General features: G+C 44.5%; 1 protein-coding gene and 1 pseudogene across 1 annotated transcript; one reads left to right on the forward strand and one right to left on the reverse strand.

Moving 5' to 3' along the window:
• Positions 1–7,850: 7,850 nt before the first annotated feature.
• sorcs3a (sortilin related VPS10 domain containing receptor 3a) lies at positions 7,851–184,185 on the reverse strand. The gene is made up of 27 exons (XM_076035191.1): positions 183,465–184,185; positions 111,671–111,738; positions 87,276–87,375; positions 79,312–79,470; positions 59,855–59,928; positions 58,538–58,602; positions 57,902–58,020; positions 54,927–55,016; positions 54,341–54,520; positions 48,801–48,947; positions 43,859–43,961; positions 41,755–41,831; positions 41,164–41,255; positions 39,898–40,005; positions 39,222–39,339; positions 38,996–39,129; positions 35,703–35,816; positions 33,648–33,819; positions 28,581–28,767; positions 25,279–25,412; positions 24,567–24,690; positions 24,027–24,139; positions 16,815–16,946; positions 16,632–16,731; positions 14,103–14,208; positions 12,671–12,831; positions 7,851–11,586 (listed from the first exon to the last, which is right to left on the reverse strand). The coding sequence occupies exons 1-27, from the start codon at positions 184,152–184,154 to the stop codon at positions 11,528–11,530; spliced, it is 3,726 nt and encodes a 1,241-aa protein (XP_075891306.1). The 5' UTR covers positions 184,155–184,185; the 3' UTR covers positions 7,851–11,527.
• A 60,224-nt stretch (positions 184,186–244,409) lies between these two features.
• On the forward strand, positions 244,410–263,010 carry LOC142897929 (uncharacterized; annotated as a pseudogene).
• The last annotated feature ends 25,348 nt before the right edge of the window (positions 263,011–288,358 follow it).

A 288,358-nucleotide genomic window follows, 5' to 3' on the forward strand; every position in this document is an offset into this window, starting at 1 on the left:
GTGTTGATGAGTGATGTCGTTCTTGCGTGTCATGAAACCAGATTTGAACACTGAGATTAACGGCATTCCCTTTAATGAGCTTGGCACCTTTCTCCCCTATGCTTGGTCTCATCTTTCACTAACATGAAATGCCAAGCCAAACAAAAAGCCGCCTGAGAACTTGTGGCGCTTTTATTTGGCCACAAATCATAGCTTTTGTCAAAATGGACCAGCAGAATTTGCATCTTGCAGTAATTTCTCAAGAAAAGGTAATTAGGCAAAATGTCACTAGAAGGCAATGTCTCGCGAGCAATGTATCGCTTCTGAGCAATGACTCGCTGCTATTGAGTACATGCTACAGCATTCATACCAGAAATGGATTGCACCAGAGTTGGCTGGTAGCCTCAGCCGGCGACTCGGAGTTTGATTGGGTCAACTTCAATCATGCTAGTAGAAAAATATCCAATGGCTGATTTCACACTAGAGCTGTTTGGACAACTTCCAATCAGCCAGGGTTTGTCATTCAAGACAAGGGGGCCCAGATCCGCTTCAAAACCAGGGTCGTGGTTGGTTTACAAGTGAACCCTGGTCAGGTTTGTTTGGACTGTGAAAGCAAAGCAGACCAAATTAGGAACCAAAGGCAGGAGGTGGGGAAAGGTGCAGAGCAGGAGGAGCTTTTTTCTTTTGGTGATTTATGGCAGTTTTACCGCTACCACAGATGAATGGTTGGCTGTGACTGTGTAAAATGAACCAAATGTTCTGAACAATCACCAATTTCAGCACTCAAACCAAGTCCAACAGACTATTAAAGTCAAACTTCTGTCTAAAGAAACTTGCTGGGAATGTTCTTTTTCGTATTTCATTGAGATCTATTCTTTCTACGCGACATCGAAGTCTATAGTCTATAGACACGGGTGCTGATGTCACAATGTGGCTTCACCTAACAGAAAAGAAGCACAACAATTGGAAGTGCTGTTTGTGTAAAACTCTTTTGTGATGAGAAACTCCTTGCTCTGCTTTCTAAAATACTGGATAATATTAACATCCTCAGAACATTTCACTGAAAACCCTCATTCCTCTATCAGTATCGATTGTTGTATGTTGAAATGTGCCCAGTGAATTTCAAACTTGAGCCTAGCAGGAGCAGAAATGACCACTCCGGGTGAGATTCCTTTCAGTCGCTTCAAATGCAAGTCCAAAGCGGGGGCTAACCATGATGTGGGCCAATTCATTCAAGCAACTCTTTCGTCTGAGGCGGTTTCATCTGCGAGACCTTTTTGGTAATTAATTCAACAGCCTGCTGAGCTCCTGCGAGACAAGTTTTGTTCTGCGTCGGAGCGAAAATCATGCTTAATTGACCTTTAAACTGATATTTAATCTTTGCCAGATTGCAGCATGGGCACTCGAGAAGCTCTTACCCTGTCGAGTTCTGTCACTTTGAGAGGACATAAATAACCGACACGGCCCTTAAAAAAAAATCCAGCCTCGGAAGCATGTTATAGAATGTTGTTGCTGCTTGGTTGATTAGGGCGAGGGGAAATCTCCCTGGCTGTCGTGATAAAACTGAAACTAAATGTCTGTTGTTGTTTGGTGGGCGACCGCTGAAGACATGAAATATCAAATAGTGCTTTTCTAAACAAAATACTCATTTGGAATCGCTCCATCCATCGTTTCAGCGAGGCGCCGAGCATCAAGGACAAACACTAATTTCCCAGGGAGCGAAGGAATGCACCAGGTTGCCTTTTTATATGCAATTCCAGATGCCTCATTAGAGGCCGATGTCTTTCATCATTATTCTTTCATGTGATTCTGTAGTGCACAGCATCTGCACCCTCCGACACCGTTTGTTGTTCAAGCAAATCTTCAGATCAAAAAACACATTAGCACACCTTTTTCTAAAGAATGGAAGTACCGTTTCTCCTCCCCTCCCAGAAAAACAAAACAAAAAATGAATAAATGAAGGAGGGAAACACTCCGCTAGTCCAATGTTAAGGAGTTTGTGACTCAGACAATCAAGGAGTGGAAACAGCAGCTGTTGTTTTCCGCTCCCTGACTGGAGCAGGTGTCCGCAACACATTTTCATTCCAGCACATTTGCCGCCTTTTGCACCGTTTATTTGGCTTGATGCATTTCCCCTCTTAAACTAAGTAACGAAGGTTACATTTTTTCAAATCTTTTGTTTTTCTTTTCTTTGAAGAAAAGTGCTCCAGTTAGTCCAGCCAAGGTTGTTTTAAAGGCCTGATCGAGTACACTTGTGCAATATACTCAGGCAGAGCTGTCTGACAATACAGATTTTATTTTATTTTTTATTTTTTTGTCATTGTAAATCCCAACTTAGGTCCGGATGTTTGCTCTGTGTGTGTGGAATCTTTATTTCCCCTTTTCTGTATTTCTGTACCTAACTGCTGTCTGCGGTTTTGTTGCCTCAGCCTTTCGACTGCACCAGCCAGCCAGCCGACGGCATCCAGGAGCCGGAGTGATATTGCTAAAAATAAGTTTCATGCGCACAAAAGACGGTAATAAACACTAACAACAGTAGCTGACGAAGCGTCACACCCACGCCGCAGCGCTAAAATATTCCGACTAACACATTGTTAAACATCAACAAGCCAGGGCGCCTTTTTTTTTGTTGTTGTCAGCGAGGTGCTGCGCTCGGCTGGCTGTCGCCTCTTTCAAGGATCTCGTTCTGCAGACGTGAAACTGGAAAAGAAGCCGGAGTCACTTTCTCACCTGGTTGTTGGTGCAGCCTGCAAAGTCAAAGTTCGTGAGAGGAATACATAAACTTGGCGGCGGCTCTTTGCCGCGTTTATCTCGAGCGGCCCTGCCGAAGAGGATTACGGCGCGTCCCTCCGACCTCAGCTCACCATCTCAGCCTGAAGGTCCTCCGCCCGTGTTCCAATCATCCTGATGAAAGATGATGCATCTTTTTAAATAAAAGCACGACTACCAAAGCCGTTTGCCACGAGGAAGGTAGCGCCGAGCGCAGAAGCCCGAGGTCGCGGTGCAGAGAGCCGAGATATTTTGCATACACGGTGACACAATGGCTTCAGACAGTCTCCATATGGGCCTTTGGAACTGGTGAAATTGGAAATGAAAGCACAGATGCTGTCGCAATACATTGGGGGATCATAATTCAACAAAGAGCCTCGGAACTGTCAGGATGTGGCGACAGGGTGCGTGACTGGTGCTGAAGGCGAGGCTTTGTCTCACTGCCGACCCTCCCTGTGCTTCGCCCTCCCTGAACAGCCGGTTAATTGCTCTTCACGTGTCACTCAGACACGGGGAGGGAAAAAACAAAATCAAACAAATGAAAAAAAATAAATATCTGTTAAGATGTTTTTATCCACACGCTCTGTTTTAAGAGGCACTTTCTGATTAAAGTCTTTAAGTTTCAATCCATTTATGCCTACTTTTAAAGTAATCAAACTCTGAAAAGGCCTCCCGTATCCTCTGTACTTATCTTTTAATGGCTTATTCAAATGGGTAACGCTGATCCAAATATCAAAAATTATTATCAGGATCGGCCCATCGCATTGATGCCAGACATCGCATCTGATGTATCTGCCTCATCTATCTCTGCAGCCGCGCTGCACCCTCTAATTGGCACCCGCGACCTTCCGCCAGCGCTTACAGGAAGCAGGCGATTCAAATCAAGGCACATTTTTTAATGACGTCGGAGTTCCTTCTGGTCTCGGCACCTTCTGCGTGCGCAGCTTTGATAATGACACATTTCTGCATGAAATGAGCAGCTGATAATTACGAGCTGGAAAGCCAAGAGTCTGTGGCGGTTTTGGTTAAACTCGTTTTTTACCAGACGGTCTCGTCAGCATGATGCTTGTTCTGTTTATTCATTTATATGTTTCAACTTTGGTGTATTTGTCATGGTTTCTCAAGCCCATTTGTTGGATATAACTAAGTTGTGGGTCTCAAAATCAGCGTGTGATATCGGAGATTATTATTATGAAATGACGTGTCGGGCCAAAAGGGCCTGGAGTTTCATTTGTTCCAGTTATGTTCACTTTTGGGACACATTTGACTGTGCCAGGGAGGAAAAAATGGGAGATTGTCAACGCTTGAGGCAAAAGGTAGAGAGCAGGAGGAGTCGGAGTCTTTTGTCAGGACATCTGGCCGTCGGTGTTGACATCTGTTTCCGCTGACGTGGGTGCTTTCAACAGAGGGCATGCACGCAGGCTGGTTGCGCACAATTCGTTTTCGTTCTCTTTTTTCATGCTCTGAAAAACTCTGGACTCTCGACTCTGGATGTTTTATATCTACATGATCTGGGTCTCAGTTTGCCGCTGTGTATGTGGAAATATGCCACACCTGATTATGTTGGAGGGACATGGAAGTATATGTGCACGTATCATATGTCATACATCGTTATATTGGAGCTACGCAGAAATATACAAATATTATATATAATATGTCATAGGTCGTTATGTTGGAGCGACGCGGAAATATATCTCCGCAGCTCAGCTCAGCGCAAAAACTAAAATAAACACTCCAGCTTTGAGTCCCGCCTCCCTCTCACGGCGCCGATACGAGGAGGCTGATGCATATTTATGATTTCCATCTGCGAGTGTGGATTCATAAGTAATTCAAAAACACCTCTTTGACTTTATGCACACAGGTTTTAATGGCGCGCCAACAGCTCTGCGGAACGCGGCCATCACTCCATTTAGAGCGTATTGTCTTTTTCCAAGTGTCGGGAATAATGACGACTTAATGGCATGAATAAATAAAAAGGGCTCATTTTAATTTGCCAGGCAGGAGATCAGTGCTCATATGTTATTCATATGGTAGCAGAGGGAGGTAAAGTTTGCACTCTGTGCCGCCTGGTTGAACTTTGTACGTGAGAAGCCGTTTTCATTTATTCCTTCTTTTTTTTTTTTTTAAAGACTGCGGTGCAAAGGTCGCCGTCCCTGCAGGTTCCCTCAGCGGCTAAGTGGAAGTTAGAAGAAGACAAAAACACTGAGATCTCACAAAGTGCTTCTATTTTAAATGGGAATTGGTGGTAGATAATGACTTGATAATGGTTATTATCAAGTCCCATGCATCCCACCGTCCTATTTCTCCTCTGTCACAGTGTTTGTTCAGATAAACTCTCATCTCCTGTATTGTTTGCTTCTCTCAGTTAGTTTGATGTGTCAGTCAATTGATTATAACTGAACCTGCTTTTAAAAAAGTTAACAATTTTTGAATTTGTTGGAATTCTTTAATTGCTTTGGCACCTGTCAGCCGGAGGTCCATGCTCCACTCTGACACTGCAGCAGGACAAACAGCAACGCTGATGGATTGAGTAGCGTGTAGCATAAGTGCTAATACTTGCCTGTATAAGCCCTGATATGATCTTTGAACCCTGTTAACCTGTTGTTATTGTCACAGGAAGACAACACTGTAATTGCAATTTGATTAATCTTTATTAGTATTTGTCAGGTAAGTGTGATTCCCAGGTAATTGGGGTGGATTTTAGAAAGAGAGCAGTAACTGCACAGATTGCAATATGTTGTCACTGGCCAAATATCTTTACAAGGTGTCCTTTTGGTTTGCTCTGTTCTTCTGTAGCATTAAAAGGATCAAGCCAAGGTGAGACTCCACACCACATCAGTTCAGTTTGCACAGTAGTGAGAACAGAAATGTCTGGACACAATTTCAAGCCTTGCTCGCCTGTTAGCTTTGTCTTGTGAAGCAGAATATTTAAAGTGCGAATCTGAAGAACCTCGTAGTTTGACCTTTTTTACTATTCTGCCGAACGGTGTGCTAACAAATCTGAACACCGGAGAAACTGCTTTACGATTCAAATAAATCACAGCACAACGCCAGGGACCCGATCTTCTACCACCTGCTTATTCACATCGTGCCTGCTCTCCAGTGTGCGTGCGTGTGTTCTACCTGACAGGCCAAGTCCATCTGCGACCTCAGCCAGAGGTTGGTGCGTGCGCTCCGACTGCTAAGAAGCTGCTGCAGCTTTGTGTCAGGCTCCCGAGATGAACAGGAGAGACAAGGGCCATGGATTAATTCCAGCCGCGGCTTAATGAGGCCGGTCTCACCCGTCCGGCAGCTGATAGTGCATGTGTGTCGTGCACAACTCTAAACATGGCTAGCGCTGTTCCAAATTGTGTGTTGCAGTTTTGCACCCACTAAAAGTGACAACTTTTTTGTTGTTTCTGTGGGGGAAAAATTGAATATGTGAAAGTGATGCAGTCAAGACCACCTTAACTAGGGTTGCCACCTCCTAGAGTTTCAAATCCGGGACACCACGGAGGGGAGGGGGGGGGAGACAAAATCGCGTATTTTACGAGAGTAACCGAGATCAAGTCCAAGACGGACCATGTTGGGAACAAGACAAATTCCAGAACGTCATATGAGGATGTGTGAGAGAAGAGAAAAGAGATGACTGTCAGGGAAAAAAAATACTCACATTTTTAAAATAGATTTATCTAATTGTAATATTGATGTAAAATAGTTTTGAGATGGAGAGGAGACAGAGACCAAGTGAAGTTGTTCTAAACTAGCTATCTAGCTAGCAGATATGGCGCAAAGGCAGTTAAACCATCAAGGCCTCCACACTGTATTTTTTTTTGCCTGTTTTGTGTGTGCGACTGGTGCTACAGTGCTACAGTCGAAACAGTGGAACACGCCTCTCTCACAATGTGAAATGTTTGTCTTTTCAGGGTTTTTTTTTTTCACTAAAAAAACAGGTGAAATCAAGTGTAATCAGGGCAGCTTTTCATTAAGTGGCAAAGTATTTCCACACAGTAGCAACACAAATCCCCAGGGCGCTGCCTGGAACCATGAGGAGTGGAGGATGGAATATCTGGTGGTGATAGATCTGAGACGACGATGGTGTCGCTTCCCCAGAGACTCACACGGAGGAAAAAAAAAAAAGCTTTTCTTCCAGTCTCTTTACTTTGGCTCGGTTGACATTCACTTGCAGGAGTGTAGCGTCGACGGCGTGAAATCAAAGGATTTGCACGTCCGTTTGCACGACACGTCTGATTAGTTTGTCATGGGATCATCGCGCGGCATAAGTGACTATTAGAGCCTCAGTCCATACGAGCTGCAATTTCTCCTGCGTCTTGACTGGATTATCTATCTGTATGAATGGTATAAAGCATACATTTTCATGTATTAACATGATCCCATGGCCACGTCGGCCATTCAAGGAGGAGCAGAGGAACAAAGCCGCAGGAGGCGTCGCTTTAGACCGCAAATGATGATGATGATGGCGGCATTGAACGAGCGGGAGGTCTGTGTCCATTTGCGTCCATGCGTTTTTGGAATTCACAATGACTGAAACAATGCAGAAATAATCAAAGAAATATCTAATAGGCAACACAGTTGATATTGAATAGAAAAAAAAAATTGTAATAGAAAAATGATTATGATAATATAAGTAATGATATCTAATAATAGTAATATATAAGTAAATTAATACATAATGAGAAATAAAACATCTCGACTGAGGTTCTCATAATTCATGTATCAAGGGCTGAATAACAGTCAAACGGAAAAAAAAAAAAACATGTACGTCCAAAAAGATTTCTCTCTCTAGCAGCAGGCTCACGATCTGGCACTGTTTGATTTATTTTTTCTTCCTAAACCAAAAATAAATCTTTTTGATCAAAGGAGAAGCGGGAGGATTGTGCTGATCGCCTCTCTCTCTCTCCCTCTCTCTCTCTCCCTCTCCCTCTCCCCCGCTCCCTCTCCCTCTCTCCCTCTCCCTCTCTCTCTCTCTCGCGTGCGGTCACGCCGCAGATTGATGCCGAGTTTCCGGCCGAGTCGGCGCAGTTCGCCGGGGAAACATCCTCAACTCCTCCTCTCCACCCTTCGCTTCACGAGGAATATCACCACGCGGAGGGCGAGTGCGCTGATGTACAAAAATACATTTATTTGAAACAATTTGAAAATGACAGCTTTACCGTAGAAATATCGAAATGAGGATGAAGCAGAACATTGTCGATGGTGCATGCATCATAGACTTTTTGTGCGCTGAAGGACGTTTCAATGCTTTCACTTCCCCGTCAGTGGAGCAGGAGTCCTGTTCCTTTTTCAAGTATGAATCACCACGGAGATCTGCTGCTCACGGGGTAATTGGTGGGTTGCGGGGGGGGGGCCTCGATGTTTTGCAAGATGTGGCGGTTTTCCATTAATGGCAGTTAATTTCAAATAACAAGTGCTAACATGGGGAAACTGCGCAGGTTTGGACGTATCGTGTGGTTGTTTTAATTGAAGCCCACTGTTTTCCTGACACTTCACCTTGTTCAGCAGAAACTTCAAGTAAATAATTTCCGGTTGGCTTATGTGTTCACTTGATCTGTTTTCCTCGTCTCCCCTTTCTTTTCTTTTTTTTTTAAATTTAAACCAGCCACAACCATCCAAGGCAATTTGTCGAAGATGATATAGACAAAACTCTCAGTGTGATAACATCCCAACACCGACAAACTCAAAACACCCAGGATGCTTTAAAGGTCCCATATTATGCAAAATTTACTTTGCCAACAATTTCTGCCACTCTTGTCGACTCCCAGAGATGAGGTGACTGTCCAGCCTCTGCTTTTCTTGCTTCACTTTTCAGACATTGTGGCCTTAAACACACTGTTTAGAAAATCTGCCTCCTGTGATGTCACACAGGGGCTGTTACACAGCTATGCCTTTGGTGACAAAGTGTTCTCACTTTGCGGCCCTCTTGTTTAAGTGTCCTTTTAAGCATGTTGACACATTGAAGCTGTAAGCTGCAAACAGAGGGCTAAGTATGCTCTTTTCTGGAGAGCTATTGAGTTTTGAGTAATTAACCACATGAGGCTGTGTCCCTCGGGTCTGGGATAACAAAAATAAATATCTGAAACACTGGATAGTATGGGACCTTTGAGTACCAAAACACACCATTAACAAGGCAAATCTCTTGTACACTTTCAAAGACATTAACAAAAACAAAAACAAAAACAAAAATGACAGTTTGGTGTCAACAGAATAAGTCACCAGTTCACTGGTGGTATTTAACCAGACACAAAGCTTTGCAGCGTTTCCATCCCAATTTTTCTGTTAACTTTGAAGCCAAAATATTAGTTTGCATTTTGGCTCTGCTCACTGTGACATATTGGCCAATTAGCTCTGTATTCATATTAGTATTTAACATTTTTGTTTTGTTGATTCAAACATGTAAAACAGGATATTTTTAGTCACAGTTGTTTGCTTTGAAACCCTTCACCAGCAGCAGCTGCCACAAAGCATTATAGCTGTCATACATTCTTTACCATTTCAAGGGTTTAAAAGAGAGAAAGAAATAAAACAAATATGATTTGAGTCAGGCAAAAGCAAACATTTCTATATAATATATATGTACAAAGACGATCTCCTCCTTTTTAATCTCCTGTTCCACTAAAATAAATCACAGCAGAGTGACGCCATCAAAGCTCCTGCACAAACAAAAACCACCGCAAGCAAACAAGCCTCTGCTTGACGCGCTGAGCACGGCAGTAGCTTTGAAATCATTTTTCGTTCAGCCTTTGTTTCGGCTCGGCTGCTGAGGTAATATGTGAGTTTGAGAAAACGTGGCTCTCTGTAGAGCTGGGAGATCGCAGTGGCAATGGACTGGTGCGTGCTGGGAGGACGTCACTAGCCTTGCCTCGACGCCGGCGGATTGTTGTGGCCGTTTGACAGCGTTGCAGTTGGGTTGGGTTTTGATAGCAGTTTGTGCAAACATGCGCGATTACTTACATTCATCAAACTCAAAAGATCCAATTTAGATAAATCGCCACCATTCGCCAGCTAAGACAGCAGACACCCGGAGGAGTTAAAGTGGACGTTTATGACCTGAATGAAAAAAGGAGTCTGGTGTGATTGACCTACTCCCCTTCTTTTGCGTTTCTATACTTCCTTCGCGAGTACATACTAGATCAGAATATATAAAATATTATTATCCCATATGGACTACATTGTGATATACGAAATATGGCATTTACGGCAGTTCAACAGACAACAGATTGCTCTTATCGTCATCTTGCGCTTCATAAGTCTATTCACATTAAAAAATAAGAGCAACACCATTTTCTTTTTCATTTTAACATGTTAAAGGGGCCCTATTACAGCCATTTCCAGATTTACCAAATTACTACTTCCTACAATAAACATGGTTTGTTTGGTTAAATGCACATACTTGGTGTGTTAGTTGTCATGCCAATAATGCAAAACGACACGTTAAAGAGCTGAAAAAGTCAGTCTTTCGTAACACGACCCCTTTAACATCATATGATAACAGTAGCTGTGGGAATGTCTTAACCAAACTCTATCTAGTAGTTATATGTAACTATAAATATATTGAATATGTTTTGAGGTACGTAGATAATACTTTACTTAAATCGGGTTGGAAGTGTACTTTTAAAAAGGTTCAATGAGAACTTAAGTTCAGCACACTACCAAACTATTAAATATACTAAATACAAAACTAGACTAGACTAGTACGCTAGCTATCAAAACCCAACCCTGTGTCACCCGATACCGTCACCTACAAAATGTCTTTTATAATGTTGTCTTATTAAAGGTTGATAAGGGGTTTGGGGTGGTGGGGGGTTGGGAGGGGGTTGGCTCAGGATGTTCAAGATTGTTGTAAAACATCTGAAAAGCTGTCAGTGTTCACTGAAAATATATTGAACATGATCATGTTCACATTTGATTTCACTTCCAGGAAAATGGAGGGATCTGGAATCGGAACTATGTATTTTGCCCTGTGTTTACAGATGAACTGTCCTACCAGCTAAATGTTGCCCATCAGTTTAATGAAGGAAAAGCAAGCAAAACAAAAACTTTGGGCAAGCTTCTTTTCTTTTTTTTTTGTCCTTTCAGTTTTATGACGAATGATTAGAAAAGACTATTTACAACACTTGCTTATCTACAACACAGAAACCTTTGTCCTCAATAAGAACATGCACATGTCAAGGACCTAAGCAAACAAAGTCGACTTCTTCTGGTAATGATTGACGCACTTTGTCGGACCCCGGATCACCACGGCGTCGGACTACAGGCGTGTAGAAAGTAATAATATATACTGTACATTTAACCGAACAGATGATAATATTGTACATTTCAATAATATTCCCTGTTTGACTGGAGACTCGTGACATTATAGTCTACATATAGGCAGAAATGATTTTCAAAGCGAACTCCATAGGAAATTTACATAACGTTTCATAGGTTTGGACGAAAGATATTCCACTCAGCAAATGAACGTCAGTATGTAGCTTATACATCCACAGAATGTTCTAGGGTGTTTTTTTTGTTTTTTGTTTTGTTGTTTTCCTCCTTTTTTTTTTTTTTTTGCCCGTAATCACAACCATCTCATGGGTAAAATTGACACTCGCCACATGGATGTTGTCGAATGAGGCATCCGTGCAAGTCCATATAAATGAGGTCCCTTAGAAAACTATTAACATCAGTTGTTTTGAGGATTAGAAAACGGAAAGACACCCTCCCCTCCCCCCGCCATATCCTTCCCGGGACACGGCGACACTTGGTTCTGTACACTGGATGTGGCTCCGCCTCTTCTCTCTTACACGCTAGTGCAGTTTGGAATCTCCCTTGTGCTCTCGCAGGCATTTCCGACTCCCCCTGAGCGAAAGAGACAGAATGAAGACAGAGAGAGAAAACAAAAAACAAAAGAAGGGTGTATTTGATGTGTTGGGGTGGGAATTAAAAAAAAAAAAAAAATGTTCTTGTGCGTTAATGGACAATGTTGATTAATTGAAGCTCTTGGTCTTATGTTCTGTTGAACGCTGTGAAGTTGAGTTTCATGCATTATTTCTTTGTCACGTTATGTAACGAAACCTGAGAGAGAGAGAGAGAGAGAAAGAGAGAGAGAGAGAGAGAGAGAGAGAGAGAGAAAGAGAGAGAGAGAGAGAGAGAGAGAGAGAGAGAAAGAGATAAAGAGAGAGAGAGAGAGAGAGAAAGAGATCACGGCGAGGTGTTTAAAGAAGTGAAAGATTTATCATGGTCTTGTCTTGTGCGAGTCATGGGTTATGACGGATCAGGCTAAGACATTGTGACTTGGGTGGTGATCTGTCCTCGCCGTTTGAGCCTGAATTCCCAGAATGTCGTTCAGAATCTGTTGTGAGCCATGTTGGAATCGGAAAAGCTGCGGCTTCCTACAGCGGCAGATTCATATTAGAACGCAGCAGGCATGAGTTTGCAAAGTTTTGAGTTTGTTTTTTTTTTTCCAACCGTCTGCTGTGTGCCTGTGTGTGACAACATTCTTTTCAAACAAGTGTGCAAGTGCCACCACACAGTGAAGCGGTGAAATGATCTTTGTTCTGCGCTTCATTTCAAGGCCCCATGCTGGAACATCTTGGTTTTATTAAATGTTAATTTGTCAGTGTGCTGAAACCATTGCTGTAATCTATTCTTTACTACGTTGAAAGCCTTGCAGGGTTGCCTCCTCTCGTGCTGTTCCCTCTGCTTCCCTCCCTCTTAAATAATTCAAAGCGCTTGGGGACGAGCAAGTTGTCACTTTGTTTAGAATCTGCGCGTTTATCTTCTGTAAAGTGCAATTGAATCAAATTGTACTCAGTAGTTTGCATTAAATAGGGAGCTAAGGAAAGAAAGTGAGTCAATACTCTGTTCACGACTGACCTAAAAGATGAGTCAGTAAATCCCCAGACTGACTCATCCGACTTCCGCATCGAAGATCTTGACTTACGTTTCACCCTGGCGTCCAGTTCCTTTTCCATGAGTTCTTTGGAGGTGGGGAACTCACTCAGTGTGATTTTGGGCGTGCTGTCTCCCTGGCCCACCGAACCAATCATCTCCTGCTCTTTCTCTTGGTTCACCTCTGCGTATATGTTGATCCAGGGAATTTTTCTAAAGATTTACAGAGGACAAAATGAGGACAAAAAAATGGTTCTGTCATAATAAAAATGTCACGGTTTTGCCAAGCTCCCACACTTTAGTCAGCGTTTTCAACATATCTTGATTTTCCATTAATTCCACTGCGGATTTATCTTTGAGGAAAGTGAAGAGGAACCAGATTAGGAATAGGGAAGAAGCAGCGACAAGCTGTCAACAGTTCTTGCTGCTTAAAGATTTAGTGTGGATGCTGCAAGAGCGGCAGTCCTGTCTGTCTGCGCGGAAGGGCATTTTCACTTTACTAACACTTGACTGTACAAAGTATGTGGTTGAACACGGGTGTTTAGTAGCAGGCTGGCGATGCATGGAAATGTTGCCTCTCACACCGCTAGGAGGCCTTGAGCTCTAGTTTCCACTTAGATAGAAATGTTACTGGTCCTGTTGGATGTGATATACGCAAAGTTTGCCCAATCGCCTTTCTGAACAATCTTCTATTGGCTCTTCACCAGATGGATACATCTGGTAAATTAAAGCCATTAAGGAAACGTTCACTTTGTGTGGCAGATTGACAAAAATGTGTGAATAACGTTTTTCAGAGTGGACAGAAATTCTTTTTAAATGTCACAATTGCATCTTTTCAGACTTTATAAATCAATGAGTGCTGTTTGCGAACTCTGAGAGTTTTCCTAATAATTAACCAGCTCGCCGTCCAAACAATTTGTGGGCAAATTACAGGAACATTAGTATCGCTCCTATTCCTTCCCATGTACATTTATTGCCCATAATATGCATCTTTATTTAGTCACTATCCAATTTGTTTCCAATTACTATTCATTTTGGTTATTAATTGCTCTGTTTTTTCAGCTGTGAGATTTCTTGAAAAATGCATCCTCTTTAGACTAATGGGAAAAAGTCCACATCCATAATTAATGACGGCTTCTCCATTTTCCTGCAACTTTTCAAGAGAATCGTTTTAAGTATGAATAATTTATTCAGCAAATAACGTGCGAGGAACAGCAAATGCATACTAAATCACGTAATGCTCGATTTCTCTGCATTTAGCCAGTAAAGAGTGCATATGGCTCACGCTTCGGAATCCGGATTTGAGGATTTACAACCTACAGGGGGAACCTGTCAGCCGGGTTTTCCAAATACAACTGTGATTGATTGGACGGGACCAAGCTCATCTGCTGTCATCAATAATGGATAATATGCTCATCAATATATACCGTGGTTGTATATGACGGTGCGCAGCAGGTGGAAGTAATGACGTAGTGGTGCCTTACCTCTTGAATTTGTAGATGAGGAACACGGCGAGCCCCAGGAACACCACTGACAGCAGCATTAGCATGGCGGAGCTGCTGTGTCTCGGGTTCGAGTCCACCAGTGGAGCTGCAGTGAGCAGGAGAGGGAGGCCAGTCAGACATTCTGCTGTTGCAAACATAGAGCAACTACAAGATAATGCTGATGAATTTATCAGTGGCAGGTAAACCAGACTACAAATTTGTCAGACTCAACGACATTTGGATTAAATGGAAAAAAAAAAAAAAAAAAAAAAAAAGCAGCACAAATCGAAACGGTTGCCCTGTCACTTCCTTCTCGTGAAAGTGTCAAGCCGAAATGTTTGCTCAACTGTCTTGTCTCAAACAGAGGCACAATTTTAGTTTCCAGTGCAAGAGAGCAGCTTTTGGCGACACGGACAAAGGCCAACGTTTGAGTTTTCCGAAATGGATCCATTGGAAGTTAATTCTTACGTCTATTCTTGTTTGGCTTAGAATAGTGATGCCCCCCCCCCCCCTCCCTTTTTTTTTTCTTTTCTTGAGGGCACAACCAAAGTTGTTTGTCTTGTTTTATGTTTGCTGAATTTTGCTTTCTTTCCTTTTGGCTATTCGCTAAAAAGTGAGGTTGCAGGTTCAATTCCCAGTGCCGAGGTCTTTCTGCACAGAGTCTGCATGTTTCCTATGTGCCTGCGTGGGTTCTCTCCAGGTATTCTGGCTCACACTCACAGTCCAAAGACGTGCGTGTTTGGCTGATTGGCAAGTCTAAATTGTGCGTAGGCGAGTGTGAATGTTTGTTTCTTCTCACTATGTGGCCCAGTCTTGAACTGATGACTAGTCCGAGGTGCACCATCATCTTCCCCCTAATGCAGCTCTGATAGGCTACCTCAATGATCCTGTGTTTCCATTGACGCTTCTGCTCCTGGAGAGATTTAAAAACGTTGGTTCACTCCAGTGAACTGAACTACTGCTATACTATCAGCATTATTACGCAATCCTTTCTTTATTTCAAAATATCAAACGTCAAGAGGAACGGCAGTGTGAAATTACTATTCCCCATTTCTTGGCATGAAATAACTCAAAAGCAGTCGTCATTAATACACTGCGGGAAGTGGTAACGTGTAAACGCGCCTGGACGTCAACAAGCGCAGCCGGTGGTTTCAAGCTCCCTTTTTTTTGTGCGCTACTGGCTGCCATTCCTCTCATACTACACAGCTTTTCCCGCCTTATTGTGCTGCTCAAGAGCCCTTCAGCTCAGACGCTAGATGCACGTACCACGCTGACCTTTCTCAAACAGCTCCAAGGCTTTTAAGACCTTTTCTTGGGAGGTGAAATACAAAGGAGGGTATCCAGCTGGGTACACCTCCAATGTCATTAGCGTGCTGCACACCACGGAACGTCGCAGAGCAGCGCATGCCAGGCAGTTAATGGCAGGCACTCCGAGCTTCAGACGACTCGTGTCTCCGGAGAGCGTGCGCTTAATGAAACCAGCCAAGCAATGAATACAATGTGAGATGTGACTAGCAGTGGGACATGGAGAGTTTGTGAAGGGCTATCAAGGTCTGGGCCAGTGAAAAGCAAAGTTTTTACACACTGCCAGTTTTTTTTCTCTCTTTTTTTTCAATCAGAGCGGGTCCATAAACGTCACTTCAGTGTGACACTAATTGCGGCATTGTTCCTTTTCTTTGTGCCCGCTGGGGGCATTTCTTTTTAAAACCCCTCACTGAAACTTTCTTGCGATTGACTCTCGCAGCAATCCTCAGTTCTGTCTGCTGCCCTTTACGTCCGGCTGTTGTTCGTTCTCAAGGACTAAATAATCAGCATAATTACACTCAGTGTAACACTCATTTTGTGGTTGGATGGCTGGAAAAGGAAGAGAACAGATGTTCAGCATTAGATGGCGGGCATTAAAGATCCCTCGACTCAAAGAGCTCCACTTAAAATCCGAAACACGCTCTCTTCGGTTTCTTTTGTCTTAGTTCAAGACACTGGCGGCGCTGGAATTTCACATGGCGACCGGAAGAACAAAATGTTCCTTTTGTAACATTGTGTTACCACGAGTACAAAGCACAAATGGGTAGCATTTACATGTAAATTTAACGGTTGATGAAAATGTTGAGCGAAATAAAAGTGACTTTTGAAAACTCACTTTGGAAATGAAAGAGTCTAAATGCTAGAGCCATATTTCCAAGAAGTGATTTGACGCTACCAAGCTAATTGAGGAATTACTGTGAAAAATGGCCATAACATACTCCAAGCAGCACTTTGGTCTCCACATCTGCCAAGAATGATCTCTTTTATTGTAAGAGTCGGGATTTCCAGCGTGATGGAAATATACAGCAAAGATCTGCTGAGCTGATTGTTTTGCCACGTAGGAATTAATTTGGTGAACCTGGTTCCATTCGTTATTTTGAAGGATGCTGTTTGCAGAAATGTTCTACTTATCAACTTTTCTTAACGCACTGGTCAACTGGTTTCATGGCTCAAAGGCACAAAATGATTCAGTATGAAAATACAACAAAAAGAAATGTTTCTTACCCAGCGTTAACTGTGTGTTGTAAACAATCACCCTGATGCCCGGCTTGAGCTCAAACTCGACCAAATTCTGGTTGAGCGCGCTCACAATTACGTCGGAAACCTGCAAAATGCACATACAGCGTGTTTCCTAATGGTGTCTTTGGGCTTTTTGCCAAAGTGAGATGCACACGTTCATGGCCACACCTGCTCCAGCTCCTCCTCACTCTTTTTCTTGTCTTCTGATTGGTTCTTGTTGGGTAACAGGAAGAGCTCAGCCGCAGTTGGAACCCCAGGGAACACGGCTACCAGGAGCTGCTCCGCTGGGAAGTCAGACACCTGCGGCATAGTGGAAACATAGCATTGAAATTTCAATTCATTTTTTTTTTATACGAGGTACACAAATCAGTTCTGACTTGACATGAAGTATTTTGTACCTGCAATATACATACCAATGTAGACTATCCCAGACTTGTGTCACGTACACAGTTGTAGCAGACAAATTCATGTAACCCACATTTTTTCATTTGATGAGCATGTTTCAGTGGATCTCCTCTAATTCGCAATTACATGCGAGTGGATGCGTCGGGGTTTAGTGGCTGCCAGATTATGAATGAAGAGTGAAGGGTGAGTCGGATGAGAGCGGCTTATTATGCACTCGTACTCTGGGCTGATGTAATTGGCTGCCGGTGAGTGCCTGCTGGAGGCTGAGTGGCTGAGGACGCCCAGCGCAGCGGGAAAAGGCCGACGAGTGGACGGAGGTGATCAATTTTAAGTAGCAAGTTTTCACTCTCGACAAAGGATTTAGTGGAGCTGCTCTCACAGCGTAACAGATCTCTCAAGGTATGTCTTTACAATACTGAATGGGTGAAACTGTTTTTTTCCCAGCCTTTCCATACTATGTGTTTTTCTATTTTTTTCTGAGAGGAAACAAAGCGTTTTGTCGTTTTACCAGGTGATGTTGCCCTCAAATCCAGACTTTATTCTCCTAAAACCCTGGAAAAGGTTCTTGTTGAAGTGGGAAATTTACAAGCTCTCTCAAAGATTTTGGAATCTCAAAATGGATGTTTTTTTTCTCTCCTAAAAAATGTGTAAAATATATTTGTCATTTTTTTCCCATTTGGAAAAAGCTGTTTTTAACTCCCAGGAATATAGCCTTGAATGGGCAGAACAGAAACACTTTTCATTTATGTCGTCCTGCCAAACTGACCTTCATCCCCACAACCTATTTGTAAATCGGCAAACAAGCATTTTGTATTTTGGCATAATGTGGCAGTACACTGCGGAGGGGTGGGGCTGCAGAGAGCTTGATGCGAAAAGACAGCTAGCAGAGTAAAAGATGCAGAGAGACAGAGTGCTGAATATGTTATGACCTTTATGTCTCGTCGGCAAACGCAGTGTGCCGTTCTTTTTCAGCGTAGGAACTCCGAAACCAGGACGGGGAACAGAGTGGTATTTTGTTTTTTTTTTCTCTCTCTCCTCTTCAACATTTTGCACAACAACTTCATCCGTGCACTACATCTCGAGGAACATGAGGACTTGGAACTCTCCGGATCAGTGGTGTTCTTGTAGCCTCAGCAGATGCAACACGGATACGAGGCCGATTCGCACTTGCGCAGCGTCTCCTGCCTGGAGCTGAATGTGGTTCGAGCTGGAGGAGCTCCACCGGCCCTGTTAGATTTATGACGCTGCGCCTTAACACTCTGCTGCAGGCTACCTTTCACACTGTTCCTCGTGAAGAAGAAAAAAAACGTACAATGGCGTTGAGAGCCTCTGCAGTCACGCCGGGATTTCTATGTGTGGTTGCAAAGTTTTGGATTGTGTGTGTATAGCAGTGACGGGCCGTCAGGGCCTACAAGGCCTAACCATACTTGGAAAAAGTACATTTTCACGTAAATATGTTAATAAGGTTGTTCTCCTTAGTCTGTTCTTTTCACGTCGTATACTATCCACTTGAATGTATTGCTTCCGTCGTCGAATATTACGGTAGAATTTTTATCCAATCATATTTCAGCTAGTTTGTGTTGCCAGGTGCCGAGAAATCTGCCTAAGTCCTTCCGAATTGAAATTGAAGGCTCCTGTCCGCTCTAAGTGAAGGGACTTCAGTCAGTTGCGATAGCCAATCAGATCTCGAGTCTGCGAGAAGGCCTTACGCTGAACGTGAACATCCCAAGTACGTGTTCTGTGATTGAATAAGAACCTGAGAAGCTTGCAGACTGAACTCAACTCTGAGATCCGGCTGCCACCACTGCGAACCCATGAAAGTAGGCCTGGGCGATATGGGAAATTTTTTTATCACGATATGTTTTCTTATATTGCTCGATGTCGATAATTATCACGATATGATTTTTTTTTTAAATCAAAAATAGTTTTAATATTAGTATTCTCCTTGGACCGCAAAGAAACCAGAAGGATTATTTTTATATATTTATTGTTAGAATGTATGTCAATACAAAACATTCAACAACAACCCGACAGAACCAAGACGTATGTATTATTTTTTTACATCTTAGATGTACTAAAATAAAATAACTTAAATGTTGAGGATTATGTGTCTTGTTTTTAACATCTCTCAAACATTTTAGAGGTAGTGTACTGAACTGATTAATTAAAATAAAAACAAAAATAAAAAGAGGTACAGACAGACAGTACAATATTGCACGTCACTGCTCTGGTTATGTTTCTCTACCGCGTCAATTTTTTTCTTGTACGGGGAAGCTGCGTTAAAGGCTGACTGTATTGTTGTTTGACGAGCAACTGTTTGCTTAGCACTGTCGCTAGCTAGGCTACATATCAGGCTTTCATATCATTCTTTATCATGGTACTTCTTGAGATGTTGAAAGAGGTTCGTGGTGTTTCCCGTTTTGCTTGGGACTGTTCTCCGACGTAATTTGCACTTAGCGTTAGCCTGTACTTTGTCGGACCTGAGGTAGCCGAACCAATTCCAAATCACCAAACTGGTATTGCCTTTCTTCGCCACTATTTCATCCTGCTGGACGTTTTCAGATTCCTCCTCACCCTCGGTGTCAGGGGTACAGTTCTCAGGCACATTTTGGACAGTTTCTTCACTTCCCTCGACTTCTGATTGCTCCTCGCTACTCATTTCTACATGTTCCTATAACTAGATTTAGCGGACGGCTGTGTGTGTCTCCCATCTGAGTTGTTGTGAGCGAGAGGAGGAGGGTGGAGGGAAGGAAGCACGCCGTTATTTCTCTGCTGGGATTGGCTGTTCATTTAGCACGCGCTTGTTTCTCTCCTGTGGGATTGGTTGGGTTATCGAAATAACAGCTCACGCATTTATCATCGTTATCGTGGAGTTTTTAATCGCGATTATTATCGTAATCGTTTTATCGCCCAGGCCTACATGAAAGGCATTTATTGTGACTACAGGAGTTATCTATCTGCGATGCAATGGCTCTTTGTACTGTATTTCTGCATATTAAGAAATTAGTTGTAGAGGCAGAGCCTACTGCTTGAAGCCCCTGAGAGAATTGCTTGACGAGCATCTGCTTGATGCACTTGATGGAATTGACGTTGTTCGTATCCACAAAAAGGTGACGAGACTTGCATGCGTGACAGAAGTCATTTATTGCAGCTCACCATGACCTAATGCGTTTAAAACAACTCGATAAGGCAACATGCGAGTCGCAATGCGGCCATAAACTGCGCGTACCTGTAACTGTATGTTGGGAGAAAATGGCTCTTATATTAGTTTGTTGAGGTATAGTTTACTGAAGGCCTAGGTGTGAAATGCACCGCCCGCCATTGGTGTATAATGACAGAAAATAGTCCAAACACTGGGTGAGCAATCCAGACTTGCGTTGTGACTGTTAATTGAAAATGAAACACAACCACCTTGATGTAGACCAGCTAATCACTCTACTTAACAACTTTAACACTCATGTTTGGGTACCTGATGCTGTGAGGCTACAGCGCTAACCACCGCACCACTATGCCACCCACAACAAACTGGCGTTTCTTTTTTTTTTTCTCCTTCTCCTTCTTTTACCTCCCCATTGAAACCATTTTAAGGCTACATGGCCACCACTCTCCTCTGGGGAGGTTCTGATGTTTTAATGTTTGCTCTGTGGCAGGCACAAACAACGGAGTGGGTTTAGCAGAGGCACAGTTATCAAGCTGTGAAATGACAGTTCAAGCACCAGAGTAGTGGACAAATGATAGCTGTGGACAGAGGCTTCACAAAGAGAAGGGGTTGACCGAGGAGGTTTAAAATGACAAGGATGGCAGAAGAAGACAATTGCCACTTTCATCAAGGCTGGTCTGACTGTAATTAGTATTTTTTTTTAATGATTACTTTCTTTGATTCCTTCAAAGGCTCTGAAAGCAAAAGTATGCTGATGCACACAAGTTACAAGAACTTGCCCAATAGGACAATAAAGACATGATTGGTTTACTCAGTTGGAGCAGGCAAAAAAATTTGATCAGGTCTCGGTGTCAGTATTTGTCTGCTGCAGCTTTAGGCTGGGTGTCGGCTGCACAGTTTCAGAAATCTTGCTGTTTTATTGTTTGACGAGATGTGGACAGTGAGGCAAGTCTGACTTGGCAGAGAGGAGTGTAGGAATGCTAAGTAGCTAACTTGGACCGTTTGTCGACTAGCTAGCTAAGCAGCCACAATAAAGTTCTCTCTGTCTCTCGCTCTTGGAACTTGCGAAATTGTCAGTGAACTGAAGTTTTTCCATTTACGTTTTATTTTTGCTATGACAGGTTTCATGTCTCATATTAAGAGATCAGAAACAGGCTGCCCATCTTCATGTTTGAAATCACTGGTTAAAAAAATGGAAACAAAATCATCATCCACTCTGGTTTTGAGAGGTTTATTTGACGCTCCGTGTGTTGCTGACATTTGAGATTAAGAACACTTCCACGGTAAAAGACTGGCCTACCTCAGACCGTAAAAGCTTGTAGGCTGAGGAAAGCACTGGAAAATAACTTCATTTGCGTCTTTGTAACATGCAACTATTTAAGGCTAGAAGTAGCTGGCAGAAACAAGCCTGCTGGGAAGCGGAACATGCTGAACATTTGCCTCACAACAGTGTGCACTTTTGTACAAATAAAAGACTGAACTGATGCAGAGATATGTGTTGCACATGAGCTTGCTCTGGCGAAGTAGTTAGATGATGTAAATCTGATTACAACGTGCATTCATCAGTGACCGTGCTGATTAATTTAGATATTTGATGTACCGTCCTTAGGCAACCATCAACAAAAACACGGCCGTTAACTTTGACTTTGTGTGAGTCACCAAGCAGAGATGTGTCTTTGCTCATAAACTTTCTAAATCAATACAACACGTGAAAATAGTTTGTAGGCGTCTTTTTCTGTCCTAGTTACTGGCGCAGAGTCTGAGTAATGTACCGGTAATGGGAAAAAATGCTGCTGCAAGTGACATTGTGAGCAACTGCTGTTTTTTAAACTTGTTCTCCCTTTTCCACGCCGGATATGTGCTTGTTATGTCTTACTCCGGTCAAGATGTTACTCCTAGTTCCTTTAACCTTGATTGGACTATCTTCAATACACGATAGAAGAGTATCTTCAACTTCTTCCTCAGTTTTAGCCTTCTCCTCTTATCAGTGATGTCAACAACCTTTGTTCAAAACTTTTTGCAGTCCGTTCCTCTTTGCAGTCCTTTGCAGGCCCGGGGAAGAGGGGATGTGAGGGAAATCTGGCTGCGACATCTGTCACCCCATTGATTGCTAGGGTTGATTTGGCTGATCTGGCTGGCTTGGCGGGTGTCCCCTTCCTCCCTCACCATTCCATGTGCACCCCCCCGAAGCTCTGCGCTCGGTGGAAGAGCACCGTGTACCTCCGACGGACGAGCTGTCATCGGTATACCAGTAGCTGCGCTCCCCTGGTAGAACCTCCAAACAAGCCCAAGGCCCATTTGTCGGAGCCCGGATCCGCTCAAATAAACTCAACGCAGACCAGTTCGGATGTTGGATCTCGTCATTTCAAAATTTCCACGACAGTCACCAATGAAAAGTCACCATAGTGCGGATATTCGCATTGAAACTTTTCAAAGTGTCTGCGGATGCAATTTTGTGTCATTACAGCCGTGGTTTGTCCGCTAAAAAACTCCCTGTGAAAATAACTACAGACTGCCAGCAGTAACGGTGACGTAGTTGTCCCCGATCACCTGTGCTGATAAAGACCTTGTCAAAGAAGGGAAGTTCCAACTCCTGATACACAAACTCAAATAATATCATTGTCGTTCTGAGAGTAGTTTCGGATGTCGAGTGGGACAATATGAGGAGCTTTAGCCTCGTCAGAGGAAGAGGAGGACAAATTACCTGAAGCCCATTGACCCCAATCAGCGCCTGGAAGTTGGTCTGAGCTTACGTTTGGACATATGATAATATTTAGACATCATATGAGCCAGAAATATGTGAGCCGGTGTTGTATTGAGTCCCAGTGATTGTCACATCCCAAGGCATGTGAATTTTGTCCTCCACGTTTGACCTGTCCCTGAGTGAGTGGTGAGCAGCAGCGGTGCAGCGCCTGGGAATCATTGGTCATCTAACTCCCTCAAGTCCAACCACAAATACAATACACAAATACTCCCCAAGCAGGGGGTCATTGAGCTGGGTTTGTGCAAGCACTTTCAGCGTTGACTGGCTAAGGCTTTCACAGCACTCCAAACATGGTGAAAATAATCGAACTTGAAGCGGATAAAAATGTGCGAGTCTTGTTGCAACGGACAATTTGTTCTGAGCCTGTAAGCGCTAATTAAGCAAAATGCAGTTCTAAAGAAAAGAAAAAAAACCTGCCGAAATAATCAAAGAAAAAGAAAGAAAAAAAAACGCCCCCAGTCTGTAATGGCCTCAAGTTTTGTTTCTCACTGCGGCGCTGAATAGACTGCCAGCCAGATGATACCGAGGCAATGAACGGCAACATGAGAAGCACTCAGGAATAATGACAGATCTTCCCACGCTCACAAAAAGCACCTGCAGCCTTCTTCCATTCTGGTGTATTAACGCACACATGTACAAACGCAGGTACACGCAGGCATCTTGGCAACGGCGCTTTGGAAGGTGCTCCTGTTTGCTGGAACCTAATGGACTTCAGTGCTTTCTGGGAATTCTCAACAGGGTGACTTTTTAAATTTACAGAACTAAGATGCCTTCTCGTCTGTCTGAAGATGTGTTGCGCGGTGGTCTCGGTTTTACTTTCTGAGGTTCAGGTTTGCAGCAACAAGCCCACAGTACTGTGCAGCCCAAGATCTGGGATGTGTGAAAATTGCTGGCAAGGAATTTAAAGCAGGATGTGTAAAAAAGACCAGAGAGAAAGAGCTGCAGAAGACAGGGAGGGAGGGATGGACCGAGGGGAGGAGGGACTGAGGGGGGGAGGGCATGCTTGCTGTGGGGAGGTGGGGGGGGCACAAAGAAAATGAAAATCACTCACTTGGAGCAGAGCCTTCTTAATTACTCGACCCACATCCTGCCTCCACTCGGGTATGTCGGGGTTGAACTCGTCCAGATTGGGGGAGAAAGATAAAAGTAGTGATTTGAAGAATTCTGTGGAGGAGAGTCGGATTGGGGGAGGGGAGGGAGGGAGAGAACCAGTCATTAATTCACTCAGATCCCGCGGCGTTATTCTCTGGGAGCTCTGCCAACTGTCATTTTGCTCCACGTTGAGTTTCAGGTAGTTAACACTTGACGGGAAGGGGAAAAATGGGAGGCTTTCTCACCCCCCAAGCCCCACTGCTCTCCCCCTACGGCTAAATGTAGCAGATGCACTTGTAGATAATTAGAAAATGTCACAGCTTTTACACCGGCTCATCCGCTGGTTATAAATCATCGCTTTTTACAGATACTTGCGGGCCGAGCACTCCATTCCAAATGGCGTCGCACTCTGCCGAGGCGCTAACAGCCGCCACTGCTTCGCCGCGATTTCGTGCAACGGCCAACTGAACGTTCCTTCATAACAAGATGTACTGCTGACCTTTGACTGCGACGGTCTTGGTGTCTTGCAGGATGGTGTTTGCCGCGGCCACTTGAACCGTCACGGTGTGCATTCCCTCGGTGGGGAAGGTGTACGAGATGCTGCCGTCGAGGGTCACCAGCGGCTGGAAGCAAGAACGGTTTCGGCAATGACTCTGGTTCAAGAGGTAGCATCTTATTCCAGATCACACTGATTTACTGTCTGGTTTACTGACGAATCCAACGAGCACCTTGTGTATGTCGCTATCTTGTGGCGCCACCACTACTGGTGTGTTTACACTTGGGACGTCTCATTAGCGTTAGCGACAGCCAGCGCAAACGGTATCATGGCTGTTCAGGTGGATGATGATAGACCGTGGCCTCAAGTTACAGATGAAGCTAGCCTGCCTGCTAGCTTAGCAATTGCTTATGGAAATATGTGGAAGTGGAGAAATGGAGACAGAATTCACGTTTGGCTAATATTTGCTTTTATTTAGTAGGCAGCGCTAGCGTCACTTTCACTAGTGAGCTTTTGCTAAAGTAAACTTTAACTGACCAGCAAGCCGTAAAGAAGTCTTTATTTGAAATGAAACTATAACTTTTTAGCATGTGACTAAAAGCTTCATCCATTTGAATTAGATTTCTTACCTTGGCTAGACTTAGATTTCAGTGTAACCCAAAAGTTGTGTGTTGAGCACGTGTGCAATCTGGCACTGTGTGCCTGGAAGAATTACCTCTGTGTTGTTGCCCAGCCACCAAAAGTAAGTGACGGTACGCGAGTGGCTCGGCAGCACCATGGCTGTGAGGTTCACCTCCTTGTTCCGTATGACCACAAACGGAGTGAGAAGCTGGACGTGCTCCACCGGACCTTGGGGAGGAAACGGCGGACAGTGGTTGACTGTACAGAGAAGCTGGAGACTCGAATGCCGCTCACTTTTTTCACAGAAGTCACAAGGGTACAGCTAAAACTGGCTGGCTCTGTAAGGAAAATTTTCGAGATGGCTCAATATCAGCAATCAGAGGGGGCTGACACCACAAGGGCTCCACATAATAATGTTTTATTACCTGAGACAGTGATGAAAATCTTTTATTGCCCCTTTATCTTTCCTAAAGCCTTTTTGACTTTTAACTAATAACTGTGTTGCTTGATATTACCTATGACGTCAATGTCCTGCAAATATTTAGCTTTCCCCTAACAACGTTGTTATCGTGTTATCTCGTTATCTCACCAGCTAGCCGTGCAAGGACACGGCTCACTTTCTCCACTGAACCTACTGCAGAGTAACCTTGGGATGCTTTAACTGACTATCAACAAAAGGCTGTTAACTGAACAGTGCTGTGGCTGTGAAAACGATAACAGCCACGTTTGTTGCTATTGGTTTTCTATACTTCTCACGCTCACGGTGAGCTGCGGTACCAGTTCTATGTTCCATGAAAACTCACTTAATGAGCCACTCCAAAAGAAACACAACTGCCACAGCAGAGCAGGAACACATGCTTGCTTTCCCTGGGTATTACAGACACAGAGTGAGCACATGCTGGTAGAGCAAAACGAAGGCTTTGATGAGAAATGGATAGGAACCCATGAACACAAGGCAAAAAAAAATTGGGTGTTCAAAAAAAAAGAAAAGAACAAAAACCCCAACAACGGCACAGGAATAAGTCGATAGACTGTCAAAATCCCCAGAGAGACACTGCAGTTCAATCTGGCTTGTCCCATTACTTTTGATGAGAATCAAAAAAAAAACAAAAAAACAGGAAGCCCATTTTGAATGGCATCCCAATCATTTTTTTTCAAAAAAAAAGATTTTCTGATGTTCTCTAGAAACCTGTGTAGTTGCAACAGCAGAGATTAATGGCTGCGTCGGCCTGCACAACCATGAGAGGAATTTCCTGCTGGCAACTGTTGACACGCATCTTTTTGACATGATACCTTCTGGCTGATCTGCCAAACTCCCCCACTAAGACCCTAATAGGGCCTAACGGGGGTCTAGCGGGCTCTACACTAATCTTACGGATAAAGTTCCCGACCGCGGAGGGATGAAGCATCACTTTTTGGCGGGGGAAAAAAAATCAAGTAAAAAAAAAAAAAAAAAAATGCTCCAACTTAAATTTTGTGTCGTGCTTTGGTTGAGGCGTCTGTTGGCGCTTAGCCTTTTTAACCAGAACTAATCTTTATCCCTTTTGTGTGTGTGTGCGTGTGTGTGCGTGTAGGATGGAGAGCCTTTAGATGTTGAATATGTTGAGCTGAGAAAAAAATCCTTCTTCAGCATTCTTCAGCCTCATGTGTAAAATACGTACAAGTGGCAAACCGAGTAAATAGACCGGGGAACTGTGTTTGACCTCCGCGAACGGCGTTACACGATCCACCCTTTTATCGCTGGCAGAGCAAAAGTGCGCCTCGATGAACTGATCTGTATGTGCTGCCGCACCTTAACGTGACCCGTTGCTCAGCTGCTGTGTTCTCAGATAACTGGCAATTAGTGGGAGCAGCCTCGAGGCCCTGCTTCACTTCGCCGCCTTTGAAACTGTCAATACCTGCAGAAGGATTTTTCTTCAATGTGTCTCACAGTTTTTTTTTTTGTTTGTTTTTTGTTATGTTACATAACCCAAAGTTTCAAAGATATTTGGGTTAAAGGTAATTTTATTTATTATATTATAGTTGTTGTGGCTTAAAGTGTAGCTATTAAGAACTCTGCTGTTGTGTAGTTAAATAAAAAATTGGATTATGTTTTAGAGAGAGATTATTTTAGAGCACCTCAGCTTGTCAATGAATGTATTGTTTTATTAATTGAAGAGAAAACAAACCTAGGAACACTTTTGAACCTATGCTTTCTTATTTTTACTGGGGTAAAGGAGTTGAATCAGTACTTATGCTTATACCAGAGTATTTTTCAGTATCCATATTTTTTTTCTTCAATGGCAAGTGTGTAGTATTTGGAGATTTTGAAGAAGAAATGGCAAGATAAGGTGGTTATATTTTAGACTCTTACACCCCCCCTTAAGAGCTTGCCAGTGAACTACAGTGGCCTGTACCAAACCTGGATACTTCGTCCACCTTCTTCATTGGTTTATTTGAAGACGCAAGTATTTACCCTAATTAAGAAATTAAGAATCGTCCACACCGGCTCCCTTAAAAATATGGCCGTTCAATATGGCAGCTAACTGAGAGCAAGACCCTTGCTCTATGTATATTCTTGTGTATATATGTTATTTGTGTATATATGTTATTAAACTTTTACCAATATAAAAATCATAAATCAAGCCAAATATTACACACTGGATATTTAAGTACAGAAATACTTTTGCAACCTCTGGTCTGTCCATGGGCTCCATTCCGGAGTGTCACGGTCTCCGAGCCAACAATCTGCGCCTGTGATCTGCACTGCCTTTATTAACCAGTCTCCCGTGTTCCCCCGTTGCCAGATTATCTATTTTGCCTTGTGCCAGTAATCCAGCGCCTGTCTCCTTGTTGTTCTTCTGCTCCTTCGTTCCCCGGTTGACAACAGCCCGTCTTCGACACTGCCTCGTCCTCGGACCGATCCCCCAGTAACGACCCTGCTCGGCTCTGACTACGTCCCTCGTCTGCCCCATCTGGATCCTTTCGCTGTTATCGACCTCCGCCTGTCCCCGATGCCGATCCCGCCTGCCTCTACCACCGCTTGCACTGGTTCTCCACCCTGGACTGCCCGACCTCCCCGCTTCAATAAACATCTTAAACTGCATCAGTGGTTGTCGTGCATTTGAGTCCACCAACACCTGACACGGAGGAACTTAAGGCTACATATTAGTGAGGCCACTGAACAGCCGGGTCTGCTCGAGGTTTCACGCCTGCCACCGCCGCCTGAAACTTTGTCTGTAAAATTTCACACATTTAGGCACTGCCTGCGACAACCAGAACAACAAATTCATTTTTTCCCCCTTCTTTATCTGGTAAAGCAGTAAATCATGCAGCTGAGATCCTGGTCGGCACACTCTGCTAATGGCTCCGTCGTTTTTAACATCTCGTCCAGTCTGGACAGTGCTTGTTGCCCACCTGTGACGTGCAGGTAGAGTGTGGTCGCGTCGTATCCCAGCGAGTTCTCAGCCAGCGCCGTCACGCGGACGATCCCGGCAGCCTTGTACACGTGCTTGATCCCCTCCTCAGTCCAGCTCAGGTTGGAGTAGGAAACGGCCGTGCCGTCGCCGAAATCCAGCTGGATGTTGGTTCGAATGGAGTCGCCCTGAGGAGGGGGAAAAAACCCAGTGAAATAAACATTTAAATTCACAAGATTTCCCTGTTCCTCCGTCAGATCGGCGGAGCTCGTCCTTCGACGATGCGCGCTCAACCTCATCCAAGTTGTGAACAAAAGCTATTCGAATTAAAGCCCTTGGATGTAATTGCACTGACTAGATAAAACGCTTCCTCGTTCATTGAATTTTCTTTTTGACTGAACGCGTATTACCGCTGGGGCATTAGCGGGTTTGTGTGTGGAGTTTAGTGAAAGGAACAAACTAAAAGCGTATTTGCGATGCACAAATTAAGTAAATACTCATTTGCAAAACACACATATTTTGGTAAACATTAAAATTAACTTTATAATTAAAACAAACAAACAAACACAAATCTCCCAACGATTATTCAAGGATACAGGACAGCTAGCCTCAGTTTGCAGTGACTTCATGAGTTTATATTCCTACTCAGTCTGCAGTATCCGTGGATTACCCAGTTATCCTCATTGTCTTTCAAGAACTCCTATTATGAGACACTGACATTTTCTGCTCTTTAACATTTTGTCTTACTGGAGAGCCAACTAACACAGCAAGTACAGAAAATGACAACTTGCACATTTCTAGATGGGCTGACTTTTTCCTTATTACTGTGCTGAAACGAGCCGTTCGGATTTTGGAGGTCTTTCTATGTCACAAGTTGACCTGATTATCATAGTACTGCTTCCACAGACTTTTCTTTTATATATATATATATATATTTTTTTTTAATTAAAACTAAGCGTGGCAATGCTGCAGGAGAGCTATCAGCCATCTTCCCTGCTAGTTAGCGCTAGCAGTGAGCAGCTGGTGAAGCAGGTATGCCAGGGGGGAGACAGAGCCAAAACAGCCTCTTCGTTTGTAAGACCTGAACACATCAAACCTCTGACCAAACACACCTGGTTTATTCTTAGAAAATATATTATGTCTGGAAATGCCCATAATAGGGCCCCTCTAATATTGGCAACGTGAACCACGTCTAGCACAGCGGTTCTCAACTGGTGGAGTCTAAGGACCCACATTTTTTTCCTCATCATGAAATCGCGACCCAACTTTAATTCACAAAAATAAAAACTTGTAAATAAAAACACTTTCTATCATGACCAGTTAATACATTATTGAAATTATTGAATTGAACTTTGTGTCCCGCATAATAAATGGCCAACATGTTCTCTTTAAATGCATATATTTAGGGGAAACCCACGAAGCCACGTACCAATCAAAACACCTGCGACCCACTTTTGGGTCACAACTCACCAGTTGAGAAACGCACTTCTTGCATGACTCTCCGTGAATTAAAAAAAATAATAATAATAATAATGATATGTGTGTGTGTGTGTATATATATATTTAAACAATGTCTCAAAAAAACTAAAATAAGTGGACCTGCAGAGAGCCTCTGTGTGCATTGTGCACGTGCACACCCTGCACAGCCACCCTGCTTGCCCCCTGCATGGTGTGCGAGCCCTCAGCCGCCTGCACTCTGTCCTCTGGGATTCACATCTGGCGTGACCCGAGGATCAGCACGCAGGGCGGCTGTGGTCGGCCTCAGCTGCCACCGCCGCAGCCTCAGAGCTCTCGTCTCCTCTCACGCCTTGCGAAGGCAGCGTCCCAAACCTCCCCTCGGCGCACTCTAGTGCCGCGCTCCCGGGATCCGCGTTTGTCACTACGCTAGTGCGCCCGCAAACACAAACAATGCCACGTTAGCTTTATGTGTGTCGCTGCTCTATTTGCTCCCCCCTTCTCATTGTGCACCTTTGGCGGCTCATTTCGTGCCACTTTGCCCAAGATATGATCCGCGGGATAAATGGCGGCGCTGAATAGACGGCGGCGAACAGCGGGGCATGACAAGCGCGGCTATTGTTCTCCGCTGTAATGAGCTGGCGTGCCATCAAGACCCGCACGGCCTCGGCAGCGGCGGCGGCGGCGGCAATGTCGCTCGCCTGCTTACGGGTCTGTTGTCCATTCTGCGCCGGCGCCGACTCTCAGCGTCAGCCACATTGGGATTTTGCTAATCTGCATGAGGCCGACGCCAGCCTGTCTCTCTAAATGTCACTCTTTGTACAGACGCGTCTCCACGGGCCGGCCACGTCCAAACACATCAGGGCTGCAGCTGCACAGCACCTCACCGGCGCCCCCTATGGGGCCCACTGGGGCTTCAGATAGATGGGAAAGACACTTGTTCAGGTGTGAGTGGAATCTGCCTGCGTTTAAGGTCCGGTGTGCAAAAATTTAGGCCACTGTCAGGCAGTGTTCCTTAAAAAACAAAATGGCTGCGTAAGATGGCAGCTAACTAGAAACAAGACCCTTATTACCCTATGTATATTCTTATATAGAAAACCAATGTGCAGCCACAGTTGGACTGGAGGTCTAATAGTTAAAATAGGGTGACCATATTCTGAAAAGCCAACAAGGCTACACTCTGCCATTTCCTCTTTGAATTGAAACCCTAACTCTAAGCCTTACACACAAAAAAAAAAAACATAGTGGTCACAACCGCAATGAAAAAGCCGGTACTTTTTCAACAATTCATCCGTAAAAACTACATTTACGTTTCTGGAATTTTCCTTGATGTGAGAGTGCAGCACAGACCGTTTTCCTCTTGAGCTGAGAGCAGGAGTGTGCATGATGCATGCATGGTTAACACCGTGACAGGTCCCGCTTAACAATGCCACTGGCCCAGTGCAGCACTTTATTATGAGTATTAGATTTTAAATGCATTGAATTAATGTAGAAGACGCTGAGGAAAAGCCTCTACACTTGGAAGGAATTTTCATAAAATCCCCCATGGACATAATTTTAGGACATGACCGTGGAAAAAAGGACATATGTTTGCCCTAAATTAAAAAAAATGCACTATCAGCATAAAATCCAGGGAGTTTGAGTTGAAGGTTTAATAGTGACATTCCTGAATGCTGCAGAGTTCATAGGAGCTTGTTGGTTTATTCGGTATATGCAGCAGCAGTACTGTGTAGTGTCCTCTTGTGACAGCCAAAAAAAACAATGATTTTTTTCCCCAGCTGCAGTTGATGCAGTCAGTTTGCTGACTTTTATTCCCATTACGGGGCCACTTATTTTCATTTTTGCTTCTGGCTTTTACTCACAAAGACCAACCGCTCGCTAAATAATTCCACAACTGTTTGAAATTGACTTGATTTCTCTCGGCCGCCTCTCACTCAACACTCCACCGAGCTCTTTACGAAAGTTCAGCTTGATGCTCTTTCTTTCTTTCTTTCCTTCTTTCTTTCTTTCTTTCTTTCTTTCTTTCTTTCTTTCTCTCTCTTTCTTTCCGTCCTCCACTTAAGCTTTTCTTCACTGAAGAAGACTGCGTTCACCTTCACCGACTCTGTGTCGGGAGGCGATTCTCAATAAAAAATAATATCATTTTGAAATAAATCTCTTGGTGGATCAGTATAATATCCATCAACATCTGTCCTCCCTCACAGTTTCTAAGATTTGTCTTTTTTAAAAACATATTCTTAAATGCGGATGTGAGACTTCCAGCTATTAAATATTTAGGAGCATGAGATCTCCACAAGAACTGCAGCCCTGGCGAGCTTCATGAATATAAATTAAAGTTTTAAATTCTTCAGCATATTTTCCCAAATAGCAATGAAGCCCCAGGGATTCTTCAGTCAGCCCTCTTCTTCCCACCCATCGCCTCACTCCTCACTCTCCATCCCATGATTAGCCTCCACGATGGAAGAAAAACAGAAGTCGTGGTGCCGCGGTAACCTGATAAAATACAGGCCGAGCCAAAGCCCAGAGGGGCCGTACTTACCCTCAGCTGTTGCGGCGGCGGGAAAAACACTCCAGTGGCTAATGTCGGCAGTTATTAACGGCAGAGCCATAAATACCCGGGTAGTGCGCGAAGCAGTTTCCTGGTAATGAGCGCTCCAGCTTGCAGCCTCTCGCTAAACAGCGGAGGAGGTGGTGGCACTTCTGCCCCGGACGTTTAAATTGCGCTGCTGATTGGAAAGCATTTGACTTAATAATGAAGTTTGGAGAGAGCGAGTCTGTCTTCCCGAGGCTTTCCGTGAAACTAGAACAAGACTTCCTGTCAGAACTTCATCTGTCAATGCCCTAACCATGAGAAACACAGAGTCGATGTAGGTTGTTTGCCATGGCAGGAACACAGGTTAGCATGCTAGCTTGCTAAAAAGATCTATTCATCTTTTCAGACTTGATACTTATGAATCTTGCTTGTTTTATTTAAAAATGCGCTGAACAGACACTCAGGTACTTTGTGTTAATGTTTTTATACATACATACATATATATATATATATATATATATATATATATATATATATATATATATATATATATATATATATATATATATATATATGTATATATATATATATATATATATATATATATACATATATATATATATATATATACATACATATATATACATTTTTCATGCTATGCAATGCTAATTCTAGTTTTCTGACATCTCCCCCTGATCCCACATATTTCTTCTACCAGCCCTACTATCAGGGTGAAGTCATTCAATGCAGAGCAAAATTCCTTTCAGGTCTACTGTCAGTCCTGTTTGTGTAACATGACAACTCCTCCTTACCGATGAAACTGCATTTTTTCTATATGAACAGTTAATGTTGGTGAATGAAAATGCAAGTTTTATTCAAAAGGAATTTACATCACTCAAATCACACAGGTGTGTTTTGTTGCCAATACATCCTTTAAAATCTAAACCCGTTGAAAGCATCTTTGTAGCTAGCAATAGCCACCTGGGTTTACCCTCTCACCTCTACTGCTCTGAAGTTTTTTTGTTGCTCTTGTATGTGTGTTACAAAGGCACTTCCAGTGCATGTCGGTGGCGTCCTCACCTCATCCAGGTGCACCAGGAAGGTCACGTTGCTGCCCAGGTTAGCGGTCAGTTTGCCGTTTTTGGTGCTCAGCAGGAGTCCCTTCGGTGGCCTGTTGGGGCACTGCTGCTTCCTGGCTGTGTACATTTCTTTGACTCCTTTAGTGCAGTTGTTCAGCACCACTTTGCGGTACCTTGGAGAGGGATGGAAATAAAGAGGTATTCTAAACCTTTTTTTTTTTTAAATGCTGTCGAAAAAGAAAAAAACAATGGCTTCAGCTACTCCCAGTGGTTCAGTGAGCTGCAACCTGAACCCCGAGTTGCCGAATCAGCCGAGAGGCGTATCAGCCCAGCGCAGTGCGGTTTCAGGAGCGCACTGCGCTGAAGACTGTAATCTCAATCAGTGCCACGAGGCTTTGGCACCTCGCAAAAAGCTTAATCGCAGCTGCCGGTGAATTTAAACACTCCCAACGTGGTTTTTAAGCCTCACAAGGTGTCCGTCCCCTGTGAGGCTCTAAAAATCTCTCACTGACACTAAAATAACTCTAAAGCTTGTTGATGCACCGTGTTTGAAACCCACGCATTTTGCCAGTGGCCACGGACTTTAACCTTGAGATCATGATCATACATTTGGGTGCTACGTTTAGCTGGAGTGTCACAAATTGAGTGTGATTCCATTAATGTTTTTTTTTAATTCACGTTTTGAAGATTTGCGCCACTGACACGAGGACACCAGAGGTTTTGTTGGTGGAGAATCACTTTTTACCTTTTTACCTCTTTTGCCTGCCAGGTTTTATGCTTATGATTATTTTTATATTGCCAGGCTGATGAAAAGGCATCTGATTCAACCTTTCTTTTACTATCGTGTCCAATGTTTGCTTTGCTTTTTCTGTGATTAATAGGGACAAATCAAAACATAAAAAAAAATGATCACTGACACAAACTTATGTCAAATGGTGTTGTTGTGAGTTTTCCCTTTCCATAAACAGCGTGTTCTGAAGTTGTACTGGCCTCCTTTTAGAACCGCGGGTCCGAGATGGCACGAAACATTTTATTATAATTAAAATGAAATGAAATGATATTTAGAAGCTGTGTAACACCAGTGGTCCCCACATAGTGTTTTCACAATAGATTCAAATCAAATATTTTTTGTGTGGCCCAGGTTCGCAAATCCTATTAGCCTTAAAGGATTTCATATTCTCTACAGATGCAACACCTTCCACCCCTGGACCTTCAAACCAGGTGAGGAGGAACTTTAAAAGAAAACCTTAGCAGGGAAAAAGAGGAATCTTAGAGAGCCGCAGTGGAGGCAGCCAACACTGTCTGTGATAAGCAGATGCAAGATGGCGCTAAATGCTGTGTAATTGACTTGATTGTTTCGAAAAGTCAAGTTGTTGGGTGACAATAAGATACTATGTAATATACATGTGCACATATGCAAATACCTTGGATGGATAATAGATAATATACTCTATCAACTGAAGGAAGAGGATAGATTCCTTATTGCCACTTTCTATACAAGGTGCTCTGTCCTTCAGTGCAACTGACTTTGATTGATCTCCTACCTACTGTTTTGTTTTTTTGGTTTTTTTTTTTGCCACATGACGCAGTTTCATTAATTGGTCCTGATACGTTTAGTTTCCTCAAGATTATCAAAGAGATAAAACTCGGATGATCTAAGCGGCTACATTATCCGCAACCACACGTGCGACTCTGTGGTCTGTGACAAACACATACTGTACAGTACAAATCGATGGGAATGAAACCGTTTCCTCTCAGCTGAGCCCCCACACAGAGCTTGAAGGGCTATTAGCTGGACTATTCTGCCCGTGCTGCCATCAGCAAGTCCTGTTTATGTGCGCATAAACACTACTCTCGTGGATGTACGGGTTTTTTTGTTTTTTTTTCCCCCATCCCAATGCACACACTGGACGGCCATTGCATTTTAACCGAGATGCTTCATGCGGCTTTACAACTCCACTCAAAAGGAAATGGCAGGTCGGTTTCTCAAAAGAGCCAGAAACACAAGGCAGCGCGGGTTACATTGACTGACTGACTGACTGACTGTCTGACTCACCCGGTGCTGTTGAAGTAGTTCTGGCCCTGGCTGCAGCTCCTGGAGACAGACGACGGGTTGAACCAGAAGGCCGGCCGGCAGTTCCCGTCAGTGCGGCGCTCATATCCATAATCGCTGTGGAACAACAGAGCACACACACACCTCAGCCAATTTTCCAGAGAAAAGAACACACATCTCCGCCTCATCTCCCCCTCCGTCACCGCAGCTCCGCAGTTCTGATGTATCGATTAGGGCCGTCGTTGACTGACGCCTCAATGCGTTTGATGCCGAAGGACAGACGGACTGGCTGACTGACGCCTGATGGGGTTTCCAGTCACAACGTGACCCTCGCCCGACGCAAAGTGTCTGATCCAATCATTGGCTTGACATTGATTAATCAATTGATCAGCAATCCAGATTGAGAATAAACTCTGGCAGTCAGGTTCGATTCCGCGATGAGTGCTGAGTCGTTAGCGAGCTGTCAGGCGGGAATATTGGCTGCATTGGGTCGTGTGACCCCATAGGATGAAGAGGTGAAGAGATTATGCATGAAACAGTGGTGGGCAGCTGCCACATTTAAATTTATAATTAACCTAAATGGACGTCATGGATAAGAACGACTATTGACGCTTTGTAACTGGGCCAATAAGTCTTTGAAATTTGAAATTTTAGTAGAAAGAATGCACATTTCAGTCAGCATACTCAATCTAGCTGGTTTTGGGTTCCAACCAGTCTGACCTCTGACCCCTGACATCAACAGCGCCCCCTATGTTCTCTTATAATTCATCATTTTCTGTAAATCATAGCCACATGGCTAAAGCCATTGGGGTGCTGCCATGTGATTGGCTGATTAGCTGTTTGTGCAACCAAGCAATTGGACATTAAAGTGAGGGACTGAAGACTGTTCATGCGCAAGTAACGCAAGGCTGACTGATTTTCAATTTAGACCAATAAACTTTGACTATTTAATCTGAGTGTCAGATGTCCAACACCACTTTGATTGAGGAGGCATTTATTTTGTTGCTGCCATTTTACCAGATTAACAGTGAAATTCAAATGACGTGGTGCATACTGTAGAATCCCATATTGTAGCCACCCCGTGTTTACAGTGAGAACTTGATAATGGTGTTCCACACAACAGCCGGCCGACTTTGTTGCTCTAATCTCTTCTTTTGCCCCCGTTTATCCAATATAGTGGTGAAATTGCAGCGCTTGCATCTCCGTCTTGCCGCAGCACTTCATTTGGAAAATTGGCTCTCCAAACCTACTGGAATTAAGTTAACAGAATGTTTTTTTTTTAAGCTCCACTGGTTTTTCTAAACACTCATTTTAAAATGTTAGACATGCATGAGATAATCACAGGGAGCGACGCAGGAGGAAAACTGAGCAAACTTTGCTGGAGTTCGATGGGAACTAATTAGCATTCACTCTTTGACCTTCCGCTAACATCGTTTACGTAACTGCTGCCGTGTTTTCTTTTTTTCCGCTTCTCTGTCATTACAAGATAAAAAAAAAATACAGCCATTTAGCATTTGCATACAAATTGAAACTATTTACACACCCCCCGCATCATCTCGGCACAATTAAAGCGAACTCGCAGGCAGACGGGCGCCGACACTGAGAGCAAATTGTGTAAAATGATTCCGAACTTATCAGATCAGCCAAAGAACACACAGCGAACGGAGCGAATTAGCCAGAAACGTGCACGGCACAACCACACCGGATCTATTGCTAGGGCTGAAAATTGGCCTCTGGAATGAAGCATTGGATTGTTTTTTCATAAGAGATATGTTCTTTTCTCCGGATTTGCTTCCTTAATTATTTCAAGATGACACAATCCACAGCGGAAAGAAAAAACAAAATCAATCCACAGCGGAAAGAAAAAATAAAATCAATCCACTGAGGAAAAAAAAAAATTGAATCAGCGACTTCATATTTCTTTTTTTTCCAGCTTAATCTTTTTTTTATTAGACAAACATCAATCAACAGTTTTTAGCACTTTCTGTTTCGCCAACAGTTGTATTGTAGAGCTGAATATCAGGTTGCTGGCCATGAACGTACGGCACATGGACTCACATAATATCAAAGAGTCGTTTTACTGACTCAAGAGTTATGATTCCTCGCCTCTAACTCTGAACCCCGTGGCTGACTGCTGCCCGCTGCCGCTCGCTGGCTGGCTAACTGCAAAGAGGAGACCAGCCGAACATGTCACTGTTGTGCGGCTGATTTTTATAACTGCATTTCTATAAATACAGCCAGTCGATGGCTGTGTGAGCCCTGTGGGAAAAGGCAACAGCTCTGCTGTCTTGCTTCAGTTCAGCTCCCACTTTTCCTCCTTGATTGGAGGCTGGGCTGCGAACAGACAAATCACTCAGTTGCTCTCAGTAGTCTCGGCCACACTCGCAAAGTGGACGAATGACTGCGTTGCTCTGGGAGTGTGTGGAGCTCGCCTGTGCGGTGACTGGCTCAGTGACTCAAATGACTCAATTAGACTATTGTACTTGGTGAGCAATTTCGATAAACTTAAGTCTTGTCAGTTGCACTTGTGTTGTGTTTGTGCACAAACTTGATTTGATAAACTTCAGGGTGTCAGTCTGAAAGCATTGACATCTAGCTGAAAAGTGATGAATGTCTCACTTTGGAGGCAAATGTGCTTTGCAAAACTACTAATCAAATAGATTTTAAGAAAAGCATAACATTATTTTATCAGTGCTTATCTAGGAAAATACAGAAAGCCATAAACAACCAAAATGTTAATTTTGACAAGACATTGATGACTGTCATTAGCTTCAATTTTAATCAAGCTACGAGTCGGGGTCATTGTCCTCTCCACAGCAGGTTTTGCTGTGGAGCCGCTTCGCACCATCATGGTGCGTAAGCTAATATTGATTGAAATTTCTACGAGCTGGACGCTTCACAGTGACCCACAGAGCACATCTGAGTGGATTGAGGAGGCAAGCTGATGGGGTAGCGGTAGGGGTGCGGGCTGGACACCTCAGTGTTCCAAGCGACCCTCCAACACAGTCGGAGCAATTTCAGGCTTTACGAGCAGCAATTAATCCACAAGCATTTCATTAGATTACCTGCGGAGTCGCATCCTCGCAGTGTTGAACACTCGTATTTGGCGGCTGCACAAAATTCTACCAAATTGAAAAATTCAATAAAAGAAATCTCAGCTGAAAGGAGCGTGTCCACCAGTGTGGCAGCGCTGTCAAGCAAGCGTCATCGTTAATGAAGCACCCGTTTCACAGACAATGGAGGAAGACGTAATCCCCCCCGACGGCCGTCAGAGGAATAGCTGTCTGTCGCCTTACCATTCGAAATCATGAGCTCGGCAGATGCAGGACTCGGCTGACAGGATTCTGGAGTAGTCCCTTCCCAGCATACAGTAGTTCCCTGGCCTGCGCTTCATGTAAATCTGCTTCTGTCCCATCACGCACGGCTCGCCCTGCCGGGAAACAAACGGGAAGCAGAGCCCGTCGTCAGTCAGCACCTTCCGCGTTAACGCCTTGTGCTGCAATGCCTCTGCTTTTTCCCTACCTGGTTGTGCAGGTGCCAGGTTTGATAGTCTTCCTCTGTACACTTCCTGCTGTAGAGGGACTTGTAATCAATCTTTATGAGCTGCCACTCGGAGCGGTGACTGAAATGGCCAAAAAAGCTGTGGGGAGGAGGAGAAATGCACTTAAATAAGACAAAAACAGAAACGATTAAAGCCATCACAAGCCAAAATATCCTCACGTTCATATCAAACTCCAGAAAAATCTCCCCAAATCTGCCACCATCCCTTCATGTACTAGGTTTCAGGTTCAGGGGTCCATTGGACAAGTAACTTCCAATGACGGAACCCATTAGTCAGATGATAATATCCACAGAGGTGCAGAGGTGGCGCTTCTCCCCTCGGAAATGTGGCTTAATGAAGACTAAACACTGCCGAGCCCTGACCTGACACCTTCCTCCGACGTCCCCGCTCTGTTTTCCGCCCTCTGATGTGGAAAATTTAACCTGGAAAGGTTTTCAGCGGAATGGAGAAAAGGCCCTTCACCTTTCATTTGTCCAATGACTTTCTCGCCCCCCAGAAGGGCAGAAATGAAAAAAAGCAAAACAAGCCTATTAAACCTTCTTTATCCAACCCAACGCCGCCCCCCCCCTTTTTTTTATTTTTTTATTTATCTATTTATTTATTTGTTTTGAATTTTTTTGTAATTTGAGTACTTACGTCATGATTTGATTGTCAGCCCCGGCCTCCACCAAGACGCCGTCGACGAACAAAGGCACTGAGGAGAAGCTGTGCTGGGTCCACTGCCTGCCCTCGTCAAAGCTCACCCTGCGGGTGTCACAAAGCATTCCATCACAAACACCAACGGATTTGCAAACACGTGGTCTTAAAGAGCCTGGTCGCAGGAAAGTTTTTTTTTTTCTTTTTTAGCAAGGAGACGGACGGGGATGAGTCTCCTCTCAGCAGACGGGTCTCTGGGTGTCTTTGCAATTAGTTCCCGAAGCTTTCTGCAAATTCTCCGAGATAGAGGCGGTTTAAAGTGGGCGTTTAGGAGACGGCGTGTCTGTTTATCAAAGCAAAGATCCGCAAAACTCACTTCAGAGCACTTGTCGGAATGGTTGAGGAGCGATGTCACAGGCCCCGGATTAACACTGGGGGGGAATAGTGCGACCGGAATAGAAGCGTTTCATGTTCAAACTTCAAAAGCTGACGCAGAGACGGAGATAGCATGAAGAAAATACCACCGAAAGACATATATATATACGTTGAAGAGCATTTTCTGAGAAGCATCAACTAAAGTGGGGCAGGGCTCGGCAATGGGCATTGAAATTCAGTTCAAGTGTTGATGTGAAGACTGGCTGGGAAGCCCTGATGTTCCTCCTCTTCCTCCTCCTCCTCCGCTGCTGCTGCTGCTGCTCGGAGCCGGTGAAGATACTGGGGGCCCCTCTATCCACCCGCCGCTTCTTTAAAACCTCCTCCACCCTCGTACTTAAATTGGTTGGGAGACAACAAACACGGCAGGCCACACTCGACTGCCTCCAAAACTAATTTCAGAATTGTTGCAAAAGCGAGTGGCACACAGATCTGGTCTCAGTTGGATTAGCCGGCGCTGAGGCACAGCGATTTTGGCAAGAGGAAGGCAATGTGCTAATGAAAACACTTAGTGTGTGCGTGTGTCTGTGTGTGTGCCTGTGTGTGTGTGTGTGTGGGCGGGTGTACAGGAGGATGCTGTGGCAGCAGTCTGTTAATGATAAGTGGCTTGACACCTCCCCCAAAACACACACACACACACGTACACCAAAAAAATCTTTGAGATTAGCCTTTTTTTTAAAAACGGCTCGCACAAAGTGGTCGACTAAATGGATCGAGTGTCATATATAATGAAGACACACCCATATTTCTGAATGGTAAACGCAATGAATCAAGCTAAAAATAGCTTGAGGAAACTGCTGAACCAGTTTCTAGAGGTTCCGTCGAAGAGCCCACCATAAGTGCCTTGTTGGCACTGACGGCTGCTTGACGGCAACGAGGGCGCCACCTTTGTCCAGGAACCACACGTTGTGCTCCTCCTCAAAAATCTGGTGGAAAAAAGGAAAACGCACAGGAAATGAGTATGAGAAACTAAACTCCATGAAAGATCCATTAAACCTTGTCTTTAAAACAAATAAAATGTGCACATGCAAACATTCTTTTGGCAAAATTTCACATTACTGGGATGCGCAAAAGCACATGAAGCCAATTAAGAACTCTGAATTGTCCGTAGGTTTGAGTACAAAGGGTTGTTTGTGCTCTGGAGTGATACATTGGCCACTAGTCCAGGGTGGAACCCCACCATATAAACCAAGTTTGCATGCCCTTTTATCGTTGGAGAAACAAATGGTCAAATGTACTAGTTGGCCACGATTGTGTAACATTTCTCAAGATGTCACTAAAATTAGCCAAAATTATTCCTTCTGCGTCCTTGTGCTTGTGATGTCAGATATAAACAATATTGAAATAGAAGCAGTAGGGCTTATGTAATTAGAATTGGGCTGTGACAGAGCACAACCTGAAGATGAGCACCGGTGTGACTCTCACCTGTCGCCAGCTGTTGCCCGCGTCCGATGAGATGAACATGCCCACGTTGCTGTACGACAGCTCCGCACCGATGTTTCCTGCAAACCGCCACAAATAAAATAACACACAAAACACAAAATGAAACACACAGACATGGAGCCAGTTTGTTTTCTGAATTCTGCCAGCCGCCCCGCGTCTTTGGATTTCCCCGCCCCTCCGGCCGGATTCCCAGACGAGCTCGCCGCCAATTGATTGGAGTGGCTGATTCGTAGGAGGCCGAGGTGAATAATTCCTACAGAGCCTCTGAGTTGTTCAGCCAGCGCGGCGCTCCTTGTCTCCGAAAGCTCGGGCGAGCGAACGAGCTGCCTTTGTTTGGGCGCCCTGCCTTGGCCGCCCCTTGGTGCGCGAGCGTGTGTTTGATCGCGATCGGGTATTTGTCTCGTTGGCGGGATGATCCCTGCGCCGGCTGACGTCTTGAAAGGCGCAGCGGGCAAAGAGAAGAAGCAGCGCTGGGACGAGGTGCTAGATGGCGGCAAACACGCGGCCGAGACGTGTGTTTACTTGGCAACTTCGCACACAATGAAGACAAAACATGCCCGTCCAAAGACAAGCACGGACTGGCATTTTGAAGGTGCGCACGCAAGCACCCACACACACATACAGTCGAAAGCAGATTTTTTTTTTTGTTGACACCCCCTACTTGTGCAAACACTTCTATTTGGTCGCTGCTCGTTTCTTCTTTTTTGCCTTTTTGGCTCTGCCGCCTGCCGTTCTTACACTTGACGGCCTGCAGACTGAAATTGTTTTCTCCTCCCGCACATCACAGAGGCGTTGTCACAGAAGTGCAGGAAGAAAAGAAAAAAATCAGTTCCAATCCAAAGTTTTCCTGGGAAAGTTGAAGCCTGAAACCTCTTCAAAAACATTTTTAAACCCTCTTGTGTTCCGTCCAGGCAGAGGGCGCTGTTCAGCTGAAAGAAGTTGTTTCTTATTGCGTCATTTGGATATTAGATGCACTTTGACCCCCAAATTTGCACACGCTTCCACGTACCAGGGGATTTGAACTGTAGAACAAATTGTTTGTTGCGTTTCATTGTTTTTTGTTTGTTTTTTTGCACAGGACTCGGGTGACAACCCTGCCGTTTCCAGGTTTCTTGGATTCTGGCAAATGTGAAGGTGGGGAGGAAAACACTTTTCTCACGATGTCAGTGTGACAGCATGGATTTTGTTTGTGCTATTGAAACTGAATGGAATCTGGTAAGTGCTCCATTTCTGTGCTGAAATACAGAGTGTGAAGGAACACTGGGAATTGAGTGTCTACACTTCTTCTTCTTCTTCTTCTTCTTCTTCTTCTTCTTCTTCTTCTTCTACCGCTTATCTGGGGTCGGGTCGCGGGGGCAGCAGCCTTAGCAGAGATGCCCAGACCTCCCTGGCCCCAGTCACCTCCTCCAGCTCATCCGGTGGGACCCCAAGGCGTTCCCAGGCCAGCCGGGAGACATAGTCCCTCCAGCGTGTCCTGGGTCTTCCCCGAGGCCTCCTCCCGGTGGGACATGCCCGGAACACCTGCCCAGGGAGGCGTGCAGGAGGCATCCGGAACAGATGCCCGAGCGTCTACATGTCAGCTTTATTTTCTCGCCAATCCATGAAGAATCCATGGAGATCAAATTGCCCAAATTTGAAAATGAAACACAGGATCTCAATTTACTGAGCTTTCCAGAGTAACTAAAATAGTTGAAGGCAAATACACAGATGGAGCAGGAGGGGAAGGTGGAAAGAGAGCCAAACAGCCTCTTCAGCTGAGTGAGGGAAACTCTTATTTTGAGATTTTTGACTAAAAAAAATTTGTTTATTGTTGGAAGTAGACCACCAAAATTAACTTAACACAGCAACTTTAAACAGCATCAAAACTTTATTCTGGGAAAACAAAGAACCAAGTAACCTGTTTTGAGTCTTTATTCCTTCAGGACATAATGTTGTCATAGCTTTTGTCGCAGAGTAAAAAAAAATCAATTGAGTGTCAGAAGTCCTGCATGCTAGACTTGCGAAACATTAGCAGCGAAAAAGAAAACGCTTCTCTGGGGTTGCGGCTATCTTTTGCAGCGCTGCCTGGTCGAGTCTTTGGTCGTACCTGTGGCGACTATGATGCCCGGCGCTGAGCTCTTGGTGGAGATTGTCCCCGACAGGTACGGGTTCTCCGACATCTGCAGCTGGAGATGGAGCGAGCAGAAAGGCTGTGGATGTAGGGAGAAAAAAAACAAACAACAAAAAAAAGCATGAGAGGGGTTCACACTGGAGTCAACATCTTGCATATTGATGTGGAAACTGGAATGCGAATGCGCAGAATGCCACGAGGTTCTGCAATTATCTTTTGGAAGTGATCATGTTTTCGGTAAACATAACGCATGGATCTATCATCCGTCGAATGCTGAGGCGCATGAAAAAACAAACAAACAAAAAACGATGTCGCCCGGAAAACTGTGCAGAAAACTGACGCGTAAATAAGGCAGCATTATTAGTCTCCGGATGAGAAGCGACTGTGCTGCCACAAGTTTGGCTAATTGCTTTTAATCCGTCATTAATATAAAGAGGGGAGGGAATTTCGCATTAAAGCCCCGGAAGCCAGGTCTCCCGGGCGCCTCACAACACAAGACAATTACATTTGTTCATGGAGCAGAAGAGAGAGCGAGAGCAAGAGAGAGAGAGAGAGAGAGAGAGGGAAATGGCGCACGCTTTTATCTTGGCAGCAGACAGCGAGTCACCGTGTAGGGACATGAAGGGCGGTGGGACTGAACGGGGTAATCAAAAGGTATTTGCTGCTGTAATTAAAATGTCACATGAATGCACAATCACAAGGAAAACCTGCGACGCACCCAGCGTGGCCCCCAAAATCACCTCTGGAGCAGCGTGAGGCCTCGCTAATGTCTCCGACGGCGTAAACAGCCTCCCCAGTCTGGGTGGCAGCCTGGAGGTCTAATGAGGAGCCCGGGCGCCATCCACCGCACATCTATCTGCACGCGCCGCCGTCGGCGGTCCACACACCCACCCACACCCCCACCTCACCTGCCCCTCCCTTCTTGTTTTCCAAAAGCACAATTTGCCTTCTTAACCCAATATTGGTTTCTTAGTCTCGGCTTGACTCTGCCGCAGTAACCGACAAAAGCTGTTAAACTGCTGGAGAGTTCATGAACCCTTTTATCTGCTGGGTGCTTTTTTTACCACCTTGGGATGAAGTTTGCCACTCTGACATTAGTTGAAAAAATAATTTTTTTGGAGAGGGGTATTAAAATCGGTCTGGATTTTAAAATACCAGTCATCACGTTATGGGAATTAGAATTATAGCCGGGCCTTTTGAAAAATACTTATTCCCCTCCTGGCCTGTGCCGGTGCTACATGCATAATCAGCGAAGGAGGAGACAAGACAAACAGCGAACAAGAAGCTTCGCCTAGCAGCAGTTGGATCTATTTTTTTTTTGTCTGATCATATTTATATTTGAGCTTTTCCTACGATGCTACACATGTTTGTTTTGGTTGTGTTTTGGTTCAGTCAGCTATACATTTTCAGGTGGACCAGAGTCGGCTTTTCTGATCCACATTACAGTAGAATTGTGCCTGCACACCTAGGCAGACAAAATCGCACTCCACTCTGATTAAAGTGGCTGTTTGTGTGTGTGTGTGTGTGTGTGTGTGTGTGTGTGTGTGTGTGTGAGAGAGAGAGAGAGAGAGCACCACAGTCGGAGTCTGTTCCTGTATTCATGGAAAAAGTCTTATGGTAGGTCCGAACTTTCCCTGGCGACTGCAGCTTTATTTTGGGGTTATTGCACAACAATTGCTTGTGAATAATACTGTCCTGCCCACCCTTTGGTATCTACATTTTTTCACTCTTTCTGTAAAGAAAGAGGTAATAAAAAAATGACCCAATAAAAAAAGGTCATATGAAGGCAGGAGAATGAGGTTTAGAATTACACATCAGGTATAGTGGCGAGTGACCAAATTTAATAAGCACTCTCTTCTCACGCCAGTCACGTTGGTCTCGGGAGGGGAGGAGCTAATATGAGGATATTGTTGTAACTTTTGAATGAATGAATTAAGTTTATTGATGATGATAATATTTGATATGTTATATTACAGAGTTCAAGTATAGTTAAAATAGTTTAATTATTTTATAGTGGTTAGTGTTACTTGAAATGTCCACAAGCAGGCTCCCAGCAGGCTTAGCACTAACAGGTCGGTACCCTATAAAGACTGTTAATTACTCACCGGTGTGAAAAAGAATAATAGCTGAAAGAACGGCAACTGAAGGTTTTGCTGCGGTGGATTTCGATCTGTACCCGTTCTTTTGTTACCCTTTTTTCCAACATAAACAAAACGTTATTTTGCATCAATACGTCCTCCTGAAATCTTTGAATAGAACATAGTTTAATCAACAGATATTCCTGAAGTCTGGAGTTGTTGTGCAGTTGGTAAAGCTCGGATCTCATTGGTTGCCCTTGGAAAGGTCAACGGCAAGCGAGGTCATAGTTCAGATAAGTTGAAATTTTATCACAGCTCTTTTGCTTCTGCCGGCCCCTCCAAAATAATAAGGAGCCCCGGCGTTATGGCGTTTTACTACTGATCAAGTGGAAGCACCTTAATGGTACACTGAGTAAAATAAAGGCACCTGAGAGAAAAACCTTGAGGCATGCAGTCGGCAGCTTAAATGCCTTTTATGTGTGGTGCTTCAGCACTTAACTTGTGTGTTTTCCTTTGTTTGAATGAATGGCTCTTGTTAAATCCATGATTGCAATGACTTCACTTGAGCAGTCTAAGAGCCTCCATCAAAATTGTGAAATTAGCTGTTTTCTCCCACTGACATTTATTCCTAATATTGTCAGTTTGACTCTCTCGAAAATATGGGTGAGACATACAGAGTAATTTTTTTTAAGTGGAAAAAAAAAAAGAAAGACTCATGACGTTAGAGACCGTGGTGTTGTTTCCTCTCTTTGCAGAGCAGTGCAGTTAACATTGTGGGTCGGTCATCTGTCAGCTCAGTCGAGTTTCAGCAGCTACACGAGTCGCTGCAGCAGGTCAGAGTGAGTGGGAGTTGTTTTGGCAGCCAAGTTAATTCCACCTGTTGGCCCTGTTAGCTCGCGGCTCGCAGTTTCTCTCGCCTTCTAGTTTTCTCCTCTTCTTCTCTTTTGGCCTCTGTTTGTAACACTGAACTGCTGTTGCGTTTGAGTGGGCTGCACAAATGCTCATCAGTGAGGTTTCTTGTTTTTCCTCACGAGGAAAAGAAAATTGCCGGTCTCTGGTTCGATTCGACGAGAGGCTCGACTGCCATTGTGTCGGCGACAAAGGCTGATGCAGCGTGACGTCCAGTTCAGGCTAAAATAGCAGGTTAAAAATGATCAAGTTGCAACAAGAGTTAACAACCTGCTCCTCCACTCCTCCTCAAAAGCGGCATTACCCCTGTTTTACACCAGAAGCGTTTGCAGAGCGTCCGCAGAGCGTCCGTGTCGACGCAGTGAAACGCGGCCACTAAAGTCAATGAGCAGGTTCACACCAGGCGCAGAGCGTCCGCGTCCCAGAAGCGTCCCAGAAGCAGTAAAACGCGAGCCGCTGGAAAAGAACGCCAGAATTTATTCTTTGACGCTTGCCGCGTCCCTCCTGCGTCAATCGCAGCAGGTGGGATCGTTCAGACAGGAAGTCAATGGTGTAAAAAGACGGTGGATCCGGTTGATTTTCATCATAACACACAATGTGCTGGATTTTGTATTTATATGTGCTCTACTTTACTGTGAAACATCAACGTGACGCATTGGCTTCAACGCTGTTCAGGTCGGCCGTCAAACAAAAACAGATTTCACTTTCAATCTCAAACTATGATGAACAAAATGCATCTATACTTTAAATACCTGCATTTTGCATGATGCCAGCAGTTCGCTTCATTATTATTTTTCTTTTTTACACACATCGATACTTCGAGACACTGTCCCAACAGTGTCTCGAAGTATCGATGTTTTGTTTCATTGTTGTTTTCTTTAAAAACACGCGGAAACTACCTGTGTTGTCGCGCGATCTTGCAATCCTCGCGTGAGCCGATCGAGCCGCTGCACGAGACGCTCTGCTCGTAAAACGCGTCCTGTGTGGGAGGCTGCTGGAGCGAAGCAGAGCGTCTACGCGGTCGCTGTGCTGACGTTCTGCAGACGCTTCTGGTGTAAAACAGGGGTTAACCTCCATATTTCCAAGTCAAGCCATGAATTGGTCTCTACAGCCATTCCCCTCCCCTTCCACATTACGGCTGCAACTCAAAATAAAAGCACATTCATCCAAAATGAGACCATTTGTTGCTGTGAAGCTTTGAAGTTTATGGTCGTATCACTATGAAAAGTACTTACCATTCATTATTCTACTTTCCTCATTGTATTTAGCACTACTCAACTATATATACACACATACACACACACACAAACAAACAAAAGCACATTTGTAGTGCCTATATCTATATTATCACATTGCCAGCAAACACAAAGCTGCTAATGAGCAGCTTACATCAGGAACAGTCATGTTCACCAAGGGCCATGTTAGCATTACAATTTACCTCAAAGGGCCAATTGTGACTGTAAGCCTGTACAAATGCAATCAATATTTAATTTGCAATCAGTATTGTAAAGTAGCTCTACGCATAATTGATTATTTATGCATTCAATATGCATTTGCATGATCTAAAAAAATTATGCAAGCACACCATTCTGTCATTATAAATCCAACTAATATTGTCAGGTTGAGACACCCACATTAGTCCGTCAATGAAAGCTCAAACCAAAGACACATCTTCAAATACAAGATAGTATCTGGATTTTTTTGTTCAGGTTTGAAAGAGAAAATTCTCTTCCTTGTGCGTCAATTTTAACCTCGTCTTGGACATTTGGGGTAATTTGTGGGTATTTCTGAGCTGCACTTAGCTGGGGGGAAAAAAACTGCTGCATTGTAACACTTGACACTTTAAATCACCACACACAGGGATTTTCAAAATGATCACATGTCTTCTGAACTCCTGGAGTTGGATGCATGTGCCTTGCTGTGTGTCCTACCAGGATGCAGTGGATGTCGTTTCCCTCCAGGTCGGCAGTGGGAGCCTGCAGGAGCCTCCAGTTGCGGCCTTTGTTGTAGGTGATGTAGGTCTTCACCTGGTTGTCCTCCCGCTTGTTGGCGATCAGCATGCCTTTAATTCCGGCCACCTGTGGGACGCAGACAGGTGGTACAGTTGTCTTTTTATTTTTTAAACTGTGTGAGGAGAGAGCGGCAGTCGTTGTGGTCAAGTCGAGCTGATCTTTGTCCTACAGACTCCGTCTTCCTCGCCGTCACCTCCACCTGTAATTATGTCCTCGCCAATTGAAATGATGGCCGCCGCAGAGTGACAGTCCGCGCGATTCCTAACAATCAGTGTGACATCGCTGTCCACTGTCTGCATAATAACACCGGGCGGCCCATTACACGTCTCTCCAGGGTTTAGCCGAAATCCCTCAGGTGAATCCGACGATCGCTGCCCGGTTAATGAAGGGCGGGAGCAACTCTCATTGGTCGCCACGGTGAGGGGCTTCCTGTTGTCCGCCGCGGCCGTTCCCCCACGGGCCGCATCAGTGTAAGTGGCACTAATAGGCAGGGCACCTGACATCGCCATAGAAACGTTGTGCCCGCCGAGGATGCGGCTAACGAGCATCCGACCTGACCTGTCAATCACTGCAGGGGAGGTTAAATTGCCCCGGTGACGACGCCTAAGCAGATGGACGTATGCATGCATGCACCATGCCATACAAGTGACTCGTAATCACTCTTTATCTCACACACGCAAGCCTTCGCTCGAAAATAGTGCCACCGCGAGGGTCAGGGCAATTTTGCACATTTGCTGCTTTGAGACGTTGAGGTTGCGGTTTGCGGAGCAGCGTGTGGTGGGTGTCAGCCCACACTGGTAATTTCCCACCATCCACCTCTGAGCTGTGTGGCGATCGATGAAAAATATTCTATTTGTGTCTCATGGCTCCCTTCTTATTTACATTTTCTGATCTTTATTATTTTCATGCCAGGCTTAAGACCAGCAGCCTGACACGGTAATTAATAAAAACAAACAAACAAACAAAACCACACTGTGGAACTGCCAGAAAGTGGGATGTGTTGCTCTTATTGCAGCCTCCCGCTGAAACAGAAGCTCAGTTTTAGCTTCCTGCTAATGCTAATATGTTGTCAGTCTTGACGCATTTTGTGTCAAGACTCGAGAAGATGTTGGAAAGTTGCTGATAGCGGACACATTCCCCCGCTAGCCAGAGGGTCAGTACCTGTTTGTCCCTCTTCTATGCTATAGCTAACTGACAGTTCTACTGGCCATTAGGTGTCTCTTAGCAGGTGTGTCAGAGCACTCTACCCTGCACTTACTCTTGCACTACACACTTGTTGTTCATTGTTTCTGTCATTTTGTAAATTCCAATTGTAACTTATCCGAAGTGTATACACTATATAGCTAACTTCCTTCTGTATATTTTAAAATATTTTTTGTATAGTTACTGCCCTCTTTTTTTTGGTTCTGCTGTCCTCTAAAGTACCATCCACACCACAACAAATTCCTTGTAAGTGCTAAACCTACTTGGCAATAATTTCTGATTCTGATTCTGACAAGGTCCTTGAGCAAGTTATTGTCTGTAAAATATTCCTTTTTATAATCTGCAGGTTACCACATTCTTGAGTCTTTGTGTAGTTATTTTTTGAAATCCTTGAATTTCCAGATGCTGCTTCATCCATTGGCTTGCTTCTTTCTCCGCCTTTATTTTAGTACTCCAATTTGGAATTAAAAACCATGTCAACTGATTCTTAGTTTTCAAAAATTCTCATTTCCGATACATACTGGCTGCATGTTCCTCTCTTCACTCGGAACCACAGCCACCGTACCGGTCCCAAAAATGGCAGTCTTTGCATAATATGATATACATGATGTCGTTACGGTTGCCTTGTGGATTTGTGCACTTGCTACAATAGGCGGCCACGGAGGATGAGCAGGGAGTCGGTTTGTTTTGAAGCGCAAGTGGTGCAAAACTGATACGTCTCGCAGTGAAACTTGTATCGCTTTAAAGTACTTTGCTTCCAAGGCCTGCGATTGCAGTGTCAGGATATGTTCCCTTTTGCTTTTGTGTTCAGCGAGCAAATAATTTCCATTTCAGTTTGATTCATCAGACCTTACAGTTTGTTTGCATGCTTGGTTTCAGCTTGATGCAGCCTCGTGGGCGGTTTGTTTCCCTGAGTTCAGCGTGTGTCAAGAAACCATAGGAGAGGAAATCTGCCAATTACCCTTTAATAACCCCTTGAGGCATTTTTATACCACTCCACACTGTACTTTTCTAATCAATGAATTTTTAAAGGGGGAATTCTGAGATGTGTTTATTTCTCTTTCTCTGGCTGAGCTCAAGTTCCCCGAACCCTGAGCTGACGGTTTACTGCTCTTGAACTCACAGTCCCGAGCCCTCATATATGAATTTTTAATGCCGGAAAACACTACAAGAGCTGGAACCAGAGACTGTTTTGAACATTTTTTGTTTGATTAAGGCACTAAATGATTCATTAGGCGTTGGTACACAGAGAGACACTCTCTTCCTCTCCAAAGAATATTGCTTCTGGCCAAACAAAGAGAATTTCCTGCCGTCACTGAGGACCGCCGTCATCGCCGTCGCCGCTGCTGCTGTCGGATCCCGTGCGGATTGTTTTAGAGAAAATCTTCTCAGACTATGAAAGACGATACCGGATTTCGGTGTTTTGCTAACTGACAGCCGGAATTGTCTTTCAAGAACAAATTGCAGCCCTTACATGTGTGCCCTGCCGCTTGGCGCGCACTATTTACTGCCTCCCTCAAGTCTGAAATATAAGTCGCTCTCTCAGAATGCATAAATATAGGTCTCTCTAACGGAGCCAGAGCTCAAGGATCATGTCCCAGGACTGGAGCCGCAGTTTCACTGCGTCATCGCAGCCGTGCTGTGTCCGTCAATGTGAGAGCTGGAAGACGGAAAGTCTCTTTCGGACAGCAGGAACTGGCCAATTGTTTCATGTGGAGCAGTTATTACGACGTGGCTCATTGGTTGGATCACAGCACTGCCAGTTCATACGCGCTGGAAGGACAAACGCATGTTGACACGATGGATCACAGCGACGTGTTGACCGGCGGACACGCCACGGTCTAATCAATCGCTCGCGACTGTTGTCATGACACAGAGGAGGCGCTGATCCGGAGGGAGTCACCGTGAGAAGCTTCATTTAGAAAAAACAAAATCCAACACAATATTTTATTTCCTTCATCAGATTGAAGATTTTAATTTGCCACAACATCCCACTCAGCTGTGTAGGACAAACTGATATGTGATTCTGGATGAGAGAGGTGAGGGGGGCGTTGGAGTAGGGGAGAGAAGCTGCCTCGTGGGGAAAATACATGAATTCTTAATGGCAGAACAGAACAACTTTGACAGACTTTGCTGTCTAGCCCCTCTAGTCTGTCTGGAGTGCCGTCTCCTCTGTGGAACGCTGAGTCTGTGAAGTGCAGTTTGTCAGGGCCTAACAACAATAAATGGGATGTGCTTTCCAGCATATATTTCCAGGCCTCCGCCGCTGTAATGGGTCTGATCTGTCAGAGACTGCGGCAGCAGCAGTTGCGGCAGCGCGGTATCATCCATCTCTGCTTTAGCTTATGATCAGGAAAGTGAGCTGTGACCCCGTGACAAATGAGAATAATTAAATGGCCTCGGCCCCCTCAACTCTTAACTTGACTTCATTGCCGCATGGCGTGCGTACGCGCACATGCCCGCGCACTGTGCAGGGGCAGTAATGGCGTTGTTAATTATGGCCGCCGCTTCCGGGGCTGCTGGCCGCTGTCGCACCCGCTTCACTCACTGTCACACCTGCCAGGCGGAAGTGATAGACTGGCTCGGGCCGGCAGCGGATCGAGCAAATTTGACTTTGCGGCCATGAATACTAATGCAACCACATACGGTAGCGCTGCGCTAGCGGGCTAACGAGGCCTTTACGGTCCACGGGTGCGTAGCGGCAAGCGCCGCCGCCAAACTCACAGGAAGCGGTTGGAGAAACGAATGAGTGCATTGGAAGAAGCGTCTTGTTGGGACCCGTTGCTTGTGTTTACAAATCCAGGATGATCCCTGCAGGATTTTTTTTTCTTTTTTTTTTGCGGCCGAACACAATTATGCGGAGGCATGGACTTGGCCGTGCTTGACAGTCCTCAAGACACTAGCCAGTGGATTATTTGGATTTTTATGTTTCCAACACCGACTTTGGGGAGTCACTTGTAAATGTTTGCTGTTGTGTCGGACGCTGATGTCATGCTCACAAAGTCTGTTTAGTTCAGAGATTTCTGCGGATGCAGGCAACCGCTGTCACAAAATAGTTTGACAGTTCAGCCCGTGTCATTGACGTCCCAGACCGCTTCATCAGGCACGTCTTGCAAATGCAACGTACCTCATGGAGTGGCTGGTGAATGTGGGTGTGTATATACTGTATGTACACAGCTTCGAGACTGGACGAGCACACACAACCTATTTGAAGTTACTCGCCCCCTGCTGGCTTTTGCTGCATCACTGTTTTTTTCTTTAACAAATCCTTAGTCAGGTGTCCAGAACTGGCCATGGACTAACAGAGTCAAAATTTTTACAGAAACTCTCGGCGTATAAAGCGCCAAGACATCATCCACGTCCAGTCAACTTGACCACACATGAGACGGGCCTGCAGTCATGCATGAGAGCAGCTCGTGACAGCCGAGCAATTGAAGTCGACTTAACTGACGGCGCTGTAACGTTAACTGGCTTCTCATTATTGACTTAACATAATTTTCTTTCCTTCCATACATTAAAATTGAATGAAGCGGGCGTCTGAACCTGTCAGTAGTGGACAAGTTAATTAGAAAAACTATTAAGAACTGCATATTGCAAGCTGCTTATCTGTTAATAAGTTCCAATAAGACGTTGTGACATTACTAATATAATACTTTTGTGTTTCTTTCGAATTAAGAAGAAGGTGGGTGAATACAAATTTTAAATGTGAAATGAAAGTGTCCCGTGTTATTTTTTTGTAGTACATGGGGTGGACGGATTTGTGACTGTCTGGGCTTCCATTTGCTGAATTTAATCTGTGTGGTTGCAGTACGAAAAAGGTGGCAATCACCAGGAGAATATCAGAAGCAGACGGAAGACTAGAATTTTGTAACCACAAATCCGTGACATAATCCTCTCATTAATGTTTGTGTGCTCTCCCTTTGTGTATGTGTGTGTGTGTGTGCGTGTTCTCTCCAGGTTGTCTTGCTCATTGTCAGTAGGTCTATGTTTTGGATGCACTTGTTTGTCTTTGTGGCCGTGCAACTAGTCCCGGGTGTAACCCCTCCTTCACCCTAAGACAGCTGGAATGGACTCCAGCCCCTTTGAGACCCTGAATGCAGGAGAAGCAGTTACACGAGATGGATGGTTGAAAGGGAAGAGAATAAAGTCATTGGATGTTGCAAACCCCCCTCTGACTTTGTGTCAGTCAATGAAAACCTGCCCCCTACACCCCCCTACACCCCACCAACGGGCGGCCTCTCTCCCCGCTCGTCTACCTCGTACAGATCCAGCATCTGGTTCCCGCCGATGCCCCTGGTGGTCTTGAGATTTTCCATGGCCAAGGTGAAGTAGATCCCTCTGGTATCGGACAGATAGAGGTTATAGGTGTCGTTCTGGTTCCACTCCTGCACTGCCGCGAATACCTGCTTCTCATCAGTGCTGACAATGTGTAAATCCTATCAGGAAGCAGGGAAAGAGATTAAGAGGAGTTATTGCTGGAGGCAGAGAAGTGACGGATTAGAACATGCTGATCCAGTGGGACCGGTCATGAGATCAATGTCGGGGTGTGAATATAAATGGCTTCTGACATTGTGGACACCGATGGGGGGCCTGCCCTGGCTGCAGCACACCTACTGAAAGTCACAAGTGAAAGGGAGAGTACAGTGGCTTGTACGTGGCAAAGGTTTGAACAGATCCAGGTGGCTTGGTGTCATAATGGTCGGGTCTTTTTGCAGGTTAGGTAATGATAATGAATCAATGGAGAAATGTGAATGATAGTGGTGTGAATTTGTTCAACCTTTGATTCAAACAGCACACCTGTGAGTTGCTGGAAGTTACACACAGATTGGTGCTGGCGCTTACCTTGGCAAGAGAGTACTTGGGAAGTTTGGTTTGTATGAATGGCTCCCTCTTGTAGGAGACATAGTAGGTTGCTCTTCCTGTTGTCGGAACCTGCAAAGCATGAATTAATCATCTCAGTGTTGTCTGTGGTTTAGAGCTTTGGATTTAATTAAAATGTTCTTTCTTTTGTCCCTCTCATAGAACTGCTGCAAGAAAATCCACCACTAAGGCAGCGCAGACCCTGTGCCAAGGCCTGATGCTCAAAGAGACCTAATCAAGTCATGTGGCAGGTGAAGGTCCACACATCAATCTCGTTCCCAGTTTTCCCTGTTAGTCCTCAAAGCTCTACTCAATGTCGACGATTTGATCTTTTATAGTGGACCTCACAACTTGCATTCAGAAGATGCAGTCCTAACCAGCATCAGTGCTCTTGGTGGCGTCAAAGTGGACTTTGGTAAATATCTCGTCAGGCAATCAATAGCCTCATTATTCTTTGTCTGCAGAAATCTTTAAGTTGCCTAATCAGGCCTCACCTGCCAAATTGGAAAAAAAGGTCTTCCATAGGGGGTCAGACGTTCCGCAAACACTCCAATCTATTGGTTAAGCAGGGGGAGCGGGAAACAAGGCTGTCAGCTGTCAGAGAATTGTCATTAGCCTCGAGGCCGCCCAAGTCAAACACTTTCTATGCCAGAGAGCAAAGGCGCACCGCAGAGCCACAACCCACTTTTCCTTCTCATCAATAATGACACCAATTTCATTTGAGGAAAACCTCCCAATGAAATGTGCGTCTCTGTGACGAGGAGAGGTGATATCCGTATTAATGTGGTATGACGTGGCAGATTCTTCACACTTAACACGCAAGTGCTCTTAACAGCTCTAAAGAGAGAAAACAAGCTTGTGGCGGACATAAAGCGAGCTAGATGTGAGCACTGCAGAACAGTCCCACGTGCAATTGAGTGAAGGAGCAGTGGATCGATGGATGGCTAACCAGAGGTGGTTTGAACTTTAAGGGGAATTGGTATGATTGATTTCCCCCCCACCCTCCCTTCTCTTCCACCATCCCTTTCAGAGTCCTTCGTCTGTGACGTGTTCAAATGTAGAGGTGCCAGAATTGAAAGGGGAGGTTTAGCTTGAGTGCCTGTGAGTTTACTTGGGAGACTTTGCAGAGGTCAAACAGGATTGAAGGTTCTTCAGAAAATGGCTCCATTTCGTTGGGTAATGTGCTGCCAAGGCCGGTGCGGCTTCCAGAGGAAGGGCTTTAGATAGCCCAGGTAAGTAGAGAGCTATGAAGTCCTCTTGGTAAAAAATAAATAAACCTTCAGTGGGATCAGAAACTCAAAGTGCACCGCCACAATCCACATCACTAAAAAAGTAATGAGGGGAAACGATCTCAAAATTGTTGCATTCACAAAATATATTGATGTAAATCGTATTCGTTTAGACTTCCCTTTCTTGCAAGTAGTTCAGAAGTATCGTTATCAAGCTATTCAGAGTTTTAGAAAATGATGTGGGAACTAGAATTTCAACATATAATGAATTAGTTGTCTGCTGCAGTGGCTGTAGGGTATTTTCTGTGCTTGTGCTGACATTTTGAAAGACAATAATATTGAAACTTTTGGATTGACGTAATTTCACTAAAGACGGTGACTGGCAACACTGTAGACTTTACACACAGTAACGGGGCAGCGAGTAGAAACTCGGGTCATGGCAGCTTGAGACACAAGCTCCATTTCAGGCTGTTAAGGGCTGATAACATCTGCCAGGACTTGGGATTTTATCTGCAGCTGTTTGCAACTCGGTGTTAGCTGACGCCATCTTAATTTCTGCCTGCCATGTCTATTAGTTGCCAAGCATGGCTGCGCAACAGTGAAGTCTTACTTCTTTTACCGGAACAAATTGCACCCGTGGGTTTCCCACATTAATCAATTGGTCTGATGATTTGTTTTAAAATGAATGGCGGAAACGCTCTTAAATGGCATTGGACTTCTATGAGATCAAATATGTTGGATGAAAAGAATAATTCAGGGGAAGCGAAGCTGATCCAGTCCTGACAAGTTTCCCTTTTCTAAATGCAAAAGTCAAAAACTAAAGAAGAAACCACCTTTCACCAGACATAATTGAGCTCTGCCAGGTTTTTTTTATAATTTTTTTTTTGAGGGTGAATTTTAATGGAATCACTGTTGCTGCTGCGGAGCAGCCCCATATTCACGCTGACAACTTCTTGTAATGTATGAAACCTCATTTACACATGTCAAAGTAAATAATATTCATGCTGTGGAGGAAATTAAAATACGACCCATTTCATGAATCTGCATTACTTTGTATTCAGGGTATTACCATTTCAGAATTTTCTGCTGCACACATGATTATTGTGACACAGTGGGCCGTGCTGAGGACGAATATTAAAACAAAGTGTGGTCCCATGGTAATACAAATGATAGATGCTAAGGTAGAGGTCCTATTTTCCCTCCACTTTACTCTTGCAGGCAGACATATTCATGCAGGCTTTCAACTGAGAATCCCCTCTTTCTTAAATGAGAACATTCACTGACGTGACTGAAGAGGCTTTTTCTGTTTATTTGTTGGCTTTTTGTGTTGTATTTTGGTCAAATATTAGTCCCAAATTTTTCATTAACTTTTGTAAAATGTTCAAACCAATCAAATTTATCAGAAATCTTAATGGACTCCTTGCTGTCATCTCTATTTTTAAGTGAACAGAAATCGCTGATTGATTGACAAACGATAACAAAAACAAGACAATCTAAGTGTTTAATGTAGCAAAAATATAACCAGCAGAGCAATTGATATATCCCCAAGAAAAATGAAACCACACCGCAATCTCAAAACAAACTACTTCTTCAACATGGAATAACTTTCTGTTATGCTGCCCTCATTTCTTTAAGTTCACGTTAAACAAAGCCAGTTTAGTATTCAACACAAACTTGATGCAGTTTGTTCTCCTGCTCTGCTGACCACAAAATCAAACTCTGCCTCACCTGTATGAAGATGTAGTCATCCTGAACCACCAATGAGCTGATGTCGATGTACTCGGGGAATGGGTAGTTTCGGTTCGCTTCCGTGCACATCTGAGCTCTGCATGTGACGTACTGCACATCTGTCACACGGGGCGAGAGGTACAAGGTGTGGAGAGTCTTTGTGTGACCGTCCAATTAAAAACGTTCCCACGTTGGCCACTTTGAGATACTGTGCAGTAGCAACACTGAAGCCACAAAAACTATCAGCTCCACTGGTGCCAGTTGGCCACTCCCTCTGGGGAGTGTGAAAACTTTATTGGGAATTAGAGGAATTAGTTTAGAATTTTGCTGTTTTCATTCGTAGTCTAATGCACAACAAAAGGTTTTATGGAAAACACAGCAAGTGTCTTTTCTATTAAAGATGTGTTTTTATACCCAGCGTACCAAAGGACCACAGTGGGAGTATAATAGCAGTACTTTTTACATTACAATCTTAAGCCTCATCACATATTAAGGACCTGAGTTGTACTGCCTTTGAAGCACCTGAGACTGTAGTAAAAAAAAGACAAAATTGATTCAGAAGTGAGCTGTTTTCTTGTGAACAGAAGAGCTTAATTCTTATCATTTATTTTTGATATGAACGTTCAGGGTACTCACTTCCTTCTGGTGTGTGAGCCTCCATGTGGATCAGATCAGACTCTTTGTCGAGGCCCGCGACGGACCTGAGATCGAATTAAAGGACAGAGATGAGATCATTAGAAAGCCGGAGGTGCTTTAGAAGACCATGCAGCAGAGGGAATAGTGAAATAAACAGCGAGGGTGGATGAAGCTCCACCAGGGGCATTCTGAACTCCGAACTGAAAAAAAGAAATTGCACAACAGTTTTCGTTCGTCTGCGGGAAACTGGATCATGACAGGCTCATCTGCAGTGACTTTAAACCATTTTCCTCCAAGCAACAGTGAAGCAGACGATGGAGAGAAATAGAGAGCTTGTCCTCATCCCCGACTGTGCAGCGCGGGGTCAGCGCGGAGTCTGACAGCGACGATATCTCTGGGTAAAATCTTGCTTTCCTGTTCATTTCACCGCCCATGGATTAGACTGGATGGACGCGGCTTTCACATTGCTCCGAGGCTGACCAAGCCATTGTCTAAATGCAGCCAACTGGAGGCTTGCCCGGCCATCGCTAGCGGGCCCTGTCCGCTGTTCAGATGTCCTTGAAAGGGGGGCCGGCAAAGGGCAACGGCAGCCGCGCTATTGTGCGCCAACACTTTGGATTATTCTGTCAAGTATTGCTCGGGATATTTTGCAAGCCGCCGACGAAGTAGCCATTGGCAAAGCCGAGTCACCTCGGAGAGACCCGAAGAAGCTCTGAGCTGGAAGAGATGCGAGCTCTGCCTGCGATGACGGTGCACTTTTTAGCCGTAGACAAGGCGCACTGTGGGGGGGGGTTGCGGTGTGCGGGTTAGCAAATGTGCCTTGGTAACGCATGACATGGGAACATCCAGGATCCACTCCAAAGCCTGTGACACTGTACATGTGTGTCGTACAAGTGAACAGCAGAAGAGGGAAAAAATGAGGCCGATCTCTGCACCGCTGTTCATTTATTAATGGCACCGTTATTTTACGTGCCCGCACTCGAGCGGGAGGTGCTGCGGGGCGAGCGAGTGTTGACACGCTGTCTGCCAAAAAGTGATGGCGGAGATTAATCTCTGACTGACTGCATAGCGGCGGCGGGAAAATGTGCTGAATTCCAGGCGCATCACCAGCCGCCGCCGCCGCAGCAGCAGCGGCTCCTCATTTTCAGCCATCAATATCGCTCGCTCAGTGGTGCAGAACACGAACAACGGCTTCCGCTCTCCGTCGCGAGTGAGCCAAAACTTTTTTTTTTTTTGGAAAGGGGGCGGGGGCAGTAATAGAAGCGGCGCATAAACCCCCCAACCCCCCAAAAAAAGGGAAAGCAGGCGATGACTCACCAGTAGAATCTGTTCGGCGTGACGTGCTCGTGGATGAGTTGCCATTTCCTCCCAAAGTCCACGGAGCTGTAGAGCTGTGAGGACATCAGAGCAGAGAGAAGAGCAGGGTTAGTCGCGGGCGGGCGAAGCGTCTCGTTCTTGTTAGCGAAATGAACGCGTGTGTCCCACTTCTAATTAAACCGGCTGATTTATAAGTTGCCGCAGCAATGACCGGGGCATAAGACACGGATTATTTTTAGGCCCGGGGTCAGTAACCGCGGCCATAAAACATTTGCGGGAGACCATCGCTGGCGTAGCCGGGTGACCGTCACCATTAGCACCGGAGGCCATTTGCACTAACGAATCGACGCAGCTACCGGGATCTGGGCTCCTCTTGCTAAATTAGCTAGTGGGGTCTTTGAAAAAGCACTTCTTGAGAATAGTAAATTACCCCCCTTCCTCCCCTTCCCTCCAGCAGATATGATATTGTTCTTGCCACTTTCAGCCCCATCAGCAGATAATTAGGTTTGATGCAGTGGTGTTGCCGAGGACAAATGGTGAACATTAAGCTGTTTGCTGCTCCTCCAGAACGAGCGCACAGAAGAATTATATTTAGCTGAGTTGACTTGAAGGCGTCTCTTACCAGTGGCCCAATTTCTATGTACTAATTACATTTTCTGCAACTCCGGCAAACAATTAATAACCCAGGTGCACTTCCAGCACCGCATTGATTGATGTTGCGGGAAGGGCTCCGCTGTGGCTCGCCGGTCCCACCGCTGCCTTGTTTCCTCGCAGCGCGGCAAATCGTTGGCCCCAGTTGCGCGCCACGCTAATGTTCCTACTTGTTGCCTTTCTATCGCAGCCAATCTGACACTTGCTCTGATAAGAGGATACACATTTATCACCCGCCGCAAATTTACTTGTCAGCTTCCCCCTCAGGGGGGGAAATCCATGTCAGCAGGTGTGCTTTCCATTTAAAGAAAGAAAAAAAAAGGAGACACCTAACCCGAATGCTCTAATGGGAGATTCCCACACGCAGGTGGATTTGTCTGCAGATCACCTGTTATGAACGTCAGGCTCAGCCATATTAGTTTAGCATATGAAAACTTGAGGACCGGAGCTTTTTTGTGGAACGCCAGATGTTGATGATTTCTCAGCTCTGAATTTTAACCACGGGGGTTCCGAGGTGGCAGTGGAACAGTCAACTCAACTCACAATCACATGATTACAGGAGAAGCAAAGGCAACACAAGAACTACTTATACAAATATACAAATAGATGAGTAAATAACAAAGCAAGTACTACTGCGTTCCATTGGTTACTACGTCTATCAGAACTGAAGACTCTGAATATCGTGTTACATTTTGACATTTATCGGAAGCTGTACATGTTTAATCTCCTGTTTGGAACCACCGCATCAATGTCTACATCCACATCAAATTACTGGAATCTGACCGATTGACCGGAATGCATCAGATTTTCCCCAGCTGTTCCGCAGCAAATAAAAAAATAAATCGAATCAAATCAAAAGTTTTGATTCGATTTGATATAATTTCAGTGAGGCACAAATTGGGGTGTTGCAGAAGAGTCTCCCAACTCCCTCTGAAGCATCACCTGCTAGCGAGGTGCCACATGCCTTTATCAACTACCGTCATACGCCAATGTATGCCTCACTGCTAGTCTGAAAAAAAAAGAGAAGCAAAAACTGTTTAAAGACATAATGAATCCCACTCAACTAACTCAAAAGCTTTGCTAGAGCGATAATTAAGGTGCCACTTTAAAGTAAGATCCCAGCGCCAGTGGAGCTGTAAGTGATCTCTGACTCAAGGCTTGAGACAAATGAATCTCAAGCGCCGTTTTCAGTGCACTTCTTCAAAGAACTCGCAGCACAAATGACTATTCATGTGTCGCTGACAAAAAAAAAGGAAGCAGAAGGACAACAAGCACACCTGCGATTGCGATCGCGCTCGTAACGCACCGCCGACCGTCCGTTTCAGCCCTTTTATTGGCAGTGTGAGCGCAAAGAAGTCCAAAAGCCAGTCAGGGATTTATTTTTCTTTACAGCAGGTCTTCCACCTGGCACTTCCACTCAAGCAATTCTCCAAATAGCTTTTGTGTGTGTGTGTGTGAAGGCTTATTGTTAAAGAATGCCAGGAGTCCTGCGAGGTTAAGGCACGGGCGCAGTGTTAGCTGGGAGCAAACATTTGTCCAGCCCTATATGAAGTTGAACAGAATCTGATATGCCGTGGCCATAGGCGCCTCTCCTCTCCAGCTAACTCGATTTCTGCCTCTTGCAGCTTGAGTAAAGAAAGGGTTCCCGCCGGACTCTTTGGGCCTGTGTAGGCACAGCAGCAGGCAGGGCTTCTCATCACTTTGGACAGTGACATATGACGGTGGCGGGCAAGCCGAGCCTCTCCCCGCTCTCCATTCATCAGTTCAATGACATCCTAAATTTTCAAACTTCTGAGCTGTCACGGAGGGAGCTTCATAGTTTCCCCACTCCGGTCCAATAAATCAAAAGTGTGGCCAGCCAGATGCCACGCCGCCGACAGAGTCAGCCAGGCAGCCCACCAGGAACGAAGGCGCCCGAACGGTGGTGTTGGAGGCAGCACATGCGTTCACGCCGATGGCTTTAAAACCCATGCGCGTGGCTCTGCTTTGCGCAAATATGTCAAAGTTGCTGATGGGCATCAAGCTGTGGCTTCTGTGTGAAAGAAAGAAAGAAAGAGCAAACAGGAAATAGATGAAGCACTGGAGCTTTTTGCCCATATTTGGAAACAATCATTTCATTGCAAATTTGACATTATTAACATCAACAATGAAAGTCATGACGTTACACTGAGAGCGGGTTTGCCAAAATGACTTTGGACTTCCAGGAACCAGGAAGTAGTGAGTTCACGGGGAAAAACGTCTTTGTCTTCAATCAGTGACTTTGCTACAAGGACACGATGTCTTGGCCACAAGTAAAAACACTATTGTGCATGTAATGAATGGGACCAATGAGCAAACTGAATGTGAGCTAAATTTAACTTTCCTGTTTCGGTTTGTTCTTAATTTTATTTTTGACATTTTGTTTGTTTTTGTTTTATTTTGTGCAATTTTCACAAACAAGTTCTTTTTTCCCCTGAAATGAAAGCTTGAAAAAGATGAATGCACTACCCTAATTATGGCTTCTATTTAGTTTGCCTTTGCTTAATGTTGGAATAATGTGCTCAGTTTTGAATATTATATATTCTGCCACATGCTGCAGCAGGGAAAAGGAATATGCACAGGTTTTTAACCCCCCTATTTTTCATTTGCTCTGCTGCTTTTACAGCATTGCAGCAGCAATCTTCTGCCACCCAGAAAAGCTTTGTGTGTACGATGTGTGTGTGTGTGTGTGTGTGTGTTTGCATGTGTGCGTGCATTAACATCAAAGCACAAATGGCTCCAGCAACTCATAAAAGTTCTGAGAGTCAAGACTTGTGAATTATGGAAATGATAACTGCCGCATTATAGGCCCCTGTGTCCTGGGTATTTACTATAAGTCACATTTATTGCTCCTAATTAAGTCCTCTATAAATTCTTGATGCATCTGTGTACAGTGCCCTAAATCAAACAGCTTCAGTTGGCATCACCTTGGCATATCGCATCTGTGGGGGGAAGGGTGGGGGTTGGGGGCATTTTATATCTGACAATTTATGGAGCCTGCAGCCTGAGTTCACAGTGGTAGGGGGGCTTGTGTGGTATAAGAGGTGCAGGAACAATGAATGCAAATGTGTCACCTGGAGGCACTGCTACCTCACTTGCTTTAGGTCTTGTCCAAACACAGATGAAAACAGTCCGTTTGCGCTTTGTTTTTGGGACTTGCGGCATCACATCTATTGTGTTTGTCCACATGAAATGACTGAAATCACTGTGGTATGTAAGCCAGGCCTTTGAGTGGCACTGTAACGCTGCCACAGAAGTACACCTAAAACAAACAAACAAACAAAAAGCCACACAGCACGCGCATAAAAGTTTTGTGATGTGAACAAACACAAGAAGAGGAAGAAGATTGCTGCAGATATGACGGGCTGAGCAGGAAATTGAGGGAGTGTGGTCGAACTTTGGACAAATGTAACAATGTTGCCGTTTCTTCCAAATTTCGGGCTTGCACGTTAAGGGAAATAGATAGATAGATAGATAGATATATAGATAGAGACTTTATTGATCCCTTTGACTCCCTCAGGGTAATTAAGAAGTGAGGTAAGAGGTGGGGCGTGAGCGTTATTGTTTGCATAAAGGTTGCAACCACAGAAATCTAAAGGTGTCGTTCAAAGATTGGATCGCTCTTGGCCACTCGTGTCCCTTCAACACTGAAATGGAGTGAAAGGTCTCCTGTTTGTTTGCTTCTCAACGCTAAAAATGAATTTGTTCAAATAAAATTTTATTTCTCAACTGTCAATAAACCTTTTGATTATTCAGCATGAAACTAGGAATTTGTTGCAACACTTGCTGCTGATTTAGGACTGCCGACTGGCGAGAAAAGGAAAAATATTTTATGACTTTGGCGGATTTATTGACAATTAAGATACTGATTAGATGCAGCCACTTAGATTAATTACAACAACAGCCAAAAAGGAGCAAGCTTGTTAGCTGAAGAGCCAATTCACAGTTAAATCTTAATTGTCTATTTTTTCATCCACCTGTTCTGAACCTTGTCTCTCCCATCTTGGCTTTTGACTTTTGAAGTTGCTGCCATTGGAACATTGAAGCTTCTCCTAGATTTAATTGATTTCACATGCGATGCGCCAAAAAAGGCATTTAGGTATTTTTCATTCTTCCGAAATGATAATAGTCCACGTGAGTATTTTGCGAGAACTTTCCTGCAGTTACTGATTTGTGTCTCTGTCATCACATACAGCCATGTTTGCACTGGTTTGAACGAGCAAAGTAGCTTGTGTGTGTGACTGTGGGCCGTAAACCTTGAAAGACTCCTACTGGGCTGAGCTTGAATTAATTTACCATAGTTAGCATCAATTCTAGGTTTATCGGATTCCATGGGTAAGTAAGACTATGTGCAAAGAGAAAGTAAAATGGTCTGAATGGCTTTGAATTATACTTTTAAATTTCATTTTCAAGCGTTTCTTTGCCGTTGCGGGAGAGGGCCATTCTGGGACAAATATGCTGCCTTGGCACACGTCCCACATTCCCACTGCTAGATTTTCTAATTAAAGTGATGACGAGGGGAATTTTTCTTAAAGTATTTATGGAACAGCGTCATGATTCCCCTGACGGTTATGAATGTCCTTGAAGGGCAAATGTCTGTGAAAAGACTGCTATTCTTATGTAGATACCAGTTATGCTCTCAATCAAATCCTCGCAAACTGAGCCAGAACATTTTCCTGCAGGCTGATCTCCGTCTCCCTGCTGTTTGCCAAGTCAAAGGAATAAGGACGAGAGGTTCAGTTATAGAATTTTACACACAATTTTTTTTGTTTAATACTGAGCCATAATGCCATAACATGACATTCATAATAAAGGCTTAGAATTACCAAAAAAAAAAACAAAACAATCACTGTGACTTTACCCTTATCAGCTAATCGTACAATCAAATTGATCAAAGACAACATTTTATCTCACTCATTCCTCCTGACTCTATTTCACTAATGAAAAAAAGTGCATCGTTGCCAGTCGTGTACTAAAAAACAGCACTACATCTTGAGTACACGTGATAGAATCATCATCGGCTCTGCCTCAAGGTGTTTCAATATTTTCCTCACGTGTTTCAAGTCAAGAACTGAAAATCAAGTTGGTTAAAACTGCGTTCTTTTGTTTCGTCAAGCAGATCTTAGGCTCTGTTCTTATTATTGATGATTGATATCCTACTGATGCTCACAGACGACTCTGCATATGCCCCTCTGGTTAGAGCAGGGAGCAGGTGTAGGGAAATCTAAAGAGGTGGAGGTATGAAGGCCCTGGAGAGGAGAGGAAGACACAATAAACGTGTGTGAAGGGGAGAGGACGTACGAACTGGGTCCAGTGAGGTTAAAGGAAATAGACATAAATCAACGTGGAGGACATTGAGAAGTTTGGGTCATGTTCCAGACCGATGGAATGCAGGCAAGAGGAGAAGTAGCTTATGCAAGCAAGTTGGAATAAGCGGAGAAAAGTAACAGGACAGGTTTGACCGATCTGAGAGCAGCGATGTTGTCTGATTTAGAAACAATTACACTGAGGCAAAGACAGGAGCCACAGCCTGAAAGATTAAGCTCCTCCTTTGGGAGGGACCAGGATGGACAGAATCAGGAGGTGAGGACATCAGAGGGACAGCTCACTGCTCAGAAGAGGGACAGTGAATGGATGGGTGGAAAGATGCCGAGGTTGGACCTGGCAGGCAGAAGGTCTGGAGGAGGAGCAGAGAGGAGATTCATGGATGCAGTGAAAAGAGGACGTGGAGTCAGTTGATGTGAGCGAAGAGGACTCTCACAGCAGATGATTGGCCGTGGCGATTCAAGAGGGTAGCAGCCCAAAGGAAAAGAAGAGGCTGGTCGATATGGTCCTAAGTAAACACTAAACATCATCTTCTGCCTCAGGCTGGGTTCCTCCCGCTCAGGCCTTAAGCAGAGGGTGTAAATCGTAGATGAGTGCCCTTCAGCCTCGGCTGTACACAGCAAAGTGTTTCAATGCTGCAATCATTTCTCCCCTCTGCTTCACTCGCTGCGTCCACCATTATCGTGATCGCATGTTGCAAACACGATTCCATCTTGAGTGACCAGTCAATGGCGGAGTGGCTGCTGCACCTCGGCGCTAAAGACACCTAGACCTCATGTCTTACATGTAAGACATCACATGTAAAACATCATGTGATGTCTTACATGGAGCTACAACCATCTCGCCATTACTCAAAGGCTTAGCTTTTCTTTAGAAGTTACGATAGAGCGCTTCTCTTTGTTAGCCTAAATCTAGCTAGCCAGCTTGCTGCTATCGGTAACAATGACATAAGTAACCCTATACCTGATGACATTGCATTTTCAGCAAGTTTTCTTTTCTTCCTCTTTTTGCTTGTTTGCCTCCTGCTGGTTGCTTTGTTGCTCATGGGAGCCTGCAGTTCAGTCAGAGCTACGTCTCAACTGTGTGACTGGATCACAAGACGGTGCATGTGCAGCGAGCAGGACGGGCAATTTGGCTGCGTGTGGTACCTCTCTCCACATCCTTTTCGTTGATATTTGATGCAGATGACTCATGGATGTTTGACGTCAGTCTTCCCACTTATTTATTAAATGCCTCTGGTGGGTATTGATTAGCGGAGGTGTGAGGCTACCACAGACAGTTGAGCAGCGGAGTACCCACCTTTAGAATCATGTTGGCAGTTTAGCACAGGTTAATACTATGTCCGGAAAAAAATAAGTTTGATGGTTGTCTGTGTCCTAATAAATTCTCCTGCTGTCTCACTCCCCAGAAGGAGACAGAAAACACAGTAGATTTTAGCGTCAGTTTGACAGAGGTGACTTTTGTGATGTCTCAAGGACTTTGATTTAAAAAGAAAGCTCTATTGAAAAATCCACCTCATAGAAAGTTTTGTAGTGTTGGTGCCAGCAGAGAGGTCTTCAGGTCTGAGTTCCTCAACGTCGCAGTGGCTCTACTCGACTCTATCACCCCCTTCAGCTACAGAACAGATCGTTCCATAATCTGAATTTTTACATCTGTTTATTTCAGGGGTTTGAATATTTGGGCATGCAAAGAGGGTGACAGCTGTGGATTACGGCGATGAGGGGGACAAGAAAAATATCCTGGGAGAGGAGCAGTGAGAGATGGAGTCTCACAGCCTTCTGTTGAATAAGGTTGGAATTAAAAGTGCTTATCTAAGGAGGACACTTGAGCAGCGCAATCTATAGCCGCACGCAACAATATCACACACGTCGGCCGTCTTTAACAAAATGGAAAAAAAATGCAAATTTCCCTTTATGGCATCAATGCAAATGAAAAAAGAATTAAGCAAAAGAGGGGAGTAATCCTGAATAATGCCTTCACCCTCTCCTCAGAATACTTCATCCGGCCTGATGTCCCAATTGCATTTCCGAAAACGTTTAGCCGGGCTACGATTCAGCTAGAAATAATTAACGGCATAAATTTGCATCATTAGAGTGGATTAAGTCAAACAATGTTTGCATGTCGAAGGACTAACGAGACCGCGTGCCTCGCTCTGACTGCCGCTTCCTTTCATGTTGAGGTGGGCTCGGGGCCTCCCAGGAGGCCACGTGGCGGCGAGTTCTGCTGCTCATCTGCAAAACAAATATGCAGACGTATTGTCTTGCTTGCGTCGGTGCAGAACAAAGCCTCCAAGCTTGTGCATTTGGGTTATGCTGGTGTGCAGAGTCGCGGACCGCACGTGTACAGGCGGCGGTGATGGGAGGGAACGGAAGCGCAACCGCGGGCAGAAGCAGTCGATTTTTCACTAAACTTCTTTGCTTGTTGTCGTTTTGTCTGTTTTTTTCTTTTACATTCGACGCTAACCCTAACCCGGTAGCGGTAAACTCCTGCCTCTGGTTTCTGCCTGTGCCTGTCGTAGGTGGCAGCTGATCTGCCAGTGACCGGGAGGCTCGCCTGCGTAAACTTCTCAGCTAATATGGAAGGGAAGGAAAAGAAAGCACAGGGCTGCACTGAAAATATTCCTCTAATTTCTTTGTTTTTCTCTCGGATCCAAGTGTCACAAAGACAAAAGCATGACTCTCTGGGAGTGTAAACATTGTGTAAACATTTTTTTTTAACATTCCAGTTTCTCCTCCTTATTGTGGCTTCCATTTTGCAGCTTCTCTCTTTTCAAGAGTATTTTTTTTTCTCGTTCTCTCCTCTCAGTAAAATGCAAGGTTAATAGACCATAAAAAAGTATAACAGATGTTTGTCAAACACATTTTGAACGGATATAACTAGTAGTGAGTCATGTGACATTTATGGAGGGATCGTGTTGTGCCTTGTGTGACATAACTCGGTCATCTCTGCTATGAACTTTGCAGGTATTGATAAAATCTTTCATGACACAAAGTGACAAATATGAGACATTGTTTGCCCCTTGTGTCAGGCTGGTGGCGACTGTCCTCTACACTGGTGAACCAGATTTATTTGGTAACAGACTTCTCTAGCGGTGGGGAAGGATCATTCAAGACACCAGCTGGGACTGTCAGCGTTTGGTTCATCCTGGTTGCTGCTGGAGACGGTAACGAGCCAGTCACTGACTGAAAGTATTCAACACTCACTCAGGTCTTCAGAAAAAAATGGGAAAATAATCTCCTTACAGAAACACAAATAGAACGAACACTAAAAACTGCAGAAAGCGTTAGTTACCTTTCCCACTTGAGAATGTCTTGACACCAGGTATGCAAACATTGCTTGACTTTCCATGCTATTCACGCACTGACGTGTCCTTCAGTTTTAGTGGCAGCTATGGACTTCCCTGGGAGATGAATCAGGTCTGAACAGGTTCTGACAGTTTCCCTTTCAGCTCACAGCGCTAAAGCGAATTTCGTTTTCTCCCCAGTTTGGCAGAAAAGAGGTACGCCTTGATGAATTTCTGAATTCCTAAAGTTGAGAAGTGGCAAAGTAGATCGACTAAATTTGAAAAACACAAGAGTAATTGATACAAACTGTCTGTTTCCAGTTACAACATGTAACTAACTAAGCTACTAAAACGAAGGACATTTCTCTTCGGTAGATGGTAATGCAAGCCACATACTCATCTCTAGTCATCCCACAAATGCAAGTGACATCTAGATGTACTGTAGGTCTATTTAAAAGAGAAAATAAGCATGTGAAAATTATTAAATGAAGTTGCAACCATCATACATTGTGCTGATTTTCAAAAAAATAATGTAATCTTGAATTTAATATTATTACAAGAATGAAGTAATCCACCGAACACAGACTTCACTATGATATACCAAATGGCAACAATCATGACCCTGTTCAGTTCTTGAGGTAAAGCCAAACAATTTAATAACCCTAACCAACATCATAATCTACTGAACTAACAAATTATATTTGCAGAACAAAGTGCACCATTTTTGGACCATTTTTGGAGACTTGATTCTGCAGAGCTGTCTGGGAGAGAACCAAAACAACAATATGAAACGTGTATAATATGAACCCCTCAAATGTGTGTTCAGTCTTTTTTGTGGAAATCAAAAGAAAGCCAATACATATTTCCTAAGTCCTCAAAATTCCACTCGCTTCCACTGTGCTACTGCCTTTTCATGGCAGCCAAAATTGAACAGATGGAATTTATTCAATCACAGAACTCTGACAGATGAAGCGCATTTGTTGACAAAAGCTCATTAGAGACGATCTAATCCTGCCAGCAGCTGACTGACTGGCAGGACCACACCAAACATTTTGGCGTCAGCCCAATGTTTCAAATTGCTGTTAACTTGACCGTTGCGGTGTAGTGGGATAAGACAGGATACTCGGAAATTGTTGTCCCAGATAAGGTCTGCTGTTCTGGAAAACACAATGTTCCGACGGTGTACTCAAGAACACCTTCCCCTGCAGACAGAAGTCACCTTGTACAGTCGAAACACGAAAACCAAACGCCCCCTTTTCAGCAGCAGAATGCCGGCGCTCTGTCACTCGATGCATCTCTGCACCAGAGCGAACAGACGGGCACTTGAACCCGCGTCCTGCCGCTGCGGTAACCATCGGGCAGGATTCTCCTGGAAGATGTCTTTGGGGAGCCAGCGCAGGCAGCTGTATTAGCCCCCCCGAAAATGACTCCGTCAACCCGACTCTGTCGTCTCCGTAAGTCGAGCAGAAAAGAGTAATCGAGCTCCGCCTCCCACCCCATTACACGGAATACAGCGATACGGCGCGCGAACATCATCAAGTGCAAGCGGAGGAGGAAGAAGTGATGAGAAGTTCTTTGGAATGAGATTGGATTTAAACAAGTGCCGGCGCCGCCGTCCTGGGGGCCTGAGACGTGAAATCTCTTTTGGTAGAAAGGAGGAAGCTGCTGCATCGTCACAGGACCATTGAGCCTGATGTGTGCCTCTGCACTGACGGACCGCCATGATGCTATGGGTGTGTGCGTCTGTGGTTTCGAGGGCTCACATGCAAACTTTGTTTGTCTTTTGACCACAGTGACCAATGGCGACTGCGGTTGATCGATATTGAACTACAAACTGCTTAATGCAATATATTGATTCGCATTGAATATATTGAATAGTTCTCACTCTCTCTCAGTCCTCGCTTCATTTCTCGACTTGATAATTCGTGAACAGCACCCGAACAAAGTTTGCTATACTTTAAAAACAGCTGTGAAGCAGAAAAGTTGAAGAAAGATAAATAGTCAAAGAGTTTGAAGAAGAAGGCGGCAAAAGTACCTTTGTCTCGACAAGCATGTCTCCATGTTTTGAGCACACCAATCGCAACCCTCACTGTTTCCGTCACAGATTTATAGCTACATTTTCTGGAAGATGCACATTCGTCTGTGGTGTAGGAAAAGAGAGAGATTTCTGAATAGTTTAACCATGGACGTAACATAGTTGCAGAAAGCAGGTGGCCTGCTGCCGTCTTTAGGGGGATGTTAAAGGAGGTGAGGCTTAGGCTCTTCTCTTGTTCCCCGGTTACACAACACTTCGAAACTGTTCTTTTTCTCCTCCTGTTTGTGCAGTGGCATTTTCATAAATGGTGGCTCCCCATAATTTCACACTCCAATTAGTTAATTAGCAGGGCCGTGATATGAAAGACTTGGGAGTGGCGAAAAACAAACAGGCCACGCCCCGAGGAGGATGCCCACGAACAAAAGCAATAAATGTATTTTACGCACTAATAATTAGAAAAGCTTTTAAAGCCAAAGCAAATGGTAATCCGAACCATAAAGGTTGCACAAAGGGATAAAAAAGTGACATAACAAGACTTAAATTTTCACATCGCCTGTAAATAGACCGTAAGGCTCAGTCGGTTGTAATCTCCGGAAAAAAAAAAAGGCTAAACAAACTTCAGCCAAAAATATTTGCCCAAAGCGAAGTTGTGTAAGCAACAATCACTGCGCGTTTGTTGATATTGTGCTTTAATTAAACAAACTATATTTATTGGTTGCAAAACATTCAGACTGCTGCCGAAACTTTTTTTCTTTGTTTTTGTTTTTTTGCAATTCTAGTTTCAGTTGAACTCAGATCAAACTAAAAATCAAAATTTGTTCCTATTGTAGCGCATCATGGCAAAAAATAAAAAAATAAAAATAAACTCCCAAATTAACAACCCTAACAACCCTAAAATGCAGCTATTACTACCTGTCACATGGTCTCCAGAACACGCAAACATCTGGTTGGCTGCGACAGAAGCCACGGACATGCAGTGTGATGGTTTTAATTGCAAGATTTCCATGAAAGACAATTAGGTGGAGCTGCTGGGAGGTCGTTTTCAGGACATGCTTGGACGGATGTTTGTTAATTCATTCAATTGGTTACATATATCTTTATTTTTTATATTTAATTTCTCAGTCTTGTGTTTGAGTTTAAAAGCTAATTTTGGTTGTTTCCAGCAGATGAGCTGATTGCGGCTGATTGTTGGCGGCGCTTGTGTTCAGCAGGGAGGAAACCTCATCAAAGGTGTTTCAGAGGAAGGGGTTGAGCAGCAAAAAATCTGATGGAAAACAACAGGAAGGCAGATGTCAGTGAAGCTGAGCAAGTGCCCACAAACAGGCAGCTTATCAATAATTATGGCACGAAGGGTGTTCCCAATAGTGACTGAAAGATTTTTCCTGCTAAAGGCTTGGCCTTAAAAATACTGACATAAACAGAAAAGTATTTTTCTACCCATGGGGGGGATAAAGAACAATTCCTATTCAAAGTTGAGTCACTGTGACGTCACCCACTGGTTTGCTGATACTCCTGTTGCAGCCTAGAGATTGGTTTCACAGTCAGCGCCTACTTGAGTTTCTGGTTCCTTTTGACACTGGAAAACACCATATTCGGGTGTGTGGATGGTACTGGAGATGAGAATTATTATTTACTAGAGATTCAGAACAACCAAATAATATGAACCAGTCGGTAAAGGTATTCATTTAGGGTTCCTTTCCCGATTGACAGTCGTTTTGCAACCGTTTTTGGGGGTCCCTGCTGGCCAAAAACATAGAATGCAGGTTTTGGCACTGAAGCTGGAAGCTCCACTTATCTTTATTTACAGTCGAAAGATGCTGAGAAAATGAGGTATTAATGCAGAGGACACATGAAGAGACATGTCAAATGTTCAAAGGCCATTCAAATTTTTCAAGTTTTAAAGATCAGCTCTTTCCTCGTGCTAAGCCTTGACCGTCTGATTCTAGGGTAGAGAAACAGTACGGTGAGCCTGATGCAAGCCAGATGGCAAGTGCATTACAGTTTCAAAAAACAAAACAAAATGTTACAACTATTTGATTGTAACATAAAATCATAATTACAAAAAGGAAGTTTGCGTGATACCCAGATCTCTGCGTTCATCATGGACCGCCAAGTGTAACAAAAGTTGATTTCCATGGCTGATATTGCTCTCCACTGCTGGCTTGGCACCTCTTCCATCTGCTGTTTTGACAATGGAGTGACAACTCGTGTCTGCTGTTCCATCGCGGCGAGTCACTCCATCTGCTCTGCCCGCCTCTTCTTGCCACCGAGCTGTCAGCTCACCGCTCTGCCCATAATTTTCCTTTTTATTTGACAACCGCTTTTCTTGAGACGCAGCAGAAGCAGGCTGGAGCTGTCCTTGACCTCGTTTCATCCCCAACTGTTTATTTCTTCCCTCCTTGTTTTCCAGTTTTTCTCTCTCATTCTGTTTGGTTTGACTGCCGTATGCAGGTGGCCGTGTTCTTTAGCGAAAAAAGTATTCACACCATATCTGTGGTACCTTTTTGACTTTCCTCTGTCACTGGATTTGTTACCGTTGGCCTTTGAGCCATCCATCATCCGCCTTTTGGCTTCACTACATTTCCTCATCGTGTGTCAAAGGACGGAGACTTATTGTGATGGATCTCAGTATGAATCCTGAGCTTCTTCCAGAGTCATGCACCCGAGCACCGGGGGGACAAATGCTGTTCAGAGTTTCAGACTTCAGTTTGCACTGTTTGATGGTTAAACCTTGAAGGTGCCCTATTATGGCCTTTTCCAGCGATAATAATTTAATTTTGGTGTCTACTTTCAACAACAAACAAGGTTTGTTGTCCAAAAATTCCTATCTTACCCTCACATTACCAGTCTAGAAATGGGCAAGTTCTCTTTTTTTTCTGTCAATTTGTATTCCTGGTGTGTTAGTTGGCATGCTAGTAATGCAAAGTGACTAAAAAATTCAGTTGTTGAGAACAAGACCCCTTTGAAGACTTTGGCCCTTCCTTCTGTAGTGCATCTATGATTGTACACATTTCTATTTCCTTCAAGTGGATGTTTGGGAGGGTTTTTTTGTGTGTTGTTTCAGAATTTCAGACTGTCAGCACAGAACATTTCTGTCTGCAGGCTGTTCAAACAGCACCAGACCAGACTGAGGCTTGTGGGACGTTGCGTCCAACCTTTCGTTTGTGTGCCAGAATTGTTGCCGTTCAGAGGTGGCAAGCTTCTGACAAGCACATTTTTAGAACACGAACACAGAGAAAAAAAAAAAAAAAAAAGAATGTCAGCCGGGAATTAGTCTGCGGAATCGTTGAAATAAAATTATTAAAATGCCGGGGTGGGTGACTTGTCACAATAAAAAGCCTTCCAACGTCTCCTGCACCGGCGTTGAAACCTAGAATGCAGATCTTGGAAGCCACCCTCAGAGTCGCAGCGAGAAGGTTGTGTTGGTTGGTGAATCAAAAATCGAAAAAACATACTGAATCGAATCAAGTTTTCTTCCCTATTAGATGACATAAATTTTGGACCCTCTGGTTCTGGTAAATACTATGAAAGTTGACATACTTGACATAATTTATCAGTAGTCTGTGTTTTGAATGCAACCATGGTTAAAATATCCAGATACCAACACTGTACTGTAGTTCTCGGGGTCTTTAAATGTGCTGATCCCGTAACATCGGATCTCTCAACCAAGCAGGTTTGAAGTTTCAATCCACTTTGAGGTATTTGATTTGTTTGCTTTCAGATGATAAAGATGAACTGCTGCTGCAGTTCATCGACCACTTTGATTTGCATCATACCTCCATAAAATCAGGCGTGCCCCAAATATTTTCAAGCCAGAACACTAAATCATATTATTAAAAAAAAAAAAAAAAAAAAAAAAAACAGCTTTCAGCAAGCGTTTTTGGGCCGAGCTGCACTTGAATGCAACCCCCATGAAATAATAATAAAAAAAAAACTTTTTTCCGGCTAAGAGCAGATTTAACAACCACCTGCTTCCTGAGTCGCAGCAGCCCAGGATGAAGAGATGTATGAGTCATGAGGATGTAATAAAAAAAATAATAACGGCCACTGACAATCTATTACAGATGGTGACAGAAAGATAGTCCACCTCGCTGTCACAGGTCAGGTGTCCACCCGGGGAAATAGTTGATTGCAAACAAGCTCCGGCGGCGGTTTACAGCGCTGCTCCGTCTTTCTCAGTGGTGTAAGTATGGGATGAGCTAATAACCCTCCAGTCCATCAGCTGTGAGGTAGTGGCACCCGCGGGTGAAACAGGACATTATTCTTTCCAAAATTTTCCAAATCTCCCGTTTCCAAACTTGGTTCTTCCTTTAGATTTGCCCTCCTTGAATGGCAACAAAGTATCTTCATGGCGAAAATCAAACTGGTCTCCAGTGAAAGAACGCAAAGGTTCCCCGGTGGCGACGCTCCCGCGATCAGCGAAGGTCGCGTTTTCTCCTCAGCAGGTTGTTGCCCTCTCGTCTGCCATGCGCGGGAGCTCCGCTCATGCGATGAAAAGTAGACAACTCAACAATTTGTTGCATGTTGTTCACCCCCCTCGACTACGTCGGCACTGTTTGCATAACTCGCTTGCTTGGCAGCAGCAACGTTGGCCCTGTTCTCGGAATCCAACTTGGGACTCCATCAGTGAGTAATTGTCTCTGCCGAGCCCCCCGAAGCCGAGAGATGAGAGCTTTGTGAGGTCAATAAGAGTAGCGAATCTAAAAATACTGCCATCTACTCAAGGAAGGGCCTGGCCCTGGTGTCCTCTGGAAAAAAAAAAAAAAAAAAAAAAAAAAAATCATAAAGGAGAATCGAGAATTGCAACAAGAAAAAAGAAACAAAAACCAAAAACACTGCGGCCAATTTGTCCCGACACGGATTTGGATGTCTGCTCTCTGAAGAGTTCTCTGACTCCTGCCTGCAGTCCTTGGGGCTGCACTTAACCACAGCTAAGCAGCGACTTACAGCTGATTAAATTCAGAGTGACCCAGTCTGAAAACTATTAGCCGGTCGCGAGCCGAAAATGAGCATATTAGAGCCTCGCGCTGCCGGCTCAACAGCCGAGATGAAGTGTCGGCGGCTGCGGGGGGAAAAATCAGGTCAAATTAAGCGGAGCCGTGATGTCTGCGTAAAACTCCTTTCGCTAACTAGATGGAGAACATATTTTACATTTGCGACAACAGCCGGAGGGAAGACGGGCAGCGGCGGCGGGCGTTTGCCACGCTAGAGAGCCGAGCTGAAGGCGGAGGCGTGAATTGCAGGCCTTGAGGAAGTCATTTCCTGATTCGCACCTGTAATCATCCTCTACAACGACCCGCCCCCTTAACCTCAGACACTGAGGTTAACGTCGACCCACCAATCGCTAGCTTTGGCTGGCTCTGCAACTCATAACGACTTTTTTTTTTTTAATGAATATTAGACTGGATTTGGAAAAGCGACAGATGACAAGCAGCTTTTGGATACAGAACCCGAACTCCCAGCTGAGCGCAGGACCCGCCTCTTCCAGCTTCGTTTCCAGACATCACAACCTGGCTATCTTCCTAATCTCAAGTCCCAACCGTTAAAAACAGCAGCTTCACGCTTAGTTCTTAAAGCCGCGGCAACAGAATTAATTTTACGATCCCTATGTCGGTGCACAAAAATAACATTTGGAGACTATAAATGGCATCAGTCTGACTGGAACACAGAATGCATTGTTTTCATTATGCTTATAAACAAAATGATTTTTATTAAAAAAAAACAAAAAAAAAACACATTTAATTTAATCCTTCTGTTTTTTTGACTTTTTTTTTAGATTTAGTAATTTCAACATGCAGTGGAAATTTAATGACATTATCTGCTCATTTTTTGTAGAATTACATTGATTTTTAAACTGGCAACTACCCATTTCCTCTAGTGTGAATATGCACAAAATTGTTGCCGATCATTTTTATTGTTGTTGTTTTATTGTTTTAACAATCTGTTCTAAAAAAAACAAAAAACAAAAACAAATATGAGATGCCAGCAGTGCCGTTGGCTGGTGGCTGATTTCTCACTTCTGCAGTTCCACCATCCTAACTAAAAGATGGTCTAAATTCTAAAATGTCCCACTGCAACTGTTGAGTGAAGGCAACACAGACATGTTTTGGGAGTACTGCCACAAATGCAATCCACAGAGTTGATTTCTCGGAAGTTATTGTCTGTGTTGATCTAAAACTTGAGAATAACTTTTTCACGAGCTGTACGATGCAATCGGACGCCACCGGCCGCGTCTTCTACATCATGTCCTGAGCAGCCAATCCCCGTCGATAAGCTTATCGTGTGTTATTTTGAAGGCGAAAAAAGGTGATTCCACTGCACATGTGAGAGTTTTCGGAAATTGGCTCATGCCCACCACTGTACGTTTTCTGGTGTCCGTTTCAACCTCAAGGTGAGTGGGAACAAACCCGGCCACAAGTTCGCCACAGTCACCGCTGCTCACCGATCATCACCCCTTGCAGTCTTTGGCTCTTTGCTCGGAGACGCTGACCCCGGCGTCAGACCTTAACTGGGAAAAATCTCTGAGCGCTCTGTGACGATGCACTGCTCCACGCTGTGGGGACAAAGTCCAGTGAAGGTGACGCCACGAGGAAGAAAAGGGGAGAGAAACAGGAGGCCGGCGATCACTTTGAAGGACTGACTTTGGCACAGCATTTGATTCACAGACCACAATTTGAGTTTGTCAAATGACAGATAGCAGAGGAAGGTATAAGGCAGAAGAGGTCACGTGCACCTTGACTGTGTTGTTGGCTGCTCAACAACCTACAACTTTTTACGACAGCAGCGAATACAGTTAAACAAATTCTCCACGTTGGGTCGTACAATTTCTCTTTGCAAAGGGCCTCTCTGGAAGCTTCTTCTCAAAGTGAGCAGGGTGTTTGGAGTCACATGCACCAGGTGAAAGCTAATGTTGTGTTGAGCCCTGTGGGACGATAAAGTTGGGTCCTGTGTGTCAGGCTGATGGTGACGAGCCTGAATAAGCAAACATATGTCTTCAGACGCGAGGAATTCCTCTTCAGTGTGGCAGCTTTGGTCCGCATTTGCTGCTGAATCCTCTCAACTGTCTTGGCAGAGTTGCATTGTGGGTAAGGAAAGTTGCCAAGTTTCGACAAGAAGGGATTGTTTGTATCATCAAACTGGAGAGGCTGCAAAGAGTTTTTTTTTTATTATCTGTATTCGTAAAGCTGCTCGTCTCTGGCCCAACAGTCTGATAGAAATACAAACTTCCCAAATTGCCCCGTTTCCCCCCTCCCAGCCCAATGTTTTTGTAAAAGATGAGTCAATAAGTTGAGAAAATAAAAAGACTTTAGGCGATGAAACAGCATCATAGCCTTTGGCAAAAATGAATAGGCACAGATCAAAAGGGAACCATATTTTTCCATTAAAACAAATTCATAAATGATTCAATAACTATATGACCACATCCCCCTTTCTTTACCTTCAAGCTTTTCATCATGAAAATATAAATTGACACGATAGATAACCCGGTTTGTTTCTATTAATATTTTGAAGTGAGCTGACTTCACATGGCACAATTTTCTGCATGTCTGCTCCAAGTTACTCAAACACTTCAGCTCCTACTGTCTCTTACCTTCAGAGTGGCTACAGTGAATAATACATATGTTCAACTTGGCTTAAGGTGCAGTGGTTGGCACTGTCGCCTGAGAGCAAGGAGGTTGCGAGTTTGATCCCCAGACTTGGGCGAAGTTTGAATGTTCTCCTTGTGTCTGTGTGGGTTCTCTCCGTGTTCTCCGGCTTCCTCCCACGGTCAAAAAACATTCTAGCTTAATTGGCCGTAGCTATGAGTGCAAGCACTTGTCTCACTGTTATAACCTGACAACTGTTTGGCGAAGTCCCGCTTTCACCCAACAACAGCTGGAATAGACTCCAGTAAACCCCTGTGACCCTGAGGGCAGGAGAAATGTGTTTAGAAAAATGGATGCATGCACTCCTGACACAGCCCTCTTCATATTTCTGGGCTTGTGGACTGGAACATGGATAGCAATCACTGAGCGGCCCCATGGGGCTTAAGGTTTGACCAGGCACTTCAGACACTTCAGAACGTGTTTTGTAAAGACAGAATGGTCCAACCAGGACACCGAAATGAAGATGTGATCTGAGCCGGCGCAGTCCCGACGATCTCACCTTTTGGTCGTGGCTGTATGCCAGGGCCCAGTCCTCTTCAGTGGGGTGGAATAACAGGCTCAGGAGGTAGAAGGTGAGGCGGTACTTCTGGAAGCTGGCTCCCTCGTCTGTGCTGATGAGAACACTGCTCTCGAACTCCGGGTCTGTCAACACCATAATCTGTGAGGAGAGACGGAAGCAGACACACACACACACACACACACACACACACACACACACACACACACACAAGGTTGTGAATGTTTGAAGTTGGGGGAGTATTTGAAGGGCAAGTTTGGAGCAGGGAGGTGCAGAGACGGTGAGATCAGTGGAGGGATGCTGGAGGCAGAAGGCGGTGTCAGCAGACCGGGCCTCCTGCCTCTAGGCTGACATCAGGCTCCTGCGTCGGCAAACAGGACCTCTGCATTCCTAAAAATTAATTTAGTGAGTGTGACTGGAAATAATGCCTCCGTTGCCATGGCTATGCAGGTCCTCCTGTGCACGCCTGAGATAGACGGCTTTTCATCGCGCTCCCACCAAAATAACACCAAGTCAGTTTATAGCACCAAGTAGCTGGACTGGGCTAATAAGGCCGCTAAATTAGCCGCTGAGCAAGCAAGGTGTTAAATAGTCAAACACGAGTCGGCGTAATACCTTCGAATGCCTTATTTCTTTTTTTCTTTTTAGATTGTTCTTTTAAAAAAAAAGAAAAAGTGTCCATTCTCCATGTTTCCTCCTTGTGGTGGAATTCCAATTCAAATGGAACAGTGTCACAGCGGTCGGGGCTCTAATTTCATGCTTGGCATATTCCTGGCAGAGCTATCGCGGCTATTACCCAATTCAATAAGAGCAGGAATTCCACAATGCATATTTCTTTTTGTGCTAATGAGTCTTTGAGGAAGCTGATAAAACGGTCACGGGGAACTCCTCCTTCACAATGGAAGGCGCAAATGAACAGCTTTGTAATACATCGTTTTCGAGGAAACTGACGTCCGTCGCCTTTAGGCCGGTGCTTGTGTGAGGCAGAGCGTTTTTTTTTTTATGGCAGAGAAAGCTGCCGAGGAAGAGGGTTTGTGAAACACTTTGCGTGTGAGAATTGATAGACATTGAAGTGTGTGTTTATTATTGTTGTCAGCCGATGGTGACACCTCTTTCGTTGTCTCTTACCTCATTAAGACATTTGCCTTAGAACTGTTGTCCAACAGTTTGTTTACTCAGCGATTCAAAGATTTTTATTTCTCACATGGCAGTGAAATGTTAGTGTGGCAGATGCTGTCGTGCTGTGCAATATAAGGATTAAAAAGTGACAAGTGAAAGGTAACAAAGGTGCTAATAAAGTCAAGACAATGCTCAAGGTTCTTCACAAGGTTCTTTGTATGTGGCGAGGAACACAACCCTAGAAGGAACACTAAAAGTCGTCCCACAGCCTGTCATGACCACCGGACGGCGCCTTGGCGTGCAGTACAGTGTGGCTCCACCAGGCCCCACAGGGTTGCTCTATTGGTTCTTGGTTGTTTATTGCATCACTTCTGAATGGACACCATTAAACAGAGCCGCCCGCTGCTGTATAAAGGCCGAGGTCGTACGGCACCGGGCTCAGTCTTTCACTTCTTTTCAGGCCAAAACGTTCACACTCCTGCAGATATTAGCATGGCCGAGCTGAAGCGACATCTATCTGAGTCACTGCACTGCAAGTCAGTTCAGTTTGAATTAGACAAACGATAGCACATCCATCACTGACGGCTGTTTCCAGCACTTCAAGCAGGGAAACCCTCCACGGAGGTGATGTGGATACATTGTTTTTCATTAGGCACCAGTAAACCAATCATGCTTGAACCAGAGAAAAAAGATTGGACGTTCATGAACAGGTTTGTTTGTGAAGGTAAACCATTACTTGAACACGTTAACTTTGGAGGGGAGCAACTGCAAATGTTCGGAGATGTTGCAAAAAAATACTTAAAGAATGAGAAAATGGTCCATTTCATTCAAAGTCACCGCAAAAAGCGCCTCAATTTGCCGCTGCGCTCCATTCTATGTGGATCTGGCCTTATGTGTCTAATATCGAGCCCTGCCCCAAGTAATGAGTATAACCATGATGTGTAATTCCTGGATGAATCATCCTTGCTTCTATTTGTTTCCTGACTCCTTCCTTCATCCAATCACCCAGTTGTTCATTGTGGTCCAGTGCCATTCACAAAATGAACAATTTACTCCCCCTCAAAAAAGGATTTTGAGTTGTAATCCTTATTCTTTTTTTCACAATGGAACATTTCAAATCACTGGTTTTGGTGGAGTGCACCAGTGGGGACTTGGTGTTACTATTGCCTGTGTGCACATCTTGAATTTCCACACACTGGGTGACAGACTCTGTGATGGAAATGACTCAAAAACTTTGATGAGCGACTCATGGCGATTCTGTCTTCTTTTTTTTCTTGGACCTGGAGACGCAACATCCAAACAACATGTTCATTTTCACCAAAAAACAAAAACAAAACACACACACACACACACACACACACACTGTAATGTCCCAAACTTTGCATGTTATCGCCACCGGCCAGATTCTGCCTGCTGCTGATGAGATGAAACCACAGCCAATATGACTGCCAGTACAGGCTAAATTCTCACCTACGCATTCAAACAATCGGCCCCACATTGCATTCGATTTGCTCCCAAAACTGGGTAGCCAGCGCTCGCATTAGCGGGAGGTGATTAGGATTCCCCCTGGCACCGTCTCCCCCAAATGGGCTGGGGAGGAGGGGGAGGAGGCGTGAGGGGAGGTGCAGCAATACGAAATCGATAGCAGGTTGGAGGGATAACTGCTTGGTTTTATCGGCGCGATGTGCAAGCCGCGCCTGAGCTGCGGAGCAGAGATAGGAGGCGGCAGTTTGTCCGGCGGTGACTTAAGTGGAGGTGTGGATCAAAGACGGCGAGCGCCGAATGAATCACGTCATGTCGGATCAATGGGGCTCCGTCTGCCTCTGACGGCCAGCGGCTCTAACTGAGAGTTGTCGCCACAATATGCTCGTTAGGTGCAGATCAGGACTTAATCACCCGCATTTAGCCGTCGTGCCAGTGTGCGCGCGCGCGCGCGTGTCGCTTTTTTTTCCCCCCTCTTCCTCACCGCTGTCTCGCCTCCCTGTATGGCATTTTAACGGCTTGTGTCTATATTTTCAAATTAACCCAGGCCAACAGACGCTCAATCAGGCCGGGAAGGAGACATCAAAAAGTAGCCGGGAAGATTCATATTTCAAAGCCCGCCGCGAAATGTCATTACTATCATTCAGCACCATAATGTGACATTGGAAAAGGTCACTGCTTCGGCTTCGTTTTAAGTCTTTTCTATCTTTCTTTCTTTTTTTTGCCTCTTGGACAGTGTGGGCAAAGCATGTACGCTCGCTTCCACGCATGTCGCCCAGGACGGTCCTTTTGTCGCGGTTGAAGGGAACATTTGAAAGGGCAGCAGACAATTAGGCTCTATTTCTTGTTCCACTACGGAGCACAGGTGGATGCTAAGCAGGAAACTCTTAGATATATTAAAGCAGCAGGAGGATGTGGTCGGCATCAAGGCAGACTTTCATTCATCTGAGCGACAGCAAATCGAAATAATTAAAAGAAGAGATAAGGTCCGCAGAGGGGAGTGGGGCCAGGGAGAAAAAAAAAAAAAAAAAAAAGCAGAGGTCAAAGTTAAATACCCTCCAGAGATGGTGCAGCAAAGCGTCTGACTTGTTTTTAACTGAGGAATTAGAATTCGGTCTGTGTTATTCCCCTCCTCCTGGTTCATCTGTTGTGCGTTTATTTAATCTAAAACAACTTGACTTTGAGGCGAAAAAAAAAAAAACAAACAAAAAACAAGTATGTCTTTTCAGCAGTGGGGCCATGTTTCATTTCTGCCTGTCCTTCATGTGGAATTAAATTTCCAGAGCGTCTGTCCGTCCGCTCCGATCTGTCTTGTTTAGTCCCAACCGTCCCAGGACCCTGTCAAGTCCCACACGGTGCCGCCGCATTCAGGGTCATAGCCTCGGCTCAGCCTTGGGACCGCACGCCTGATGAACCTGAGCACCTCCAGAGCATTTCTGTTTGTGTTCAGAACATTTTACCTCTGCTGCTGACCGTCCTGACTACAGGGACTGTTTGCAGTGACACCTTTAAAATTGTTTTTATACCGTCTCCTGCATATGTGGAAGATTCCCTGCTCATATTTAACTCTCCTGGTGCTTGAAGTCCTATTTTCATAGTGATGAGCCAGCTCATATGGTGAAGTTCTCTGAATTACCGCCCATTACAATGAACGGAACCGGTTGAAAAAATATGTACGGTAATTCATTTTAGCTCACTACGTCACTCAGCAGTCAACACACTTTTAAAATTTTATCTAAGCCTTCTGTTATTATTCTTGAAGTCGATGGACTTGTTTGTAAGTTAAAACAATGCAATGATGCAATTTACTGAGGAAATATTCATTGTAGAAAAGACATACAATAACATTGATGCAATAAATAAATAAATAATACAATCCAGTGCACAGTGATGGCAACCACTTCTCAATCCTTAGCGCTCCATCTCCGCCAGTCAGAAGTGCGTTGTTAGCGCTAGCCGACGTTATTACATTGATCGCTTGCCTCCTGGTATTATTACGGAATTTAACACACAAAACAAAAAGGCTTAAAGGCGTCTGGAAATGAGCTGTCAGTCAACTGGTTGCATCCTCACATCAAACCGTCGATCGCCAGTAATTGGAAGCTCTTGCATTGTGACCTGTCATGTTGTGCGAACTGCAAAATTTGCTATTGAGCCGATACCAAGTCCCAGTGTTGAAGATGCCAATGTTTTTTATTGAAGGTGGATGTAAGTGTTTTTCTTTTTTCCCCTTCAGATTGTTACAAACCTAGGACAGAATTTGGCCATTTTTGGTAAAAAGAATATTTACCTAAATAAATACTAATTTCTTTATTTAACTTAATATTAGTCCATCCAATTCAATACCTTTCTCACCTTCGGGCAGCAGTTTTCAGAAAGACCTGATAGCCTGTCCTCAATTACATTTTTTTTCTTGGTATTAGTGCTACTGTTATTTACTTGAAATTAGGTATAGATCATATATTCCAAATATAGTAATCAATATATACAAATACAATGTCTCGATACAAATCTTAAGTATCTCATCACACTGATATTGAACAATACCAGTTCAATGAGAGACATCAATACTTGGATCTATACGCCCACCACCCCCCACTGACCTGAGCTCTCATTAACTGTCATGAAGCTGACTAGTGAGATAAATCATTTTTCAAGCACTTAACCATCGGAAATCACTGAGCATCGCAGTGCAGCTGACACCCACTGAGTCCTCACTCTATTCAAAAGTGCTGTCCGCCTTCAATTTTCCTTTTTTTCTGGCTGAAAAAAGTCCCTTTACTGATGTGATGTTCCCACGGTGTGAAAACGACCAATATTTTACCCCAGCAAACAATCGGCATGCTGTATTTAAAATGTATGTTTGCTGCTATGACAGTGGTGGCCGCGCTGAGCAGCCCTCATTAAATTTTAAAGCAAAGTGGATGCTGCAATTACATGCATGGGGTCGACGAAAAACACGGCTCCAGATGCATTACAGTTTGTTTCTGATGATGTTGCACAGGTTTAGTGCATGTCAAAAATGTTTGTTTACAGCTCAGTGTTAAAGGCATCCACATGCCTGTGTTTCAGCCACTTGATAGTGGCGAACGTGAAATTGGCGGAGAGCCTAGCTGCAGTTGTGTAATCCAGATAAGGCTAAAAAAGCAGATCAGGGGGCAGGAAGCCGACAACTTTTTCACTTACATCCAACTGGAATGGATTTTACCTCTCAAACCTCAAAAGACATGGTCCTCCAGACCTCCTGCTACACAGCTAGTCAAATAAGGTCATACAGGATTCTCGAAGCTTACAACCATTTTGAATAGCAAAGTGATAAATGACCCACAGTGACAGCAGACTGTTATAAAAGGTAGGCTGCAAAATTCAAGCTCTAGAACGAACTCTGCAGGATGGGGGTAACATCGTAACGTAATATTCCAAAACCTCCATTATATTGCCATTATATTGACTCTTTGGTCTATATTTCTATATAGTATACATGTAGGTTAATATGTAATGTTTAATATCGACATGGGGTCACCGCATATTCATTCCACGCATACAACCATTTGTAACCATCGGTGTTAGGCTCTTTTTTTCAAAATCAATTTTCTTTTTCTGCTTATTTGCATACAAGACAACAGGGCAACTCCAGCCGACTGTTAGAGGAGGCAGCCTGTGGTCGCCAGATAGAGACCGCCTCCCTCTCTGCAGCCCTCTGACCTCTCCGCTGTGGTTTTGCTGGCGTGGAGTCGTGGTACAGCACAGCACTCGGTCAGAGAGCAGATTCATTTTCTGCTTCCGAGAGATGATGTGTAAATAAGTGCGGGGAAAAAAGAAAAGAACTTAAAGGTCCAGTGTGTAAAATCTTTAAGGAAGCCCACCTGACAGCGTGGTTCGTGTTTACTGTCAGGCTAGTTTCCTTAAAAAATGGCAGTGCAAAATGGCAGCTAACTGGGAGCAAGACCCTTAGTGCTCTATGTGTATTCTTATATGTATGAGAACTGTTCTAAAGGTAGGGATACCAAATTGCTTTTATTGTACTGAGAGTAGACACTTTTATTACTGTATTTATGGGCTGTATGTTAAGCTTTTCTCAACATAAAAACATAAATCAAGACAAATTTTACACACTGGACCTTTAAGACGCTCTTTTTACACATAGGCTTATATAGTATTTTCAATGTCAGCTGTTGCTTCAATTTTTAGTACCTGTTATTAAATACGGAACTTCACATTTGCTCCATGGAAATCTTGTTTTTGGAAGTGAGTGGGAAAGGAGGAGGGACAGTTTATATTTGGGAAGGAAGGAAGGCTGTCAGGCAGGAGGCCCAGAGGAAGATTTATGGATGGGCTGAAGGTTGACATGAAGTCGGTTGGTGTGAGAGGAGAGGATGCAGAGGAGATGGTTAGATGGAGGCAGCTGATTGGCTGTGGCCACCAGTGAAGAGAACGTGATCTGTCACATTGTGTTACAATGTGGGTACATACGCTAGAAAAAAAAAAAAAAATCAGTAAAACAAAGTAAATTCATTAAATGAAAAAAATATGGATTTAAAAAAATGGATTGGGACGTGTGGTCAGAATTGATAGAATTTAAATATGTTATTTTTACCCCATTAGAAAGCTGAATCTCAATTTTAGTAAAAAGAATTGGACGCCAACTGCAAATAATGTTAATGGGATGCAAAACCATTAATACCCAGGATGGAGTTGGAAGTAAGTGACAGATATCCTGGACAGAGTGGAGATGCTGGCAGATGGTTGGCAGCTGGCGCTCCTCCCACTTTGTCTTCTTCAAATTCTTAATTTGGCCGTTGGAAGCTCTGAGCAACCATTTGACAGAAAATAACCCGTACAGTAGATTTCTCTATTAATGAGGGTAGCGCGCGTCCTCCAGTGGACCAAGACAAGTGACCAGCTAGCTTGCTAGCCCGCCGCGTTTCCAGTTGGTTTAGGTGCTACTGCTCAGCTCAGTTTGTTTTTGTCAGAAAATGAAGGCTGTTTCCACAGTAGGAAGTTGAACACATGGCACAGAGAAGCATCCCAAAACAAAACACAAACAACACACGCAACGAAAGAGATCCCTTCCTCATTATCCCCGTGTCGCACGAAAACAGAAAGTCGACAATTTCTGCCTAGCAAAAAGCAAGAAGAGGGATCAGAGGCATGGAAACAAAAAGGCAGGTCGCACTTCTCCTTCATGTTTCTGTGCCAGGACACACACAGACACACAGACTTGGCGGTACAAGCAGATCTTCCAGCTCACAAGTGGGCTTTGTCTTTATCTCATCCTATTAGTTTGGATATTATATTCACTGTGAGCAGGATAAAAAACAACACAATTCCTGCCAATTTCTTACCTTCCTCTTGTTGGTTGGACAGACGTACAGGTAACTCAAGACGGTCTTGGATCCGACTTTGTCGTTCATCCTCTCATAAGTCGAGCCGTAGTCGGTAGATCTGAGTGGAGGAAACACATTAGAGACGCAGTCAGAGAACACAGTTGGCACTTAGCCGAAACAAATAAAATAAATAATGAAATACTCGTGGGACGGCGTGCGACTCCTGCTGGATATTTTGGCTTTTCTTTTTCCCCACGGAACCATGAAAAAGAATAAGTCATCACAGCCAATGACAAACAACGCGCACGCTGAAGTGGTGCCGTGGTGTGTTTGCTGCCTCCTCGCAGCACTGCCGAGAACTTCTGGCGGGAGAACAAGGGCAGGTTAACCAATCGTCTGTGGCTGCCAACCAAAACCGACCATTCAAAAAACTGTCAGGGGAGCAGGCGGTGTGAATAATTCATTCATCCGCTGATGACTTCTATGAAATAAAATATGACGAGTGCAAAAAACATGTGGATGTTCCGGCGCCCACGGGCTTTAATAATTGAACAGTGGGAATGAGCCTGTTAGCCAGGCTGCTCCCTGGGAACTCCGCATGAATCCATCATCAATGGTAACTACCGAATCTGCCTTCAAGTAGAATTTTACAGCTTGCATGGGCTCTTGCTCTTTTTCCACCTCTAATGCAGAAGCTGCATTAGTGTGCCTGGGATTATTATTTATTTATTTTATTTTTAGGGGACAAAACCCCCCTCACCCATGACAGCAGCACAAGTCCGCAAAACGATGACACCTATCTTGGTCCAATGCTCCCTCTGCACAAATGTTCATACTCACGCCTGAAAGCCTTTCTGAGTCGTTGGTTGTAGCAGTCAGTTATTACAAGGTCTGGTAATGAGTCAGTCAGACAGCATTGTTTCGGCCGCAGTGTGCTGGGCTGCAGCTTTGCACTGTGATTGACCCTGGCGTAGTGCATAGGCGGCAGCAACCATGAGCTGCCTGGGAACGTTGCTGCACTCTGAATGAAAGACTGGACCTATGGCTGGGCGATAAAATGATAATGATATATATCTAAAAATAGCTTTTCCTCAATATGGATATTAAACATTTTCGATAGATGGCAGTCTTCCATGTATTGATGGACTATACAAATAACCAATGACAATGGGAGTTGCTCCGAGTCCGCGCATGCTGGAACAGAGTCAAGAAGCACACAGAGTACAGTATAGAGTAGCAGGCACCAGCTACGTGTAGCCAGAAGCGCCGTCAGCAAGAAAACTGGGGGAAAACGAAAGAAAAAAAAAGAGTGTTCCCACCGAGGGGAAAACGAAAGAAACAGCCCAAGGCTTAACGGACGACTGCGTCTGCGACATTGTCGACAAGAAGGACACCGAAACATCAGTGGTGTGGCGGTACTTTGGTTTTTGCAGTTCGGACAAGACACAGAGTAGTGTGCACAGCAAAATATGCCTTGTCTTCCTTGCTCATAACCTGTAGACTTGTGCCTGTCTGACCAAATAGATGGACAGCACTGAGGGACAGTACTGCACTAATTAGGGTTTCTTGTGCCTTCCTTTCTGAGCATAGGCTTCTTACAGTTGAGTGAACGTCCCATTTTGTTCATGTTCATTTTGAAAGCTGTTTGAAATTGCACTGAGCATATAAACAACTGTTTTGTTTTTTATTCATTTTTTTGTTTATTTATATTTAAATACCCATTTTATTTATTGTTTTTGATTTTGGCGTTATTTGTATACCGTATTTTCCGGACTATAAGCCGCTACTTTTTTCCCACGCTTTGAACCATGCGGCTTACGCAAAGGTGCGGCTTTTCTGTGGATTTTACTTCACCCGCCAGGGGGCGCTTTAGCAGGAAGTGAAAAAACGAGATAAGCGGCGACACGGAGAGCAACACTGACATAGACACAGAAAAGGTGACGAAGCTCTTCTGAGGCTGTTCAACTCCGACACTGAAGCCACTTTAATAGTTCCAGTGCGCATGAAGAAAAAGTGACAGCGGTTCGACATGTGTTCAATGGGTTCAGTGCGCAACTTTTCTGTTTTGGTTGATCAGCACTTTTGCTGCTGTGTTACCGGCACCGTTCGGAAACGAATCAGTTCAGTTATGTCAATAAACAAGTAAGAAATCTTTCTGTGTACCGGTAAATCTATCTATCTAATCTTTATCCATCTAACTATCCAATATATATCTCATTTCACAACCTAGATATTGGTGGCTTATAGACCGGTGCGGCTTATATATGTACATTTCCAATTAAAAAAAAAAAAACTTTGTGAGTGAGGCTTATATTGAGGTGCGTTCTATAGTCGGTACTTGTTTGAAACACTTTTTTATGTCATGTTCAACTGACAGAAACTAAATGTTTAATACAAATCAACCTTGGTTCTTAAGATTGAAAGAAGTGATTTGTTTTATGTCATGATATACCCATTATCGACTGATATAAAAAATATATATCGATATCAACTATTTCCTATATCGCCCAGCCCTAACTGGACCAAAGTAATGAAAAGTTGGTGGCCTTGCGGTGGGAGACGTGGCTGTAGTCGGTCACTCAGGCTTTTTCTGTTTCCTCACCAGAACGACTGCACTCCAATGGACTACCACACTCTTATGAACTACCACAGCCCTATGAACTAACGCATTACTCCGCCTCCTCAAACCATATGCAGGTTTTCAGGTGGTCCCCTGCATCTCATCCTGATGCACAAGGTGTTTTTGTGTATTACTTCATTAACCCCAAAATTCCAGGATTAGAGATCGGTGATAATCCACTAAAACCTGAAGATTCAACCCTTCTCAACTCTCAGACCCTGGCGGCAGCTTGTACACACATTACCATTGGGGTTTGACGGAGAAAACGTTTTCCAACCAATGGATACCCGTCATGGCTAAGGACACCAAAATTTAAAAAGAACACGTCGTCATTCAAGTATCTGTGGCGTGGGTTCTCTCCCTTCTCCCACAGTCCAAAAACATGCTGGTTGTTTGCCTTTCCAAGTGGCCCTGGGATAAATGGGATAATTGTCCAGGATGTACCCCTGCCTTGGCCCTAGTGCAGCTGGGAGAGACTCCAGCCAACCCCCGTGACCCTGAGTGCAGGAGAAGCGGGTATAGACATGGAGCCTGCCAGCCAGGAGACACTTTTGTGTGGATCCAACCAGTTTAAGGGAGTATAAATAAAGTTGCCACACCTATGAGAACTAACATGGGCACGGCTTGGTTTGGGGGCTACAGTAGATCATAAAAGGGCCGAAAAATGAAGCATTAATCTGGGCATATTGAAATAAATTGTGGCTTTCAGTTAGCACAGTTAGACACTGGGGTGCAAGAATGGAAATGTAGTGGATCCTTGACCAAAAGAGACTTCCACTGGGTGGGTTCTTTTCCTTTTATGAACCTCAAGAATGGCTGGATGTGGGGTCAGAACAAGTCTGCTGACGTGAGTCGTACATTGGTGCGACTGTGATTGAATTCTCTCTTTAAAAAAAGGCAAAAAAAAAACAAAACTTCTGCACACTTCGCAAATCCATGCCAAATTGTTATTGAAGCATATAACGTGTGGGATGATAGATGGCTGAAATGTCTCGAATGACACCAATCATTTCTTGGGCACGAGGTAAAGATCTAATCTTCTGATTAATTTTCAACAATTGAATTAACATTTCTCCCCGACACTTCAGTCGATGCCAGTCACTTTCTATAGAGTCTGAAGGACATAATTGCATTTTACACAATGAAATTAAGGCAAAGTGAAAGCCTCTAATGTGCTCGGTGTGTTTTCAGACACATTTGGTTTGTCCACTCAAATCAAATCAAGGCCTTCAGAAAGTAACAGGTCCAGTTTTACCTCAGCCACTGTTTTTTGGAACATCTATTTGCTTATTAATTTATTTTACTTCATAAAATAAATTATTTATTTTGCTTATTTTATACATAACTCAGTTAACAGTCCATATTTTCTAAATAACATTCCATGATTTAGGTGAGAAAATGTATTCAGATTGATAAAGACAAATAAATATAATTCCGTTGCTGCTCCATCGTAAAAAAAAAGAAAAGAAAAGAAAAGAAAACAATGCAATTACACAGCCAGTGTTTAGGGCTTCAATTAATTCAACTAAAAAAAGAAAAAAAGAAGGTCCATCCGCTTATTTTCTAAATGGATAATGTAGAGGGAAGTGACCTGGCTCCGTTTGACAGGCAGTGCAGCTGCCGCACTGAACGCTTGTGTGACTAGCTGGTGTGCGGAACAGGTACAACTGAATGCTCGCAATCTGCTGGAAACTGAACCACTGGCCTTGAAGGAAAATGACAGCAATTACAAAAAAAAAAAATACTAAGAAATATTTTGCATTTAGTCTTTCACAATCTCTCAAAATTACAGACAACAATACAGAATGTGGTCTGACTTTTTTTTTTTTTTTTTTTAACAAATCATGTTGCCTTAATTTCATCCATATCTCCCTGTCATGCTTTGGCACGGGGAAAATAGACCCGGGAGAGTTAGCAATCATGAGTCTGACATTCCAGACACCAGCTTTGTGTCAGCTGACCAACCAGCAGCCTGGAGCAAAAAGAGGCAGGAAGTTGGATCGTCTGCGGATGGACGTCCTGCCTGTCTGGAATGAGCCATTTCTGCCAGTTTGCTGTTAGTGTCTGTGTATGTGTGTGTGCGTGCGCGCATGTGTGTGTGACCGCTTTGTGACACTAGAGTTTCTCCCGCGGCTGCCACCCACTGACCATATATTTTCCGGGCTTCGGAGCTCAATTTGAGGGCAAAGGCTTGTGAATTAATATGATGATTACTTATCGTAACCCCGGCTCTTTGAAGACGGAGATCTCTTCAATCAGCCACACCGCCGCCTCTCCCCCTGCCTCCCAACCCCCAGGGGCTTACGCCTTTGCAAGACAATTCCGCACTTCATGATTTATGTCCTTGGCCATAATCTAGCACTAATGCAAGGAGTAATTTGTCCTTTACACTGAGGTGGAAATTAAAGGTGGCCAGACTGATGGGGATGCATATAAAATATTGCACAAAGACAGATGGTATCCATGATTGTGTGTGTGTTTGTGTGTGTGTGTGTGTGTGTGTGTGTGTGTGTGTGTGTGTGTGACAGCTTGAAAACGCACTCGAAGAATGTGGGAAGAAGAATATATGCACAAACACATTTTTGAAAATATTCTTTGGAAATTAAAACTGAGTAATGATGGTGATGGTAATTAACGAAGCCACCTAAAGTGGGGGGGTGTCATTACATAGGGCAGTGCAAACTGTCCATCAGAAGCAGCAATGTTTAACAAAAGCAGCAGAAAGATGGAGAGAGGATTTAAGGGACAGGGGAAGATGTGATTGTTTGTGCAGGTCAGTTGCCACTGGCCACAAAGAATGTTGATGTTTGCAATAACAGTTCATCGGTCACATGAGCTGAAGATTACTCTGTCACTGTTAACCCAACTAACCTGCTCATTTTGCTCATTGGGATTGAGTCGACAAAAAGCCTCAAGTGTGCGCAAACGTCATTGTGAGTTTGAGGAAGTTGTTTAGAAATGTGCCGCTTCTGTTCACTTAATGCACATCAAAGGGTTTTGTGGAAGTGCACAAACCGCCTTTCACGACTGTGACCAACTTAACTCCTCTCGTCCGAGTAGGGAATGTTGTGGAGCCACCAAATGCCACATTGCACCAAGCGATGATCACAGATGATATTTTAGTTTAGAAGTGATTTACATTGCACAGTATCTCAATAATGTTACTGCTATTAAGTGTCAATATTTATTCAGAGCTGCTTTAAGGGAATAAAAAAATGAAAATGCTCTCGGCCCGCAAGAAATATACTGTTGTCTCGGGGAAAAAAAGACCCATATTGTTGTTGTTTCAACAATCATTTATTATCTTTACACCATAATACTGATATATCAGTGCAATACAGCTGTTTTCATTCTTTTTTTCCAACTGTTGGGGTCGGTGCCCTGCAGTGGCTGCCGTGATGAATCTGACTTGATGCGGGATCCGTTAAGGAAAGAGGAAATTAAAAAAGATCTATGGCAGGAAATGGGAGCATTGTGGGTGTGTTATCAGTTTGCTGGTCCAGTTTTTTTTGATGCTCCTGTTGGTCTATGAAGATTATTAAAAGCCCCAAAATCAATCGTGGAAGACACACACACACACACACACACACACACACACACACACACACACACACACACACACACAGTGATAATGGGCACCATTGGGCTTTTTTAGTTGAGCTAAAATAAAATACTTATTCCTCAAGCATGATTGGGCAAAAATTCATTTGAAGAGGAATGCCAAGCACTAATTTGTGTTGCAGTCAGTGTCAAGAGTTTTCAATCCCAACATGTTGCTTTCCAACACAGTGGTTTCTGGTGCCGCTCATCTGTTACGAATCCAACTTCTAAAAACTCTGCCTCGTATTTTTAGAACTAAGGCTACATTGTGTAACCATGGCAACTTTGGCAAATCTTTTTCCTTGAAAATGCTTGTCTGATTTTCTCAGCCTTGTGTTTGAGTCTCTTTTCTGTGTAAAATTAATTAAAGAATCAATCAGAAAAAAAAATAGAACAAAACAAAACTTTCAGTTGTTATCTTCAAAGGTTTTTAGTCTGGCATTGGTTTTCATGTTGGATGCTCTACCTGGCATATCCCTTGCATTTGTTTGGGTTTGGGAACTGGCAACAGTTGGACATTTTCAACTATGTATATATATATATATATATATATATATACATATATGTATATATATATATATATATATATATATATATATATATATATATATATATATATATATATATATATGTATATATATATATATACATATATATACATATATATATATATACATATGTATATATATATATATACATATATATATATATATATCTGCCTCAATCATCTTGAACTTAAAGCAACCGGTTTCCATTTCTGTCTAGGAAAGCAGTTTGTCAGCTTTCCACTTGATAGTTGTTTCAGGCTTGTGCAGAAAGATGGCAGATGGGGACGTTTCTGTGACTATCAGTGAATGAGATTAAGGCAGATTTGAATCAAGATGCTGCCTCAGACTCTCCATTAGAGTTTGTCCAAATCTGTGGCTGTGCAAAAAAATGTCCCTTGTTGTATTTTCGTTCGTCACTATGGAACTACCCCCCCCCCAAAAAAAAGGAAAAAAAAAAATTCTATATCACGCGGCGTCTTTAAATTCTCTTAAACAAACCGGATGTCCCCTGCTGCACTTCACAGAAAGCGGCGGCTGCATTTGACTCGCGTTTTATGAAGTAAAAGCTCCCGTTTCTTGGAGAGTGACAGTGTGGCAAATCCAGTGTGTGAACATCAAATGACGGCAGCGGGGGGTGGAGGGGAGAGGGTGGGGGGTGTGGGGGAGGCAGTAAAAGCAGACTGAAATTGCATTAGGGAATGTTTGTGAGGTTTTGCCAGATGGCTCCCAGGAAAGCAGAACAACTCGGCGTCGGTGCATAACACTGTTGACCGTGCACTGAGTCGCGCACTTCAAAGCACGAGGGATGAAAACCTCCACCAAATCAACTTGTTTCATTTTTTTTTCCAGGGGGGGGAGGGGGGGGGGGGAGCTGAATATGAATTATGTTTTTACACTGTCTTAAAGGACAAAAAAATAAACATCACTCATCCACACACAGAGCTGCGAAACGAAGGAAGACACACAGGAAGGTCGGCACAGATGAGACAGAGTGCTGGCGAATCGCCATCAGCAGCTGGAAAACAAAGCTGTTCATCAGGTGGATTCGTCGGACTAGAATCTGACTTGGTTGCCTGTCCACTAGTAGAAGAAGGAGATATGGAGGAGGGTGGGGGAGTAAGGCTTGTCGGGGGGGGGAGGGCAAGGGGGGCAAAGGTTCTGTAGCATCGAGCCCCCGCGGCAAAATCCAGCCAGGAGACTCGCTGGCTCGCGCGCTTGAAAAACATTCTCCGCACTGGTGAAGCGGAGCGCTGTGTGCAGTGCTGAGGGGTGGGGGGCAGAGGACGCCTGAGCGCTCTGCAGACATTCCCACCGTCGTCGTCGGAATTGTTGTCGACTCTTGTTTCCGGAAACGCACCACAAGCGCGGGGGTGACAAAGCTGGTTCTTCTCCACACGCGTGGCGGGAAATGTCAGGCCACCAACAGATCTGGTGATACAACAAGGGACAGTTGACGGAAAACTATATACGCATATGTTGAGTGCAATTCTTTGTTCAACCATCGGTTGGCATTTTTCCACACAGTCCTTGTGATTGGCGGAATCCAGATCATCAAGACTGCCAAGACTGTCAAGAGTGCCTTAACTGAGACTGAGACACTCCTAAGACTGAGCGAATAGAGACCAAGACTGAAAGTAGTGTTAGAATCAATATGACTGTACCTGCATGAGTTGTGTAACAAAAGCATCACAATGGAGTGCATGAGAGGTCAGTCAACTCATGAAGAAGAGAAGAGAAGAGACGGGGAAGCGGTGGTACCAATAGGGAGAACAATACACATTTTTAAAATAGATGCATCTTTTTGGTATTTAGGGGAGAGACTGTAATAATGATGCTGCACCAGGACCAGCTTCCTCAAGACTCCTATGTACTCGAGAATGGTCTCAAAGAATGGTAACGGGTACTAACCGATCTGCATCGTACCGAGCTGAGTGGAAACACGCCCTACCATAAGTCTGCTTGCCATCCTTCAATCTGTCTGAGACAGTCGATGACTTAACATCCAAGGCAAGACTGCGATGACCTGTCACTGCACATGGAAGTGACATGTAAAAAAAAACAACCTATGCTGAATATGTATTTTGTGAGGTTTTTACTCTGAGACTAGAGACTTCCTGAGAGTGCGTGACAACGGTCCTTGCCGCACCTCTCCATCCTTCCCATAACATGCACTTTTTTTTTTCCTACAACCGTCGTCGGCTGCGGCCTAAATATCTAAAAATACTGACCTGCTGCAGAAGTTGACGTGCTAAAGTTCAGTGATCACGGGGTCGCAGTGGCCCACAGTGAGGATTGTAATGTGTTTGTCAGAGTGACAGCCCTGCAGCGACTGGTGACCTGTTCCCAGAGTTTCCTGCTATTTAGTCTGAGGCAAAGAGAACAAGTGAGAGAGAGGGAGAGAGAGGGAGAGAGAGAGAGAGAGAGAGAGGGTTTCAGCCTCCCTGTGAGGCTGAGCAGGAGGAAGCAGCCATAGAAAATGAATGGACAGATGAGCCGCCCGGGGCAATTAGTCTGTCACAAGCCACCAGCGTACTGCGACATTCAGCCAATGGATTATTAAGGGCTCTAATCCAAGGCAGGCACTCGAAACAACATTCAGGCAGAGGCAATTTTTTTTTCTTTTTTTTTTTCGCCTCTTGCGGCCTGTGTGACTGAATTTGACATAATGGTTCCTTTTAAAGCGGCTTAACCCCTTTGGAAATAATCATCTGAGCTGCAGCCACTGTGAGTGAGTTTTCTTTCCCCCTCCATGTCCAGCCTGGAGGTGGCGGAGATACCGTTTCCTGCTGCACCCATCTGACAGAAATCTAGATGTGGCCCGTACAGGTTTGCTCAGGATTTGAGTCGAGCATAATGTTTAGTTTTGTGAATTGCAATTGCAAGCCGACTATCTCCATCGACTGACTGTGTTTGTGAGACCAGCTTCTCCTCCTGTGTTAAGTCATCCCAGACGGCGTGTCGGTGCCTTTACTGGGTTCAACTGCACGCTGTCATTGAAGTGGCGTTTCCCATTGTGAGCGCAGTATTAGCCAGAGCTTGTGGAAGACACCTCACACCCCCTCTCACGTCTGCTGTCTTGTTACCTGGATACTAGCAGCTTCCTCTTCTGTTTTGGATTCCAACACCACAGTGATTTATAAGAAAAAAGAAAGGAAAAGCAGAAATACTGTCTCCAGTGTTCATCGGTCGGCTCATCTTTGTAAAGCTGTTGCTATTTACAATCTTATCAAACAAAAGAAAAAAAGAAAAATCATTCACCTATTATTCTAGCCGAACACACAGACCCTGTTCTGTCGTGTGAGAAGGTGAAATCCCAAGGGGAGTCCTTCCATCACTGTCCCTGCAGTGACACACTGAGAATGAATTTGTCTAAAGTTTGGAATTGAAAGCAGCGTGATTCACTAAAATCACTAAATAATTCTCAAAGGACTCTAATGTCTTCAAAAACAGACAAACAGCAAGTCGAGTACTGCTATCACATAATTTAATTGCAGCATCCACAGGAAACCAGGGCCGTGAATTTTTCCTTTTCATGCTTGCCCTTTTTTTTATTTTTTGAAAAATATGACTCATATCAAAGACGTTTCAGAAATCCACCTTCAATAATTATATTTGCATGTTGTTAATAGCTTGGAATTAGTACTATTGTTTGATGTATGGTAAAGTCACTTCATTACAGGGATATTTTTTTTGTTGTTGATGCTTTTTTCCCCCATAAAACCAACCCCAACTGCCCTCTTGCCTCTTTCATTCTTCTTAAGGTCAGGTGCTTGGGCTAACTGAAGGTTGGTGATTGAGTCAATTCATTTATGTAATGTTAAGTAAACATTACCCTTGTGGGTTTTTGCATCTTCCAATGTTGTTTTCCAACCACATATAGTAACATACAATAAAGCGGTGCCTAATACCCACACCAGCTCCACAACAGCTGGGACCTGCACCTTTCATTTGTAGCTTAAAATGACAAAACTAAAGAAAATGAAGTTAACGTAGAAGAATATATAATAACAAGCATTTAAATGAGCAGTACCATGTCTGACAATATTTCCCACTGCAAGAAAGTATTAGCATGGCATTTTAATTTTTGAGATGCCACATCAGATGAGTCCAAGCATTAATGAAAACCTGCACGTTGTGTTAGTGTGTGCGTCTGTGTGTGTGTGTGTGTGTGTGTGTGTGTGTGTATTCTGTATAGAAAATGATGGAAAAAGTGCAGAAAAACGAGCTTGGAGATTGTGTTGCAGTATGTCCCCAGACCTCCTGCAGCTTCCAATAATCACTGCTGGCATCAGTAAAGCATATCTCAGCATGGACAGCTATGAAGTGCGTGCTGTCAAGGAGTATATCTGCAGAACCTACACGCTCACTCGCACGGCAGCGGCGTCTTGCTGCGTTCTCACCCGAGGCTACAGCTCAAGAGTCTCAACCGCTAACGCGGAAGCCACTGAGGCGTAATTGAAAATGACTTTGGCGAACGGGCACATTAAGATGGGAAGATAACGTCTTTGCAGGTGTTTTTTTTGTTTTTTTTTTCCTCCTCCTGTCGGCGCCACTGTGAGACGCACGTGACAGCAGAGGACGGCGAAGCATAAAAGAAAATAATGGAACCACGAAGACAAAACACGGTGTGGCGGAGCCTTCAAGAGATTAAGGAGCGCGGGCGCGCGTGTGGGTGAGTTGATGTACGGGTCCGTGTCAGTGCAGGGTATTGAAAAGGAAAATACAAAAGTAGCCCATGTGTGAAACAAACAGCAACAGGAAATGCGGCCCCGGAATCCACCAGGCAGCAGTGGAGGCGGGCCGATGAAAAAAATAAAAAAATAAAAAAATAAATAAAAAAATAAATAAAAAACACACACACACACAAAACAGAAAAAGCCTGACAACAAGCCGGTGTCAGAGTGCTGATATGCCAGAACAATGAGTAGAGGAGGGTGGCGGTGGGGGTCGGGGGAGAGGGAGTGGTGGTGGTGGGGGGCGTAGACATAAATATTTTGATGCAACAAAAAAAAGAAAAAAACAAATCCATGCCGTCGGGCCTCGCCGAATATAACCATCCCCGCGTGACAACCGCACCGTTCAGGAAATACCTCGCATGAAGTACAGGAGCGCCGACATTCAGACGCGGCTCTCAGTGACAGTGTACTGCGAGCGGCCCTGCTTCTCCCCTCAACCTTGACGGTGGATGTCGCCGAGTCGACCGGCTTGATCCGTCTTCCTGGCTCGGCGCCGTCCAAAATGAAATGTTTTTTTTTTCCCTTTTTTTTCCCAACATTCGCCCCCCCGCTCCCCTTCCCAAGAATGAATCTTTAAATAACACATAAATCTTTAAAACTTTCTTCCCAGACATGGTGACTTTTTCATGAGGTCTAGAAAGAATTATTCTTTTTTTTTTTTTTAAGGTTACAAAAGACAAATCCGCTCTGGACATCCAGCTTGTTAGCGCGGCGGCCTCCAGCCGGCCTGACCCACATCGAGCCGACGGCCCCCCTGCAACCTCTCCTTTCCTAACCTCTCCGTCAACCCCGGGCCGCTCCAGCAGCGGCCGATCACAGATGTTGCTCCACCGCGTGTGATCTCAAGTCGCGACGCAAGCTTTTACGGGGGAGTGGGTCGAGTGTGGAGGAGTGGGGCGGGTGAACCCTCCAGGAGCATCTTTCAACCCGGCAAAGCTGGTGGGCAAAGAACAACCTGAATGACTTCCATTCATTATTCATGCAGCCAGCAGGACCGCAGAAGAAGTCGCCGCTGCCATTATTACACAGGTTGGGGTGCCACCACCGCCGCCGGCGAGGCCTCCTGTGTCATTAGTGACAGTCACTGACGTGACGTGATGTGGCCTGGTCTCGAGGGAGGGAGGGAGGAGGTGGACGTTCGCCTCGGCTGAAGGAAGAGGCAGAGTAAAGGAAAGATCTCAGGGGACGGCACTGGAGGGAAGCTCGCCGCTCATCAAAGCATGTGAACCAAGGGCCAGTGGGACTTTTTTGATGTCTTCGAGTTAACCATCATCCACATAAAAGTGGATGGAATTGAATTTGAAGGACGGCAAAGTAATAAAAAAAAAGTAACTAATTATCTAACATCTTTCAGTTAAAAGGGGCTCACTGGCCACTTTATTGGGTAAAAAGTTAGCAACGCAAATAGTAAGAATATTTGATGATAAGATAATGATAAGAAGGAATAATGAGAATACTTTATTAATTCCACACAGAGGAAATTAGCCTCATTACAGCGGCATTTAAAGTGCAGAGGAGGGAAAGGGAGAGGATAACAAAAGTCTAATCAGCCAATCGCGTGACAGCAGCTTAGTCGTCGAGACGAGCCGACGAGATTCAGGCAAACGTGCCTGTTGGAGCCCAGATGGGCTGGGAATTTCACACTGGCACCGCCATCCCTGGGTTTTACCGAGCATTGGCCAAATAATAAGAATATTAGTGATGAGAAAAAAAAGCCTCATCCACCTCCAATATCCATCGACGAAAAAATGACTTTCTTATCTGTCTTTCCGCCTTTGTCTGTTGGCAATTCTCACGATTCAGTCGACTTCTGTTGAACCGTCAGAGAATAAAGTACAATCGTGTGAAGCCAAAGTTAACTATCGGCGACCTGACGGCTAATGTCTCATCCGCTCGTCCCTTTTTCCTTGGAGGTCCTTGCTGGAAGGAACCCTGGGTGACCTTTGATACCTCGTCTCTCCGACAGCACGTTCACTCTTGCCATAAGAGATTTAATGATCTGTCACCAAACTTTGGCACCCGCTCGAAAAACACAGGGACGGTACTCCAACTTTAAAAATGACGCAGAGTGCCGAAGTGCAGAGCGAAAGTGAAGTATTTTCCTGTTTAATATAAAGCGACGGCAAGGAGCTCTGCGCACCCCGCTTTTTTTCCAAAGCCATGTCATAATAGATAGGGGTTGCAAACAAACTTTTGATTTATATCCGCCGTAATTCCGTTGGATTTATGCGACCCGGGCGCGGCGTACGCGGGAATCCAATTTTAAATCACCCCCTGCTTCCTCTGTCAGCACAGAAGCCGCCCGACGGGGATGAACGACTCAAAAATGCAAGTGTTTAGCGGAGCGCCAGCTGTTGCTCGGGCGGGGGGGACTCGCTTAAAGTGCGAGCGATAAGAGGCGGGCGGCGGCAAGAGAAGCCTGAGCGCGCGCCTTTGTTTGATCGGCGGGCGTCGTGTTGTGGCAGCGGCGGCAACAGCACAGGGTAAACACAAGTTTTGTCGCCTTTTTCCCTGAGAGAGGCGGGGGAGGGGCTGCCGCCTGTGAGGTGAGTGGGAGCGATCCTTGAAGACTCGACGCTGCCTTTATCTGCTGCCTTTCTTCCCCACCTGATAAGCAGCTCCAGAGCCAATCATGTGGAACTTATAACTCAAACACGTGAAGGAGATTTTTTTTTTTTTTGAGAATATTGGTGCAGAGCAGGAAGGAAGCAGCGAGAAATGAAGAATAAACTTTTTTCCCACTGCCGCACACACCCTCGGGCTGCAGCAACTTTTGTGCCAATGTAAGCAGTAGACTCTGCTCACCTTCCCTCCAATTAGCATCACCTGCGTCCGCCACACAGAGTGAATCTTTTTTTTATTATTATTATAATTATTATTATAATTATTATTATTATTATTATTATTATTATTATTATTATTATTATTATTATGGCGACACGGTGGCGCAGTGGTTAGCGCTGAGGGGCGTATTGATATCGGTAATACATCGGTGAATGTGTTTTGGTGTTGGATGTGTCATCATGAAGAACAGTTCTGTCTGGACAAACTTCTTGCAGGACACACTTGGCTCCTCCCCCTCCAGCATGTTGCTCTTTTGTCATGCAGTTTCTTGACTCAGCAGATGGGGGCAGCATTCAGAGAGAGCTCTGTTCTGTTTCTCATGGTACAGAAAAAGAAATGTGTGAGTGAGAAATGAGTTATGACCACGATAAGGTTTAATGAATTAGTAATATGTATGTATGAATTAGTAAAACGTACTTGTTCTCTGAGACATGAAAGTTTTATTTTTACAATAACTAAAAGTATAAATTATTCTGGCTACGCAAATTTTTATGCAATCTTATCGCACGCTCCAACAACAGAAAATAAACATAGTCTTAACACAGTTTGAAGCAACATCTGACTTTACTGCCTATGTTACAAGACTGACATGATCCAACTCAACTCAAATCTGATTAAACTGAAATTTTGGATACCTAATGACTTGTACTTCTACGTTTGCCTTAAAGTCCAAAATAATTGAGTTGTGGTCTGCGTCCACGTAAAAAGGTTTTCAAATTTTAAAGTTTTGACTTTTTTCTTCTACACCAAATATCATTTGCATCAAAGGTTTTTATAGCAGATGTGTTAGAAAACAATCCCCCATTTACAAAACTTGCTGTTATTGTGCGGCGTTCTTTAGCACACCTTGTGTTGTCAACGGCTGACAAGCAAAAAACTATAAATTGAATCTTGACTTTGTCTTCCATGACTGATGAGGAAGAGCTATTTGGGTCTTTAGCAGCTAAATATTCTGTTAGCCTGCGAGTCCATTCATCATCTCTCCCACAATGCATTTAGAGGTCTTAATATCTCCTGGGGACGGAGCGGAATTCATTCTTCCAACCAAGCAAAAGTTGGGGAAATAATTTCAGCTCTGTACACTTTTTGACTTTATCCAGCACACTAATATTTCGGCGCCGCTACCCCCGATATTACATTTCCATACCATGAAACCTCTATTACCCGCAGTGCTCCTCTGTTTCTATCAGCCAAAGGGAGCTGCGTTAACCTCATCCTCCCGCCAAATATTTTCTTTGAAGTGCTCTTGGAACTTTTCGCCGAGACCGAGTCGGCGCACGGTTTCGAGGTGGGTGGGTTGGTGGACCAAGTCCAATTGCGAAAGGGTCACAGACATCAGGTGGGTCTTTCCGAGAGAGCCGGGCCCTTATTATAGGCACTGACCTGTGAAATATCACATAGCCTGTGAGCATGCTCAACAAAATGATGCAATTTGAGAGGATGTCACTCCTCACCCCCAGGTGACCCCCATCCTGGCACAGCAGGAGACGAGGAGTCTGCAGCCAGCCAGTAATGAGGCAAGCTTCTCTCCGGCAGCTCCCTGCATTTAGGAGAAGCAATCCCCCCGACACAGGAGGTGCGTGTCCGTCCACTCACCGTGCGTCTCTAATATCAATTAAGGGTTGCTGGAAAACATTCAGAGCTCACTCCAGCATCCAGCTGGTACCTTTACCCTTATCTTTCATCACACCACATGCGTTTTTATCACCCGGGTCTATGGATCCATTTGAACATGGACTGATGAACACAAACGTGACGCACGCGGAGGGGTCAGAGGTCATCGGCTCTGCAAAACATGCCATTCAGATACACGCAGTGTGTCACTGGAGACCAGTGGAGGGATACTGGAATCTTCGTGCGCAGAAAGATTCCAGTAATTCCGCATGTGGTCTTTCGATTTCCATTTTTTGTTGTTCGGTCGGATGCTTTGCAATTAGAGTGCAGCTTGTTTATTTATAATGCAAAATCAAGTCGGGCTCTGGCGGAAACACAAGGGGAATCCCCACCGTTTAGATTACACAGCCCTGTTTTCTTTTCTTTGTGGCCGGGGAATTTGTTAATTAGAGTCACTTTTGTTTTGATATTCTTTTGCTTTTTCTCCTCCTTGTGGTCATAATGTGGTCATAAGGGCCAATCACAAATGGTTGACTGATTGATTGTTCATGATTTCACAAAGGTTTTACCTCAGATGCCTTTGCTGATGGTGGGGAGATCCTGCCTCAGGTGGAGGAGTTCAAGTATCTCGGGGTCTTGTTCACGAGTGAGGGTAGGATGGAGCGTGAGATCGACAGGCGGATCGGCGCAGCGGCTGCAGTGATGCGGTCGCTGTACCGGTCCGTCGTGGTGAAGAAGGAGCTAAGCCGAAAGGCAAAGCTCTCGATTTACCGGTCGATCTACGTTCCCACCCTCACCTGTGGTCACGAGCTTCGGGTAGTGACCGAAAGAACAAGATCGCGAATACAAGCGGCCGAAATGAGTTTCCTCCGCAGGGTGGCTGGGTGCACCCTGAGGGATAGGGTGAGAAGCTCAGCCACCCGGGAGGAGCTCGGAGTAGAGCCGCTGCTCCTCCGCATCGAGAGGGGCCAGCTGAGGTGGCTCGGGCATCTGTTCCGGATGCCTCCTGGACGCCTCCCTGGGCAGGTGTTCCGGGCATGTCCCACCGGGAGGAGGCCTTGGGGAAGACCCAGGACACGCTGGCGGGACTATGTCTCCCGGCTGGCCTGGGAACGCCTTGGGGTCCCACCGGATGAGCTGGAGGAGGTGACTGGGGCCAGGGAGGTCTGGGCATCTCTGCTAAGGCTGCTGCCCCCGCGACCCGACCCCGGATAAGCGGTAGAAGAAGTCAAGTCAAGTCAAGCCTTTGCTGACACAGACTTTCACCTTGACCCGGACTTGGGTACCTGCATCAGGAAGACTTCGAGGCTGTGTGAACTAATTGCAACTTCTTTTCGTTGTAGCGTTGTCTCACCGCTCACTCCCACTGCCTTTATTTTTTGATCGCTTACAGTTCTGTTTTTGTTTCAGGAGGTTATAAATTGGAATAACAAACACCTAACAATTCGCATCTCACGTCATCCTTTAATACCTTTGTTTCTACAAAGCTTAAAATCAAGATATGCAGTGGAACTTGTAAAGGTTCATTCCAGGCTAAGCCCCTCAGACTGAATGTCCAATATTAGTGAACGCATACAGGCAATCCATGATAATTAAAGGAAAAAAGTAATTTTCAAAAACCAAAAAAAAATAAATATTGATTTTAATAAATTTATCCCCAAACTATTGTAGTTCCTCACAAGGAAGATAAAAAAAAAATGCACATCTCTTCAAACCAAACACCATTAGGACTGTAATCATCGTGCTGTCAGGGGACTGAGGAGGGAGCGAGAGGAGGGAGTGCTACTTTTAATCACATCAGCGTTAATTTGCTCAAGGCGAGAATAAGACCAATTAAACTCAAATAATTCACTTCAGAACTTCCTTGTGAGGTCTGAAAATTTGCTTTAATGGAACGAATAAAGGACAAATGGACCAAGATTTATTTATTTATTTTTTAATTGCAACATTGCCCAATGGGCCGTATTTCAAGGTCTGGCTGGTCACATGTGTTCATTGACTGGGATGTGTTTTCCATGGTGGTCCGTTGGTAGGTAACTACTCTGTCATTCTTGTGCCAATTGACAGAAGAGGCCATGGCAGTGGAGATGCCATCGAAATGACGAGCGCAATGAGAGCGAAGCAGAGAGTAATAGCAGCAGAGACGCGTCACTTACACTGCCCTCTGCAGGCCGTCCGGTTCTCATGATCCAAAGATGATTCTAAGAGAAACTGAAGTGGAAATGGCCAGTTTTGGAACCCCAGTAACTGTCTGTGACAAATGGTTCCTTGCCATGGATCACGGGCAAATGACCAGCATAACCCATCGGTCTCAAAGGGACAGTTCACCCAAAGGTCGACAGAGGAAGAGAGTCCTCTCAGCCTGCTGGTTTACTCCCAGTTTAAACAAACAACAGCAGGACAACCAACTTGTCAGCGGCAGTTTGTCTTGAAACAGACTTTAACACTCTGCCTGTAGCCAGACTATTTAATCTAGCCTCCTAGCGTGGAGTGCACTCAGCAAGAACACAACAACGCTGTCGCTGTTTTCCCACCCTGGTAGTCACTGGGTGCAGGCAGTCTCAATGATGAAACTGCGAGTGCTTAACAGCACATAAGAAATAAGAAAATATGGGCGATGGAGGAGGAGGGAGACGGGTAGGAGTCTCATAGATCTTGGGCATGAAAAATGCATATGGTGATTTAAAATGGAATATACATGGTGTGAGCAGCAAGGACACTGACCAACGTCAAAAAGTCTGTCCATTGATGGACATCTGCAGCTGGCAAATGACCACAAGACAAGAATATGCCATAGCAGGTCAGAGGTTGCAAGACAAGCTATAGATCTGTTGGTATAGCCACTCCTTATAAGAGAGAGCAGCTGACCAGCTAGAGATCTGTTGGTATAGTCACTCCTTATAAGAGAGCAGCTGTAGCTTTGGTCCAAGTACAACACCTTCTTGGGATATCCATAGGACAGGAGACACTATTTTTGCCATGCTGGACTCTTTAAAAACTGCGTGGACTCCCGCACATTGGGGGTTCATCGTCGGTGCGTCATAGGATGTTGTTGTCTTGTTTATTGTAATTCTGGATGACCCCAGGTTACGGTACAATTTTTAATCTGTCAGTAAACCTGCAAGAAATGCCTCTGATCCTCGCCTACTTTGCTTTATTTCAACCTTTGAACTGATTGATCAGCAACTATCGAAAGCTATGGAACATCAGTTTTCCAGGAGGACCCGGAAAGTATTGCACTGGCCCCGGGTCTTTCTTTGGTTACAACATGCGTGTTAGCAGCTTGTAAGTGCAGTGAACAATTTAGCCATAAACCTGTTGTTTTGCATCTTGGCTGCAAACGTGTTGTTTCTCTGCTGCTCCTTTTTTTTTTTTTTTTTCCATTCATTGCTTTATTAGAAACTGCTTTAATCCCTTTTTGGAAATTGGGGCTGCCCGAGTCCATCGTCCCACCTACACTTCTGACTTGAACTGTGACATCCTTGTCAATTTCCAGCGCCAACATCATCGTTGACAACGCTGCCAGACCAGCTGCTGCTGAATCAGCAGAGCGGGGACAGAACCAGAGAGCGACATTGTGTAACAAATTGCTGTGCTGCACCAATGCAGAGCAGGATGCAGCCCAGGAACTTTCTTATTTCTTATTTCTTGTCCTTACCGAGTCTTTGGAATAATTAAAATGATTTATGAGTCACATTGGTTTGAGAGCAATTATAATAACCAAAGTATTGTTGTTTTGTTTTGGGTTTTGTGTGTGTGTGTGTGTGTGTGTGTGTGTGTGTGTGTGTGTGTGTGTGTGTGTGTGTGTGTGTGTGTGTTGTGCTTGGAGCTCTTAGATCAATAGGAGTAAAAAGGACACCTTGCAAAAATTTCCTCAAAATGATTAAAAGTGGTAAACATTCCAACATAAAAGTAAGAGCCAAGGTAAAAACTCTGCATTGATTAATTTTAAATTAGGATTTTGAATGATGGTGACGTGGTGATAAAGTGTGCTTCCAGAAAATGCAAAGCAAATTTAAAGCACACATGGACTTAAAAAATGATTTGAAGAAAATCATTAAAAAAATGTGCAAACACTAGTATCATGCTTCTGTTAGGGGTTTCATGTGGATTAACAAGGCTGCATAAAACGTAGTCACTTCATAAGACAGGACAACTACCGGAAGGAACACATGAACAATCCAGGAAGTCAGGGCGTCTTGAATCATAACACCATAAACAAACTATGAAACAAAATATGTCTTTAATGAACATCTGCCCCAAAGCTGCCCAGGTTGCCTAACATGTTTTAAACCTGGACTGTCAGACCTAAAACCTAAAACCAGATGACCACTGGAGTAGCTCCTCAATGCTTCTAAGTTTCCAGCTCAGTAGATCAGAAACAAACTGGGCTCATCACTTTCAAACTCCAGGTCTTTGTTTGTTTGTTTGAAAGGACATGTGTCGGATGTCAGATCGCTCTGGTAGTTGGAGGTGAAATACAACCCGACTTTGCTGTTGCCATTAATTTACCCCCATCTGACTACCTGCAAATGAGTGGAGGGCCTGTCATATTTGATCAATTGCCTGCACGGATGGCCGTTCCTTCCGGAGGCGCGATGAGAGACGGCGAACAACTTTGAAGAGGAATTGTTTTGCACAGCTGATTTATTGTCAGGCGTGCACAGCGCCCCCTCATTCCTTCACCCGGTTGCCACGTCCCCCCACCCTTTAAAAATTATGCACAGGCTGACTGATCAGCTTTCATTCCTTAAGGTCAGGGTGTTCATTAAAATTGACAGACTGACTGGGCGATACTTTGAGGTGCTGCCACTGCTGTGACCTTTGTAAAAAGGCAGCGTTGGACTTGCCATTTGGGATGTATTACCGTGAAGTGATAAACATTCACTGCGGCGGCTCCCCCTTCAAGCCCCATCAGAGCTGCGATCTCAATTAGCCAGCTTCCAGCCCCCGAGTGAGAGAGCGAGGGAGCGAGCCCGACACGTTCCGCCGCACGCTGCACTCGGACAGTTGGGCGACAGTTGGCTTTTATCTTTTTTCTTTCAACTTCAATCAGGAGAACTAAAGTTTTCTATCCAGAGACGTTGTGGTCTTTTGTCGGTTGGGGGCCGCTGCCAGTTCAGCTCTTTTTCTCATTAAGGCCTTTGGCTGCAATGCAGTGGCAAAAGTTCCTTTTGTTCTTCTGATCTAGTGGTCTGTTAAGATCTATTTTTATTTTTTACGCTGTTGCTATCTTTTAATATGTTTTATTACTTGTGTGATTGATACTGCTGGCTGCATAATGAATTGCCTTGCCTCGCTACCTTGAACCTTGACCCTCGCATTATGAATTGGTTCCATTCAACTTCCTGCTTTTGGAATAAATAATCATCAAATAACGAGTGCATTTCCAGACAACATCCCACTGCACCTTCCTTTTTTTTATTAACACATTTGCACATTTCACACTGAAACGGCTCGGAGCTAATTGGTCACTGACAGGCAAAGTGCTCCAAACCCCATCCATCGCTGTCAGTCGTTTTGACCTTTTTTAGTTTTAGAAACGTCAATATGCCTTCTTTTTCTGTTTGGGCGAATTACATTATTCATTAATTACAGCCAATAATGTGCAAGTGGTGAACGCCTCCAGAAATCTGCCGCCATCCTTTAACGTTGTTTTTTTCCCTCCCTTTGAAAGCCAGTCAATAAAGCCGGACGGACGGGGGCAGGTAGGGATGGCGGCTGATTTATTTATTTGTTTATTTGCAGCTTGAGGTTAACAATGCCGGATACTTCACATCTCAAATCTGACTTCTAGCTCGTCCGTCTGGCGAACCTCCAGTAGAGTGTTTTCAATCCTATTTTCAATCCTATTTTATCTGTGGGTTCTTGAACCAATCTCCTTCTTTTGAGACAAAAAGTTGTTTAGTACAGTTTAAACATCGTCTGGCTTTAGGAGGTCATATGTCAACACTGTGAGTGTCATAGGTCTCCAATGTTGCAGCACTGTACAGCTAATGTGGAGCCTATAGCAACAATGGGAAGCCTCTAGATGGTAACTTCAAATTTGATCGGTCTTGACCTCCGATTTCCAAACTCTTTCTGAAGGACGTAACATAATGTCAAATGAAAGTACAATTACCTTTGATAAAAGGTCGAAAGTGGTGGTGAAATGCAACAAATTACACCATGTTAATCTTGTCTTTCTGCGTCTTGTCTTGTATAAAATGTTTTTGAACTCAAAGCGAGCACTCTTCTACGCCATTCTATCATCTCAAATATCCCAATAGAATTTTTTTCATTAACCTTAGGAACAGGGCTGATGTGTGGTTACGGTCGCACTTCTTCGTGGTTCAAATATTTCATTCTGTGTTTGTTTTTGCAAAGGAGCCAAAATGAAGCCGGCTAGGTTCCACCCCTCTCTCAAACTCTACCGTTCATCTTCTCAAACTACCCAAGATGTCATCGCCGAGCGCCGCCTCGGCTCTCTGCACCGCAGCCTCATCATTATTTGATACGTTTGTTGTTTTATTGATTTAACTGAGATCTAATTTTCAGCCATGTTTATTAAAAGGGATTTGTTTTCCAAGGAGCTTTGCTTTATTGCCTCTTCTCTCTTTATTGATTATCTGAGAGCTTCCACGGAGAGCAGAGCAGCATCTGATCTGGCACTGAATGGCCTCGTATTGCGGGAGACGTCAGCCTTATCAAGTAACATCGTAGAGCAGTTTGATAAAAGTTTGCCGTGCGCCGCCTTCTGCCCACTCATCGCGCCGTGGGTGACAGGGCAGCTGCAGTTTTATTGGCCAGACGTCTTTGTGTTGCCACTTTGTGCAGAGAATGTGAAATCAGGCCACGCTGCGTCACAGCTGTTATTCTCAAAGCAAATGTACACCTCCCATGTCTGCCAAGTGCATCTGCCTTCTCCTAAATCATGAAGAAGTCATTCTGTGCAAATGATCACAGACCCGGGAAGAAAACAACGCTCCACTCCTTGTCAGCATGTACAGCAAAACAAACCGTCTCCCCGCACGTCTTCAGTCGCCTCTGCTGAAAAGAGCGCAGAGCACTGAGCAAAAAGAGAGCAAACGCTGCAATGTGGTCTATGACAAGGGAGGACGTATGTAGATAATGTAGAGAGGAAAGTGATTTTTTTCTGATGTTGCTCTGTTTTCATGTCAATTACAATTTAAGCTAGCACTTTAGCAGGCTGTGTTCCAGTTATCATTAAGCAGCCTCTGCTCCTCTTTGCATGCTGAAGGTAGGCGGAGGAAGAGATTCGACTGTGACTTTAGTTCCGCATCTGGCCAAACATTCTCCCCCGAAGCCTAATAAGCAGAATGATGTCTGCCCCCCTGTCAACTTTGAAATAAACTGGCAAACTTTACCACAGCTTTTCTCCTGATAGATGGTGATGTGATTCGGCTCTGCTTTATTCTTTTCTTCTTGTTTGCCACGTGGCTTTGGTCCTCAGACTTCCTCTCTAAATGGTTCCCTGTGGAGTTTTGGACCTCTCGTCAAACTAATGGAGCTTTTTCACTTGTTTATTTTTAGTGTGAACTGCAATGCACCAGCAAAGATAAAGAAAAAAAGACCTCTTGCGAAGAATATGCGAGGTTGAGAAAAAAAAAACCTGAATGTAAATTACTTTTAAACTCATCTTGCCAAATATTTAAGGAGGACATGATGCATCCAGCATGTCTAACATTCTGTCCAATAGACAACTCCACAGGAGGCCTTTAAATTGGTCTTTTTTTCATTTCCAGTGACTGAATAATTTACATTCTTACCAAAAGATCTTGTGTGCTGAAGTCAAATAGCATATTAAAGTATTACAGAAAATTGAAACGTCCACAGTTGGTTCTGGGAGCCTTTTCATGTGGGTCAAATGCTGGATCACAACGCGTGACACACAACATCCCGTCAGCTTTGGGAAAAGAGGTTGCATGCACTTCGGACTCATGTGGGAATTTGTTTACCATCGTGTTTGCCATGTTCCCTTCACTTTGTGGCCTCGCTCGCTGTTCCCACTCTGAATGCGCACATGTCTCTCTTTGGCTCCCGAGAGGTGGCTTCAGTGCATCAGATAATACACGAGAACAAGTGCGTGCCGACTGTCCTCAATGGCCATTACAGTGGAAAACGCTGTCCAGGGCACCACGGGTCGAGGCAAGGCAAGGCGAGGTGAGGGACTGTAGTGCTTTTGAGCCAGTGAGACATGAGTCTGAACCATCATTTTAAGTCATTGAAAACAAACAAACAAACAAACAGGAAAAAAGCTCTCCTCTGGTCAGGGTGGATGGAGTCGGCTCTCCTTCTCTGGGAGGAGCCGAGAAACAAACAAGCCAATTTGCAGGATAATGGTGTGAGGCTAATTCTGCCCGGCGGGCAAAGCAAGCGTCGCCGCGCAGCTCAAAGACGAGCCATTGCGCGTGTGAATATTTCATGACGTTCAATCTGGGCTGCACTCACCTCCACAGCGTGCTCTCGGTGACACTGCCGATGTGAAAGTCGTACAGCTTGGTGAGGATCAGGATCACCTGCGAAGAGAGGACATTCAGTGGTTACAAGACATCTCTGAGGCCACAGTTCTATGGTTCGAAAGAATCGATTAGAACTTTGGTACAATGCTACTACTTGGGAATTTCTCTCGTTCAACTGATTGGCTCGGCATTCCGTTCAGTTCCTCGGAGTCACAGCTGGAATGTGACGTGCCCTGGGGGTCATCCATTCATTTTTAAAGTGACATTACGCATCGTTCCGGTCTCCATTGTGTGTTGTTGCTATAAGGATGGATTTACGCTATTTGCAGCTGCGGCCTTATAAAGGGTCTTAAACGACTGAGAAACTGAGCAGGATTCAGCTTTGCTTGCCACAGCAACTGTCTGCAGTAATGTGGTTTGCCGACTGTGCTGAGCGGCTGCCACCGCGGGAGGCTGTGAAAAAAAAAAAAGATGTGATTTTTGCAGCAGATTTTCATAAGAAAGTGCGGCACCGTGGCAAAAACCTTGCTCCTGAAACCGCGGTGGGTGAAACGCACGGTGATTCTGACGACATTCTTGAGCTACACGCAGGAAGTCCTGCCACCGACTGTGTATCTGCCGAGATGGGAGCCATGTTAACATTGCACGCTCGAAATCACAGAAAGCGCAACATGGCGAGCGCTCCATCGTTTTATGGTGAATACACAGGGTCTTCTGGGGATGCACACACGGGTGGCTATGTTGCCTGCTAGCGACTGGCCGGGAGGCTGCATTTGGTATTCAGACGGAACAACACCGTGTTAGCGTCGCCGTTTTGAGTCGAATTGGACAATGCTGTTTAACGTTCTAGCTTTCTTGCGCAAGCTCGCTGAAATGTGGCTCCTTGCAAGGAGGCTAGAGCTGATATTTCTGGTTGAAAAAACAACAGAGCACAATATAAATGGTAAATAAATTAGTAACTTCAGAATTGTTTGCTTGTTACCCAATATTATTTCCGGGTAACAAGGAAATTTCCGGACTATAAAGCGCACCTGAATATAAGCCGCACAAGCTAAATTTAGGGGGGAAAACAAATGTGTACATATACAAGCCGCACTGGACTACAAGCCGCAGGTGTTTCGTCAGGAAACGGGTCCGTGGAGCGGATTGGTTCGGCGGCAGCGAGCCTGCGACTCTGGACCCGCACCGCGGATCCTGTTTGCGCGGTCCCGCTGGTCACCTCGGTTAATTGGTATGGAGTCGGACCAGAACTCGATCGAGGCAGCGACGCACCGGAGCTCAAAGACAGAGCGCATAAAGACAAGAGAGCATACAGACGAGAGATCATACAGACGAGAGCCAAAACAGAAAAGTTGTGCACTGAACCCATTGAACACACGTCGAACCGCTGTCACTTTTTCTTCATGCGCACTGGAACCATTAAAGTGGCTTCATGAACGCTGAACCCGGAACCACCTGTCACTGTTCATCACTTCATCGCTTTAGTACTTCCTGCTAAAGCGCCCCCTGGCGGGTGAAGTAAAATCCGCAGAAAAGCCGCACCTTTGCAAAAGCCGCATGGTTCAAAGCGTGGGAAAAAGGTAACGGCTTATAGTCCGGAAAATACGGTACATAACAAAACACCCTTGCTAATGGGGCGGGGAGGACCACCTCCACCGTTCCCTGCTTCAGCTTGGTGGTTCCATGCTTGGGAGCCTTCATTTAAGTCCATTCAGATCTGAAGAAGCCGAGAAACGCGTGGTGTGAGATGGTACGCAGCGGTTTCCTTGTACTCTCCTGTTCATCTCCGCCAAGCTGCATTTGCAGTCGTCCTCCTCCTGCTGTGCAGTGACGATGTTGCCTCACGACCAAATGGAAAACATAAACAAGTGTTGCTTCTTCAGAAAAGTGAGTAGATGCTCTTAAAGCCTCATTACTAAATAAAACGTTGCATTAGCGGCACATGAAATCCTCCTCAGTGCCAGTGCAGTGAAACACTGCGAGGCTAATAGATTAATGTGCCCAGATTATACCTTGCATAATTACATAGTGCGCCCACCCCTGCTGCTGTTTGTGGCTCTCGACAACTTCACCCTTTGATGGAGCGGCACGGGTGTCCACGCCTCTCTCTCCTCCGACAGACTCTGTGCTCGACGGCGCCGGCTCTCTGCTCCTCCGCTGAGATAATCGCCGGGCGGGGTGCTTTTGATAAGAGCCGCGCAAGTCGTCAAAACGAATTGCAGGACATCAAAGCCAAGTGTGCCGTGACGGAATCAGCGGTCGGCTGTGTGGCTGCAGCACGGGGGTGGGGGGCGAGGGTTCGGAACTGTGCCAGGGAGGGAAGGCGATAAACACACTCGACCATCAGGTGAAATCTTCTGAGAGGAAGTGAAACGGCGCACGCAGGAAGCCGGCGCTCGTCGCTGGGCCTGACCTCCGTGCGGAAAACATCCCTTTACATAATAGATTCTATTTCTGTTTGACAGTCTGCGTTTTCCCTCCCTCCCTCCCTCCCTCTCTCTCTCTCTCTCTCTCTCTGGCTAAATGATTGTAGCACTTCATTAGCATCCCTGACTTTTGTTAGTGTTCTCTCTCTCTCTCTCACTGTCTCTCTCTCCCCGCAACTCGTTTCACTGACAAACTCGTCCTGAGTCACTTTGCTGCGAGGGGCCAGCAAGAGGCCCCCCCACTGCGTCCCTCTGACAGGCATCAGAGGAAGGAAGATCAGAAGAAACTGTTTTCAGCACATATTCTCATCATCATCATTATTTTTTTTTTCATTTTCCTTTGCAAAGCTCTGGCCTTCTGATCAGCGGGTGCTCTCCACCTCTGGCTGAACCTCTGCGTCAACACGGGCGACCGTGCACCGGGGACCTGTGCTTGTTTTTGGGGGGTGGGAGCTGCGCCACTTGCCCGGGGGACGACTCCGGCTGAGACTGAGAGCATATGTTTCAGGCCAAGCAGCGCTGCAATGGCCGTGGAAGGGCAGCGTTGAATGAAATGAAATGAAATGGATCGCGGCCAAGTGACAGCAAGAAAGAAGGAAAAAAAATCTGAATCTATTTGTCGTCGTGTGTCTGAAAGTCACATGGGCTTATTTGCTTTTTGGATGCAAAAGTTTGTGAGCGTGCAATGTCATGTTTTGGAGCGAGTTTGTGTTCGTGTGTGTGTGCGTGCGTGCTTGCTAGCTCGAGCTCGTGCTGCCAGAGATGTGTGGTCATGCCTGCTTGGGGGTGTGGCACGCACAGACGCAATCCTCTCATCCCCGCATGACAGTTGACCGATGTTAACACTAAACAAGCAGGACACCGACTGAAAAAAAAAAAAAAAAAAGAAAGTAAAATGCTGCTGTTTGTCCGCTCAAATGGATCTGTAGACAATTTTAAAGCCTATCATAAAACATGTCTAAATGTATGAGGGAAACATGTAATGTATGTGTAATGTTTTGACAGTGACGTGAGTATCCATGAAGACAGAAACGATGGCCCTCATTTTCTCCTGGTGAAGATTTAATCCTTGCACTCAGATGGGCATCACAGCCGGTGTTCACGCGCCCGCTTCCAAACTGTCACGGCCCTTTGTGAAGCCGACGGGCGGCAGCGGAATCAAAAATGGAAGAAGGAAGCAAAGTGAAGCTTTTAGAAGTTGTAGAACCCTTGTGTCTGGACATTCGCTGCCCGGATTTCCTTCCAGCAGTCAGGCTGCACTTAGTGGCCGGCCTCTTTGCCTCGGCAATTAACCAACCGTGGTGAAAGCATGTGATTAGCAGCATAACTGAATGCCTCCCGCGGCCCTAACGAGCAAGCCGGCGTGGCAAACACAGTTTGATTGTGTTGGTGTAGCTCTCACGTGCTAACATGGGCCCTCACGACACACAACGACATTTTCATCTGGTCTTTGGTGTGACTGACTGTGGCGTTTTCACCTTCAACCGCCGCTGCTGGTGGTGGGAATTTGCAAGCTTTGAATGCTTTGAGTGATGCAGACGGCGCCGGCGAAATACATGGCATTCAGTTGTTGTGAATAACTACAAGAAAATCATTTAAAGTGATGCAGAAAAAACAAAAAAAGACATCACCGGTTGGCTGGAGAGCCCTGGTGGATCGATTGGATTAAATTCCCCTCCGTTGTGCGGCAATTACAATTCATTTCGCTCCATTCACAAGCTGCAGACGGCAGCCAGGCAGCAGATCAAATAGGAACAAAACTTTTGTTGCAAAAAAAAAACAAAAACACAGCTATTTGAAAGCGGCGAACAAAAGGAGCTCACCGTCCCTCTGAGCGCAAAGCATCGCTGCGCTTCGCTATTGACAGTCTGCCGCGAGCGCGATGCTGAAAACAAGCTTTTAGCGCTCTGCAAACAAACGTCAAGACAATCAACGGCGGAATGGAAGCTGATCATTATCTGGAAATGATTAAGCCTCTCAGCGGCGTGTCAACAACGGAGCAATTACTCTGTCAATCGGCGAGAGCTGTTTATGAGACGGATTGTCAACCGGCGCCACCAGCTGACGGTGCAGCCGAGACTTGACCTTTCCCCAAATCTGCCATTTCTAGCGAGCAAGAAACCAAAACAAAAGAAACAAAGTCAGTGACTGGGATGTGAGTCTGTAAATGTCGACTTTTCCACTGTGTGTGTTTATTACGGCCCGAGTCGAGCCGTCGATGGTGAGGACTTGGTTTGAATGACAAAACTGCCGTTGGGCCTCATTTTCCCACGAGTAACAAAGAGACGGCGGATCAATCGTCTATCTGTCTAGCCATCTTTAGCATCATGAGGTCTGTGCTGCATCTGAGGGCCCCAGTCGAAACGGCGTAATAGCAGACGGCGGCAGTCCAGCCCTGACCGGATCGATGTCTTCTGTGGAATGAGCGAAAGGTATCGCTTGTGCTGACCAAAACCCTTGGAACGCTCAGACTTTCTCACTGTCAGGCGTTTCGTGGCAGCTGGTTTTGTCCGTGAAGATGTTTTTACGATGTTTTCCCGAAGCGGCTTCTTTAAAGCGACGCTAATAGAAATAGAGAGCGGGTGCCACAGGAGACAAAGACAATGGTTCACTGCTACCTTCAAAGCAACAGGAAATAATAATAAACATTCCAACAGCTAGCTAGCTAGCTAGCCTGGTGGACTAGGCTGTGGCGCAGATGAGACGAGTGTAAGACTTACTGATGGCATTGCATTGGGTGAATATAAACTTCATCATCATTTACTGTATAAAACACAGCAAATGCACCAAAACAGAAATTATACCAGCGTGACAGGTTAGCACGCTGTTCTGATGCACTGCATGTAGCAATATGCTTGTTGTGTTTCAGTCAGGGAGGAGAAGTTGGTGCTGTTCCCTTTCTAGACACCTCCACACCCCCCACCCCCACTGCTTCCCTGCAGCTTCCTCATTCCCTTTCCCTCTTCCCATCACTCGGCCTTGTCACGCTGCCTCTCACGCTTTGCATCTCCATCTCTCTCTATCTGGATCACTCTGCCCGCTTCCACGTCTCCCTGGAGTGAATTCCTCTCCTGCTTCTTTCTCTCGGCAGCCGTCGCCCTATTGTTGGGCCACATCTCACTCCGCCGACCCAGAGTGGACCCAGAGACCCAGAACGCCCCCCATCCCCTCACCCCAAACCCCCGCAACCCTGCGTCCTTTATCTATTTGTCTTGGCTCGTCTCCTCGCTGCTTTCTCTCGTGTCGCCCTTCTTTTCTCACTCCCCCTCTACCTCTTATCTCTCCTCTCCTGGCTGTTGCACATATTCCCTTCCTAATGCAGTGCAACCTCTGATCTTCACCCTCACTCCTGCCATTCTGCCTCTTATCTTTTGCTAATATTCTTCCCTATCTGTCTCATTTCTTTCTCAGGCCATTCTTTTCCTCCCTCCACCCCCAGACAGATAACGGTATACAGTACAACACTGACAAAACATGAAATCCCTGGCTGAGTAATGAAGGTGCCGTGCTGCTTATCTGATGCACACTGATAGACCTTCTTTGTTAGTCTAATGAAAAACAGCGAGCAGATAATAAATCAAATTGTGCTTTATTTGTTCTCGGACCCTTTTAAAGACCATGGTGGATTTGAGGACAAAACTAAACTGTTGTGTAAAGTGGGTGAACACGCTCTTTTCTAAATAAACTAAATCTAAACGGCCCAACAACTCCACTATTGACTGCATTCATATTAAGCCAGCTAGCCACGTGAATTCATCATGTGAAATACAATCATTGCTTCACAATTAAAACTGAAGGTTATGCAGCGTGGTGGCGCAGTGATGGTCTGGAGCCTTTCTGTGTGGGATTTGCCTGTTCTCCCTGTGTCTCTGTGGGTTCTGTCCGGGTTCTCCAACTTTCTCACAAAGTCTAAAACCATATGAGGCAAACTGGAAACTCTGTGTAGTGTATGTGTAGTGAGTGTGAGTCTGAATGGTTGTTTATCTTTCTACATGGCCCTGTGATAAACCGGTGACTTGCCCAGCGTGTAAGCCCATCTTCATACAATCCAGCAAATCCCCGCGAGCAAGTATAAAAAATGGATGGATGATTGAATTAATTGAGGTGAAGTTTCTCAGCCAAGTCGCTACTTTCATTTAGCTACACTGTATGCTGAGGCTTTAAGCCTTCTGGGAACAACACAACTGCATCATCTGCATAAAGCAGAAGTACAGTTTTATAGTTTGTCTGGTTGCCATCCACTTATCTTGGCAAAAATCCAAAAATGGAAAATTTTAGATTGTTCAGTTAGTAAGATGGACTAAACTCTGGGGAGACTTTCAAATGTACCAAAAGGTTTGTTTAAACAAAGGTCACTCTTCAGAACCCTAAGTACTACTAAATCATGCTCAATGGAGCTCAAGTACCGCAACACTGACGCAAAATCTCTTTGTTGCTCCATGAAGTCATTTTAAACTCTCTCTTCAACAGGGGTTGCAGCAGCCAATGAACCCTGCGCACAACAGCCTAAGCAAGGCAGCATTTTAAAGAAAGTCGGAGGATCGATACGCTGCTACAAGGTGAGGGAAAGGTCAATTGATAAACCAATCAAGTCGCCTGCATGGCAGGAGCGAGATTGCGAGCACGTCTGCTTTATCACTGAGTTTCACTCCGAGACTTTTTTTTTCGGAGGAATAACCTTTCCAGCGCACAGAGATAAAGTTGTCATATTATGCCGTGCACGCTCTCCTCCGCTGGAGGAGAAAAAAAAAATAGAAAAAGTTTCAGATGCTCCTATTTTATACAAGCACACTATATTCTACTTTAGCTTCAAAGCTTCAAAGATAGAAATGTTACCATAACAGCTAGCGCCTGTAAAGCGATTGCTAGCAGAACTCCAGGCATCCCGGACCTACTGTTTTTTTATTTTTTTTTTCCTTTTCTTTTATTAAGTCTGGAGAAATTGGATTTTTTTTTAAGGATGGGGATTTATAAATTGTCATAGGTAAACTTCTGGCATGGCTGATATAAAAATGGCAAAAAAAATAAAAAAATAAATAAAAATTGGAGAGCCATTGCTCTTCCTCGCTACACTGGCTGCCTGCAGCCCGTCATCACCGTGGGCAGTTCAGTCTTACAATGAAGGCAGCAAGTGAGTTTAGAAACAAACAAACAAACAAACAAACAAATAAAAATCATCCTTCAGATTTGTATTTTCAAGTAATTTTTGGCTTTTGTTTCAGAACGTCCCACCGGAGTTTACCCAGAATTCCTCTCCCTCCACTCAGCCAAACTTCTGCGGCGCAAGGTAAGACATGGGCTTAATTCTAACCCTTAATTAGGCTGAGCTAACGAACTGAGTCTAAAAATATTTGTACCCTCACACATCTCAGAAAGTCTCGGCAAACAATGGGAAGAGGAAAATGCTGCTGCCTCAACATAATTATTAATAGTTTGCGATTGTGCAAGTTATTTTAAGCGCCTCCACGGCGGCCAGGACACCAGACTCTTAGATCTCCTCACTGGCTGCTTTCTTTTCTTTTCTTTCTGTTTTTTTTCTTTCTTTCTTTCCATTTCCCATGGTACATCTGTCTCCCAGGCCAGCTCTTGGGGAAGTCAAGCGAAGCAAACACTATCTGGCTGGCTGTGGAGGGGGTTAGAGCTTATCACAGTACCAGCAAGGCTGCAGTGGAACCAACGAGCGCCTGACTTCCCCTCATCATGCTAAATAACAAACTTTTTTTAAAGATTGTTTTTTTTTTTTTTCCATTCTGCCGTGGCAGTAAACGGTAAAGGGCGCCTCATCATTTCAGAGCTGGTACTTTAGCTGACACCAGAACACAAAGCATGCTCTGTGTTGCTTCGCTAAAACTAAAGCAGGCCTGCTTCTCTTTGTTCCGCCACAATTTTGTTTTTTTTTACTCCTTCCCTCTTCTTGTCGTTAAATACATGGTGGGGTTAATTCAGCAGGAGCCCACAGTGACTAACTGGGAAATGTTCAAAGAGTTTTTCCGTGTCTCTGAGGGAACTATTTATTTATTTATTTACTTACTTACTTTTTTAATGGCAACGTGGCGCCACATACTCGCTAATTAAGAAATGAGACAGTAGCTGCAGTGTCTTTGGCAGGGGCTGGAGGGGGGGCAGGAGGGGGGTGGCAAACACTTTGTTTGAGAAAATGGACGGCGGCACGAAGCAAGAATGTCGACAACATGCTGGAATGCGGCTTTGAATTGGAGAGAGATCCATGTCTGTTGCCATGGTGTTCAACATATCAGTTGGCAAAATGTTGTCACTTTTGTTCTGACTGAAGTTCCGTCTCATTGATTTCCAATCCCCCCAAAGAAAACACAAGGCTGTGCTTTTTTTCACTATTACTTACTTATAATTATTATCCCTTGTAATTAATCCAATATCCCTTAAAGTTACAGAATTTGTCGCAATTCTAAACTTTAGTAGTTGGCCTGGATGACGGCACCAAATGCCACTAGATTACATATGTGGGAAATATGGTTTCTTTTTTATGCCAGTTTCTGCTAGAAAAGAGGCTTTTTCTTCATCAAAAACGGACGGGCGAGGCCGACTCAGTCCGACATGTAGTTGAAGTTGAATTTTCCAGCCTTCCTCCACATTTGTCAGCAGCCACTTCCTCAACTAATACCGCAAAGTGGACGGCAAGCTTTGATTCTCAAATAACACGAATTACCCCGACAGCTTAAACTCATTCCCGAGTAGGAGCTGCCGTTAATCTAATCAGAGTCATCTTACTCTGCAGCCAGCCTGAAATGTTACCGCGGGCACATCATTTCAGATTAGCGAGACGCACTGCTCTTTCTTCTGCAAAGGAGCGGCAGGAATTAGTCGGAGTCTGTCATTTTCATCTCCCTATATTATTTATATATTTCACATCCACCGAGGAGCGTCTCCCCGCTCTGATGTCAGCAGAGGACCGAGGGGGGGGGGGGGCGCTCTCTCTCTCTCTCTCTCTCTCTCTCTCTCTCTCTCTCTCCTCGGGCACACTGGCGTGTCACTGCAAATTTCCTCCTAGGTGACACGATACGGAGGCAGCAGGACGGCTGATTAACACCGGGATCCGTCGTACGCCGTTAAATACATGTGTTTCCCCTCCTCTGACCTCATCTCCGCTCCGGGGGACGGCAGCTTAGCTAGCGCAGGTGGCTAGCCGCCCGCTGCCGGTGCACAGGAAGCTTCTGCGGGAGGGTCTTATTAAAATTGCACAATGTTGTCCACACGGCGACATCATGTCATCCATCAAGCACTTGACCCACAAGTCAACTCGTGAAAGCGCTGCAGAGCTGTAATGATTCAAGGGTCGGTTCTTAAATCTCGGTATTTCTTGCGATGCACTCTGCAGGCGGTTAGCCTCAACATGCTAAAACAGTCCCTATTATTGGCGAGTGAAAACTTCAGCCGTATTCAGTTTGCTTATGATGGGATCAATCCATATAGATATGAAGACTTTTATGTTGGGTTGAGGGAAACATGAATGTCCCAACAATATGTGATACAGTATAATAAAAAAATAATAAAATTTCAGTTATATTAAAATCTACATATAAATAAATGTATATATTTATTTGAAAATTGAAACATTTAAAGAAGATCAAATCAACAGACAAAAAGAAATGCATGAAGATAGGAAACACAGAGATTAACAGAAGACCCGCCTGCAACATCTGAAGCCAAAGCAGAGTTTCGCTGAACTAATGGAACAATGACAAATGATATGATGTGCTGCAGTTGCTAAATTAATGAGGTAGGACTGAATGAGTTGGCAGCGCATGCGGATTCCTTTGAAAATCCCAGTGTTCCGTTAAATGATTATGTAGACAGATATCACGTCTACTCTGAGACTCTCTTAGAACTTTTTTTTTTTCCTTTGCAAGAGAACCCACTTAAACTGGGCTTTTGAAAAAAAAGACAGATAGGAAAAAGAAAAACACTTTTACTCAGTCCATTTCTATAAAATTGGCCCGTCACACTGCCGGGCCGCTCCGCCGAGCGGAGCTCCAGAAAACCTGCCTGTGTTTCTGGCCTCATCATCCGCTGCCACCACAGGTCACAGGCAGCTGGGCATCACTTTGTGCCAACAACAGAAGCCCTGCAAACAAGACAGCGGCGGCCGTGTGCGGCGTGGCGTGATTCATGTTGACATGTCTACTGTCCGGCGTCCTCACAGCCAAGCATTTTAGGTGAATCATTTGGGGGAGTCAGCTCGGGCTCTGCGGGCGAGGCAGGTCTCCGCAGAGAAGCATTCGGGGAGGGGGGGGGGTTGTTTGCGTAAGAGACTCACTGGACATTTCATTTGATCAGTTGTGAGCGCTCCGCATTCACAGATTGGTGGAATTGAAAGGAAAATAGCGGTTGTAGGTCCAAGTAGTAGAGAATATTCGGAGTCTTGAGAAAATGGTATCTGGCAAAGCAACATTAAGAAGAAATTCACATTCAAAGGAAAATGGGATTGGAAAATGAGTGGAGACAGTATTAAAAAAAAACAAAAAAAACATCTGTAGTGAGTATGTCCATAGTAAAATATGCATAGCAATAAACATGATGTGGTAAAGTGATTAAATTTGCTCTACATTTGAAGGGTCTGTGTACGTGAGAGGTTTTAACAGGCCACAGCTTCTCACACACTGATGATTTATGCAAGATAAGAAACAAACTAAAAAAAAATAAAAATTAATCGCTTAAGATCATCAGAATATGTCACTGTAATACCACTTGTCTTCATTTTTTATTAGAGCCAGTTGGCTGACACTCTGTTTCAGAGAAATGCTCTTTTTTCTTTTTCTTGAAATTGACAGTTTTTTCTTTTTCAGAAAAGGTGGAACTGAACGCAGTCTTTTACGCTCACTTTGAAGTTAAAAGGTTTAGCTTAGAGGAGGATCAATTATTGACACCTACTGTTAAGTGGAAAAGCATGAACTCGGCCCACATCATCTCCTTGTGTGTTCCAGGAAAACTTGTAAATTTTTAAATTGACAGTCCTAATTGGAACCCTCAGCCTTTTTTCATTCTGGCTAATCTGATCACATTTCCTTCATTGAGTCCAACAAAGGCTGTTTTAATAACATATTTAGCACAATTTTAAACAGTACTATCTTTGTGTTCCACTGCCGACGCCGTTTGATGCCCAGGGAGCTTTTGACAAGTGTTGTATTTTTTTTTTTCCTTTTGAAAAATCGGAAAGCCGTGTTTCCCCAGGGGGCAGCGCTGTGGCTTCACCCCTGCTGCGAATCTCTCGCACAAAGACGTCGTTGATCACATGGGCAGCCTTGCCCGAGCAGTTTGGCAAATTGCCTCAGTCAAATTTGACTCTTTAATTTGTTTACAAGACATCTGATTCAGACTGATCCTGATCAATTAGGGGCGCCGTGAAATCAATTTGCCTTTGGCTTCAAAAGAGCGCTTGCCCTCCCTTCCTCGGAATATGAAAAGAAAACCGCTTAAAACGGGGAGGGGGAAAAAGGGAAAAAGGGAAAACCATGCGTGACTTGAGCGTGCGGCCTGAATGACTGCGGCGAGCTCGACTCTGACACGGGGGAGAGGGAGCGAACAGACACTCGAGACAGGCCCAACTTATCTGGCCAAGCTTCAGTGCAGCCATAAGACTTTCGGTAAACTAATTAGAGGCGGAAAAGGTCAACCAGTAGCCCGGGAGGGGGAAAAAAGAAGAAGGAATAAAGGGCTGATTGGATCGGTACATGCTCTAATTTTGGCCATCACGTTTCTCTCTGAGCCACTGGGTCTGGTATTGATGTGGAGAGAAGACAGGACCCGATTCCTGTTTCCATCAGCCTTCCTCCTGATAATACAGAAAAAAGGGAGCAAACTTATCTGAAAAAATGGCACACACCCAGATCACTTTCGCTCTCATATGCACAAAGTGCCCAAAAGAAGAAAAAAAATGATTGTAATCTATAATGAAGAGAGTTTTTTTTTTCTTTCGTAATAACAACAATCATGAGACACGAGCCTCTTATCGCTGAGAACTGGCAGTCATTTCCAAACTTTCCCTTTCAATGCTGCAGGAAAAAAACAAAACAAAACTGTTGCACTAGTACGGGACGCGGCGGAAGATCCCTCTGACGATATGCAGTCCTGACTTATCGCCAATAATACTCCGGCTCCTCGCGACGGCTTCGACCACCCGGCGCCGTGCTGCAGCAGCTGATGAAGTTTAATCAATAAGGAATCGCTTTCGACGATTCAAAGGACCCATCCGTCACGTCCGCTCAGGCATTTTTCCTGCCGAAACGGCGGCACGGCCCTGCGTAGCTTCACACTCCCGAGCTTCTTCACTCCACAGCTTGGCTTTTTTAATTTTTGATTTTTTTTTTTTTACAGCCCTTCTCCGGGCAATGGAAGTAGCGAGTGAGTGAGCAAGAGCAGGAAACTAATTTCGGCCCGATTATTAAAGCTGAGGAAACACAACTTTGCGTTATAAGTTCATAAAAAATCATGCCAAATTTGAGAAAAAAAAAAAAAAAAGGTATTTGCGCTCTGGAAGTCTATTTAACATCTATATAACTCTGTTCCACCAATCTTTTATTTTTGGAAAAACTTGGTGACAGCTGAAAATGCTGCAGATTACTCAGAAGGGAGTGTGTGTGTGTGTGTGTGTGTGTGTGTGCGTGTGTGTGTGTGTGTGTGTTTGTGTGTGTGTGTCTGGACCAAGGCCGCCAAGGCACCCCTGCACCTATTGTGCTTTGATGTCAGAGAAAAAAGTTTTCCTTCTGCGGGTTTACTGCCCTCTCGTCACTCTTGCTTGTTTTTTCTTTTTTTCTTTTATACACTTAACAAGGTTTGGCTTTAGCTGCACAAAGCAGCATCTTTGTTCAATTGCAAAAAAGAAAAAAACAACAAAAACCAACAACCTCTTAATCCGCTCTTGAGGAAGTTAAAGGTTCAGTGTATAAGATTTGGCCTGATATCTGATTTTTGTTTTGGCAAAAGCCTAATATACTGGCCGTAAATGCATTAGTAAAAGTGTATGCTCGCAGTACAATAAAAGTAATTTGGTTTCCCTACTCAGTGCATATAGCAATGGTGTTGCTCCCAACTGCCATCTGCCGTATTTGTAAAGAAGCCTGTGCAGACAATCCAGCTGCCTGACAGTTTGTTGTATTTAATGTGAACGGTTTATATGAACAGGTCACTATAGTTCACTGGCAGACTCGGGAGAGGGAGGGTAAGCGCATGAGCACTGCAATCTGAAATCGGATCCCTAGATGGCAGAATTTGAAACACTGTACCTTCAAAGATGATTTGCGTAAACAAGGCGCCACAGAGAGTCCCGTCCAGCAGGTGTCACTGTCACCGGGCCGGCGGCTGAAGTCTCCCGTTGCCTCTGGACACATAATCCACTTAGTTTCCTTGTGAATGCAAAGGAGAGAATAACGGCTTTCTCGATCGACACGGGCGTATTAGGAGCATTAGGTCACATTAAAGGGCTCCTCGGGCCCGCCTTGGGAGACGGCGAAGGCCTGAGGTAATCATTAGGGAAGGAGGAGCACATTCATCCACTCTGTCAGCCGCTCGGACGGCCGCCGACGCCGCAGATTAATCTCTAATTTCTGAAGGCCACTGGATAGAAAACCTTCGGGGGTAAAAAGAAGGAGGAAAAAAAAAAAGAAAAAGGGAGGAGGATGCCGGCGCTGCTCCTGCTGACGTTATTTCTTGGTTGATGTTGATAATGAAAAAGAAAGAGTTGTCAACTGACGACGCAGTCAGGGTTTTTTTTTGTTGTTTTTTTTTCTCTCCCCCTCAAATCGATCAGCATCACAGGAAGCTTTTTGGATGTGCAAGATAAGATGCATCACTCCTGTACCTGGAGCCATTTTTTATTCGGAGCGCTTAAACAAAAAAGAGCTTCATATTGCTTCCCCGCCCCCTCATTCTCTCTGCAGCACTCTCCTCTTTTGCACACACCTTAATGTGAAAAGTGTATTGCATTGCATTGTGTGCCGCGTATTAAACAGACTTCTTCTCTCTGCATCCGGCTATAAATAGGGATCCTCACAAAAGCGAGGGTAATCAAAGTGTCAGGTTTTTTTTTTTTTTTTTTTTTTTTGGCAAATTAAGAACGATGCCTCCGCTGTTAAGTTCCTCCGCTTGGCCGATGCGTCAGAGGAGGGGAAGCGGCTGCGCTGCATGGATCAGGTGTAACTCAGCCGCGGCGGTCGACGGGGGAACGTATTCATCCTCACCCCTCCCTGCCTCCCCTCCTCTCCCCCACCCATCCTTCTCTATCGCCCGCCTTCATCTCCTCCGCTGTGCCGTCACCGTCGCCCGCTGCCTCCCGGTTCGAGGCTTTCATTGACTCTGCTTAGTCCCACCGCACTCCGAGGACCAATTGAGTTTATCCCAGCCATCCCGAGGCTGACATCTCCTCTCAATTAATCCTGCAAACCTGCGCCGAGGAAAACCGGCGGTCAATTAAAAGGAAAGATTTGGTCCCTTTGACGCGGCGGGTGTCTCATTCTTATGTCTTCTATGGTTTGACCTGTAAAGAAGAAGAAGAAAATCCTTCCCTTCAGGGCACCTTAATTATGTGTCTGACAATGACACGTGGGCTGCTCTGTCAGTAACGCATGGCAGCCGGCCACGGGCGCTCAGCCATGATGTCGTGGGCTCAGGATGACGGTGAACAAAGAGTCAAAAAAGGTCTGACTTTTATTAAAGGCAAAGTACAGCTGCCTTCCCGTACATGAAGTGTTGAAAATATTGGGGTTTTTCTCCAAAGATAATGAAAAAAAATAAAGCATATTGGTGTGTGGATGTTTAGAGTTGGCTCATTGAGATAATCAGTAGCCACTCATCCCTGTACATGCTTCTGGGCATTTATGGGTTTTTTTTTCTTTTTTTCAGAATGGTTATTCGAGGGCTGTTTCTTTATTTTCGTCATTACACACACTCCCCCTTCAAATAATTTTAAAGAATGATTCCTTTATTTGCCTTGAACCAATACCACAACGTCCCCAAAGTATTTTCAGACAATTGTCTGAGATACACTGACTTGTAATTGGTTGAAGAAGATGCAGCATTTTTAGATTATTTGGCAAAACTATTTGAGAAAAAAGTATTTGAGAACCCAAAAGCATGACTATTGACTCAAAACTGCATGAGAGGGACAAAATAAATTCCTTTCTGGCCAGATTTGGACTGAAGACTGATTGAAAACTGCAAAAACCAGCAGGTGACCAGAGCTGGTTTTCATCCCTGGTTTTCATCACATCCCCACAATGCCAAATAATAACTGTTTTCTTCATGAAAGTCCAAAACGGCATGACTGGAAACGCAACAGTTGTTTCACTGGATGACAAAGTCGATCTGTGTTTTAAACTTAATTGGAGTCCTGGAGATACAAAAATAAGCCTTTACGCAGGACACAAATGGATGTTTAGTCGGAGCATTTCTCCACATACATGCAGGTGATCTGGCAACGAGGCAGCCATTTACTGATGGATGATTTACTGAGGGATGACAAGAAACTGGAGGACATGCAGACCACATATCTTTCATCACTCTGTATCTTCAGGAATAAAATTGGCTCCCCAGGAAAAAGAGAGAAAATCTGTCATGCTTCAACATGTCTGTCATGCTTTTATCCCCAGCCGCTAAATATAAGTCCTAAAACACTGGCCGCCATTACAAATGAGGTTTGCAGGCTTATGGCAAACAACACAGTGTTGTGTGTTCAAGAGAAATGCACAAAATGGAAAACTTGACCGTCACGCTTTGCTGTGACTTCGGTTGAAAGGAGACTCAAGAATCATTGCTTCTTAACTCGACTGTTGCATTAAAGAAAGAAGCGTTTGTCGTGAAAATCAATTTAACAAAGCGACAGCTGCATAATAAAAAAGACAATGCAGATTTTTAACTTCAGTCTTTTTAAATTTTTTCCCAGTATCTTTGCTGGGCAGGAAAGTAAGAGCTGTTATCTTTTGAAAATTTACTTTGGAAATCAATTTCTTCAACCGACTGTGAACCTCAAGTGTTTGACTGTGCAGCGTGTTTTTTGTAATAATTTTTTTGTAACCGATAACATGGACAATTGTATGGTCTCATTAGGTTTTATGCAGATGACACACTTCTGTTTGTTTCTTTTCTTCCTAGTTTTCTGGTTGTTGTTGTTGTTCCGGCTGTATTCTTGACTATTATTTTAATTCAACTTAGCTATTCTACGTAGTCTCACTTTTAAATTTGATATTTTTGCTTCCACTGATGCCAGGACACAAATGGGATTCATTCTTTCTCAAGGTTCTAATCCAAGTTATTTATTTATTCATTTATTTATTTTAATCAAATGCCACTTTTTTGTCTCACTTGCGCTGCATAATGAGCTACTAAACTGTGTTGTAATAAATGAACAAGATTAACACCAATAGTGAGGCTGGATGTACAGTAGACTGAATTGCTCTTACGGCAACACATTCCCATTTTATCCCATATTAAAGCCGCTGCTGTTGAAGGACTTTGCTACTTTTCTGCTACTTTTGTCGAAGGCCTGTAGTCGAGGGGAGGTGAGTGAAGGTGCGGGACAGAACTGAGCCGCCAGCAATCATAGAAAAGTGACAACTTCAGGCTTACGATGGGACAGAGGAAGGAGTGGGGATGGGGTAAAGGTGCGCTGCCAAGAGGTTTGTGGTGAGAGCAGGAGGGGAAGCCATGCTGGTGCAGCATAATCCTCTCCTCTGAAATTTGAAGTCAGATGGGGCTGACGTTGCCTTTGATTGGCTGATGTGCACAGAATTTAAGAGCCCAGAGAAGCGATGCTACGCTTATGCTTCATTTTTGGCCGAGAGCGGGCATCATCATTTGGTAATGCCCTAAAATAAACCTGAAGCCAAAGCCATACTCGTGGATGGGCAAATATTCCACGATAAATAACACACTTGAAAAATTAAAATGGCAGCGTGCCCATTAAAATCCCCTGCAGCCGGCAGAGCGGGCTGCAAGACTTTACTCCGAGGTTACTGACTATCAGGCAAGGGAAGATTTCTGCGGGGCTGCGGGCATGAATTAATGGAAATGTGTTTAACCACAATCCATAATGTTACAGCTCACCGGTAAAACATCTTTCTGGCATCACGATTAGTCTTGACGTGAAAAAAAAAAAATCCTGTTGTTTTTTTTTTTTTGAACGTTGGCCATAAATTACATTTCATCTTCAGCTTCTTTCGACAAACACAGTCAACAGTCTGACTGGAAGCAATATTTTTTATTATATTTTGCTATTTATTTTGCTTCCGGCCCCTTCTTTTCTGTTGGTCCGAGGAAAATTTAGCCTGTGCGCCAGTGTGATCGGCTGAGGCTCATTATCTCCTGCATTTACATAAAATTCCGGTTTCCTGTTTGAACCTTTTCATTGGAGAACGTCACATTTTGAGGGTGTGTGTCACGTCCCGGTGGACCTGGCCACTCTTTGCCCGCTCTGCTGGACGAGCCTGTCGGCGGCTGCAGCAGCCGCTGACCTTTTCAGGCTGCCAGCAAACACGCGGCAGTCCTCCAGTCACCTCCGCAGCGCTAACTTGGCGTGTGAAGGCTTCGCCGAGGGCTCGTTGACACCAGCCCCACCAGCCTGAGCCGCGTCTCCCCTCCCTGAACAAAACGCAGAAGAACGTCGCCCCGCAAAAACACTCTGAGTCGTTTTTTCAGTCTTTCCCGACGGAAGACAAAGTCAAATGCCTCTCGGTGGATCAATCTGCCTGGATTGAATTGATGGCCCTCGAGCTTTTTTTCTGCTGACTAAGGCGTCGCCAAATATGGTGAGTTATCGGGGAATTATGCTCAGCTGTCAGTCGGTGTGGGCCGGCGATCCGCGCTGTCAATCGCCGTCCGGAACTGCTGTCTCCGCACTTACCACCCGGCATGCCGCTCTGACCTGCCCCGCGCCCCTGCCGGGAGGGAGCAGATGCCACTGAAAGGCATGATAAATGCATTCCAATGAGTTTACTCTCCCGCAGTATCGATCAATATTGCAGACGTCCAGATTGAAACATTTCCCCGGATGTATTTCTCTGAAGTCTGACTTACTTGGAGGAAATTGAGGGTATTGATCAACCGGGTACGAAGTGGCCAGTAGAGAAACAAAAGAGAAACAAACAAATTCCTCAGTGTGGTCTGAGGTCAGAGAAACAAAAGCGCAGAGAATCACTCTTTCCTTTCATGCCTGGTCATTTCCATATGTCCCCCTAGAACCTCCTGCCCATCCATCACATTTCACTCGCGGCAAGACAGCTGTCTGGGAGTCAAGCATATTCACAGTTCAGCAGTCCATCAAATTGCACCAAATACAGTAATTCTTCACTCAGGCTGGGGGCGGGGTGGTGGAGGGGCGGCGAGGGGAAATGCATCAAGGAGGCAGAGTGGACCCTGTTTTGCCTAAAACATTTCAGTGTTGCTTTAAACGCCCCAGCATTGAGGCACTACGGACTTGTATAACACAGAAAAATAGCAGTGCACTCAGGTAACATGAAGCCAGTTTTCTTTTAAAAATGGTAAAACGGTCAAGTGTATTATATATGAATATGGCAAATGTGACAATTCCAGCAAAAATGTTGCCACTCGTGCTCCTAATTTTGCATTCAAACAAAATATATTTTCTTGATATTTTATACGTTTCGATTAATGGTGTTCATCTTTAAGTAGTTATTTGCAATATTGAACTAACTACACTTTAGTGTTTTCTCTTGAGTGTTGACATCTGCCAGCGTGGTGAATAGCAATAGAATATCTATAATAGTAATAATATATAATAATCCACTGGCCTCCAGTTTTAGATACTACTTTTGTCAGTTGACAGTGTCCACAAAACAGCGATGGTCCAGCCTTTTCACCTGCTGGTGAAACTTTTGCATACAGCCCCTCCAATCCAAATGTGGTTACATATTATGAATTTTAGCAGTGGATCTATAATATGTGAACCTCAATCTGGCCTGGTTCTGAACATGATGCTGCTACCAAAACACAGACAGAAAATTATGAAGAGTCTCAAATGGCGTCAATATGGTGTGCAACTAAAAGAGAGATTCATCACTGCCACAGTTCATATGGCTGGAATGGATTCAATAACAGCCTTCTGGGATCCAAAGGGAAATCAAAGGAGAAGGTACAAGATTGAGTGAGTATAGCTGCCCACGATGTGTTGGATCCAATAAAGCCAAACGCCACAATGCCATGATGCTGTTTTTGCTTTATTTGCATTCTCGGCCCAAGCATTTGCCTCACTGCTGTCGAGTGTGGAAAGATAAAAATGGTAGCACTAAATTCAAATTTCAAGAATGATTTCTTTAAGACCATTACCTTCACTGATAGACTGTAGTATTGCAAAAATAATACTCCAAAAGTCATGGGTCTGATAATTTCTCTGCATGAAAGTTGTTGTTGTTGTGCTGAACTCAGTCACCTTTTTCTTTTTCCCCTAAGAGTTGTATGACTTTGGGGAGTACTAATATCTGAATGAGCCTTTGTTCTCTCTGCGCCATGTTGATTCCTTACTACAGAGTGCCTTGTGAAACACACTCAGAAGAACCACGCCTGTCCACACACACACACACACACTTTCTTAAATGCATGGAGGTGGCACTCAGCCAGATGGGGCACATTTTCTTTATTGCCACAAGTTTCACTTGAATCCTGTTTGTGAGATGACAGGTGTTCACAGATACGCTTTCTCATTAAAACTGGTTCCATTAGTCTTCCTCGGGTGCAAGAATATCCTAAATTTAAACTTTCATTATATACACTAAAAATACATGATATACTCTCCGTGATGTACTTTTATTTCACGGCAAAAGGTTCCAACTATCCAACAAACAAACAACAAATAATTACAAAACTAAGACATTTTGACATGGGCTTTGTGAAGTCGCTGTTGGCAAAGTCATGTTGCAGTGGTTATTTGAGTGTATGCTCTCAAACCAGTCAACACGTTTTGTTCACTGGGTGTTTTCTCTTTTTTGGACCTATTCTTTGTAAAACCCTAGAAATGGTTTGCGATGTGGTTCAAACCCCAGCAGATCTGCAGCAGTTTGTGAAACATTCAGACCGTGCAGCCCATCTGGCACCAACAGCCAAGTCCCTTCCATCCTCTTTCTTCGCCATTCTTAAGCTTGCCCTGCATGTCAGCAAGTCGTCTTTGTCATTCACATGCCTGAATGAAGCAGGCTGCTGCCATGTGATTGGCTGATCAGCTATTTGTGGTAATCAAAACAATCAAAGTCTGGGAAGTGTTCACAAGAGTGAGTAAAGTACTATCAAAACCTTTAGGTTGAATAAATGGGCAGCATTCTCCGACAGCGTCTTTCCAAGAATGGCAGAATTCATCTGCAGAAGAGGGAAGAACTGAAATAAACCCCTGCATTTATCATAATGCTTATCTGAAGGGAAAGGTCTAACCCACCTGATGTTTTGAGCTCTTGTGTTCACCTTGCGTCGCAGTTGATGTCAGTGGAGGTTAAGCTGATAGGGGATGGATGGGTGTTTTTGTGAAACCTTTTTTCTTTTCAACATTGATTTGAAAAACATTTCCAGCCACAGGACTGGAATGAAAGACAAGATTAATGGTCCTATCGCAAGTTTTCATCCAATAGCCCGTTGCCGGACTCTGCCAAATGTGGACTTAGACTGAATTTCAAAGAGACAAAAAAAACTCCAATTATTATTTCCATGTCAGGAAGAAAGTGCAATGCTTTCCTTGCATCGCATTGTGAAATGAGATGCTACTTATCATGCAAGGAAAACAAACAAGAGACGGCAGCCTGGGCTGTGAATACAGATTATATCTGAAATATTAGTGCAGTTAATTAACTCGGAATCATAGCTGGGTAAACATTATGACAGTTTTGGAATATCAGCCCCTGGCTTTGAAAGAATGTGTCAAACTGACAGTAATTTCCTTCCATTTCAAATTTAATGGAAACATTTGAAACGGGCGTCAGCTCTGACTGGAATTCTAAGTCGTTTAACAGAGAGGAGCTCAGACCGCTCCGTGAGGTCCCTGCAAAAATACTGCACAACACCTGACTCAAAAAGTTTGCAAGGGTAACCTTGTTTCCTTGCAGTTAACTCGTGAACCGTCAGACCAAATCAGAATTGCTCAATAAACAACTCTTAAAGGGCATTTAACGGAGACCTAATTGCGAGGGACAGCAGTTCATTTCTTAGAATGTTTTTCAACGATGCATCTCTGCCTGAGGGGTAAATATGTCTTCTCCATTTCCATTGAACGAAATCAGTCGTCCAACCCGCTAATGGCAGATCTACGCTGGCAGGCTCGCCGCATCTTTGACTGTTTTTTAACGTTTGAACCCTGATCAGAAGCTGCAGGAAATGTAAAAAAAAAAAAAGAAAGAAAGAAAAGAAAAGGAAAAAAAGGTACCTGCAAACCGGTGTTTCAGTTTATTGTTTGAGCGAACGAACAACAGTGATGGACACATCAGTATATACCGTTGATGGAAGTTTCCTGGAAGATATCGCAATCAATTGCACCTATGCTTTGACATGATAAGTGAGGTGAAGTTAGTTACAAATTGAGTCAAAAAAAAGAACAAATGCTATTTTCTCCACAAGGAGTAGGGCTGCACATTTGTGGATAAAATGAGAATCACAACGTAATGATAACAATTGTTGGTCGCAACAACGACGCCAACCTTTGTCATGTTGCACTTTGTTGTGACGTTTGAGGTGGTTATCCAGATTTGTGGTGTTAAGCGAATGCATTGGCTAGCTAATACATGTTGCAAGCAGCATTAAGTAGCTTGTGCAGAGACATTCTACTTTGTACCTATCTCTTATAAGAAGCTGCTGCACAGCCCAGTTTGAAACAAAATGATTGGCCAAGATTTGTTCCCAATTTGGTTATGGAAATGTAGATGATCGTCTGTAAAAAAGCAGCAGGATTTGCACCATATTTACTGTTACGGATGTCTCCATTCAAAATGGTCCATGTCTCCAATATAAAATGGAGAGGGGGGTTGGAGAAAATAATCTAGATGACAAGTTTTTTTATTTATTTTTATGTAATGTATGTCAGTTTAGAATGTAGCAGAATCTATGGAAGAGAAAATGACCTTGAAGGTTTCACCTACTGTAAGAGAGAAAGAAACACAACTCTATAACTCAAGTCAAACCAAAGCAGACAAATTAAAGGAGTTGGACAGCAGTAATAAACTGTTGGAGTCCTCATGTTTGCGTCTATTAACACTTAGGTCACAATCACCCTGACCCTGGATAGAAGATTCCACACCTTCTACCCAAGTTTTTACACAACAGGGGTGTATGTTAAATACTATATACATTTTTTTCCCTCTGGTTTTCTTCATGACTCCTTTCACACAGTCAAAACATTTTTACGCACCATAAAGGCAAAGTCATTGTTGTTGGTTTTTAGGTAGTTTATGTGCTGAAAACAAACATGCTCTTTTTTGGGGGTAATCCCTTGATAATATTTTCTCTTTTCTACATCAACTTAGCCCACCCCAATCTGGAACTGTTTTTAAAGTTGTCGAGCATAGTGCTCTTCAAAATATTTTTTATTCAAAAATTTAGGTTCACAGGAGAGGAAAATGAAATGAATGGAGGTAGTGGAAGGTAAAATAATCTCAGGTTGCACAATGAAAAGTAGCACTTAGGCACCTTTTTCAGGAGGAAGGATGGTTCTGCCGAGACTCACCCAGTAACCATTTCTCTTGTCTGCGGGACAGAAGTCTTTTATTAGCCCTCACTCCACTTGTGAGCAGTGTCCCTGCACTGCACTTCCGTTGTCGTGCTCATGGTTGTGAGATGGTACGACAACAACTGCAACTTGAACACACTCAGCAGCCTGTTCAGATCAGCTCCAGGCGAATTCATATTACAGTAACTGATTGTGTTGCCAGATGCCAGATGTCTCCGTTGTCACAGAAGATTGATTTGCAAAAGGCTGAAGTGAAGAAAGTAAGTCGGTCGAGGCCAACTTTTTTTAATGCATTAACTTTAGACTCCATCTGCAGGAGCCGTAATGAACCCACCATGGAGTAGCAATTATTGAAATGTCGACGCTTTTCTCTCAACTGTCTGCTCTACGGGCCGGAAGAAGTCATCTATATTTGACTTGCCGTGGCAGTTGAATTTTGAATCTCTATCCGACACAGCCAGCGGTGTTGCAGTCACCATGACAACAGAAATGATAATTCCCCTCCCCCACCCCCATAAAAAAAAAGCCCCATCATTTTCTGACCTGATGAAAACGTGCCCCGAAACCAACTCTGTACCGGAGAAACTCAAGGAAAATCCTGCCTGCTGCACTACAACCCCCATCCCCTCCTCCCTCCGACTCGGCTCATGCTGCAAACAGCAGTGCAGAAAGTGTTGAGCCGCCACACCGCTGACCTTGGCCACCGCTGCCACTGTGGGCGGCTGACGGAGGAGCGTGGGAGTGCGAGAGGAAGAGGTCGCACACTGGCCCTCTGGTACTAAATGGGTAATTCAACTCTATTCCGCTAAAACACCTACCAGCGCCGGGAGGCAGTAAAGTTTGTACAATTCCTCATGCCATCAACAACATAACAAGCTCCATCACCTCTTGGAATAAAGGAATGAAATGGTGAGCAACCTCCACATAAACACCTCCTACCCCCACTTTCTTTTCTATTACTTATTTCTCCCGCTCCCCTGCCTGTAGCTCGGTGCCATCCATCATCTTCCGTGCCGCCGCTCCATCTCCTCAGGTTCCAGCAGTACCTTTCCGCACCGCGTGGTCTCTTGGAGAAAACTCCCTCTCTCTCAATCCTCCTCTATCTGCACCTTTCTTTTCTCTTTGACCTTCGTTCAAACAGACAACGTGCAAAGCAAGGTGTTGACTTTATCCTCACCATGCACACATCTCAAGATAAATGTTAACAAAACACAAAACAAAGGACCGTTTTCTCCCTTTTTATGTTTTACCACTCCTAGTTTGGCATTTACGTGGATTCGAAAAATAGAAAAAGTTTTTTAAAAAAGGTTTGTCTTTTGTGGGAAGAATAAAATGAAACAAGTGCTGCATTATTGATAGGAGTGCCACCACATTGTTTATTTACTAGTCACCGGGCAGAGGCTGTGTTTGGAAATTGGTTTTTGAATTGCAGATGTCAGTCATGAACCGCATTCCAATATATTAATAATAAGGATCGGCCAGTGCTCGGGAATTGTGCACATCGTAACAACCACAACAAAAGACCAGTGCCTACTGCCTTCAGTCACATCTCTTCTCTTCTTATCCAATCTTAGGCATGGCGTTTTCACTTTACATTTTATATATATATATATATATATATATATATATATATATATATATATATATATATATATATATATATATATATATATATATATATACATATTTATACATATATATATGAGAGGCCATCTGGGTGATTAGCTGTAAGGAAGTAGCAGAGATTAAAATGTTGAGCTTCTCTTTGGCCGTGACCAGAATTGACAGGATCAGCAATAAGATCCTCGGAGGTACACTGAATGTTGAATGTTTTGTCTTGTAACGCTCATTAAACTGACACCAGTTCCTCCAAACATGTAAGTTTTAGTAGAGGTGGGGAATGTCAAGCAAACCAAAATGATTCCTAACATTTATCTGGAGTTACTAGGTAGGTGCTGTCATGTCCTATTTCAATAGACAAATTACTTTGCACTTTGAATATTTATCACATCCGGTTTTTCCAAAACAATCCCTTCTTCCGGCAGCATATCGACGGGTTTATGTTGAGATAATTATCACCTGTGTTTCATCGCTCGCATCTTGTAGTTTAATAAAGCCTCTATACCCGCTCGATGCTTTGGGTGCATCCGAAATAACAGGAGCTGCAGCGTTGGGCAATCAATATTCCAGGTTTCATCAAGATCTTCCCTGAAACTGCCTAGAATGGCGCTCATTTAGGGAAAATCATTAAGCCACTCTCATAACGAGCCTGAGTGAGCCAAGTTGTTTCTCTGCCACATCAAAGTGGTAAACACACCCCTGCATCCGCGAGACCGCTTTGGTCAAGGCCCACTTTTGTTATAAAGTCAAATGAAGGATAAAGAAACAATCGGTCTCACGTTGCTCATTAGAGGCGAGACGAGCTGAACGGTCCCAGCATAGTGAGACCCATCGGCTGGCAAACACCCACTTCCCATGTCTGCGGGACAGGTAGACGTGGGCTTCTCACTGTGCCGTGTGCAAACAGTCACCACTGCCAAAACATCTTTGTTGTTCCCACCAGAAGTCAATCCACTAGTTCACAGCAACGGCAGATTTAAAGCACCTCCGCTGGTGGTTCAGCAGTGAATTCCCCCCCGATGCAAAGTACTGGGCCGGGCTCCTTCTCAGGAATTCTGCTCTCGCCTTTTTCCTCTTTGGAGCGACGCACACATCAAAGCTCTTCTGCAGGCTTTTTTTTTTTTCCCTTTCTTTGTTAACCCCAGAAAAGGTCAGGCTCAGTTCAAATCATTAAATGCGCTCCACCCACACTGGTGGTGTGAAGGCGGATTGTCCAACAGGCTTCTGGGCCTCCCAGGTCAGTAGGCAGGAAACTGCCGCCACTTGATCTTTCCAACCATTTCCATGTCGAAGTGGTTAAGATGCAGTCTCCCATGTTATCTTCAAATCCACCATCAAAATTATTATGTATTATGTTTTCCGAATCTCACAGAATATGAACCGGATTCATTATATGTCAACGACTTTCGGCAATTACATGTTAGCGTTATCGGTTTGCTGCACAATTGACCTTGTGATATGTGGCTGTGTTGAACTCCATTTACCACAGGTGACCACGAGACCCGCGCCATCAGTTCCCATCATCTCCTCCGCGTTATGCTATAATAACTGCGAGTTATTATATATATATTTTTTTCCCTTTGCCCCAAGAATATCTGGCAGTGCTTTTAATCAAACTGAATCTTGGCCACCAGTCAAGTTCATCTTTTAATTGAAATGGCGGAAGAATGTCAGCAAGAACATAAACACTGTCCTGAAAATTATACAGTACAATTAGCTGTGTCAATGAGCGTTCGCTATCTAAAGTGGTCATTAGCGATACCAGCTGCTTGCTTAGTAATTTTTGGTTCAAAACTGCACGTTCAGCATCAAACTTTATTGCTGTTCTCTCCAAGAGTTCTCTGCAGGGACTGAAGAGAATCCCAGTTTTTAACTTTTGCTTTCACAGTTGGCGTGCCGCACACAATGAGGGATCGTTCTCTAGTGTTTTTTTTTTGTTTTTTTTAAAGCATTCAGATGTGTATGAGCGATAAGGCGAGCAAATGGTTGAATAAAGGAAAACCACACTTTTTGAGAGTTATTCCTCCAAAAGCAGCTTTGCAGTGTCCTTGATGTTGGTTTTAGATATTGGCCTGAAACAAGATGCGTTCTGGGATGCTGAACATTCGTTGACTCCTTTTTTTCATCCTCTCCCCATTTCTGGAGTCACAAAGGATTCAAAAACGAACTGTAAAAAGCATTGTTGTTATGCTTGTGATGGTTGTTATTAGATATTCATGCTGGAAAAGTGTCTTTAAGCATTTTGATAAAAGGCTGGAACCCATTGCTAGTTACCTGCACAAAACTCAGGAGCTGCAACAGTAGTGACTGATTTACAAAAGTGTATAACGACAAGCTTAAAAGCCCAGTGTCTAACATTTATGAGAAGCAATTTGCGTGAAATTAATTTTTGAAAAAAACAAAACAAAACAACAACAACATGTTTTAGTTTGCGAAGTGGTTCAATTAAAAATATCATTGTTCTTTTTATTTGTGTAGAGGTAGGGATGATTGGCTTATCAGGAGCAAGTAGTGTCTTGGCCGGATTACAGTGCAGAAGAAAAATTATGTGCATTCGATGATTACGGCCTGTTTAAAAGTTAGGCGATTTTTAGGTCATTTTCATTTCTGAGTCCCAGGCAATTTCCACTGACTACTAGACTGCTTGAATTTGACCTGCATCTTCTACTTTTTCATTGCTTAAGTTAAAGCCAACACTTTTCTTCATACTTCCTTCTTTCATTTTAGCTTTTGCACATCTGTGTAGCATGACATTGGCCCTTAGCGTAATTTGATATGAAGCAAAGAGTCCCCCTTGCTCCACAACCCAGACCATGGCTGTGAAGATCCACCACTGTTTAATTTTTCACCTCACGACTGGAAGAAGAAGAAAAAAATCCAACATTTTTCCACCTATGAGACAATGTCAAAAGCGGAATCCCTGCCGTATCACGGCGTACTTCCCGCTGAAATTCAAGCCTCTAAATCAGGCACTGGCTTCACTTAAGAAGAAAGCTCATTTAGCCTGAGAGGTAAATGATCTTCTCGCTTGCCTGGTTTTTTCGCCTGTTTCGCCGAGCACCAGGCCCCTTCTTAATCTCCTCCCGAAATGAGACGATAAACAATGAGAAATTTGCCAGACATCTCCTACTCCATTCTGCCGGTAAAGGTTGACGCTGGCCTTGGGCGAAGCTGTTAGTGCTTTACGCTCCAGCAATCTGGCAACTGCTTCTGTTCGGGGGCCTTGGTGCATGGCTGAGAGGGGTCGTGCGTCTTGCCAGGTGCTTCGATGTGATGTTTTTTTATTCTTTCTCCCAACCCCTCTTGCATTTGGCTTGATAATCAATCATTACTTCCTGGTGTACAGAGATGTAAACGGGGAAATGAGGTTGTTTTAGCGTTGCCGCTGATGCATGTTTAACTTGCGCTGCAGAAATTTGCCTGAAGGCCTCCGTATGGCCGCGTTATAGCAACTCCACGTGAAAAACGTGACAGGTGGTTGTGATCAGTCCCTATTGATTTACAGAAATGCAGTAAAAAAAATATGCTCACAATTAAGATGTTTTATTTTCAAATATTGACTGAGCTTGATTGCACGTTCCTCCCTTCATGGTTGCTCCATTTTGTGGAATGTTGCCGAGACATTTTCCATCTAGAACAGCTTCAATCAAGTGTTTTCTCATTGGTGTTGTGGGGGGGTGGGGCGTGGGGGGTTCTTTGATGCGAAATAGGCGGCGCCTATGGCCGGGGTTTGGAAACAGCAAAACCGTGGAAGCGCCTGTTAGCTTGTAAGCAAAATGGATGCTGCAACAGAAGCCAGAGTTTACTTAAGCGCCTCATTATACCACCACCAGAGGGCGGAGACGCAAGTGGAGCGCTGCAGTACAAAGCGTTACGCCATTCGCAACCATCGGGCACTGGACAAAGAGTCCACTGTCAAATTTGGGTGCTCTGAGTTCCAGATGTGTTCCAGTATGAATGTGTGAATCAAAACCTGCCGCTGGTCTTTTGTTTTATTTTGGTTTTGTTTCTCCTCTGGGGGCTTCTTGCAGAGGACGTGTTTGTTCGTTAACCCGTGAGCTCTGCCGTGTTTCCTCGAGGGATTCTTTCTTCTTCTTCTTCTTTTTCTTCTTCTCGTCCTTTTTCCAACCCCCCTCCGCGATCCTCTCTTTAATGTTACTCGGGGTCTGCTGTGCTCGGCCGTGTGGCTGCGTGACCAGATGCCTCCTATCGCTCCGGCGCTTCTTCAGAACGCTTCTGCCTTCTTTCCCCTGTCCTCTGATTAAAAAGTCTTCTATCGCGCCGCTCGCAGAGACGTCCGGCTCTCCTCTGCACACCACCGGAGGCGATCCCCCAACCGTGCACTGTCCTGCCACATTAAATCAAATATATGCCTCCTTTCTGCCGCTGTACGCCCCCTTTTGCTGCTTTTTCCCAGGGAATTTTTCAAAGTAGTTGTTGAATGTCACATGCCGATATTTTCCACTCCAGCCGTGTGACCCCAGGGTAAAACACCTTGGCATTTTGAACAGCGGATCCTGGTGGAGATTCTCAGGGGAGTTCGCAGTCTAATCTTCATCTTATAATATATTCTAATTTCCGCGCAGCCTTCGGCGTTGGCACCCAGGAATAGTCGGTTATCACAGTCATCGCGGCAAGAAATTGAATCTATTCCAGCGACACTTTCTCGCCTTTTTATTGTTTTTACAATAAATAAAGCGGATGATGAGACAAACTGCGCTGATTATATCCCTGTAATAGCTTTTCTGAGAACGGCTCTCCCGAAAGCACCTAACTCACCGCGACAGCTATTACTGCTTTTACTTTATGTCATCTTTTTTCATGATGCTCGGGTTAAAGTAGGTCTCTGGAAATAAAAGAGCGCATTAATCCAGACGCGTGCACTTCAACAGCCAGCACTGTATTGTTTTACTGCAAATGGACTATTGATGGCGCTGGCGCTAGCTCTGAGTAGACTTTTCTTTTCTTTTCTTTTTTTTAAACTAGATTAACAGAATACGTCAGATCATTAATTTTGTGAACCTGTGATGCGTGCAAGTTGTCAGCATAAGTTGTGCTTTTACGCTCATGACTTACCTGAGCTGCCATAGTTAACAAACTGCTAAACTCAGCCCTTTGCTGTATGTATTACTTTTAAGTGACATACAGACACTATTGAACTAACCGTGTATAAATATGGAATAGAAGTTTAGGTTTAGGTTCTATGAAATCTGACGCCAACCTATTGGTGTGTCTGTGCCAGAGCTGATAAGTTGTGCTGAACACAGGCTCCACCAATAACACAAAATTTGAACTTTTGGCATAACAGCAACATATTATCCTTATTTCCTCCTTAGACTATTATTTGTGAAACCACTGCGCAAAAACCTCTGATGTTCTCATCATAACACGTAGCCCATTAGCTCGCCCTTTTCACCTCTATAAAAAGAACAAGATCACAGTTCTTTCAGAATTATGAGCAGGCCTTGTGAAATTACGTTTTTCATCCCCTCATAAATTGGTCTAAACCTGGCATTGTTCGAGAACAGCGACTGTGAAGGTAATAGACAAAAGGCCGCTTTTTAAAACCGTCGTCAAGGCCTCGCACTTAATAGACTTTTGTTTCAACACTGACAACCTCAACCCACATGCTCTTTCTCTTCTCGATACTTGTCATAACTGCAAAAGCTTTGTCGTTTTTTTTTAAGTTGTATTCACATAACAAGAAACAAACATATAAATGTATAAAAAGCTAATACAATTAATAACGACATCTATTTTTCAAGGCAAATGCGTTGACATTATATAGTTTGGGACATGAGTAATGTCGCACAAGACAATTCATTTTTTGGTGGGCTCCTTGGCACAAAGACGGCGGCGCCGTTTGGTCAAATGAAGCTAAAGCTCTACAGCAATCTATTTGTGTTCCTGTTTAATGGAATGACAAAAGACGGCCTCGGGCTCGGACGTCCGCAGAGCAGGAAAGAATGAATAACAGCGACAATAAGGGCTTTCATGTCTCTCCTCCCAACGCTGCTCGGAGCTGCAGTGTCTGACTAAATTTGCATTTGGTTTTGTTTTGTTTTTGTCCCCATTTTTGTTTGTTTCAAATGGCCTGTGATGAAATCATCCCTAATATACTGCACTGGGCTTGCACAAAAAAAGAAAACATTCCTCCCGCCCCTTGTTAAATATTAATGAGAAGGAATCCCTAAAGTCAAGCTGGCTGGGCAGCCAGAAAGTCCACTAGAATGCTCCTTCATATTGATTGTTTCCCCGCCTCGATGCTGGGACAACACACTATTTGAGGGGGTCATCACTTTTTAATCAGACTCAGCCATATATGCACATTTGCTGAATACGAACTGAAGTCTGAAATGTCACAGCTTTGCGCAAACTTTCTCCAACTTCCTCCAAGTTCCCACTTCCCCCTCACTTCACGTCTGTCTCGCGTCTGCTGCTGCTCAGCCCTCTATCATTTTGCTCCCATTTGTGATTCAGTTGACACCACATCACAGGCGCCCAACTTTAGTCTTTTCAGATGTCGTGCCGATCCTCAGCAGGCGCTCTTACCTACCTCCTCAACTTGCCACCTTTTATTTTGTTTCCTCCCCACGTGTCACCCGCACCCCCTGGGCCCCGGGATGTGGCTGCAGCCTTTGCATTCCGATGACAAACGCAACAGAGGCGGCGACAGAGTGAAGGAGGTCCTTCAGCGCTGATTGTCTTAATACTCTTTTTAAAAGAAAAAAAAAAAAAAACAACCAAGGAAAAAGTTTCTGAGAGTTTCCTCATGTTGCTGCCAAAGTTGTTCCCACCGTTCTGAGGTGGAAGCTGAGTCACTGTGTATCTTTCTGAACCAGCCTGAGCACTTGAATGGTCGGTGTAAATGTATTCGAGAGATTATTTATTTGCCACTTAATACTCAGACCAGCCGTCCGACAACTGCAACCATGTTGCAGGCAGGCCAACATGCACTGTTGTTGGCAATCAAGCATGAGTTCCTTCCCGTACACTGCATTTTTGTTTGTCCCCATTGACAACAAAGAAACCCTAAAGGTCCAGTGTGCAAAATTTTTAAGGAAGCCTGGTATTTAAGGTGGCCCTCCTGATGACACGTTTGTATTTAGGGCCCTGTCAGATGGGCTTCCTTCAAAAAAACGGCGGAGCAAGACATCAGCTGACTATGAGCAAGACCCTTATTGCTCAATGTATATTATTATATATCTATGAGAACCGTTGTAAGGGTAGGAAAACCAAATTACTTTTGTTTTGATAAGGGGATGCACTTTTATTAATGTATTTATGGGCAGAATGTTAAGCTTTTAGTAATTTCAAAAATCACAAATCAAGCCAAATTTTACACACTGGACCTTTGAAAGACTAACAGTCCCTTCAAAGTATTGTGATTAAAAACTATCTTTGAAAAAAATCCAACAGCATTTATGCGTACATTTCAAAAGCCTAGCTAACCTAAAGTGGATGACCTCCTAATAAGCCGAACCATCTGTGACAGCAAACATCTGTCTGAAAAACTGCTGAAGCTTTTGCCCCCAAACAGGAGACGTGGCTCGGCCTCGTCACCACGCTTTAAAAAACAAAACAAAAAAACAGCACGTGATTTACGGTTTACTCAAGTTGTGTTGTTGTTGACAAGCTAGCCTGCCTCCACGGAGGCCGGAGCCTGACATAAGAGCCGTGTGTGTTTGGCAACTCCCAGTGGGCGTCTGGAATCTAATTATGTTCGGCTCGGCACTCGCAAAAACATTGCCGAGACATTGCTCCCCCTTGTCACATTACTGCACTTTTAGGGATTTTATCTCCTTCTGGAGGGGGGGTGTGGGAATGGAGTGCAACAGAAAACAAAAAACACAGATGGCACTTTGGAACTGATGTGTTCGGGAGCAAATGGGCCATAAACACTTTTGGGCCCTGACCTCTCGCTAAAGTGCACGTCCCCCAAAAGAGGGGGGTAAAAAATAGTGCACGTGGCCTCAGTCGAACCTTCTCCGCCTCTGTCACGTTCTCTTCACCTGCCACTTCCGTCTGAAGGGAAACTGGGATGGAGCCCCGTGCCACCTGGACAATAGGATCCAACAGTCGGAGCAAATCGTTGCTCCACGTTGTGGCTCCGCGTGCCGACGTCCCCCAGTGGACACACGGGCAGCGGGGTGTGAAGGTCACGGTGATCAACTTTTTTTTTTTTTTTTCTCCAGCCTGTCAACGAGACTTTTCATTGGCACTTTCTCAGCGGGATTAAAACGTGGCGCGAGGGGACGGCGCAGTGGGCACAAATTGGCACCTCTCACTGCGACCACTCAGTCGCACCAGCGGAGCACTTTTAAAGGACATTTTTTGGAAAGGACTTCTCAAATTTTTGGAGTGAAAAGCAAAAAGTGGAGGAACGAGCCTTTTCATTGTCAACATTTTCATGTACGACATGGAAATTACAATGGAACCGACCTTTGACCTTTGACCTTGCAATGAGATCTGAGGTGCAACCATAGATGTATTACAAGAACTGGATACCGGACTGGCAATATGGAGGCGTGGTGATTCTTTTCCAGTGGCCACTCGAAGTACTGCAGCTAAAACCTCATCTGGCCCAAAAAGCATTTTCCCCTTAGCCATGAGAATCCAAAATGAAATGGCTCTAAAACGGTTGACAGGATGACTGTGACCTCAAACATGTTTCAAAACAAATCTTTCTATTGAAGGTTTTTCAGTCATGGACTTTAAATCTTTCAACAACAAAAAAAACGATAAAGGCCAGGAAATATGGCAGAAAAGAGTTTATTCCAAGTGTGACGTCACTGCGATGTCCATGCTGCTGTCTCGGCTCGATCTGATTGGCTGATGTGTCCTGCTGAAGTGTGCATGTTCTATGGGCCGCCAGAAAATTTTAGCGTATGCGCTGGATGAGCAACTACATTGAAATGAATGGGCTGCCATGTTGGGTCCTGGTGTAACCAGACGACACTTTTGTTTAATCCTGTTAAACGGAGGCTGATTGGTGCAGTTTAAGTGCACACAAATTGGCCAGTCTGGTCCAGTTTAGTGCTCAGCTTTATTATTATTGTTCCCAGTGAGCCCTGATTGGCTTTTTTTTTTTATCCATCACCTGGCTGGACTTCGGAGTCAGATGCAGTAGCATGTTTTGCAGTGATTACACAGAGCTGCATCTTCAACTCTCCATCACAGCACTGGACTCGGCGCTTTTGGCACCGAACTCAAGTTTTTACGGTGGCTCTTGGAAATAATCCAGGTTGTCTGCTGTGAACTGTGCTGCCTTTGTTTAGTTTTTCTTAAAGCAAGAAAAAAACCCACAAACAGATGCCAAAGAATTAATAGAGAATTCCAGCCTAATACTTGTAGATGTCGACAGTCTGGCCTCCAACCTTTGTTTTGAGAGCTAATCTACAGTTTGGCACCGAGGTTGATGTTGTTCCATCTGCTGACTCAGCCACAACCAAAGTGGATCATTATATTCCTGAGTGCACCTTCTCAGCAGAGATGTTTTAAGAGAGTGAGATGCATTTTTTTTTTCCTGGTAAATGTGGGATTCAGTTTTTAAATACGTCCCCTCCCTCCTCCGCTGCTTGAAATTGTTCTCCAACCGTTCCGTTCAACTTTAGCCCAAAGAAGCTTCGAAGCACTTTATGATTTCTGTTGTTCAGTCAGCTGACTTTATGTGCACACAGTACAATCTGCTGTAAATCCCTCCTGTGATTCTGGGTCATGCAGTGCCTCATCAAAGTTCAAACTATCTCCCACTATAGTTTGAGTCCGTTTTGAATGTTTTTCCCCCTTTTCCATTTTTTTCATGTTCAAAAGTCAAATCCTCCTCCACGTATACAACATGCTGCTAATCCCCAAAACAACTGCCCCGTGCTTTAACTTCCTTTTATGTAGATGAAAAGCGAGTGGAGCGTATGGAGGCTCTCCCAAGTGTGTGTGTTTGTGTTTGCACATGTTTTTGTTTTTGTGTTTTTAGCCGAGCGCTGCCAGTTAGGAAAACACTCCACTCTTTACGCCCGTCGATACGTGAAACATTTACGACCAAGTTGACATTAGATCTGAGGGCGCGAGGCTACTCTCACTGATAATCCGTTGGTGAACTGCTCGGTTCTTCTTCTGTTGAAGTGAGCCTGCGTCCCGTGGATTCTTTTTCCTCAGCCAGTTAAATAGCAGGTCGGGACTCAATTAAAGCTTGTTGTTAAATTCTAGTTTGAAAGTGATCGCGCTAACGCTCCCCTTTAGGCCGGCTTATTGTACTCCTGATTTATTGACATTCTCAAAAGAGCAACGACTTTTGCTCTAAAATGGAATGGCTACCTTGCTGAAAGATGGCGCTAGTAGTCTGTTAACAGGTGGTTTCTACGGTATAGTGTGTGTGTGTGTGTGTGTGTGTGCGTGTACAAGAGAGACAGTCAAGGATCTTTTTTTTCAGTGATGGGAGATTAATCAACTCATTTCAGTGTAAGAGGGCGGAAAATCGTGAGTCTTCTGGATGACTGACCTACAGCGGACTGAGTCTGGCGCGTTCTGATTGGCTGCGCAGTAAACGCAACGCAACACAACATTGATTGACTTTGACTGCACAACCCAGATCGTTGTCCAGATGATTATCATTTCGACAAATGATCTCCGGGCAACAATAGAAGATCCCTTTTATGATAAATGAATGAGTCACATCCATTTTTCAAAACGTAACCAATAAGCCTGCAGGCCGGTTCTGGCCCAGACTACCAGCGTTCAACAGGCGGAACATTTTTTTTTTCTGACAAATGTTCTGTTTTATACTCGCAGCTGAGAAAAAAGGCATAGCTGGCAGCATCTCCACTGAGCCTAATGGCCTGTATAATTTCTCTTATAAAGGAGATTTTCCAAAAGAAACAACTCAGAACAGAGTCCGCCTCCCACACCCTATCATCTGTTCTCCTCAGCCAACCAGCATTGAGGGATTTTAGCCCGTCACAATAGGACTCCTCCGGGAAGTTCATCAGGTTGGCTAATAACTCCGCTTGAGGCTGCAAATATCTGAATTTAAAGCAATTAGGGGTGTTTCCTGAAACCACACTCATGAACGTCATTGCAAGGCAACTGAAAACGAAAGTCTCCATCTGTAGGTGACATCGTCCGTCATGCAGTGCCACATATTGTTCCATCCATCACCGGCAGATAGGGATGCTGGGGAGTCCGCAGTCGGAATCAGAGATCCAGGATATTCCTTTAAAAGCGCCCTAACAAGATCAGGAGTTGAGTCATCCGTGCAGTGAGGGAGGAATCCCTTATCTCCAAAACCAATTAATGGCAGGAGCTCAGATGGTGCTTTGCCACGGAAACTTGCTCACGAAACACTTTCCGAATAAAAAAAAAAAAGCCAAGCAGCATCACTTTGACGCAGGATCAAAGCTGAGACGTGGCGAAGTGCGCTTTGTGTTCCTTTAATAACTAGCGTGTAGATGCGCGTTCGTTAACCCCCTCCCCACTGGAAAAAAAAAAAAAAAAAAAGATCACTGGAATGAAGGGATCACTCATTAAAATTTTACCTCTTCTCACAAAGTAATTGCTGCTGTTGTGCCTGCTGCTTTTGGTCCTGGCATTAAATATGAAGCGGCTGCAGTGAAATTCATCAGCTTTGGCCGACGCCCCTAATGATGCCCCCTACAGGCTTCTCCTGGAAGACGGGGCTCAGGTGCTTGCACAGTGCAGATTGACATTTTCAGTCATGAGGTCACTTTTAACTGATTCAGTGCATGGACTAAACGGTGCTGCCGTCGTCCAGAGCCAAAGTTTAGGTTTTGGCCAAACAGCAATTAGTGGATGTTGCTGCAGAGCCGGATGATAAACAGCGAACGCGATTGCAGCTCAAGATTGTTGTGTTGGGATGATGATGGTCTGCATGGGACAGGGCTGCTGACAGGCTTGTCGTCCTTTCACACAAAAGGTAACAAATGATCATCATGTTTTGTCAAAGCAAGCTGCAGTCGCATGTCAAGCAAGTTGAAATGGCAAAATTAAAAGAGTTGTGAAGAATGAGTTTATTCTTCCCCAACAAGGAGCATAAAGTTCGTCAGATACGACTTGGAAAAGTCACAGAGGTGGTTGGGGAAATATGGATTATCATTTCTTACTTATTTTATATTCTTAAATATAACAGTGAATTATCTTCTGAGATTCAGCGTGCACTGCATGCATATTCATCAGCTGAGAGGCCACAGTCTGGATGTCCCGAACACCCTCATTCATATACAGAAACTCTGCATATATGCATTAGAGGATTCCTGACATTTTCCAGCAAATATCTTTTTTCTCTTTGCTTTGTTAAATCTGTGGATGTATTAAAATGACATTCAAAAAAAAGAAAAGAATTCACAACGCTAATGGTGTTGAGTTAGTGAGATGACTAACTGAGGGGGGAAGGATACTTCCTAATAAATCTTCTTGCAACTTACTGGTTTGTAATGATTCAGTTTTTTTGCGTGATTCATCATTTAGCTTACAGGTGCCAAATAACTACAAAAGTGCCTCACGACTTGGGAGGCTATACGTCCTCTCATTGGTTCTGGCTGGACTTTGTCTCTGTCTCCATCTCCATTTTTACTTCCCCTTAAACAAGTCTGTTTTCTAATTGAACTCATTTCTTGTGAGAGTGTCGAGTCTGAGGCCGGAGCCCCACGGCGTCGGCTAATTTAATGTATCCAGCGGTGAACACAAGCCTTTGATTGAATTTTGCTTTAAAGAATTGAAAAAAAATAAATAAATAAAAGAGAGGGAGCAGCTGCGGAAAGCTTGCATCGCTGAAAGGCCTCTTTGAGAAGAAGAAGAAGAAGAAGAAGAAGAAGAAGAAGAAGAAGAAGAAGAAGAAGAAGATTTTTACAGCCACATTTTATTTATAGAAGAAGAAGGGGGTGGGAGAAAAACACTTTTTGGTTTGCTACCGCCTTTTTTGCCTGTTTACGCAAATTGCGGGAAATAAACATCTCGGCCATGATTAGACATGAGGGCACAACGCCCGTGTCACCGTGCCGCCTGCTTAATGCACACATGCGAGGGGCTGAGCGGACTGAGCCACTTAGCTAATGTGGCGTTTAATATGCGGCTAATGTGGAGTTTGGCTGAGCCCTCGGCTAACAGGCACCTGACGATCAGGAGGGAAGCACCTCTGCGTTTTCACACCCTCCTCTTTCGCAAGTTAATCAAAGTAAGTTTTGGCAGAGGGGAGCTGCGCAGTGTTTCAAACGCCTCAGCTGTGTTTCCAACCGGGACAGGAAAGAAGCAACACTTGCGGGGCTCTGATGCGTGAAAGCACGGCTTTTTCACCGAATCTTTGAAGGTTGATGGTTGCAAGGCTGAGAGGCAGGTAGGCAGGCAGGTCGATGCTCGTTAAAATCTACAGGTCAAAGGAAAAACAAAAAACGAGAGCAAGTAGGGGCAGCAGAGGAACATACATACAAATATATAAATTATAATATATAACACCGTATACACTGCTTAAGTGTCGTTCTTCATAAATGGTGTCCTGCGTTGTTGGTCAGTTTATGTTAGCATGTGTGGAAAAAACAGTCCACTGCAAATCTTAATGCACACTAGAATTTTTTATTTTATTTTATTTACCGGTAATTTAATGGGCCTTATTTAATAGTCCCATATTGTATAAAAATGCTTAGCTGTCAAATTGTCAGTGGACAATAAATTGAATAATTCCCGCCTCCATATTCCAGAAAGTGTGTTTGAACACGCATTTTCAGAAAATAATCCCTTTGTGATGTCACGGGGCTGTTGTAGGGGTTGGTTCTGGTTCTGGAGATTTGTAGAGTTTGTGGGCCAAAAAATCCATTCTGGATGGAAATAGATATCTTGGCTGGACATGATGGGACGAAGACTGATGTGGAAGCCCGAAACAAGGCTTGGAGTAAAAGCGGAACAACGCTGAGAAAGAAATCCAAGCAGCGACATGCACGAGCTGTACAACTGAGTTGCTTTTAAATCAGTGCCATGTTGTTATGATGAATTTTCTGTCTTTTTTGTTTTGCTTATCTGTGAAGCGAGATAGGAGAGAGAGACGTGACACTTCTTGCCGGAGATTTATTGTAGGAATTTATATTTGATGGGAGATGAAGAAGAAGAACAGGAAGATAGATATTAAGAATAAACAAACAAACAAAAAGAGGCGCCGGCTTCCCAAAATGTTGATTGGGCTGCTGGGACCAGAGCTGGGTTTCCTCCTCTTTATTCTCTGTGGTGCTCGCAGTCATCGGAAGCTCTAATCTGAATAAACTGAGCAGTGCTTTCAAACACCATGTGTTTAGTTGTTCAACAGCAGCAGGGGGAAAAAAAAAAAGAAATTGCCTTCACCCAGAGCATCATCTCTTGTCTACCATTTAATTAGCAGCGTTTAAGGTGTTTATATCAGCGTGGCTGTGTTAGTTGACACAGCTTGTGAGCATAAGATAAACGACATTATGTAACAATTTGGGAATATTGTAGCCATTGTTGTAGGGGGCGCTGGAGCGCTCGTGATGCTCACGTTCTCACGTAATTAATGATCTGATGAATCAGGAAGTTTGTTGATAAGATTTCGATATTTCCTAAATCGCGGAACTCAAAACATGTCCAGGTTTCTGTCTGCCAGAGTGGAAAAACACACTTTTGTAAAAGCAGCAGCATCTCAGGCCGGCACCCTAATCAGGGCGTGTCTGGGGACATAAACCTGATATTGAATCAGATGGTAAAAGATAATACATTACAATCAAATTAATAGGCATTTTAGAAGACAAATGAGACAATTCCAGCAAATGGCTAATGGCTCATTATATTGCAGGGTGATTATTCAGTGAAATTCAATTTAAAGGAAATTCAGCCCCGGGAGTCATTACGCCCGTACTTCGTCCTCTGTGTGCAATTGTGCTGCCATGCATGATAAGAAAAATACCTAAATGCAATGAGGTGACCACAGGGTCAAACCAGGGTTGACAGAAAGAGAGACAGACGGAGAGAGAGAGAGAGAGAGAGAGAGAGAGGAAGAGATTGAGAAAAAGCCTTAGGTGTGCTGGGAAACTCGACTTAAAGAGCGGCTTCAGCAGTGGGGCCGGACAGTGCGTGCAGCATTATAGTGAGAGGAGAAGTTCAACTCTTTGTTGTTGTTGTTTTTTCAAATCCATTATAATTTGACTTGCTAACTAGCTGACAGAGCTAACAGTGAGAGCTAATGGTAAAATAAATATCGATTCAACCTTGAGGCAGCCAGCAGGCACTACATGGTTACTGTGCACACGCTAATGACCAGCCGAAGTCAAACTTGTCCTCAAAGCAAAAAGCTACAATGAAGAAGCATGACTGCATCTAATTATCACTATTATTATTGCTATTGTAATAATAATAATAATAATAATAATAATATTATTATTATTATTATTATTATTATTATTATTATTATTATTATCATTATTATTATTATTATTATTATTATTATTATTATTATTGTTAGTAGTAGTAGTAGTCGTAGTAGCAGTATTGACCATGGAGATACCCAAAGTCCAAAAACAGGCTAAAACTAGCAGCCATAGTTTGGATGTACCGAAGGACAAAGTGATTCATTCACCCAATAACAATAATACTAATATTTGTTTTAGTATCGTAACCACAGTAATACAATTTTATAATACATACTGTACATTCAGTGAAGCCATCTAAATTCTGATCCAAGGTTGAAATGTCAATTAAGATTTAGTTTGCGATGAGCCTGTTTGCCTCCCACACGAGACATTTGTGCCGGAGAGAAGAGAAATGTGGTACATCAGCGCAGCTCTTAAGGTCAAGGGACTATTCAGAAAAACCAAACAAATAAAAAAGCATTTAAAATCATGAACGTTCTCTGAATATTGGCTCACGCATGCCAATGAAATACATTACGCATCTCAGAGGCAAATGGATACGCACATTGAAGCAGTGCATCTCATTTCACAGCTCGACCATAATGAGATGAGCGAGAATCCACATCTCTCCCACCTGATGGTGCCGTCCCCAGTCGTTCAGAGACTCCGCCTCCTCGCTGTTTCATCAGAGGTCTGAGACGGCGTAAACTTCCCCTCCCCATTTATTACCCAACCGCTTTGTAATTCCACGAGAGGCGATTACTCAACGGCTGTTCCTCACACCGTGGACCCACTGCAGTGCAAAAAAGAAAATTCAGCCGCCGTCCGATTGGTCATTGGACGAATCCTTGTGGTTCATCCGAAGTGCAACAGACGCCAAATAAACATCAGGGTGTCAGATCACAACTGGCTGTGGCCCCAGCCGCAGTGGAATGGAAAATATTTTTTACTAGATTCCCTGGAATTGCCTTCTTCCTTTTACACCACTGCCTTTTACAACCTCTCCTGCACTGTTGCAGGAAGGGAATTTACTCTTGGAACGATAAGATTATACTATTTTTTTACTCCAAAGCAACTCAAAAAGGGGAGTTTCAATCGAATCTCCCTGCATTAAATGGCTTTGCTCTCCCAGGTCCAAAAAAAATGAAATGTTTTTCTAGAAACATGCGATTGTCCCGTTTGCTCTTAACGGGAATTCATTAAAACGCGGCAGATTAAAAGCAGAGAATTTCTCTTCGCTGCTGCTGCTGCTGCTGCTGCTGCTGCTGCTGCTGCTGCTGCGGCTGCTGCTTCACTCGAGCTCGGAGATCTCGCGGCTGCGAGTGAGCAAAAATCTCATGAAGGTTTTAGGAAGCAGTTGGACGCATGACTTTGTGTCTCTAATCCCGATTTAGGCCCTTTACACGTTCCGCCGTCTGCATGTTCAAGCTGATTTCTTTGCCGTATCGCTGCCATCTCAGGGTGGAAGCCAGACTCCGGCGGAGCGAGACTAATCCGCACAACTGCTAAATGCAATCATTTATCACCGGAGGATGTGTCTGTTTTTTTTTTTGTTTGTTTTTTTTTTGGGGGGGTGGTTAAAGAAGAAAAAAAAATGTGTGGGGAAATATGCAGATTCTCCCCTAAAGAGTGCTAAATAGCTGGGATTCTGGTTGAGCTAGATAACAATTGGCAAAGTTCCGTGAGCATAATGATCAAACTGAATAAAAGGAGATTTTCCCACAACTGGCCGTGAAGGAATCCTTCACGTCGCCACTCGTCATCCGCCTGCACACCTTCTCTTTCGGCGGAACATGAAACTGCAGGATGGACGAACGGAGTCGGCTTCCAGGCTCGGGATGGCACTTTTCTCGCCTTTAAGCCAAAAAGAGCTAATTTTAGCAATTTAAAGGCTGCCCATCGCTGGCAAACAATGAGGAAACCATTCATCGGATCACAAAATCAGGTGAGGGAAAACTACTACTACTACTACTGCAGGTTCCTCAAATGCAAAGTATGTTTACATGCAAAGTATTTTTTTTTTTTATGTGGCTGCAAATAATTAATATATAATTACATATTCTTGTTAACATGTCTCCACTTTTTACTGATGTCTCAGTGGTAAATAAAGTATCCAATATTGTGACCATGGTCATCGCGACTGTTGACATCATTTACAATGATGATGTAAACGGAGTTGCTTCAGTTTTAGGTTTCCGTTCTTACTCCTGCAGCATTGACCTCTGCATCACTTTCACCTTGCTTACATTTTTCCCGCCACAACTTACCCGTGTTTGTGATGTGCACGTTGACTTTTTCCTGTGGAAGCTGGGAATTTTTGTTTTATTCTCTATAAAATGTCATTGTTGCTACTGGCTCTGTTCCAAAACGAGCGCTCCAAAAAATATGTGAATGCAGAGGACGTATTTTTGACCTGTCCACCACCAGGGGGAGATGGTTCCATCCCAAAGCCACATAGTTTGCACTAATATTGCAGTTCTGACACAGCTTATTGATTTTCTCCTGTGCATTCATCTGTTGCTTTGAAATTATTGAAATTATCCAATTTTTTTTTTTCAATATTATCATCTCATTACCATCATCATTGTTATCGAAGATTCATTGTGTTTTTAAATTGGAAACAAGACAGCAGCAATCGAAGACTCTGGCATCTGCCGCACGCATCTTGATCCTCGTCATGAGTTCCATGATGCACACACCAAACACATGCAACCAATCCAGGATCAGAGAGGAAACAACCACCGTGGGAGTTGTAGTGCAATTAACGCAGCGATGCCATTACTTATTTATGTATTTATTTTGTTTATTTATTTATTTGTTCATTTGTGAGTCATTATGGTTCTGGGCCTGAGGAGACGCTCAATGTCTCCGCTTTGCCTCTCTGAGGAGCGTTCATTTTGTTTGGTCTACATAAGAAAGAAGAAGAGGAGAAATTAAATTGGGGCTTAGAAGCCCTCCAGCTGCAACGCACAAAGCTTTAAGTTTGAGCCGTTCGGGGAGAGGCTTAAAGGACTGAGCGGGGATTTTTTTTTTTTTTTGTGACTGAATGTTTATAGATTTAATTAAATTACAAGATGAGACATAAAGTGGCCAAAGGCAGAGCAGAGCCACAGTGTTCGACAAAAGCCTCACCGCGGCTATTGTTATGAATGAACAATAAGCTTAAATTCTTTTCTGAGCTTAACCTCATATTTTTTTGAAAAAAAAAAATACCCACACACACACACATATATAAAATTCTGCACATTGCGCTGACTCGGAGCGATTTCACTGGGCTTATTAAATCGTGGCTTCACTCACTTCGCTCAGCAGTGCGATCCGAGGGAATCAGCGACAGGCACAAAGGAGCAGCGGCGGAGATGCGTTCAGGTGTTCTTTATCCTCCGGACGCACCTCTCCGCCTGATGATCACCGCTCTGCCTCCTCAGTGAGCTCTTTCTATCGCTCGCCCTCCGGCCACAGACCGCCGCCGCCCTCATTAAGGTTACATCATCAAGCTGCCTCGTCCATTCACCGGCCTCGTCCAAATGTAACGAGGCCGTCTCCGCTCGCAGCGTCCTCGCCGTCATGTGGCCTCTGTGGCTGAAGTGTTGCCAAAGTGTGACATAACATTAAGAAAATGGTGGGAGTTGGGGGGGTTCTGGGCACTGACGTCCTCTCACATCTCAGACTATAATGGCCCCGCCGCCAACTTGCTGCGGCGTGGTGAAACAAATTAAGAGTGAGGAGGAGACGTGCGTCACGGCGGTGAGTCTCTTGTGATACGATGGAAATTGGTTCCCATTTGTTCCCCTCGCGCATCTATGAGCGCTCAAACATGTGCTGTACATGAAGACGGCACGTAGTCTGTTCAGGACTAATGACGGTAAGCCAGTGAGCACAAATTCACTGCTCGAGCCGCGTGACTGTGACAGCGACAGCATCATTTCAGTTCATTGCAACCTAGAGAGAGGCACCGCTTTGCCTTGAGGGCCTTCGCCACACTGATCAGCTGCAATGGGAGCCGAGGACGTTGTGACATAATTGAAGGCTCTGGATGGGAAAATGTTTTGTGCTTATTATATTTGATAAGGAAATCATATATACGTCAACACTGTCGCTGTGGACAAATCAGATTCTTTGCTTTAGTGTTTTGACACGAGTCCATTGACGGATTTTCTACCAATATCAGAGGCAATAGATCACATTTGTGAATGTAGCTGCAATATTTATAACAATAAATAACATCAAAAAACAAAAACAACCAAAAATACAACAATAAAGTTAAAAGTCTGATTTATATAGACTTTTGTCAAGCAACATTTTTTTCTTCTTTTTTTTAACCTGTAAATGAATATGTACAGTCCAACTAAGAGCAGGATTGAAGATTTCCTGACTGACGTCCTGCATTCATGAAGGTTGCATTGACATTCATACTCCAGCAGCAACAACCTGCAAACCAGTTTCATCTTCGTAGTTCATGTGCGTGCGACAAAAAGGAACCACACGTGGGTGGAAGGCCAAGATGGCACTAGTTTTCTTAGTGAGTGGCTTCATACGCAACTAACGTACATACGTCGAATGCTGCCAAAGGTTCCCCTCTCGCGCTCCTGCGGCACTGACCCGCACATGCCATTTTGAACCGATGAGGCACTTAATTAGCTCGACCACGCGTCACAAACACAGCCGCAATGTGGAAACAGTGGAAGCTAAATGTGCTTCGCATCTAAAAATATTCCGTCGGAGTCCAATTAGGCTTCGTGTAATGTGGGAGCCACACAGGGGATTGGCAGCCTAGTGACTCACCCTCGTAAAATGACATGTATGAAAGAGGGAGGATTTGTATTTATTCATTTTACTTATTTCAGTTTGATTTTCTCATCTCTGCAGCACAACTAATTAGGGTCGGATTCATTGTTTCTTTTCTCAAAACAGGGGAGGAAGGGACCAAGCCACATGACGGAAATCTTGCCCAGGAGCATGAGCCCAGCGGAGCAGCACCAGCGTGGCTGCATCGCACAGATCAGTCGGATCAGTCAGCGTTCCAATCTGGTCAATGCAACAAATCCGTCCTGGTTTCTCTCAAACATGGGCCGCAATACATTTTCTAATATTAGCCTTAACCGTCAGGCCGCTTGGAGGGGCCAGGGGGGCCCTGGCAGGTCAGGTGTTGCACGGAGTTACTGGGTCAGCGCAGTGCTGGGGGGGTTGGATCGGGGCAGAACAGCAGGGAGGCGGCAAATGTGAAATGGCACTGAGTGAGGGAGACTCGGCGAGGCCGCATAGTTTTGCTCCTGTTTGAGGGGCCGTTGGAGGAGCACGAGAGTGACGTGTTTGCTCACGCTGTGCGAGAGGAGGGAAAATAAAAAGAAGCATATTTATGGACTTGAGGGTCTTGGCCAGTCTGTTGACAATGGTTGGGAATACTATTAGAAGCGGTCCGAACCATCCGGTCGGTACAGCCGGACCGAACCCACCGCCGGGGTCCAGATCCTTTTGTCTCTGCTAACATGGAGCAGAATTGCACTTTTGAATTGGAACCGAAATTTAAGTGTGGGGGTAGCAGGGGGGCTGAATCTATGCCGTTCGCAGGGTCTGATAATACCAGTTCCGACAATGACAACATTTGGATCTTTCCCATCGCCAGACATGAATCTTTTCAAATACCGTAGTTAGCAGCGGAAACAGGAAACAGAAAGTTGGAGGGGAAGATGAACCTGGACAAGATGCAGCAAGGGAAGCTGAAAAAGGACAATAAACAACCACATTGTTGTCTTCTTAAATTAAAATTTTCTTTGCACGCTAATTAGCCTGCTGTGCCACTACCACTGTTGGGAAATGGGGACATGCTGTTTTGATTTCTTTTTAATCATCTCTTCTTTTGACACAAAAAAATGAATTGTCCAACTGTCAAGATTTAGCTGCACATTGTGATTTGGTGAACTCATGTTGCGTATGCAGGACTGTTTTGATGCCGTGGTGACAGTCGTACGGCTGTAATGTCAGTATCCATTGACCTCGGGCAACTCCATTAGCATCGCTAGCTAGCGGGGGATTCGGCTTCAGTTTCTCAACCGGTGCGTCGCTTTTGTGAGTCACCCTCACACTTGCGGTGCGGCAGCTTCAGTCTCACCCATCATTTGTTGGGCGAAACTTTGTAGGCAGCCAGATCCACTCTCAAAAATCCCCCTCGCTAACTCCCCACTTTCTTTCTCTTGCCCTTTTTTTTCTGCCGTTACAGCTCATTTCTGGCCCTTCCTCGCCAATGGGAACCTCAGAGCGATGTAGCTTCAAAGCCGGCGGATCGCTGGCCGCCTTCCTATGTTTCACTTTGAAAAGGGGTGGGGGAAACCACGAGCAAAAAATAAAAAAATAAAATAAAATTCAGGCAAGCGCTCCCAGAAAATAATGTGAACTGTCAAGTCAGCCGGGCAGATCAAGTCGGCCGTAAGCAGCTCAGCCGAGCTTTGGCGGGAGGAGGAACGAAAACAACATAAGCACAACGTGGAATTAATGAGCAGTAGCGGCACAAAGACCTTTCCCCCACACTCAAGTACCGCTGCGGGCCGCTTGTGGGAGAAGAGAAAAATATCTATCTATCTATCTATCTATCTATCTATCTATCTATCCATCTCAGTGTTTGAAATATCTTGTCACATACGTCAGAAGCCTCTGTATAGGAAAAAAGGTTGAACATGGAGTTTGTACTGAAGGGACACTATCCTCATAGGAAGAAAGGTAAATCCATCGGAAGGGGTTTTTATGGGGCTCCATACAATACATGATATGTTTTCACATTCTCCATGTGATCAATCCATTTCAAGTATTTCCCATGTGACCATTCAAACATTTCTCCTATAACTAACCCTATCCATTCAGGTACACTCCTGTATGTTCCCTCAAAAGAATGACCATCTATTCTTTAGATCTGTATACATCTCTGTGGCCATGAGTCCTCCTCCAGGTAGACCGGTGCCTGTATGTCTATCCATCCATCCATCCATCCACCCATCCATCCATCCATCCATGGTCAAACTCACTTCAGTCCCCTTTCCCCCCATTGTGATGCAAGGTTCTAAAATCAGCCTAATGTGTTTTTGCTGCAGTGGATTTAATGTTTCTTGTTATCTCAGGCTGTGATTACCGAAAAAAAAAAAAAAAAAAAAAATGGCATCTTAATCACCGCTGCCTCACTCGTATGCCTTTTCTCACTTTGAATAAAGAAGCCTCAGTTTCAAGTGGCAGTCAGTGACACTTTTACAATTCATGTGTTTTTATGCTGATTTCAGGCTCTTTTTAAAAAAAATCATCCGGCAAACAGCAATTAGAGATTTTTTTTCATAAAAACATTAAAAATCAATTTCAGATTATTTTTCATAAAAACTTTAAAATCACTCAAAATATAATCATGGGAATGTTGACAGCGCCGCCGCCCATTGCCCAACTTGAATCGTCAATTTTATCACTTTACTGAATACGAGTCCATTTTGTGACAGCAACAGAAGACACATTGGTCAAGCTGATCATTTAGTGATGCTTTTTGATCTAAGCATTTGTTTTGGTCACTCTTGTCCCCCTGATATTGTTCCCATGGTTTGTCCCATGGCAGTGTCTCGGATCTTCGCCTGCAAGTTTGTTTGTGCTGAGCGGCTCAACCTGGAACTGCAGCACAAAACATGCCCATCTCCCTGGTAGTTCCTTTTTTCTTCTTTAAACAAGTAAAAAACATGAAAGCTTGTGTCAACACTGCATATTTCGGAGTGTAACAGACAAATCCAAAGTCAACCCAACCCTCTGTACACCTCTGTGATCCTCATCTTCACCAGTACTCTTGGGATTTACATGCATGTGGTTGACACTCGAAAGAAAAACCGCATTTCGACTGAAGAACTATTTTTTTTTTTCCTTCTTGTACAATGTGATTATTTCACACACATTAAAAAAAAAAGTCCTTTAACAGTGCAGGCCAGAGAACGATCAATGCTGAACCAAAGTCAATGCTGTAATGTATGTGTAGATACACAATCCAGTGTGCGGCACACTCACAGAAACCTTCTCCCCCTGTGTTTCACCACCATCCTTTAACGATCCTTGAAAGAGAGTATTGCTCTCTGTAGCTAGCTTGCGTACACACTTCAACTCAACCTTCATTGTGTTGACAACCAAGTTGTTGAAAATGTGGCAAACAGGATATCTTGATGATCAATGTTTCTTTTTTAAAAAACTAATAGGCAATAAAATTATGACACAAAATAATAAGAGTTATTATTATTAGTAGTAGTAGTAGTTTCTTGTAGTGCAATTTATGTAGACTGATTTAAGTCTGAAGTCTTTGTTGAATGAATGTACAGGATAAAACAGTATAGTAACACCCTCATTGGCCCCCGATACTAAAGGAAAGGGTGGTGGGGGGTTGAAAAATAAAGGCAGTGAGACCTTGAGCAAATTACTGAGTGAGACGGAGAAGACATGATGAGGGGGGGACCTGCGAGGCCAAAGGGAGGCTGATTAGACGCTTTCAGAGCGCCGGGTTCAGTGCGAGGGCTGTTAATTACCGCAACACTGTTCAAAACAATCCGACCCCCGCCGAGTTTCCTCCCCATGCCCGGCGCCAATGCGGACCCCCGAGCCTGATGAGGGGGTCCGCATGCATCGCGGGTCTCTCATCACGCCGGATTGGTGCCGTTTCACCCAGTAATTAGCTCTCAAACGTCGGCCTTGCACAATGGCTGAAGTTCAGAGAGTAGCGACTTCCTGCTGCATTGGTAGGATCCATCAAAAGAAAATCCCCATCACATTCTTCAGCACCTATGGTGGCAACACGTGCGTCCCTGTTTTGAAGGAAGGGCGCCCGTGCGTTTGCTCCTGTGATCTGGACTTCTGATCCTGACGCTTGTTGAACTGGATACAAAGTGTCAGCTCCAATCATTCACATTTTTGGAGGGAGAAACGTCATGTCCTCCGATTATCGTCAAAGCCGAGTGTCAGTTCCGTCACCAAGAATCAATCGTTCAGTTTCAAGCTAAAGGACTTGCTCACTCAGACCCTCTTGGTTATTTTTATCTATTTATTTATTTTGACCGACAGCCCTCCATCAGGTTGACTCTCAGCGAGGACATATGTCTGGTTTTCAAAAAAAATGCAAATAATCCGTCGCTTTTAATCCATCAGTTTTTCCGCCGACGCATTTACTCAACGTTTAACAGAGCAGGGGGGTTTTACCACCGCTACTCCAGGCCGATATCGACCGGCCGCTTAACAAAGAGAAGCGGGAGATTATAGCCGACCTCTCCCTTCCGCCCTGTCAACCGCTCAATCATTCGCCATCAGGAGAAAAGCCGGAGTCAAGCATGACAACGGCTGACTCACTGTCAGCCTCGCCGCTGTGGCTGTATGAGGTCCACATCGCAAAAAACACCTCAAGTGGCACAGTGGGAGGCACTGTGTGTCAACGGTTGCAGACAAACACGGTGAAAGCTGATCTTGTGTTCGTCCGACCTGGAAGAAATTACCTGAAACTCTGCAGCTGAAAAGGCATGTGCCTTTTTATTGGAAAGGCACATTTAAACATCCATTAAATATTTATTTTCAAAAGGTTTCCACTCGCTTGCCTCTCTGGCCAAAGTCTAAATACGTTCTACCGGTTAGCCGCCATAGACTTCTATTGTCCCCGTGGGGGGTGAAACGGTTTGTCTTGGAGTCTTGAGTGCTACACACGTTTTGCTAACTCCATGGGAGAATCAATAACAGCAGGAGCACAGAGGCAATCGCATAGAGACATACAGTGAACAAACAACAGAAAAATGGTTCAGTGAGTAGAAGCGAAGATGAGACCAGGATTGTTCATTGTATTGTTCATTTTGTAAAAAAATAAAAAAACAATCAAAAATTGTCATTGTTAGTAATCGTTCATACACTCCTTGAATACTTGAAGCAGCAGCCCAAGACAAAACATCCACACAGCAGTGCCTGTCAAATTCCACAAATGCACAGGTCTCCTCACCTGTCAACACCTTTCTTAAAAGACCCCCTTCTTTATTGAATTATTCAAAGACTCACTGAAAGGCTTTGGAAAAACTCAACTATATGACCGGCTGTCATCCTTTCACAAAATGTACAACAAAGCTATATGTTAACTCTCCTCCTTGAATGTCTCTTATGATCCTCAACGACGTGTTTCTTTTTTTCATAGATCCCAGAGTACAAGTCAAAACTGCATTTGACTTCTACTCAGACTTGGCAGCTCTACAAAGCAAAGGTGTAGCAAAGCATGCATCTATTCATCTTGTGAAGTCTTTCTACGTGTCTATGCCGACATATGCTATGCTCCCGACTCAACCTTTCTTTAGTTTTTCTTTTCCTTCTTAGCATTTAGCGTCGCTGACATTTCTTGAAACATTTTCTGACTAAATCCATCAGGCCTGAAAACTTCCTGTCAAGCAAATATATATATTGTTTGTTCGTTCTGTCCATTATACATATGTATAATATGATTATACCCATCTATCTATGTACTTTTCTATCTTTTTATCCAACCACGATGTAGTTTGTCCTAATAGAGTTGCCGTAGGACCCCGGACAAATTCCGTAGCCCCGGGCAGATTCTGTACCTACACCGAACTGTTTCACACATTAATCTAATTGCTTCTTGGTGTTGCCCCAGGTTTATGGAGGCGTGGCCGACGGCAGCCACAGAGCTTCCTGAGCTGCAGAGATGGCCGGAGGAGACCCTCCCATTCCGCCCCCCAGTGGGAAGTTCCTGGGGCCATCGCCGCCACAGGCCGCTCACTAATCAGGATTCACGCCATTTCTTTGTGTGCGCCAACAAATCACTTCTGACTGCATGTGAATGGCCATGGAATGGAAAACAGGAGTAAATATCTAATTGCCTCCCAAAGGCCCGAAGAAGTAAACGTTCCACAATTCTGCCTCCTAGGGTTTGGCTTTAGACTCCAGGAAACAACTCTTTGTTTTTTAATTGCTATAACACACTGGCATCTGGGAAGACTCTTTCCTTCCTTTCAAGGCAGTCTTGAAAGAAGTGATCATCTTGAGCGCCAGAGGCAAAGCTGCAAATCCATCAAGCATGGAATCAACACCACAGTTAATGTCACTGTTTTTCTGGGCTTTTTTTTTTTTGTATAGCTAATTTATTTCAAGGCCCTGTTGAACTAATAAAAAGTAGTACTTTTCCATCTGAGAATTAAATGAAGGAAATGCTAAACCAAATGTGTCTCTGAAGACTGAAATTGAAATTCAGAACGCTGTCCGGCCACGAGGTAGAAACTCCACGTTCCCCCCGGCCCAACCAGAGCTTTTCCTTGGATAGTTGTAAGGATGGATGGATAGATGGATGGATGGATGGATGGATGAGAAAATTCTTGTGCGGAATGGAAGAAAAACACTCAAGGTCAGATAGTGAGCGTCATGTATCCGGAATAGACAGAAGGACCTTGAGTTAAGAAGGAGGAGGTGCTGGTGAGGGAGCTGAGAAGACGCTTTAAATTCCTGCCCCTGAGGAAATCTCCATCCATCTGGGTAGCTGCCGAGAGCTCAGCCAGTAGACGTGGACTTGCAGGCTCTGAAACAATGTTTCAAACATATGTCTGCCGCTGCGGACTTTTGGAACTTTTGTTCATGGCAGAAATCACTGATTCGGGCTGGACGCTGACTTGTTGATGAGGATCCGGTGGTGTCGGTGCCCAAGTCTCTCCTATTTGTTGCGCTTCCTTGTCTTATTAATCTCACTTCATGTATTTAATCCTCTTATTCGCCGTGACTTTAAGCATCGATGGATTTTTCTGCGTCACGGAAATGGAATTTCTCCCACCGCTATCGGTTTTAATCCGTGGAACAAATGCACCTTGTTTTACAGGGACGGCGCAAATTGAATTTATCTGGCATTACCAAGTCAAATCCCTGTGTGCTCCTGTGAGAAGTTGAGCCACGGCGTCTGTTCACATAGAAACTCTGGGTTCCCTGACTGAACTAAAAGTACATATTAAAAAAATCACAAACGGTAGGTGGTCACAGTTAAGCAGAGGGCCTACATTAAGAGGGAATACCGTACAACCACTACAAGTATAACTTAGTGATTTTTTTGCTAAAGGATCGACATCGCAAGGAAATATGGAGAAAACTACTGGTAGACACGTCTCGGCCTCCTTGGCTAACTTCATTTGATACTCCTCTGTCAACCAGAGGAGGTTCTGCTTTTCTAGCCAGCTCCAATCTCTATTTGTTTGCTGCTTTCATCAAGCTTTTAGTTCTTCCTACGTGCTCCATTAAATTGACCACAGGTGAAAATTGCTGCCCGATGTTGTGTCGAGGCCAGGTTGACGAGAGCGAAGCTAAAGGCGAGGTGGTTAAGCGCCAAACACAAGGTTTTCGGTGGATGTGGTTCAAATACTCTGCAAAAACTAAACTACCTGTGGACTCACTGCTGATACAGTGGTGGTTAATTTTTCTTTTTTTTTAAACCTGACAACATTGACCATTTTTGTCTCCAAAACATGATGATCATAACATTCATGAACTAGCAGATGGTTCCTCTGAGCAGATGAAGTGAGTCCAACTGTTTCCATTCACTTTTAACTTTACTCTCTCTCTCTCTCTCTCTCTCTCTCTCTCTCTCTCTCTCTATCACCGTATCAGTTTAACCACGATCACATCGGATGACACGAGTAATGTGGCTCCTTCTGTGAAGGGACAAGCTGTGACGTCGACAGTGAAATAGGCCATGCCCTTGTTTTGGAAGGAAAATTACCTAAATCTCCAGAGGATGGAGGATGACGAAATCTTGATAGATAATTCATTGACCTTTTCTCTTTTTAATGGCCAATCCAACAAAAAAAACACCCTAAAATAGTTCACCAACTGAAACCAACACATACTAATAATTTTGGCCACTGCTGCATTTGCAGTCCTACTGGCAAACAGGAATAACCTCTGATCTTCATACTTGATCAAGTCGCTCTTTACGGTTTGGAGCAACCCTTGTTTGAGGGAGAGAAAAAAAGGAACCTCCAGCAAGAGTCCCATCTTTCTCTGCTGCTGCGGCAGCTGCTGCTGCTGCTGCTCCCTGCTCTGAACAGCCAGGACAACTTAATGCTGATTATTCACAGCCAGGCCAGCGCGACGGCGGCGCGCCACAGTGTCGACTTTGCACTCTCCCCTCTTTGCATTTCGCTCTGAGCCTCAACTCCATCCTGCTGCAACGCAGCGAAAGAGGTTTCGCCAGCGCAGTAGCGGCGCCCTCCCCCCGCCCCACCAACACCACCACCACCACCCAGGGGGGACGCGGGGGAAATTGTGGAGTGGGCTCTTTCCGTAATCCGAGTCCCAGCCTCCTCCATGCGCTGCCGCTGCCCGCAGGAAGAGATACGGTCCGAGCTGAGAATCCACCCACACGGTATGTCACTCTCTGTAACACCGGGAGCTGCGAGCGTGCAATCCGCTTTGACAACACATACATGTGCAAATACGTTTGCAGGTCCCCGCAGGGTGAACAAACAATGTCCAGAGAGATCGAGGGGGGGAAGTTTACTCGCAACCACGGCAGGATAACAACAGGTATTAACATCTTCCGACGTTCCCATCGCGCCGTGCAGCCGGTCAAGCCCCTGCTATAATTAGCTGTTATCTTTACTCGATGTTGCGTCGACTTGCAGGCTAGGGGTTGTTTTTGCAGGCCTTGCCGCCACACTGCCTCCCGATAGGAGACTTTTCACTCTGCTGAATTATCCACTCCGTGACAGCGGCTCCACGCAGCAGAGCACAAAATGATGCTCCCCCAGACTCCCGCGCTTTTCAGAGCCTTTCAGATGGAATCCCCCAGCCCTCCCACCACCACCTACTGTAGTCCCGAGTGGTGACAGGAATGAAGCCTGATACACATCGTGGCTCTCTGATACCCAGCTGATAAGAAAATATCGACTGTTGGCTGCACTTTAAAAAAAGAAAAAAAGAGAAAGAAAAGAAAGAAAGATGGATTTGTATGATAGAGTCAATCTGACCTTGCTGGTCAGATGGGATGCCTTAGAAATGCATGGGGGTTTATTTTATGTATCCATCTCAGAGCCCAGAGAAAACATTCAGAGTTGGGAGGCCGTGGGATGAACCTTCCTGGTGTCACAGTAGAGGTCACTCAGATTGCTGCACTACTAAAGGAGCGAGTGTGCAACGGCGCAGTGCTTCATGATACAAGGGGTGACACTGCGGTAGCGTTCAGCTTCAGTCTTGCCAAAGTCAGTCTGCAGAAGAAAACCATCTCGAGAATTGCTCTTTTTTAAAAAAAAAAAAAAAAGAAAAGAAAAACTGTTTCTACAACATCCATGTGCATCCACCTTTGTCTGCAAACCCACGATGGCATACTGTACTTGTCACAGGTGTGAGCCATCAGGGGAGGGACCTTAGAGCTGAACAGAACTAGGATAAATGCTTGAACCATTATTTACACCAAAGCCCAGGAGAGCCGAGCAACTCACTTGATGGCAGCGTGGGGAAACGTCTCACGAGTGCTTTGCTGGAGCGACGACCCATGAATAAACAAGTACCAAGCTTCATTTGTCAAAGGGCCCCCTCCAGAGTGTTCCCCGCTAAGGTTAAGCACTTTGGACACCCAAAACAGACTTTAGAATTGAAGATACTTTGGATGTAGGGTGAAACCCACAGAGGAAGTCCTGTTGCCTACAACTCAGTACTTGACCAAACTCCCGCCACCTATTCCAATCCAAGGATCCTGTATGGGTCTGCGGTGCCCTGACAAGCAAAACCTGATTCAGATGGGAGCTTTTCCCTCGTGCATGGTGTGCAAAATTTCAAAATTCCAACGTCTTTACAATGCTAAGTCTGATCTGTGTGACCATGTGTTCGGTGTGTATAAATGCGCCTGCTAGTAGTCAGTATTTAATAGTCACACAAAGCAGCAACATTGTTCCATGGAGAAATAAAAGTAGAAAAACATAGGTTTCTAAGTGGCATATTTGAAAGGAGTTACGATCGCTCTCATTTTCCTCCCGTGAGTTGTTTTGTGGCTTACGCAGGAGGAAAACTCTTGTGGCGTTTTTGATTGGTGTGAAGGTTATTTCATCAGCGCTCCGGGGGATTCAGTTGACCATCAGTCGCAGAAGACACCACGCACCTGACCTCTGACCTTGGTTTGACAACATGGCAGTGAAGGCTGGTGTGTGTCTCCGTTGGCATGGCAATTAGTGATGTGTCGGTTGCGAACGAAACGGCTCTAAGAGCCGGCTCTTTGACGTGAACGACGGGAGCCGGATCCCAATTTATTTATTTTTTCCTCTCTCTCTCTCTCTCTCTCTCTCTCTCTCTCTCTCTCACTCTCTCCATGCCGCATTTGATTACCGCGACTGGCGCGATATTATGATTTTGCGCACGTTACGCTCAACGTCATTCCGTGCGGCAGGTAAAAAAAAGGTGGTGTTGTCCCGGGTGTCCCAATTCCATCGCAAGCCGATCGGTGCGGAGCCGATTGTCACCCGGGTCGCTTGCCGGGTTGTTTGACCCGTTTTGTCGCGCAACAGCGCGGCTCGGTGAGCAGATTCCACCGCCACGAAACTGCAGGCTTCAATTTACCCACGCCTTACACATATGATGGCATGGAGACTGTGCATTGTAGCAACATCAGTCCCCTCAGAGAGAATCTTCTCCAAAACAGGGAAGATATTTACAGAGAGAAGAAACAGAATCAGCCGCACAAAGCTGAGGCACTTGGTTTTTCTCAATGTCAATCTTCACTAAAGGACAAAACTGTTATCTGAATGCTGAAATGTTTTTTTTCTTTTTGTTTTACACATTTTAATTTATATTTTGTTGTGTGAGGTTCTGTAAGCGTATGTTGTTTGACTTTAAATTTGTTTAGTAGTAAAAAACTAAACGTTTAAAATTGTTAATAGTTATTTAAGTTCATTTGTAAATAGTTAAACATTTGTTTTTTGCACTTGCTTAGTTTTTATCACTCTGTAGAGTGTATAAATAAAGGTGTGTTTATATTATAAACATTGGATATAATCCATGTTTCTTTTTTTTACATTAGTAATTCATATTCTGCATAATCTTTTATTACTGTTGGTAATAAATTATTTTAGGCACCAAAAAAATTTGAAGAGCCGTTTGGGAGCCGAAAGAGCCGGCTCTTTTTAGTGAGCCGAGCCAAAAGAGCCGGTTCTCTAAAAAGAGCCGGAATGCCCATCACTAATGGCAATAAGGTGAAGAGCTTGAGGCTCCTCCCACATCTGTATTCACATTATGCTCACTGATACTATCTCTATCTCTGTTGGTCTGTGCACAACAGGCCAGTGAGTCATGTGTAAGTCAAACTACACACTGTTGCTGCTGTGGTGTCGACAAAACCAAAAAAAACTGTGTGTGAGTCTGAATGTCAGGCGCAACCTTGGTCACATAATTGCGATCTTAAAATAAACCTTTCAAAATAAAACACCCTGAAGACAGTCAAGTGTTAGGAGGCGCATCTGGAGCCACGATGGGGCAAGGTCAGAAGCTTGAGTCACTACTTAATACATCATTTAAAAAAAAAACTCACACTGACTCACGTTTGTTTTTTTCAAACATTAGCGTTGACCCGTCAAATAATACCGGCAATCACTTTTATTTTGTATTGGATGATTAGCACTTAAAATGTCAACAGGTGTCGTGAACAGGCATTGAAACACTCAAGGTGACAGACCTGGGCTGCCACCTGCTTTTTAATCATGGTGGCAGCCCAGAAAGTATCATCATGTGATTTAACTGCTGCTAATTAATGTGATTTTATTTTCCCAGCCAGTAGCTATAAGCCAATTTTTTACGAGACGTTTATTTGTTAGGAGCCAGGCAGACAAACCTGTAGAATAGCATCTCTGAACACCTTTGAAAGTGTGGCTGCTAAAAAATTAAGCAGCCACTTGATCTTTACGGTGGCAGCGATGACGGACGGCGTATAAAGTGTCGCTCCTCATCTGCTGGGAAACGCACGTCGTTTAGCAGCAGGCGTTTAAAGTCCTGGTGACGCCAACGACTGAGAACAAGATGTGACATCCCGGTCCTAATTGTTTGGGAGACAAATAGACGGGCGGCCGGCTCTGTCGCGGCCGGCGGGCAGGGAATGATGAAGGTCAGCTGAGCACACCTCGTGCTTTAGAGGAAAATGAATGTAACGCCACAGAGGAATCGTCCGCCGCTCTGTCACCGCCGTGTCCCCGGAGCACAGCGACATGAATTCCGTCTGGTCCCAGAAACCGAAAGCTCCTTTAGAAAAGAAAGAAAAAAAAAAACACGGACGTGCGGGATCTTTAGCAGCCGGATTATCTCCCTTGTAGCAGCCCGCTCTACAAATGGCGTTCTGTCTGGCAAAGCGTGGAGCTCTAAATTCAATTAGGGCCGTCTAAACATTTTCATGTGTGGCCAGCGAGCTGTGAAAGGGCAGCGGCAATGGGCCTGGAGCTGCAGCTGGCGAGGCCCGGTTCTGTTCTGCTGGCAGCGGCGGAGCTAGAAATGTTTCCTTGGGGCAGCCACAGGGTGGGATCGTGACTTACTTGTGGGAGGGTTGGGTGGGGGGGCATTAAATACCTGAATACCTGAAATGACTACATGACTGTTTTTACTAATATAATTGTTACTACAGTTTTTTTGTACTTGTCAAATGTTTTCAGGGTGCCCGTATAACAGTTGGCCCGTTCCAATGAATTGAGGACAGCAAATCTTGACCAATGTTAATTTAAATAATACATTCCAACGGTCCAAGAGTTAGGCTTACATTACGTGTCTTGTTTCCACCAAGAACGAAATCCAGGTCAATCTCATGTCAGAAATACATTTTACAGCTTTTTATACACCATACATACCAGCGGAAGCTGCTGGTGTTTCAAAGTGGAGTCATTTTTGGCCTCAACTTGAAATGTCTCAATTTATTTGTGGGTGAGCTCTGCCTTCTTTGACTAAATCCACAGCGGCGCTCCAAACTGCTCCACTGTCTGTCGATGGAAAGGGTGGTTCCGACTATCCAATCATAACACGGAATCCCAGTGTGAAGGTTCACCCCCCCCATTGACTGCCAGAGAGGCTTAGCGTCCGTGGGCGGGATTAAATGTAGCGTTTACCCAATGATCGTCTAATGGTCAAAAAAAAAAAAAACGATTATGTGCAGCTACGTTGAATTCCATTGAGGCTCAACTTCAAAGACTTTAATGGACAGAGACGCGAAGAAAATACGAGAAGAAAAGCTCCCCCAATGTAGGATAAATAAAGGCATTCTTTTCTTATATTTGACCAATTATATATTGGTTTTTTTCCCACATTTTAAGAGATGCTGAGCTTCTCTTGCAGTGGGAGAGAAATTGCCCCTGATATTGTACATCAGTCAACAAAGATACGACTTGAGATGTTGCAGTGTGTCAGTGTGAGGCCTCAGATATTTACTGCATGGGGTGGCCGCGGCCCCCACTGGCCACCTTGTAGCTCCGCCCCTGTTCCACTTCAGCGGATCGGCATCCTTCCGAGATGCTGTGGGAGACGTGCTGCAACATTTAGCACGCGGCCGGACCGGACTCTGTCTCCCTCCGAGCTGCTCCGCTCAGCGGGAGTCTGCCGCTGTCGCGTTTCCACATCGCTCTGTGCTCCTCTTCCTTCTCCTCCTCGTCCTCCTCCTCGTCCTCCTCCTCCTCCTCCTCCTCCTCCGCCTCCTCATCGCAGGGGAATGCAACAAGAGCGCAGCGTCTGTTAATTTAAACCACAGTCGCTGCATCGTCCCGTCTGACAAACAGCGTGACATTTGTCCCAGATTTGACCAGCGGCGTCTCCGCAACCAGACACTCGAGATATCCAGCACATTTCTTCTTTTTTTTTCCTTAAAAAAAAAGAAGAAAAAAAAAAAGAAGCTTGCGCCGTACCGCGTCCCGCAGTGGCTGCGGCTCTAAAATAAGGCTAATGAATAATCAGTGGCCTCTCCCTCTCGCTCCACTTCTCTCTCCCTCCCTCCGTGTCTCGCTGCCGTCCTGCGGCTCCCATTACGCACCATTATTCTTTGGGCCACCCACTCCCTCTAGTGATGGACAAAGGCACTGCCTGAGGAGCAGCTGGCGGGCAGGCAGCATCTGCAGCACCGCGGGAGCAGCGGCGGGAAATGCGAGGCTCCTCGCTGCGGGGGCCGCGAGCCGCGCCAGACGGCCGGTGGGAAAGACGACTGTGAGGACGCGGGTGAGAAGAGGATGAAAACAGCCTGTCGCCTTTGCATGGTGAAATAATGATATAATGAATGAAAAATGAACTCATGCGTGCTTCACGTTTGATTTCCATCGTCCTGATTGGGGAATGTCTGGGAAGTGAAGCAGCAGGGACTCGAAGACGACGCGGAAAAACCTCCAAGATGAAACATTTTGTACTGATGTCACCAACTCAAAGCAGCTCCGTGGCTCCTTCAGTTCGACGTGGTCTGTATGGAAGGAACACACACGGCCGTAGGTGGGATTGGGGGAGGGGGGATCCGGATGGCTCGGCCAAATTCTTTCGGCCATCGGAGGTAGCGATGAAGGCAGAATGGGGTCGACGCTGCACCCGTGTGTGAGGGAGCGCCAGGGTTGGGCGCGCTGCGTTCAGGGTGGTCGCATTTGAAGGGACGCCAGCTGTAGTGCAACACTGCAGGACCGAAGTCACATGGCTTTTCATCTCCGAACCATGTTTTCGGGGAATAGCTAATCAAATGTTTGTCAGGATCAAATTGGAGATGAAGAACAATACTGCTTTAGTTATTTGAACGGCGATGAGATGGATTTCAACTCACACAAAAAAGAGAATCAGATTTCTCGTCGCTGGAAAGCGGATGAGGCTTATTTGGATCGCCGTGTGAGTGGACCGTACGTATCCGCAAGTGTCCTAATGGCTTCATCGCACCCACGACACCAGCGGTGTATAAATCACACAACAGGATTTGCTGAATGACGTCGAGTCGTTTGCATTGTTCAAGTGGGTGGCGGGAGACGCGACTGGCAGCTAGACGCTAACAACAGGATAAGTCTGGCTAGTAACAAGAGTCCATACAGAGGCAAAACAGGTGGTCAGGTACTCGCGGCTGGGGTGGCATACGGCACATACTGTACCATGTCTCTTTTCTCCATCGCGGATGTTCACCATAACGACGAGGGCCTGGTTTCCTCCTCCGCCCTTCTCCACTTCCAAAGACAGCGGCACACCCTCACCTCTCTTCCCATCCGCACTCCGCCATCCTCCGAAGACAAACAAGCACTTTAACGACCCCGTGGTTTAAAAACCCCTGCGCCGTCCGTCGGCACGTTCCGCAGCGAGAAGCAATTAGCTCGCTCGCGGCCCAGCTGAATGCACGAGCGGCTCCCAACGTAACGAGCTGCCGCCCGGCTCCCTTCATTTACGACACAACACCAAGGTGAGTCGGAGTCGCACGCGCCGCCAGCCGATGAAGTTGCGCTTGAGAGACCCCCCGCCCCCACAAACACACACACACACACACCTCTCTCTCAATCTTCACCCCCCCCCAAGCCACCTCTTCATTTTGTGCGGCCCCATTTAAATTCCGTTGCGTCTTTACAACTGACACGTTTAAAATAAGGCAGGGACTCGGGGACCTGGAGCCATCTCGTCCCCCTTCAGGACGGTGCTGAGACGAGCCAGACCACACGGTGAAAGTGGGCCGTAATTCATAATTAATGCAATTTCTTTCTTTCTTTCTTTTTTTTTTTTTTTTACATAACTGACTTACTTTCTGAAGATTACACAATGATATGTTCATTACTGTGTAGCCACGGTCACCGCACTACACTACACAGGGACGGCCGGATTGAAGGCCGAGATGAAATGAGGTGATAGAAGCTCTTCATCTCCTCCAAGGCCCCTTGATGTCTGTTTTCCTTTGGTTGCATTGCGATGCAAGCGCCACGTGGGTCTGTTGACGGCGTTTCCACCTTAAAGGCTGTCAGCATTTTTTTCACAGGTTCCTCTTCCTCTTTTTTTCTCCCCCGTCGTGCTTTTACCTCTTATTTTTTGCAGACAAAAAGGTCAGACTCAGGGGTAACGTGTGATAATTACAGGAGCTTCAGCATATGGCTGCCGTCGCTAGCATGCTAGCATGCGGCGCGAAGCACTCCGAGAGACGTTTCCCAGAGAATAAAAAACTGGTATGTGTATGAAGCGTTCTGCCTCTCACAAGCCTTTCCAGTCCCCACACTCTTCCCCGCTGTGTTACATGTGTTTCTTATCAAGTCAAAGGCACTTTAGCGGCATGAATGATTCACAAAATGGTTTTTGAAATGCGCTGAGGGACACGTGGCTTAATGTTCAACATTTAACATTGACAGCCAGAAGAAATATTCAAATAACACCAGCTGAAAACCCCAGAGTGGTTCACATATAGTCTGTAAACCTATATGTTCAAACAGCATGTGATTATTATTGTCATTTTAACCGTAAAGAAATAAAGTGTGTTCCCTTCAGTTCTGATGGTGGATTCCATTCAAGTGCGAGCCCTTTCAGAGAGTTCAACAATAAAGTGTTCCACTAACAAAACAAATCCAACACATTCCAATGAGACTATCGACAGGCAAGAGGATTTTTTTTATTTTTTTCATTAAAAATACTGTCTACCCACAACGAGCACTTCGTTAGCGGTTTTTTGCTATGATAAAATAACATCATTGCTTTTACCCTCAGGATGAAGCAGTTCTAGTCTAAAAGGCGCCAAAGGTAAAAAAAAAAAAAAAAAAGTAATAATAAAAAAAGAAATAAAGAAATAAAAAAAGGGTTCAAAGCCGGACGTCACCTCGCTGATGATCCGAGCGGTGAAACCGACCCGTGTCACACCTGACTCACTGTCAGCGGTGGTGCTGCCAGCGCCTTTCGCAGAGGTCAACGAAAACAGCAGCCAAAAAGAAAAAAAAGACAGACGGCAGAACTGTTCTATGTGTGTGTGATTTTTTTATTTTCCACCTCAGCCTGAAGGCGCACGACACACCAGGAGTTGATTCTGAGCACCACTGATTGTAAAAGCCCACTATCAGTCTCTCTGTGACAGGACTGGGCCAGAGCAGCCGCTACCTGCACTGAGAATAATTTGGGCTTTAGAGAGAAAAGCTCTTGCTTTGACACACACAGAAAGGCAAAGAGTCGGTAAAAGTGCACTTTTGTCGGACAGCGAGGGCTCGGCGGCGAGGGAATATTCATAAGGCTGCACTCCTTGCGACCGCCTGCCACCAGCGAGAAGAAGGCACGAAGCTGTTTCTACGTTTAAAACAAAAAAAATGCAGAAACAACAATCCTGCTCTCAGCCCGACCTGCGGCGCCGCACTTATTTTGCGACTTTGCCGCAGCCTCACATCTTCTCACGGCTATCGTTTACCAGCACAAAAAATCAGCCCGCGGGAGGGATACGTGGGGTCCAGAGATTGATTTTTTTTTCTTTTGAAGCTGAAGGTCTGACGCTCGCCTGCACGCCCTGTAAATTAATAGAGACAAAGCTGACAATGCGTCATGCCATGCATCCATTAGCGACCAGATGCATCAATGCGTAAAAAATTTCAGCTGAAACCGAATCCCAGACAAACAAATCTCAGCAGATTTGTTTGCTCTTAACACGGATAAATTGGATTGTTCTTAATATCATTGACAAGCAGAAGAGCAACATTATGCTGTTTCTGTTCTGTTTCTTTAAAGAAAAAAGATCCCCACACACATCCTGAAGCTTTTTCAGCTTTTTCAAAACACACATCCATGTCAACCTGAAATGCAAAATAAATTGTGTGGCTAATGCTAACAAGAGTTAGCATTAGCCACTAGTTCTCAGGAGTCGTGGTTTTGTTACAATAAGCTGCTAGCATACCACAGAAATGTACTTTTGGCCCATTGGTTTTTAGTTTTCCTCCTCCCCCAGAACTTACTTGCACTCAGTTTTGAGGATGAACAAATCACAATATCGACCTTTGTGATTCCAGCTATTGGCGATTTTCTGCCTGGAATGTCAGTACTGCGCTTGTAATGTTGAAATTACACATTGCTTTAACTCTGTTTTGCTATTAATCATCCATTCAAATCCATGTGAATCATTTTCCAAAAGTGTTTTTCTTAGGTAAGGCAACATATAGGCCAGTAGGGTCTCTTTGTTATAACTTGTTATATTTGGCTTTATGGTTCTATTCTGAGACACTGGTCCCCGTCATGCGCTCAGTGGGAAGCCTTGCAGCTGGGGCAGCAGTCAAGACATCTGATGTGTCAGGCAAGAAGTGGGGACAGCGGTAGTGTGGGGGCGGGGAGGGAAGAACAGAGCGAGCACGAGACGACAGAAATCAAAACTAAAGGCTACATTCAAACCTATTTAGGTTTGGCTGACGCTCAAATCTGAAGGGAGTGAGTGGCAGTGGCAGTGAGTGGCTTTTCTCTTCAGTTATCTGCTTTGGTTGGTTCCCCAGTAAAAGTCTGACAACAAATAAAGACGTGAGGCAGCCTCTCAGCCTTCTTCTCTTCACTCGTGGGCTTAAATGTTTAATCTGTTGGATGAATTGTTCTAAAAAAGAATTACATTACTTTGTAAAAAAGAATTGCGCTGGGGGGCCGGGGGGAATAATTGATGTTTTTTTTGTTTTTTTTCATTAATCCCTGTGCATCGAAATGAAGGACAATGAAGTCTGGGTCGTCCTCTTGATTGAGACTTCCTGCGACGCAGCCCTGCTGAGGTTCGTTGCACCGCCGGCTTTAGCTTCAATGTAACCTCAGCAAAACAAATAAAGGATAGCTGGTGCACGCAGCCGGCAGTGGGAAAAAAGTGGCTTTCAGAATGGTAGCAAGCTGAGCTCTGACAGCTGGCAAAGTCTGAAAAACTCTGACGCTGTTCTCCCCGTTACTTTGCTTTGACTTTTAGAAAAGTTAAATGAGTCAAATGTTCCAAAGTATTTTCCCAAAAAAACCCAACATAAAAAACCTGAAGTTTTTGACCTTGGGGAGGGGGCGGTGTTCAGGTTCTCTTGGCTTATTTTGTCTTCTGGCCATTGACCTTACAACCAAGTCACATGATCATTCGTGTTAGCCACTGAATTCCAGGAGTCAAATTTGGCATTCCTGACAGTCTGGTTCTGACAAAAGTCGGACACAGAAGTGTTGGCTGAACTATTTTACAAGCATGCGTTGCTACAGCAAACCACACGAATGACTCATGTTTCAGACTACAAATGAAAGGAAGGGTTTCTTTTTTTCAAGGACTGCCACAGACGACACCTAGAAAGAGCTTCAGGGGATTTAATAATTCAACAATATCCATGACCACTTGGCTCTCCTTCATAAGGCGGCTTGTATTAGCGCCATAACCGTCAAGCAGCTCAGTGTCATTAAAGTTTCAAAAGCGTTGGAGGCCAAGTAAATAAGAGACAATTACTCTGTTTGATAGAAACGTAATGTGCACCTGCGCCTCCCTCACCCGACTCAGCCCCCCATCTAAAAGTAAAGGAAGTCGAAACCCGCCGGGGTTTGTGGGTTGGTGGGGGGGGTGATTTACTTAAAGCCAGCCTTGAGGGGTGATTTATTCAAAAGGCACCTTTCACAGGTCGCCACGGCGTGGACGGTCTGAAGTTCAGTCACGTAGCGCCGGCCACCCGACTGTTTGCGCAGCTCGACAGGAGCGCTAACGGTGAAGATGGGGCCGGGTCGCTCCTGGGAGTCTCAGGCCGGCCAGCAACAGCCGCCGGGTTTGACGGCGGACGCCTCATCCGGCGGGATCGGCGGCGGGGGAGGGGTCTGAGCCGGGTTATTACCCACCAAAATCCCAACCAGGAAAAAAAAAATAAGGAGCGGGACCCATTGTGAAGTTAATGCGGCGTGGGGCCCATTACACAGCCGCTTCCAATCTCCCATAGATAAACCAGTAGATCACTTTAATTAGACAACGTGTTAATTGACTGCAGGTCCCGCGGTGCCATGTGTCAACATTAGTTTCCGTCAGTGACAAAAGTCCCCGCAGGAAGGAGTCGGGGATGAGGGGGAGGTGTGGCGCCGGCAGAGGCCTTGAGATGTGACGGCGAGACGGGCCGAGGGCATTTGGAATCTGCGTGCGCACACACAATACACATACACACACACACATACAGAGGAGCGTGTATCGGTGTAACCTTTGCGCCTCCCTGCTCGCATGCAAGCAGCTGCTCCGTCTCTCGTTCCGGCGATTGTTTTTTTCCCCCCTTTTCTTTTTTATTTTGTGACCCAGTGAGGGCTTTGAAAGGCATGGGAGGGACTGATGAGGGGGGACAGAGGCAGCAAATAAGGGAAGGAGAGCCGGGGTGGGTTGGGGGAGGGGACGAGGGGTGCCGTCCACCGCTCCGCTGGGCTCTGACGTCATTACGCGCTGGTCGCCCGGCCGCCCTCCGCGGCTCTGCCCGTGTTTGGGAAATGGCAAGTCACATCAGCGTTCCGAGGATCGCACTCGACCGTGGGCCAGGAGGGCAGGAAAGACCAGGAAGGAAGGAAGGGGTCAGGATGCGTCACACCTGCTGGGAGTCGGGACGATTCAATTGCAAAGCTCAATATTTCTCACGTAAAAATCCATTGGCGGCGGCGGCGGCGTGAGAAAGGCACCAAGGTCGCTGAGCGGGAGAATCTCCGGCCACCCAGCGAATGAAAACCTCTTCACCTAGCTGCTTTTGAAGCCTTTCAGCGGGTCTTCGATGGCCTCCAAGAGGCTCCACTGAGCCTCTGTGACGAGTTGGGAGATGTTATACGACTCATTTAAGTGCATCCGTGACCTTTAGCGAGTACTTGTAAAAAGCCGTCTTTGGGTTTTTTGCTGAGCTGCTTGATTCCAGGTGATGCCGGAGGGAGAAGTGGACCATGGTACGGCGGAATGTACTGTTCTGTTTATGAAATAATCCGTTCAGCACCGCTGCCTCAGCTGCACAAAACCTCCCACTGTCTTTAAGCACTGTTTTCATCCTGCAATATTGAAATGTATGACTTTTTTTAAGCGGCATAAATAAAACAACAGTTGCAGAGAAGAATTCGACTTATGCTGTATACAGTGAGAGGCTCGGACCCGTCGCACGAGGCGATGGAACAATCCTTCTTTTCTTTTTTTTTTTATTCCTCAAAAAAAAAAAGAGGCCAGAAACGCTGTGCATGGAATGAAGAGGTCAAGACGGAGCCGCAATCCAAGCCCCAGTGTTCAGGAGCTGCAGCCAAGACTTTCACTCTGGGGGCCAGTCAAGACAGATTCTCCATTCATGTTCCGTAGCACGCGGCTCCTCGCCACAACATCATACTTAGGGGTCCAGAATAACAAGAGCTGGGAGGCAAATTTGTAGACGCTAATTAGAGGCGGAGGACAGGAGGAAGAGGAGGAGGAGGAGGGGAAGAGGAGGAAAGAAGAGGGAGTTAAGGCACGATGAAAGGCCTACATTATTTATGATATTCTCGGTTGTTTTTTTCTCTCTTCCTCCAGAGCAGCGAGGCCACCAGGACAGTAGGGAGAGAAGATAACAAAGTTTCTCCTAACTTGTAAACAGCAGTGATTTTTATATTTTTAGGCTCCGAGCTGCAATGGTTTTAATGGAAAGTAAATGGGAACAAGACCTCCGTCCTCACCCCAAACCAGATTTCCTTCCCTGCAGAGACGCGGGCCACCGACACAAAACCAACTCAGTCCAACGTGCTGATGTGTCGTTCATTATGGGACGCTGCTTGAAAAGAGGTGCAGCTGACAGGGAGAGAGCTTTATGAAGGCTGTTCCAGTTGTCAAAGCAAATTTCAAAAAGTGAAATTTGAGGCTTTTCTCCCAACTTTATAACCTTAAATCGTCCAACGCATGGATGCGAACGCTTTGCTTTTTTTTTGCCTTCAAATAGCCTTCATTATGCCAGCATACGCACACGCACACACAAACACACAAGCACACACACACACACACACACTCTCATGCACGCGCTTGTCCAGAGGGACGTGTGAAGTCTCAAGCTGCCGCTGCGGTACTGATGACTTGCCAGATATGACTGACCTGTCTCCCTGTGAGCTCCCATGACTTTCCAGGCGGCTCAAGTCGGGGCTCGCACACACACACACGTCTTATGCTAATTTCTTCAAAGCTGGCAAAAGCAGAACAGATGAGGGGACATCAAAGAAAGTGCCATGTGAGGCGGAACGTGAGGAAATACATCGACGAGCGAAAAACAAAGTGATGAAAAGCTGACGCCTGAGTTATCGGCACACGTTGGCTGATGCGTACGGCCTCTGTTTCTTCTCATAAGAACGTGTTAACTTCAGTTACGTCATAGTGATACAATAGTAAATACCAAAAAAAAGAAAAAAATCTCAAGGTTTTCCTTCATGAATTTTTGAGGCCGCGCTTACGAGGAGCACGGCCAAAAGCTATGCATTTTGCATCCAAGCTGTCAGTCACGGCGCCATTATGCTCTGGTTTGCTGAGGGCCGGGAGAGGATTACACAGCGTCGGAGACACAGCGGGGGGAAAAGAACCTGTCACTTAGCCGCATCGTCGGAGAGGGACGCATCCGCAAAAAAAAAAAAAAAAATCAGAAATGACGCTTTGTCTCGGCGCCTTGTTTACATCCGTGTACTCACCCCGACGTCCAAGGGGTTAAGGACTCTGACACGGGGGTCCTCCGGAACCCCCTCGGGCGCCCCATGGACACAAGCACCATGTGCAAGCGAGCGAGCAGGCCAGGCAGAAACAGCAGTTCTGACAGGTGCACAGGGAGGCGAGAGTGCATTAGGCTCGCGTATATGCCCCTGAGGACGCACTTGGCTCCCCGGGGAACCAACGGTGGCTGAACAAGAGGTGAGGCAGGCCGAGTAATGAGAGAAAGTCTCTGGACCCAGAAAAGGGAGGGAAAAAAATGTCAATTTGTCTCTTGAGCTGTGGCCAATCACAGCAAGGACTGGCAGCGGGGGACTCATTTACATTTATATTTAGGTATTAATCCAGAGGAACTTGCAGGTTAACCAGGCAGGAGTTGGAAGACGTCGCCGCGGGCCGTCAGATAATCTGAGTCATGGTGGGAGATGTCGGAGCGAAATTACACCTGGTGGCTGCAAACTGTGTCCTGATTAAAGTGATGCAGTTGCTCCTTGAGTAATCCAGGTGTCAAGGCCTTTTTTTTTTCATCTCTTTGGTCGCCGAGTGGTTCAGGTGAGGACATACGGTAGCCAGTGAAGTTCTGGATAATTGACTCTCAGGTGACATTTAAGGAAAATGTGAAAAGTTTGTGCAGCAGTGATATGATATTGTGAAAGTAGTGGTATTGGTCTTATTGTCATCTTAAGGAATTTACTGTAACAGGAGCTAAAGGCCGTGGAGGGTTTATTGCAACAAACAACGGTGCCTCAAAAACTCATCATGTGACCTTGTGGTCGGGCGTTGTGTCAGGGTCACAATGAAGTAACGCTGTTGAAACTGAAGCGGAACGACACTTGGAGGGCAGCGTGTTGTGCTACGAGTGCTTGAACAAGGTCCAGTAGGATGTCCCTCCCTTTTTGTGAACCGTGTATTTGAAAGGACCAACTGCTCTGGTCGAAGTCGTGGAAGGTCGAGTTTGTATCACGCAAACGACACCATCATGGCTCTGGCCTGGTCGATGGTCACCCATCGTCTGGCCTCCCGCGGCTTTGTTATAAATCAGTGCAATGAAACCTTTTGAAGAGGGAGCGCTTATCATAGCTACGCTTGCTCCCAACAGACAACACCTTCAGTCTGTTCAGGCTATTCAATGCAACATTTTTGCAAAACTAACTATTTTTTCAGGGCTCTCCTTTCAAACTTGAAAAATTTGAAAAATTATAAAAGAACAAATACAGTACAATGGCAATAATTATATATTTTAGCCATAATTCCCATCAAAGACATGGTTATCCAGCTCCAACAGCATGATTGCATGCTTGTGTCCAATTACTTTTTATCACTGCAAACTTTTGCTGAACCAACCTCATCTATAGGGTTTTTGATACGGATAGTTGCCCAGCCGCCAGTTTCCACTCTGGTTGGTTTAATTTGACAGATTATGCCCGAGGAAAATGGCATTCAACACAAAGAGGAGATTGTGTGTCAAACGCCCTGGAACTTGTGGGTTATTCTCTGACAGCGAGCGAGGAGCCTGAAAGGCAGTTTAGTTTCTGAGATTTCAAGTGTTTGCAGAGCCATTTCAGCTCCATCTTGGAAGCCTCCCATTTCATTAGCTGTCATCAGATGAGAATACAACTGGACCAGATAGTGTCTTTAAGGAGAAGGAGCCTGTTGCTTCATCGAGGGTTTAGATGCAGCACCAAACAGCAAGCCGATGAGTGCTTGACATCAAAGCCAGATGCGGATTTATCAAAGCTGGACGGCGTTTCCTTGTTTAGAGAACAGCAAAAAGCCGGCTGAGAATCTTTCAGTTGTGGGAAAAGATGTTCTGAAGCACCATCTGTTGTCACCGTACACCGATGCATGTCGATTTGTTTCCACCAACAGGAAGTGCCTTATTTTTATCATATGGCCGAACTTTAAAGGAAGGAATCTGAGACAAATATTCCTGCAATCACCCACATTTTCTAATTAGGGGAACTCCCCTTTCCTTTGTGAGTGCTTATGCACTTTTTGGGAGACAGACGTGCACTCTTATGGATATGTGTAACACTGCTGATCGCTGACATTAAACTGGATGAATCCACTTTGTTGGCAGCCACCTGCGCCACCACCTGCGCCACCACCAGCAGGCCTTCAACTCAGAAGGGTTTCCAGATCAGACGCCTCCACCCCCTCCATTCATCAATCCACCAATCAGCCAATGAGGATTAGGCGGCGGGCCGTCTCTCTGTCTGTCTCTCTCTCTGTCTCTCTCTCCCTCTCTCTATCTCTCGAGGACGCTCTCGGCACAAGACCCGATTTCACGTCGTTTTAGCCACAAAGGAAATGAGGACTTGAAAATAGAAGCCTTCAGTCTTCAAGATAATTATGAGGGATTTGAGGCTGAGGGGGGAAGTGGTATTCAATAACCTCTTTACCCTCTCCATCCAGCCCACACTTCACTGCGGTCACATGCGCTCATGCACGCACACGCGCACGGACGCAGGCAGGCAGCGTTCCCCGCCGCAGTGCCTCAGTCCTCACTGCGGGTTAAAAAACAAGTTCATGCACCATGTCATAATCGGCACAGGCAAGACTGAGAATGTGTTTTTTTTTCTGTACCATCCTGTTTTTTGTTTTTTTTCAATTGAGATAAAGAGAAAGAAGCAGCCACAACAACAAATTAAGCTTATGAAATCACAGCGGCGAGGCCATCGGCTCCCTGTGCACTCACATGCTTTGTGCAAATGAGTCTTTATTCATTTGATCTCATTACTCCCTCCGTGAGAGGGTCCTCTGGTCGAGAGGGTGCAGGGTTTTTCTTCTTCTTTTTTATTTTGTTGGAAAAAAAAAACTGTGATCAAGGACCAGCTTTCAACACGGTGCGCTCAGTGAGAACTACTTATTGCTGCTGTGGAGGTTTACATGTGCGAGAGCAGCAACACCAGCATGCCACTGCTTCTAATCCTGACGGTGGTTTGTGCTCTGAGGAGAAGCCTGTTGTCCTCCTGACAGGTGGAAAGCATGGAACCTGAAATTGCAGCTGTATTCAGGTGACAGGTTTTCCAATGCCTTTTTTTGGTTAGTATATTTTAGTCTTGCATCAGACGTTTAGGCATTTTGTCCATCATATGAATCGTTGAGCATAAAAGAAAAATAAAAGGTGTTTTGTTACGACATTTTTTGGAAGCACTGTCACTCTTCCATAATTCAGTTCCAGCAGTTATGCACAATTTATTGAGAGAGGTTTAACCCCTCCTGTTCTGGACTAATGTAGCTGGTGGAAACACTCGCCTTAACCTCAAATGTAAGAAGTGATCCATTCACAGCTGACACGTTTTTTTATTAGCAACATAAATAACTGCACTGCTGCCACAGCCAGCCAGCTTTTATACCAGAACAGAAAGGTTGCACTCACACTCCATGAACTCAGATCTTTTTCTTTCTTTCTTTCTTTTTTTTTTTTATATATACTTAAATCGAAATAATTCAGGCGAGTCATGTGTGGCCATTTGGAGGAGAAAATTCCTATTCTGGAAATGTGGGGGCCCTTATTGAAGAATGAGAAATAATTTATGGCTCCCTCCTTCCCCAATCAATTAGTTTGGATGAGAAAACGCGTTTCATTTGGGGAGGAATGAATCTTGCATAAGCATACATCAAATCCGCCACAATAAATCAGACCAAACACCCTTCCCGCACCACCGCGGAGGCAACTCTGAGCCAAAATCCACGGCTGCAGTCAAAACGCACGGACTCCCAATCATGCACGGACACGTGCGGATGTGACTAAACTAGATCCAGAGTCGCCCGGGCGGATGGACATGAGTTTCCGTGCGTAATTGGCTGGCCGAGCCCGCAGGTCCGCGCACGAACACAATTCACAGTGGCTGCACAAACGTGGCACTCGGAGAGCAGCGCGCCTCGGTGCGCATCTGTGGATTCCAGTGCACCTGTTAGCAGCGGCGGAGCGGAGAGGCACCGAGTCTCCGCTCCGTGCGTGACGGAGTTTTGTTCCCAGACTTTCACGAAAGGAAAGGCGACAACAACAGCAGCAATGGTGTGTGTGTGTGTGTGTGTGTGTGTGTGTGTGTGTGTGTGTGTGTGTGTGTGTGTGTGTGTGTGTGTGGTGTGGTACTCACGCTGCTGTTCTGGCCCGACCAGTAGACCACCGCGTGGTTGTGCGCAGAGTCCCCCGTCAGGGCGAAAGTGCTGCTGCTGATCTTTGGCTCATCCTGCCGGTTATTCCCTCTCCCGTCCTCCCGGTTCCACCTGTACTCGGACCTGCCCTGCCTTTGTCCGTCCAGCAGCGACCCTCGCTCCTCCACCGCGCCCGCATCCACGCCGGTCCAGCCGTTTTCAGCCAATTCGGGGAAGTGAGACGGGCTCCTCCGTACTCTCCGGGGCGCGTCGCCGTCACCATCCTCGCCCTCCGCGGGTTTTGATCCCTCATCGGCGAAGCGTTGACTTTCTGCGCCGGAGCGAGCTGCGTTTTCATTTCCACCAACTCCATCCAAACTAGCGTCCCGACGCAACCCGGTCACATCTCCCCCGGAGTCTCCCTCCTCTCGGCCGTCGCCCGGGTCCACGTTCTGTCCCGCAAGCCCGACTTCTCTGAACTCTACCCGGACGTTCCTCAGGACGCCCGGCTCCCCAGTCGCCAGCGCGCGCGTACCCAGCTGTAAATTCTCCAGGTGAAGTTGGACCGGCGACGGGCAAGACGCGCAAGTTATCTCCGCCCGGGCGCTGTGGAGGGTGGAAGCGGCGAGCGTCAGCCACACAGCCAGGGAGAAGAAGTGCGAGCCCGGCCAGGAGCCAGCCCAAGTCTCCATCGCTGAGAAATAGATTTTTTTTTTTTGGTGGGGGTGGGGGTGGGGAGGTGGAGGTTAGTGCTGAAGGAAGCGGATCCGACACCTTCGTCCGGACGCGGAAGAAGTAACGCCTCGACTGTCCGTCTGCTTGTTTGGTGGCGGCGATGGAGGAGGCGGAGGGTGGAGAGGGGAGGAGGGGGGAGACAAAAGTGCTCTTCAGCGAAACTGTTCACGTCCAAGGGTGTTTGGTGGGGAAAGCCACCACACAGGAGGGAGGAGCTGTATCACAGCCAGCTGCCGAGTGTGCGCCCGGAAGAGGCACTGAGAGAGAGAGAGAGAGAGAGAGAGAGAGAGAGAGAGAGAGAGGGGGGAGGGGGAGAGGGAGGAGAGAGAGAGAGAGAGAGAGGGAGAGAGAGGGGAGCTGTCTGTGGTGCTGAACTGTCCCTGCAGCCAGTTCAGCGCGCAGCGGTCTCGGGCACAAAGTGGGACTGATAGCGGACCTGCACTGTGTAGGTGCGCGCGCTGCTCATAAGAGGTGAACGGACGGTGCCGCTGATGTTGTTAGAGGGTCTGTGCAATAATGATGCGGCTGAAATCTATTTAATTACCTGAAAGTAATACTTTTGGCAAGTAGGTGCGATCTCTATTTATTGTGTGTGTGTGTGTGTGTGTGTGTGTGTGTGTGTGTGTGTGTGTGTGTTGTGGAAGCATCAACAACAGGCCACTAATGCTATAATTTTGTTCTCCAAAGCGTCAATTTGGGGCCATTTAAAGGGCTCAACATTGTAATATAATGAAAAGACAGAAAAAAAAAATTCTAGCTATTCGGAGAGACTTCAAGTAACTGTCATTTCAATTCACTCACAACAAGAATTAATATTTCACTCAAGAGCAGGTGGCCATGCAGCACCACAGCCTTCCCATAGTGGATGTGGATCTGCTCAGTGTTTGATGGTTCCATCCTCCAGCGTGGACCTCCATACATCGGAATATCGGTGGTCCAAAACAGAATGACACGAAAGTCACCAAGCAACCAATCTGATAGCAGTTTGTAATGTGATAGCTGAAGCTAGTGTCGCCATGCACAGACACAGTTGTGGTCATGAGGCTGGACACCGTTGGACAGATGGGAGCTTTAGAAGCCTTGCAGTGCCACCTGATGAATTTTGGTGGTTTTAAAGCTCAGTTTTTTCCAGACACAACTCTCTTTATTTGACTGTGAAGACATGGGTCACCATCGGCACGGACTTGTTCATTGGACTGCGGACTTGGCTGCGTGTTCATTGAGTAAGAGCGACTCTTACTCTCCTGCCAGATCCTCATCTTACTCCCCATGCAGAGCTTCAGCCTCCACCATCAGGGAGGAGCTCTACTTTCCCTTGTGCGGCCAAATCAAACACATTTCTGAATTAATTTGTTCCACTGGCTGGTGGGTTTGGGTTTTTCTTTTTGTTTATAAACGTTGCCAGGCTGCTCCAGCAATGTGGACTGTTGCACTGTTGAATTATGATCATCGGCTACATGTATTCGGTGTGTTTATTTTTGTAATGTTATTCATTCTAATGTGTGTTTGTGTTTACTGTGGAAGTAAACCAAACTGCCCCTCAGGGACACTCTTTTTTTTTCTTTTTTTCCACCTGAATTCATTTATTAAAATATTGGGCTCACCAAAAGGGCTTTTCTTAGGTCAAAGTATTGAGTTACTGTAAAAAGAACATTTCTGCATTCATCCAATTATTCTTGAGGGCCAGATTTGTTATGTTCACTAAGCGTGCATTCGTAAAACCTTTTAATACACATTAGGAAGAACAGAGTTATTCAAAACAACTTCCTTTAATTTGTGATAAAGTTTGTTTAATCTCTCAAGGTAGTTTTTGCCTTTTTCAAATTATTGGTAATGCGCAAAACGTTTTACCCAATATGGACTGGAACATCTAACAGCGTTGGATGTCTCCTAACAAGGTCCCTCAATACTAGCTGACCTGCAACAATAATAACTCAACCAAGAGATAGTTACGGTTTTCAGTCTTCTGCTGATTTTGTTTAACGACTGTTTCCTCTGGTAGACATGCAAAGTCGTCTTGTGATTGGTAGACAACCGCAATTAGCTGTATTTTCTGGCTGCTGCTGTCTCAGAACAGACACCAGAATGGTGTCCATCAACAGTCTCTCCACCAAAACTCAGTGTTGCCTTGAGAACAAAGCAGACGCAGCCCACCGAGGGGCCTCGGCGGGATGGTGTGGCGTTCATGGGGAGTGGCAGTGATAGTGGGGGAGTGCGCTCGCTGATGGATTGGGAAGAATTGGCAGGGAGTTGCAGCACTCCTGGGGGAAAATATAGCAGCGCCTAGAGACACATAAAAGAGGCAGAGAGGCGGAGGGAGCGCGGGGACACGGAGCCACAGCGTTCGACGCATCAAGGACCTGCCGGTGGTGTGGTGCAAAAGGCAGGAAATGCGGCTGGTGGTTGCAAACAAACCGTCATCGCTTTTTACGTGCCTGATGAATCGTTTTGTGACTGCCAGTTTGAACTTATGCCACCTTTACAAAGGAAAAAATACCAAAGAGCCTTGACAAATAAATATGATAAGTAAAAATTCTAAAGGATTTTATCCAAATATTTTTTGCAATACCGGTTTGACCAAAGAAAATAAAACACATTAAAAAAAAAATGTCTCTCTTTGCTCCCGCCGAGGAGCACTTTGAGAAGTCAACAGAAGCAGTTTTTGTTTGGTGTAATGTTTTTTGTTGTTGTTGTTGTTGTTGTTGTTTTTTGTTTTTTTTGTTTTTTGAAGTGGTAAAAAGTAGATGAGACGACTGAAAAAAACATGTTGGCGATAAGTTAACCAGCTACTTTCTTAATTCTTATCTATCGTACAAACATGCTATTATTAACGGCCATTTCAAAAGTTCTCAATCGGAAAATAATGTTTAGGTCATGTCTTCTATAACCTCTGGCCTTCATGCAACTAGTTGCCAGAGACAAACTCCAAACAAGTCCCAGCAACATATCCAGAGACTGAGTCATATCAGAGAGGGACACATAATGAGCTTTTAATGAAAGTGAATTAAACTTCTCATCTTTCGCGAAGCCGCCATTCATCAATGCCCACAGCTCACTAATGGAGTGGAAATTATTCATCCGTTTCAACGATAAAGTCGATGGAATTTCTCAAATCAATCAAACGCCAAAGTAAGATGTATTCTGTGGCGCAGACCAGGGCGTGTGCTGCATTGTTGGAGGTGGATGGAAACGTCACTGTGGACGTGGTGTTTGCCGAAGACCCCAAACATTTAGCAGGACGATGTCACAGGTTGGTCCGAGTTTTATACCAATAGCGTGGCTGAGTCTTCATGGACTCTGACTTGCTAAAATAGTAGGAACTGGGACAATATGAGGTTCTTTTGCGAGAAGAAAAATGACTACAACAGAATTGCTACCACAATACCTAAAATAACCTTTCTCTGCTAAAGTTTTCCAATATCAATATTGATCTATACATTTTCAATAGCATACCAAAAAAGAAGTGGAAAGTTATTTCCATCAATGTTCAGCCATAATTATGCGGGTGCAGCAGGGAATTTAAGTTTTCCATAGATGTTACCGAAACATTGCTTCCCAAGTCCATGACCTATTCAAGCTCCTCTCCTGCCGTCCTCTGTACCTGCAGAGAATCACACTCAGTCGAGGCATGGAAGAGTCTCGGAAGAGTGAGACTCTGCTACTGGCTAAAAAAAACAAAACAAAACAAAAAACATCCCAGTTTAATGTCCTTCCCATCGACTATTGGCTGATTTCTCATGGAAATAAAATAACATCGCCTACATCTCCCTCCCTATTTAATGTTGTTTTCCAAGACTGCAGATTGGTCTAAGACAACGGGTTGGTCAGCACAACATTGTATATCCAGAACATAGTTCTTCTGCTAAAGTAAAGACCACTCATGGCATTGCTTGTTGCAGAAGAGAAATCCCAGTTTGTTAGATTTTAACCAATTCCATATTTGACTCAGTGCCAAGGGCACTTAGAAGTTTGGAAAACATGACAAATGGTTTTGAGCCTTGGTTTCCCTGAATACCTGAGTTGTTTGGATGGTAGACTGAAATTGTGAAAACGTGAAAAACACACTTGCAGGGTCATTATCTGCAAAAGTGCCAAACATAGTATTGTGTGTTTTCCCAACTTCATTTTGTCCCCTATAAAAGCATCGAAAGAGGGTCTGTTTCCCTGCTGATGCTGTTCTGTTTCCGTATACACTTCTGAAATATAATTTTAAAGAACAACTGGGTTATATATATATTTTTTTTTTCCTACAAAGTAGATAGTCTAAATATAACACACTGCACATTGTTGGCTTCTTTGTGTGGAAGCAAGAGCAGTGTGCTGTGGCACAAGCCTTTCGTTATTTCAAAAGGATGAATCTGGCATTCGCATGGTTGGAAAACAACAGCGCAATCATTTGTGATCTAATGGAAGAAGTTAGGTTTAGGGGATTTTATAACGTTGAAATAAAACTATATACATTAGTTTATTATTAACATACAATCAAAAAACACAACAACATGTGGTTTGTTTGAAGAACTTGCTTAGAAAGATGAAGAATAGGAAACAACACTGTCAAAAAAAGGAAAGGAGTCAGGATTCAAGGCAGAGGGAAGTTAGTTCCTCCTTAAAATCTGACCCAGTTTCACCAAAATCAGTGAACTATGTGGTGTTTTCTTTATAATTGCTGAGGCCTGCGTTACATTCTTGACTCTGCACCAGTTGCCTGGCTTGAAACACAAAGTTAGCGCTGATAATTACTTGGAATTAAGTTGATTTGATATTTTTTCACTATTTTTGAAATATTTCCCTGTTTGAAATAGAGACAACAGCAGCATCAAAGCGAGCAAAAAGCAAGGACTAATGGCTTCAGGCAAATAGATAAATTGCGTAGATTTTTCTATTATCTACTTCATGGTTTACTTTTTCAGCAAAAAAAAAAGAGAGATAGCTTCCACGTAATGGCATAAATCTGTGTTGCCTGTCACAAAAGTGTGGAAAGTGTGAAAAGGTGTCCTTGTCTGCTGAATTATTTCATCAGAGAGAGATCTTGAAAAGACATACCCAGCAACATGAAGAGGCAATTAGTGGCTTAAGATTGATACGAAATCATAAGTGGCTCAGAAACATTTTCGAACGAATCGGCTGAAGAAACATTTTCTTGCAATTTTCTTCCTCTCTGGGTTTCTCAACAAAACACTTGCAGGCGCACAAATATAAAGGTTCCACTCAGGGCATTAATTGCCAGCCTAATGGAATTTGCTCAGCAGGGTTCAAACCTGCTAAATCAATACTGACGGGTGTGTCGGTAAACACTCTAAATCCCCAGGAATCAGAGGGGGGAGTGGGGATGGGGGGCTGTCAGGGAACGATGAGCCTCTCGTGGGTCCGGCCGCACGTGGAGCCAATAGGTCGCGCAATGATAGAGTCCTTGAACACGCCCCCTTTAATTGACCTTCCCCTTTGATGGCAGGTCACGCTTTGGCACACGCTTCTGCAGGGACTGCGCCATACAAATATAATTAGCCAAGCTGCTTAGGGAGCCATTAGTAAGTGTTAAGCTTTAAGGTTCAGTGAGGGTGACTGCAGTGACACACAGAAGGATGATATTCAACGTCATTCATTAATTTAACTATTCCAGGCTTGCTTTGATTTTTTTTGTGTGTGTGTTTAAACACTGCTTTTTATACATGTAACGAGATGGTACGGCGGCGCAGTGGTTGGCAGAGTTGGTGGCTTCTTTCTCCATACTGCGTCCTCCCACAGGCCCCCACAGATACGGCCATCAGCCTAAGTGAGAACTCCCTCTTAGGTGTCTGTGCTGCAGGCTGCCGAGCCTGTGACCAGTCAATAAGTCACAGAAATCATTTTGGAGACGACCGTTTTGCTGCACAAGATAAAGGTAGAAAAACAACGTAACTTTGCTCTTAAATTTTAATTGTGCAGCCAGAGGGAAGCCGCATTGTTGAGATAAATCCATGGCTGCCCATGTTTAGGCTGATTTATCATTAGAGTGAAGAGGGTTATTATTTGAATTTGATTATGATTATTTGCTGCCGCATTAATTGCTCCTTTTTAAAACCTTAATCACCGTAAACAGTCATAAGCAGCTCAGACACTGAGCGGTTGATCACCTGGGTTTTTCTCTCGCACCCTGAACTCGTGCACAGCGAATGCCGTCATTGATTTGTGATCACATCTGGCCACCTGGCGACTGGCACACCTCCTATTGCTTCCCTCTCGTCGGTGGACGGGTCTGACGGTGATGATGACAGGGAAAAAACCCTTAAAAAGCACGCAAGATCTGAAGTCTTTCAAACCGCCCAGTCCCAGGAGATGTGAGCAGCGGCGCCAACCGGTGGCTCCATTGATTTGTGCTTTATTTACTAAATAGGGACTGACACTTCAGACAGCTCCTGGATCCTTCTGCGGCTGACTCACAGCCTTTGTCTCTGTCGCAGCTGCGCTCGCCAGCGGCAGGTCGTTCCCCGATCAGCCGTGGAGGATTTTTTATCTTCGCACCTCGGGGCTGCTGAGAAGGCGAACGCTCTCGCCACCGGCCAGTGTCACTGAATCTAGACAGGGCGTCTGAGGTTAGCAAAATGTGCTGCACCATGTTAAGAAAAATAAATGACATCTTTTCTAAAACTCACGCCGCACACGGAATGACCCGAGAACTGTTCTGACTCTCCTGGCTCAAAGCTTTGAGATCATAAAAATCCTTAAAATTATTATTATTTCTTTTTGATATGACCAAAAGTTCAGTCTTTGTGAAACGGGTTCACTGGCTCATACAAAATTGAATACAAAATTCTCATCAAACTGCCCCATTAAGATAAGTGTGTTTTTGTAGAAGAATGGTGAGTTGTGCGATTGGAAGCCCTGGCATAGTCTTTTATTGTGAAATTGACTGGATGCCATGTGTGATCTTGACCCAGGAATGACTCGGTTTGATCGCAGCTAAATCAACCCACAGTGTATTTGATGTTTTGCAGTGGAACTCTGTGGTCTGCATGTTGGTGTTTTGCAGAGACGGAAGGCAGTCAGGAGTCTTTTTGTGTCTCATTGAAAGGTGCAGGCAGCTCACCTTGAGTGTCACTATGAGACATTTTCTTTCCCCTTCCATAAGGGAAGAAGGCAACCCTGATGAAAATCAGGTTTTGAATAATCTCGGCAGAGGAGGCGTTTTGTTGCCTCGCAATGAAAGAAATGTTTCCACCCACCATGTGCGACGACGGGCTGGACGGCATCCGCGCCGTGCGAGAGACATGGAACTTTTTATTCCTGCTTCACTTTCAGTCAGTTATGCTTAATATCTCGGTAATGCACCAGGAAGTGAAGAGATGCCTTCTGTCGTGAGAATATCTGCGACTTCAAGGCCACAATTATCGACACAAAAACTGCTCACTCTGCAATCCATCCATCAGAGTCTTCATAGCTGCACCAACATCAACATTCGAAGTAAACAAGTTAAACAGCAGAATTGGTGGAATTGTCACAGCGTCTCGATATCTTTCATCCGAGTTTTAAAATTGCTGTGTTGTTATTTTCTTCCGTCTTACACTTTGGTTTTGTTGTCAGAATTGCTCAATTGGTTTGGGGATTGAGTTACAATTCAGCCTTTGGGAAAACAGCCACTTGTCTGTCTGTGTTTCTGCTGTTGAGTCCAAGATCTGGCAACACAGATGCTGTCAGATTGTTTTCTCAAAAAGGCAAAAAAATTGTCAATTTTTTAAATTTATTTCAGAAATGCAAAAATCCCAAGAAAGTGGATCGTGCCGCGCAATAAAATCTTCACTTTGTAGCACCGTTAAATTACAGACTTTCCTGGCAGAAAACTTACGAGTTAAATGTAATCACTCTGAATTAAATTAAAAATCAGTTATTTTGTTTTCACAAAGTCCCATTACAGAACGCCTGCCAACAGACATCAGAAAGTATTCCAGAAAAACATACTTGATTAAATGTTCCTTTATAGCTTGTAAGAGAGAACAATTAGCCCCAATTGTCTCTCGCACTTATGTAGCACTGGCCGCGCTCCAAGTCATCATTTGGAAGTTCATTTTTTTTTGTTTTTTTTTAAGGAGAACACAGAAACTCAGTGATGTGGCAGGAAATTCAAGAATTCTTACAGATACACCCGGCCAGCCTGTTTTGTTTACAGCTGGTTTGAGTGCGACCGCACCAATCGGCATCCTTTGAGGAGAACGAGGAGAAGCTACGAAGAAACAGGAAGCTGCTGCAAGTTGATGGAAAGTCCCCCTCCCCTCCACCAGGAGGGGGACACTCCTATATATTGTTCATGACGATATGCAGGAGTGAAAGCGATTGGGAAGACTTGCTGCCCAGCGTTTGGGAGAATGGATCCCACATGAAAGCTTGGCGGGCGGGGGAGGGGTTGGGTAGGGGGTGCTGGATAAAGGCGCCTCCTCAGTTCAAAGTGAGTGTGGCGGTGACAAGAAGCTCCCGGTCTAGACAAGCTACTCCCTCCTCCTGCTCTGAGTGGCCTTCGCACCAGCTGATGCTCTGAAACGTCTCTAAATGAATGTTTAATATGAGGACAAAGTGCAGCCCGAAGAGCAATCATCCAGTTCTCGAGTGGGACCAGGAAAAAAGAGGAGAGCCGCCACGCTTGGCTCAGATTGCAATTTTTCCTCCTTTCTTTTTTCCCTCCTTTGAATCTTTTAAAAGAGATGTTTTTAATTGCTCGTCCACCACAATCGCCTTTTCATTTGCAATTCTCTCTTTCCCTCCTGAAGAGACGAGGGAGTCGAGCGTCTTTATTTTTTATTTTTTTCCCCCTCCCTTTTGGCGCCTTTAAATAATTGATGCGTCACGTTCATTGCGGAGTGGGACGCGGCAGCAGCGTACAGCGGCTGCAGGAGCGAGTGAGGCGGAGATGGCCGGCTGGTCGGCCGATGCTCGGGTCTGTTTGCTTCGTTCAGGACGGGCGTGGGGGGGGCATGAGCGGGTGTCTGGGCGGCGGTCAAGGCCGTCAGCGCGATTTACAGGCAAATTGGAAAAACATTGCAACCTTCTCTCGACGTCGCCCTCGTCATTTATGGAGAGCTGGTGACTTGATTGATGCCTGACATTTGAATGAGGCTCCGAAACAAACAAAGTCGACGGCGAAACATTTAGCCAGAGAAAACCCTTCCTCAGTGCCGCGCTCCCAGTTTGTCTGACTTTTGCGGCGGTTGTTGTTGTTGTTGTTCTTTTTCCCCTCCACCACTTTCTCTTGGGCGAACTCCCACTACCGCGAGCTGCTCTGAAGAGTTAAGGCAGCGTCTTCGCTGAGTAGCGGGAGGCTTTGACAGAGAGAGCAAAAAGATCTCGCCGGAACTCAATGTCAGAAGTTATTCATGAATATTGCAGCATTAAAAAGGCCCTATTTCGGCAAAACACTCTCCTTTCTTCTCTTCAGCTTTTTATTTTTTCCCCGTAGCAGTTACACAACAGTTCCCCCATGACGGTGCTCATAGTGTGGCTTATGGATTATCTTGAGTCCAAAAGGCCCGAGCTTTTGGCTTGATCTTCACGTGTGTGTGTGTGTGTGTGTGTGTGTGTGTGTGTGTGTGTGTGTGTGTCAGCTTTGAGCCTCTAAACAAGGCAGCACCCAGGGAGAGCTCACCTCTTTACAGCTGGTTTCTCTAAAAGCTGACAACTCACACCGAGAATCTTAATACAGTCCAACAGGCGGCGATAACAACGTGTTCTTTATATGCTTAATGTTTAGGAACTCTTTAAAACAGGGAAAAAAAAAAAACATTATCCGACAGTGACAATGTAAGTGTTCCAGCAGGAACCTATTACCATAATCGTGAGCCCTCAAGATTGTATTGTCCAGCTTTTTCGGAGAAATGTAACTGTCCAATACCAAACCAGTCCCAGCAATTAGTCTGAATAATGCCTCCACACGCAGAATGTGCTGCCAGTGAAATAGTGCTGCGAACATACAAATTCTGGGCTTAAGCAGCAGGAGACCAATCTTGGCATCATATATATATATATATACACATGGACTGGAGGAGCAGTGATACGGTTTGTCCATCAGCTTCTCCCACTAAGATGTTCCAGCTTTTTATGTAGATCCTTTAAAAGGCAGAGAAGTTTTGCGGCTCGAAAAGGAATTTTCTGGAAGGTAAAATAAAGTAGCAATGCTGAGCCAAGAGGAAGCGGCGCAATCTCATGAGATCCATTTTCCAATTTGTGGCCCGCTCGATATTTTTTACAATGCAAATTCATCAAAAGACCCACATCCATTAGGGAAGGGGAGGAAAGCATTTGCTTTATGATACTCCTTGAGACAAGTCACATTTTTTACTTTTCTGCATTCACAGATGCAGGGAAATGTTCCATACCCTATGAGTGTCTGCAGTAAGCTCTTTCTGGTGAATACAAATTCATTATTTGCATCCAAAGAAGATGCAAAAACTTGAGTTTTTTTGAGTTTAGACGAGAGAAAAGCAAACTGTGAAAACCTGCTCCTGTTTTTTTGTTTTGTTTTTTCATGTAAATATGAATGAGCCTGTTGTCAACACTGGAAAGTAAATCCAGTCGTCTTTACTGGCTGGTCAGGTAACAGTGGCTGTCACTGTACCATGAGCTGATTTGTGCGCCACAAGGTGAATTGGTGCCAATCCTAACCCAATCGTTCAAAACTCAAGAATCCTTTTATGAACTTCTTTTATGAGTCCTGATTCCTCCCCAATATGGCCTCGCTCGTTAGCTAGTTAGCTAGCTAACTGTATTTGCATAAATGTAGGAAGTTAATGGCTGTATGAGCTGTTAGAAAAGCAACAGCTGTGGTTTTGGGTTTCAACTCCACTGTTTTCTCCTTGCTGTGAGGCTGAGCTTAACCCACTTTACCTCGTACAAATGTGAGTGGATGTTGAGTTGGTGGTCGGAGGGGCCGTTTAGCGCAGATTTACTGCCACACTTCCGTCAGTCTGCCCCAAGGCAGCTGTGGCTACACATGGAGCTGACCACCTGTGGTGTGAATGAGTAATGGGTTCAATGTAAATTTGCTATGAGTGCCTAGAAAAGCGCTATACAAACGTAATCCATTATTATTATTATTATTATTATTATTATTATTATTATTATTATTACTATTATTATTATTATTATATAAAATGAACAGATCAATCACTTGAGAAAAATGAATGTCTCCATTTTACTTTCTGTCTCTTTTCTCCTGTTTCAGTGACTGAAAAACCCAATATTGCTTTTTTACTGTTTCGGTGAGTGACTCATAAACTTGAGGTTACAATCACTACTTAAAGTCTATAGTCGCAGTTGCAGGAACATGAAATCTATTTTCAACCTTTCCTGGTGGCAAAAAGTGTTTAAATGGTTTGGACAGGGTACGAAAACAAGTGACAAAAAAAAGGCAAGTGAGCTGAACCGAAGTGAGGTGCACAACTTCCAGTGTCACACCAACCAACAATGTCAGGGGGGCCTTTGTTGAGCACATTCCTCAACCCTCCTGATACCTCCAGGAAGAAAATCACAACACATCTGTGGAAAAGTGCACGTCCCGGCTGGATGCAGTCGGAAAAAGATGCTTTACCATCACACTTAGATCAAAGATTTCCTGTTTAATACGTGGAGCAATTAGCTGCCAGCGCTGTCATCACACCAGTGCACTTCTCCCTCTGCTACCTCTGGCAAGAATTTCACACAATAGACTCCCGTGGAAAACTGTCCTGACACAGACTGCGAGTGCCGACACAGATGGGAAAAGACAACGAGAACAGTAGCCGCCTTGTCACTGCTTTCTTCCAAGCATTGTCTCTGCCTCTCATTATTGAAACATTGAGCCTCAGATAAAAACAATTATGAATGAGAGAAGATTGAACTGGTGGGACGTGATGGTGATCAATAGCAGCCATATGTTTTAATGGCCTCTTCAGGCAGTTTTTTGAGGCGTTCCTAATTGCTACCACCGTCGACCTCTGACAGGAGGCAGTTGGGGTAATATTACACAAAAAAGACAGTGTTAGATTGGGTCACTGTGAGGTAGGCAGCCACTTAGATACTTACACAAGGCCATTGGTCGCTTGATTGCAAGGTACAAAGGTACACACACCTCTTTGGCTCTGGCGTGGTTGTAGGAAGTGTACTCAGGTACGCTAGGCTACATGCTGGAGCACAAGGACGCCTGCAACGTGCCAGCGAGTGCAGCCAGATTAACTGCGAAAAATAAATCAAACTCATAAACATGTCCAGATCAATAAATCTGAACATGTGCTATTGCTGACTGGCTTGAAACGTAATTTTAAAAAAACAAGACACAAAACAATTAAAGTGTGTTGTGTTTTCATTGTTGTTGTCCATCTCCTGCAACAACATGTGAACTTGTTGCTGCAGCGCCTTGGTTTCTCCTTTGATCGTGATAGCGCTTAGGTGAGCCCCCAGATGTGATTTATGAAGTTGATCTATTGATCCGTTGATTACTGGTGGTCAATTTATGACGTGTGAGTGCACCCTGAATCAAAGGCTACGGATGTCTCCAAATCCCTTGCGGTTGAAGAGCGGAGAGGCGGAGATGATTGCGAAAATGTCCCACTACGTGTGCAGGATGAGCAGAGAGGGAGGGAGTGTTGAATCCAGGCAGATCAAGGTAGCCCAGAATGGTTCCGATGCAGTGGACTGAGGAGTCAGCTCAGCTGCACTGTGACGGTTTGATTTTTACACCAGTGTCGCAATATAATGAACTCGGGTTGTTATGCAGAAGTTAACACCGAGGCCAACTTCTTGCTTTCTCCATTATCTACCACAACCCTCACTCCACCCCACAGTTGGTATTTACAGAGTCGCAGGCTAGTCATCAAGACAGCATGCTGTTTGCTTGATGACTCCCCCGCCTCGCCCCTGTAGCCAGCCAATCAGCAGCTCTTCCAATCAGCCTTGTATCCAGTGTGTTCATTTGCATCTGAGTGTTTTAACCCATTCCCAATATTAGAGAGTTTCCCAGGAGCCTTTTAATGCGTGTCAAGAAGAATAGTTTGAAAGTTTGCTTGAGATAGTGCCTTTTTTTTGAAGCAGACCTTAGATGCAAAAAGGTTTTATGTTTTTGCTGAATCAACACTGACGTGGCATATACTGTTTGAGTCTTCCCATATGTTTCCAGAAAAGATCTGTCTGGACGGACGAGGAGCCCAAAGTCCTGAGCCTCATTCAGGGAGGGAAATATATATATATACATATATATATATATATATATAAATATGCATAGAACAGCTATTCTTGACAGTAATTAGTGGATCTTCTCTCCATTCATGCTGGCTTTGTTTACGTCATCTGAGAGACAGATAGTTATGCGTCATTTTTAAAGCAAGTTCTTACTTCAAATTGGTCATTTCATGGAAGTGTCTCTGTCTCTTGAACTTCACATATCACTGCACTAAACCTGGAACATGTCGACTCTGGTGAAAATAGTTCATTATCCCAAAGAAGGTGGTAATTCATTTTTTCAGGGATCTGACTTTATTCTTCATTGAGACAGGGCATTCACCACTTTGACAACTTTCTTTTCAATATTCTGGCACATTACTAATTTTAATATGGTCCTTGATAGCAAAGCTCTTTGAGAATGCATGGCAGGGATTTCATTGTGTTGGAAAAATGATGGATTTTCTTTCTTTTCTTTCTTCCTTCTTCTTTACCACCGGCAGTTGAGGGATCAGTCCTAATCATCTCAGGTTCTGGACTTTGATCTGATTCCTGCCCACGTCTGCAGGTGCCTGAGGCGTCTCACATCATATTAAATGTACTTGATGTGTGTCTGAGTGTGTGCTTATAGGCTTGAAAGCAAAATCAGGAAAAACTTGCCTTTTTGTTGCCTCTCTCTGCACCCATTATTTTGGATAATTTCTTGGCTGACGGGTACGTTTAACCCATTTGGGACCAAGGCTAGGATTAAAGCAAGATCAGCCTCAGATTTGTCTTTGCTAAGCCCGCCATATCGTATTTCTGACACAAAGGAATTACAACAGAGCACCTATTTTTTATTATCATCAGATCACAGACAAATGTTCACCTGAGTCAAAACTTGCATCACACTTTGAGAGCTGCGTGCATCTGGAAAATTGAGAACGCAACCTGAAATAACCCGTTTAAAGGGAAACACCACCAGTTTGCGTGATTCCACAACAAAATAAATATATAAACAATCAACATACACCAAGGTCACAGGGAGAAAAAAAAAGTTGTTTTTTTTTGTATCTCTCATGGAAAACAGTTGACATTCATCGAGAGAGATGCGCATATATTTCAGGGGGCAAGTGCATGGTGTTAATGATTGCTAGCTCAACATCACACAGGCCAAACGGTTGTTTGACTAGCTGATTGTCTGTGCGATTTAAAAAAAAAAAAAACACGCACACACAATGGTAATTACATGCAAATTACTTTGGAATACAAGGAAGTAATGCATGCAGGCTCATGATCCCTGCTGTATCTTCTGATTTTTTTCTGCGCTAAACTGCTGCACCCTTTTTTTTCTGGCCGTGCCTGCATGTCGTGACAATGTTAACACAGGAGTGAACCGAATGGGCTTTTTTCTTTTCTTCTTCAACTACTACATCTATCAAACATGGAGATGTTGATGGCCTGCTGGCAATATTACCATTTTGTTTTTGTTGACATCATCATCATCAGCAGCAGCAGCTTAACTGTTTGTCTTACCCCAGGTTTAATTTTCACTGTACACTTTTGGTATATGTTGATCCCCCCCCCCCCCCTCAACACCTTTGCCCTGTGAAGCTGGAGATCTGGACTCAAAAGCAAATTTCACTTTGCACTATCTTTCGACTCCCTCTCGGCTCCCTGGCGCTGGTGTTTAAACAATTTCTTCAGCTTTATAATGAAGCATGATAAAGACTAAGTAATGAGGTGACACTGAGAGGCCCTTGTATAGCTTTTCCCAAGCCCTTTAACACAGGGCCCTGACCTTTTTAACTAGCAGAATTAATTGGGCTGGGCTAACCTTTAAGAGGCTAGCTGTGAAATAGGACCAGCGTTCCCGGGTCGCCTCATTATACCTCAGTAGCTTTGGGGTGGGAGTTCTGCCTTTGCCCCCTATAGTTTGAGGATGTACAGCAGCCACACAGCAGCTCAGATGGAGAGGAAATTTTCAGGTCAGTCCATTTGAGCCCAACGGTCTCAACCTCGTCCTCTGAAGCTCCACAGCCATACTGCGCTCATTTTCATGATCACTGAATCCACTCTCAGCCCCCAAATGAAGCTGTTAAGCACCACAAATTTCTGCTCAGTTTACAATTGGGGGTGGTTACTGAACAGAAACCGACTGAGAGGACATACATTTACTGATAGGATCAGGCAGCAGACACTGATCAATGGATGCATGGCGACTATCGACTCCCTGATGGCGGAGGAACCCTGCCGGCATGGGCAGAGATGTGGAGTCTGCCTTTGTTTTTCACTGATAGCAGAGATTTGGACATATTTGTGTTTCCATCATGACAGAGCTTCACCACCAATGGAATGTATATCTGTCGTTTGTTTGTTACTGAATCCCAGAGACGGGGATATTTCATTGGAATCTTGCACCGCTACGCTAACAAGGCGCCACCACGAGAAACACTGGTAACACTGTGAAAAGAATTTGTTTTCTGTGGACTTGTTATGTCTTGGCGAATGACCTAACAAGGCAAATGACACCTGAGAAATACAACGCACAAGTCAATCAAGAGGCTTGAGGTACTTGGATTTCAGTGAAGGTCTTGACTTCATTTGGTTCTAATTAGATTCTGCTGGTGGCTTAAACACAATGGGCCGACATTCACGAGGGGCCTGATTCCAGGCAAGGACAGGCGGGGAGGCGCTGGGTGATCTGACGCCCAGGAGAATGAGGATTAGGGGGTTAGTGCGTGGGAGATAACTCAGTCAGTCAGGAGATGTAGTGAGCAGCTCAAACACTGACACAAAGGGGTGCAGGGGGGAAAAAAATAATTCTGACAGCCAGAGGCTCTTACACTACGGCATCTACAATATGATTCAGTGGATGGACGGAATGGAGCAGAGACCTCAGCTCTAGGGCACGCACACACGTTCACACCTAGTGGGAATGGAATGTAGTGAGGTTGGCTTTATGCATCACAAAGGAGGGTTCTGATGGCTTGCCTGGATGTAGCTAACCAGGTGATGTAGAAGGGCTCTTTCGTCTCAGGCACCTATGCCACATATGACATGGCCGCGGTTTGCTGCGGAGACGGGGGAGGGGAACGCAGCTTTCCACTGCCGAGTCTATCCGTACAGCTGAGGTGCAACCGAGCTGTCAGCCAATCAGAAAATAGCATTTCTTGTTGCTGGAAGAAAAAACAGCAGCGCTTCAATCAAGCGCTCCAAGCCTGGTGTGTATGCACCTGCACATCAAAAAGAAGCAACTTCTTCAATCCACCAAGAAAACGAGGTTAGAGGCTGCAAGTGGGTGTGGCCTAATAGTTTCTCTGTTCGTCAGATGAACATGATCCAGTGTGAGGTGGGATGAGCTCAGTAAGGCTAACTCAATGTTGCTAACTGGCAAGACACCGCTGGATATTGCTATTAGAGATTGATCCAGGCTAGCATTAATGCTACCTGTCTGAATGCTTCGGTCCATGACCAATGATGATTGCTCATTGCTGGCTGGTTGTTTCCATGACCATTCAATAAATTACACAATAAATACACTTTGTGTGACATTACACAGAGAGAGAGAGACAGAAGAGGAGGAACTGGTACAGGAAGGAGCCGAAGTCACAGCCAGAGAAAGTTGCTACACAGTTGCTACACAGCAGTCAGTGCACTGCATATACTATGTATTTTGGGATGCATCTATTCTTATTTGTTTCTACATGCCTTGTCAATATTAAATAGAAACTGGTCAGATCCAGAGCTGTAAAAAGTTCCCCATCCAATTTAAGCACCGTTCAGGCGAAGCCATGCGAAACCGGGTCAACGATTGTCGTGTAACAAACAAGTGGGGTCAAACTCAATACTAAGCAGAAGTGATTCGTAATGACTATTTGCAATTTTCCATGTCTGTGAGGCATCAGCATTGAACACACTGGTCTGGACATTCAGCTGGATTTGTGTCCGTTCTTGTTGCTGCTTTTTGTAACCGGAAAATAGGTTAGAAAGAGATAAATTGTTTATCGCTTGTGCGGTTGGTAAATTTGTTCCAATATATACTTGGAAAAAAGATAACAGATTACCGACAGTCAACGGTGCGTATTAATCTGTACCTGGTAACATGAAGATGAGTGTTTATTTTATATTTCCAAAACATTATTCTCTGGGAAGAGCAGTGGCTCATAAGTACAAAAGAAACTCATTTATACAGAAACCACAGTCCCTGATATGATTTCGAGCTTGGTTAAACATACTTCTGACAGTTCAGCAACAGCCTACACTGAAAAATTCAATTTCTGTCAGACATTTTAAAGGTCAAAGCAACAGCATCTCTGCAGATCTCATTATGGTCTGACTTTTCTTTTCTTGTCTTTTTTTTCCTAAAAGTTTGTTTGAACAGTTTTTTTCCCCTCTTTATAGACTGTCAGGCACACAAGACATTCATGGCATACAAACACCATATTAATGTCTTTAAAGTTCAGACTCGTTTTTTTTTTTTTTTCACTGGTTGAAGTGGGTAAATGATTTTATTTTTGTTGGCTGATTTTTTTTAACTGCAAATGTGCCTGGCCTGCTGTTGAGTTGTTACTTTAAATTGAATCCCGTAGTTTTGCATTAATGTAACATTTGACACAGGCCAAGTGCTTTAATGAAACAAGTTTTACTTATATACGGAGTCGTCTTACTTCACACCACACAAATTTGGTTGGCAGTGGTATTTTATTAAAAGTTATCGAGGTGATTTCATCTCTTAGTGGTCAGTTTGTAGAGTGTAACTTCCCTATCAGTGGTGCAGAGAAAGATGGGTTACTAGTTCTTCTTGTTGTTTTTGTTGGAGAGGTCCATCCTGCACAGTGTTGCTTGATGATTTAAACTGCGTTGGAAATGGGTAAAAAAAGAATAAAAAACTGAATGAAACGTTTGGGAGATAACAAACATTATTCCAGAAAATGAGTAATGCAGAACTGGAGAAGTGCGGTGGCGATCCTTCATCATGCTGTGCTCTCCGGAGAGGCTTGGATATTAAACTAAAAACTCTTCAAAGTTTCCCCTTTTCTTCAAGCATTTATTTTTAAACTTTTTTTTTTCTTTTTGCTGTGATTTATACACTCGTGATTCCTTAATGACTTTCTTTCTTGTTACCCGACTGTTATATATTATGTTGATAGACGATCTGTCGTTACAATGACATCTTGACTACCTGACTCAGTAGAATGGACCCTGACACAGGCGAGACTTTTTTTTTTGTCTATTGCAATGCATTAATAACAAATCAGTTTGCTTATTGGGGCGACACGGTGGCGCAGTGGTTAGCGCTGCCGCCTCACAGCAAGAAGGTCGTGGGTTCGATTCCGGACCGTGGAGTTTGCATGTTCTCCCTGTGTCTGCGTGGGTTCTCTCCGGGTTCTCCGGCTTCCTCCCACAGTCCAAAAACATGCACGTGAGGTCAATTGAACACTCTAAATTGTCTGTAGGTGTGCATGTGAGTGTGAATGGTTGTTTGTCTCTATGTGGCCCTGCGATGAACTGGCGACTTGTCCAGGGTGTCACCCTGCCTTCGCCCTAAGACAGCTGGGATAGGCTCCAGCAGACCCCCGTGACCCTGAGCTTGGGACTAAGCGGGTATGGAAAATGAATGAATGAATAAATGAATGAGTTTGCTTATTGCTTTTTGTTTTTTCACAACCCACAGTTCGTTGGTTCCTCCTTTAAGTTTGACTGCTTCAAGTTGTACTTGAAGTTTGTTTTTTTTTAATCTTCAATTACAAATGAGTCGCCAGTAAAAAAAACAAATATAGATTTTTAGTTATTAGAGATATAATTCAGGACATTAAATCAAAACACACATTTAAAAATAAAATTTAAAAATACATTTGTATTCTGGTAGCAGCTGCTATAAATGTTTCAGCTGTGTTTGCATCGAAGTAAAGGCAGCCTGGCTTGTCGGCAGTGTGACAGGGACAAATACTAAATCCACGGTAACAAAAGTTCATCTTAGGAAAAGCATATTCACAGTGTGAATAACAACAAATAAATCAGAAATGAAGTTCCAGAGAAAAAAGCGCAGCGCAGCTGCCGGTTGTGTGAAGATGCAGTTCTAGCAGCACGAGCATCTTCACAAGCCACGATAAAAACAAACAAACAAACATCTACAGCACCAAACCAAGCTAATATTCTGAGGAAAGGCACCAAGGTGTTTAAAAAGAAGCTGGCGTCTCAGCGTCTTGTGAAATTGGCTACTGCGTGCTCACATGTTCACATGATCGCTGTTAACTTTACAAGGTGATAAAATAAATTGATGGTGTTATGCATCTTCTTGTCCCACCGGTGTCCTTTCTCTTTATGAGCCGTTTTACTGAGTCAACACATAATGAAGAGCGGCTCCCACACTGTTGTTGCTCTTGTGGTGCTGGGGAAAAAAATAAAATAAACAAAAACAAACAAACAAGCTTTGTCAGGTTAAAACGTTGGGTTCAGATTTATGTTCCAAAGTTAATGGCCTCGTTTAATATGAAAAGGACAATGACTGGCGTCGGCCTATAAAGTCGACATTAAAGAGCAGGTGGCAAATTCAGTCTGGTGCTGAATTACTGTCATGCTGATCCAGGGAAAATGTGTTCACTGTTCTACTTTCTGTTCTTTCTTTTTTTCATGTGAATTTCATGTGGCTGCTAGAATGAGGGGATATTCAGAGAGCCGAAGTGTTTTCATCCACCCTCTACCTTCACAGTCGCAGTGATTTCAGTTTTTCAGAGGTGGAAACAGACCATAACAACAATCTCATCTTGGGCCAGCCGCTCTGTTTAACTTCCACCACCACCACCACGGCAAAAATTATCCACTGTGTCGTGACTACAGAGGATTTAGTCGTGACTACAAAAGAGGGCCGTTAGGTGCCGTCTAGCCTCACGCAGTTTGTTCTCTTTCAATGGCACTTTGAGTTTCAAAGACACTGTTAATATTTTCTATGAGGCTGTATTGAACATGTATTATTTGAGACATTAGGAAATATGTTACATGGGAGCCGTTATGGGTTGTAATTGGTGGACATAATTTGCTATAAGCTCCGTGTCCGTAACATCTCCATAACCACTCAGTATTATTCCATTGCAGGGTTTTAGCATTCATTATCTGTCATTATGTGTCACAGAAGCTCATGTTCATGATGTTTTAACGACTGTCAATTACAGCTTGATGTCAAAAAAACGACAAAAAAATCACTAGGTTTGTCTGCAAAGCAAGTGCTGTCGCACAAAACACGAAGAACCCTGAGCTTGTAACACCTTATATCTGAACCTTGTCACCCTCAATGAACCTTGTTATAAGTTATCATATGCGACCGTGCACATAAAAATCATGTTTTATGAAGCAGTACTGCGAGGCTTCACGCCGAGTGAGGAGTTCAGTCATAATAATACAAGACACAGTGGACCCTGACATAGAAAGGTGTTGTGCGGTGGACCGAACGTGTTTCATGCCTTTTGGTTTTGGTGGAAACCCCATCCTGTGGAGGCTCTTCCTCCACACTGATACTGCCCCTGTGTGAGATTCCCTGTTTCAGCCGCGCTTCAATGAGAAATGACAGTGACCTTTTCCCCCAACAGCCAGAGTGGATTGCGTTGTACTTTTCCCTGTGCAACCCTCATAGTGCACGGCATCAGCCCAACGTGCGCGATGAGTCCGGTTCCCCAGACGAAAGAGAGCGAAGCAGCCAACAGACCCTGCAGGGCCGGTGGCTCAGGGGGGAATGAAATAAAAAAAATAAAATAAAAAAGCTTTCACTTCACTCAATGCACTTTCGTTTCTTTTGCCTCATTTTCACTTGGGTGGCAATTTTCCTCGGCTCCCGGAAGCCGGTAGGAAAGGCAGCCCGCGTTAACGGCGCCGTGTTTCCTTCACGGGGAATTAGCCGAGCTTATCCCCACTGCGTCTGACGAGCTACTTATCCCCGCTAACCCCTTCCATGAGCGCTCTTTTTTCCTCTCCCACTCCCGTTTGGAAAGCACCTGTTGAAAATGCTGTACAAATAAAAAAAAAAGCAAGAAAACATTAAAAAAAAAAATATATATATAGCGTCTGCGGGGCTTTGGTTCGGGTGCTTGCACGAGCCAACGGAAGGTGGATGTTTGGATGTCGGCTCTTTTTCTCTGCGGGCTCCCGTAACTTTATGAAATGATTCACGCGCGGCTCCTTCCAGGAGCTGAGGAATTCCGCCTGACTGGGTGATTGCACAGATATTGTTGTCTCTCCAAACAGAGAAAATGCTCACTCTTTGCGCCCTAATGAATATTTGTCATCCCTAATTACATTCTCAGTGACATTTTTGCCCCACCCCCCTCCCCTGCCCCGTCAGCACAGCCCAAAACATTTGAGACAATCCGGCCGCCGATTGAATGCCAGCTTTTGTCAACGTAATGCAGCTTGAGGAAAAATACCCTCCCCTCTAAAAAAAGAAAAAGGAAAAAAAAAACTACAATTCTACTTTATATGCTAAAAGATTTTGCCCAGGTAAGAATGTCTTATCTATATGCAAATTATAAGTTATCAACTTCAATAACTGTTGAACGAGGTGCCTCCAAACATGCTATTGCCTTCATTTGTCACCCTGCCAGAGTGGCCCAGTTTTTAATGCAGAGCGCTCAATCTTAAGGGAGATGGCAGCAAACGCAGACAAATGGTGCATGAGAAAGGGGGGGGAAAAAAGAAGAAGAAGAAAAAGTGGGGGTTGGGCCTAGTTAAGCACACACACCGCCGGGCGATGATAATGAGTTTTGTTTGTGTCGCCCACTTCATCTTTATAGCAAATGATAAACCAAGTGGCGCAAAGCAAATGACAAACACCTCCATAATGCTAATTGAAACAATTTCCCCAGTGCGGCGGCGGAAACGAGCGCTCTGCTTTTTGGTTTGTTTATTTTAGAAAGGAGCAGACAAGCTGTGTCCTTGAGAGGGGAAGACATGATACAGTGTCCAAGAGTCATTTCCAAAAGAAAGACGTCATTAAAAAAAACAAAAAAAAAAAAAAACAGTCAATGACATTTCTTCACATATTGTGGGGTCAACTTCATATTGTAGCGGAAGTTATTTCAGATGGCCCTGGGGCAGCTCTTTTTCTCTTCTTTTTCTGCTGAGATATATATGTATATATATATATATATATATATAGTGGCATCAATGCGCTCACTTATAATATGGAAATAACAGTGATATTTATTTCTCCTGTCAGGATGTCTAGCTAGGTTTCGGGATCCTGATCTAAAGGACTGCTGCCTCGCAATATGTTTTCTCAGCTTCAGCAGTTTGGTAGCTGCTTGCTTTGTTTCCCTTGCTGCACTTGAGGTGGAAATTAAGTGCATATTTGGGTTCATTGTTGTTCCTTTTCATTGTTGAACGTGTTATGGTGATTTTCTGCACACTTCATTTCAAGGAAAGCTTCCTCATATTTGGCTTAATGTTGTTGCTGTACTTTTCTGAGTGTGCCTCTCCTCATCACGCTTGTGTTTTGACCTTTGTACCCGTGAGGACGTTAGTATTCCGACAGCAGTTCTTCTCCATGTTTGCCATCTGTTCACACTGTGTGTGTATACGCACAGATGCACAGATGCATCTTGTCTTTTTTGATCGTGCCACCTTAGAAAGCAATAAGATGCTCCCGGCTTTGCAGGTTTTGGTTTGCCATATTGAGTCTTTCTTATGGAAACGGTGCTGTGATTGGGAGTCAGCATGACTATTCATATAAATATAAATATAAATATAAATATACACACAAGGGGAGACCACAATGTACTTCTCTTACTTTTCTAACACTCTAATGATTTCCAAATCACTGCAAACTCAAACAAAACAACTTATTGTAGAGAGCAGCAAGTTTTCCAGAAAAAAAGAAGCTGGACAGACATTCTTGCTTTTTCTCACTTTACTCACCTTTTTTCTACTAAGCCAAACTTGCAGATCGCTGAAAGTTTGGCATAAAAATACAAACAATAAAAATGTAGCATGATGTAATTTGAGCCTTATTAGCTAAACCTTTACACCACTAGGTGCGAGTGTCATTACCACTTTTGTCCAAAAGAGGCACGTTATCATGAGAGTCTGAGAGTTCCCCCGTAGCCAATTTCTCTGTCGTGTAATTTGTGGTAGTTTGAAATAGATAGACTTCAGATTTATAGGAATACATTTGTGCATTGTCAACAAAGACATTTGAACCAAAGTTTATTCAAAAGAGGAACCAAACTCTCATACAACCCATCGACCCCCAGCTTATGGAAGCGCTCTTTTCGCCTTGAAACGAAATCACCTTTTCTCCGGCTGGGTCTCCAACGCACTCCTGCTGAGAAGAGCCTGGCTGCATTTTCTTCCATCTGTCTGCCCGGAGAAAACCCATCCAGAGAGGGAAACTATCAGAGGGACGCCTGGAAGTCCTTATCTGGTCCCTCAGCCGACGGCTCCTCCGACCGCCGCTGCTGCAAATGGTCTTATCTCGGCCGTGCCGCGTAGCTTCCTCCTGCTGCGCCAAAATAGAGCCACAATTCACAAAAGTGCATGGAGGACTTTCAAGGCGGAATGCAATATCTGATATTTCCATTACGGAAGAAATGGCACTCGATTATTGTCCCGACTCATCACGTGGTGGTGCCCTCTCATCTGGAGAGGTGAAGAACGGACATCCAGAATGGATGCGGCCTGTTTTCTTTTCACTAAAAGGGGACCTATGATGCTTTTCCACTTTTCTGAGCTTTAAAAACTGTTACAATGTTGAACCCTATCGTCAAACGATCAAAAATCGTCAAATAATGACGTTCATGCGTTTGGACGTGAGCCATGCAAAGTGTTGGGCATGGTTCTAAACGATCTGTTCACGGAGATTTTTTCAACACTGGGCACGGAGTGACACCACGGTGTGCCGGAGCTCCTTTCATGGCCAAGCTGCGGCACCCTCTCGGACTGGTTCCGCCCTCCCCCGGAAGTGATGTCGCAATGCGCTGCTCCAAGAAAATGTTTTTTCGGTGTCAGGGAAATTAAAAAATATAAAATAAAAAATACAGAGCGACTACCGAAGCACCAAGGACCACAACCATCGGAGTGGAACGAACAGAGAAATTTTGGAGGTTTGTTCAGACTAATATGCGGATGCGATGGAACACCGGTCTGCAGCCAGACCCCTCTCGTCCGGTCGGCAACGGGAGTGAGACGGGCTCGACTCGGCCGGTGGACGACGAGAGAATAATCAGCCACGGCAATATTTGAAAACATGTATGAGGACTGTAAGTGTATTGTGACCTCAAGCAACGTTAGTTTTAAGACTACTTGCAACGTACAACCACTGAATGGTGTTGATGAACTGTTAGCCACCACCGCTAACTCCGTGCTCTGCTTGTTATGTGTGTTGCGTTCGCTGGCAGCGAAACTGAAGAGGCAGCAAGTTTCACTCCTTATAGCGATGTTCACGCTGCCAGCATGGTAACATCGGTTGTGGAGCTCTTCGTGCTTTGTGTGGACGTAAGTTGTGCAGATATTCTTGTCTAATAATAAACCACTCTATGACTGAAGTGATCGTTTCAGCGTACATATTTTCTCTGCTAGGACAGTGTTTTGATACAAGTCAACAGTATGAAACGAAATCATTCTAAGCCCTATTAAAATGTCTCGCAAAAATACAAAACAAAAACACGGTCAGTACACAAAGTAAAATATATTTCCGGGGACACGGAAGGCACAAAAAACGTCCATGGACCTTCGGTCCGCCTTGCGGCTGTAACTCAGCCCGCGCTGGATCCATACGAAGCTGGATTAGCCGGTAAACAGCTGCTAAAGAGTGAAGCCTTCACGACGGTAAGTGTTTAAATTGTGCCTGTTCCGTAAAGTTTGCCGTTTACCCTTCACTCCCGCACCGACAAACTGAGGAAGTGAGGCTCAGCAGCGACGAAGAGTGTGACCCCGGGCAGGGGGCGTACACCGGCAAGGCTGGGGTGGAGTGAAGTGCAACAGAGCGTGTTCGCGGGACGCAGTAAATACGAGGAAACGAGCCGCGAGATACGCAAATCTAAAAAGCTTTCAGCGCGGAAAATCGTGCGTTGCTGCTCTGGAGCGGCAAGATATCAAATACAAAAGCCCAAAAATTAGTATAATAGGTCCCCTTTAACGTGTCAACGGATGGTAATTTTCAAAGCATTACATCTGAAAATAATCATTGATACCCAATGTTTTTTTTGTTTTTTTTCCCTCTTCACACCCCTTCCAGAATGTTTTTGCACCCGGGAAGAAAAAAAAAAATCATATCACGAGGAAGATGGATGCTTTAAAGCGCTGCAGGCGTTTAAAACGATCATTTTGTCACAGCTGAGCTCTGACTTAAATTCCTTGCATGCCTCTTTTGCCAGGGTTATTACCGAAGGTGGCGTTTATCACGGCGCTGTCTGGCGAAAATAAAACGGAGGGAGGATTATGTTTGCACCCGTGGCGGCGTGGCACACTACATCACTGTAATTGAATGTATGCAGACGACGCAGGTGAGGCTGCTTCGTGGCCAGAGTGGCTCTCGAGGTTGAACGTGAAGCAATGCGCATCTGCATTGGGATCCTGTTGTGTATGTTTAGCCGTCTTGCAGAGGAAGGATTCTCACAGGTGATGACGTCAGTGATCCGCAGGTGAGGCGCAGGGATTGTGCACAAAAGCCGAACCAGAGCAGATTAAGCTGACTGCAAAATAAAACTGAATGGGTTGCCATTTTAAAATAAAAACATAGAAAGCACAGCTTGCTTCTTTAACTCTAGTATGGAGTTTATGAGCATCTAAATAATGTATATTTTAGCCATACTAAATTTGCTTCAGGTCTTGGGATAGTAGAATTGTAGCAGAATTTCTGGTGAAATGGTGAAAGGGATTTGAGCTACAAAAGGCTGCTGAGTTTAAAGCCCAATTTGCTCGCGGGCCGCATCACTGCTGGGTGACCTGGAGTGACTCCCTCATCGTTCACATTGCCAGACAATGCCCGTCAAAGTGAGACCGATTCAAAAATCCAAAAATAAATTAACGTCCTCGAGCCCACGTTGAAAAAAAAAGGCCCCAAAAAAACCCAACTTGTTTTCAGCTGCAGCTTGTGAGAATAAAAGCAGAAGAAGCAGCACTGGGCGCTGAGGAGCGCCAGCCATATACGCTTCTTTCACTCCTGAGATCCTTGTGTGTGCAAGAAAACGGGATTGAACTTTTTAAGTGAGAAATAAATGTCTCACATTGTTCTGCAGCTCGAATGATCCAAATTTTAGAATTGTGCCACCCAACACACAAACAGCTCGGGAGCACGTGGGACAAATCTGTGGCGCTGCTTTTAATTTGTTTGTTAGTTGATTTCATTTTTTTCTTACGGCCAGTAGTTTCAACTCCAAGGAGCTGAACCAGTTCTCAGTTTCGTGCCGCACAGCATTGCATCACGCTGAGTGGGGCTCAGATATTGTCCAGGTGAATTAAACACAAACCCAAGCACATTAAGATTCACTTATCTCAGTAAACAAGTAAACCTAATGAATGTATTGATCTCCTGACGAGGTCGAGGATAAACATCTGGTTTGGAGTGGGTTCAGACTCCCCCTCTGCACTACTTCAATAAAACAGTGGATTTCCACTAGCAGGTTCACGACTAAAAGACTCCCCTATAACTATCTCTACAGCCCCACTCCTTAACAAACCCATTAAAATATATTGTTGTGTCAGCCGTGCTACATTCCTTTAGTACCTCACTGTTAATTAAGATGCTTATCGTTGCAAATATAGTGTATAGTGTTTTTCATTGCACTGTGTTCTGGATTGACTCAGATGAATCCCAGGTTTAAAGGAAATTTCTAAACATTCTTTCCAAAATTGATTTTCAGGTTTTTTCATTATAATACATTCACAGAGTATCTCAAGTACCACAACTTACTTGACCTTGGCTTCATTAAAAATACCACAAAGGCAACTAAACAATGCTGTCTCATAATGTTACATCACTATTGCAAACTGTGGTTGGTTTGCAGGCCACAACTTGTCCACAAGAGCATTTTGTAGTTGTTGAATTGAGTGTTTTGATGAGTTTTGAGGTTCACTTCCGCTGAGTTCACTGAGCAGCTCACGTCTCCGCCCACTGCTTCTGAACACATCAGGCACTGATAATTAAAGGGAGTGTACCTGCTCATATGACTTGGCAATAGACTTGAACTCATTCTACTAGGGAGACATATCGTGTATGTGTGTAGACCAACATGCTTTGAAGCTAAGCTGGTAGGTCGAGGTCACAGTTGGCTTTATTGTCCGTCAAGGGAAAACCTTGGCCGCAAACTTTAATGCCTAAAATACGATGAACAATGAAAACACAAGACAGAAAAACACACACAGATCACTCAACATTACAACAGTAACAAGAGTCCTTAAGTCTGTTTGTCCTGAACCGGGGCAAGTCTGTATATGCAGTCACCAAGAGTCGACCGGGCCTCAAACTCTGGTTTTGTGGACTTGAGGAAAGTCATTTAAAACTGGTGCCACCCCTACACAAGGCCCCAAGCCTGTTTTTGTTTTTGAGACGGAGAAGGTCGAACGGGCGGGTGCAAGTAAAAGTCAAAACGGATTCAATAAAACATTCTCATAAAAGTGCAATCGACATTGAACAGGCAGCATTTACGAACACAACTACAGGCGTTGACGGGCTTTAATACACACGGCATCAGTGCGTTGTTCGATTGCCAATTCGTCGTCAGGTATCTGCCCTCCAGTTCCCGTTCAACCGCCGGCTCGTCAATCATGTCAAAGGGGGGGAAAAAATAGTGGCATTTGTTTAAAAAAAAATATCCAAAGACCATTTATTTGGTCTTGGACACGTTAAAGTCGATGAATAAGGCTTTGCACCAATCCATGCAGGGCCAAGCTGTCGTCATGCAAGAACACTATTACAGTGTCATCAGCAAACGTAAACCTATAACGACCTTCACACTGGCTTTGATATAAACATGTGCTCATACTGTCCAAGTACTCTCCATCAAAACCTCTGAGTTTCTCCCTCGTCTCCAGATATTCAATCTCAGCTCTTTGAAGGGAATTTAAGCAGAGCAAAAAAGGCTTTATTCAAACATTCATTAGTGGGAACACAACGGGCACTTAATTTGTTCTGTGCCTCCATTTTTCAGGTTCTTATTTCCACAATGCAGACGGGACCGAGATGGGGGTTGCCCACCTGGAATCTATTGTCAACAGGAAATAAAGCACACATTCATGGTGTGCAAACAAACTGAAGATTAAATGTTGGAGTAATAAGTCATAAATTATTAAGAGTGCTCTGGCGGAAATTAATTTACATTGTTTCTCAGCCATTTTTCAAAGTAAAATGTAAAAAGTAAAAAAACAAGGAGGGTTGCTAAACAATGGTGGAAATGACGGGTCACGGTGCTAAATGGATGTTACAGTCTACCGCTTATGCACAACCAAGATTTGTCATTTTCAACATTTTGAATTATCGTCTCTAGTGTATTGTGGGCAGCAGTTATTATTTTAAACCAAACACCGACATATGAAAAAGAAAGATAAACACTTTTTAAACATTTTTTTTTAGCATCTTTCACACACAATTGCGACATTTCATCAACAACCGAGGGCAGGATATCAATCTCTATATTCACGCGGAGTTGGCTGCCCAGAGCAGACCGCGTGCCCTGACAGATACCATCAAAGTCATGACAATTACCCTGGCGCAAGCAGAAAGAGGGCTCATTTTACCTGAGACATGTCCTCGTCCCCTCTGTCTGCCGAGCGCGTCCCTCTAGGACTCAAGGTTACCCTCTATCACTGGGAGAAATCATTACGCTGAGGCGGGGAAACAAATCTACAGAGCCCGGCCCTCAGTCCCCCAGCGCCACACCTCACCTTTTCATTGGTATGGTGATGAGCGAAGCACATGCATGTTGGCAACCATTTTTTTTTTTTTTTTTTTTTGCAGACCTCCTCCCTTTGCACAATTGTCTTTTCAGCACATTTGTAACATAAGAATATTCTGGGCCGCTCCCTTGCTGTTGCCGTCCGCTGCTCTGAATGCACTGATATCTAAACACGCTGGTGTCAGTCAAAATGCTCAGCGCTCGCGTCTCCTGGGGCTCCTTCCATATTAACGGCAAAAAAAAAAAAGTTTCACATTAGATTTTTTCCCCTTTCCCTGCACATTAAAATGCCATATCAACAAAAAAAAAAAAGATATAAATGTTGTTCTCCCATCCAGGGGAAACACCTGACTCAGGGTTCACACCTCTCGTGCGAGTGTCTGGTTGTGTAGTGCACGGGCGTGACAGATGCGCTGAGGAGCGCTGTTTAGCGCGAGAGGGAGCGGTAAATTTACTTAAGAGGTGTATTGAATTTTTGAACCTGAGCCATCCCCGTTGCGTAGAAGCCGCTGCAATTAACCAGGCCATTTGTGTTTCGCCATTGTCAACTGGGTAGGTGCCTGAAGTCTGTTAATTTCCTCCTGAGAGCTGCCGCTGTGCGGCGCATTGATCGTGGAGGCTGGCGGGAGCGAGAACCGGCAGCAAAGGCGAAGCAGCACTGTGTGCAGGAGCAAAGCTCCACTGTCTCTGCTCAACCTCGCTGACTGTCTCTGTGAATGTGTGTGTGTGTGTGTGTGTGTGTGTGTGTGTGTGTGTGTGTGTGTCTCAGGGCGTGCGTTTGTAGTCGACCGCCCTTGTGGCTCGCAGCTGTGATATTTGTGGACAGTTTGGCTGGGCCGCACACATCTGCGGTGCGAGTACTTTGTATTGTTCTCAAGCATAGAACAACTTCCTTTAACTCAGCATGGTTGGAAGAGGTGTACGGTACATCAACATGGTACGCATGCCAACAGGTGACAGTTAAGTTAGAGGAAGAGTCATTGCAGTAGTTACAGGAAGTGTCGAAACAATTACACTTGGTTTGTCTCGTGTGTCTAAGTGTGTTTTCAGTCATTAACCTGGTGAAGTGAAATTACCTCCTGGCCCTCGAGTGGAGACTTTGTTTTCCGAAGCGTTTCCTGCCCCCCAAAAATATCCACAACAAACGTAACGTTAAAGCAAAACGCTGTTTCAGAGATTATGGGAGTTGTGTCAGTGAGCTTGGGTGGCAAAATTGAGATTCGGGGGGGGGGGGTTGCAAAGTCAAGACATGAAAAAATGTAGTTTTATTTATTTATTTATTTATTTGCAGCAATGGATAATCTGATGGAGCAGATTTAATCTGATGGAAAAAATGTTTTCAATTTGAATTAATGACCACATTTTTTACAAAAACAATACATTTTATTACCATGATAAAAAATAAAGAGAATCATACAAAGTTATAACAACAGCAATTTAGCTTTTCTGTAGCCCTCACGTTCAATCTTCTGAAGCGGCAGCAGAACAATGTTAGTCACACATTACTGCCAATGAGCCGTGCAGCTCCATTGTCTATCTTACCTCCGTTTGAGTCATTTGCTTGCGACACCATTAGAGTGTTATATTGTAGCACCTCAGTGCGAGAAGTGAAATAATGTGAATAGTAGTAAATGGTTCATATTTTCGGCGTGTTCCGAATGAAAGTCTGCCCGAGTTGTATCTTGGGGATCAATCTTACTCTCTCGTGCCCTCCCCCCCGCTGAGCGGATTCAGCAGCGCCTCAGTTGTTGGACTCTGGAGTTGCTCTACTGCACAGCTCCATTTGTAGCATCAACTGTCTGAAAGCACAGCTTGTTAGTGGCTCAAGGCTAGCGAGCTCGACGCGGTGCGGTGGGGACGCAAGCAGGGAAACAGCAGGCCCACCGGTACCGCCGGCCGAGCCTTTAATGGTCATCAGATGGGCAGCAGACAGGCCCGGGTGCGGCGGAAGTGAGGAAGTGGTGAGCAAAGACGGCCGAGGAATGCAAGAAGTTGAGAGAGAGAGAGAGAGAGAGACTGCAGGATGCTAGTAGATTATATTAGCTTGTTTGTTTTTAAAACGTGTTGCCATCTATTTGATCACTGACTTGTTTGTCTGTAAGGTTACACGTTTTTTTTTTTTTTATATTTGCGAGGATGAGCAAATGTCACGTTACCAGTAGCTTCCTGTCCGCCGTGTAATTGGCCTGTAATTGTCTAGACAGCCGATGGAAAAGTCTCTCATGTGCTAACACGTCATTTGAGCCTATTGCTCAAGACTGAATGGCTCAAACCAAACACAACTTGCAGTGATCTTTCATGTCATTTCAAGCTTTCCCCATCAGTCCTTTGAATAAGATGTGATTTTTCCTAAATGCATGGAATATAATTGCATTGTCCATCTGCAAAAGAGCCCAAAGACAGTATTTGTGGAAGGAACTGCCAATTTAATACAGAAATTGAAGGGTAACGTTATATTAAGACAGGCCAGTTGGATTCGATCACTCGTATTGCTAGCTTCTTTACCATATCCCTCACTGTGTGACTGTTTTTACCCGCCCCCATTGGTTTGTTCGTGCTGTGACTAGCTGAAAAGGAGAAATAGATCTGAGTTTTTCACCGTGGATCCTCAAGACTGAAGGCTTAAAAATCTCATCAATCTATCGTCCTTTCCAACAAATTTTCCAAATGTTGAGCATCTATTTCTTGGCAGAGATGGCTTTGTGGGGTATGAGAAAGGAACTTCAACTCATCAGTATGAAAATAGATTTAGGTCACTCTGTGAACCCCTGCATGTCAACCTTTTTTCTCTTTTTATTTTAATAACACAAAAGGAAAGGACAGAAAGCGAACTCAGCTGGTGTTCAGACTCATATTGGAAAAACTGGCCCATTTTGGAAACTGTGTTGCATGGAACATGAAAACCATACACGTGCACAGCGGCTTTCAGGCCAAATAAAACCCATTAGCATACACTGGCTATTAAAGACTTGTGATCATCTGTCACCCATGAGCCACTTTTGTCTCTACATTGTGGTTTCCAGTAAAATACATCTCCATTTTTTTCCCTCTTACTCAAGATAATTGTGCTACCTGTTCCAGTGGCCATGCAGCTGCCGACCCTGTGCCATCCTCAGAGGGAATTCCATCTCTCAGGGGAAGATTAGGGCTTGTGGAAAAAGGGAGAGACAAAAACTGTCAGAATCCAGATGTTTGAAAGTGATGCTGTTTACAGTCTCCCGGGCTGAATATGTCAGCCTGCAGCTGGAATTGAACAAATACCCGTGAGTAAATAGAAATGAAGCTTTAGAAATGAATCCATTTCTCTGTCTCTCTCTGTATGTGTGTGTGTGTGTGTGTGTGTGTGTGTGTGTGTGTGTGTGTGTGTGTGTGTGTGTGTGTGTGTGTGTGTGTGTGCGTACAGGGGCTGGGGGATTTAACATGAAGTTACTCAACCATGTAGAATTCTTAACAGCGCAGCCAGGGAAGCGGCACGCTGGTTGCCAGCATTTATTTTTCCGAGGGAGCGCAACATAAAGACGAAAGCAAACAGCATCTGTTCACGGAGACAAACGGTATGACCCAGTTCTGTTGCCGGCCGTCGATTGGAAAGGTCCGCTCCTCCGCGTTCCGTGTTCTCGGCACTTCAAAGCCGCTCCCTCATTACTTCCACTTGAACCCGGCCGACAAGCGAGTCCGCAGCCTCTCGGATGGCCTTGTTTTCATCCCCCGCCGGTGTCGGGTCCGTCCAGTCACTTCGACGGAGTTAAGACAGGACTCCGCAGCGCTCTAAGTTAACTCGCGCACACTTCCTGGACCGAGAGCGCTTTGATGCCGACAACCGGCAGCGAGCCACCAGTGCCTGCGTTCGCACGCAAAGCGACAACAACGAGACGTCGGCGAAACCGACCAATAAGAAAAGGTAATGGAACTGGGACGAAAAGCTTTTCCCCCTGTTGCGAAATGCGAGGAGTTGAAGAATGGCCCACCTGAAAACGCTCGCAGCGTCGAGGCGGGGTTAACAACCCTGCGGGAAACTCAAACAAATTAAGTCCTATTTCAGAGATGGCGGCTGAGCTGTTGCCGTGTCGTCGGAGAGATAAGAGACAAAGCGGCGGGACTGGGCACAGACAGTGAGCGATGTAAAGATGCAAGGACTCTCAGGGACAGCGGCATTCATACGCTGTTTGCAGAAAACACCCAAAACAAAAGAGAAAGAGAGAGAGACCAAAAAAAAAAAGTCAAAGAAATATCACCGCCATTAGCAGTGTAGAAAGGGGCTGCTGACGATGGAGAAACCATTTTCCCTCAGAATGTGACCGTCCCTCAAAAGTTAATGTAATGAGCCTTGCAGAGAATGGTCTGAGGTTAGGGCAAGGGTGTGCGTGTGTGTGTGTGTGTGTGTGTGTGTGTGTGTGTGTGTGTGTGTGTGCGTGCGTGCGCGTAAGTGCAAGTACACGTTTTATAGTATTGTGGGGAGAACTTAAATTGTAGGCACATTTTTCTTCTTTACAGGTTCACAATTTGGAAATAACTCTTAATGATGAAATATTACGTCCACCTGTGTTTTGGCTTCATCGATCACACGCCCCCATAAAATGTAAAGTGAATTTTGGGCAAACTGTTGAAATATAAGGGAAAAAATAACGCACATTTCCGTTTGGTGCTGAGAACGCTCTGCAGTTTTGCAGGTGCTGCTGTGCTTTGCTGCAAGCGTATGTTGCCCTTGTAAGTTCCCACTCTGTTGGTCACTTCTCTTAAAAAACAAAATAGAAAAGAACAGATAGGATAGACAGAAAAGTTGTCAGTGGTTGATATAAAACATGACCCTAATAAATGCAGCAGGTTGGGTGTTACAGCTTTTCTGCTTTTCTTTCATGTCCATCTCTTGGCTTGTCATTATGGCTGGATTCAGCAATGCCTGGGCTCCCTCATCAGTTGTCCCTCAGTCTATTTATTTATTCATTTCTGTGTATCTGCTTCCTAATGCTTGCGTGTATTCGACATGATCCACACTCTGACCTGGATGTTTCATGGGTTTTGCCTTGGGACGTGTGGTTTTTCACATGTTGGACTCATTACCCAGGTTGAAACTATGGAAATGCCGCCCACTCACCGCTCTGTTACAACCGGGCTAAAGTGTTAATGGCTACCAACTCTGCCTCTGCCTGGCAGCTGACGGAGAGATTGCTGTGTTTGGAGTAAGTCAATTCTACCAGTGGCAAGATGAGCCTTGGGTAAAGGAGAGCACACTGTTGCTGAAATGACATCTAACTAAAACAGTTAGGATTATCAGCCAATCTCCAAATCCCTGTCTAGAATTTTTAATCTGAGGAACAACCGGGAAAAAACTACCTTTAATTCCTCTCAATGTCATTCCCGTAGTGTTGCTTGGTTGGCAATCACCAAACCCATGAAGGAAAAGTAAAAAGGTCAGTAAATCATGGGCAATTCTTTGATTTGACTAGACCAGGAAGATAATTGGGACTCAACAACAACTTTTGGCCCTGATGCTTTAATTTATTGGGTTCAAACGGTCATTAGTGGGATTTCCAAATTAATCTTAAAGCTGTAACCGCAGTCATGCTTCTCATCTGTGGAAGGAGCAGACGCGAACATTCTCTTCTCATCACTGGCCTTGATCTTCAGACAAGGGGTAGGCAGGCAGGCAGTTCCTTAGCACTGACAGCCAACCACGGTCTCTCTCTGAAGAGAAGGAATCACACTTTGTAATGAGCTTTCTTCCCCAAATTGGCTCTGGAGGACGGGGAAGAAGAGGTAGCAGCACGGGAGCTGACACAGGGCCGTGATGGGAATTAGAAAAGCCTTTTTATGAAAAGAACATCACAAGGATGATAATGGCTCTTTGCTTCAGTGTCGCGTCGCCGCTGTCACTGTCACGTTCAGGACTCTGTTCACTCTGTCATGTCAAAGTTCATTTTTCACTGCTGACAAAGCTCTCAGAAAATCATACTTCCAACGCGCTTAACTTCATGAGTCTTTTCCTGCTCGTCTCGGCGAGGCTGCAGCCAGACACTGCACCGCCCCAGCACCCCTTTCAGACATAGTGTTCTTTAAATGTAGGAAAATGAGGAAAACAAAATGTTAATTCAAGAGATTACTTTTGCATTTTGAAATGAATTTTTTGAGATTTAATTTCTTCATTGCCATTCATGAACTGGTTTCCTTCTTATTGAAATAGATAGAAATGTAGGTGTAATTTGTTGATTTTCTGGCCAGGGGTCTGATTTGTAAAAACAGTTGAGTTTTTGATTGATCTGTAACAAAATTTGTTAGAGATTATATATATATATATATATATATATATATATATGTATATATATATATATTTTGTGTAGTCCAATAATGAGCCCATTGTGCTTGATAGGAAAGGAGGAAAAGTAAGAGTGGAAAAACACAAATAAGCTAAATTGCGTTGCGTCAAAAAAATGATGTGCCTCTCTTGCTTAATGCCATGATTTACGTAAATGCAAACGACATACACAGATTGGTGTCACACCAGAATGACTAAATAAAATCGTCTTACCAGACTTAATTTTGTCCTGCATTTGAATATCAAGTGGGATGTCATTTGCGTGTGTGCTCGTGCGGGATTGCATCCAGCAACAGGCCTTTATGCCACAAACTTGACCTCTTTCTAAGAAAAAAATCTGTTCTAACGTATGCATTAGTGACCCTCAAACACTACGTTATATAAATGTGGATGACAGAAAGTTGCAGAGAGCCCTCAGCAGCGTGGCAGCAGCATGAACAGTGTGAAAACTCAGGCTGACCTGACGCTGAGTTTGTTTTAAAGAGTTCTGTTACCTGTTTGCGGTTTAGGGAGCAATGCAGAGCGCTGTCCAGCTCTCTCTCTCTCTCTCGCTCACTCTCTCTCTCCACTGGGAAGATCAGTGGCGAAAACATCCTTAAGGTGCACACGTCCATCAAAAACATTATTCTGAGTGAAGTGCACTACTCTCGGCAACACGACTCTGAGCCCAACTGGGAAATCCACAACCTGGTAGCGGCGTATGAAGAGCTCGGGCCCATGTGCAAATGTATTATTGTGGGCCACTTCCTTTCATGTCATGAGAAGCGCTGCACTCTTTTCAGGGGACGGGGGAAGGCAGATGGTTACCTTCCTAAGCCGTGGTGGCAGCGTCCATCTGATCTCGCGGCGATCTCAGCGTCTCATTTTTTTTTTTTTTTTTTTTTACATTGGATTCCAGAGAGCAGCGCCAGACCGTCTTCACCACAACCACTCACAAAGCACTTCTTCCATCACCCATGCTGACCGCAAGTGGCTGTTGAGTTCATCTCCAGCGCAGAAAGGTGCAAAACAGTAATCAGCCGCTGCAGGTGGAAAAGAACCCAGCCAGGGGGAAATATCTTCAGCAGGTAACAGGGCTGATTCCGATCCTTGTCATTTCCACACTGGCTCAGGTTGTGTTGCTTCGCTACACCTTCATCTTGTTCACCCTTTCTTCGGAATTCAGGTTTTATGGAATTGGTTGGAATTAATCTGAAGAACTGACCTTTACCTTTTATTGCTTCCATCCGTCACCGTTCTCCACATTAACAGATTTCTCGTCTCCCTCCTGGGTTTGAATCAGCAAGATTTTCCTTCATAGCAAAGGTTTTATGAATATTTAATGCATTCCTGGGTATTTTCTTCCCGTCTTTGTCCGTTCGACTCCTTCAACTTTTATTTCACGCCGCACTGTAGCATTATCCACACTGGTTTAACATTTTTCAGGAGCCGTCGTAAGATAAGTGATGCCGTTTAGAAAGCAACTGCAACAATCGTCACTTATGTGGCTGATATTTTTTTCCTTCTGCAGGCCGTACACTTGAGTTTCCCCCACAGTTAAATTAGACTGTTGTTATTACTTGTTTTATCGTAATTGTAAGGTTTGCTACAACAGTGCAAAGGAAGGCTGGAGACAAGACGAGACAAGGTTATAATTGTCTTCGGCCCACCAGCCTCGGAGTGCCTCTGACAACGGCAACATGAGCAGTGATGTTCAATAACTTTCATGCACCGCTGGTTTGGGCTTTTCACACCTCACTATAACTCTCGTCATCACTTCCTTTTGCAAACTCATCTCTGTTAGCGTTGCGACTTGCTTCAACCTCCCTAAACTGAAAACATCCGTCTTTGTTTATCCAGGGAGACAAAGACCGAAAGACTGAAATCTGGAGTGCCAGACGTCTATAATCTTGTGAAAACAGTTCATGCATTGTTGGTGATGGAGCCGATCGCTCCAAATGTGTTTGTACTTTGCAGCTCTGCAAAGTTACGAAAGCACGGCTGTTTTTGCAATGAGAAACAGTTAGCAAAGTAGCAAAAGAAAGCTGTGCAGTCAAGAGAACAGGGGGCAGTAAGAGAGTTTATGTTGGAAGTCCAGGGATGTCTTTAACAAATAGCCTAAGGTAAACATGGTAGAGGCAGTAGTAGCAGTAGTAGTTTCACCTCAGAATTTATAATGAACTTGACTTAAAATACACATTCAGAGATTATAAGAACATGAATCCATCCATCCTCCCTTCCTTCCACGCATGGTGCTGCAGCTTATCCCAGCTGTCTGAAGGTTAAGAAGGGGGCGTTACACCATGTGCGGTTTGCCAGTTCATCAGGAACGCTGTCCATGGGCACGACGTGGAACTCCCGGTCTGGACAAGATCCAAACGTCTAAAGTGGGACATGGCAGGGAGGCAGAAGACTGAGCACAGGATGGCTCTGCATGCCTTGAACACGTGTGGCAAACTGTTGGGACGCTGATAGCCCGCTGTGGAGATAGAGCGTGTTTGTGCGAGAGAGAAAAAAAAGCCAAACCACTGTGACCCTGGTAATCATCCTCTTAGCTGCCTCTTCGTGCCCGACTCCATCCATTCCCTGGCTTGATGCTGAGTGCACAATTTACCTGTCACCCGGCAATAATCCAAACTCTGTCCCTACTCAAACAGCACTCTTTATGGCACACTGGGAGAGCTGACTTCCGTGTCGTCTCCGTGCATGTCGGGGAGGGGATTAAGAAGTGAGTTTATAGTGCTGCAGAGCTGTGCTCTTCTCCTGACATTGTGACAACTCTCTGGCCATCTTCAGGAAAGACAGCTAAACATTCAATGCCATCTGACAAAAGCAATTCTCCAAATAAATGGTTAATTTCCTGTATATTATATAATCGTAAAAGTCATAAAAGAAAATGCTTTTCTTATGGGCTCTGTATACACGCACACTGCTTCAAGGTTGGATGTGTTGTGGGTTCAGATATGCTGTTCTGCAGACCTTGGCGGTAACCAGTCGTTATATGAGTCACTGTTACCTCTCGATAGTCTTCAACCAGTCTGACCTCTGACCCCTGACATTAACAAGGCATTTGCCCTCTCAAAACTGCTGCTTGCTGAATATTTTCTGTTTTTGGGAGCGTTCTCTGGAGGTCCAGGGGGGAGGTCGTATCCTGTTGAAAATCTCAGTACACTCACACCAGTTCTTCTCGCACCAGCAGAGTTCAAAATTACTTAAATCCCATTTTTCATCATTTTCGACAGCAGCAAATTGTCTTTACTACGTGTTTGCCAAAATGCATTGAGCTGCTGCCATGTGATTGTGATGATCGTGATTGTGTTTGTTTGTTTTTTAAGGCTTCTTCCAGTTAAGGAACATTACTACTTAACTTACTTTCCATTCTATGTTTTAAATGGAATAACGCTTTGGTACTGAAGTGGTATAGCAGTTATTGCTGTCACCGGATAGCAGGAAGGTCATGGGTTCTACCCCATGAACCAGAGCGTCTGATGTGTGTTGGGTTCTGTGTCTTTTTTCTGGAGTTACCCTGAATGCTCCCGTTTCCAGTTCAACTATTCCAGGGTTGATATGCAGCCGGCACCTTCGCCCAAATGCACTGATGCAGAGAGCAAATTTCCCCTTACATAACTGTGTCGAAGTGACAAATAAATTTGTAAATTTAAATAAATGTTGTTAGGGCAACAACCTCAAGTGATTAAACATCACGGGCAGAACCAACGTCATGTTTTTTTTGTTTTTTTTTGTGGTTGTTTTTTGCACTTTTGTTCTCTGCTGTAGGACATTTTCTAAAACTATCTGCAATGTAGAAATAACAGCTTGTAAACTGTGAAACAGAACGAAATGCATTTTTTCATAACTCTAAAGTATCAGCCAGCCTGGAGCCAAAGTTGGCTAATAAAGAGAATACCATCGTGGTCTTGAAATGTTTCAGTCAGTGTCTTAGTTTGAACTGAAACTCAAGAAAACATAGTCACAATAACAAAACACACGTAAGACGTCAACGTTCCAAAGCAACAAACATTTGTCCAGCAGCCAAAAATTTAGCGAGGGAACCCAGTACGACACAGCCGACCGTTTGACTGAAAGCGACACAGTGACATTATGTCTTGCGAGCATCTGCTGCAAATTTGTACTGTTCAAGCTGTGTGAAGATTTATTCTGGGTCGGAAAATTATCATAGGCGCTCAACAGCACGACGTGGCGTGGCAAATGCGATTAAGCTAATTGTTTATTCCTTGGGGTTTATATGAATGACATTACACGCAAGGTTAATTATCCCAATAAAAAAAAAAAAACACACGCACACATGCACACAATAACATAATGGCAGAGATGATGTCTTTGATTAGCTAACAAGAATTTCTTTGCTGTATTTCAACCGAATGCGTGACAAATGGCGTGTGACAATCTGCTGGCTCCGCTCGCCGTGTTTTGTGGGAGAACCCTTTGAACCCCTTCAGAAAAAAAAAAAAAAAAAAAACGTAGTTTAGCAGTGACACGAGGCGTAAGTCACCAGCTTTACAACTGACAATAAAGTCACGGCTCATAAATCATAATGTCACGCTGCAGCTGCTTTTTGCAGCGTGGCCCCGATAATGACTTCTATTTTGTCGGCAGCCGAAATACAGATGCTGGCCGTTTACCAGCCATTCATTACCGTCTCAAAATGTAGTCAAGCGCCTGCGTCCGCCGCTCCGGAGCTCAATAAAATACCCTGTCACTCAGCGTTTTGTCAAAGGCGGGAAACGGAGGTGCGGGGAGCGTACCTGGGTGTCGCACACTAGCCGGCCTCATTAGCATCAGTTTGTCATGACAGCACCTGACACATGACAGGCAGAACGGCCTTCTCCTGCGTTCATCCCAGGGGAGCGCATCTGACAAGCAGCTTGACTTGACTGACTCACTTCTCTCCGCTGATGAAGCGGCTGACTGACTGACAGATGATCCCGTAGTCGGGGGGGGGGCAAGAAAACACAGGAGGCGTCGAGCAAAGTAGTGATGTGCTGGCCGACCCGTAACCCAACCCTGGGTTACCAGCGAGGCGGGCTGGGCAGAGTCAAGACGCTTTCTCTTTATCGGTGGGGCGGCTGGGGAAAGTCTTAGGAATATACTTGGAATGATTTTTCAATTATGTTAGGCTGCTCTATTCTGCTTTGTTTGCCCAAAGAGAGTTGCTAAGTTTAATGTGGTAAATGTGTAATGTTAATGTATCCTGTTCTTTGTTGTTCCATGCACGTGGTACTTGGAAGTGACAATAGCCCATAAAGGATCTTGACAACCACCTTTTTGACCGAATAAAAAAAAAAAGCCATATTCAAAGATATTGGTTTATTTAATGCCAGTGGGTCGCGGACTGAGGCGGCTTGGAATAATTGAGGCGTGATCAAATTATTGATAACTGCGGACACGCGGGTCGTCAAAAACCCGCACACCACTATAGCAAAGGTGAACCAACAAGAAGAACGGGGTTGGATTGGTGCAGCGAGCCGGAGCCGTCCGTGAACCCCGATGTTGCACTCCGTCCACAGACACTCTCTAAACACAGACGGGCGTAAATAGCTGCAGAAAAGCAAAAAAAACTAAACAAAAAAACATAGGAAACGAGGTGGTGTTAGTGGTGTTGGTGGGGGGGCGGGCAAAGATTTAGATTGCAGAAAGATTTAGGGAGACTAGCGGCATTCTGCACCTTCCTGCCAAGTGGCACCGGAGCCAGCGCCGACAGTTAGGTGCCAAAGCTTGTCAAACACAGGGCGCTGGTCCAAGCCAATCCAGTGGCAGAGGGGAGGGCTGCCTGCCATTCATATCGACTTTACGTGAGCCGCCGCCTGCCTGCCAAAGCACCTGCCATGAAAAAGGTCCCCATTGTGGTATCAGTGCACAAATTGCACTCACGCTCCAGAGGGACGAGGACAGTGGATGTGGACAATTTAGGGAAGGTCGTATGTTATCTGAATGCTCCGACTTTCACTCCTGCCACCATGTGGATTTTTTTTCTTTCAAAACTCAGATCGAGCCGTCTGCCAAAATGCCTGCCTTAAAGGTATAAAGAAAAGTAAATTCAAAGGACAGCTACGTATTGATTTGCCGTATTTTGTTTGGCGCTTGCTCTCTCTGACAAGTGTATTGTGATTTGGTTCAGCTGACACACATATTAAGAAGAGAGGCAAGCGAGGGATCATCACTAGCCGAGGCAAGGACAGGGTCAAACCAAGTGTTTATTCTGTGTGTGCGTGTGCGCAGATGCTTCTTGATTGCGGTCGGCCTGGGTGCATAATTTCTGCCTTGATAAGGTGTGTGTGTGTGTGTGTGTGTGTGTGTGTGTGTGTGTGTGTGTGTATGCGCCTGCGTGCCCGCTTTCGCCCGATTCTCATCATGCGGTGTTTCTCATCGTCGGCTCTTTAGCATGTAGCACACGTTAGCGGCAGATAAATAAGTGAGATGTCCAGGCGAGATCATTATCGCAGAAGCTCTTAATCGATCCGCTGTAATTAATTACCGGCTTGACAGACATGTCGGAGTGAGGACTGTCACCCGGCGGCGGCGGCCCAAAAGGTCTCCAATCTCGCTCGCACATGGCCAAGCGTGCACAGCCAAGGAGGCGGCGAACAGGGAAGTGCACAACAGGATTGATGCGCACGATGAGGCTTACGCAACGCACTGCAAAGCTGATTCAAGGTAACGATGCGCAGTTGCAGTCAAGCAAAGCGATTGACTTTCAAGACGTTTGCCTGCATTCATCCTCATAATAACTGCTAGTCTGTGTCTTCTTCAGTGTCTGTATGTCTTTTCCTTTTTTGTTTTTCCTTCACTCTCACCTATGGTGACCTAGTTACTTTCCTGCTACAGTCTTGCATATTTCGTTTAATGGAGTAAATTGTTTTGTTTTGTTTTGTTCGTGTTTGCTATGGCATCTGCTTTGCACATTAGATTTGATAATTGATTCATCTTTGTGACATTCATCCCCCCATTCATCCAGATCAGGTGACAGATGGAAACAGGAAAAAGGAAAAAAAAAAAATCTGCTCTCAATCCAGTAACAACAAGCATATTGTGAGTCATTTCATACCAAAATTTCATCATTAAATATGTTAAAAATTTGTTGTGAAAATTGGATCCCCTTCCTCATCATGTTTGAAATGACAGTATCCCTGTATTAGTGGTATGGTAGTAGAACTGGGTGTGGGTAACTTTTCCCCAGTGGAATTGTATCTATTTCCTGTCACCGATCCTGAGGTTTCTAGAAGACTAAACCAGTTAGGTATCTTAAGGTAAAAGCAGTGTGCACCTTAAACACGTTCACCACAGAGCCACATGGATTTTCATGTTCAGAAAAAAAACAATGTATATGAGACTCATTTACGAGGTTAAATTTAGACCTGGTTTTGTCTGCCTGTAAGGGATGACTTCTCCGGAGCAAAAAGGCAATCTGTGGAGAATCCGATAACTTTTTATATTTCCTCTACAAGATGAGTCCTTTCCGCCTCTCTAATCCTGTCTGTGCAATGATCCCTGCCTTTTTCCAACGTCTCACGCTGCCTTTCCAAGCGGCGTGCACCTGGGAAGAGGATCAGCGGGCTCATCTGCAAGCTATCTAGACAACCAATGTCACATTAAAACCCCACTAAGCTCTAATTACACAGTGCGCAAGAAAGTGGCAGATGAAATACAGCAGCCGAGCTGTAATCTGGGACACTATGGATCAGCAGAAATGAAAAGGAGAAAGAGCGCTAGGGGTGAAACATGAACCTGCTCAGACTGGGTTGAGTGAAGGCACGATATATCTGGGAGTGTGTCTGTGTGTGCGTGTGTGTGTGTGTGTGTGTGTGTGTGTCCTGTCTCTGGGCGTTTCTCGTGGTTTCTTGCTTGCTTTCTGCCCAGACTATCTCCTCACCCTTACATGCTCCATTTCCTCCATCTCACGCTCAGCTCCCTTGGATGAAAAGCAAAATTGTTCATTCACATTTCCACTGAAAAGTTTCCTCTTATATCTGGCCTTCTGTACAACTATACAAAAAGAGTTTCTTTGTTCACCCTTGAAGATGACACATCTACCTAAATGCAAATAAAATTCTGGTTTACAATGAAAAAAACATCTAATCCCACATCAGTTGCGACAATTTGAACAGAATATGGACCTCCTTGTTGGTGACACCTTAGACTGGAGACCCGTCTCCGAATCCATTAAACAAACACATTTGTTACACAAAGCAAGCACGTGCTCCTTTGTTGTTACTGATGACAAAAGCCGGACATGGAATAAAGAACTATTGGCACAAACACCATTTCTGGAAAATTGCATTTGATTACTACCGTAACTAAAAAAAAAGAGCAAAGAGAGTCACACCACAAGCAGATGATTGAGACGTGACGCGATTCATCCAGTGAGTGTGTGTGCGTGTGTGTGTGTGTAAAGGTTAGACAGGCAAGCAGAGCAACCATGCAGAGGCGCCACACTGTTTATGCCACGCTTGATCACCTCTCATTACAGCTGTTCCTGCACAGCGGGCTCGCAAACATACACACGCGTCTGCGAAGCTGTCCCTGCATTGGCTAGCCTGTGTTCAGTCTCGGCGCTAGCACAGCATCTGCAGCAGGAAGTGAGGGTCTCTGCGTGCGTTAATCACCCGCGGCGTGTTTGCTGACCTCTCACACTCATGTTAATGGATGCGACTGGCCTCTTCCTACCTGCCTTTGAAAGCACTGAACCGTGTCTGTGCTCAACACCGTGTCAATCAGCATAAAATAGTAGCTAACAAACACAACATGACTCCCAAAGATACTTTCTAATTTGAATGAAAAACTGTCAATGACACATTAGATTAGACCAGAAGGACACAACACAGTAATAGTACGGTGTTTTATAGAAGTCCACTAAGGACCAGCAGGGAGCTCAAAACCATAGATCAAAACTATGACAATTAATCGAAGCCACACAAACTTCTTTAAGCCATCACTCAAAATGATGGAGTTGCGAGGACCAGACGAAGCATCCCCACATCCACAAAATGTTCTTACTCCAAGCCAGTCCTGACTGTGCTACATGCACACACGTCTGCACTCACTGCAGCAGGTCTAATAGCCACGTGGCTTTATTTGCATGCATGTTATTGCAGACTTATCAGCCTTCCGTTTGACACCTGCACATCATTTTGAGTGAGAGAAATGGCGGCAATGAAATTGAGATCGCTCATCACGTCATCAAACTGAAAGGAAATACCATAAAGCACAGATTCAGTGAGAATTAACCTACCAATGGAGCCGAAATATATATATATATTTTTTGCACTGATAAGTTCTAATAAAAACGCATGGCTCTTTTTGTGGTAAGAAAGTATATTTTCCACCATCTTCACAGAATCAAATGTGTCAGGCTACGTATTTTCTTTTTCAAGATTAGGCTCATAAATATGTTCCATACTTCACTGAGAGCAAGATGCAATCATGGTTTTATGATTTTCTTTTTTTCCTCTCTCTCCCTCACAGCCCGTGCGTTCAAAATGTCAATTGGCGCCTGATATTATCAAGACCAACGCAACAAGCTTGAAGTCTCGTTTAAATGATTTAATTTCATGCTCTAATCAGCATGGATTTCATGGAGAACATCAGATCCATATCTGAAAACATCTCGTTGCAGGTTAGCTCAGCCAATTGGCCTGTAAATATTCCTAATTGATTTCCTGATTGTCAAAAGCGGCTCAACAAGCTTAACTGGCGCGAGTTTAATGGCGTTCTTTTGAAGAGAGGCACGTGTTTGAGTTGGGTGAAAGAGCGCAAAAAGCACCAACAACCCCAGCGCCATCACCACGGAGTTAATGCTAGTACAGCACTTTGCTAACAGTCGACTGATGTAATATATGAGGATATTAGGTATTCTGATTCCATCAGAAGACAAAGAAAACTGAGAATAGAGAAACTCTCATCATTGTTAAATCGGCTAAGTACTTCAGATGAATTGAAAAAGTTTTTCCAAGTTTCTCGTTGGCCTGTTTCATGTGAGCATTAGCATTCATGTGGCGGAGCGGTGATAGTGTCAAAGGTCTACGTCTGGAAGTGCATGACTAATTTAATGGTGGCGTGATTTCACTAAAAGAAGTGGATGTGTCATAATGGCTCCCAGTCAGTTTGGTCCTCAGCGACATTCATCTGCATTTGATCTGCGCCGCCAGTGGCCCCAAGGATTTGGTTCCCTGCCTTCCTGTGAGCCGATGAATTGTCTTATTTCGCCGTTGACCCCGGTCTCCATTAAAAAGCATCCGACCCTCGCTCTGAAGAGACACAACCTTTTTCCTGAGCCTCAGAGGGATGGAAATCAAAACTGAGCTTCCCCAGAGGGGATCAGAGCGCTCGCAGAACTGAGGAGCCGCTATTGGCTGTTGTGTTGCTTCTTCTGTCGGGAAATTGAGAGTTTCACTTTTTGAAATAAGCCACGGCAGTTTCTCATGGCATAAAGAAATGGGTGAACACACACACACATGCACAAATACACACACACACACACCTCAGTATCCTCTCTTCTTTCCTGTTGCCACCACATGAAAGCAGAAGCTTGAGGGACATGAAAAGAGACAAGAAAGGTAATGGAGGGATTGATGAAGAAGGAGAGCAGAGGGCAGGAAGTAAATGAGGAAAGAGGCTTGATGAAATTGTCAGTCAGGAATCATGGGAGGTGGGAGAAGAAAAGAAGGCGTGAATCTTAATTTCACTCCTGCAAATTAGAGCGTTAGTGGCGATAATTCCTGGTTTAAGAAAGTGACCAAGCCAACTCCAGGTCATAGAAAGGCGACTGAGTGTGTGTAAAATGTGGGGTAGCTCAAACATTCTGCAGCTTGACAGCCTTGTGTCAACCTGAAAGCGATGAAGGCGCTTTTGTGCTCGCTAACGGAGTCTTTTCCAGAGTTTGAATCCTCGCTGGAATCGTTTTTGTTTTGTTTTTGTTTTTTTAGCTTGTGCTCAGCCTACCAAATGGGATTTGAAATTTGAATTGAGCTCCTCGTCTGCATGACCAACACTTTAACGCCAGAGGTTACTGAGAAACTGTTTGATTTCATCTTGCTAAAGCTCTCAGCGGTACGGGGTTGGGGTAGATGGAGAGGTGTGCTGCGCATGAACAAGCCGAAGGGAGCTGCTTTTTTTTGCTCTGCTCCAAAACATTCTGAATACAGACGCCATTTAATTGTCATCAAAACTGATACATGGGTATCAATTTAGATACCACTGTTCAGTGCAGTGTTGAGACCCACTGCTGCCCCTTCGTCCCATTCCAAGTGGGCCTTTGTTGTCCAATGCAATCACACAACATGCAAAAGAAAACAAACATGTATTTTGTTTTTACAGCATTGTGTGACACATCTAGTTTCCTCATCAGGCGGCAAAATATAAAAAAACAAAACAAAAACATACAAACCATCAAACGTTTTGATTAAGAATTGTATTATAGATTGTGTGTGTGTCTGTGTGTCTGTGTATCTTGAATACACAGACACACAGAGACACACATAGGTGTGCCTTGCCTTTTTTTTCTGCTTGCTGCTTTGTGTCTTGGATACAAATTTGTTTTGAAAACTGCTGCTGCTTCAGTGCCAGCAAGTTAGCCATTTGATTGTAGTCCACAGAAAAGCTTGAGAGTAGAATGTGTTCTATGCTTTGTCTGTTTTTGGTCTTGCCAAAAACAAAAATTGGCTTGATTTGTCTGCACATTTCGTCCCTGGCTTTGTCTGCCGTTTGATGCTTGACACCTGCTCCTATCAAAGATGGAACAGGGACATTTTGCAGTGGAAACAGTTGCCCATTTCTGGGGATTTACCTTCACCAGTGGGATCACAGGTATTGTTGGCATTGGCCAAATCACAGCTGGAGTGCTACGAAGTTTGGTTTAATGTAAACAGGAGATGGTGGCGTTGTGGGCTTCACTCCAGGACTAGAGAGGCTAAAAGCAGAGACAAGATTCTGTTGACTTGATGGACAATGCAAAGAAATATAGAATTCTATTCATCTATTTGTGGCTTTGTGGTATTTTACAGTAAAAGGTCATTAGGTTTGTGGTTACGTCAGCCACTATTCACAAGAGTATACGTACTGGCGATCAGTCTAAGATCCACTTTTAGCTCAGGTTTTATTTGGCTTCTGCGGGCTGACATCTCAACAACAGAGTAGGTGATTCTGCAGTGAGAGCACGGAGGAACAATTTGAGGTGACATTATGTTTACTGCGAATCCTACTGGCTGCCTTACAGCCCCCTCAGCATCAATCGAGATGAAGTGGGAAAGCAAAAACACCTAGTGCTCTCACAGATGGAAGGGGAGGCGCACTTTCTGAGCAACGTTGAAGAGAAAACAAGGCAACATGAAAAAACAAAAACATGAATCAAATTAAAAGAGCTTAAACGGATCTGACCTACACACCTGTCAATTAGCCAGTAACATAGCGGTAACTTAATGTATTTACACAGATGTGAAGACAACTTGTTGATGTTTAAATTCAGGTATCATGATGGAGAACATTGATTCAAGTGACTTTGGTCAATGCTTGGTTGTTGTTACCAGACAAGCTGGTCTGAGTATTTGACAAACTCTGCTTGGAACAAAGTCTGCTGGGATATTCACACAGAACTATCTCTAGGGTCTACAGAGAATGGTCCCAAAAATACAAAATATCCAGTAAGTGGAAGTTGAGAGGAGAAAAAGGCCTTGTTGATGTCAGGGTTCAGGAGTCGGACTGGGCAGATTGGTTGGATACTACAGAAAGGCAGCAACTAAGCAAGAAGCCACTGTTTACAACCAGGATTGTAACTCTGAATCTGACATTTTATTAGGCGCCAGGGAGTAGCAACATGTGCCTCTGAAAGTAGTACAAAGTGAGTGTAACTCAACAATTTAGCACACATTTCATCCGCAGTGAAGAAGTGCAAGTACTTCAGTGACTTGAAAGGCTGATTTTGAGACCTGGTACAATGTCTAAAATCGTGAGAGAACAACCCAAGTACTGTGTGCTGGCTGGAGCTGCTCTGAGGCTGAAGGGACATCAGAGAGGCAAGCTGTGGGGAGACCCGACATAAGCCTCGGCAGGATCGGGTGCATCAAACCGCTGTGGCACAATAATGGAGACAGCGAGGCGGTCCGGGCGGACTGTCCAGAGAAGAAGCACTCCGCAGTGGGAGCACCAGGCTATTGGATACCATTAATTTGCAGTGACACTTCAGCTTTCATCCACCACAGTGCTGCATAAGAGAGGTCGACCTCAGCACTGCGCTCGGCTTCCTTCTTTGTTTTTTTATACGCTTGAAGGGGCAGGGGGGAGTGGACGATGAGTGAACTGCCTTTCCTTCCATACATTTGGTTAAACAGCGGCTGAGCGTAGGCCGTAATTATACACCTCAGCCCGTGCATTATTTATGCCACCTTTAAGAAGCCATTAAAAGTCATTCCGTCTCCACTAAAACCTGTCATTATCGATTGACTTTACTGTAATTGCCGCCCCAAGTTCCGCAAAGACGGTGCGTCTGGTGATTAAAGATGTGGCGGCGGCTGCGAGAGTGGCGCGGCAAGCGGGCGCTAATCAAAACGCTGTAAAACTAAGCAAGCCCGAGCAGTATTTCACCTGGCGGCCGGCGGCACAGGCCCCACGCTCCTGATTTGATTGGATGAAGGTTTTACAACGCGGACAACCCCTCCCCAAGGGAATGATTTGTAAACCAATATGTCAGTGGTTTTCTTCCACCGCGGCTGGTACTTAATCTGAATTGTATTGGCCAAGGAAAAGGGGAACAAAATAGTTCCAGAATCATACGCCTCGCTCTGCCATCCTGGATTAAACGAGGCGGTACATTCACACTGGGAACATCAGGCCCAAAGCCACATGCTGAAAACTGAAAATCCTCAAAAAAAAAACAATTAGCAGCTCAGGTGTCTCTCTCTATTAGAGACCTGCTGAAGTGCCCTAGCGAGAGAGGGTAATCAATACAGACATCATTAGCGAAGCATAGCCAGAGTAGCTGCCTCCACGCTCTTTGTTAGGAATTCAGCGCTGCCGCTGGAAATGTTTCTGTGGTACTTATTCATTCAAGCGCCAGTGTGAGACCACTCAGCGGCTCAGTGATCTAAGGGCAAATGGGCTCTCAATTGCCTTCATATGGCTTCCCGCCGCCAAAGTGATGGAGTCGGAATTTAGGTGCGTCGGCTCTTCGACGACAGCCGCGAGCATATGGTGGGGCGGCGAACAGATATGACTAAATCTGATCGCACCTGTGAGCGTTGGTGATGGATGTCGGTGTCATTTGTAGAATCTAGTTTTAAGTGCCAAGCCAGCCTGCCAGTCCGATTTTGAATTGGCCTTAATGGGCATTAACGTTCTGGTACTACTTCTAGAGTGAGGATTAAAGGAGAAACTATCCACAAATCTGCTCTTCTTTTGTTTCTTTCAGTAGTAAGAAGCTGGACAGTCTATTTCAAATTATGCATCTATACTAGATTGCAGCTCCAGACGCATAGTTGTGACTGAACCGTCTGAGAAAGTCACCACCATGTCTGGCCCGTATTCGCCATTTTCATTTTTTGCTAAACCAAAAAGGAGACAAACACCATTTTCAGGTGATGCACTGACTCTGCCATTTGTAGCTTGAGTTCATTGTGCAAATCATATTATAGGGTCATTTGTGTGGGTGATACAGCAGGGACAAGACAGAAAAGAATGCTGTTTTGTGCTCTGCATTTAATTTTAATGTTGGCCGGACAATTTAAAAAATGTTTCTTCAAACCTGCTCAAACCCGTTGGGTATAGACAAAAACCATCAGGGCATATTTTGGGTATCCAGCCTCCGCTTTATTGTGCAACTATGTTCCCTTTTTATAAAAGTAAAGTCTCTAGCCCTAAGCTGAATCATCCAAACCAAAACTTTTTGAAACTTTTCAAAAATCTCCATAATTTAGCTATGAGGTTTATTTTCAGAGTCATTACAGTACATGTTTGTGTCGTTCCCATCGATCAGGTGTACGTGTCAAGGTCTTTGTTCTTTCTCGTTATTTCCAAACAAGACAGAGAGAACTCCCAAAGTGGAATAAAACTCCCTGCATAAGAGACACAAATTCTTTATCATAAATTATTGCAGTCATACCTCTTTCAATTTCAAACAAACCTACCAAACAAAGCCACAAGAGAAAATAATAGCCATGGCTGTCAGATGTGTCAAAAAAGATTTGAAGTCAACACCACCTTTCCACAAATAATTTCTCAAACACACACACACACACACACACACACACACACACACACACACACACACACACACACACACACACACTAAATATGTTTTTGGGCACGCCTGTTCTTAACGTCCTTTACCCACTCTTTCCATACGTATCACCATCTGAGTTCAGACACCAGTTCTAACTGTGTCTCCATATATTTTTTATTGATTTTCAACATATTTTCAAGAACAATTATATTACAACAACAAAACAAAACAAAAAAACACCAGACAGCAATTATGTACAAAAAATAACAAAAGCACACCAACACAAACAAAAACAATGGTGGTGTTATTACAAGATGATGCTGTAAGGACAAACATTTTTCAGTAGATTAACAACTGGTTGCCAGATTTGATAGAACAGCTCCTCTCTGTTTGTGAATCTGGTCTTCTCCAGATGTAATACATTGATTGCCCAGTTCCTTCAGCCACAGTTCAAATGTTGAAGACTTCTCAGATTTCCAGAATCAACTTTCTAGCTAGCAGTGTTGATAGAGAGATGGCCTGTACTTCATAACTGTCCTCTATTCTACCTGTCTCCACAATCCCAAGTGCAGTTAAAGGTGCAGGGGTAAACGTCTCGTTAAAAGCTTTGGTAAAGACATCTAACAAATGACCACTAAAAGTTTGCAACATATGACACTGTAATAATTGATGCGACAGAGTTGCTTGATCCTTTTTCACAGACATTTTTCACAGAGTGGAGAAGTGTCTTTAGAGATCTCATGTAATCTGGTGGGAGAGAAGTGTAGCCTATGCACTACTTTGAATTGAATCAAAGTGTGCATGGCATTTATGGAGCTTCTATGAACATTTTTACAGGTAACATTTCTACAACTGTGAGTCACGCTGTGGCTTTGGTACAGCCAGTCAACATATCAGATGATGCATAATTTGGCTCTCGTTCAGAGATGACATCACAAATAGCAGACACCTGAACGAGGTCCAGGCCGGGCTGGGGCCGGGGCCGGGGCCTCTCCAGTGGGGGACCGTACACCAGACTCCCAGGGTACCAGCAGATGGCCGGAGGGCTGACCAAGTATGGCGATTCAATCTGCTGCTATTATCCATGGTGGGCCAACTTCCTGCCACCACCAGGTCGTCTCTGTCAGTGGGCTCCCACTCTCCAGAACTCATGTTCCTTGTGTGTATGAGCTGCCATGTGAGGGTTTGGAAACCCATGCAACATCCATGAGACCATTATATACAGTATTCCTCTCTTTGGAAGACAGGGATTCATTTAAAAGGTGATGTGATCATGTCGTCTATGCAATTCTTCTGGAATTGTCTGGGAGTTGGTGGTGTATCCATCCTTTCATTTTCTATCACTGCTTCTCCTGCACTTGGGGTTGCCAGAGTGATGGAGTCTATCACTGGGTGAAGGCAGGGTACTTCCTGGACAAGTCGCCACTTCATCATGGGCCAAAACAGAGGGCCAGCCATCCACACTCACACCCACGGACAATTTAGAGCTGCCAATTAGACTAATGTGCATGTCTGTTGACTATGAGAGGAAGCCGCGGTACCTGAAGAGAACCCACGCAGACACTGTGTGACACGACTGCCGAGTTGTAATTTAAACCAACAAAAAAGTAACAGAGTGCAATTTTGTTGAGCACTGGAAGAAAGCTGTAAACCTAAAAAAAAAAAGAAAAAACAACCAAGAAAGAACTCAACTGTGATTATACAGATAGAGGATTCACAAACAAGTCCAACTTGAATACTCAGCAGCACATTTTCCTCTCTCAGAGTCTATAATACGGGCCAGCCACACACTAGTGCCTAATTCCTTGACACATTCTGTATTAGAAGTCAGGCAAATGGTGACAGGTGAGGAAAAGGAAATACATTGATTTCTTTCTTTTTTTTTTTTATCTGAGTTTCCACATTAGTTGCTCATGTGTTCCCTTCTGAAGCTGTATCTGGAGCAGCATGTCAGGAGGCCACACTGGTAGCTGCTGATTGTGAAGGTCGTCTGCAGTTAGAAACGTTGCCAACGAAGAGAAGTGCTGAAAAAAGGCCTCAGTACCAATAAAACCGTCCCACATTTTCAGCCTTTTTGTCTCTACACTTCACGGACGGTCCTTCCCACTCAGTCTTCTCATCCTCCTCCACAGTTCAAGTTTGGTCCTCTCCACCAGGACTGGAACACTTTACCTACAAGAGAGAGGGGGGGAAAAAATGCTTTCTCTTGTTTTTACCACCAAGAGTTCATTGTGCAAACAATTCTCTGCCTTATGCCGCTTCAGCGGCTAACCTCAGTATGTTTAGAGTTACAAGTTATTGTTTCTTTTTTTTTTCCACAAATCTTAACAATGATTTTTACACTGAAAGGTTGAGTCAACATTGCCCTAACACACCATCAAAGCACTTTATTTTGTTTCCATGATGAGTCCACATTCATAGCTTCACATGCGTTAATCTAAATATATACTTAAATGCAGTGAAAGCAAATATATTATGCCCATCTTGTTGAAAACAACCATTTCTACTGCTTAAAGGGCCTGTATGTGGCATTTGTCATAGTCTAGCGGTGAGAATGAACACTGCAAATAAATAAACACTTTTTTTTCATGTCATGTCATAGTCATGTCTCTCCCCATGTTTCATAAGCTTCAGTTTTTGTTGCCATATTTGCCTTTATCTGTTGTGCTTTATGGTTTGCAGCCTGTGGCCATGATACAGTGTATTGCTATTTACCATATTTACTCATTTGTTTGCTCGAGTGAGCTCAGTTAATGTGGCCAGGTCATGTCCATGTCTTTTAAGGATTCCATTCAACAACGTATCAGTTTATTACAGGCACATCCACTATAATAATTTCTGAGTAACTTAGGACTTCGGGCAACATAAAAGCAAAACATATATAATTGAGTCTTGTGATGCTGCAAAGGAAGAGTAAACAGTGATGTTGCAGTAAAGCAAAAAAACAAAATTTGAATAGCTTATGTCGGAAGGAACTCATGAAATATAAGTATATTTATTCTAATTGTAATACGTCTTTTTTTGAAGAAAAATATATATGTGTGTAAATATATATATATATATATATATATATATATATATATATATACATATATATGTACGCATACAGCATTCAGGTCACCGAGACAAAGTGGCAAGAACTTGGATTTCATTTAACCCGTCGTGCAACCTTTTCATCTAACTTCATAGCCTGACAAATTACTTTCGTGACACCTCTGATCTCTGTTTGTTTTCCAATTATTATGGAATTGAATGTTGGGACTGTCGCCGATGTCCTCGCTGCAAAACAGAACAGACAGCTGAAAAGCGCAGAGGGAGAGGGTCTTTGTGAGGGACTGAGCCGTTCATACACCGCACTACTGTACTAGTTTAACTGCCTGAATCAACATTAGTCATTATAACGTTATTATCATACGACAGTAGAATGAGCATATATCACACATAAGCACATTACTTAGTTGCATTGTAAGTGCAGAAGCATGTTTTTTTTTTTTATTATTATTATTCATTTAGAATTCACAGAATCTTTACTTTCTGGAGGCACAAACTGTTCCCTCACCATATTAAAATTGAAACTGCCTTCCTGCAAGCTTATTTAGCAAAACCATTGCCAGCAGTGCCGTTGGGCCACATTTAATTTCGCTCAGTAATAAATTAACTCAACTTCAGCTAACAATGCATTCACCTCTGGGCATGGTTGGGTGCCTATTAGGGCCGTGTGCTGATACTAAACCAAAGCAGGCTGCACGGTTGCACTGCCTTTAAGAAAAAAAAAAAATCCCTTTATATCTTTGAAGGGTCATGTTGAAATCTGAGACGGCTACTGTGAGACATAATGAAGACTGATGAGAACAAAAGGCCAAAACTATTCAATTCAGACAGCTTTCATGAGCATTGAAGGGGGAAAAAGGAGGAATTGGACAATCTGGAAATCCCAGACGTACTTGGTAAATGTGGCCGCAGTAATTCTTTATGGTTGAGAATTTCATTAGGCAACGGTGGTGGACTAGGTAGCTGGGACCTAATTATTCATTTAAGTGAACCGGCCCGAACTCACAGCTAGTTTGGAAGGGAGAAATGATTTATGGGAGTCCTGAAAAGCCCTCAGCGGGACGGCCAGTAGAGGCGCGTGGAGCGGCAGGGCTGCAGGACTTGGTAGCAGAGTAACAGAAGGACAGACACTGAGAGTTGAAGGTGGGAAAACAGACACTCTGGGGCTGATGGGAAATGCTGCGGCCTGAATATGCACTACAGGACTGTGCTCACCCCAGGGCCTGCTGGGCCTCAAGTTACCATCACAGGGCTGGTGGGTAGAGAGAGAAGAATGGCATAAAAGAAAGTGAGGCGAAAACGAGAGTGAAGGACGGGCCAGGGAGAGGTGGAGACAGGTGAGACGCAGACGAGACGTGGTGGGACAGAGAGGGGAGCACACACAGGAGCAGAAGTAGGATCAAGACTGAAAAGGCAGAAAACAAGAAGAAAAGTCCAGAAAGAGTTCCGCTGACAGGGGACACTGAACGTGGTTAGGATGAGGGAAAGCAGAGAGAGATGAAAGGAAGTAAAGACCTTGGGCTTTTTGTCTGGCCCTGCAGTGACACCCTGGTACAGCAGCTGAGCTCAGTCATACTATTCTCTGCCCGGGTAGCAAAGCAAAGCCGCATTTTTAGACAGCACATTTAAAATACCAAGGCCAGTCAGTGTGCACTCAGCAGATATAAATGAAAAGCCTCAAAACGCAAACGGTGAGTTAAAAAGGTAAAGGATATTCGACTTCAAGGTGAAATGTATGCCACATGTAAAAAGTTCATGCTGCAGTGATTCTATATCATGACATTCAAGTAGAAGTGGACAACAGTGGTTTCCTCGTCAGTTTATTTGAACAAAAACAAAATGTCAATTTCAATTACTTGTCATGTGACCTTTTTGTTAGGCGCTGTGTTAGTCACAACAGCATGTCATGCCATAAATAGTGACTTTTTTTGAGCAGTTACCCATGTACATTCAGAAGGTTATCAGAATACAGTATAAACGTCAATGAACAGCACAGCTCGCTGTACTAAAATTTGAAACCTGAAAGTAGAATTTTGCTCCAGATATGCGGAAAAGAAAACCTAGAAGCTCTCGCTGCATGTTTCCCTCTGTCTGTAGGGAGTGACAGCACACCTGCATCAGATGACCTGAGAGGTTAGTGATGAACAAGGAGAAGAGAGATATTTTTTGCCAGAGAACCATTCTGAGCTTTTTAAACCACCAGCGAGGTTTTAAGGCTGGCAGACGTTCTGACAGTGTAACAGCAGGAGAACAGACCCAAAGTGATGTAATCAACTTTTCTGGCCCTCTTGGTTCTGTCAAAACACTATCACAGTGGTCAAGATCACTGAACATAAACACATGGTTAAATCTTTCAGCATCATTCACCGCCTCATTAGTTCTGTAGTTTTAATATTATGCTTTTTGGATTATTCTTTCACTTTCATGGTTTTAAATTTTAGGTCTGCCTCCATGATCAAATGGGTTTTGTGACCCTGTATGTTTTATTTGTTGTTGCTTGTTTGTTTATTTTTCTCTTGTTTTTTTTATCCTCTTTTTTACCATTTCATGGCTCTTTGTAGGAGGAGTTGTAGTAGTTTATATCAGACAGTTACAGTACATGGAGAAAACCCATGCACTGAACAATTCTTAGTTTAGAGTAGAAAAAATGTGGGGAAATTAAATTTTGCCTACACATTTTTTTGTTTTACAAAGACATATGTCCTCTGTAATGTTTTTACTTTCAACACGCCCGACTGTAAGCACCTGGAGTTGTTAATTGAGTGTTTTTGTGTTTTTGTAATAATCTGTATATAATCTGACATAGTTTTGGTATCATTTTTCTGTTTTTTATCATCTGAGCTAGTGAGGAGATTTCAAATGAAGGCAGGCCAAGAATTCAGCCTTGAGGAATTCCCTTTCAGTTAAATTTGGTTGTTTTGAGGTTTTGGTTTGTTTGTTGTTCTGTTTGACAGTTTAGAATTCAGCACTGAGATCCAACAAACCATAGACCAAAGTTTATGTTGAGCTGGATGTTTGTGAAGCGCCCTGTCTTTGCAATTGTATGCCAACAAAATCAAGTACAGAGCAAGGATCTCATGGTTTCATGTTGTAAATATGGCATGTCTCAATCTAGTTAGTACAGAATCACACATTCATAATAACACATCCACTGTATTTCTGTGGTGGAGAAAATAATAAGTGGTTAAGTGTTTAAGCTTTATGATATATTTCTCTGAACAATAGTTTAGGGAAAATGTGCCATCTTCTGTTTAAACGCTGGCATAAACATGATGTGTCAAGAAATAAATGCTGGTGAGTATTAAAGTCTGTTTTAATTCCTAATGGTGCTGAACACTGTAATCAAAAAGTGAGCAGTGGGTTACTGTTGAATAAACATCAAACTGATAATCAAGGTACACACAGGAGTGCCTCGACATCCTGGGTGCCCAGTTAAGCCACATTATACTGATGAAGTTCATGGCCTTCTTTTTGTTGTTGAATGTAACGTAATATCACGCAATTTATGTTAATTATAAGAATCATAAAAATGTGTTGCCGTACGCAGGATAAAAGGTTTGACCTTTGATTTGAACGTTTTCATCATTAACATTAATTAGCATTAATTAAGTGTAGAAATCCACTCGCTGTTATGAATACATATGCATTCATAACAACTAGTATGTCTTTTTTTAATTCTTTTATTTGCTTTAGCCACAAAGTACAGAAGAGACGAGTGAGGGAGTCAAGCAAGGAAGTAATTCTGCAAGATATAGAAACGGTTTCAGCATCAGAGAATTGAAGTTGTTCTTGATTTTCAGGCTATTAACAGGGTACACACAATATACATATATATATATATATACATATTTTATTGGTTGCTTGGTTGCTTCCAGGTTGATTCACCACAGGTGCTGCCTCTGGAATAAAAAGGAGGAGGAGTGAGAGAAAGAGAGCAAGAGGGCGAGAGAGAGAGCCTGCGAAGACGCATTCAAAAACGGGGCGTTCTCCCGTCGACTCATAACAATATATATATTTTTATATATATATATATATATATATGTATATACATATGTATATATGTTACGGCCACAAAAAGGGACGCCACCACAAACAATTCAAGAGTGCAAAAAAAAGGTTTTATTTCTCAAGAACCATTTTAATTAGATAATTCCCCAACAAACAAAAAGGACTGGAGACCCCGGCCAAAAGAAACAAAAAGGGGGAAGGTCTGACCCAGCCACGCTGTTGGCCGTCAACCCAGCCCAACCCCCATAAACTGCCTAGAACAACTCACCTAAGCAGGGATCGAGAACAGGACTACCGAAGATCCCCAGTTCAAACTAAAATAACAAACTAAAATAATAAATGCCCAGCACGCTAACCCGTGCGAGCGCTCAACCCCAAACAAGGTAACCACTCGGGAAGAGTAATTCCCCGAGAATCTGCTGCTGCGGTGGGGCCCCCCGTTTCCCGCTGGTCCGCCTCCTTTTATTGGTTGCTTGGTTGCTTCCAGGTTGATTCACCACAGGTGCTGCCTCTGGAATAAAAAGGAGGAGGAGCAAGAGAAAGAGAGCAAGAGGGCGAGAGAGAGAGCCTGCGAAGACGCATTCAAAAACGGGGCGTTCTCCCGTCGACTCATAACAATATATATATTTTTATAAATATATATATGTATATATATATATATATATATATATATATATATATATATATATATATATATATATATATATGTACATATGATCTATTCCTTACACTCATCGCAATATTTACAGTTTTTAACTGGCAGCTATTAGTCTTTTGTTTCAACCTGTTTTCATACAACTCACGTACTGTATCGCCAAAGCCATATAAATGCCAATGCATGGTTATGGTTGCTTTAATGAGCTAGTAAGATAGTTTACGCCAGGACGGGTTTAGTGAAAAGCCAATTAACCAGTGACACCTGTGTGCTTCCAAAGCCAGACGCCCTCCTTAAATATCGCTCACAATAAAACTGTCCTGCAGACCGTACATGGCGAGGAATAAATCAAAGCCACACTCCATTAAAAGTGTAATCAGGCACAGAGTGGTGGGACCGCAGGCCCAGCTTGACCCCTTCAAGTGTTAATGAGGTCCGTCGAGTCGTTAACCCACGCATTTAAATAACATGCATCAATATTAAAATCTTATTAATGAATCAAAGCAACTATGTGTACTGCGGATTGGCCCAAGAGTGGCCGGCGAAGGAGCCGGAGAGGAAGACAGCGGTCATTTTTGGGTGTGTCTACACATGTACATATGTCTGTGGACTGGGTTTGACAACACAGTGCACTGTATGTCTATCTTGTCTTGGTGAATCCACTTTTTTAGCCCCCTATTAAAATACATTATCTGTATGTTTAAATCAACATACTCCTAAACATGGAGGCTATGATATAGCAGTTTTGTAATATTCAACACTTTTTTGGGGCACATCATATTTTAATGCATCAACTTTGAAACAACGTAAAGCAGAATGGACCATTGAGCATCAAGCATGACTTTATTTATTCATTTGTTTTATTTATTTATTTCAGGTTTCGCATTGGTAGGGATACTAGTTAAGCAGCGAACAAAAGGTCATTGAAGTCACTTTAAAAGAAACATATACAATTCCCTGCTACATACATACATATAAAATGTACCACAAAGTCAACCGCACAGTGACCCCTTGGCTGTAAAAAGCCCTGGGAAGAATAAGCCTTTATTGGGAAATATAGAAACTACAGTAAATCTTACACAAACTTCAAGGCAACAACTAGTGACAGCAAAATAATGGACCATATCAAGTTACAAGTTACGTGTGGACAAACCGCTAGTTTCTGCAGGGTTGGAATAAAATGGAAGACGGACGACTCTTATGGCAGCATGAATAGATGATAAGGCCCTTGGACGGAAATACTCTGGGCGTCAACTCATATTCTCATGACTGGGGGGCAAACAGCGACGCGCCCCATCCATATGCAGCACTTTATACAGAAATCCTCGACGCTCGCTGTGTTGAAAATATCTCGCCGCGCACATATGTGCTGGTGATGAGTGGCACAGTTTGCTCAGTTCAGATCAGCCCAGGCCTGCAGGGTTCACAGGAGGGACGAGGCGCCGCACACAGGGAGGAAGCAGCACCCAAATCCCCCAAAAGCTGCTCTTAAGCAAAGGCTTAATCCTTTCATGTGGGGCCTCTTTTTATGTCCGGAGTGACGGATGCATGTGTGAGCACCTACTGTAAGCAAGTGCTGGTACAAAGGGCGCAAACCTGCAGCATCAAAGCATGAAAGTAAAAAAAAGAAAAAGAAAAACTTGCCACATGGCTCAAGACCGCAGGCATCCGAGGTGCGTTTTCATTGTTGTGAGGCGCAGGGCTGCATCCAAACATGCACACTTGCAGACGATGCGATCATGGCGGGGATGGTGGAAGCCGCACTATTAGCCTGAAATGAGCAGCTTCCTGCGTGGAAAGCTATATGCAGTCAGTTCACAGCAAGCTACACTGTAAAAAAAAAAACAAAAAAAAACCCAAAACAAACAAAGAACAGAACAACATAAAATTTGCCGTGTGCAGATTTGTGCGATGCTAACGCAAACCGAGTCACGGTGCCGTGATCGACGTCGAGAACGGATGTCGGTGCATATCGGCATCAAGCTCAGCCGCAACTCCGGAATGTCCAAATTTGATGGCTGCGTGGATTTCGTCACAGTCGGTTGGCTCTCTGTGACAGTGAATGTCCTTGAATGCCTCACAGCGCGATGCAGGAGCACCACGTGGCAGCTGGGAACAAAGAGGCGTGACGACGGTCATCTTTCGTCTGGGCTGTGCAGTGTGTAGGAATCGCCTAACAAGTAAAAAAACAAAGTCCAATAAGAATATTTAGACCGCACAATAACTTTACTGCAAACAGATGAAGAAAAAAAAAAAAGCAGCCTGACTTTTAGCCCCAGAGGGCAGCTCAGACTCTTGAAGCCCTCTCAGATTTGACATGATGACAGTGAACATGTCAGCGTGAAGTTAAAATGAAGTCGGCAAGGTCGCTCTCGCTCTCTCTCACTCTCTCACTCGCTCTCTCTCTCTCTCTCTCTCTCTCTCTCTCTCTCTCTCTCTCTCGCTCTCTGTGCATCCATAAAGCAAATATGTCAAAATCTCACATTTTGTCAGTGATAAATAAACAGCACCATTTTAATGATTGAGGGTGTGGATTTTGCAAATGTGCTGCAAATTAATTAACACAGTATTTTGTTCAGCCTCTTAATTCGGAACATTACAAAACATATCTGAGGCATGTTGATAAACACCAGCGGCAGCAGCAGCCCTGCATTAACGCCGACTGCCTAAGAAAATCAATAGCACTCCATAACCCCTAATGAGGCCTATTAACTGTAATCTTATCCATTTGATCAGGGTCAATTATCATAACCAGCTGTGCTCCAGCTGATCTGGAACTGAACACAACATCTCAGCTCTTGGATTTTCTTCTTTTTTTCAATGTATTAATTTTATGTTTTGCAGCAGGCTTGTCGATGGCGAAAGACACACTGTGGAGATAAAACGCTGCAAAATTAATGCCGCGAAGAACATCAACCTTTTTTTTTTTTTTCAAGGTACCCAGGAGGGGGAATGATCGAGGCGGGATATCAGCTCTGCGTTGAGGCCTTGGAAAGTCTCTGAATGTGGCGCGCAAGCTTTGAATCCTGGCCTGCACGTGGGAGTTTCCCCAGATGTTAATTGTCACAGCGGGCCCCACAATAACGACAATCAAAGCTCTCCTTGTTGTTCTTGTTTCTGCTGCGGTGGCAGCATGGCTCCCTTCTTGCTGGCCACATGGACACAGTCGGCGTGTTTTTCCACCTAAAAGGCAGCAGCATAAAGGGAAGCGGCGAGAGAAGACGGCGTGTGGTCCTTGAAAAATGTCAACTTTTTTTTCAGGGAGAAAAGCCAAGAGCCTGGCTGGGCTTCTCTGTCATCGTTATTTCCTCTCTCACGCCCGGTCGAGCCTGAGTCCACTCAGGAACGGGTGACTCTGACCCGGCGGATCTTTTCCACAGCAAAACTCCGTCATTTATCTCGTCTTTCACGCTCGTTCCTGGATATGAATTGAGACAGTTTCACACGTTTTGCCAATCGAAGGCAAACAGCGAAGAAAAAGGCAGGGTGGAAAAAGGCTCGGGCATGTGTGTGTGTGTGTGTGTTTGTGTGTGTGTGTGTGTGTGTGTGTGTTGTAGAGTATTTACGGTGCAGTCTTTACCTTCTTGGTGACGCAGCATCAATATATGCCAGCCCTGCCGCCCGAACCATTCGTCTACATAAGTGCTGCTGAGGCATTCGCTGGCTAAGTGACAGTGATCAATATGTATGTTATCAAGTGCTGGGTGGGCGTGTGTGTGGCGGGTGGGGGGGGGGGGTCTGAATGGACAGCAACGTTATCTGCCCGGGAAGAACAATATTCCAGCCGCAGTTATTTATTCCGGCCACAACTCATTCTGGTTTTGCTTTTTGTTTTTTTTAGTGGGGTTTGTTTCTGTTTTTTTCATTGGTTTGTGAAAGCTGTCAAGCTGTCAGGAGGGAGCCAACTTTCACTAATGTATCCAAGAAAGCGACCGACTGCAATAGCGCCGCAAGCGAGTCGGAGGGCAGGAGGAAACAAACGAAGCAACTTATAAAATACCCCCCCGACACACACACACACACACACACACCATCCTGCCAGTGTGTTTACTGGAACTTAGGCAAACAAAAAGGAGCCTTAAAGCTCCAAAACGCACTCTCGGTATGAGAGCTGTTCAAAAGCCAGCGGCCGAGAGGAGGGACCAACCTCGCCGACAGCAATCACAATTATGGCTGTTTATAATCAGCATAATGCACAGGGTGGGGTGGGGGTGGTAGTGGGAGGGGGGGGGGGCGGTGACTCGGCACAGGCGGAATGGCCGAGCGACATCTACAGGTTGCCGCTTTAATAGATATGAACACGGACGTGCTCAGCGTAACCATGGCAACAGCTGCTGGCGGCATACAGGATGCGGCGCCCGCTCGTTTCCTTTTTAATAGCAGGCTAATGAGCAGGCGCCGCTATATATATTTTTTTCCATTATTTATTTCTTTTTTTTTCACGTGGAGCAGGAGATGACAGACGACACAGATTTGAAAAAAAAAAAAATCACAGGTGAAGTCAACAAGGAGCTCCACCGCTTCACTTCCGCAACAGCCTCAGAGCTCAGCGTTTGAAGCGGTCATGTGCACTCGCTGCTAGATATACATTACCCCCCCCCCCCCCCCCCCCCCCCATCGCTCCTCCCGTAAACTCTTCTTCTTTATTTCTTGGGCTGACAACATGTGTGGGAGAGAAGAGCAGAAGACAATAGAACTCCCGGGGCCGGCAAATGCACATCTCACAGAGAGGATGGAATTCAGCAATGAAGAGGGAAAAAAAAAAAAAACCTGCACATTTAAATGGCCGTGGTACAGATTTTCACTTCCTCTCCTGCAGCACCGCTCTACATAACCAATACGTGGAAGCTAAAGTCAAAGATAAACAATTTATACACAGAGACCTGCCAGACTTGATTATTCAATGTGTTTAACAACTTGTGCGGAGGTAGAGAGCAGATCAAGCACCTCATTCAACCGAACCACCTTCTTTTGAAGCTGAGGGATCAAAAGTTGCTTTAAAAAAGACGACAGCCAACGAAAACAAAAAAAAGTCACATGACCACTGAGGCATTTTTGATGTTGTAAACCAACTACTGTTAGTTTCTGTTTCAAGAAGACTGTTTGAGTTGAAAAGTACTTTCTTGTTATAATCACTGAATTAAGAACTTTTTAACTCTATATTGAACTTATTCTACTTGTTTTTCCATAAATGTCACTCGGAGGGAAACTTTATTCCTTAACAAAGATATACATACAGAATAATTTGAGGCCACCCTTCTATACGAGTTATGAGTGCTAATGCGAATGGCCACGCCCACTCACACAGATCAATATGGCCCTTTAGATGATGATGGATGCTCTCTGGTGGACCACGGACAAACCGACGCTGGTAAAATATATGAAACAAAATGGTCCAATGAATACTGTTGTGTGTTTCCACTTTACCTACTCCTCATTCCGCTGCTGTAAACCACTGATTTATTTCGCTCGTGTGGCTGCTCTGGCCTTCCATCTGGTGCATTAATGATGAACCTAAAGGCATCTACAGAGAGTCATTGACAAGTGATCAAAAGGGAACATTTGTAAAAATTTGCATTTGTAAAGCAGCCCTGTGTGTGCGCGCATGTTCTTTCGTGTGTGTTTGTGTATGTGTTTGTTTAATGGCCCCCGTGTGAGGCGAAAGGTTCAATCAGAATGAGGAATGGCTGTGTTTATATATTTTCTATTCAAAGGGAATACAAATGCCGCTCTGCTTGGTGTTGTTGTCCTCATCACTTCGCATACAGGACCAGGAGTATTATGAGGTCATTAGCGGAAAAGCATCAGGTAGAATCAGCATAAAGCAGAAATGAGTCCAAGGTCGACAGTGAATGACATCATTGTCCAATCACTGCAAAGGACTTGAAAGAAAACCCACTAATTTCATTGACACGCAGGTGGCGCGTCACATGCACGCGTATGTTATTGCATTGTGACAGGGTGAGAATTAAATATCTATATGATATAATAAATGCATGTAGAGGTTAAAAACGCCTCCACTGCAGCACTGCCTCAACCACTGCAAAGGATTTGTTCACTTTGCGAGGCGACGTACTCACTGTTGTATCAGAAGTGCGAGGAATTCCAGAAAAACACCTCTATTCCGACAGAATACACCAACAATACAACAAATGGAACTGCGGCGCAGGTTCAGGGTGCAGCGTAGAAAAAGTGAAAGGAAGTCAATTGGGTTCTGAATACTCTGTGAATCCATCTGTTGTGGTGAGAGCGCGAACGAGAGGGACCCGAGCGGGACAGCCAGGTCACGGCGAGTAGAGATGAAGAAGGTGCAGTATTTTGAGTGTTTATTTTTCGGTCAACAGTCCGGAACGATGGAGAAGTGCGGACAAGAGGTGAAGAAGCGTGTTAAGCAGGTAGGAACAGGTGGAGGAAAGTGTCAGCTGTGATGTGTGATAAGAGTGTCAGCGAAGATTGAAAAGCAAAGGTGTTCAAGACGGTGGTGAGGGCTGCCGAGTTGCCTGGCGTAGATGCAGTGGCGCTGTGGAAAGGACACGAGGCAGAGCTTCAGAAGTGGAGCTCCTCGGGTATGAGGACGGCAGAGGGTCGGCTCCCGTCAGATGTTCAGAAGATAGAGCCAGACGGTGAATATGTGAGCAGAAGGATGTTGAGGTCGGAAATGGCTGGCAGGAGATTCGTGGATGACAAGTGGATGCGGGCAACAGTGTTAGGTGGAGGCTGGTGATTGGCTGTTGCGACTCCTGGGGAGAACAACCCAAAGACAAACAGTTTTGCCAGTGTCGCACACTAGCACAAGCACGCTTCTGTGTGCAGCTTGCGGAGCCTTTGCAGCACCATTGAGAATTGCTGCCTCGCACACTCAATGAATTTGGTGGATAAAACTGGACGGACGCAAGGGTTGACTTTAGAATGATGGATCCAAAAAAAAACCCTCAAAGCCATAAAGTGTGGCCCGTGTTTTACACGCAAACTGTTCCAACATGTTTCTCTTTTGACTGTGAGAGCGCTCTGAAACGAAGGCGGATGTGGTTTATTGCTCTGTCAATAACAGATGATTGACTGACTGATTGATGAAGAGGAATCTGTACATTTATGAAGCCGTCCGCACGTCCCGTATTTCAATATGGAATTTTGTTCTTGAGTACACCTCGGGTTCCGGTAGTCCGAGTGCAGGCCAGCAGTCCATTCACGCTTCAGCTCGGTCCGGAAGAACTGCCGCTGCTCTGTGTTCAGCCTGCACAAAAATGTCAAATGATTCTCCAACCTATATTCATTTTGCCCATTTTTCCCTAAATCCTTGGGAGAATTTCCACATTTCTGAGGTTTCATGAATGCAGCATCGTGGCCTCACTATTCTGCCTCTAATGTGTGACCGCCGTCCCAAAACTCATAAAAATCCTGGTTGCCGCCTGCTGCAATTAAAGATGACATCTTTATTTTGTTATCGCCGCGTTTTTTAATTGCCGAACACGGCGCCATGTTTTCCATTCAGCTCTTTAGATTTGCAGTGTGGAGTTTTCCTGGCCACTGATTAAACTTTGGACACACACACACACACACACACACACACACACACACACACACACACACACACACACACACACACACTGCTGCTATAGCTGCTGCTCGCTATGCTTTGCATAACACGGGCCTCGTTCCAAATATTGTTTGTTGAATATTTCACACTGTACTAGATGGAAAAGCACAATAAGACGTTCATCAATATTTCATCGGGTTTGTGCTTATACTTATGGAGATAATAAAATAATAACCAGAGGCTTTGTAGGAAAACCAATAAATAAATAAATAAATAAATAAAAAATATCCACTCACATCAGCTACGGTGTGTACATACCTTTGACTTCCATTTCGGCTTCAACAATTCATGTGTCCACCATTAAATCAACATAATAGCATAGCTGCACCAGTGTCAACCAGTGTTACTTTTCCCAGTGGCATCACTCAGGCTCTGCACATCAACATTACGCAGGCAATATGTTTTTGTTTGCGGGGTTTTACTCAGACTTGTTCACTGTAAAAATAAAAATAAAAAGTTTTTCTTTCAAATGTTTTCTTTTGGTTTTATAACTGGGGTGTGCCAGTGACCCTCTAAAGTTCCATAATAATAATAAACAAAAAATAAATAAAACAACTAAATAGATCTTCAGGAAACAAAGCAGATTCAGCCCTCAGCATTCCCATAAAAATGTGGGAACATCTGGCTGAGGATGTACAAGTGCCCTTAGTGACATCACAAAGTACTGGTTTTCAGCACTGTGTGTGCTGGAAATCTTTCTAAAAGACAAAGCCAGGTAAAAATTGCAGGATATTTTATTCTTACGTGCGCATCGTTCACAGGCCAGTGCTGGAAAGTGGTCAGGTTAAATCTTCCCTGATCCCAGTTCACCATCACAATTATCTTGCTAAGAACACCACCACATTCAACTCAGAAGAAGAACAAGGAGAAGACATAGAGGAAGAAGAGTCCCCTCAGCAGCTCGCAGACGGCTGGACTGCAGTGACACCACCCTCCTTGCAGACTGGGCCGGCCTGGTGGAGCGACCAGCCGTTAGAAGTGCAGTGCTCTGGCTAACCAGAGGGGAGCTCTGTGTTCGGCTGTTGTTTCCTGTTCGCAGGTATCCTCAGCGGTCGGGTGAACTGGCAGAAGATTAAAGGGACGGCGGTCCCCAGGACTTGGGAGGCAGATACACAAAAGGACGACGACACACACGGAGCCAACAGATCAACCCCGTTTTTATGTTTTTTCAGTTCTCCTCCTGGTTTTTACTCCCTTGAGAAGCAGTTTATTCATTATTTGTTGCAGTCGTCCAGTCAATGGAACTGGAGCAAACTGAGTTTAAAAAAAAAAAAAAGAAAAGGCCTGGTCTTCTTGGTTTTGATCGCTTCCAGTTGATTTTCTGCCTTGTTGTCTTTGTGCAGAGAATTCTGGTGCTCCCCCCTCCCAGCTGTATTTCAGAGCCTGTCAGGGACTAATTTATGTTACTTATGACAGACAACAAAGATTTATCTGATCCAATCTCAACCCTGGGAGCAGCGCCATCTTGAACGTGATGAGTGAAGGCCTCCGTGCCCCCGCCCCCACCCCCCACCCCACATCCCCAGGCGCTGCGAGCACTGTTTCAACACTCCAAGCCAAGAGCAATGAACAGGCTGGCGGCTGTTTGACTTAATGGGATGAGGTGGCGATAAGGACGCCTGCTCAGCAGCTCTGACTGATGGCGTCGCAGCCCCGCCCCCGACAGGCCATCCACCTTCTGGATCTCAGAATAAGTGACTGCTGAGAAATCCAGCCACGGGCAGCGCGGCAGCCTTCAGCCGCTGAGTCAGTCAGCTGCCTGCACGTGGGGCCCTGCACAGTCCAAATTGGTGCAGACCGTGAACGGACGCATGAGAGCAAGTGCCAACAGTTGCAAGGGCGGTAGAGGCAGCGGTGTCCAAATAAATTCAAATTGACCACAATGATTAAAAAAAGAATGTCTCAGTAGAAATCATGCAAATAAAACAGGTGGAACAAAGGATTTTGAACCAAAGATTCCCCACAATCCCTCAGGTGCCACAACTGCATTTCAAATGCCGAGAAAAGCAGCAGCCGTCTTTGTAAATGTCAACGCTCGTTCCAAATTAGCCCACTTATGTATCTTTTTCTCTCAGTCTTTTGTGCTCCCTGATCGTAATACCCGGTGTTCCTGCCTGTATTCACAGAGGCAAACGGGGTGAAGTGGGTGCGTTACAGCGCACACTTGTCACATTTCCTCAGTCCTTCTGCTCAGAGGATCAGCTTACACGTTTTCACACACACACGCAAAAGAAATCCTTGAGTCAATCAAGTCCTTGATTTCTATTCAAGCATTGTAAAGTTGCACGAAAGAGAAAACCGTCCCTCTCCTTATCTGCCTCTCCTGGGCGAATATAATCCACTCCTGCTCAGAGAGGATCATGGTAGATGGAGTTTGCGTCCTTGGCCAGCTCTCAATAATGGTAAAAATTCTGAAGGACAGTGCGGGCCATGTGTGTGTGTGTGTGTGTGTGTGTGTGTGTGTGTGTGTGTGTGTGTGTGTGTGTGTGTGGCGGTGGCAGCAGATGATGACAGGGCACGCTACTTCATTTCTGCTATCTTTCCCTTGTTATTATTTCCCTCGAGGTCGTCAAAATAGGGCTCCCTTCCAATTCCCACAACAACGCAGCAACCTGTCAGTGGGTCCATGTTGCAGTACTGAGAATTTGTGTGGGACACACGCTCACACACACACACACACACACACACACACAGTAAGTGTTATGGTCTGTCTAGCGTCTTTTCTGCCTTTCAAATTCTCTCCTCTCTCTCTCTCTCCTCGCCTGCATCGGCGCCGCGTTCTTCTCCGTCCACAGCCTCGTCTCACCTGGGCTCATGTCACAGCTCGTGTTTTCCCCAATCCAAACACTGAACACTCATATGATTAAATTTACTGAATCAAATTGGATGTGGCCGTGGAGGCGCCGGGGCGGTGGCTCTGGTGAGAGCGCGCAGCCTCGAGGAGCGTAAGCAGATGAGATCTGTCTCGCGCAACACGTTTTGATGGCCAGCCGAGAAAAACGAGAAGTGGCAATGGCTTTTTTTTTTTCTATTTTTTTTGCGCACAAGTGGATGCGGCTGCATTGATGCAATCTGCTGCAAGTGTGGCGACAGAGGCTGCTGGAGCTGCACCGGCCGTGAAGTTCCGCAGATTTCACAAACACAACGCGGCTGCGCTTACTTTGTTATCTTGGGTTTGTAAAGCAGGAGACACTTTGATTTGTAACAAAAAAAGACAGCAAATTCAGCATCATGTTGCTGCACATTGACTTTGACTTTTTTGACTTTGACTTGAGAAATGATCCCTCACTTTACTGCCTCTGCAAAGTCAAGCCAAAAGTCGGGTTGTACTTTATCGATCCCAGCTGGAATCCCCACTGACCCACTTTAACCTTTTAGGAAAAGTGGAGCGCTTCATGATGAACCCAGGTGCTTAGCGCTTTCTAGCCCCTGCTCTATTGAGGACAACTAACCTGAGTTCTTGGCCCTAAATTTTGGTTCTTACTAATTGTTGAGGCTTGTTAGCTTTGCTTTTTATGTGTCGATACGTATAATGCGCATGTACAACACCCAACAGTATATTTTTAAATTATCTAACCTTTCCCTTATATTATACTTTGTTTTTGCACATCCACAAAATATATTCAAAAATCAGTGACAAAATAAATAGAACAATAAATCACATAGGCAAAACCTTTTTCAACTCTTATAACAAGAAATATTGTTTAACCTCCATAGTTCATAATTAACCACCAGGTTAAACAGGAAACAACTTCTCTCTACTCTCACCATTAGCTTTTTTCCTCACGGCAGTATCCTGAGGTCAGTTGTAGTGACATGAGCTACAGTTCTTCTTCAGTCTGCAGCGTTTTGTCTGCCTCTCTCCACTCATTGTTTTGGCAATACTTACTGCAAAAGCACTTAACACTTTAATCTCACCTCTCCCGGTATCCCCATCTCACTGTCAGCAGGGAAAGCTCCTGTAAACCCGCAGTGCGTTAGCTAAGGCGCAACAAATACCTGGCAGACATTGTCGAGGACTCAGAGTTTGATTTGTGTGAAATAAAATTCAGAGAGAGTGGCTTTCACTCATGAGATTTTCCAGCTTTGCATCCGGGAAATTCAGACTACAGATGAGTTTCAATTGCTGCATGAGTTCTGTTTTGTGCTCCACTTTGTGTAAACCTCCTTCAAATGAAGGTGAAATTAATCCAGAAACAAAAAACTCTGATCCTTGTCCTTGAACTGTTTGACAGTTTTGTAACTACACCAAATATTTGCAGAACTTGGGTTTAGAGTGGAGACCAGAGAAGGTCAATTCACAAAGACTAAAAAGAGCCTGTGAGTCAATGTCAATTAACATGTACATGTTGTTTACTATTAGAAGTGCCATTTGCTTCTGATGTGGCAAAGCAGCAAAGTTCACTTTAAATATATTTTAGTCGAGACTGACCTTCTGTCTCTGTGCAGTGGGACCAGCATGTGGACTCCAGTAAAATGACACAGCATTGATTGGAAGTATAGAGTCTGAATCCAAATGTTACAAATTTAAGACTCCACTGGCTTTAGTCCACATTTAAAGAAAAAAAGATTGGAGTGGAAAAGAAAATCTGAAAAGAATCATCTTGTGCTAAAAGGTCATGTGAACCCTATTTTACTTTACTTTTTCAACAGATGGACAAATATACTGTAGGCAGTGTTAAGTATTTTAATTAAAACATTTATTTATGGTTACTTACTTACTAAAACTTACTAAAAAAAAAATCATATCAGCTTGTAAAAAAGAAGACTAACAAAAGTTATTTAAGCCAAATGCATATTTAGTAAATTACCTTTTAACATATCTGTATGTCTTTTTATACGGGTAAACCTTTGTGTTGTGATTTTCTTACAATAGAAAATAATTTAAGCCGCTGTGCAGAGACAATGTGTGAGACATTTTCAGTGACAGCGGGTGTGCTGTGTAGGAGCTCTATTTTGCAGTTTTCCCCATCGAGGTGACGTGTAGGGCTGCAACACAGGGTACAATGTGGGTTTGCAACAACAGTGGCGGCTCAATCAATCGCTCTTCAGGTATTTGCGTGGCTTCCCTTGCATTTTAAAGTGAGCCTCCATGCTTTTCATCCCCAAGGCAGGAGGCTCCCACCAGGCCTCCTCTTACTTTTAAATGATGCATTGGTGGCGTCAAGCAGGCCAGGTGCTAAACAACGGAGGGGGAAATCAGGGAGCCATAAACACACATTTTAACTGAAACGCTCCAGAGATTTTTCCAGCGGTTGTGAAAACAGTGGGTACATGACAATGACACACACACACACACACGCACACTTACTATAGGAGAGACTGCACATTAGTATTTTTTTTTTTGAAAGACAAGCAGAGTTTTTCACGCTACCAGTTGACGACTTTACAACCTGCCTCACTGAAAGCTGATGTTTAAAGAGCAGGATACTGATTCCTTTTTTTCTTTTTTAGAAGTGTTAGTATAGTGTAGTTTTGCATTGCGTGTACACCAAAACAAACCAGCTACCTGCACATCCTCATTGGCCCACTCAGTGTCTAGCACTGAACTTCCACTGAGCAAACAAGACTTAGACTTAGGGCCAATTCCAATTCCTCCCTTAACTCCTCAATCTCAACCCTCGCCCTTAACCCTCAATCTTTGGCCCTCAATCTTGGCCCTCAAAAATAAGTGTAAGGGCTTAGAAATGGGACACCCCTTTAGTGCAGTTACGTCTTCAGACTGTGGGGGGCGGCCTTACGCCAAAGCTACGTCCAGTCTGTCAAGAAGACGACAACGACGAAGAAGAAGGAGAAAAAGAAAAAGACGGCAAAAAAGGAAGAAGTCCTCCGTCGCTACACAACGAGGTATACAAGTAACGTGAAGCCGGGACCGCCGGTCCGGTTAACAAACCTTGTAAAGTAAACAAACCTCGTAAAGTAAAAAAAAAAAAATGTTACGCAACAACGATGTCAATAATCCAAAAAAAGTCTGAAACTAAGACAATAAAATGGTTTCGTAATATTTATATCTTTATTAACTAAGAAAATACTTCCATTTGTGGCTCGCTTTTACATCGCAATCTTTTTCGAAGATGTCTTGGCGAAAATACGCAATGCCTTCTGGGTAGCCCTTACTGCCAAGGGTGGTGCCGGAGAATCTCAATATTGAGGGCGATACAGCCCTTAAACTCGTCCCTCAACTTGACGTTCTTAGAATCGGGACAGCACTTGCACCTCGCAGGAATTGGAATTCACCCTTAGACTTTCTTTAAACAAGGCTAAAAGCAGAATGCAAAAAATTCTGACGTAAATGTCCTTTGTTTGTTGTGACTTCAAAGTGACACACAGAGCCTATTCACATTCTGAGCTACTTCAATGCAGTGAAGCAACATGTCTGCCTGCTTCACAGTAGAGTCTTCTGTGATGTAAAATGGAAACTCATGTAGTGACCTTAAATTACCAAATCATTTTTCTTCGGCTTCAGACGCATATAACACATGGCATTTAGACAGCACATTTAAAATGATGTCAACATCTATTTTGAGTGCAGAGTGATTTTGTTGTCTCGTAGTTGAGGATGACTGACGCCTGTGTTGCCGTCACACAGTTCCTCATTACACGCCGGGTTTTAGCATCTTTATAAATGTTGCAATAATCATATTTTAAAGATGAATAATAAAGTTCTGCACATTAAGTATGTCAAGCTGTGGGTCTACTAGGTTATTTTTTTTTAAGTCTTGTCCTTGTAAAGTAGCCCGAGAATTGTGTGTGTGTGTGTGTGTGTGTGTGTGTCTCCACTGTGTGTGAATGATTCATGGCGGGAAGCTGAGCTGCTGTAATGCTGATAGTCTCCTGCCTCAAAGTTTAATCACTACTTTTAGACTGAAAGCCTGAGCCGCAGCAATTTTGTGCGGGCTTCAATATTTCTGTGGCTCTATATTAACGTTGCCGGTGCCAGCTGACGTAAAAAACTGGGCGACCACGTCCCCGCTGTTGAGGAGCAGGACCGCCCTGATCTGATCTTTATATCGTGCCGCCAGACAACAAACAGGAAATTGAAACTCTCCTGTGGCAATCTGTTCGTGGGAATGTGCTCCTATTAAAAAAAAGGAGAAAAAAAAAAGAAAAGTATTTTATGCAGTGGGAGGTGTCTTGTTCTGAGAGAGGTTGTTTGAAGGTAACGACACATTCTTGTTAAAGAGATAAAACAGAGACTTGGAGTCCAAAAAAAATCCACTGAATACTAGAATAGTAGCAACACTTCATTTTGGGTTTCAAGGGTTTTTGACTGTGTCATTTGTTGTTTGACCTGAAAACCAGATGTTTGAAGCTAATCTTATCTCATGTACGTTGTTTTTATTTATTTATTTATTTATTTTTTGTCAGTATTCACTGCAGTTTTGCTGTGAGTATTTACTGTGATACGCTCCATGGCTGATGTCGGAGTCCTGCTTTAACTGCATCCTCTGTTGTTGTAAAAAACAGCAAGTTTTTTTCAACACATTGTGACATATAGTACAAAAAAATCCCAAAAGAATCTGCCAGGTATACTGCACTTCTAAAAGTCCAAGACGGTGTCACTTCCTTTGATGGGACACTTGGCACCAGTTAACTGTTACTGTTACCAGCTTCTTCGAAAATGAAAATTTCGAAGAAGCTGTGTCCGTCTCGTTTTTCGACTTTTATTTCTCCACTCCCTGTCCACCCTTCCGTACCCCCTTTGTCTTTTTCTTTATTTAAATAACCTCTGACTTCGATCCCACTCCACCTGTGGTGCCAGCGTCCGCGTCCAGAATAAAGTGTTTCTGGCACGCAACCTTGACAGACAGAATAAATCTCACAGGGTCTTGCGGAAACATTGATTTGGGCGCTTTGAACTAAAAAGCCATTTCCCAACCATTATGCACAGACACCCACAGAGTCATCCAAGACATCACTTCAAAGCCCTTTTGAAAGATTAGACCTGTGCATAATGGGTGTATTGGTTGCATGGGGATGAAGACAAGGCCGCGGCCTAACACGAGGCAGCACGGCCCTCTGGGGGATGAAATGATGTAAATCAGAGAGACTGGCAAAGTAATACAGTAATTACAGACAGCAAGAGTTGGCCATGCTTGGCGCACGCAGGCCGAGTCCAATGCATGACGTCCGAAAGAGTACAGCGGGAGCGCAGCGGGTTTCTTTACCCTTCTTACCCCTGGATGTGTGACAACGTTTTAAGTGTGTGCCTGTGTGCACTATACTGTCCATGTGCGCGCACGTGTAAGTGCACAGGATGAATCTGACCGCCTCTGATATTTCATATTTCTATTCAGGCAGAGAGTAAGTAGACTGGCACCTAACAAGGCGATTACCGGGTGCAGCATATGGTGCGTTCGGCTCTCTTGGCGCGACCATTAGCACTGATGAGTGCTGCGAGAGATGTGTAGCGCGGAGGGGGTCAGTCGGAGGAGGGAACGCGCAGATACGCATCTGCTTCGACGCGACAAGCTGTTCCATGATTACTCGATGTCTTGAGGATGGAATGTACAAAGACGACAGGGGAGGAGGGGGGGAACTCCCAGAGCTGCATGGTTTGGGAATATTTACCGTTTCATCCGGTATCATTATGAAAATTCCCGCAAGCCCGCTGCCGACGATGGCCGAACAAACTCCGATGTCTTAAAGAGGCAGATTTTAATTAAAAGAATTGCTTCTGGCAGCGCGAGTTGATGCGCATTTTTTCAGTGCAGACTGCCGAAGCCGTCATTCCGTATGCGAGCGGAGTTAGTGTCTGACACCGCAGGGGCAAACGCTGTGCCTGGCAACGTCTGGTAATGTTTTGACATCCTTGAGCTCAGTGTTAAAATTTAACATTTCGACTCATACCAGATTCATTCAAGCGGGGCTGCCTAACATCTTCAGGGAGTCATCCTCAGCCGCTGCTTTGATCGTCAGGGCTATCAATCATCATCAGGCCGATATTCTAGGAATGGTTAATGTCTAGTGGTCTTAAAAAGGACAATTTGAAGGTCCAGTGAGATGCTTCATGTGTCAATGCAATTTTTTTTTTTTTTTTTTTTTTCGTTCAGTTTTACACCCGATCGCTTGTCTTCTGCAGGAGCTGCATGGCGACAGGTCTCGCATACTTACGAGCTGCTTGTGTGGTTCGTTGTGCATACTTTAGCGCAGATCTCTGAACAATGTGGCGTCAGATTGCATGGATGAAAAGCTGAATCAGATGCACTGAGGACCGTAGCCCACAATAATAACATATCACAATGAGGTTGGTTACAACTTGCATGTAGAATAGAAGAATAGAATAGAATGTCCTTTATTGTCATTATAAAAATGTAGGTAATACAAAAGTTCCTGCCACTAGGCAACCATTTGGGGACGCCAACGAAATCCCCATGGGGATCAGAGCCTCCCGTAATTAAATGGGGACACAATCGTACCCATGCTCTGACGTGCATGCATAAAAAAATAAAAATGTGATAACTAGTGAAATTAGCAAAAAAAACACAGATCGTAGCATCTCCCACGTTCAACCTGTGTATCATTTGGACCTCGGAATTTTTAAATGTCTCTAAAATGATAAGGACTGCATTCCTACCACAGCCATCGCACATGGTTGGAATTACTGGCGGCTCCATGTGTGGGTGGTTGCCATAGGAAGTCGCTTCCTTCTGATGGAATGCGTTGAAATTCAGATGGAATTGTTGATTAAATACTGACGGGCTTTGATGCAGACCCGTATGCAGCTGATGTGGCGGCGACCTCACACACTGGAGAGCAGAAACAATCTTTTTTTAAAATATCTAAACTTAAATAATGAAATAATGGAAATGAGGAACCTTTTAATAGTGCATAATTCAGGCTCATTGATTATTAATCAAAGTAGCTGGAGGGCTGCCTGCAGTCTGGGAGGTCACACTGCAATAGTTCTGCTCCAGAAATAACTCAGATTCCAGGGAGTTCGCTGGGGGTTGGACGGACGGATACATCGGCCCCCTTTCTGCTCCCTGTGCAGCCAATTTTCCTCTGTCATTTGAATTTTCTTTGTTTGCCGCATCACTCAGCCCTGCAATCTGCACCCCCACCCCATTTAATTATATTGTGACTAAACAAATCTGTCTAATTGAAGCCTAATTAGCATTAAAGAGGAGGAGAGGAGTTGCTACTGATCTGCTGAATATTAGAAAAATGGCAATCATCCAAGGAGTCATTAAAAGGAAAAAGGCCTCCTGATCAAATATGGAAAAAGAAATGGTTTCCAAAGGCAGCCTGTCTCAGTGCTTGACGACACCACAAAAAGATGCCTTGATGTCCTTTGAGCTTAGCCGGCTGTAAAGTCAAATCTAAATATAACTATATGGAGGATAAAGATGTCAAAGATAGAGGCAGGGATTCAGATCAAGGATCACTGGCAGCACTATGACACAACATGCCTTCGGATCCGATAAAGAGTCGTTTTTTTCCCGCCTCAAACTAAAATAAATTCCCTTCAGTCACCTTCACCCTCCCCCACCTGAGCCAAAAAAAAGAAACAGCCTTCAGCTACTTTTGTCCGCTCGCGATTTTGATCATATTTGTCCCCACAGTGTCTCCCTTCTCTGCAAACACAGCACCTCACATTGCACGGGACACAGCGGCGACAGTGGAGGCACGTGTTACCATATACCAGATGACACAAAACTCTGCCTGTGTTTTTCCTGTCGCGGACAAACGTTTCTCCCCTCCGAAGAGGCTGCGGTGGTGACCAGGATGCTGTGAGTGTTTTATGCTCTGGCTGTTTGAATCACTGTTTGTTTGGTTTCAGTCAGAAAACTTAATTTGGCTTCAAAAAAAAAAATGCTATTTGAAATGCACTCATCCATGTGGGCAATAATTATTCAACACATTCCACAGAGGGAGAAAGTTAAAGGGAATTTGCATGCATCAATCTTTCTCTCTGTTTTTACCGCCTACATGCAGATTGCAACGTACAGTTGAAGAAGGAGCCAAACAAGAGTCTTTTTACGACATCTTTATTACATTCCGACAGGCATTCCTTTCCCCCAAACTTGACTAAATTAAATCCTCGTCCTCATGTGGTGACGTACATTACATAACTGGTGTCAAGCAAATTACTTGAGATGTTACATTTACATAGGCAAATGTTAGCATATCATATCAACACAATAAATAAACATGCTAAGCTACTTCATATGGCTGCACCATCTCAGTCATCCTTTTCGCCCTCGCCATGAACATGATCGTCAACTGAGGTAGAGTGCAGGGGCCCCTTGACAACATCAGGAGTACGTCAGCCCCCAATAAGAGCCTTCATGGATGACCTGACTGTCACCACTACATCCGTACCAGGCAGCAGGTGGATTCTCCAAGGCCTAGAGAAACTCACCGCCTGGGCAAGGATGAGTTTTAAGCCAGCAAAATCGAGGTCTCTGGTGCTGAAGAGAGGGAAAGTAGTGGACAGGTTCTGCTTCTCACTGGCCGGAGCCACCATCCCTTCCATCACAGAGAAGCCAGTTAAGAGCCTCGGGAAGTACTTTGACCGTAGCCTCAAAGACTCTGCCTCCATCCAGAGAACCAGCAATGAACTTGAGGACTGGCTTAGCCAGGTTGATAAAAGTGGTCTGCCAAGGAGGTTCAAGGCCTGGATTTAACAGTATTCCATCCTGCCCCGGATCCTGTGGCCCCTGCTAGTGTACACAGTACCTATAACAACAGTCGAGGGCCTGGAGAGAAAGATCAGCAGCTACCTGCAAAGATGGCTCAGTCTACCACGCAGCCTAAGCAGCTCTGCTCTGTATGCAATATCCTGCAGCTCCCAATCAGTGGCCTCTGAAGAGTTCATGGTGTCCAGAACACGGGAAGCATTGCAATACAGAGAATACAGAGATCCAAAGGTGGCATCAGCTGGTATCCAGGTACGAACAAGCAGGAAATGGAGTGCAGGCAAAGCCCTGGTCTTGGCTGAGTCTCAGCTGAGGCAGAAAGAACTGGTGGAGTCCATTGCGACAGGGCGTGCAGGCATTGGCTACTTCCCGTCGACCAGGGTTGATAAGGCCCAGGGCAAGGAGCGCCAACATCTGATCCAGGAGGAAGTGCGGGCAGGCGTGGAGGAAGGACGAGCCAGCAGGATGGTGGGAATGGGTAAACAAGAAGCATGGACTAAATGGGAGAATGTTCGGCAACGGAAAAATCACCTGGTCCAACATCTGGAAAGCAGACTTCCATCGCACCAGGTTTTTAGTCCAGGCTGTTTATGATGTCCTTCCAAGCCCAGCAAACCTACATGTCTGGGGCAAAACGGAGACACCATCCTGTCCCCGCTGCTCAGGACGGGGCTCCCTGGAACACCTACTCAGCAGCTGCCCAAAAGCCCTTGGAGACGGGCGCTATCGCTGGCGCCACGACCAGGTGCTTAGGGCAGTTGCTGACAGCATCGCCACCGCCATCAACACCAGCAAAGGCCAACACAGACCACAAACCATCACATTCCACAGAGCTGGAGAGAAGCCCAACATACCACCACGGGCAAAGTCTGGCCTCCTCACCTCCACTAATGACTGGCAACTGGAAGTGGACCTGGGCAGACAGCTGAAGTTCCCTCCCAAGATAACATCAACCAGGCTTCGCCCAGACATGATCATTGTCTCCGATTTCACCAAGTAGCTGATCATTCTGGAGCTCATTGTGCCACGGGAAGAACTCATGGACGCGGCCAATGAGAGGAAGCGTGCCAAGTTCCAGGAGCTGGTGGAAGAGGGCAGGAGGAAAGGCTGGAAAACGATCTGTGAGCCTCTGGAGGTGGGCTGAAAGGGTTTCGCAGGGCGTTCACTCTGCAGAGTGTTCACACGGCTAGGACTCGTCGGGGAGGCAAAACGGAAGGCTATCAGATCCGTAACTGAAGCCACAGAGAAAGCCACAAGATGGCTTTGGATTAAGAGGGCAGAACCGTGGGCAAGCGCTGCTGGGACATAGGCCGGGGATTGATCACCCCGGCCGGGTCGCCTGGGCTGAGGTGGTCTGATGTTGAAAGACCCGAAACCCCCGATGATCCCGGGATACAACATCACTGATGATGTGTCCCAGTGCATCTGCAAGCTGTATCTTTCACCTTTGTTAGTTCTGTGATGTTAGCAGAGTTTAGCACAGCTTCCCAGACCTCATCTGACTCGTTTGCTGGTGCTGTTTTCACAAATGTTTCTATACCACATTTTCTTAATGGTAAAGTAATCATGAATGATTAATGTGTCGTTTGAAATGGAAATATTTGTTTCTGACCTTACTCTATGAATAATCCTACCGAGGTACTCTTTCTGTTGTTCTTACATGGCTGGAAAATTATTTTCCTTTTTCCTGACTGTGTACAAGTCATGGTATGCTAATAATTACGCCAGCCGGTGGAGATGAGCTCTCACACTCTGTTCTTTTGCCAGGTGATGGCCTGTGGCAGGGTTGGGGCTTTTTGACCTCCATCTCTTTGTGGAAGATTCCCTTGCAGAGAACCTGCCCTGCTAGTTCCCCTTCATTTTGATTTCCTGGGTACATGGATGCTGTAAAGGAAGAACTTCCTCCTTACCCGGGGGCCTAGGTCTCCAGGTTGTGCTTGTGCCTGTGACCACGTCTGTCTTGACCCTTGAATTGCTTTTGGCACAGGATCTACTACCCCAGAGGGTCTTCTGAATGAGATTGTGGTCCGGTTCGCTAACTGTTTGTGGCTGGTGGTTTCCATGGCATTATTAAGACCTCCCACCTCAAAGGTTTATCCAGTGACCTTATATGATTTGTGTGCACTCTGGACACACACACATAAGTCTCTATGATTAGTGCTAATGTTGTTTTTGTGATGATGCTTGATTTTGCCGTGTTGTCTTTGTTGATTTTAAGTTGTTGTCTCCACTCCACTTTTCCAGGTCAATAATCACACAAAAACCAACACAAATAACAAAGAGAATATGCAATGAACTTTTTTAAACTCCCTCCCTTGGGGAAGACCATGATATTGTGTCTGCTTGATGTGTGTGTCACGTCAAGGTACTTCAGGTCAGGTGATTTGTTGTGTATTTGGGGAGAAAGGTCTCCTGCCTGGACACACCCAACTGTCTCCACAAACGCCTCTGGTTTTTGGCATATTTTCTTTTCAGCCTCCACTCGCCCACTCGCCGATGCCAAAAGCTTTGCGCCACAAACTCCCACAGCGTCACATCAAGGGAACTTAAGCAACAGCATTTATCCGGCGAGGTGTCAGCTCCGCCACTGAGGTCTGTGGGCGTCATCGTGAGGGGCCGGCTCTGCATTTAATGAGCATGGACTTTGGTCTTTATCATCCTCGGAGCTTTAAGCACAGCCGATTTGTTCTGCAAAACAAAATGAAACGGAAAAAAAGATCCCTTTGACAAGCCCACTCATGCTCACCACCAACACAGTCGTACCTTTCGCCGCAAAATGCAAACATCTTCTGCAGGTTTGGCCGCCTTTGTACTGGCTCTGCTTATTCACTTGTTTCAGTTATTTCGGCTGTCGAATCGGCTTAGTGTTGGAGTCCGCTCCGACTGTGGGCACTTTGGCACTCCTGTCTTCTGGCCGTCAGGGCGCCACCTTGTTTCCTCCTCCTGCTGCTTCATTAGCTGTGGTTCCTTCCACATCAGGAGCAGGAAGAGGAAAGTCACGGACACGCACTGAAGGGCTTGTGTCCATAAAATACGTGACAGCTAAACGGTCCTCTGTCCTGCGGATGGGGTTGAGAGCAGGATGCTGCTGCGGAAGTCATAGGAGCAGATCTTGTGTTTGGGTGAGGGAAGTAGCCCCCCTTCCTTTTTAATATTCACACACTGTCGACCAGGACGCTTGATTGAAAATGAGTTTGCTTCACAGGTGCCTGCAGATGGTTCAATATCCGCCTCTCGCTTTAATGCTAATGGGGCGCGCTAAAGTATTAAACATGTAGGAAATGGAGAGGTAGACACACAGACAGATAGTGAGGAGCAGCTGAGAGAAGCAAGTTTCCTCTGGCTGTGGGTTGACGTCGACGACGGTGTCCAAGATCTTCTTTGGTGCCCAGTTCACGTCTCTCCATGTGCCCCTGTTGGCCTGATTGGATTTCAGTGATAACGAGGTGTAGTTTGGCTGTGACCTTCTGTCACAAACAGTTCAGAGCGGTTGTAAACAGGCAAGTATATTCTTCTAAATACAACTAAGCTGCTTAAGGAACCTGACAAGTGTGTCCAGTGTGTATTGGTCCGACCTCCATTTGACCTCTTATCCCACCAGGGCCTTTTTTAGAGTCTGTCTGTGGTACTGGAGTGTCTCTACCCATGCTGTGTTCCCACGAGATGTTTTATATTAATAGTTGGCCACATTATCCTTACACCCCCTGCATCTCGGGTACTGCTCTGTGCGTCTTCTGACACGACTTTAATAAAAAACATGATTATAACTGTTATGATTATAACAGTGTCATAGCCAAATTTTGCACGTGTGCCAAGTGATCCTTAAAGCAAATATAGAATTTCTTATTTTGTTTTTACCACTCTGCTCCAATTTTAACTACATATAATTATGGGTGCTATAAATTAATTAACAAATAATATTGAATTTAGACATAAATCCCATGGATGAATGCCCTAACCAATCCCAGCATACTGTTCCCTCTCTTTAGATGGTAATGAATTCTGTTTGGTGAGGATGAGGAGGCAGAAGGGGCAGAAGTGAAATGTGCTTCATTAGGTGTAATTGGCACAGAGCCTTATTATGAGCACCTGCTATAACAAGTACAACCTATACAACTGCAGGACTTCATTTAAAGGAAGCTCCCTTCTTTGGGCAGGTAATTAACGTAGAGAGAGGGAGAAAAAGAAAATCTTTATCGGCCGTCCTTGCATCGCAAAAAGAAGACTCGTACTTCAAAGTGCCAATGATGAATCCCTCCTTCAGTCAGACAAACATAAAAACATCTTCAGAGCAGAGCGTTTATGTGCGCCACATCAGAACACAGTGCTTGGAGCAAAGTGAATAGCAGGTGGCCAGCAAATGATAAAGGCTCCTTTTTAACATAATTTAACACTCGTCATAAAATTGTGGTTTCAGTGCTGGATGTTGCTCAAAGATTAAACACACACACACACACACACACACACACACACACACAAAAAAAAAAAAAGATGCTAGCATGTAATTTAACGCATGGGGGTGAAATTTAATAACTGGGACCCAGTGCGTCTGTATCAATATTCAAAATCAGTAAATACAAAGTGAGGCGTTTAAAAGGGAGCTTGGTGCAACCTTGTTTTTATTTCACTGCATGACCATTTCAAAGGGAAACAGAGTCCTCTTCCAAGCCTTATTTTCCAGACTCTTTAATACAGAGGAGAGTAAAAATCAAAGCCAAGAACGACTGCCTCCAACTACAGAAGAGGAAGCGGATGAGAGAGGCGATAAAGTCAAACATTTAAGATCTATTTCAACTGCATAAATTAACTCCCCCATGAATCAAACAGAAAGCCCAAAATGTTCCAGAGAATGAAATGTGTGTGTGCTTGTGGTGCTGCTTCGGAGGAGGACAGCAATTTTTTTTCAAGTGACAGGTGGGTGGGGCGGCTCAGTGGCCTCACGCAGGTGGAAGTCAGACCGCCGTGGCACAATGTTTAGGAACAACACGCAATACACAAGCTGAAAGTGCTGACGGTGATGCCTCCTGACAGGACGAGAGGTGGGAGAGTGTGGGGAGCAGTGTTCGAAGGAGTGAGAGAGTGAAGGTGTTGGTGAGAAGGGCGTTTGTGTGTACCTGCACAGCATCTTTAGTGGGTAATTAGTCTTTTTTTTTTCTTGGCTTTTTGCCAGTCTAACAATCAGGACTTCATGAATCCTCATTTAGCTGGTTTCATCCTGTAGTGGACAATAGACACCGGATTTTTTTTATTATTTTTTTTTTTACAAGGAATAGTAGATATTGAATATGATGAGAACTTTGAAGATGTTCTGCTGAAGAAATTTCCTGAAGCGTTGGTGTTCTTCGTTTATAGGTGAGGTAAAAAAAAAAAATGTCAATGTTTATTAAATCAAATTTTCATTTTTAAATGTGTTTATTGTAAATACGCTAGCTCCTTACTTAATATTGCAAATAAGATATTTGAACAGTTTCCATCAATCTGTAGGGGCAAAGGAGACCAGTGCTGTTGTGAGAGAGTGCGGGGCAGGCTACCAAAGCTACACAGTCGCATAGCGTGCCAGCAGGGGGCACTGTGTCAATAACAAAGGTGCCATATTGCCTGTTACATGTCAATGAATCTAAATATGAGACATCATATGAAGCTATAGACACTAAGATATTTTAAACTGTACTTTTTGCCTGCTTTGGTCTTTGACCTCTGAAATTAAAGGAAGAGTCAAAATGTGACTCTGTGCACCATCACAGGAGGTGCTTTCAGAAAATTTGTAAAGAAAAATATTGGTGATGTAACAATGAATCAATCAATGAATAAAGCCCTGAAAGAAAGCTCAATATCCCATCTTCGTTTTGATATTTATGCTGTTCGCCCCTTTTGAAAGTACAGAACACACTTGAAACCACAGAAGCTAAAGTTGTACTGAACTTTCTGAAAAAGTCAAATAAGCCTCAGACCATCATTGCCATCATAGCCAATGCACAATTTGACGAACAGGTGTTTCTTCTTTCATTTGCTTTACCTTTCTGATTTTCAACGTCCAAATAATGTTTGCGTCGTCATCATCTTGATGGCAGTTGAACTCTGCCTGAGCTGCATCAGTGGAGTAACTGAACAGCAGTGTGAGCGGCGGGAGCAGCAAGTCCAACGCATTCAGGCGAAGGGAATGAAGCAGCTAAAAACACTCTCTGTCAGTCATGGGCCTTGTTAGTTCTGCTTTTGAAGAGCGGGGAAAATTACAGTCAGGGAAAATTACCGGCAGATTATGACTGAATAACACAAGAGCGAGGCACACAGACATGCATGCTGGGTGGGAACTTAAAAACAAAACAAAACAACAAAAAGACAACAACCGGCAAACGTGTTGGCCAGAGAGGCAACTTGTCTATCTTTTTCTATTTTGAATCAAATTCACAATGGTAACAGTGTTAGCACAGAAGTACAAGATGTCTGACAACCATAAATCAGTTACACTGGTTTGCAAATCCTCTGTTATCTGGAGCACAAGATACATATTTATAGTCTCACTTATTAGCGGCATTAAAAGCATCAAACAGATCAACATGTAAAAAGACGTTTGACCAAAATAACTGAGTCAGTCTATGGAAGTGTAGGAGAGACTTTGATTTAAGAAAAAGCAATAAGCAGCAGTTTGGCACGATATCGTAGACAACGGTCAATGTTTCATTAAATTTTTTTTTTTTTTTTTTTTTAAACACTGTTTTCCTGAGTTATCAGTTACGCAAAGAGCTATTTGAAGTAGTATCTCAATAGAAAGGAGCTGTAGAACCAAGCTGTGAAAGAGCAGTTTAAGACATAGTCAGAGCCTTTACTTTACTTTGCTCTCCCTTCCAAACCAATTGGTGTATATAATCCAGCCAGTCAACTCACATCTGTTGACTCGGCTGAACTTATTGACGACTGGATGTGAAACAGCTGAGTGACTCTCTTCCTGTCTCTCAGTTGTAGCACTTCTTGTTGCACCATCACGTTTCCACACTTCTCAGCTCTGCACAGGTTTGAGGATGCTGAAAAAAGTAGAAAAAAAGGAAAGAAATAGTTTGCACTAAAGGGCCTGAGGTCAACCGCCTCTGCGTTTCCCTGTCGTCTCTCCCCGGGAGGCCGGCCAGATAAGAGCATCAGGCAGCAGGAGCCATGTTAATCAGTTCCTCCGGGTGTGGGGCCGAAGTCCTCGGGGGTAAACGACAGCTATTGGCCTCCAATTGATCACGGTGCGGCGCATGAGAGGGACTTTGCGGCCTGACCCTCGAGCTCGCTCCAGTAAATCTGGGGGGAGGCTAAGTGTTCACATCACATGGAGTGAAGGAAAGAGCTTTGGGAGTCTGTGGCTGCAGCTAGGAGACCTGCAGATTCTCACTCTGCCTTAAAGCCCTGAAAACCTGCAGCTTATAACCGGCTGCCCGCGGGCCTGTTTGGTGTCACTGCTGTACATTAAACTTTCATTACAACATGTTCTGGCTCGCACAAGGCTCCTGTGCCGCAACTGCTGTGACACCTTGTTGAACACAGACAGGAGAACGTAAGTGAGTTGTTTTTTTGTTTTTTTTCACCTAAGCATATTGTGCTTATTCTACGTTTGAGTCCAGGAAGTGTTCCCCAAACAAGTCGGCAATGAAGGCAACACAACACCAGTTTGGACCATTCCAAAGGTAAGGTCATTGTTATTGGTATGGTTAGAAAATTTGGCTTTTGGGAAGTTTTGCTTTCATAGATCTTTGAAGAACAAAAGTTTGTTTGTCACACTGATTGGTTTCCTTCGGCATCTTATCCACTCACACATCTCCAGTTTGTTTATCCGTCATTCATTCATTAAGCCATCAGTTTGCGGCCGTGGCTCCGTTGGTAGAGTGGGTCATCCAATAATCAAAGGGTTGGCAGTGAGTAAATTTGCTTTGGGTAGTGTGAAGGTGCTGGAAAGAGCTATTAAAACTGCGGTCCATTTTTCCATCCATCCATTAGCCATTTACCTCGCCTTCTATCTATTCAACCATTTGTACATCAACTCTGTTCTCCTTTCACACATTCATCCATTCCCTCGAATGTCTTTCAGTTGCTGTGTTAAATGCACTAATACTCCATGACTATGTCATGACAATCTTCCTCATTTCTAACTTAGCATGTACCTTTGAAACTATCTGGGAATCTCTAATATTGGACAGTTTTCTAGATTAACAGTTTAACAGCATTCTGTAAAACTTGTTAACAGGACTTTAGGAAAATTGAGGCTTACCAGCAGCTTTTGCAAATCTTTGCCACAGCTTTGGCACAGCTTTCTCTATCAATGCATGCAATTTAAGACAAACAAATAAACAAACAAACAAAGTTTTCACTTCAAATTGCATCCAAAGCTTCTGTGCAATCCAGGGTCTATTAGCGCTGCTCTGCTTTTCACAAATGTTCACAAAATAGAAGAGCTTGAAGAACATCATTCTGTTCAAATCTATATATTACTAAAGCATTGGTCCGTGCTGGCACTCTTTAATCTGCAGCGATGTGAGAGTGCACAGATGCTTTTCTATGGGAATAGCCATTGAAACAGCTGAATGTGAACCATGCCTTCTTGTCTCCTGCTTTATTGGTATTATCTTCTAGTATTGTTTACGATTTGCCAGGCTGTTGACTTCACATTAGCTTAACTGGCTTTGAGTCCATCGCGAGGTGAAAGTGATTTATGTCGGGGGGGGGGGGGGTTCGGAAGAACCTTCAGATGGAAACCTCATGCTCGGGTTCGACATGGGTTAAGGATACGTTTGCAACCCTAAAGCACCTCATTGCAGGAAAACTCCACCACAGTCGATTACACACAAAGCGTTGCTGATGGGATTTGTCATGTCACGCATTACACTAAACAATATAAAATGGCATCATTTGTTCCAAACAACGAGCTGGCCGTGTTGCCTGTTGTGCATGAACTGAGCGCCGCATTTAGCGAAAGCAGAAAATCTAATTGTTGTGGGATACAGACATTCAAACAAGCGTCTGAGGTAAACGGTGAGCGATTGGATTCCTGAAACGCTCGCTCCCTGTGCACAATAGTTGATTGGAAATGTCACCTGTTATCCCCTAATATAATTTTGTGCTTACAAGTGTGTGAATAATAAATGCGTGTGATTAATGCTCGCGTAGCAGTTCAGAAAATTGCTCCTCACTCTCAGCTGTGAATTCCAATCACGTCGAAATGACCACTGCCCTCCCTCCCCTGGGCTGAACAGCGCAGACAACGTTTCATCAATTAATAATGGAGGAATTGGTGTCTCCCTTTGTGCGGCGTCTAATGGTTTATCATGGACGGTGTTGGTCTGTATTTTAATTCATTACCACGAGCGTCGAACAGGGTCCAGCTGTTGAATAAGAGCAATCCTTTAATGTTTCATGGGAACGCGCCAACAACGTTAACTTGTTTCTGACGTTGTTTTTGAACCCACGTCGTTACTCTCAAGAGCTCTGACCCTCCCTGCGCCCACCCCCACTCACACTTGCAGCACTTGCAGTGCACATCAGGGCCGACCGTCTCCCAGCAAAGCTTCCGCTGCTCCCCACCAGATCCATCTGTTCAGAGCTCTGGTCCTGGGCAGCCATACAATGCCTGCCCCACCGCCGGGGTGCTGTTGGACCCACACACCTTCCTGTTTGGCTGCCAGGCTGATTGCTGACACACACACACACACACACACACACACACACACACACTCTCACACACACACCTCAGCTGTCAGAGGGTTCGGTATGAGCGTACACTGCACCTCGAGCACAACAAAAGCCTTCGATTGGCAGTTGCCAATGCATGCATAATGCGATGAAGATCTCACTTGGGTCCACTTCCTTATATTTGCAAAATCAAAGTAAGGTCATTTCATGCTGTGGAGAGGTTTTGATGGCAGAAACCACTCGTACTCCAGTATCTAGTGTCCACAAAATGCTCTCAGCAAATCTTCAAATACATTTCTTCATCAGAGCCTTTACCTTTCGCAAACGTTGCACTTGCTCTGTCTTGCTAATGAAATGTCAGATTATTAGCTCAGCATGAGGTACAATGAGGTCACATATATGACATGTACAATCCAGAATCCTGAATGTAAGAAACTTTGTTTACTTGTCAGTTTCGACAATTAACCTTCAGTACAAACTGTTTGTGAGACACAAACATTGATACACTGATAGACACCATCTGACAACAGGAAGTGTCAAGCTGTCCTCACTCCAACACGGAATTCCTTCTTATGGGATATGGAAACAGTCTGTGCGTTTACATGGCACTCGAGGAATTCAAATTATTGCTTTAGTCCGATTATGTTTGGAGAACTCACGTGCATGTAAACACCTTAGTCCGATTATGATCGGAGTTTGAGAACTCCGATTGGAATCGGAGAACTCCGATTGAGACACCCAGATAATGCGATTGGAATTCGAATTTCTCTGCCATGTATACGCCTTAGTCGGACTATTAACTGGACAATGCCAGTGCGCACGTGCCACGCCTCCGTCTCGCGACTCATGACCGCACAACTACGTCGTCTAACAAAACAGACGGCGCGAAACAACCTGGCAAACGCGAATAAGAATGTTCGCATTTGGAGAGAGGATGAGACCGGGGCGATGCTTTCTCTTCTAAAAGAGATGGACATATTAAAATAACGCGCAACGGAGACCTTTTTAAAAAGGTAGCGCAGCAAATGCAGGGCTCCGGCTTTGCGCAGCCCTGAACAAATACGTATTCCTTCGTATTTCTATTTCTACCTTTTCGTTCACATTTTTTGTAAGTTAGAATAATTTTAACTTTGTAAATAAAAGCACACCAAAGAGATGTTTTTCTGATTTGTTTTTATTTTGGTAATTTCGCTGTTATTCTGCTGGAAACGGCGTGCAGCGGCACCAGCTTCCTCCACGGTCGGCACTTTAATGAGCGTGCGTATAACTGAAGACACCGTTCCTTTGCAAAACCTGTACACAAACTCTCCCACCAGTCTGCTCCGAACCCGAATCCAACAAGAACGAGAGTTTCGGGTCCGTAGCGACGGCACAAAGCGTAGCATGGAAGACATTGTGTTGTTGTAGCCCTCCAACAGCAAACAACGTTCTTGTCTGCCTTTTAAAATCACCATGAAGCACAAGAAATACGGTACACCTTATCTGCAAAGCAAGTAACACGTACATTATGAACTATCGTTCCATATCATAATGATTTAATATGTCAACTGAAAGCAGCTGACCAGCTGAAAAGACTCACTCTACCCCCTACTGTTGGGAGGAGGACACGTTCCTGTCAATAATTCGAATTTCTCAGCTGCATGTATACGGGGGCAAGGCGAGAACTCCGATTGGACGAGAAAAACGAATTATTGCTTAGTCCGATTAAGCTCTGCATGTAAACGCACTGAGTCTTCGGCTAAACGGACAGTGACAGACTGCAGCGGCGGAAAAAACAACCACAGGACGACGGTTGGAGGTGTGATAGCGTCTCCACGCGAAAAGAGGAACCAGTAGTGAGCTGAGGTCGGGTCAGGGTGCACAGGGACGCTCATTAAATAATTACAGCCCGCGGTTAAGAAGCGACAACGTGACAAGGTCGCCACGATTGTCAGAGAAGGACACCCTCGGGGGGGGGGAGTGAAGAAAAGGTCTCGGCTTCCTCCTCCGACGATCACAGCAGCGCCGTGAAAACACGTTGTCACCCGCAAAAAAAGGGAATCAAAAAAGACTTTGATTAATGCTGTATCAGAGGAATCCCTGCGATATATTTATTTATTTATTCTATTTTTTTGGCATTCAGCAGCATGAAAGCGCAGCGCCAACGCTCGACGCTCGACGCAGTAAATTAACACGTCGCCACGGAAAGAACCCCCGATTGGCCCGGAACAGCATTTTAATGGGGTTCAAATAGAACAAGCTCGGAAAACAAACAAACATTAGGCGGCCAGTTAATGGCTCTGGCTGCAGAGTGTAAATGACCGGCACGGCACGGCTCGAACAGATGAGTAGGCTGGAGGGAGGGCGGGGGTGTTGGTGGAGGGGGGTGGAGGGGCAGCAGGTGTCTATGGCAGAGCAATTAAAACTAGACTGCACATTCTGCGAGAGGAGTGTCACGGTGGAGGGGCCGGGCTCGGCGGAGTATCAGAGGAGAACATCTCAACGTGAGCGACGGGTTTGAGAACTAATTCTGCACTTCACGCCTCAATTAGTGTCAGTCACCAGCTGCAAGATATGGCCTCGTTTTTGTGTTTTTGTTTTCTTTTTTGTGACTGTTTTTTTTTTTTTTTTTTTTAGTTGTTTTGTTGTTGTTTCCCAAACGTAACTTCTTCATAAAAAGCGCACTGTCAGTTCTGTCCTTTGCGAGGCTGGAATAAAGAATTCCATTCAGCCCAACGCAGTCAGACGGTAGTTTTGTGGCTGTGTGAAAGATGATGAGACGAGAAGAGGAGGTGATAATGAGCTGACGTTTGTTTTCCAGTTTTCGAGGGTTGTACGTATTTTTTCCTTCTACGCAACAGAAGACCGGCTTAATCAGACAGTTTTCAGCGGCTGCTGTGTCGCCTCAGAAATACGGATGGAGCTTCAGAGGCAGGCCGCGTTAGAAAGACTTAGTGCCACCTGAAGAACCAAAGAGGAAAGGAAAGTGTATCATGTGATGTTTGACACTGAACAGCGCTGAGAACTCCAAGGGTATCCTCCCTGGGAGGCGGTGGGGGATTCTGAGGTCATGTTGGATATCAGCATGAACTCCACGCAGCTCTGACTACAGCAATTCCCAGTCTTCCAGTCTGGAGTCAGCATGGCTGCTCTCCTGGTGCTCCGGCTTCCTCCTAAACTCCAAAGACTTGACCGTAAGTCTCTAGACATTCCGTAGGTGGGATTTTTTTTTTTAGGCTGCAGCACCGTGAGTGACGATAGTAAATAAATGACGAACCTTAGTCTGATTTACCGCTGTGGCCCAAAATCTGACTTGAAAAGATCCGGTCCAGCATGATTTACGCCACCCACACTGGATCTGGGTCACTTCGAGGTCAGGAGGGATTCATGCCACTCGAGCACAATGCGGAACTGAGCACTAGATGATGCTCGCTGTGCGTTAAGCTTATCTGTTTCATATTTATATTTTCCTTCTCTACTCTGAAAAGCTGCCATCTTGGCAAAGCTTCAGGGAAACTGAAAAAAAAAAAGCCAAGCTGCGTCACTTAAAAGAAAGCGCAACAGTCGCAATCGCCGTCGGATGGCAAGAAAACGCGGCTTCAATTCCCCGTTAACAGCTTCAGCACATTTCTATTTGTCAGAGACACCGCACAGCCTTTCACTAACATGCACATGACGCCCAGCTCTGTTTTTTTTTTTCTCCCTCCTCTTCTTTACCTTCTCCCTGTCCAGCACAAAAAAAAAGATAAGAACCATCAAATCACATTCCCTGATCCTTTCCAAATCAAATTAGATTTCTGGGTTGTGTTATACCGCCTGCTGTGCATGGGTCTGCTAATCCAATCACAGAGTGCCAAGGCTCACTTCACCCCAGTCTGAGATAACATGCATGGAATCAAACGATTCCATTCGAGGGGGCGTTATGAATGAAGCAATCATGGAAATGTTTTCTTATTCTTGTCGGTGAAGTCCCTTTTGGCCCGTGAGGCGAAGGAGTCCCGACTTCCCCCGCGCCCACCGACAAAAGTGGGCATTTAAATGCCTGGTCGAACCCTTGAAAAAGAGAAGAAGGAGGGAAAAAAAAGAAAGAAGGGAGAAAAAGTAGCCGGCGCTGTGGATGCAATGCGAGATGGAAAATCAATTTTTAATATTTTCCTGCCGCAGCTCAGGCCCGGTGCGACCGTCTGTAAACCGAATAAGGTGAGTATTTTTCGTCTTATTCAAAGCAGATCAATCACACACATGAGACGCCCGCGCTTGCTGAGCTGCTTCGGCAAAGAAAGAAAGAAATAAACAAAAGGTTGAGCGCCGACATTTCCTTCAACCTGCAGTCTCACCCAATATATGTATATATATATATATATTTTCGTGGGTTGGGTTGTTGGGGGAGGGAAAAATTAATTCTGCTGAGAAATGATTGATTAATGGAGGAACGCATGATTAAAATCAATAGTCTTCCCGAGAGGCTCAGGGAGTCGTTTTATTGTTTGAGCTCGACGGAAACCGGCACGCCTGCAGAGCGAGTGGGCAAGGAGCCCTCGTGCACGGGGTGGCGCACATTTCCAGCATAAAGAGAAATATTCATGAATGTTAAGGCGTTTCGGTGAGCCATTCAGAGGTTTAACGCGCATTCAGAAAACCATTACGAGGAGGCCGCCTTCAAACTCCCCGCACAGTTCCTTTGTGACAGCGCCGGCTGTGGCAGCCGAGGGCCTGTAGGCGATGTTATTCACCACCCTCAGCATCGCATTGCTTTAATGGCCAACCTGGGAATATCGCGAGTCGGTTTAAAAGTTCAAAATCGGAGCGTTACAGGCGAGGGCGGTGGGAGGGAGGGGGGGTGACTTTCTTACTCCTTTTGTACTGGAGACGTTTGACAGGCGAAAAAACCAACCAGAAGAAGAAGAAGCGGGCGGCAACATGTGGAGACGTCAGCCGGCAGCCTGTGAAAGCGAAGGCATTGGGCGGAATCAAAGTGAAAGTTTGGCAGAGAGCCGAGGACAACTTTTGATACCGATATCTGGAGAACTGGTGCGAAGGACAAAAAAAAAAAAAAAGGATTAAAAAAATGCACCACTGGAATGAAAACTCTTACAAAGGAAATGGAAACGATAAACTCCAACTTTGAGTTGTACTGGTTTTCAAAAAAAAACATTTTGGTAAAAGGACACGTTCTTCTCTTTTGCTTGTAAGTGAACAAAACGAACTTGGTGGCAGCAGCAAAAAAGCCTGGAGAAGGACTGCTGACAGATTGCCAAACCAACAAGTTCTGCCAGAGACTAGAACAAAAAAGGGTGGAGTCAATGGCAGTTATGGAAAGAGGACAAGCTAGCAAGAGGGGGAACACGAAGAGTCTTTTGAGTCTGAAAGACTCAAAAGAATATTTGAGGTTGGTTGTTGGCCCCCAGTAGAACCGAGGAATGTTATTCGTGTTATACCAATGGAAGTTTGAAGACTCCAGACTGGACCGATGAGTGACGGGCAACAGGCCTCACTAAGACAACTGCAGAGACAGTATTTCCATCTTTGTAATACGTAACTATAATATAAGATAACAATAGAATGTACAATAAAATTTCCAATTCCAACATCCTTTTAGTTGTGACTAAAGTGGCACTGTGTCCAGTACCCATACAAAAAACACAAAAGAAGAAACACAGGAAGTGGCTCCAAGCTTTTAAAGAGACCACCTGGAATTTCAGACTAGATACATTCAATAGTTGCCCTGTGAACTTGGCCTTCCCTTCCCAGTTGTTTTCTCTGAGCTCGTTTTCAAATGGATCAACTGAACTTGGGAAACATGTAATCGGGAAAGTCAGGCTAAAAGCTAATCTGAATATTTTTTTCTATTTATTTATCCTTACCACTTGATACCTACTTGATCTGCCTTGTTAATATCATTGGCCAGTCAGACAGTTGGTTTAAACAGACTAAATACTTTGGCAGTCAGTTCGAAGCTCCTCTCCTGCACCAGTGTTTCCTGCACCTGTGGAGCTTTCCAACGCAGTCGCACCACAGAAATAATACAATTAGATTAAAAGCTCAGTATTGCACAATTAAACAGTGCGGCTGCGGTGGCTGAGCACTTGCTCATTTGGAGACTTCAGAACAGCCGACTCATGACAGACTGAGATGGCTGAGGGGGTGGATGTGAGGGCGGCAGAGGGGCTCCGTGGCTCCCTGGAATGCCGCACAAGTGTTGACTCACTACGGAACAAAGGTGTTGAGCTACCCTGGGACGGCCGTCTGTGCCGCGACAAATAATCTAGACAAAGAGGCAACACTCAGCCGGGAGTCGGCGGTGATGAATGGCTGCATTTAAATCAAGTTGCTTCCTCTCTGGCTTGCTTTTTATTTGCCCGTCTCATGTAAATGTTTTATGTGCCACCCCTTCCTCCCTCCCTCCTCCCCATACACACATACACCACCACCACCACCACGCCCATTTTGCAATTTATGGAGTATGTCAAAGGGATGTAGGTGCCTCATTGCTGACACTGTTGTAGCTCAAGCACAAAAACATTTGTTTGTTGGTTTGAAAAAAAAAAACTACTAGGTGAAAACTACACACACTTCATGTGAGAGAGAGAGACTTTCTAATTGGATGAACAATGACTGGTTATTTTTTAATTATTTGATGTCATTGTGTTTTACAGTGTTGCTGGTCCAGCAGTGGCGACTTGTCCGGCTTGCAAAAGCTGATTGAATAATTAGCAGGAGAAAAAAAAGAGGGCGACGCTCTGAAGTGACTCATCGCTCGCTCATTCCCAAGGTTCCAGGACACCTTTGGCCAGGTTTACTGTCCCTCTATCCTACGTGCTGAGTGCTGGATAGATTGAAACAGTGTTCTTGGAAAACCTGGTCAAGCACTTGTGAGCACGAACATCAGAGCCATTCTTTGTGTGAGCTCTGCCCTTGCGTGGTGTGATTCTCCCCAGGGTGACGTCTTAGGTATGTTTTGAGGTTAATTCTGCTGGTCAGTGCCCTTGACTGAGGTTTTGCTCTGGGATGTGGATGCAGCCCCCAGGCGCCTACCGATAGCCTCTCTCACTTCTCCTGGCTGATGGGTTAAATGCAGAGTACTACTTGGTATGACCGTCTATAGTCCTGCTGTTGAGGCAAAAACTAAAAGTCATATATTAAAAAAATATTTTATTTTTTATTTGCAGCTCATTTCCATTCCCTGGGCAAATTGAAAGCTAGCTGACAGGAAGTCCAACAAATGAGCTCTTTTTCAGACACAGAGTCAAAGACGAGTGGTCAAAGAGAAGTTTTGCGATGCTTCGCAGCCATCTGGAGCAATTAAACACGACATATGGACCGCCCAAAAAATGAGAAGTCCGCATCTCGGCCAAAAAGTCATGCAGCACTTGTAATTATTCAGTGAATATCTTATTCTACAGTGTGATGATTTTGGATGCTGTTGGTGGCAACCCCGTCTGTCAACCTATTAAATGCAGCACCATGATGGCTTAGCATCCCGTGGGCTTTTGTGGCAAACACAATCCGACAAGCTCCTCATTTGCACTCTTATCAAAGCATTGTAGACATTTCTCAGGGAGGAACTGAAAGACTGATGGATACTTTTTCTTCAAGTTATAATCAATAAATTGATCAGCCCAGCACTCAGCTGAAAAGGTTGTGAGTAACCAGTCTGGTCTACTGAAGCATCACATCTTATTTCTTAAAAACTGCACAAAATCCTGGGCCTGAATCTTGAAACCAATGCAGGGCACTCTAAATGTAGGCATTCAGCCAATAAAGATTGGGCCTTAAAGGGATATTTCACTCTGAAACTTTTTTTAATCGCTACTTTTTCCATTCAATGCCTGAGGGTTCTTTCATTTTTCACTAAGTTTTTTAGTTTGTTAATAGTATGCGATATTTGGTTGTGTTCCAGGAAGTAGTGAGGGACAGTTTCATAAGACCTAAATTACAGAATGTTTTCAGCTCTCGTGAGCGAAACCCAAAAATGTCAGCTAACAAAGATTTTGGTTTTGACTTTAGCGCTGTTGAGACCAGAGACCACACTGCCACGTTGACTGAGTTATTTCGTTGTCAGCTTTGAACAAACGCTGAAGTCAAAGACGAAAAAATAAAACTTTGTGAAAAACGAGGCCTCAGGCATTAGAAAGAAAAAGTAGCAAAAACAAAACAGTTTGAAAGTGAAATATCCTTTTATCTATCAAGCGATGGGCGAACATGTTTTGAAAATGAGTCAAAGGTGAAGTTTGAACTTCAATGGTTGTGTATGGGAATAGCGGGGCAACGTGTTTTTCAGTCGCTGATATCCAAATACGACAGAAAAAAAATTGAAAACTGTCTACAATGTTCACATGAGCAAAAACAAAATGAAAGTGAGGCAGGTGCTCATTAGGAGGGAGGACGCTCTTCTTCACTCCTCCTCGTCAGCACCGCAGAACAGCCTCGCAAACCGGAGCGTGACACCACGTTGCCCGAGCCAATTAAATATGAATGGCCGCTCATCCCCTCCTACACAACAAGGCCACAATATTTAGCGCATGATGATCTGTGTCAGGAGGACTCTCCCTCCTTCTTCCCCTCGCATCCTTTACCCAGAGCCCTGGACATGCAATTAGGGGCCTTTTTCCAGGGAAGAGGAGACCGAGGCTGAGATTTTAGAAGCAGCGGTACTTTGCATCAAAGCCTTCATGTCAAGAACTTTTAGGCTCTGGAAATGTATGGTTGAAAAAAAACCGAGGGAGATTCAAAGCGACCGTACACAGAGCACGTGTTGCTGTGTGGCTGTGGTTGGTTTGCTGTAACTCCTGCTCTTGCCCTACTTTGCCAGGTGTTTTTATTTGTCCTGATGCTTGGACACGACAAGAAGAGTTGTGTGTGGTGTAATTTTTTTCGTCATTTCATTTCATTCATTCACAGCAGTTTTAGCAAATCAGAGACAATGTTTTCCCTCCAATTAAATTACAAACACTAAACTGTAGGAAACGTTGTTGTTTTTTCCTCTATTCACAGTTGCCTTTGTCAAGGTTTTGCCGCTTTGACTCCCAAACAACCAACAGAGTGTGCTGAAGCGTTTTAGGGTTGCAAATAAATCCAATGTGCCTTCCATTTAAAACACTAAGCTGAAAAATATGAAATCTGATGGGCAATGTTGTGCTTAAAATAACTGAGCAGGCAGGTGTTGCAGCAGTGGCTTCGTGGAGATGAAGAATGTGTGACCTTTACAACAGCAGAAAGCGAGTCCTCGTCGCTCTCAAACAGGAGGGGTTAAATGCAAGTGACAGGCCTATATATCTCTAACACTGCTAACTTAAGAAGCTTCCTGGCTTATTCAAAATGTAGCCTCCCCACCCACAGCCTCTTTTTGTGGACTCGGAGCCGAGAGGGCGAAATGCAGTGTGGGTAACACAGTCAAAAACAATTTTGCAGGTGACATTTTGATAACTGCTTTTTTTTTTTTTTTTTTTTTTTTTCCTCTCGCAATTTTGCTGAGCGTATCAGTGCACCAGTAAATTTCATTGTGGCGTATGGAGAGAGTGAGTCAAAAGGAAAAGGAAATCAATGGAAAGGAGAGCACCCACTGTTTAATTTTTTAATAGGAAAAGATAAGAGAATATTACTTGGAGAAAAGTTTGGGATATTGAGCTCTGGGATGAAATTTCAACACGCACCATAAAGTGCACTGTCACCTTTCCAGGGGAACTTAACCCAACCTTTTCTAGACTTGTCCAAACATTTCCAACTGTTTGTGTTTCACTACTTATTGCATAACATGTATAACGTGCTCTTCTCTAAAATGGTGATTAAAGGTAATAAGCTATTTTTTCACCTCTAGATGGCGTCGCTGAGCACCGCACATAAACAAAAATGAAGAAGATTCGGAACCCCACATACTCCCCCTCCTCTCCATCGCTCTACCCCATCTGTTGTCTCAATTCCATAGCAACGGACACCGACTGAGCGAGCAACGAAAATGTCGAGTGACATAAATATGACTTCATTTGATTTCATTAGGTTACTCGTATACAGCTTCCTCCAGTGTAAATCCAGACAGTCGTTCTTAGAGAAACATTTCCTTCTGTTTTCTCATTTTGCTGTTTTGTTTATTATTATTCATAATTATTTAGAGGGCCAAAAGGTTTTTCGACTGCGCCCGTTTCTGTTATTTGTTCTGAGGAAAAGAAAATCATTGAAGGAAAGGCCAAGTGGATCAAAGGATGTACCCGTCATTTCCCTTGCTGCACGTCTGAACTTAGTCTCTGAAACACCGGTAGAGTGAGTAAAGGTAGCCGCTATGAGCCAAATAAGCTGAACTTTTACTGGCCAGGAATAGCGCAACGGGGAGAATGACGGCAGAAGGGATCTGATGTGGAGTCACAAACTTAAAGCATCAAAGGTGACTGAGGCAGAGAGAGGCGGCCAGAGTGAGCCTGAATAAAAATAGGTTTTCAGAGATTAAAGTGTAAACATCAAGAGGACTGGGGGGGTTTGGAGGGGCAGAGTGGAGACAGAAGAGCAGAAACGGGATGAAAACAAGACGACGGTTGCGTTTTAAAAGCAGCGGGAGGAGCGGCCGGCACGGCTAAGTGCACACGGTGTCAGGAAGCATCAGCGTCTCGACTGTCATCAGAAATGGCCGTTCCGTGTTCACCCTTTGATCGCTGACCGGAGGATGGCGGCGGTCGACCTCCCACGCCGGCGCCGGGATGCCCATCCGTCGCCTCCCGGAGGCGTATTATCGTGGCAGCGTGTTTTTAACCCGTCCGTCACAACATCAGAGACGCGGCCGTCGGGCTAGAACACGCTCCGACTGCTCCATTGATTTATCGCGGCACCTCCGAAACAGGGGTGTGAAGGTGGTGCGAGGGTGGAGGTCGGAGGGACACGCTTGTGCTCAGGCGGCTCTTTGGTCACACAGCAGACGGCCACGGCGAAGCGACATGTGTTTATTGGTTCTTCGGTTTCTTTGGAAAAGCGGCGTCTTTGTTCTGGACGGATCTTCGTGGACCTCAAAGGGAACCTGGCCCTTATTTACTCCTCTTGACCTGCAGCCGCTCAGCCTGGCGGAAGAGCCGCCTATGGGCAGGAGGTCACATGATCGCAGATTGGAAGCAGCGACCGACAGGCAGGGTTCTCTGTGTCCTCCTGGTGATCCACGGACCCAGACTGCTTTGTTTCCTTCTGGTTCTTGAGGTTCTTTCACCTTCGGAGCTTTGGAGCACTTTGGTTTTCCTCCCTGACGGAGTATTTTCTCCAAATCAGTTTTTCAGCGTGTTTCCCCCTCAGGCCGTTTTGTGTTCAGGTGTGCTGCTGTAAAAAGGAGTGAACACACACACACACACACACACACACACACACACACACACACACACTGTGTGCATTCACATCATTCAAAACAAAAAAACAAAACGAAGATTTCAAGATTAAAAGACTTATTTGGAATGTCACCTGCGCTTGATCCAAGTTTGAATTTGGACTAAATGCTGTACAAATCACATTCTGAACCCGTATGTTAAGGTCAACAGGGTGAAGAACGTGCTCTGTCACCTAATCTAAGAAAGCCGTGGAAAAGACATGACGGATGATTGATTTTATTGTGTCCTGGCAGGGAGCTTATTGACTCGTCTCACAAGAGTTTTCTCTGTTTTTCCGGGGAAATTGTGCAGAGAACAGAGTCAAGGCACTGCTTTGTGAAAGCACATCCAAATCCTCTTCTGCGCTTCCTGTGCATTTTGCCGCCCCTCCGCCCTCCCACCACCTCTCTCCACATTCATCCCGTCTCCATCCTTCTAATCTTCCCCCATTTTTATCTATTACAACCTCTGCTTCTCGGCAAAAGAACAACAATCCTGCAGCGGCGTGAAGAGAGCCTCTCATGTCAAATCTGAATGCACGTCATGTGCCCGCACATCAAAAGGCGGGCTGTGTGTGCGCCCCTCCTCCGCCTTGCCGCGGCCTTCAGGAACGCTCGCTTGTGAGGCTTTTCATATTTTATTTTATTATTTTGACGCTGGTTTGAATCCAAACGAAGTATAAAGTCAAAACAGCACGTTTATTCAGATTAGCAATGATCTCCCGTCTCCTGTCGGTGGAATCCAAGTTGGTTTTTTTCTGCTTGTTTTTTTTTTCTTTTCTTTTTTTTGCCGCGAACCCCGCTTAGCATGATGAAGCGTGTCCAAACAGTGCCCCCTTGTGGTGGCATGCGACTATGCTCTCCCATCTGACAAATCAATCCTCGAAGCGCTCTGACGCGGCTCTGAGGAAAATAGGGAGGAAGTTGTGGGCATTAAGCCGAGGAGTGGGCGCCGCGGCTTCTTGATATGGAATCTAGACGGTGTGTCAGATATATTTATACCACAGGCGGCTCATAACAAGCAGAAGCGGAGCTCAGATCTGTTTCAAGTCATAATTTGAAAATAAGTGTAAAAGAGGAGAGTAAATAGAATAAATAAACATGAACATATTTCATCGGGTGGTTACTATAAATGTAAAACTGGTGGGAGGAGGGCGGCGCTGAAGTATACATATCGTGCATTGGAATATTTCAGAGGCAACACACCGATACAGTCCAGAGCAAAGACTTTTCTCCTCACATTCAAGCTGCCTCAGGCTGAAGGAGGATTTTTTATTTATTTTTTTATTTTTTTTACCCTCTTTGGACCCTCCGCAGACAGTCTCCAGTAGACGAATAACAACCACACCACACACACACACACACACACACACACACACACACACACACACACACACACACACACACAGAATAAAGACAAAAACAGGTCAAAGGAATGGTTCAGTCCCCCTCTTTCGCTGCGGGTTGACAGAGAGGCGCCGTCCGCGGTAGCGAGGAGCCACTTTGAGTCGTCATCCGCGCCGCGTAAAACCTCCCCGTCAGATCCGATGGTGGTCTCCGGGGTTCACCTGCAGGTCACCCGCTGACAACATGTGAATTGAGTTCACTTTCAGATGATATTTTCGTTGTTGTTGTTGTTGTTGCGTTTTGTTTTTCTCAAAAATAAAAACTTTTTAACAAAACACAAGTCCAATGCTTGTAGTGAAGCCACACAGGCATCTTTGACTCAAACCTGGGTGACAATCCTGCATTGTGGGGAACTGAACATCTGTTTCCGGCCCGATCTTGCCAAAAATCATTCACACATTGCCGATCAAAGACAGACGCTCACAGATGGGGTTTTTTCCGCCTGTTTTGTGTGTCTGGCTGTGTGTTCGGAGATGTTGTGTCTGTTGTGTCCCCTCCCCCCCCACCCCCAGCACCACTGCAGAGCGTAAGGATGATAAGAGTAATTACGGCGGTGACAAACAGTAGCAGAGTCTGGCCAAAAAAAACACTGCAGCAATTATTAGTCGCAGCGTTATCAGCATGCTAACTGCGGCCCAAACTACTCCTGTCTGTCCTGTGAGATTAGGGATCTGCTGGTCAATGTCAGTCAATGGTAAATACTGTAAACGGATACTCTCAGAACACCTGTTGAGTTACACGTATTTTTCGGCATTGTCCTCAAATTTTCAAGCGCATTTCATTCAGGAACTTTTTGAAAAGTGCATTTCCGCCCAGCAATAGCATTCCAATTAACAAGGCTAGCTGAAGAAGCAGAGAGGGGACAAGCAGAAAAAGGAAATACCAGCAAGAATCATGCAGGTTGTAATTGTTCTGGCAGGTTAACGTAGTGTTCGCACTGAACGCTGCATTTGCCATTAATGACGGGAACAGCTACTCGAGCTGAGACGAAGTTTTGCCGTTTGTTTGTTAATTCAGCAGCTTGTGACAGATGCACTGCCTTCTTTACATGCTCCAGTTGAATAAACACAATTTACAATTTATACAGCACTTTATTTTCTTCTGAAATGTTGCATTACGTTTCACAGATACATGACTAGCTACCGACCATCCTGACGTGACTCTGGCTGCAAACTATGACGTTGCACCAGGTGACAGTCTCGTGTCCGCCACAGTAGTTTTCCCTCGATTGGAGTTTGGTTTGGTTCTGCATCCTTTTCAGCTCCTTTTCACCCAGTTTGCTCCTGCAAACGCGAGAACTTTTAATGACTGCCTGTTGGTGCCATAGGTGTAAGGCTGCTCCACCACCCTCCCCAGCTCCTCTTTCATTGTTCCCTGCTCCTGCAGCGGGAGGCTTGCATCAGCTCTGGAGATTTATATATGCCGATGAGTGTTTGTAGAACCACAGCCTCCTGGAGCTTTTTACCTCTCTGGCCGCCTTCCTCCAAAGCGAAGCAGCCTTCATCTTTAGCGATGCTCCACGGATTCTCTCATTGCAAAGAAAAGCATCTCCCTCTGGTATTTTGGGTGTTCTGACTTGGACCCTGTGACTCTTACTTTTGATCCGCCAGCGTTGCAAAAGAGAAGGGAAGAGAAGTAGAAGGTGTGCTGGAGAGCCGAAGTTGTTTGCTCCAAGGTGCTGTATTTGTCTGTTCCGGCTACGAGCTAACGCTAAGACAGTGACTCAGTGAGACCTGCTAAAATAAATCACTTTTCATCCGCAATGCAGCACCCAGGGATGATATGTGAGCAACAGTCCTTTGGGCTTTGTCCATCATCAAGAATGAAGAAAATCAGTTTAAATTATAATTCAGCTGTTATTCTAAAACATTCTGAAAGCGTTGGAATTATAGCTTTTATGTCTAGCACAAGCATTAGCTTAAATTGCAGGTTTTCAGTCCTGGTGCAAACATGGGGCAGTGTCGTCATTGTAATTGTTATTATTATTATTACTTAGCAGCTATTATGATGTTGGTGTCCTGCTACATCTGTAGTAATGGGCATGTGACTGCGAGAAATTGGATTATGTTTGTGTAAAATCTATGAACTACGATTATGTGCAATCATGTGTTATTACTTTATGTTCCCTTCACTGTGCTTTGTCTGGAAAGGGGCTTCTTGGTAAAAATAAATAAATAAATAAATATCATAATAATAATAATAATAATAATAATAATAATAATAATAATAATGATAATAATAATAATAATAATAATTAAACAAAAAAGAGGAACCATAAGGGAAATTGTTTAAAAAGAAAAAAACTGAATCCAAATATTTCAATCACAAAGAGATTTTTCAATTTTAACTGAGAAATAACTATGAAAAAACACTTATATATATATATATATATATATATATATATATATATATATATATATATGTATATATATATGTATATGTATATATTAAGTTAAGGAAATGGAACATTTGGAAATACAATATGTTTTACTGGTGCCAAAACAAATGTTGTAGTTGAATTTATTTCACCTAGGTAATAATGTAATCATTACCATTAGGAATGAACAGAGAATTGGGACTAGGATTCCGACTTTATGGGCAACATATCGTTGCCTGTGGTTGACATCAGGGCCGTGATCAGTTCACATGCTTAAAAGATAGTGTGATCTAAAACAGTAATATAAATCTCAGGATCTAGGACGAGACCTGAATGGAACCTCCGCTCTTTCACCACATTCAGTTTCAGATGTCCAACAGACAGACAGAACACACAGGGCTGTTGTTGTCTTTGCCTGTTATTGATTTACACTAGATGGCAGCTTCACACTATTCATGAGCCCATGTACACACACTCACTGAGCGTGTGTACATGGGTGTGTGCGTTTGGTCTGGTTGGCTGCTACCCAACGTTTTCGGAGGAGGACAGGTGTTGGAGATGATGTCAGGCAACGCCCACTGGCTTAACTTTATTGTACACACAATGAAGGAGCACGATCAGGGAGTGGAGTGGAGAAAAACAAAAAAAACAAAACAAGACAGAATGCAAAATGTAAAAGTCACGTGCGCCTCTTTTAATAAATAAATAACAGGAATAATCCGCTGTGTGGGAGCAGGGTGAGCTGGCTGGAGAGGATTATTCAGCTTGATGAAAAGCCACAAGCTGCATCCAGGACTCGGCATCCTGCTCCCTGATTCTGCACCTGTGCGCCTGCAGCGTCTTCCGCCGCGCACGTCCCCGCATCACCCAAGCAGCCAAAAGCGCCGCTGAAGCGTTGGGACGGTTCCCCGCAGGGACGGACGGAGGTGCTGGCGGAGGTGGAGGTGCTGGTGGGCGTGACAGCGTTCGGCCATGGGCAGCAACGTGTCGGGGGTATCGACGGTGCCGAGAGGGAACCAGCGAGGCTTCCGCAGGCTGCAGAGCTGCCCCAAAGGTCAGGAACCACATGATGGCTGCTTTGCTTTGCTCTCCTGCGCCACGGGTTGTTCAGTAGGGGGCGCCGTAGAGAGCTGAAGGATCTCCCTCTGCGACCAGTTGCTGGAGAAGTGCTGAAGAACAGCTCCGTGTTTGGCCTTTGGGATAACTTGGGTAGGAATGGCCAGTGAGCATAGCCAATGAGATAAGAGGTGACTTTTTGTTTCATGCTTTAAAAAAAAATGGATCTACTGAGTGTCTGCATTGCTACAGTGGAGTCGGTGGACTTCAGAAATGTCAGCGCTGGCTTCGGGTATAAATGCTCAAATATTCTCAGCACAGTTAAAACTGTGAAAGTGAGATTGCTGCACTTCAGGAGAAGAAGAATAAGTGCGGAATTCTTCCCTCATATCTCTTTACACCCAGCAGTTGCAACTGTGACTCACTTATAGACTTTTTTTCACCAGATTAACATTTCAACTGTGCACTTTTCAGCAACTCTGCTGCTCCTGGATGATGATGTTAGGAGGGTTTTCATTCATTTTTTAGGGTGTGATTTAATCACGGCTGTGATTTTGAACGGCAGGGAGTGTCGCAGGTGAAAATGAGCTGACAATTGATTTCCTGTAGCTGCTTGAGTTTGAAGGTCCTGTGGCTGGAGGTCGTGTTTGGCAGCATTAATGAGACTATTGATGAAACGCTTTAATCAGGTAGCATTGAAACAGCAGTGAGGGGAACTGAAATGCAAGAGGCGGGTCTGGCCGTAGCTTGTAGTCTTTACTTTAGCAGTATCTCCTGTTTCAGTGACGTTACTGCCTACTTGAAGACTGTTGTCCTCACTTTTCACGTTTCCCAATCATCTCCTTCCTCAAA

Source organism: Nelusetta ayraudi, unplaced genomic scaffold, assembly GCF_046127955.1.
Source record: "Nelusetta ayraudi isolate G7.1 ecotype Tasmania unplaced genomic scaffold, CSIRO-AGI_Nayr_v1 ptg000004l, whole genome shotgun sequence".
NCBI classification, from domain to species: Eukaryota; Metazoa; Chordata; class Actinopteri; order Tetraodontiformes; family Monacanthidae; genus Nelusetta; species Nelusetta ayraudi.

Excerpts from the sequence above, each read along its gene's own strand:
- sorcs3a (XM_076035191.1), bottom strand. The coding sequence starts at position 184,154 with ATGGAGACTTGGGCTGGCTCCTGGCCGGGCTCGCACTTCTTCTCCCTG. Across the intron at positions 58,603-59,854 it reads ACGCCGAACAGATTCTACTG|GTCCGTCGCGGGCCTCGACA; the intron begins GTGAGTCATCGC and ends ATTCGATCTCAG. Across the intron at positions 48,948-54,340 it reads AGATGCTGGATCTGTACGAG|GTGGCCGGAATTAAAGGCAT; the intron begins GTAGACGAGCGG and ends TGCGTCCCACAG.